The sequence below is a fragment of the Nycticebus coucang genome, chromosome 15, assembly GCF_027406575.1.
Source record: "Nycticebus coucang isolate mNycCou1 chromosome 15, mNycCou1.pri, whole genome shotgun sequence".
Lineage (NCBI taxonomy): Eukaryota > Metazoa > Chordata > Mammalia > Primates > Lorisidae > Nycticebus > Nycticebus coucang.
This window is the reverse complement of record NC_069794.1, coordinates 67,443,875-67,667,467: the sequence shown is the minus strand read 5'-3', so window position 1 is coordinate 67,667,467 and position 223,593 is coordinate 67,443,875. Positions and strand designations below refer to the sequence as shown.

The following is a 223,593-nucleotide window of genomic DNA, read 5'->3' as shown; positions in this document are numbered from 1 at the left end:
GTTTTTGAGCAGTTTTAAGTGTTCACAGCAAAATTGAGGGGAAAGAACAGAGATTTCCCACATGCTCCCCACCCTACATGGTCATAACTTCCCCTACTGTCAGCACCCCCCCCAGAGTGGTACATTTTTTATAATTGATGACCCTACATTGACACATCATTATCCCTCACAGGGCATAGTTCACATTAGGGTTCCCCCTCGATGTGCACTTTACAGGTTTCGACAAATGTGATCTTACAGAATCATACACGGTGTCACTGCTTCAAATCCTCTGTGCTCTGCTTATTCATCCCTCCCTCCTTCCCCTCTAGCTCTTGGCAGCCAGGTGTCTTTTTGATCGTTTCCAGAATGTCATATCGTTGGAATCATATAGAATATAGGCTTTTCAGATTGGCTTAATTTAATAACCTGCATTTGAGTATCTTTCAGGTCTTTTCATGGCTTGATTGCTTGGAATATTATAAGCAATATGTTCATGCACCTACTGAAGGACATCTTGGCTGCTTCCAAGTTTTGGCAATTATGTGTGTGTGTGTGTGTGTATATATATATATATATGTTTTTTTTTGAGACAGAGTATTTTATTTATTTTATTTTTTTATTTATTTTAATTTTTTTAAATATTTTATTGAGACAGAGCCTCAAGCTGTCACTCTGGGTAGAGTGCCGTGACGTCACAGCTCACAGCAACCTCCAACTCCTGGGCTCAAGCGATTCTCCTGCCTCCGCCTCCCAAGTAGCTGGGACTACAGGTGCCGGCCACAATGCCTGGCTATTTTTTGGTTGCAGTGGTCATTGTTGTTTGGCAGGTCTGGGCTGGATTTGAACCTGCCAGCTCAGGTGTATGTGGCTGGTGCCTTAGCCGCTTGAGCCACAGGCGCCATGCCCAAGTTTTGGCAATTATGAATAAAGCTGCTAAAAACATCTGTTACACTGGTTTTTGTGTGGATATTAAGTTTTCAAATCCTTTGGGTAAATACCAAGGAATGTGATCACTGTATCCTATAGTAAAGAGAATAGTTTTGTAAGTAACTGCCAGACAGTCCTCCAAGTGGCTGTCTCATTTTGCATTCCCACCATCAGTGACAGAAAGTTCTGTTTGCTCCATATCCTTGACAGCATTTGGTGTTGTCAAGGTTCCAGAGTTTGGCCATTCTAAGCTATTTAGTGGTATTCCATTGTTGGTTTAACTTGTACTTTTAATTGATGACTTAAGATGTGGAACATCTTTTCATATTATTTACCCTCTGTATCCTCTTTGGTGAGGTGTCTGATCTTTAGCCCATTTTTAATCAAGTTGATTGTTTTCTTATTGAGTTTTAAGAGTTCTTTGTCTATTTTGGATAATCAGTCCTTTATCAAATATATATATATTTTTTTCTTGCAGTTTTTTGGCCGGGCTGGGCTTGAACCCACCACTCCTGGTATATGGGGCCAGTGCCCTTCCTCCTTGAGCCACAGGTGCCATTCCTCAAATATATCTTTTGTGAATGTTTTCTCCCAGTCTGCGGCTTATCTTCTTATTCTCTTGATAGAGGTTCTTTTTTTTCTTTTTTTTTTTTGAGACTGAGCCTCAAGCTGTCACCCTGGGTAGAGTGCCATGGCATCACAGCTCACAGCAACCTCCAACTCCTGGGCTCAAGCGATTCTTCTGCCTCCACCTCCCAAGTAGCTGGGACTACAGGCGCCTGCCACAAAGCCCGGCTATTTTTTGGTTGCAGCCGTCATTGTTGTTTCATGGGCCCTGGCTGGATTCGAACCCGCCAGCTCAGGTGTATGTGGCTGGCGCCTTAGCTGATTAAGCCATAGCCTCCGAGCCGATAAGGTTACTTTTTGAATCTTTCGTTTCTGATATGATTTCAATATGGTTTGTCTCTGTCAAAACTCGTGTTGAAATTTGGTGTTAGGAGGTGGAGCCTATGGGAGGTGTTTGGGTCACGGGGGCAGATCCCTCATGAATAGACTAATGTCTCTGGCAGGACTGATTTACTTGCCAAGAGCAGGCTTCCTTGGTTTTTCCTGATTTACTTGCCAAGAGCAGGCTTCCTTGGTTTTTCCTTCTTTCTTGCTTCCTCTCACCATGTGATCTCTTTGCATATACCCTTTCCCCTTCCATTTTCCACCAAGACCTTCACCAGCTGCAGCTGCCCAGTCTTGAACCTTCCAGCCACCATAGTCATGAGCCAAATAAATCAACTTTATAATTACCCAGGCTCAGCTACTTCATTATAGCAACACTAAATGGGCTAAGACAATTTCTTTTTGCCAAGTTGTTTATTTAAAAAATTTTTTTTATCTTTATTTTTTGCAGTTCTTACCTGGTGGAGGCAAAGGAGTCTGAATGACTCTAGTTCTAAAGCAGAATCCTTTTTTGGAATTAGACAATCTTGTATTCATTTATTTTTATTTTATTTTGTTATTTATTTATTTATTTTTTGAGACAGAGTCTCACTTTATTGCCCTCGGTAGAGTGCTGTGGCGTCACAGCTCACAGCAACTGCCAACCCCTGGGCTTAGGCAATTCTCTTGCCTCAGCCTCCCGAGTAGCTGGGACTACAGGCGCCCACCACAACGCCCGGCTATCTTTCATTGCAGTTTGGGGCCAGGTTTGAACCCGCCATCCTCCGTATATGGGGCCAGTGCCCTACCCTCAGAGCCACAGGCGCCTCCCCATTTGTTTTTATTTTAAAAGTACCCATATCACATTTGTTTCCACTTGGAGTTGCTATATTATCTAGCAAAGAAACACTCAGACCTGAGGAGTACCTAGAGCTATCAGCTCTGGCAGTTAGACAACCACAGTTCGTCTTTAGCTCATCTTTCTTCCTCACCTTCCGATGCTAGCTGTAACTAAGCAGGCTTTTATGGCTTCACAGTGTCTTCCAAAACTTTGTTTTCCTTTTCCTTATCTATTTTTGACAGGCCTTTTGAAGCTTCTGCATGCCTTTTTCTTTGCTTCTTTTCTTTTTTTAAGACAGAGTCTCACTTGCTCTGGATAGAATACCATGGTATTATCATAACTCACAGCAACCTCAAACTCTTGGGCTTGAGCAATCCTCTTGCTTCAACCTTCCCAGTAGCTGGGGACTACAGGTGTGTATCACTACGTCCTGCTAGTTTTTCTATTTTAGAGATGAGGGTCTCGCTCTTGCTCAGGCTGGTCTCAAACTCCTGAGCTCAAGCAATCTGCCTGCCTCAGCCTCCAGAGTGCTAGGATTACATGCATGAGCTACCGTGCCTGGCCAGCATACCTTTTTCATTTATGAATTCATTTCATGCAAAAATTAAAAACTGAAAGGAGGCCTGAGGTTGGCCTGTGTAATACTAAATCGTCATTCTCACATGTGTCAATAGTAATATATAGTAAGTTAGACCCCAAATAATAGGACACCGAAAAGAATTTATGAGAATGGATGACTTATCCTGTCTTCAAATTAAGTCTGTTTTAATCTCATGTAGACATTATACAGTGTCACTGTTAAACATATTTGTATTTATGAATCTATACCTGTGTTTAACTGTCCTCTGAAATATTAGTTTAGTCTGAAAGAAAATTCCACTGAAGTTTTAACCATGCTATATACACTCTATCAGCCCAAAATGAGGAACGAAAATACACTTTTTAAAGCAAGTTTCTAGGAAGTCATCCAAATGATAACAGAGCTAGTATGTAGGGTTCATCAAACCCCCTTTTGCCCAGAAACCTGTAATAAAAAGAAAACACAAGAATTTGAACTTGTCCCTTTTATTCTAGTGAACATTTAGTCATTGGAACACTCATCTCCAGAGGTGACAGGACTGCTGCTTCCCCTGCTCTGTGCTCTGGATTTTCCTCTCTTCCTTGAGGAACAAACACACTGCTGCATAGAAGGAAAGAATTTCATTATCTACCCTGTTTTTGAGAAGTCTCATAAACTCAAGATAATCCCTTATTGCCCAGTGAGTTTCATGTTTTTTTGGCATTAGTGATAACATGCCACATGTACCACGACTTGACACCTCAGCAGGGCCTGTGCTTGCTCCCAATAATCTAACTTACTAGTCTTTCTACAGAAATAAGAAGATCTTTAGTAAAGTAGGATAAAGACTATAAATTGAAAGCTTTATGCCTGTGTAGATAATGGGTTTGATGCCACATGACTTTTGGCAAGAAACACAACACTTGGTTTTTTAAGCTTTTTACATTTTAGAATTGCAGATAAAAGATTGTAGGACCTGTGAATCGATGACTATGCTTGGGAGGAAAGGTCTTTAATATGTACTTTGCACTGGATGAAGAGAGAAACTTGCTCCCCATTTTATAGGACCTCCAACTGCTCTTCAAACATATCCAATATATTCTACTTTGGAGTACTGGCTGTTCATCTTTGTGGGGTGGTTGCCTCCTGTTCTGCAAGGCTCACGCTCAGCTCCCTTAGATCTTTACTCAAGTATCGCCTCAGTGACTCCTTGACTGACCACTCTCAAATTTTAAAACTCCTTTCCCTAACAGCTGAGTCTTCCTCCACACTTCTTCTCTACAGTACTTAATACAACATCCTATACTATGCATTCCTCATGTGTTCATTTGTCTGCTCTGTGCCTGAAACCAGAATGTAAATTCCGCAAGGATGAGGATTTTATTATTTTTTTTTTCTGAGACAGATTCTCACTATGTCACTCTCAGTACAGTGCTGTGGCATCACAGCTCACAGCAACCTCCAACTCTTGGTCTTAAGTGATTCTCTTGCCTCAGCCTCCCAAGTAGCTGGGACTACAGGCACTTGCCACAAGGCCTGGCTATTTTTTGGTTGCAGTTGTCATTGTTGTTTAGCTGGCCCAGCTGGGTTTGAACCCACCAGCCTCAGTGTATGTGCTGACGCCCTAACCACTGTGCTACAGGCACCAAGCTGATTTTAGTTTTATTTACTCACTGCTGTAGCATTCAGCACTGTGCTTGGAATAGAGCAGGTACTAGCAAGTAGCATTTTAAAACAACAAGAGTATTCTTTCCACAAACTTGGAAAAATAATGGAAAATATACACTCTACATTTCCCCCCCTACATATGGGCTTTCTAGGTTGTAGAGCTATAGTAGTAAACAAGACTAACTAGACTGATTTTTACAGTCTGGGCTGGGAAGTGCATAGGGACGGGGAGAGCAGTCAACCAGCTAGTCCAGGAAACAGGGATAAATACTGTGACACATCTGAAGGACAGTGACACAACACAGAGTGATAACTTGAGCCTGGTGGCCAAGGAAGGCCTCTGACCTGAGCCCTGAAAGATAGTTAAGGAACAGCTATGCAGATTCTGGGGGAAGAGCATTCTAGGAAGAAGGAACAGTAAATACAAATATTCCTGAGTTAGGAACAGTTTGGCATTTTAAAGAAAAAGGTCAAGGTGGTTACAGCATAACGAGCAGGAGAAAGTCCTACCAGGTGAGGACGGGAAGTCAGGAGGGGCTTAATAGTTCCGATCAGGAATTTGAATACAGTACTTCATGTAGAGGAGCAATATGAATCAGTTTGCACTTTTCTAAGTTTATTTTTGCTCTTTAGGGAGTTGAATGTAAAGAGGAAAAAGAAAGAGAAGAGGCAGACACTAGCTAGAAGTCTTTAGCAGTGGTCCAGACAAGAGAATAGATGACTCCAAAGTTTTTAGCCAAGATAGAAACAAGATATATTTGCTTGTTTGGTTTTGGGTTTATATTTTGAGGAACTGGGGGAGGGGGAGTGGGAATCAAGTGTTCTTTTAGATATGATAGCTATGATGTCTTCTGTGAAGACTTGTCAGGGCTGGAGAATTAGCTTGGGAATCATGACAGGCAAGGAATGGATGAGATACTAGGGCAAGGTGTAGGTAGAGAAGAGAACGTTAGTGCCCTTAATACAAAGACCCATCAGACCATTAGGACTCTTAACAACTAATTTATTTTAAAATAGACAAACTATTAATTGTAGAAAATAGTAACATAGCAATTTTAAATGTACAGTTTTAACCAATACAAAAAAGCAGTAAAGCAATATCTGAAGCCTTATTTAAGAAACCTCAATACACGATCTCTGAAGTTCCTAAAATTCTGACCCTAATTCTAACATGAACATATTAGCAAAAGACCCAGAAATATGGTACGCCCTTGACCTAAAAACTAACTGATTTGTATGACATTCATGCAGAAGTTAATGTGAAAATGAAGTAAAGCTTTCTAGTGCCATTGTTATTAAGATTACTGTCAAAAGAGTGAGTTTGAAACTTAATTGAGCACAAAATAAAGTTTTGTTTCCTAACAAATAAGACCAGATTTCTTTTTAAAAAGAATTCTGAGTTTAGACAAAGTGATTTTCCTAAAAGCTAGCTGATGCTACCTTAAATACCATCTATTTTAAATTATACCATCTCTAAATAAGTTAATCACACAAGATAGTTTAAATACACCTTTAGGTGTAAGGGAGGGGGAAGCGCCTCTTTTTCTAATGCAGTTATTTTTGTTTGAAACTTATGCATGAAATCAGATAGAAAACATGAAACCCTAATCCACAAAGACCTTTGATTACTTGCAGTTTTGGATTAGAAATGATGTGGCTTTGAATGTGCCAGTGTTAGACCATACTGACTTAAAAAAAAAAAAGATAAATAGATACCTGCCAGTTCAAAAGATACAAGGAAGACATGTACCTTCTAGAGGAAACAAACCTTCCCAAATTTAGGAGGGCAGAATAATTGTTGAGATGCAATCAGACAAATGTCTAAGAAAAATAAAATTAAGGCTCCTATAGTTAACAGTCTGTTTATGGAGAATAATTAATTTGTATCTTGATTCATAAGGACCCAGAAACATTAGAAAGTGCACTTGGGATAAACTGTATTGGGGTCCTCTAGAGCTAGTATCTGGCCAAACACTTTACTTTTTCAAGTACCAGATGGATACTTTATAAATTCAGTGATCTGAATGGTATAAAAACCAAGAGTACTATCAATAATCCTCATTTCAAAGCATGAGTTGGATGAAGAGGTATGAAATCTGTGTCAGTAGTATGACAGCATCATGTCTGTACTTTGCTTCCTGCTTGTATTTAAAAGTGAAAGTTTATAAAACAAGCACACAGTACATCAGATTCCAATAGTAAAATCTAATGTGTAAAAATTATTAATTTTTCTCTAGTTTCTAGTAATAGTTGTTTTAGCTGAAGAGCTCAGGATAATTTGGGTAAATAGGCAGTAAGTCAAATTGTATTTGGAAGATAGTACACAATTTCTAAGGGTATCCATGTTAAATTAAAAAAATATACATATAAATTAATAAAAACAAGAGCAAACATCAGATACACCCTACAAAAGAAGGCAAAGTAGTCAGTCAGGCATGGGTGTTAGGACTCCCACTCCAGGGGAGCCTCACTATTCATAAAGCACAGCAATTTTACTTCAGAAATGGAAACAATTTGCTATACTGTTTTAAACGGCAGGATTTACACAAGATTTTCAATCTTGTATAATAATGATGTCTACAACACTGCAAGTTGTTTAAAAATCACCTGCACAATTGCATCTGCACATTTTATATCTACAAAAAGAGCTGAAGATACTAAACGTGGCTGTAAACAGAACCTGGGAGAGTTATACAGTCACATCTGGGAAAGACATTGACGATAGAGTTGTACACGGTGCCCACTCTGGTCCTGAGAGCCTCAATTTTCTTCCTTGTTTGAGGTATCCATGCTATCATTCATTTTCTGCTTTTGCATTCGTGTTCGAGTAGATGCTGGAAAAAGGATGAAAAACCATTAATAGCACTGATAGTTCTGGGTACGTGGGCAATGGACAATAAAACATATGTTTATGTCAAATAGATGGAGCTCAGGACCTTGCAAAAGCAGTGGTCTCTAAATTTTTAAGAATTTATATGTCCCTGTCAGAGTTTTTCTGAGCATGTACCATGAAAATATGTACATATGTATGCATGTAGTATGTATTTCTAAATTATAAAACATATACCCTAAACAAATATTAAAAAGAGATGGGATAAATAGAACTTCTAATATTTTAAGTACCCCCAAAGATGGTCTTGCACAATCCCAGGTACGCCCCACTTTGTAGGCCACTATCGTAGAGATGATGAAGTTGAGTGTCCAGCAGACACTTGAGCAGACTAGAATCCTGGGCTGGTCCAGACTGGATCTGCCAGAGTGAGTGGTGGCATTCTCTACCAAGCCAGGGATTCCCTTGTTTCCAGAGATGCCTTGCATATAATACAAAGACATCACTCATAGCTCATTTAAATTGGGGATGGATATTTTACATTATTAATTATAATGTAGATAAAACTAGAACACTTAGTTTAAATTATTTAAACATTTGTAAGTTGATTTTAGCGGTGGGCAGGAACTCTTTATTCATAAAGAAGCACAAAGAATATTCATATTTGGAAAAGAAAAATAGTGAATAGTTCTAGCACCCCCCTCTTCACTTCTATTCTGGGCAATCCAGCATTGGGTTTTGATCTTTTCTGAATGTGACTCTTTGAGGAAAGCTGAAAAGCATCCTGGAGAACGCTCTCTGCTTGTACAGCTGTCCAAAGGCCCTGAACTTTGGCCTGGCGGAGGAAACTCCCCATCATAGCTAAGAGTGTCATTGTGAAATGTACTGACTGCAGCAACTAAACTCTTCTCTAAGGAAATGTACATGTTTTTACAGCTTTCTGCTCCTTTTTAAATGCATATTTGTGGACTCCAAAATGCTTCCACATGTTTTCGAAGTCTGAGTTTGGTTATAAGCTTCATGTCTATATGTAATGGGGGGAAAGCCACAACTATTTAACAGTTTAAAAAGGAATATACTAGTAAATGTAAAATACAAAAAGAAATTCATCTACAACTCGAAAATTTAAATTTTTGGTATATATAGTTTAAATTATACTCTTAAAACAGTATATATAGGAAAAATGGTTTTAAAAATATTCAAAAGAGGCTGGGTGCCTATAGCTCAGCAGCTAGGGCACCAGCCACGTACACCAGAGACGGTGGGTTCAAATCTCGCCCAGGCCTGCCAAACAACAATGACACCTACAACCAAAAAATGGGCAGGTGTTATGATGGGTGCCTGTAGTCCCTGCTACTTGGGAGGCTGAGGCAAGGGAATCACTTAAGCCCCAAGAGTTTGAGGTTGCTGTAAGCTATGACACCACAGCAGATTATTAAAAAAAAAAAAAAAGAAAAAATCCAAAAGAATTCTTTTAAATATTTGACATTTCAAAGTTAATATCTACAAAGACTGCTATGCCTCACCCCTCAATTAATATTGTTCTCATGGATGTGTCCTTTGACCTAGGAGTGATGGCATTAACTCTACCTTTTACCTTTTACATGCTTTTCTTCTTTCCAAGTCCCAGTTCCTTTTTCTATTAGTGGATCTGGCACCAGGTATCAGGAAACATTATACTCACTGACATAGATACTTAAGACAACCCATTAGCAATGAGCATTTATCCCTTTCCTAATGTGCTTTCCATCTACTGTACCTAAAATTAATTTTTTATAATCTCAAAGTAGCCTTGAATCGAGTTCCATTTGCCTTTACATTCCCAATTTATATCATTCTATGTAATTTGGAAAATAGTATGGTGTTTTTAATAAAAATTCTAGTAAAATAAAAATTCTAGTAATAGGGTGGCAGGAGGTGGAGGCAGGAGAATCGCTTGAGCCCAGGAGTTGGAGGTTGCTGTGAGCTGTGATGCCACAGCACTCTACCCAGGGCAACAGCTTGAGGCTCTGTCTCAAAAAATAAAATAAAATAAAATAAAATAAAGTAAAATAAAATAAAAAAAAAATTCTAGTAATAGGGCGGCGTCTGTGGCTCAAAGGAGTAGGGTGCCAGCCCCATATACCAGAGGTGGTGGGTTCAAATCCGGCCCCAACCAAAAACTGCAAAAAGAAAAAAAAAAAATTCTAGTAATAGAAAACTTTTGTTTGAAATTAGTTTTAAAATGTGCAAATTAGGCTACATGCCATTTCATCTCATCTAACTGTGTGTAGTCTGTTTCTTGACTTAATAATTACAGGAGCGAGTTTACACCCCAAAAAATAAATAAATAAAAAAATAAAATGTGCAAATTAGCAAAGTTCAACAACAGTAGAGTAAAAGATTATTCCTTAAATAAGGGTGATGTTTATAAAACCTTTCTTGATTCCTAACAGAGTTCCTCCTTATAATTTTGCTATCCTAAAATAGTCACCACAGTCATCTGTGTTGAAAATGTGGTCAAGCAAGGTTTCACTTCTTGGTTTTCCTGCACGGAAGATTTCAGAAAAGGTGAAGATGAAAAGAAAAAAAAGAAAAAAAAAAGGCTTGGCACCTATGGCTCAAGCAGCTAAGGCACCTGCCACATACGCCTGAGCTGGCGGGTTCGAATCCAGCCCAGGCCTGCCAAACAACAATGACGGCTGCAACCAAAAAATAGCTGGGCTTTGTAGCAGGTGCCTGTAATCCTAGCTACTTGGGAGGCAGAGGCAGGAGAATCGCTTGAGCCCAGGAGTTGGAGGTTGCTGTGAGCTGTGATGTCACAACACTCTACCCAGGGTGACAGCTTGAGACTCTGTCTCAAAAAAATAAAAAATAAAAAATAAAATAAAATAAAAAATTAAGAAAAAAGGTGAAGATGACCTTCACTTTGTGTCATACATTTAATTCACGAATGTTTGTTAGTAAATAACATACTTTTTTTTTTAGAGACAGAGTTTTACTTTGTCACCCTCGGTAGAGTGCCATGGCATCACAAGTCATAGCAACCTCAAACTCCTGGGCTTAAGCGATTCTCTTGCCTCAGCCTCCTGAGTAGCTGGGACTACAGGTGCCCGCCACAATACCCGGCTATTTTTTTGTTGCAGTTTGGCCGGGTCAGGTTTGAACCCACCACCCTCGGTATATGGGGCCAGTGCCCTACTAACAGAGCCACAGGCACCACCCCATATTCTTAATTGAATTATATTTTAAATGCATAAGCAAGTCTGCTAACTGAAAAAGTTATATGTGTGTAAATAATTGTTCCTTTCATTTACATAAGGTGAAATTATAAATACTTACTCATTTCTGCCAGTTTCTGTTGAAATTTGGATTCCCCTGGGAGATGTTTACTGCAGATTAAAAAACATATGAAATATTGCATGTGTATGTATATATATAAATGGAAAATTTAAATTTCTCATGCCTATGGTACTTTCAGTGACTTATTTTATGCTATTATTTTAGTGAGTAAGTTTTAATTTCAAAGGTCTATAAACTAACCATTTAAAATATAAATATCACAAATTTATGATGCTATATATTTTTCAGTGTTTTTTATAAAACATGATAGTTTAATATTTTTCTAGAGTAAGCATTTTATAATCTAATGTTAAAACTAAAAATAATTATCAATAGCTTTGTAAAAAAATCAGATTTTTAACATCTCACATCTTCACTGAATTTTAATAATGGTATATAATTTATACGGTGTTTTTAACTATAAGCCACAGTCATAACTAATATTTTGAGCCATTCTTACAACTTCCAAATAAAATTGGCATGAAAAGGGTTGGTGTAAGTCAGCAGCAGAGCTGAGATTCTGTGTTCTCTGGATTACCAGCTCAACTACTAGAGAACATTCTCAAAGGGTTCCTACCTTCCATCTGCTTCGTCTGTTCCTTCAATATCAAAGCGTAGTTTTTTCAGTGGTTTAGGAGGGTTGCTTCCTTCAGCACTTCTTTTGAGCACACGGTCGCTGTTACATACCATCTGATTTATTTTCTGGAATTTCTCAGAAGTCTACAAGTTATAAAATTCTTTATTTTACATCCTTAAATGTGTTAAATGTGCTAGTGTTTCATACTAGCACCCCTAAAGTGTAGTTTGAGGGGTGTCAAAACCAGGCAGAGATTGTAATCTCTTCATTCTAGTTTTCTGCTTTACTGGACCAAATAAAAGAAGAAGAATCTAAAAAATCAGGACAACTAGACATAATTCTGCTTCAATTAAACACCCAGTCTTCTTAAATCCTTTTGTCTTTTCTCATGAGGCTTCTACTCTTCCCCTACAACTCTGACTATACTGAAAGTCCTGGCTCTTCTTTTGCAGAACTCACCCACACATGGTTACTTCTCAAAAGCAAGAGTAGTTGGAACAGCTTTCTGGAACCTTGTTTTTGACAAAAAAATTTTTGAAGCTATTATATAACAAGCAGAGGGAAGGTGATGAGAATTTGGTAAGAGGTGATGTGTCCAGTGAATAATAATTTTTGATTCACTTTATGGGTATTATGTTGACAAGTTATGTAGACTTTCTGAAAAAAATTAAATCTGATTTGACTGATAGATTTAATAGTGAAAATTAGCTTTGCAAATTATGCTTTATTTTCTAAAAATTAAGTTGTTTTTCTTCTTTTGCAGAACTCACCCATGCATGGTTACTTCTCAAAAGCAAATGAGTTGGTTTTTTTTTTTTTTTTTTGAGACAGTCTTACTACGTTGCCCTTGGTAGAGTGCTGTGGCGTCACAGCTCACAGCAACCTCCAACCGTTGGGCTTAAGTGATTCTCTTGCCTTAGCCTCCCAAGTAGCTGGGACTACAGGTGCCTGCCACAACGCCCGGCTATTTTTTTGTTGCAGTTTGGTTGCTATTAAATGTATAAGAATTTTAGTTATTGGCTTTAAAATAGGGGAGAGTACATACACTTAGTTCTAAGGTTAAGCTAGGAAAAGAGTTTAAAGACCACTATTTTATACCTAGTCAGTTGCAAGCCTACTTGGTATATATATGGTCCCACATCCCCTTTGTGAAGCCTGACAGCTCAGCCCATCTTGAACTGCCTATTTGTAACAAACATTTTTAACATTTGGTCATTTAGTATATATACTTTTACCTCTTCCTAGTTATTTCATTTGGGGTAATTGGTGGGCAGCCCCTCAAAACACTCCCAGAGATCCCACCTCCTGGCATTCATACCGCTGTGTGCTGCTCCTCACCTTGAATGTGGCCTGGACCCAGTATTGTCTTGCTTCTAACCAAAATAATATGTATGGAAAAGGTGATGCCATTTCCAATATTAGGTTACTGTGGCTCCAGCTGATGGCACTCTTGTGAGAAACCCTGGTTCCAGCTAAGTTGTGTCTAGATTATTGACCCAGAGAAACTGAGATTATAAATGTTTGATTTAAGTCACTAAGTTTGGGAGTAATTGGTTATATAGCAATAAATGATTAAATGATACAGAGTCTTCCTGTTCCTGTAAGAATGTAATTAAGTTCTCTGGAAAGGGGACAGCGGTCCAGCATATTAACAGTTATTCTGTGTATGGCACTGCTGAATTAGTGACTTTAATGTAAGGCCAACTAGAGTAGTGGGTTCTCAGCCTGGAATAACCTCAAAGCTAAGTTTCCCTTCGATCTCCTGGAATGAAGATCACCATATAAGCCCCAATGGGGCAGGGTCTCATGTAACCAGTTCAGTTCCGAATCATAGAAGTCTAAGTCTGAGAGTAAGAACAAGCAGAAGAGTGTGTATGTAATGAACAAGACAAAGATGGCTTGTGACATCTGGATGTGGTGCTTATATTTTGGAGTATCTCATTTCAAATCATATTCATATTTAATGACTTTTTAAACTTTTGCAAACATCCCTGTGATACTATATACATACACATATAGTATCGCAGAATGATATTTGGTCTTTGTCTCCCATTCCTGACACAGGTCCTAAAAACCCTTGGAATTTCCTGAATGGTAAAAGTGATGAGACCCTCTTTTGTTCTATTATGAGGCTATGTTTGGCAGGCCCCTAAATAGCTTCAGGATAGGAGCTTGTCACCAGAAAGACCAAACCCTAATTAGAAGCTTAGAACTTTCAGCCCCACCCCTTAACCTGCAAGGAGGATAGTAGGCTGGAGACTGTTAACCAAGTATACTTATATAACGAAACCACCAAACAAGACTGGGAGACTTTTGGAGTTGGCAAACATGTCCAAGTGTTGGGAGGGTGGCAAACCCCAACTCCATAGGGACAGAAAGCTCCCATGATAGGAGCTTCTACTTCCTTATCTAGTTGTTCATTTGTGTCTTTCATAATAAACTGTTAATAGTAAATGAGGTATTTTTCAGAGTTTTGTGAGTCATTCTAGCAAATGATCACACTTGAAAGGGAAAGCATTGTGGGACTCTCCTGACTTGGTAGACAAGTTGAGCAGAAGTGTGGTGAACCTGGGGAACCTGACATTTGTGACTGGCATCTGAAGTGAAGATGGTCTTATAGGGACTAAGCCTTTGAACCTATGGAGTCTAATGCTAACTCCAGGTAATCAGTGTCAGAATTGAACTGAATTGTAGGGCACCAGTAGTTCCCAGAGAGTTGAAGAATAGGTAGGTTAAAAACAGCTCACATACATACTTATTACATAATCTCAAAGGAACATTCAGAAAACAGCTTTGCTGTTCACCAATTATGATTTAAAATTAAACCTAATTTAAAAATAAATGTGAGACATTGTTTTCTAAATTCTATTCAATATGCTTGGATGAGGTATTTAAATAAGAGCATTTATAAGTTAAAATTATAGAAATCTTTAATTTCTTTTATAGTTACAGTACATGCCATTATAGTTCATAGAAAGAAAATACTCACCCCAAATGATTCACCAATTGATACTAAGATTCTGTCAATTTAAGATTAAATACAAATTAGTAGTGAAAATTATATACAATTGTGCAGAGATGAACACAGATATACCGTTCTGAACTATCAGAAATACCCAATCAAAGGTTTCTTCTACCCCAGAATCACTGAAAAATTATGTTCCTTGAGGGCTTAGGCTAACAGGGCTAGTCTAATCATACACTCATGTTGTCTCTTAGATTTTTAAAGCAAGAACTGTAGGCTTGTAAGAACATATCCTGCCATTGCCCATATTTAAAGAGAGTAAAAGGAAGTTTTAAGTTTACCACTATTTTTAGTTCTTCATAAAACAATGGGTAAGTTATCAAGCTTCTTTCACAAATTTTCATTTAAAATAGAAGTCACATTTGACAAAAATTGGTGGTATTAAGTAATAATCAGAATTCTAATTAGGATCTATAATGACATACAGTCGAGGCTATTCATCACATACCCTATAATCAGAAATCCCTATTAGTCTGTTTGTCTCTGTTTGAACTGAGTCTTGAAAACAGAACTGAAGAACATCACTGTCCTAATATAACAAAGATTTGAAGATATGCACATGGAACTAATGAATATATTCTATTTTCTTATAATTGCTTGACAAGGGGCCATCATTCCATATATAACATTTGATTAACCAGATTACTTAAATATGCTAGATAAATAGTGTTAAGATACTCTCTTAATGCCAGATGAGTAATTTATCAGAATTTTCAGAAAGTGACTTTTTTGCAACAGAACACCAACACAGAGGTGACTTCATTAAGATCAACAAATAGCCATCATCATCACCATAATACAGATTAATTAGCATCGTTAAAAGCTACCTAAGTATACATTTCATATGGTAGTATGAGACTGTGTAAATTTGCATAAATAGACATGGTGTGGCATCTTAGCAGTTTATAATTTAAGTTGCAGATCTCAGTCCACAGATATCCAACTGCAAGAACACCAAATAAAGGAGAGCATTTCTATCATACTGCTAATTATTTCTTACTTCATATTTCTTAGTAGGGTTTGAAATTTTTATCATGATTGCATTCCCTATAATTAAACACATCATACAAATATTTTCTCAAAGGTTAATATAACCCTCTCTCTGTTTTTCTTGCCTATTAGGTACAACTATACTGGCTGACAATTTCTGAGATGAGACATTAACTATATACGAACTAATCTGCCTCCTACTTTATACAAGTAAAGTCAGTTTCAAATAGCCCATGATAACATATAATTAGTCAACTGAAGCACTTCAAAGCCAGAGAGCACTTGTGGTTGGATGTGAAGATCATAATGATTGTAGATCCACAGAACCTTTCATCTGAGAGTTTAAAACAGCTTCACACTCATTTCCCTCAACAGTACCCTTCTGAAGTAGTGATAGAGACCTGCCTAAGGTAATATAAGGAGACTCCCAGTAGCATTAGGAATGAACCTCTAATTGACAGTCATCTACATTTAATGCCATCTTTATTTTTGAAAAAAGCAAAATGAAGAAGACCCACAGAAAGTTTTTATAAGACATCCAGTAAAGTACAGAATAAAAATTCTTAACCTTAGTAATTTACTTTGTTTAGCATATTGGCCACTTCCAAAAATCTGAAAGTGCAGGGTGGCGCCTGTGGCTCAAGGAGTAGGGCGCCAGTCCCATATGCCGGAGGTGGCGGGTTCAAACCCAGCCCTGGCCAAAAAAACCACAAAAAAAAAAAAAAAAAAAATCTGAAAGTGTTTTGAAATGTATAACCAAACTTGTTCTCAAATTGTTTACAAAAGAAGAGACTCCAAAAGCCAGGATAGATGATAATTAAATCTGCAAACCCATCCAATTAAACAGATTATCTTTCCTCCCAAATTCTTATCATGTCACTTAATATAAATAAGCAAATTAGAGATTTAAGAGTCTAGTTTATTTTAAACAAAGAAAGCTTTGTATTTTTATGCTTGTATCAAATTAATCCCCTTTTATTCTTTACCACTTTTCTGAAGAGAAAACACAAACCTTGATCTTGGAGTCATTTTTGTTGGTGTTGGCAGACCTTCTGAAATTTTATATGGACTCTTCAGAGGTGATATATAGATGTTCCCGCCAGGAATCCGTAATGGTGAACTAGAAAATTTGTAAGGGCTTCGAGGAATGTGAGGAATTGGTGACAATGTAGGGGGCTACAGCAAAAACAAAAAAGTAGAATATTTATTTAATGTTCTGGTAGGAGCCATTGTTTTATAATTAGATTTTCTCAACCAAAGAATATTTTCAACATACCCTGGTAGAAGCATACTGCAAAATATTTGTTTTCAGCCTCTGCATGAAGACTGAGTTATAGAATACTATAATGGAATCATATTCTTCTTCTCTGATCAAAACACGTTTGAATGTCTGAGGAAGAATAATAAAAACACTTGTTAAATGAATTAAAGAATTTCTCTCTTCAGATGTCCTTTTCCAATGGTTTGTAATACTTCTTAAATAGTAAGCAGCACATATTATTTAGAAAAAAAAATTATCTAAAAAACGTTCTTAGGGTTGGATAATGGCTGCATTGCCATTCATGAAATGTCACAGAATGATCCAGAGAAGCAGCCAGGCAGTAGCAGACAGAACAGCTGGACATCCAGAAAGAAAGGAGTGGACAGGTTGGCAGGATGGAGAGCATTGGGGAAATCAAAGGGCCAGAGCTAAGCAAAAGCCAACATTATTGTCCACTAATATTTAGACCACATTCTCTGGCCCATACTTCCTTCTATCCCTCCAATCTGCAAGGGTCCAAGAAGTGTGCCTTACTCTATTGCAAGAAGTAACACCTAGTAAAAGCACTGTGTTTTTTTGATAGTTCGACTTTACTCAAATTTTAGTTAGGTAAAACCACCAGGGTTTTATAGGATGCCTCTGATACACCCAGTTAAAATGAGTAGATTTAGAAAATAACTTCAAACATATTAAACAAACTTGGTTTTTATTACTTTTAAAAAGTCCAGTGATAAACTGGAAAAATAACCCACCACTTACCCACCACAGAAGAGTATGAAATGTGTGTCACACCAAGTATATTTTACTCCCACTGTTTCTCTAAAGTTTTGACTGTTTTTTTTTTTTTGTTTGTTTGTTTGTTTTATCTGAGATAGTATCTTGCTCTGTTGCCCAGGCCAGAGTGCAATGGCACCATCATAGCACTGCAACCTCAAACTCCTAGGCTCAAGCAATCTTACCATCTCAGCCTTCTGAGCAGCTGGGACTCCAGGTATATACCATCATGCCCTGCTAATTTTTCTATTTTTCTGTAGCGACAGGGGTCTTACTATGTTGCCCATTCTTGAAAACTCAATACTAAGTCTAAAACTCCTGGGCCTAAGCCATCCTCCTGCCTTGCTAGGATTATAGGTATGAGCCACCACACCCAGCCCTGTTTCTCTAAAGGGAAGAAGATAAACAGGAAACACAAAATGTGTTTACACTGAAATTTTTTACTATTTCTTTGTAAAGCTGAATTTACACTGGCTTTTTGCCAGTATGGTGACTCATGCCTGTAATCCTAGCACTCTGGGAGGCAGAGGTGGGTGGATTGCTTGAGCTTAGAAGGTCAAGATCAGCCCTGAGCAAGAATGAGACCCTGTCTCTACTAAAAATCGAAAAACTAGCTGAGTGTAGTAGTAGGTGCCTGTAGTCCCAGCTATGCAGGAGGCTGAGGCAAGGGGATCGCTTTAGCCAGAGTTTGAGGTTGCCACGAGCGGTGACACCATAGTACTCTACCCAGGGCAACAGGGTCTCAAAAAACACAACAAGAAAACTGGATTTTCCTATAAAGTAAGAAAAATTGCTTAAAAGAACATCTAATGTCCTATGACTCATGTCAGGTTTATTACAAATACTCTGCTTATTACTGTAGGAATATAATATAACTTATTAGCTTTATAAAAAATTATATGGATAATTTCCTAATTTGCTTTAGCTTTCTAACTCCATTTTAGTAACTAATAATTAACCAGTAATATGAAAGTAAAAATTTGATTTGTGAATTTACATTATAAGGCCAGAATATAGAATCTAATTAATAAATGAAATTATCTATATTACAGATATGAATTTATCCAAAAAATTTTTACCATGGAAGATTACCTACCTCCTGAGCAGCATGAGGAAGATCCTTATATGCTGTTACAATGATTTTGAATTTAAGATCTATATTCTTCACTTTGCATATGCCATACATGGAACACATCATAATCTAGTAAATAAATGTGATGTAAAAATAGTCAGCATTTATTGCATGGTTTTCTTTTAAAAAGCACTGTTACCTATTTTTTTTTTTAGCCTCAAACAAAGAAATTTAATTTCTTACAGAGTTATTTCTTTCTATCCTCAGCTCAGTTTGAAAGTTTATAGGAAGAATTTAACCTCAATTGTGTTCACAGAACAAAATGTAAATAGCCAACATTCACTTACTTAGGACCTGACATCTGGTTTGTAAATTACCTTACCTCTGCTCCTGTCCCTTAAATGTTTCCCAGAAGAGAAAAGTTAAAACTGTCATTAGTTGATTTTGCATAACTAGCACTTAAAAACAAAAAAAGCCAGGTGTGAAAAAGTTTTAAACTATCTGATAAAATAACCCTGAACACACTTGATGAGGGCAGTCAGGAGGGTGTTTTGGCTGGAAAGAGGCAAGAGAGCACCTTGCGTGGTGTTGACAGTGTTGTGTTTCTTGAACGGGAGCTGGCTATTGCTAGGTAGCTGAGTTCAGCTGATGAAATTTCATTAGACTGCATCTTTATGTTATATGGATTTTTATATGCATATATTTTAATAAAAATATATTTTAAATGCAATAAATGATATGCAAATGATTCCCTGTGACTTTAAAATATTAGACTTTTTTAATTTGAATGAACTTTATTGCCTAATTTAAACACTCATTACTTCTACAATATTCTTTTTCTCATCTACTATTGCTGAGAATATTAATTCCTCATCCCTTGCTCAGCAATCTACCAGCCCCAAACCTACTATTCCTTCTATTTAAAATGCCACTTGGTATCCTCTTTCACATTTTTCTCTACTTCAATACTTTACCTATGCACCTCTCATGAAGATCTTCTTGATTCTAGATACCTAATCTCATTAGAAATCCTTAGCACTACTATCTTTCTGTGTTGCAGAAAAACAATAGACTCAATCATAAGGCAATTCAGTGCCTATTAAAAAATCCAGCATACTAGAATGTGTATCTCCAAATATATTCTTGTAAAATATACATAGATGTTAAGTTACACCTTTATGCAATAGTCCATCTTTTCCTTAAAATATAATTTTTATTAGGAACATTACTATTGATCTGAGAAAAATAAAAGCATTATAAGGGAATATTATGAACAATTGTATACCAATAAAATAGATAACTAGGATGAAATAGAAAAATTCCTAGAATAACACAAATCACCAAAACTGATCGAGAAAGAAATAGAAAATTTGAGCTTGAATTAGTAATCAGAAACTTTTCACAAGCAAAATTCCATGCCAGATGACTCTATTGGTAAATTTTACCAAATTCTTAAAGAAGGCTTAAAGAAGGGTTTCACAAACCCTTCTGGAATTAGGAGAATTCCCAACTAATTCTATGAGGCTACTATTTCTCTGATACCAAAACAAGATAAAGACATAAGAAGACCATAAATATCTCTTATGATAATAGAAGTAAAAACCCTTAGCAAAATATTTTTTTTTATTTCAGGTTAATGTGAGGGTACAAACAACCAAGTCACAGTATTTGAATTTGTTAGGTAGAGTCCCTCTTATAGTTATGTCCTACACCCAAAAGTTGTGCCATACACCCCTACACGGTGCCCATTCAGTGGGAGCACCCCAACTCCCCCTGTGTTCCCCCCTCCCCCCAACGTGAATTGAAATGAGTTTTTCTCTATGTGGGCCTTAGCAAAATATTTAATTCTAGCAAGTCGAATCCAGGAACAAATCAAAAGGAAGATACATTGTGATCAAGTGTGATTCATTCTAGAAATGGAAGATTGGTTTAGTATCTGAAAATCAATTAATGTATATCAATATAATTAAAGGAAAAAAAACCCCACATGACCATCTCAAAAGATATAGAAAAAAGGATTTAACAAAATTCCACATGCTTTCATGATGAAGACACTCCAGAAACTAGAATAGAAGGAAATTTCCTCAACCTGATATAGGGTACATGCAAAAAACATACAAACATAGAGCTAACAACATATTTACTGGTAAAAAGACTGAATGCTTTTCTCTAATATCAGTGACAAGAACAAGCAAATCCCCTCAGGCTACTTCCATTCAACTAGAGGCTCTGTCAGGGCAATTTGGCAAGAAAATGAAATAAAAGTCATTCAGATAGGAAAAGAAAGAAGTAACACTACCTCCATTAGCAGATGACCTGATCTTCATATAGAAAATCTTAAGGAATCCACTAAAACAATGTATTTATTAAAACTAATGAATACATTCAACAAAGATGCAGGATATTAGATCAATATACAAAAATTAATTGTATTTCTATATATTTGCAATGAATTATCCAAAAATGATATTAAGAAAATAATTCCATTTATAATATCAGTAAAATTGTTATAATTTAGTAATAAATTTAACAAGTGTTAAGATTTGTATTCTGAAAACTATAGAACCTTGTTGAAATAAATAAAGAAGGTCTACTGAACGGAAAAACATTACGTGTTCATGTATTAGAAGACAGTATTGTTAAGATAACAATGGTCTCCACGTTGATCTACAACTCAATGAAAATGGCTATAAAATTTCAGCTGGATTATTTACAGAAACTGACAATCCAATCCTAAAATTCATATGGAAATGCAAGTTTCAGAATGGTCAAACCAATCTTGAAAAAGAACAAGTGAAGTATGCACACTTTCCTATTTGAAAACATACTACAGGGTTATAGTAATCAACACAGTGTGGTCCTGGCATAAGAATAGCTATATAGATCAATGGAATAGAACTGAAAGTCTAGAAATAAACATTTAGATATTTATAGTCAACTGATTTTTTTTTTTTTTTTTACAATTGTCAGTGAGGAAGAAAAGACTTTTTAAAGAAATGGTGCTAGAAAATCAGTTATTCAGTTATCCACATACAAAAGAATAGAGTTGGACCCCCTACATCATACTATACAAAAAATTAGCTCAAAATGGAACAAAACTTAAATGTAAAAGCTGAAACTATAAAACTTTTGGAGGAGAACAGGGATAAATCTTAGTGACTTCAAACTGGTCATGGTTTTTCAGATATGACACCAAAGTACCAGTAACAAAAGAGAAAAAAAGATAAATTGGACATCATCAAAAATAAGAACATGTGCTTCAAAGGACACTATCAAAAAAAATGAAACAGCTCCCAGAATGGGAGAAAATATTTGCACACAATGTAGACTATATGAAGAACCCTTATAACCCAATAATTAAAGACAAATAATCCAATTAAAAATGGGCAAAGGGGGCTCAGCACCTGTAGCTCAGCAGGTAGGGTAGCAGCCACATACACCAGAGCTGGTGGGTTCGAACCCAGCCTGGGCCTGCCAACAACAATGACAACTACAACCAAAAAATAGCCGGGCGTTGTGGCGGACACCTGTAGTCCCAGTTACTTGGGAAGCTGAAGCAAGACAATTGCTCCAGTGGTTCTCGACCTTCCTAATGCCGTGGCCCTTTAATACAGTTCATGTGGGTTGCAACTCACAAGTTGAGAACTGCTGGCTTAAGCCCAAGAGTTGGAGGTTGCTGTGAGCTGTGATGCCATGGCACTCTACCCAGGGTGACATAATGAGACTCTGTCTCAAAAAACCCCCCAAAATCAAAAAAACCCAAAAGGGGCAAAGCAGCTGAAAAGACATTTCTCTAAAGAAAATACACAAATGGGCAATAAACACATGAAAAGATGCTCAACATCATTAACCATCAGGGAAATAAAAATCAAAATCACAGTGAGATGCCATGTAATAACTTAATGAAAAAGACAGATAAAATGTGGGTGAAGATGTAGAGGAATTGGGACCTCATATACTATTGGTAGGAATATAAATTTTGTAGCCACTTTGGAAAATAATCTGGCAATTCCTACAAAGGTGAATACAGAGTTATCACACGACCTAGCAATTCTACTAATTATGTACTCAAGAGAAATAAAAACATATGTCCACACAAAAACTTGTACATGAATGTTTATGAAACATTATTCATGACAGCCAAAAAAGTGGAAACAATCCAAATGGCAATCAGTTAATGAATGGTAAGCAGAATGTGGTATATATCCATACAATGCAATATTATCTAGCAATAATAAGGAATAAAGTACTGATACAAGCTATAACACAGATGAACCTTGAAAACATTATGCTAAATAAAAGAAGCCATACACAAAACATCATTTATGATATGATAGGAAAATCTACAGAGACAGATTAATGTTGCCTAGGGCTGAGAGGGTAGAGGAATCAGGGGTAACTGCTAAAGGGCATGGGCCTTCTTTTTAGCGATGAGAATGTTCTAAAATTGATTGTGATGATAGTTGTACAACTCTCTGAATATGCTAAAATTGTATACTTTAATACTGAATATGCTGAAATTGTATACAATAATTGAATATGCTGAATTGTATATTTTAAACAGGTAGTTTGTATGGTACGTGAATTATACCAATATAGCCGTTACCAAAAAAATGTTGTTCTTAATCCATTTTACAGAGAAGAAAAAAGAGGATATGATCATTCTCTATCTGTAAACTAATTAACTCCATTCGTTCATTTGTTCATTTATTCAATAGATACTATTTTTTTTTTTTTGTTGTTGTTGTTGTTGTTAGTCTCACTTTGTTGCCCTTGGTAGAGTGCCATGGTCACAGCTCATAACAACCTCAAACTCTTGAGCTTAAGCAATTCTCTTGCCTCAGCCTTCCAAGTAGCTGGGACTACAGGTGCCCGCCACAACGCCCGGCTATTTTTCGAGACAAGGTCTTTCTCTGGCTCAGGCTGTTCTCGAACCTGTGATCGCAGGCAATTCACCTGCCTCAGTCTCCCAAGTGCTGAGATTACAGGCATGAGCTACCGTGCTAGGCCCTCAATAGATACTGTTTTAAATCAATCTATTCGTTAAGTCTTTGTTTTCCCACACTAAAATGAAATCTAGCTCACTATGACATAGAAAAAGCCTCACAAACAGGTTCTTCAGTGATTTTTTAAAGAAAAGATCTTTTGTAAAGCTCTAACTTGTAAGAAATATAACAAAAATATAAAGGATAGCCAATAAGTGAATATATATTAAGTATTCACTCATTTGAATCTAATCTTTTCTTTAGAAAGCATCACATTGTTAACAGGGAGGACAGTAGGTGAAGCGCTTGATTTTCTTACCTGGTCCAAATGCCTGTCTCTCATGAGTTCATACTCATTTTGCAGTGTGTGCTGGAAAAGGGTCCAGATGATGTGCTCTAGTTCTGGGTGTTCAGACAAAAGGCGTGCACACAGGGTATTTAGTCGGAGATATGCTAGCCTATACACTGTGGGAACAAGGGGAATTAGTCATGTTTACTGTTCATTCTGAATTACAATTAGATTTTTTCAAATCATTAAATTGCTCTAACCATAATGCAGTTAATTGGCATTTTAACAGTAACCTCATTTTTACCTCTATTTCCTTATAAATAAATGATTCTTAGTATTACCATAGTGCTAGGTACACAGAAGGCACAATAATACTTGCTGAATAGTTATTATAGCATGAAATTGAGGCAGAGGTGGAAGGCAGAGGTGGAAAGGTCATAAGACACTGTAAAATTAGATAAACCAAATAGAGTTTTTTTCATTTCTGTTGGTAATCACTCACCACAGGTGTTGGAAATTCCCACTATTAATATTCAAGAGGGATAATTATTTTTGGAAATAATGGAATTGCCAGTGTCTATTTTCCAATCCTAAAAAAAAATCAAAGCATGCATTTCTCTATATAATACCAATGGAGTATACTCTTAAAAAATGGCAGACTTAAAAAATACTGCTAGAAATACAAGTTTAGAGAAAAGCAATCTAAAAATTGAGTTCTCCTCCATTTACTTTAAATAAAAAGACCTTGTACATGTACCTTTCAAAGACATACATTAGGTAATTAGAAATTTTTAGAGCTAACAACTTATCCAATGGATCTTAAACTTTAGTATACATTAGACTTGCCTGGAGGGTTGTTAAAACAAGAATTTGGAAAAAAAAAAGAATTTGGGGGCCCTATCCTAGAGCTTCTGACTAAGCAGATCTAGTGTAGAGCCCCCAAATTTTTGTTTCTCTAATTTTTTTTTTTTCCAGTTTTTGGCTGGGGCTGGGTTTGAACCGGCCACCACCAGCATATGGGGCAGGCACCCTACTCCATTGAGCCACAGGTGCCGCCCCTCATTTCTTTAATTTTACATGTGATGCTGATTCTGCTGGTTGGGGACCATACTTTGAGAACCACTGCTGTAACTTAAGGAGTAGGTGTTATAATAGGCCTATAAAACTCATTATGTATATATACTTCTGAATTAAATAAAGTCAAGAAAAAGACTTATCACAGAGGAATCTGGCCTTTTACTCTTCTTCAAAGAGCTCCATGTGGGTGTGTACTTATACCTGATGTAGACATGCATAGACACTCAAATTGCCCTCCCCACCTCACCCCATATACACACAATCAGAGAATGCTATCCAAACTGGTACTGGCCTTCTTAAATGTCCTGAAAATATCTAGGATATATGTCTGCACCAGGCAACAGCATACCGTATAATTTCAACTCTATATACCCACCTGAACAGCAAAAGTAATGTTAGGAGCAAACATTTCTAAACATTAATTTTAAGGCATAACAACTACAGTAGCAGCAACATAACATTTAACATTTTCTGAGACCTTACTATGTGCTAGGCACTGCTAGAAGCATTTCATTGGTATTAATTCATTTATTCATCTCAAAGCTTATAAGGTAGATTATTATAAGGTAGATCATTTTTACCATTTCCATTTTACAGCTGAGGAAACTGAGGCACTGAAATATTAAGTGACTTTCCCAAGGTCACACCTAGTAGAAAAGCCATGATTTGAACCCAGTCAGCCTGGTTTTGGAGTCTATGCTCTTAAAAATAATTATTTACTAACCTTTTTTATAAAAGAGTGAAAGGGAGGTAGATTTCAATGGCTTCTGGGTCTGGAAGGCTGAGGTTGCTTGTGTCTCTGCATTTGTAGTAGAATTTACACGTGTAGTTGAACCTTTTTTCTTTGGGGATCTTACAGGAGAAAGATACCTAGATATATTCAAAGGAAAAGCCTTCATTTGAAGTTTGCTAAGAATCTCTCTCACACATTCACTAACAGACACACCCACACACATCCCTCAAGGTTGTACACATACACCTAGATACATCTTGTCTATTTAATCTGTTATCTATGCCAAATTCCTTTAGTAAACTACTTAAATGCCAAGTTGGGAAAGACATATTAATAGGAAAATATGTCATCATCATATCTATTTTAATAAATGACTTTTCCTGGGGATTACTGCCTTACCAGGAAAAATAATTGTAAATGTATAATGTTCAAGTTTAATAATTATAGTGGGATTAAGACCATTAGATAATTCTAGTTTATAAAACAATTTTTGATATCAAATGTGGTCATAATTCTGATTCTCCTCCTAAAAATTTTTTTATTGATAACTATTGTTCACATATAAGACTTAAGTTATATACACACAAACACCTAAATTATATAGTACAGAATTCTATAAATTAATACTTTAAAAATATATGGAACATTATTAAGACAGACTTATACCTGTATATTAAATATGTCAGGCAAAAATCAAGGGAGAGATACTAGCAAATATTATACCTCAATTTTTGGCAAGTCTGTCATTTTGTGCTGCCTTCTACTTAATAGAATAATCCAGGACTACTTTCTGATCTTGCTTTAGTAGCTGGCAGTAAATGAATTTTATTTATTTATTTATTTATTTTTATTTTATTTTACTTTTTTTGAGATAGAGTTTCACTCTGTCACTCTGGGTAGAGTGCTATGGCATCACAGCTCACAGCAACCTCAAACTCTTGGGCTTATGCAATCCTCTTGCCTCAGCCTCCCAAACAGCTGGAACTATAGGTACCTGCCATAACGCACCTAGCTATTTTTAGAGACTGGATCTTGCTCTTGCTCAAGCTGGTCTCCAACTCCTGAGCTCAAACAATCCATTGACCTTGGCCTCTAAGAGTGCTAGGATTACAGGTGTGAGCCACCATATCTGGTTTATTTTAAAAGAAAAAAAACCTTAAGAACAAAAAGAATAAGAAGTAGCATTTGGACTTTACTATAGATATTTCTACAACACATAGGAAAAGGAACTCATCATCATAATGATTTTAGAACAGTGATTCCCAACCTTTTTAGCACCAGGATCTGGTTTCATGGAAGACAACTTTTCTATGGACCATGGGTGGAGGGAGGGAGGAGGGTGGGAGGGATCTGACAGGAGGTGGAGCTCAGGCTGTGATGTGAGCTCTGGGGAATAGCTGTAAACAGAAGAAGCTTTGCTTGCGTTCCTGACACTCACCCATGCTGTGTGACCTTTTCTGACTGGTATAGGCCCACAGCCCAAGTATTGGGGATTGCAGTTTTAGAAGGACCAGCATCTGGTCTACTATCTTATCTACTTTGGATTTCCCTTCAGTTCACTGACTGACAATATTTAGACTGACTTAACTTGGACTTAGTCTCTTCAGTTATAAGTGTAAATATCCAATTATCTATTGGATATCACTACTTGGAATTTCAAACTTAACAAGGCTAAAGCAGAGCTCTGGATATCTCCCCTCACCTCAAAAAAATGGCTCCACATTACATCTAGTCTTTTAAATGAAAAATCTAGAAGTTATTTTTAATTTCTCCTTTTTCTCAATTCCTCAAATCCAAACTGGTAAGACCAATTTATCTTTAAATACATCCCAGCTCTATCCATTTCTATCTCTAATGTCATATCTTAGACTAAGTCATCTACATCCTTCACTTGAACTACTAAAATAATCTCCAAACTTGTCTCTTCACTTTCTTTGTTGCCCTGTTTCCTTCTCTCCCTCAAATCCACCTGTATTTCACATAGCAGCCTGAGAGTGGTCCTTTAAAAATACAGATTATAGCAAGCTGCACCCCTGCTTAACGCGTTTCTCTTCCCTTATAAAATCCACGCTTCTTATTAAGGTCTGTGGGAACCCCAGTTTGCCTCTCCAGTTTCATCTTGTATTATTCTTCAATTGTTCACTAAACCCCAGTCACACTGAGATTTCTTTTTGTTCCTCAAACCAGCTAAGAATGACCTGCCCTCTAGGGTCATTGCATTTGGTATTTGTTCTGCCCAGAAAAGAACATACAGATTTGTGGTTGGCCAGCATCAAGCTTGTCCTTGAGGGGCTAGGCAAAACATCACTTCATCAGAGGAAGGAAAGCATCCCTAAACATTCTATCACCCTTTCAGTTTCTTTTGCATCACTATTATTTCCTCTATAGTACTTATTACATCCTAAAAGCATCTCATATACTAGTTTACATGTTCAATGTTTTCTTCTTCCCAGAATGTAAGCCCTATGAGACCAAGGACCTAAACCATCATACTTCTGTGTTCCCAGTGCCCAGAATACTTCCTGGCACTTAAGAGATGACTACTTACTGAATTAAAAAAAAAAATAAGACTAGACTTGTTTATTTAAAAAGTAGCAAACAAATTCATACATGAAGGCAGAGTCTCCAAATGCTAGAAATACTCTGGGTGCAAGTTAGCCCCAAAATGACATCTCTGGATAATGATCCTTGCACTAATCACAGAACACTGCAATGTCAATTCCTACACAGAATTAAACAGAAACATAACATTAGGCACATTCCTAGGAAAGGCAGTGAAGTGAGTGCTTAAGATCATGGACTCTGGGGCAGCGCCTGTGGCTCAAGGAGTAGGGCGCGGGTCCCATATGCCAGAGGTGGTGGGTTCAAACCCAGCCCTGGCCAAAAAACCAAAAAAAAAAAAAAAAAAAAAAAAAAAAGATCATGGACTCTGGATCATAGAGCTTGGGTTTGATTTCTGTCGACCTCAAGCAAGTTACCTTATGTCTCTAATTCCTATTTTATAGATAACCGAGGATGACAGCAATATCTACTACCTCATAGGCCGTTATAAAGTTTAAATAATAAATCAATCTAAAGCACTTGGGTAATTGCACACACTGAGCCTTCAATAAATGTCAACTATTGCTTTCTTTTCCTATCATCGTCATTATCATGAATGAATCAACCATGTTTGCCCACATTCCATACAACTCCCTACACTTATCCTAGGCTTTACTCCAGATGGACTGATCTGTACACTGTGAAAAATGGCTCCTGCTTCACTGGGTGTTGTGCTTTTGAGTTCATCCACCTCTGGCTCTTGGAACATATTTCTGTCTCTTCTCTCCTTTCTAGTTTCCATGTTGAAATCCCATTCAATCTTAAGGGCTATCTAAATTGCCATTCCTGCATGGAAACTGTTCTCATTATGCCAATCCTAGGCGATTCAGTAGCACTTTGTCCTCCTTACTTGTGTCATGTATCTCACATTCTCAATTCCTTTTTTTTTTTTTCTTGAGATAGGTCCCAGGCTGAAATGCAATGGCATGATCACAGCTCACTGCCACTTTAAACTCCTGGGCTCAAGCAGGAGCCCTCCTGCCCCAGCCTCCTGAGTAGCTAGGACTATAGGCACATGCTACCACACTGGGATAACTTTGCCTTTTTACTTCTGTCTAGAGGCAGGGTCTCACTATGTGGCCCAGACTGGTCTTGAACTCCTGGCCTCAAGTGATCCTCACTCCTTGGCTTTCCAAAGTGCTACAATTACAGGCATGAACCACTATAATTGGCACCTAATTCTTAAAAGCAGAAACAATGTCTTTTTCAAAATTCTATTCCCAATAGTTTCTTGTATCATGCATATGTTCAAAATCTATTTATAGTTTGAATAGGTAACATGGCATATATTAAACTTACATATCTGCTGCAGTATGATTATTTTGGAGAGGAAGATTAAGAGGACAAGTAGATTCAAAGTGATCAGCTGATCCTTCTCGATCCTTTGACTGTTTAATAAGATCAAATAAAGGTGAATCCTATTGGAAAAAGATGAGATTTAAACAGTAAGTATGATTTTCCTACATACATATCAAATCATGTTATCTGACATGGTAAGCACTATGAATTTTAGGTACAATTTACAGTAGCAATTTGGACATCCGAATGAAATCCCTTTCTCTTCTTTAAAATTCCCAATTGCCAACTTTTGTGTTACACACAAGAAAGAAATAGAAAAGTGTATAACCTTAAATGGTTTTATTAGAAGTTAGAAATTAGGAGAAAAGACAAAAAGACCCAAAGAAGGCTTAAAAAAAAAATAACGATATGAGCAGAATTTAATGAATTTGAAAATAAAGATAACATTTGACAAATAAAGCTATCATTGATCCTCTGAAAGAACTAATACAATTAAATAAACCTCTAGTCAGATTGATCAAGAAAAACAGCAGGGACAAGTGGTATTAGGAATGAAAAATGTAACATAATCACAAAGATCAGAAAGTTAATAGGAGAGAGTTATGAATAACTTTGTATCAATAAATTGAAAAATTGAGACCAAGCAGAAGATTCCTACAAAAGTATAAATTACCAAAATTCAATAAAAAGGAAATAAAATAACTTGAACGTTCCACAATTATTAGAGAATTTGAATCAGTAATTTAAAATCTTGCCACACTAAGCTTGGATTTCTTTCATCTGAATGCAGGTCAAAAATGCAGTATTATCAGGGTATGAAACCCACCTATATGGAGAGCCAGTGTTTCATATATGTAGGTTCTACAGGGTTGACTACGGGACTAGACTATGTGCAAATTGTGGTATCCATGAGTGTTCCTCAAATGAATGCCTTCTTGCATAACAAGAGACAACTGTCTTAGCAACTCAAATCAGCAATGTTAGAAAAAAAAAAAATGCGTCATTACCAAGTTCGGTTTATCCAGGTTGCAAGGTTGGCTCGACATTAGAAAATCTATAATGAAATTCACCTCATTAAAAAATCTAAGGTTGGGTGGTGCCTGTGGCTCGAAGGAGTAGGGCACTGGCCCCATATGCCGGAGGTGGCGGGTTCAAACCCAGCCCCAGCCAAAAACTGCAAAAAAAAAAAAAAAAATCTAAGGTTGCTGGGCACAGTGGCTCACACATGCACACATGTAATCCCAGTACTCCGGGAGGCTGAGGCGGGTGGATTGCCAGAGCTCATGAGTTCAAGACCAATCTGAGCAAGAGTGAGACCCTATCTCTAAAAAAATAGCTGGGCACTGTGGTAGGCACATGTAGTCCCAGGTACTTAGGAAGCTAAGGCAAGGGGATCACTTGAGCTCAAGAGTTTGAGGTTTCTGTGAGCTATGAAGCCACGGCATTCTACCAAGGGCAACAAAGTGAGACTCGGTCTCAAAAAAATAAAAAGAAAAGAAATAAATCTAAGGTGAAAAATCTTATCAAAATCAATGTAAAAGTATTCTCATTTTAAAACTATTCATAACTTCAAAAACAAAAACTCTAACCAGGAACAGAAAGGTACTTTATAATTTGATAAATGGCATATACAAATAAATAAAAACTGCACTACAAACATTACATGTAATGGTAAAACATTAAGAGCATTCTTATAAAAATAATCAAATAGAAGAGAAGAATGGCCATTACCATGCTTCCTACTCAGCATTGTACTTGAGGTTCCAGCCAACTCAATAATGAGAAGAAATAAAAGATGAAAGGATTGTAAAGAAAGAAAACAAAACCATCATTATCCATAAATGATGTGTCAATATAGAAAACTCAAAAAGAATCTACAGAGAAATTATTACAATGAGGCACTGTAGCTCAGTCAGTTGTTACAACTGTAACAGCAACAAAAAAATAGCTGGGCGTTATGGCGGTGCCTATAGTTTCAGCTACTCGGGAGACTGAGGCAAGAGAATCGCTTAAGCCCAAGAGTTTGAGGTTGCTGTGAGCTGTTATGCTATAGTACTCTACCCAGGGCCACAGCTTGAGACTCTGTCTCAAAAGAAAGAAATTATTAGAATGAAAAATTAGCATTATGCTGTTATGAAATCAATATGAAAAATTATATTTCTATAGCCAAGCAAAAACTTTAAAAGTATAATTTTTAAATATCCTTTACAAAAAGGTAAGATTATCAATAAAAGTCTTTAAAGAGATTGATCAAAAACTAATTTTCTAGGGTGGTGCCTGTGGCTCAAAGGAGTAGGGTGCTGGCACCATATGCCAGAGGTGGCAGGTTCAAACCCAGCCCTGACCAAAAACTGTAAAATAAAAACAAAACTAAACAAAAAAACAACTAATTTTCTAGAAGTGACTCCTTGAAAGTAAATACAGTGGACTCTATGAAAAGGGGGGCCATATGTACAGTATTTTACTCTTAGTACTTAAAGTAGGACAAAAATATCAGACAAGTTTATGTTAAAAAATAAAAATTGCTTACCAGTAAGTAAAAAAACACTTTAAAAATATGAACAATAGTCTATACAATAAGGAGTCTTTGAAAAATCAGCTAGCAATTAAAAAAAGTTATTTACCATTGCATCTTCACAATGCACACAAAATCAATTATTACATTAAAAAATCTAAAATAGTATTAGAAGTAAATCTAAGGGGATATCTTTATAACTTCTTGTTAAGGAAGGACTTTGTAGCTTTGAAGAAAACTCATAAGTTATGAAGAAAAAGATAAACAGATCAGAATACATACAAATTGAAAACTTGTGCATAACTGAAACCACAATAAACTAAACTAAATCGTTAAAAATAAAAGTATCAGTTAAAGATTGTGAATTTAATGAACATATTAACTCTCCTAAAACTCCACTGAAATGGCAGTCATGTTTAGAAGACATTAACTTTTCAGACCAAAAATTTTCAAAGTTGGAAAAAGTTATGGACAAGTACTAACCTACTTAGTAAAAAAAAAAAAAAAAAAAAAAAAAAAAAGCTGAATTGAAATTCAGCAGTAAGAAAAGCCAACAGGCAAACCAAAGAAGCTTTTACCCCACTAAAAGGGTCTGGGAGTGGTAATACCAGGTTATCTCAGGCCTTGGGGTATAAAGGGGGTTAAAAAACAGGAGGATTGGCTGGAAGTCCACTTAAGAATAAGACAGACTTCTAGATCTTTTCCTTTTATCCTCTCTTTACTGATGGAAAAAAGATGAAGGTTTATTATTTGGAAAGTATAAAACAGAATTCTCTGTACCAGAGGACTCTAGACAAAATCAAGGAAAAAGTTACCATACTAAAACCAGCAGCATTAGGAAAAAATTTATATAATGAATGTTGTATATACCAGACTGCTTCCTGTCTCCAGATCCTAGTACATTTGCAACCATGAATATTCACATCCTGACATGAAATCAGAAGAGTTAGACCTAAATAATACGATAAATCTAAGAGAAAGATACTAAGTGGGCATTTTGTAAAGAACTGTCCTACCAAATAACCACACAATTAAGTTCACAAACCCCATCCAGGTGTTCAGAGCTTCTAACTAAGTTTTAATGATTTTTATGTGAGTGGCAATCAAATGTTTCAGAACATCTCTAATATAAAAGCACCAAAACAAAACAAATGAGAAAGCAGCTCGGTAGATACAGAAATTACACAGGGAGAAGAAATTTACAAGGAAAGAAAAAAATGATTACTCAATGGTCCTTTTATTTTATTTTATTATTATTTCTTTTATTGTTGGGGATTCATTGAGGGTACAATAAGCCAGGTTACACTGATTGCAATTGTTAGGTAAAGTCCCTCTTGCAGTCATGTCTTGCCCCCATAAAGTGTGACACACACCAAGGCCCCACTCCCTTCCCTCCGTCCCTCTTTCTGCTTTTCCTCCCCCCACCATAACCTTAATTGTCATTAATTGTCCTCATATCAAAATTGAGTACATAGGATTCATGCTTCTCCATTCTTGTGATGCTTTACTAAGAATAATGTCTTCCACTTCCATCTAGGTTAATACAAAGGATGTAAAGTCTCCATTTTTTCTTAATAGCTGAATAGTATTCCATGGTATACATATACCACAGCTTGTTAATCCATTCCTGGGTTGGTGAGCATTTAGGCTGTTTCCAGATTTTGGCGATTGTAAATTGAGCTGCAATAAACAGTCTAGTACAAGTCTCCTTAGGATGAAAGGATTTTTTTCCTTCTGGGTAGATGCCCAGTAATGGGATTGCAGGATCAAATGGGAGGTCTAGCTTGAGTGCTTTGAGGTTTCTCCATACTTCCTTCCAGAAAGGTTGTACTAGTTTGCAGTCCCACCAGCAGTGTAAAAGTGTTCCCTTCTCTCCACATCCACGCCAGCATCTGCAGTTTTGAGATTTTGTGATGTGGGTCATTCTCACTGGGGTTAGATGATATCTCAGGGTTGTTTTGATTTGCATTTCTCTAATATATAGAGATGATGAACATTTTTTCATGTGTTTGTTAGCCATTCGTCATCTTTAGAGAAGGTTCTATTCATGTCTCTTGCCCATTGATATATGGGATTGTTGGCTTTTTTCATGTGGATTAATTTGAGTTCTCTATAGATCCTAGTTATCAAGCTTTTGTCTGATTGAAAATATGCAAATATCCTTTCCCATTGTGTAGGTTGTCTCTTTGCTTTGGTTATTGTCTCCTTAGCTGTACAGAAGCTTTTCAGTTTAATGAAGTCCCATTTGTTTATTTTTGTTGTTGTTGCAATTGCCATGGCAGTCTTCTTCATGAAGTCTTCCCCCAGGCCAATATCTTCCAGTGTTTTTCCTATGCTTTCTTTGAGGATTTTTATTGTTTCATGCCTTAAATTGAAGTCCTTTATCCATCTTGAACCAATGTTTGTGAGTGGGGAAAGGTGTGGGTCCAGTTTCAGTCTTTTACATGTAGACATCCAGTTCTCCCAACACCATTTATTGAATAGGGAGTCTTTCCCCCAAGATATGTTCTTGTTTGATTTATCGAAGATTAGGTGGTTGTAAGATGTTAGTTTCATTTCTTGGTTTTCAATTCAATTCCAAGTGTCTATGCCTCTATTTTTGTGCCAGTACCATGCTGTCTTGACCACTATGGCTTTGGAGTACAGACTAAAATCTGGTATGCTGATGCCCCCAGCTTTATTTTTATTATTAAGAACTGCCTTAGCTATATGGGTTTTTTTCGGGTTCCATACAAAACACAGAGTCATTTTCTCCAAATCTTGAAAGTATGATGTTGGTATTTTGATAGGAATGGCATTGAATAGGTAGATTGCTTTGGGAAGTATTTTAACAATGTTGATTCTTCCCATCCATGAGCATGGTATGTTCTTCCATTTGTTAATATCCTCTGCTATTTCCTTTCTGAGGATTTCATAGTTTTCTTTGTAGAGGTCCTTCACCTCCTTCATTAGGTATATTCCTAGGTATTTCATTTTCTTTGAAACTATGGTGAAGGGAGTTGTGTCCTTAATTAGCTTCTCATCTTGACTCTTATTGGTGTATACAAAGGCTACTGACTTGTGGACATTGATTTTATATCCTGAAACATTACTGTACTTTTTGATGACTTCTAGGAGTCTTGTGGTTGAGTCTTTGGGGTTCTCTAAGTATAAGATCAGGTCATCCGCAAAGAGGGAGAGTTTGACCTCCTCTGCTCCCATTTGGATTCCCTTTATTTCCTTGTCTTGCCTAATTGTATTGGCTAAAACTTCCAGCACTATGTTGAATAGTAAAGGTGACAAGAGGACAACCTTGTCTGGTTCCAGTTCTAAGGGGAAAAGCTTTCAGTTTTACTCCATTCAGTAAAATATCAGCTGTGGGTTTGTCATAGATAGCGTCAATCAGTTTTAGAAATGTGCCACCTATGCCTATACTCTTCAGTGTTCTAATTAGAAAAGGATGATGGATTTTATCAAATGCTTTTTCTGCATCTATTGAGAGGATCATGTGATCTTTATTTTTGCCTCTGTTAATATGGTGGATAACGTTTATGGACTTGCGTATGTTAAACCAGCCTTGCATCCCTGGGATGAAGCCTACTTGATCATGATGAATGACTTTTTTGATGATAAGTTGTAATCTATTGGCTAGGATTTTGTTGACAATTTTTGCATCTATATTCATGAGTGAGATTGGTCTGAAATTCCCCTTTTTGTTTAGGTCTTTTCCTGGTTTTGGTATCATGGTGATGTTTGCTTTATAGAATGTGTTGGGGGCGATTTCTTCTTACTCAATTTTTTGGAATAATTTCTGCAGTACAGGAATAAGCTCTTCCTTGAAGGTTTGACAGAATTCTGGTGTGAAGCCATCTGGACCAGGGCATTTTTTGGTTGGAATATTTTTTATTGTTTCTTTGATCTCAGTGCTTGAAATTGGTCTGTTCAGGAGCTCTATTTCTTCCTGGCTAAGTCTAGGGAGAGGGTGTGATTCCAAATATTTATCTATTTTCTTCACATTGTCAAATTTCTGGGCATAGAGTTTCTGGTAGTATTCAGAGATGATCTCTTGTATCTCTGTGTGATCAGTTGTTATTTCCCCTTTATCACTTCTGATTGAGGTTACTAGAGATTTTACTTTTCTATTCCTCGTTAGTCTGGCCAATGGTTTATCTATTTTATTTATTCTTTCAAAAAACCAACTCCTTGTTTCATTAATTTTCTGAATGATTCTTTTGTTTTCAATTTCATTGACCTCTGATTTGATTTTGGATATTTCTTTTCTTCTACTGAGTTTAGGCTTAGATTGTTCTTCTTTTTCCAATTCCATAAGATGGCTTGTGAGTTTGTTGATGCCCTCTCTGTTTTTCGAATGTAGGCATCTAAAGCGATGAATTTTCCTCTCAAAACTGCTTTTGCAATATCCCACAGGTTTTGGTAGCTTGTGTCTTCATTGTTGTTATGCTCAAGGAAGTGAATGATTTCCTGTTTTATTTCTTCCTGCACCCATCTGTTATTCAACAGAAGATTGTTTAATTTCCATGCCTTTGTGTGGGATTGAGCTTTTTTGTTAGAGTTGAGTTCCACCTTTAGTGCCTTATGGTCTGAGAAGATACAAGGTAAAATTTCAATTCTTTTGATTCTGTTGATATTTGTTTTGTGTCCCAGGATATGATCAATTTTGGAGAATGTTCCATGGGGTGATGAGAAGAATGTATATTCTTTATCTTTGGGGTGGAGTGTTCTATATGCATCTATCAAGCACAGTTGTTCTAGGGTCTCATTTAAATCTCTTATATCTTTGTTTAATTGCTGTTTAGAGGATCTGTCCAGTTCTGTAAGAGGAGTGTTAAAGTCCCCTGTTATGATGGTATTATCAGATATCATATTGCTCAGATTGAGTAAGGTCTGTTTCAAGAATCTGGGAGCATTTAAATTGGGTGCATAAATATTTAGAATTGAAACGTCTTCTTGTTGTATTTTTCCCTTGACCAATATAAAGTGACCATCTTTGTCTTTTTTGACTTTAGTTGCTTTAAATCCACATGTATCCGAAAATAAGATTGCAACTCCTCTTTTCTTCTGAATTCCATTTTCCTGAAAAATTGTCCTCCAACCCTTGACTCGGAGCTTTAATTTGTCTTTTGAAGCCAGGTGTTTCTTGCAGACAGCAAATGGATGGCTTGTGTTTTTTTAATCCAGTCAGACAATCTATGTGTCTTCAGTGGGGAATTCAAGCCATTAACATTTATTGAGATAATTGATAAGTGTGGTAGTATTCTATTCATCTTATTTTGTGAGAGTCCATTGCTTAGTTTTATCTTTTGCATCAGTGTGGAGGTTAGGTTCTGTCCTTTAATTTCTGAGTTCTTACTTTGCTGCTGATCCATTGTAGAGGTCAGTGTGCAGAAGAGGTTGAAGTATTTCCTGTAGAGCTGGTCTTGTGGCGAATTTCCTCAATGTTTGTATATCGGTAAATGATTTGATTTCTCCATCAATTTTTAAGCTTAGCTTAGCAGGGTACAGAATTCTGGGTTGGAAATTGTTCTGTTTAAGTAGATTAAAAGTAGATGACCATTTTCTTCTTGCTTGGAAAGTTTCATCAGATAAGTCTGCGGTCAATCTGATGGATTTGCCCCTGTAGGTCAACTGGTGCTTACTCCTGGCAGCTTGCAGACTCTTTTCTTTTGTCTTGACTTTGGACAGGTTCATCACAATGTGTCTTGGAAAAGCTTGGTTAGAGTTGAGGCGACCTGGGGTCCCGATATCCCTCTGAAAGCAGTGTGTCAGAATCTTTGGTGATATTTGGGAAATTTTCTTTTATAATATTCTCTAGTATGGCTTCCGTTCCTCTGAGGCATTCTTCTTCCACTTCTGGGATTCCTATAACTTGTATGTTGGAACGCTTCATAAAGTCCCATAATTCTGACAGTGAACGTTCTGCTTTCTCTCTCTTCTTTTCTGCCTCTTTTACTATCTGAGTTATCTCAAGAACTTCGTCTTCTACCTCTGAAATTCTTTCTTCTGCATGGTCTAACCTGTTCCTGATACTTTCCATCGCATCTTTAAGTTCCCTAATTGACTGTTTCAGTTCCTTCAGCTCTGCTATATCCTTTTTATATTCTTCATATCGTTCATCTCTTATTTGATTCTGTTTTTGGATTTCCTTTTGGTTATTTTCCACTTTATTAGCAGTTTCCTTCATTGTTTCCATCATTTCTTTCATTGTTTTCAACATGTGTATTCTAAATTCCCTTTCTGTCATTCCTAACATTTCTTTATAGGTAGAATCCTCTGCAGTAGCTACCTCATGGTCCCTTGGCAGGTTTGTTCTGGACCTGTACTTCATGTTGCCTGGAGTTTCCTGCTGCTTCTTCGTCATGAATGATTTCTTTTATCTGTTTCCTTGCCCTGATTTTCCTTTCACTTCCTCTTGCTCTTTAAGTACTCGTGCCGTTTTTCCACTGTTTTAGTCCTCCTCTTGGGGTCCAGAAGTCTCTTGCTGACTCCCTGTATCCTCACAGGGGTGATGAAAGGCAGATCCCACCAGCCAGAATGCCTGGAGTCCTATTTCCCCAGACTCACTGTGCCCAGATGCAAGGAAGCTGTTACTTGTCCGCCATCTTCTCAATGGTCCTTTTAAATAGGAAGGTATACTCATGCCTATGCAATAAACACTATTTTTTCTCATTCATCCTTCTCTCAATTCATCTCAACAAACAAAAGAATAAAGAATGGGGGAGGGGGGCATTAGTTGTAAAAGCATAGGTTCTGAAACCAGGAAGATGTAAGCTCAAATACTGCTCCCCAAAGCTTACTAGTAATGAGAAGTTCTGCTTACTGAACCTCAGTTTCATTACCTGAAAAACAAGAATAACAGCACCCATTTTGCAAGATTAAATGACAAGTGTGTACACTGTAGCCACTTGCACATTCAACTCTCTTTTCTCCTTTTAATGATTTGGCCCAATTAGCTTGAGTCTCTTGGATGTATATGTGGATGTGTAAAAGATGTGCCCTCAACTCTAAACTTTCTGGAGAAAAAAACCCTTGTCTTTTTAAATTCATTTTTTTCTTCTCTACCTGTCAAGTAGATACTTAATAAGTTTTAAATAAAAAGATATATGAAATCCTATAGTCATTACTGCAAAACCTCAATTGTTTTCAACCCTTTTTCATTTCCAGAGGACCAATAGAAGATGGGCTACTCTCTGTAATAGTGACTCACTACAGAAATAACTCTCCAAGTGGATGTGGTGGTAGGCGTGGGTTGTGTCCAATGGAGGCATCAGAAGAGAAGGTCATTTATGATTTGGAAAGAGGAGGAAACTGTATAACACCCATAATATAATTTTGACCATCAAGTCATCTTTCCCATATTTGTTAGGTAATATTCATTTCCTACAAATTAATTCCAGCTAATATATGTATTGTTATACTTAATATTTTCTATTTTCTAGCCATTGATGATTTGAATATCTTTATTTAACTAAATAGGAGTGGTATAAACTGACATATGAGCAAGAGTGGCCTACTACCATTTTTCTCTCAAACTAAGAATTTTAGGAGGTAGGACTTAAGTATACTACTAATTAGGCATTTTATTTACTTTTCAGATATGGATTAAGACATGGTTTATGATTCAGATCAGCCCAGCAAGACTATGCTAAAGTAAATTCCCCCTCCAAGGATTATAGTGGCATTTTTTTCACCAATAATCTTTATGTTTCACTCAAGTATCACTTTTATCACCATCTAACCATACCAAGTGGCCAACAGATAGTTACAGATTTTGATGAAGAGTATGTCATGATAATGGAAAGAATTATAGTGTACTGGAAAGAGCATAAACTCATCAACCACACCATAGGGGTTCACATCCTGGCCACTTATTAGCTATACCACCTTGGACAAGTTGCTTAATTTCAGGAAGACTCACTTTTCTCAAGTGTGGAGCAGAGTACCAATGATAATAATAAGAATTTAAATCACAGTGTTAGGAAAATTGAGTTAATACATGTTAAACATCAGGAAGAGTGCTTGGCATAAAGTAAGTTCTATATCAATATTTGATATTGTTATGGTGGTGATTCTTATTTATACCTATAAATGCCATTATAGGAAGGACACTGTATTTGTTCAATGTATGAATATATGCCTAGTTATCCATCCATCCTCCCAGCACTTGTATGTCTATTCTACAGCACACACTAAGCTAGGAAGAAGGAACATAAAAGTAAACAACTTTTCAGATACTGATTGAACAACTCCTTTTCAGTTTCTCCAATTTCAGATACTGATTGCTTTGAAGTATTATTTCAGAAGCACTTGTCTTTTTCCACCTTACATCTTCAATTGATGTCTGTGTATAAAATAAACGTCAATAATTCTTTACTATCCCTCCAATATCCTGCCTTTCCTCAATCTTTATCATGTCAATAAATTACTCCTTATATCCAGTTGTCTCAAGCAAAAAAAAACAAAAGCAAGGAGTTATCTTTAATTATTTTTTTCCTCACAGTCTATTATCTAAGACAAGGCAAGTCATATTGTCCTGAAATTCAAAATATATTCCAAGTCTATCTTCTTTTCATTACCAATAGCATTGCTAGAGTCTAAGCCATTATTACCTTGTCTACTGCAAAAGCATCCTACAAACTGGTTTCCATACAAATGAGTTAACTCTCCACACACATCTCTACACTTGAAACCCTCCAATGGCTTCTTATCACCCTTAAAATAAATCCAAACATCTTACAAAACACTAAGGTCAAGACCCTTGCCACCTCTCAGACCTCATTCTCTACCACTCTTCTGACTCTAGCCACACTATCTTTCTATTCCATGAATGTGGCATGATTCCTGCTATCCCAGAAATTGTGTTTGCTGTTTCCTCTGTCTGGAATGCTCAACCCACTCCATTATTCACATATCTCCTAGAATAGCACCCCCTAAGCAAGGCCTTCTCTGAACATCTTGTCTAAGACAGCCATAATTCCCACTTATTTGTGACTGCTGACTCTGCTCTACTTTCTTCGTAGCATTGATTACTACTTGAGACTATACGGTGAATTCATTTGTTTACTTTCTTACTAGCATGCAAGATGCAAGAAGGCATAGACTTTGCTCAGCATACTCACAACAGTATCCCCAGTGTTTAAAACTGCCTGGCACACAGAAGGAGCTCAGTAAATGTTTGCTGAATAAAGGAAGTAAGAAAGTTAAAATGTAAAAAGTGCTCTGAGGTTAACTCTAAAGTGAGGATAAGATTTAAAATTGAATTCAATTTAAAATTGAATTTCTTAGTTATGCACACTCTAAGTCCTTTAAAAAATAGAATATTTTTTATTTACTCCTTTCCCCTATATTTTTTCTCCTTTAATATTAGTCAAACACAGTATGTGCGCTTAGGCCATAAAGAAAGTATAAACGTGACATGTAAACAGTTTTAGAATGCCTAGTATTTCAATTTTTTTTTTTTAAGTGCGGTAGAATACAATGGAGTATTTTAGACCACCTGGATTACAAGTAGAAATTATTTTTATCTGTGAAACATTAGCCACTAAACATCAAATATTATTGAATATCCATGACATACAAGACTCTAGATACAGGGGTGAGCAAATAACAGGGACGGTTCCTACCCATTGGGAAGAGGCAGATAATAAATATGTAAATTCAGGCTCAGCGCGTGTAGCTCAGCAGCTAGGGCACCAGCTACATACACCAAAGCTGGTGGGTTCAAACCCAGCCCAGGCCTGCCAAACAACAATGACAATTACAACCAAAATATAGCCAGGCATTATAGTGGGCACCTGTAGTCCCAGCTATTTGGGAGGCTGAGGCAAGAGAATCACTTAAACCCAAGAGTTTGAGGTTGCTGTGAGCTGTGACGCCATGTCTCAAAAATAAATAAATAAATAAATAATGTAAATTCAGAAAATGCTATAAAAGAATGGTGTCCTCTCATGAAGAATAAGGAGGGAGATCCAAGAAGATGGGGTGGGTTAACAGAACACTGATCTGTGAAGTTAACACAGATACTGAGTCCTAAAAGGTAAGGAGGCTTTGCTTTAAGAGGAGCAGGGGCAGAGAGGTCTTCCAAAAGTTGAGAGCTCTTTTAGGAAATGAGCTCTAAAGGGACTAAAGTACGGTGGTGGTATAGTAGTAGAGGGGTTGCTAGAGAAAAGGTTAAAAAATAGATAGTTGCCTGATTATGTGGAATTTTTTTTTTTTTTTTTTTGAGACAGTCTCACTATGTTGCCCTCAGTAGATTGCTGTGGCATCACAGCTCACAGAAACCTCAAACTCTTGGGCTCAAATGATGCTCTTGCCTCAGCCTCCCAAGTAGCTGGGACTAGAGGCACCTGCCACAACGCCTGGCTATTTTTTGTTGCAGTTGTCATTGTTGGTTAGCTGTCCTGGCTGGGTTCGAACCTGCCAACTTTGGTGTATGTGGCTGGTGCTGTAACCCCTGTGCTATGGGTTCCAAACCTGATTATGTGGAATCTTAAAAACTGTGCTAAAAAGTTTGAATATTCTAAGAGAAATAGAAAACCTATTACAATAGAAACTGTATTTCAGGACAGAGATTTTTCTTTTCATATACTACTACTATAAGATAGCTATTTCAGTTGTGTCTTGCTCCTCATTACATCCCTAGCACACAGCACAGAAATGGGGCTCTAAAAACATTTGCTGAATAACTGAATGACTTGTGTTCCTTCCAGGAAAGTAGCTTAGGTGATAGAACTCATCATGATGCACATTGTTTCAGCTCTGGTACAAGTGACAAAATTTTCTATCAATTTCCAACTTCCTAGCTCCAGTGTGTCTGAAGCATATGGCAGGCAGGTTCAATAATAGCAAACAACTTTGGAATTGGATGCATATAACTCAAGAGTTAAAACTCTTTAACCCATGAAATTAAAAAAAAAAAAAAAGGAAATGCTACTATTTAATTTACTTAAGTCTTGAACTTCACAATGAGCAGAACTGAAAATATACAATTACCAATACATTCTGGTTTTTTTTTTTTTATTTTAGCAGTAAAATTATCAATAAAAATATATTTCAGGGCCAGGAGTGGTGGCTCATTCCTATAATCCTAGCACTTTGGGAGACCAAGGCAGGTGGACTGCCTGAGCTCACTGGTTTGAGACCAGCCTGAACCAGAGTGAGACCTCCTCTCTAAAAATAGCCAGGCATGGCGGGTGCCTGTCATTACAGCTACTTGGGAGGCTGAGACAAATGAATCGCTGGAGCTCAGGAGTTTGAGGTTGCTGTGAGCTATGATGCCACAGCGTTCTACTGAGGGCGACAAAGTGAAAATCTCTCAAGAAAAAAAAAAATGACTTTCAGCTTACCTTCTCCTCAAGAGAAAAATATATATATGAGCAATACAAAACAGGCCAGGAAAGGGGTAAAGCAAACAGGTTGCCTGGGATGAAAAATTTAAGGAGGCATTCACTCTTGCTTGCAGAATTTTGGTATGAAATTTATCCTTTTGGGCACTGAATACTAAATTGATAATGAAAACCAGTTAACTTAAGATATACTGGCAAGGCAGGCATGGTGGCTCAAATGTGTAATCCCAGCTATGCAGGAGGCTGAGGTGAGAGAATCACTTGATCCCGGAGTTCAAGACTACTATGAGCTGAGATTATACCTCTGCACTTCAAACAAAAAAAAAACTACTGGCAAAATAGAATGATGTGTCTATCACTTTCATGGTTTGCTTAGATAAGAATTAAAATATTTTCAGTTACAAAGGTTTTATTCCAAAGTATTATCTCATTTAGTCCTCAGAATAAATCTGTGAAATGTTATCATTATTCATTTTATGGATCAGAAAACTCAGCTAAATTATGCCTGAATGCATGAGAAATATCTTCTCAGTGTGAAATAACATTTGAGGTTTATAAATATAAAAACCCAAATTCAAACTATTAAAAAAAATAAAGAATAAATGAATAGAAAAGCTTCCCAGAACTAATTATTACAATGTTTATGACTTTTTAATTAAAAACTTTTATTAATTTAACTATTATTTTTCAGGTTTATCCAAACCTTTATTCATTTACTGTGAAGGAAATCATATCAACATCTTATTAACAATAATTGCTACCAGCCAGGAACAGTGGCTTATGCCTGTAATCCTAGCACTCTGGGAGGCTGAGGTGGGTGTGTCACTTGAGCTCAAGAGTTCAAAGCAAGAATAAGACCCCATCTCTAAAAATAGCCGGGTGTTGTAGCAGGTGCCTGTAGTCCCAGCTACTCCGGAGGCTGAGGCAAGAGGAATGCTTGAATCCAAGAGTTTGACGTTGTTGTGAGCTATGATGCTAGAGTACCTACAGAGGGCAACAAAGTGAGACACTGCTCAAAAAACAAAACAAAACCAAACAAAAAAAAAAATTGCTACCACTTAGTATTATAAATATTTCTCCTGTGTGTACATTTAACTTTCACAAAAACCCTATGATGTAGGTATTATTGTCTCCACTTTACAGATGGGGAAACCAAGGTTAACAGGTAGCAAAACAGGAATTTGATTTACTCAGGCCCCAGAATCTCAGCTCTTACCAACTATATTATCAGTAATTCAGTAATCGGTAATTTCTTAGTGTTACAAAAAGCAGCAACAAAACAATATATAAATGAATTTACCAAGGCTATGGTATTACACACTGTTTAATACAGTCAAATATTCTTGATAATCATTCTTCTAGCAGAAAACAACAAAAAGTTATCTTTTTTTTTTCTTTTATTAAGTCATAGCCGTGTACATTAGTGCAATCAAGGGGTACAATGTGCTGGTTTCATATATAATCTGAAATACTCTCATCGAACAGTTCAACGTACCCTTCATGGCATTTTCTTAGTTATTGTATGTAGACATTTGTATTCTGCCTTTAGTAAGTTTCACCTGTACCCATTCTAACATGCACCGTAGGTGTGGCCCCACCCCTTACCCTCCCATCACCCTAACCTCCCCACTCCCTTCCCCTCCCTTGGCCCTTTCCCCATATTCTTGTGCTATAGTTGGGTTATAGCCTTCATGTGAAAGCTATAATTTAGCTTCATAGTAGGGCTGAGTACATTGGATACTTTTTCTTGCATTCTTGAGATACTTTGATAAGAAGAATATGTTCCAGCTCCATCCATGTAAACATGAAAGAGGTAAAGTCTCCATCTTTCTTTCAGGCTGCATAACATTCCATGGTATACATGTACCACAATTTGCTAGGCCATTCGTGGGTCGATGGGCACTTGGGCTTCTTCCATGACTTAGCAATTATGAATTGGGCTGCAGTAAACATTCTGGTACAGATGTCTTTGTTATATTGTGATTTTTGGTCAGAATTCTAGGTATAAACCTAGTAAAGGAATTATAGGATCGAATGGCAGGTCTATTTTTAGTTCTCTAAGTATTCTCCAAACATCCTTCCAGAAGGAACGTATTAGTGTGCATTCCCACCAGCAGTGTAGGAGTGTGCCCTTTTCTCCACATCCACGCCAACATCTCTGGTTTTGGGATTTTGTTATGTGGGCTACTCTTACTGGGGTTAGGTGATTACTCAAACTAGTTTTGATTTGCATTTCTCTGATGATTAAGGATGATGAACTTTTTTTCATGTAGATCATGCGTCTGTCTTCTTTAGAGAAGTTTCTCTTCAAGTCCCTTGCCCACACTGAGATGGGATCACGTGTTCTTTTGTTACTAATACGTTTGAATTCTCTCTAGATTCTTTATCGAAGTATAAACTGCAAATATTTTCTCCCATTCTGAGGGCTGGCTGCTTGCTTTACTTACTATGTTCTTGGCTGTGCAGAAGCTTTTTAGTTTGATCAGGTCCCAGTAGTGCATTTTTGATACTGCTTCAATTGCCTGGGGAGTCCTCCTCATAAAATATTCACCCAGGCCGATTCCTTCAAGAATTTTCCTTGCACTTTCTTCAAGTAATTTTATAGTTTCATGTCTCAAGTTTAAATCTTTTATCCAGTGAGAGTTCATCTTAGTTAATGGTGAAAGGTGTGGGTCCAGTTTCAATCTTCTACAGGTTGCCAGCCAGTTCACCCAGCACCATTTGTTAAATAGGGAATCTTTTCCCCACTGAATGTTTTAACTGGCTTGTCAAAGATCAAATAATGGTAAGTACCTGGATTCATCTCTTGGTTCTCTATTCTGTTCCAGACATCTACTTCTCTGTTTTTGTGCCAATACCATGCTGTTTTGACCACTATCGATTTATACTACAGTCTCAGGTCTGGTAGCGTGATTCTTCCTGCTGTGCTTTTATTGCTGAGTAATGTTTTGGCTATTGGAGGATTTTTCTCATTCCATATAAAACGAACTATTATTTTTTCAAGACCTTTAAAATATGATAATCGAGCTTTAATACGCATTGCATTAAAATTATACATATTCCTTTGGGTAGTATGGACATTTTTAACAATGTTGATTCTTCCCAGCCATGAGCATGGTATGTTTTTCCATTTGTTCACATCTTCAGCTATTTCTTTTCTTAAAGTTTCATAGTTCTCTTTGTAGAGCTCTTTCACGTCCTTTGTTACGTATACTCCCAAATATTTCATCTTCTCTGGCACTACTGTGAAAGGAATAGAGTCCTTGACTATTTTTTCGGCTTGGTTATCGTTGGTATATATAAAGGCTACAGATTTATGGGTGTTGATTTTGTAGCCTGAGACATTGCTGTATTCCTTGATCACTTCTAAAAGTTTTGTAGTAGAATCCCAGGTATTTTCCAGATATACAATCATATCATCTGCAAAGAGTGAAAGTTTGATCTCTTCTGACCCTATGTGGATACCCTTCATCGCCTTTTCTTCCCTAATTGCAATGGGTAAAACTTCCACTACAATGTTAAAGAGCAATGGAGACAATGGGCAACCTTGTCTGGTTCCTGATCTGAGTGGAAATGATTTCAATTTAACTCCATTTGATATGATATTGGCTGTGGGTTTGCTGTAGATGGTCTCTATCAGTTTAAGAAATGTCCCTTCTATACCAATTTACTTAAGTGTTCTGATCATGAAGGGATGCTGGATATTATTGAAAGCTTTTTCTGCATCAATTGAAAGAATCATATGGTCTTTATTTTTTAGTTTGTTTATGTGCTGAATTACATGTATAGATTTACGTATATTGAACCAACCTTGAGACCCTGGGATAAATCCCACTTGGTCGTGGTGTATAATTTTTTTTATGTGTTTTGGATTCTGTTTGTTAGGATCTTATCAAGTATTTTAGCATCAATATTTATTTGTGATATTGGTCTATAATTTTCTTTTCTTCTGGGTCTTTCCCTGGTTTGGGGATCAAGGTGATGTTTGCTTCGTAGAATGTGCTGGGTAATATTTCTTCTTTTTCTATATTTTGGAAGAGGTTTAGTAATATGGGTACTAGTTCTTCTTTAAAAGTTTGGTAGAATTGTGACGTAAAGCCCCTGGTCCTGGGCTTTTCTTTTTAGGGAGATTTTGCATAGTTGATGCTATTTCAGAACTTGATATAGGCCTGTTCAACATTTTCACTTCATTCTGGCTAAGTCTTGGTAGGTGGCGTTCTTCCAGGTATTGGTCGATTTCTTTCAGATTTTCATATTTGTGAGAGTAGAGTTTCTTGTAGTATTTGTTAAGGATTTTTTGAATTTCTGAGGGGTCTGTTGTTATTTCATCATTACCATTTCTGATTGATGAAATTAGAGATTTTACTCTTTTTTTCCTGGTTAGGTTGGCCAAAGGTTTATCTATTTTATTGATCTTTTCAAAAACCAACTTTTGGATTTATTGATCTGTTGTATAATTCTTCTGTTTTCAATTTCATTTAATTCTGCTCTGATTTTGGTTCTTTTCTTCTGCTGGGTTTGGGGTTGGAGTGTTCTTCCTTCTCCAGTTGCTTGAGATGTCCCATTAAGTTATTAACTTCCTCTCTTTCTGTTTTCTTGAGGAAGGCTTGCAGTGCTATAAATTTCCCTCTTAGGACTGCCTTTGCAGTATCCCAAAGGTTCTGGTAATTCGTGTCTTGATTGTTGTTTTGTTCCAAAAATTTAGTGATTTCCTTTTTAATCTCGTCTATAACCCATCTATGCTTCAGCATAAGGTTGTTTAGCTTCCATGTTTTTGTAAGGGTATGCAGGTTCCTGTTGTTATTGAGTTCAACTTTTATTCCATGATGGTCTGAGAAGATGCAAGGGATAATTTCTATTTTTTTAAATTTGCTGAGGTTAGGTTTGTGACCTAGGATGTGGTCAATTTCGGAGTATGTTCTGTGGGCTGATGAGAAGAATGTGTATTCAGTTTTGTTGGGATGAAATGTTCTGTAGATGTCTGTTTAGTCCAGATGTTGAATGGTTGAGTTTAAATCTAAAATTTCTTTGCTTAGCTTGTTTTTGGAGGATCTATCCAGCACTGCTAACGAGGTGTTAAAATCTCCAACCACTATGGAACTGTAGGAAATCGAGTTGCTCATGTCTGTTAGAGTTTCTCTTATAAATTGAGGTGTGTTCTGGTTGGGTGCATAAATATTAATAATTGAAATCTCATCATATTGAGTATTACCTTTAACAAATATGAAGTGACCATCTTTACCCTTCCTTATTTCGGTTGGTTTAAAGCCTATTGCTTCTGTGAATAGGATTGCAATGCCTGCTTTTTTCTGCTTTCCATTTGCCTGGAATATAGATGACCATCCCTTCACCTTGAGTGTATATTTGTCTTTTAATGTAAGAGGAGATTCTTGTATGCAGCAGATATCTGGCTTGAGTTTTTGTATCCAGTCAGCCAACCTGTGCCTCTTTAGAGGACAATTTAAACCATTCACATTATTTGAGAATATTGATAAGCCTTTCGAGAGTCCGGTGGACATTTTTAATCCTTTTGCGATCGTGGAAGTTGGAGTTTGATCAAAATTTTCTGGGTGGGTTTACTTTTGTGGTGGAGGATTATGCTAGTCTTTATGGAGGATAGGTCTGAGAATATCCTGGAGAGCTTGTTAAGTTATGGAAAATTTCTTCAACATGAGAATATCATTGAAGTATTTAATTTCTCTATCATAAATGAAACTCAGTTTAGCTGGGTACAGGATCCTTAGTTGAAAGTTATTTTGTTTTAGAAGATTAAAAGTTGATGACCATCCTCTTCTAGCTTGAAAGGTTTCAGCAGAGCGATCTGCAGTTATTCTAATATTCTTGCCGATTGTTTTCATTCGTCTGGCTGCTTTCAGAATTTTCTCCTTCATATTAACTTTAGTGAAATTGATGTGTCTGGGGGCTGTCTTACTGGGTTGAGTTATGCTGGAATTCTGACACTGTCTGCTATCTGAATTTCAGAATCTCTTGGCATGTCTGGAAAGTTCTGCTTCATAATCTCATGGAGAACAGACTCTGTGCCTTGGGAAGCCACTTCGTCGCTTTCAGGGATCCCTATAAGACGAATATTTTTTTTTTTTTGAATTATCCCAGAGCTCTCTGAGAGAGTGATCTATTTTTGCCCTCCATTTCTCTTCCTTTCTGAGAGTTTGGGAGCGTTCGAAAGCTTTGTCTTCAATGTGAGAAATCCTTTCTTCTGTTTGCTCCATCCTGTTACTGAGGGATTCTACTGTGTTTCTCAGATCTCTGAGGGCTGCAACTTCTCTCTCAATGTGTCGAAATCTTTGGTCATTTGGTCTTTGAATTCATTGAATTCTTCAGATATCTTTTGGGTTACTGCTTGGAATTCTAATTCGATCTTATTTGCTATCCAGATTCTGAATTCAATTTCTGACATCTCAGCTATTTGTTTGTGCATGGGATCTTGTTCTGTGTCTGCCCCATTGATCCTTGGTGGAGTTGATCTACTCTGATTATTCATATCGCCAGAGTTTTTCTGTTGATTTCGCCTCATGATTGTTTTTCACCATTGCCTCTGGCCGTCCTCAGAGTTGGGGAGATGTCTCTCCAAGATTAGACCGCAGCGGGATCACTCTATTCTTGCTGGATCTTTGTAGCAAGTGACCCTGTGTTGTTCATCTGGGGCTGCCCCAGCCAGGGAGTTCTGGTTGTGGAAGCAGCTCCGGAGTGTGACACACCCGGATCCAGCAATAGGGTAGGGGGTGGTGCACAAATTTCTGGGAGTGCCTGGCACCCAGTGACTTTGGCATAGAGAGCCCAAGGCTCCAGCAGTCACTGGCCAGGAGAAGGGCTCTTCGCAGAGGCAGGGAGGCTATAGGAGGGAGGATGCAGGGTTTCACGGCTCCCGCAGTTCCTGGTCAGGGCATGGGGAGGCCCAGCGGGCACGGGTCGCAGGTCGGGGAGGTCCAGGTGGTGCCAAGCCCAGGTGTTTGAGGTTGCTATGAGCTGTGACGCCCTGGCACTCTACCCAGGGCAACAGCCCGAAGCTCCAGTGTGCCAAAACTGGTCTCACTCTGCCCTGAGGGTTAAGGCTATGAGGCAGCTCAGTCCCCGCCTTTAGGTTGCTCAGTCACTAGGTTACTAGCACCCGCCAGATCCTTGCTCTGTGACCCTGAGGGTGGAGCTTGCCAGGGCAGTTCTCTCACAATGGCTCCCTGAGGCACACAGCCGAACACTATTAGCTCCGTCCGGCTCAGCGGCTCAGTCTGGGACCCTAGTCAATGCCCAAAGTTCTCCGCACTGCTGCTCAAGCTCTCCCCAGGGCCGTTCAACTGAGTGTCAATTCCAAAAACACCGAAACAGTTCACAGGTAAGTCCTTTCCCATTTGCAGTCTCACTGCTGCTTGTACTTATGGCTGCCGGCGGGATTAGGTCGATCGGACACACGCAACCACTTGCTGGTTTTCCACTGTTTTTGTCCTCCTCTTGGGGTCCAGAAGTCCCTTGCTGACTCCCTGTATCCTCAAAGGGATGATTATAGGCAGATTCTCACCAGCCAGGGATGCCTGGAGTCTCATCTCCCCAGACTCACCGTGCCCAGCTGCAGGGAAGCTGTTACTTGGCTGCCATTTTGCTCCACTCCCAACAAAAAACTATCTTATCAGAGATGACTATCTCCAGCTTCTATAATACTTGCTTAACATAATTACATAACTTACCAAAATAAGAAGAGCTTTCATAAAATACTATTTTCCCCTCTAGGGTAACTGTCTGGTATAGTAAATACCAAAAACAAATGAACAAACAAACAAAAAAAAACAGATGATCTTTGATAGTGCTTAACTATTTTTACTAACTACATTAAACTTCAGAAATTAAGAAAAATAGGCCCAAAGTTTCAACTAGATTTTTATCAAAAGTAACTACTTAAAAGCAATTTTTAATAAGTCTTTCAGGCTGGGTGTAGTGGCTCGCATCTAAAATCCCAGCTCTTTGGAAGGCTGAAGCAGAATTATTGGAGGTGCTTGTGGCTCAGTGAATAGGGCATTGGCTCCATATACCAAGGGTGGCGGGTTCAAACCCAGCCCCGGCCAAACTGCAACAAAAAAATAGCCAGGCGTTGTGGCCAGCGCCTGTAGTCCCAGCTACTTGGGAGGCTGAGGAAAGAGAATCACCTAAGCCCAAGAGCTGGAGGTTTCTGTGAATTGTGAAGCCACGGCATTCTACCGAGGGCGACAAAGTAAGACTCTGTCTTTAAAAAAAAAAAAGATTACCCTAGGCAACATAGCAAGATTCAATCTCCACAACATTTTTTTTTTTTTTTTGAGATAAAGTCTCATTTTGTTGCCCTTGGTAGAGTACCATGGTGTCACAGCTCACAGCAACCTCCAACTCTTGGGCTTAAGCCATTCTCTTGCCTCAGCCTCCCAAGTAGTTGGGACTACTGGCACCCACCACAATGCCCAGCTATTTTTTGTTGTAGCAGTCATTGCTGTTTTAGCTGGCTGGGCCGGGTTTGAACCTGCCACCCTTAGTATACAGGGCCCGTACCCTACTCACGGAGCCACAGGGGCCACCCCACAAAAAAATATTTTTTTTTAATTATCTGAGCATGATGGCATGTATCTATTGTCCAGATTATTTGAGATCGTTTTGTTTATCTGTGGTGTCAGATATCGTGAAAAGTATGCATGAACTTTTTTGTTGTTGTTGTTCATCAGCTTTCATTAGTGTTTGTGAATTTAATGTATGGCCCACAACATCTCTTATTCTTCTAAAAGAAGAAAAAAGGTTGGACACCTCTGCAACTGCTCTGGGAAAGTTACCTTCCTAATCCAAAGAAAAGATCTTATTCTAAGAGGATGACACAAAATTCCTGCAATGAATATGAGAAAAATGAATAAAAATTCAAACTGTAAGAAGAACTAGTACTATAAAGGGAACTAGTACAGTATGAGAAACAGACATTAAAAGAGGAATAAGAAAGTTCTTAAAGGGAAGTATTAATAGCATGTCTGAATGTGATAAAAGTCAAGGATGCTTTGCCAAATTTTAAAGGAAGAAAGGGTTACGACTGAATGGAAAAGCACAAGGAGAGCAAATTAAGAGTTCAAAGGTTAGGAGTAAATATGCTTACACTGCTGGAGGGGGGCAGGATCAGATTATCTATTAATAATATTGATGACCAAGATTAATTGTAAAGAAGTTAAAAACAATTATATCCTATGGCTGAATGATCACAAAGTAATTTTCCTCAAATAATTCCTGCCTCTTAACTAGGGCCTCTATTCCAGAGAACCCAAATCTTCAGATTTTCATATATGGAAATCCATATACGTATATAGTAAATGGGTGTTACATATATAGTAAATTTACTCCATGATAGTAAATGTGTGTTATGTGTAATGTATTCATAGTGCCAAAGTTCTGTGTTAAAATTGTTTAGTGATTAAACACTCCACAATTTTAAGAAAAAACAAACTTAGAAAATTAAGCTAACATTACTAAATGATTTCACTTGTCTCGGTCTTTGTTGCTTCTACTTCTATCTTCTCAAAATTTCATAATCTTAAAGCTGCCAATTCTGAAACTAAACTAGATGCAGACAGTAGGAGTAAGCTTATTGGCTGGACTTGAGTTTCAGCAAGTGATTTTTGTTGATATGTATATGTTACTATTTCTATACCTGTTCTGGCTTTGCAAACCCCTTGGGGTCATTCTTGCCAAGAAACTTAAATCAAATATTAGCCAGATACAGGTACAATACAGATTTGACACGTAAAAGTAACATAAGGTTCTCCAGGTGCAATTTAGTTCTAGAACATCCCTCATGAAAGAAATTATTAGGATCTTTATTAAAAAGGCTCCAGAAAGCTGCCATGGCACTTTGGCTCTGTGGGGACACAGAAGGAAGATGCCATCTATGAACCAGGAAATAGACCCTCAGTAGATACAAAATCTGCTGGCAACTGACCTTAGACTTCACAGCTTCCAGAACTGTGAAAAATACATTTCTATTGTTTAGAAGCTACCTAGTCTATGCTATTTTGTTACAGTAGTCAGAACAGACTAAGACAGTATAATAAGGATTCAGAAAAATCTAATAATTAATTTCAAATCTAGACTGTCAATAGCCTGGGTCATGCTTAGAATGCCTGCAGGATTATTTTTATTTCCCCACTTTTTAATTACAAGTAAACCTTGAATATTATAATATAGGGCAAAAAAGATGAGAGTTTAAAATCATAAGTTTGCAATAGCTTTCTATGATAATTATGTGATGAACTTGATTTTTAAGCTTTTTTAATTCTTCTATTTATTAATATATTAAATTCTAAAAAAAATGAAAAGGTAAGCAAGTATAACAGATGCTCCCTTTTCCTCCTTTAACAAAGAAAAGCCTACATCTATGACTGTAATCTTTTTTTTTTCTTTGAGACAGAGTCTCACTATGCACCCCTTGGTAGAGTGCCATGACATCACTCAAACTCCTGGCTCAAGCAATTCTCTTGCTTTAGCCTCCCAAGTAGCTGGGACTACAAGAACCTGCCATAATGCCCGGCTATTTTCTATTGCAGTTGTCATTGTTATTTAGCTGGCCTGGGCCAGGTTAGAACTTGCCAGCCTCAGTGCATGCGGCCGGTGCCGTAAGCACTGTGCTATGGGCACTGAGCCTATGACTGCAATCTTAATTTAAAATAATGGTTCTTCTCAGTCAAGACAAAATCATAGAATAATTATTGAGTCTGTCCCTTCATCATACATTCTTTGGCACAGTGGAAGAAAGCCAAAGAAGATCACCTTAACTCAGGTTATATATAGAGTGGTCCCCAGCCTTTCTGGCACCAGAAACTAGTTTCATGAAAGACAATTTTTCCATGAACTGGGGTGAGGAGGATGGTTTAGGGATGATTGAAGCCCATTACATCTCCACCTCAGATCATTAGGCATTAGATTTTCATGAGGAGTGCAACTTAGATCACTCAATGCACAGTTTACAGTAGGGTCAGTGCTCCCATCAAAATCTAATGCTGCACTTATCTGACAGGAGGCAGAGCTCAGGTGGTGATGTGAGTGATGGGGAGTGGCTGTATGTATAGATGAAGCTTTCTCTTTCTCCAGCCTGCCCCTCACCTCTTTCTATGGGCCTGGCTCCTCACAGGACCAGGGGTTGGGGACTAAAGTATATATACTGTACATGTTTATGAATGAAGCCAAAATACTAAATTTTAACCCAAAAAATAAATAAATAAACTTTGGGTCATGCTCCTAACGGGTTATGCACATGAATAACAAGAAATATTTAAATAACATTTAAAAAGAAATATGCATTAGCAATTTGTCCATAGGTAAACAAAAATGAATAGAACTCAATCTAGGCAAAATTGCACATAAAAGAATGATGTCTTCATTGTCTGTAGCTTCTCTCCTCTTTGCCTAAAAGAACATATCTAAAGTTATAGCCCAAAATCTAACCACTCCTTTCCCCAGAAAAGTATTATCTAGAACATTTGATTTTAATTTTCAATTTTATTTTATAATGTAAACTCCTATTTTCTGACATGGCCTGTAATTTATTTGAAGGGCGTCATACAATGTATGTATTAGAGTTCTAAAGGAAGCTTTATTAAATACACATGCTGGTTTCCCCTTCCTTCTGAAGATTTTGATATTATCAGAAAGGGAGAACATCTACATTTTAGAAATGTAATTTTACAATTCCATCTCCTTCCCACTCTATACCTATATCTGCATGTCAATATCTCCTTTATTACTTCCTTAAGAACTACTAACTGTATTTCTCTAATTCTAATAACAATTTCTGAAAAGTGACTCATTTTTTTTTTTGAGACAGGATCTCACTCTGTTACCCAGGTTAGAGTGTAGTGGCATTATCATAGCTCACAGCAACCTTGAACTTCTGGGCTCAAGTGATCCTTCCAGCTCAGCCTTCTGAGTAGTTGGGACTATCGGTGCTCATCACAATGGTTAGGTAGCTTTTAAATTTTTTGTAGAGACAAGGTCTCACTGTGGTACCCAGGCTGGTCTTGGGTCTTGAATCCTGGCCTCAAGCAATCTTCCTGCTTTGGCCTCCCAAAGTACTAGGATTATAGGTGTGAGCCACCTTTCTAGACCACTATTCTTTCTTAGATAGCATTATTATTATTTTATTTTAGAGACAGAGCTTCACTTTGTTGCTCTCGGTAGAGTGCCGTGGCGTCACAGCTCATAGCAACCTCCAGTTCTTGGGCTAAGGCGATTCTCTTTCCTCAGCCTCCCGAGTAGCTGGGACTACAGGTGCCCTCCACAACACCTGGCTATTATTACTTTAACAATTATATTTCTTATCTTCTTAGGTTTCAAAAGACTTCCCTTTAACCCATCCTCAAATTCTACTTTCTAGGATATGAATAACCCAGACACACTTGAGGTCTGTCACATGTATTAAATATTTCTCTATAATGAAACTTGAATGTTCCCTAAATCACAACACAGTCAATAGCTGACCAAAGACTTTTGGTTCTTCTTTTCCCAGCATTTGGGCTAAAGTAATGACAGGGCAAGAGGCAGAATTTTACAAACATTTCATTAATTTTGGTTCATGAGGATTAATTTTTAACTTTACCTCAGACACACTAGGGAAAAATTTTGTGTGGACCAGTGAGGACATAGTATAATATGGAGAATAATAATCATGATCTTTCTATCATGCCTATTTTTGATAACTATGATTAATGATTCAAAATCATTACCATATATATCATAATCCTATTTTCTTTCCCTCACCACCAAAATTCTATCTTCATAATTATCTCAATTTAATACCCTGTTTCCCTGAAAATAAGACATCTTCTGAAAATAAGACCTACTTACAGGAAAGATAAGATGTCCCCTGAAAATAAGACCTAGCGCATCTTTGGGAGCACACCTTAAAATAAGACACTGTCTTATTTTCGGGGAAACAGGGTAGTAATACTAGTTAATGTTTATTGAGCATCTACGTTCCAGGCTCTGTGCTAAATATTTTACATACATTATCACATTTAATCCTTGTAAGAAGTCTATGAAGTATCTGCATTTTATAGAAAAAGAACCTGAGGCATATAAGTTTAGAAATTTGCTCCATGTTATATGGCTAATAAGGACAGGAGCAGTGATTCAAATCCAAATCTAGAATTTGTGCTGTTAGCTAGTACACTAGGATGAAAAGACATAATTCCTTTGCTTATTTTCTCATTCCTTTTTTCTTTGTCTTTTATATGTTAAACCATGTTTCCATGTAGTTGTCTACCCACTACAATTAGCTCTTCTCCTCACAATTCCATCTATCATTCAATACCTTACCCATTCATCTAGAGATGCTCTGAGAAATATCACATTAATAGTAGTACCTGCCACATAGAGTTGTTGAGAAAATTGACTGCAAAGATTTTATAGATAATATTTATTGAATGCCAGGCATAGCAGCAAGCACACTGTTTATATTACTTCATTCTCACAACAAACTCTAGGAGGAAGATACTATTTTTTTTAATGCCATTTTTACTAGTGAAGAAAGGTAGGCTAAGAATAAAATGCTCACTCACAGTAAGTAGTAGATCTAGGAAATGGCTTCAAGCTATTTCATTCCATAGACCTTGTTTTTAAGTCTTATGCTACAGTTTAGAGTCTAATGGAGACAGAAAAGTAAGTAAATCAAAATTGGGACACCTAATCCAGAACAGGTGCATTAGAGAAAACTTCTTGGAAGTTTTCTTGCTTGAAATGAATCCAAAAGGAAGAATAGAATATTTAAATAAAAAGAAGAGAAATAGAGGGCTCAGAAGTTCATTTATAAAATAAGAAAAATAATACTTCTTCAAAGCTGTTTTGACAATTGAATGAGATGTAAAGTCCTTTGAATGGCACCTGGCATATAAGCCCTCAAGACAGAAATGGTCATTTCCATAAAGCTAAAATTAGATTGTACGGCAAAAACACAGCAAACTCACTGAAGGATTTTAAACAAGTAACTAACAGAGTCCACATGGGACTCTGAAAAGGAGTTCTTAAAATAAAATTCTAGAGTTTAGCATATGTGTGTAATGGACACTCAGTCAATATTTCTAGAATGTTAACACACAATGTAGCTATATCATGGGTTAAATTAACTATAGCAAAGCACAAACAAAAGTAATGACATAATTCTCTTTCTAATTGACACTAAGAGACAGATGTGGTAGTCAGCCTCCAAGACCACTCGAATATTCCCTGTCACTGGCATTTACACCCTTGTGCAGACCACTCCTGAACTGTACCAGGGTTAGTCCAGGCGGCCAATGGCACAGGGCAGAAGTGATGGCATGTTATTGCTGACATCAGTTTATAAAAACCTGCAGTTTCCATTATGGGTTCTCTCTCTCTCTCATCTCTTCCCCCTAGAGGAAGTAGCTACCATGAAGTGAGTAGCACTACAGCAAAGAAATGAATCCTGGTGAAGAACTGAGCCTTGCCAACAACCATATGAGTGACCGTGAAAGGAGATTCTCTAGCCCCAGTAAACCCTTAAACCAGTAGTTCTCAACCTTCCTAATTGCTGTGTTGTTACAAATTGAACAAAGGGCTCGCGACCCATAGCAACCCACAGGTTGAGAACTGCTGCCTTAAACCAACTGCAGCTTTTGGACCAACAACTTAAGGATCTTTCAATGAGAAAACCTGAGTCAAATTCACACAGTTCAGCTGCTCCCAGATTCCTGACCTTCAGAAATTGTGAGATAATAAATGTCCATTGTTTCAAGTTACTAACAGATAACTAATATAGTAATCGATTTTTGTAACATAAAAAAAGACTTAATGGCATACCTCCTTGTGAAAGGAAAAGTACATATATTTCCCTCTGTAGCACTGTTTCTATCCAGCACGCAGGCAGTACTTTTCTCTTACACTCAGGCAAGCTGTCTCATGTCATTAATTATATACTCAAATTAACTGTCAGCATAATTGCTCTCTATATAATACTTTACTGTTTTGCCACAGTGTCAGCAAGATTAGTATAAATTCCACTAAATAAATAACATTGATAGAAAAAGGAGAAGTTATATGTCTCTTTGACATAATTTTTCATAATTAACAAATATTTGTAAAGCACGCGTGAACTTGTCCAGAGAGTAAAGGACTCCAAGACTATCAAGTTAAGGTGTTCCTAAAAAAAGATTCTGATTATCCAAGTAAGTACAAGGTTTCCAGTGCTAGTAGAAAAATTAACAATAGGGGAAGTGAAAGGCAGGAATTGCTATTGTTTTCTGGATATTTTAAGGAATATCACTGGACCTATACTACAGGAAATATTTTTGTACTATCCTAAGCCAAATTCTAAGATTGTTTTGTCTTGCAAAAGGAAACTAGAATAGAAAATAGAAAATTTTTGGCAGGCCTTGAGCTTTCTGACAGATCTTTCCCATTTTATTTTGTTGGTCCTTTACAGTTGGTATTCCTCTGGATCCTCTTGCCAATATATATGCTGGCTGAGTCACTATCATGGTTTTTTAAATCTATGCTACTGACTAAAACTACAATGTTTGAACTTGTTATATTTGAGATGTTTGCCATATATCCATACATCTTTAGTATCCGATACTAAAGATCTCCACATGGATATATGGCAAACATCTCAAATATAACAAGTACAAACATTACCATCGAATCATTACCTTCATCACCAATCAGCTCTGAGTCAGTCCTCAATGTCCTCTTTGGTTAATTATGCTTTCAATCACACAATCTCTCATAATACAAATCTTAGAATTATCTTCAGTTACTCTCAGTTCCATGCAGACTCCTAATCGTTTGATTCATCCTTTTATTTTTTTATACATTTGTATCTATATAATTAAAATAGTTATCTTGTGGACAGCACAGAGTTAGGTCTTGTTTTTTATCCATGCAAATAATCTCTGCCTTTTAACTGAGCTGCTTAAAACATTTACATTTAATGCAATTATGAATATGGTAAGTTTTAATCAATATTTATTTGTCTCATCTGTTCTTTGTTCCTTTTTTGACAAAGGTGAAAAAGCAAATAGAGAGAAAAAGGATAGACTTTACAACAAATGGTGCTAGAACAACTGAACATCCATAGGCCATGAAAAGAAAAGAACCTCAACTTAAATCTCAAACCCTGTACAAAAATAAACTCCAAATGGATTGTGGACTTAAAATGTGAAACTATAAAACTTAAAAGAAAAAGAAAATTTCTCTTTTCGTGATCAACATTGAACCCTAAACTGATTAACTGAAGAATTTTAAAACTTTAAAGTTTCAATTTATAAGACAATAAAATCAAAGCTGTTATTAAGAGATTATTTCTTCTAATTATCAAGATTTTAAGACCATTGTCTCATAACCTTTAAATAAATATTGAGGTCAAAACTACAAAAGTTGTTAACATGTGCTCCTCCTTAAGAAGAAACTAACCCAAAGATGACAAATGGAATAAATATGAATAAGCCAAACTACTTGTTTCTCTAATTCAGCTGATACCAAAAGATATCATTGTTTTACAAAGCAGTGCACCTATGAAAGGGAAAAATTGTACTTTAGTTAACAGTAAAACAAAATAGTCAAATAGTTTTATCAAATAAGAATTGTGCTTTTGTCATAGGATTTGACAATGTTTCTGAATAGTAATTTAAACTGGTTTATTTTAAACACAATCTAGCACACTGTCTGATGATGGGCACACTTACAACTTTGACTCAAACTGTACAAAAACAATTTGTGTAACCAAAATATTTGTACCCCTGGAATATTCTGAAATAAGAAACAAACACAATCTATCCTATGTGGCATATCCATTTAAGGCTTACATAGTAGCAGAAATTCCTTGGACAAAAATTTTTGCTAGATTCATCTCCAGCAGGTACTTTGAAGGAAAAAGCCCTGAAAAGCCCTCTTTGAATTATGAAACAAGGCAGCAAAATCCCAACTTTTTCCCTCAAACAGTATGCATCTAAGAATTTCATTGCTTCTGACTAAAGATTATTTTAAAATTTAGTAGTACATCTAAATGATTCTAAATGTTTTAAAACATCAAAGTACATTTTCCTCTGTTTTAAATTCACCTAAGTATACTTTATAAACAGAAAAGCACGTATGTATATTTTTGAAAAAAGACTGAAGCCTAGGAGATAGAAATTAGTTTATTTGGATCTCTTACTGTTTAGAATGGATAGTAGTTAAAATCACTTTGAGAAATTTATGATAAGGCACAATTTATGAGACACAGTAGGAAGAGTTCTTACCTGACAGCACATAGAAAGAAAAACCAGTATTCCCTTCTAAATCTTAAAGATGGTACACCCTGATCCTTACTATGTAAGTGTATTAGCAAAGCCTGAAATTAAACCTGGAAAATTACAAATAGCTGTTTCATTAGCGTAGCAGGGTTATGCTACTTTTCCCTTCTAATTTTATTCTATTTCTCTTACTGCTTTTAAGAGCTTTAATAGGAATATCTCTCTTACATTATAAATTAAATATTTATTTCTAGGGAAAACTGAAAAACAACTCATGAAATGATGCATGTGCTTAGACAATAGTAGAGCTGGGTCAGAGGAAGACAAAGTTGAAATTCCAGGTAGCTCTGTAGGGCTGGGTAATAAACATGTTGCAGACACAGGTGAAAGGCCAAGATCTCTCTCCTTGAAGGACAATCTGTAGGTAGATCTAAAATGAAGATACCATTTATTATAGAAAAAAGATAAGTGGGATATAAGTACCTTTGAGATCCTGGAGGTTCATTCAAGCATAGGTAGGACAGACAACTGACAGAAATCAAGGAAGAAGTGATGTAGGCCATCAAATGTCCCTGTTATCAAGTATTAAATTCAGGGCAGCGCCCATGGCTCAGTAGGTAGGGCGTGGGCCACATACTCACGGAGGCTGGTGGGTTCCAACCGGGCCTGGGCCAGCTAAGGCAACAATGACAACTGCAACAACAACAAAAAAACAAAATAGCTGGGTATCGTGGTGGACGCCTGTAGTCCCAGCTACTTAGGAGCCTAAGGCAAGAGAATTGCTTACGCCCAAGAGTTTGAGGTTGCTGTGAGCTGTGTCGCTACAGCACTCTGCACAGGGTGACAGCTTGAGACTCTGTCTCAAACAACAACAACAAAAAAATTAAATTAAATTCAGAAGAAGAAATTTCAAGTCTTGAGATGACAGAGTGCTAACCTAAGCATCAAAGAATAAAAGACATAAAACTAATCACGGAACAAGAAGAAGGGAAGTCAGGGTGAGATTTGACTTAAAACGAAGCTATTGATCTGGGGCTCTTTTTAATTAAAAACAGCTACTCCCTTAGAAGTATGTAGTTTGGAGAATACTATCAAGTAGCAAAAATAAATAAATAAATAAAATAAAACAAACATTCCTAGTTTATGACGTGTCGTGCAAAACAAAAATTTGTCAAGTTGAAACACTATTAATAGAAATTTCTAATTGCCATGGGGACATGAACCTGATGAGTGAATTTTTGGAAGGTATAGCTAGAAAGATAGGTTGGGGAAGGCCTTTTAAAGATGGTGATCAGTTAAAGGTTAATTCCCTGAAATATCCACAGGATTCATTCCTTCACTTCACAGGATGATCTGTTCAAAAAACCTCTGACCAGCAAGGGCTTCTTTGACCTCTCTACATAAAACAGTAAGAGCCAATCCCCTTTTCCCTCCTAAATTATTTTTCTCCTGAGAACTTATTACCACATGACCAATTGTATAATTGCTTATTTACTGGTTGCCAGTCTCCCACAAATGAAATATAAACTCAGAGATTTCTTTATTGTTATTATTTTTCCGAAAAGCACATGGCACACAGTGGCATTCAATAAATGTTTGCTTTGAATAAACAAATGAACATTAGTGTTTTCAGAGGTGAAGATAACATAAGCAGGAAAAAAATTTAATATGCTTGTCCCATTTTCCTATCTATGTGACCAGGACAAAAATCCAGCAACCTTTTTTGGTGAGGTTGAAATAGTCCACGTCTGTTTAAAACAATAGAAGGCCAGGCTTCAGCAGAGGCCTTTTTTTTTTTTCTAAGTCTTTTGTTTCTAAGCTTTCTAAGTGTCTACTGCCATACCACCCTGAATAGGCCTGATTTCTAACTTTTCTGAGGTAATGCTGGTAACTTCTAGTATAGATAGGAAACCTTCAAATTTTCCAAGAATGTGGAATCAGATGATTAAAACAATCACTCTTACAAACCATGGAAATTTTGTTCCACGAATTGATAACTAGTGGCTTAGAATCAGACTAATAATTCTTCATTATCTTTGACTATCAGTATCTGATAGTTAGTCTCTTCCTTTGAATTCTAATGGGTTAAGAGCAACACATCTATATAAATGGCTAACGTCAAAATACATAACTGATATTAAGCATATTTGCGTAGTGTTCACAGAACTAGATCTTAAAAATATATCATCTATAACAAGAAAAGAGGCCAAAACATTAAGTATTAAATGTGGGTACCTAAAAGTAAGAATTACTTTTAAGTGAAGGACAAAAACGGTTTGCATGTTCAGATCCTTTTCCCAATTTTTTGAATGGATTGTTAATTTTCATTAGTTTGCTCTAACAAATTTCTTCCTATAAAGAAATCTGCCATGTAACTACTGTGTAAGTAGTGTTATGCTATGGTAATTCATATGTATAATAGACTGATATTTTCTTTCTAATTTATGGTGTTCTTTAACAAAATCATCTTAGTCAAACCTATCTTTGTCCTTAAAACTCTAGACTTCAGGTGATACTCAGCCTTTACTATTTTACTATGACTTTTTAACGCTCTCATTTTTTCCTAGAACTCATACGGTGCTATTTTATTTTATTTTTTTGCAGTTTTTGGCCGGGGCTGGGTTTGAACCTTCCACCTCCGGCATATGGGGCTAGTGCCCCACTCCTCTGAGCCACAGGCGCCGCCCCGATGTTATTTTTTAATGGAGTCTTTTTTTTACTGAAATTATTGATCCAGTTGGAATTTAGTATAAAGAATAAGTCAGCTTTTCTCTCTCTCTCCCCAATTTTCTGCCATCATGGTGTGTATGATCGACTCTTTTTATTTTTTGATCGACTCTTTTTCTTACCATGTCTTCTCAAAAGGCTCTCAGAGTCAAGCAATTTCTGGCCAAGAAACAAAAGCAAAATCATTCCATTCCCCAGTGGATTTAAATGAAAACTGGTAATAAAATTAGGTACAACTCAAAGAGGAGATACTGGAGAAGAACCAAGCTGGGACTATAGGGAACAGCACATGAAATGGAACACATATTTGTGCTGTATCAAGGTCACTATATTCAAGCTGAAAATGCCACTACTGGATAGTCAGATATATTTCATTGGGAAAATGTTTTTTCTTTGTTTATATGCTCTGTAATAATAAGCAGTTCAATAATAAATATGTGAGACCTTTTAGTTGAAAAAAAGACTAAGTCAAAGACCATCTCTTCTTCAAACTGCTATCTGGATGACCCACTAACATTTATTGTATTACCCGTATTTTTCTCTACTAATAAAGTGCTGAAATTATCATACGTTAAGTTCCACTAGGTTTGGAGTATTTTGAGTCTATTTCTGAGCTCATCTCATAATTACAGAAATGCAAACTAAACAAGATACTAATTTTGACTTATTAAAAGTTTAATAATAATTTGGCTTTGGTGAAGGTATGGGGAAATTTGTACTACTAATAGGAATGCAAATTAGGAAGGGAAGACAGTTTTTCCTAGAAATGAAATTGCTAAGTTGTAAGTATAATCCAAATATATATTCCTGTAGGTGAACATATTTGTAAGGACATTCTCTGAAAACCTATTGGGATTTTTGCTGGAATGGCATTAAATTTATAGATTTTTCCCCCAGGAAAACTGCATGTGACATGTTCAAGTGTTCCTTTACAGCCTATATTAAAGTTGTGCAACCTTTTGCTTTGTTTTTGTCTAACTCCTGTACATTGTCTATTAAGTTTATTTCTAAGGTATTTTATACTATTTCCTGTTGCTATAAATTGAATGGTTTTTTCTGTTACATTTTCCAGTTGATTATTGCTGATACAGAAATTGTCTTATTTTATGAGATTGACACCAGTTAACAGAAAAAGCTAAGTAGGAAGTCATTTTTAAATGATACATATAATTCTTTAAAACACTTTACTTAAATTAAAAAATAATAGAATGTATATTGATTTGAAAATTTATGTAGGGTCAAGGTTCTTTTTTTGAGTTCCAAGTTGTTTTTCTTCTATAAACCACACCAATAATGTGTGTTCAATGACTTTCATTATGTGTAGAGTGAGGACTAAAGACATCTGCAAAGAAATACAATCAGACACTCAGCCTTTTCAGTTTTTTTATGTTTTCCCCCTCACATATTTTACATATCTAACTCAACAATACTCTTAGTACCTTGCCTCTAAGTCATTTCAAAGCACCAAATTTGATTTTTAAAAATACCTTTTTGATTTGCACTTGTATTTTAAAACATTACATGGGCAGTGCCTGTGGCTCAAAGGAGTAGGCCGTATGCCGGAGGTGGGGGGTTCAAACCCAGCCCCGGCCAAAACTGTAAACAAAACAAAACATTACACTAATATGTACAACCAGCAAATATAAATCTGGGAGCAAACACTTTTAAACTTTTAATATGCATACAATTTCGTTATAGGGAACAAAAGAACTCAAGTGCATCAGTGAATAGCTTTCTAGCCACAAGCCTTCAGCTTCTAGGACCATCATCAGAGAGCAATTCTTCTCTACCTCCACCTCGCAGTAATGAGCACAAGGCAGAAAGTCAGTAAATGTTTATTGAAAATAACTGAATTTTGTCCCAGCTACTTGGGATGCTGAGGCAAGAGAATCACTTAAGCCCAGGAGTTGGAGGTTGCTGTGAGCTGTGTGATGCCATGACACTCTACCGAGGGCCATAAAGTGAGACTCTGTCTCTACAAAAAAAAAAAGAAAAAAAAAGAAAATAACTGAATTTTGGATAATAAACAATGCTAAAAGATGTTAAATTTGCTAATCACAGAAAAAACTTGTTCTAATTATTTAAAAAAGTTTTTGTATAAAAGTTGGCACAGTACTATATATAACTGCAAATAATCTTTAAATGAATGCAGATGAAGCTAAAATGAAGCATGGTTGTTATACTATTTTAATCTACAGCTCGGCATAAACCTCTAAAAGATTAAGTAAAATTTCTGCCATGTTAGAATCCAGTGTTTCCAAAATGTCTATCTTTATATTTACATAGATTATAGATATACACACATACATATATAAATAATATTCTTCTTTGCTTAATCTTCACATAAACTATGAATCCAGTTTCTTATTTTATGTTAGTAAGAAGAAAAGAGGCCAGGTATGGCGACTCATGCCTGTAATTCCAGCACTTTAGGAAACCAAGGCAGGAGGATTGCTTGAGGCCAGGAATAAAGACTAGTCTGGGCAACATATCAAGACCCCCATTTCTACAAAAAATAAAAAAAGTAGCTGGGTGTGGTGGTGTACACCTATAGTCTCAGCTATTCAAGAGGCTGAGGAAGATTACTTTAACCTAGGAGGTCGAGGTTGCAGTGAGCTGTAATCGGGCCACTGCATTCCAGCCTGGGAGAGTGAGACTGTTTCTTACAAAAAAGAAAAAAGAGAGGGCGGTGCCTGTGGCTCAAGGAGTAGGGCGCCGGTCCCATATGCCAGAGGTGGCGGGTTCAAACCCAGCCCTGGCCAAAAACCACACACAAAAAATAATAATAAATAAATAAATAAATATTAAGAAAGAAAAAAGAGAAAGAAAAGAAAAATTGGGAGCTACCTGTTACTTTAGGAAAACCTGACTAGAAGTCAAGAAGCTAAGGTTCTAGTTCTTGCTGTTAATAATCAACTATGGTTAGCAGTTTCAGTACTCAGGGGTACTCGAGTGACTGACTGGAAGAAAGAAAATGAACAGCAAGTTGTAATGGGTGTAAGGCAGATTTGTATTCTTGAGTTTTAGAATCTAATGCTACCTCCAACATTAGAGGGTATTAAGATTAATATGTCTAATGTGTAAACTACTACACAACCTAACTCAGAAATAGACATGGCTTTTATAAGCAAAGCCTGTGTCTATTTGAATATTTAAATTTGCTATACATTATCAATGCTAAAAAGGTGTATCAAATGTATCCATCTTTATCTGGCTATATCAAAGCACAGGCATTCTATTTGGTCAAGAAAACAAAACAGAAATCTTACTGTCCCATGTCTTCTTGTAATTTAACCTTTATCTCCATAAAATTAACATATTATAACCTACTTAATCTAGGTGTATAATGGTATCTTTTTAGCATTTTACATTCAAAACGCATTTTTGTTTCATTTTGTCCTGAAAAACATCCATAACGTCAAAAAGGCACATAATACCCATTCTAAAGTTCAAGGCACACTGTGCTCACGGAAATCAAGGATTTCAAATCTCAAGATCACAGCAATTTCTAGTGTCCCTCTATGCATGCACTCATTGAGCTGCATTCTTTCATTTGACGAATGTATAAGGAATTGGGTTGGGTACTTCTAGTGAGGACCCAGCTCCTACTTCTGGTTTTATCTTTCCTCATCATATAATCACTTTGTAATCCTAGGCAAGTCTTAACTTCTCTGAAAATTTCACTTTCTTGATCTGTAAAATGGAGATAATAATGTATGTTCTTTCTGTCATTCAAAATTAGTGTGAAGATTAAATTAGATAGAAAACTAAGTGCTGAATACAAATTTAGATTTCTAATTTAATACTCTTCTTTTATAAATTATGACAAGTTGAATTATTTGCTCAAGGTCACATTAATTTTTTTTTTTTTTTTTTAAGAGATGGTATCTAGCTATGTTCCTAAGGCTGGACTTGAACTCTGGGCTCAAGTGATTCTCCTAACTTCAGCCTCCCAGGTAAGTGGGACTATAGGCATGTACCACCATGCGCAGCTTCATATTAATTTTTAGTATCTGGGATTAGAATCCAGGTCACTTAACAACTAGTCGGATGGTCTTTTCTCTATATCTCACTGCTTCTAAAGTATGTGAAAATTTTCTGACAAAGATAACTCACCCAGATTTTCTCAACTAAAATTTTATGACCAAATGAAATCCTTATGCCCCAAGGCTTAGGAATTTAGTGTAGCATTAGCATCCTTTAAGGATGAAGAAAATGGTCGCTCAAATAATTTTCTGTTTTCCACTGAGAACAGTAACATTACTATATTAAAGGAACAACACATTAAGACATTATTACCAGGAATAGTGCTAGCTTTCAAGTCCTGAAATGTGACATTTTTCTTTAACTGTAAAGGCTAGCCTTCATTAGATATCGTCTCCTCAAGAGGCCCTTTGTTGAACTGGTAGACTCACATCTCTGCACTATATAAATGTCTATTGTTATATTTTGTTTTGCAATTGTATGTTTTTAATCATAATTATATGAATATGTTTTAAAAGCAAGGCAAATTATGTTCTGTGGAAGTAAAGAAAAGGAATTAATGAAATTGAGAGGATTCCACAGAAAAATGTGAGAGGATTTTAAGAGATGTAGATGAGCAGAAATAGGACAAAAAAATAAGGAAGAAGAGGCGACTCTAGTACAGGCAGAGATAAGTACACTTACTCAAGTTCTTAATGTTTCAGCACAATAACATTCTGGCTACTTTTTGTTGTTGTTGTTGAGACAGTCTCACTTAGTCACCCTGGGTAGAGTGTTAGGGAGTCATTCTCACAGCAAAACCTCAAACTCACGGGCTCAAATGATTCTCTTGTCTTAGCCTCCTGAGTAGCTGTGACTACAGGTGCCCACCACCACTCCCAGCTAGGTTTTCGATTTTTAGTAGATAAAAATCTTCTTGCTTAGGCTGATCTCTAACTCCTGAGGTCAGGGCAATCCACCCGCCTTGGCCTCCCAGAGTGCTAGGATTATAAGTGTTAGCCGCACCTGGGCCATTCTTGCTACTTTTAACCTTCTTTACCATTTCTTGAACCTGCTTCAGCCATCATGTCATTGTCATCCACTTTCACTTGGCTATAATCATCATTTGTCACACTTTAAATCTTTCCTCTTCTACACCTACCCAACTCTACACAACCGATTCAACTCTTTGAACTCAGGTAAATGACTCATCCTTCAGTAAAAGTAACAAAGTATTGTTTGCAATAATGACAAGGTAGATCTCCTTTAAATGGTATCAATACTTATGGTAATACCTAGAATTTAATAAATTTTTCTCGTAGGCTAAAAGATATTTTTATAAAAAGTAAGTGTTATGTCAACACAAATTACACATGTTCTGTTCACTAACTGAAGGTCTGTTAATTTCTAAATCTAAATAGAAAACTTATAATGAAGGTCAAAAGAACCCTAAATTGCTTTTTTCATAAATGTGAATTAGAGATGGAAAAGGTCCTTCAAAGATTTGCAGGTCACCATGGCAAACATTTGTAGCATTCACATAAATAAGTTTGAATAATTTTTCTCACATTTTAAAACGTCATTGTTCTATACTTGCCTTATGAACTTGAACAAATTAATTTCTGTTTAAGTTTTGTATACAATATCATCCAATATTTTTGTACATGCCTTATTCTTAATGTTATTTGCAGTATATCTCCAATTACAGTCTTAAAAACAAATTATTTATTTTTTGAAATAGGCTTTTCCTGTCATCCAGGATAGAGGACAATGGCATAATCATAGCTCCCTGCAAAGTCAGATTCCTAGACTCAAGTGATCCTCCTGGCTTAACCTCCCAAGTAGCTGGCACTATAGGCCTGTACTACCATACTCAACAAATTAAATTTTTTTTCTTTTTTAGAGACAGGGTCTCACTATATTGTCCAGGCTGGTCTTGAACCCCTGGCCAACTGGGTTTATCCAAAAATAATCCTTCTATTTCAGCCTCCCATACTACAGAATACAGGTGTGAGGCACTGTGACTGACTGGCCTTTAAAACTTTTTTTTTTTTTTTTTGAGACAGGGTTTCACTTTGTAGCCCTCAGTACAGTGTCTTCGTGTCATAGCTCACAGCAACTTCAAACTCTTGGGCTTCAGCAATTCTCTTGCCTCAGTCTCCTGAGTAGCCTGGCTATTTTTAGAGATGGAGTCACACTCTTGCTCCAGCTGGTCTCAAATTCCTGAGCTCAGGCAATCCACCTGTCTCAGCCTCCCAAAGTGCACTATTATAGGCGTGAGCCACTCCACCAGCCAAAACTTTTAATAAAAGAATATCTTAATATTTTAGCGAATTCTTCTTTGATCAATTTTATAGCAAAAACCATGGTATCTCATTTTGGAAGAGAGAGGTCTTTTAAAGAAGTATGCTATAGAAATATCACAGAAAGACTTTAAAGAAATATTTAATATTTACAGTATAGCAAAATACTTAAAAATTCTTTTATTATGAGATTCTTGACTTAAGTAAGAATATTTCTTGTACATGGTTTTTGTACAACCTGGTTTCAAATCAGAAATCTTTAAACATAAAGAATAAAAAGTGACTCCTTGATTTATTATGCCTAAGATGAAAAAAATCCAACCTGGTAGTTTAAGCATTCCAAGTATTCAAAGAATCAGGTCAGATATAAAAGCAGGAAGGGACCTTTGTGCAATCCAGCTCCCTTCTTCTTAGAGCAAAGGAACCAGAATCCTAGAAAGGTCAAGTGATTGCATACCAACCTTCTGTGAGCCTCTGCCTGCTGCTCTTTACACAACACTTTCACATTAACTTACCTTTAATTACAGATTTATATTTTATGCCTACATACACAATTATTGATTTCATTCATAAAGAATCTACATTAACTACTAACACAGAGAAAAACTTCCAAAGTATTTCAGGGATACTTCCAGATACTTCAGGGAAACAGCCTCAAGATTTACTAATCCTTCTCTTCTTGAGATCTGTGTTTCTTATCTGTTTTCAGTCACAGTGCTGTTTGAGCATCTCATAAAAGTCTCCAGAGGGGGGAAATATACACAACAGGGGTTCCAGAGATTTCAAGGGCCCCCATGAACATCCTTTGAACTAGATTGTCACATTTACCACAGCATTGAAACAAATTACCTCATACAATTAATCCACTAACAAATAATATGTTTTCATAGAAAAATGTCCCAGAATCGCAAAATTTAATTTTTTTGCTTTTTGCATTTATTGCAATCAAAATGAATAATTTTTAGAATAATAAATATGACTAATGTTTAGCATAATTTCTCTTATATTTCTCATATGTGCATTTTAAATTGCTTACTCTTCCACACTGACTTGTCTTCTAAATTTTTTATTAAGGTATATGATGTACATTTAATAAAATGCTAAAATCTTAAATGTTTAGTTCTACCAGTTTTGATAGTATGCTCACTTTAAAAATTATAAATTGCTTGAAATTTTTTTTAGAAGCAAGAAGAAAATAAGTAACTATTTTGTTAATTCATTTACGAATTGACTCTGATGATGGGGGGGGCGGGACTGAAAGAGGGTAGGACTAGAAATGAGGAGAGAAGTTAAGACATTATAACAATCACATAGATAAGAGTAGCTGGGTTTATCCAAAAAGGTGGCAGTGAGAAGGAAGAGGAAAGGGCAGGATAAAACTGATATTGCTATCAAGGACAGAAATAGCCAGTATTAAAAATAGAAAGGAAGAATGGCTAAGGAACTAACCTTACCTATTACTCACTAATATACTGATAATAATGAAAAGCTCAATTCAATAAATGATGACCTGCCAATTTTTAAGCATCAATAACTCAAATATGAAAAACTATAGACGAACAGTTAAGTGAGCAACAAGTCAAGCGACTGAGGACGTAAGGTCCAATGAGGAATACATTTTCTTTGACTAAAAAATTGTCATATTCAAAATGAAAGTAAAAGTAGTCAAGGTCAGGGCATATATTTTATGATTTAAAGATGAGTAAAAAGATTATCAATTCGAAAGTACATTACTAAGATTTTTCCTTTTTCTAAAATAACTATCAACAAAAAAACTTTTCTCCAATGAAAATACAAGGTTATTAACCTCTCCTTTATTCATTACTGCTCAAAGTTTCTACCAGCCTTCTAATATGAATATGCAAATACCTTTTTTTATACCAGATAGGATAGAAAGAAATTCAGCCCATCAATGGTTTAAGTTTATTCAGTCATTAAGTAATACTCATCTTTTTTTTGGCTTTTGATTACAGATAAATTTCTTAGTCAAAACAATAGAAATATATTACAATTGATTAACAAATGAAAGTTGCTGAGCATGGGAGAGTAGTACAAAATAATAGCATACGACTGAAATATGTTAGTTTTAAATTGGCTAAGTAACTTATAAGGGAAAAATAAATTGCTCTTAAGTTCCTTAAATGGTAGTTAAAAGGAAGAGTTTCAGCCCAAACTGGATAAAATTAAAAAATAGTAACATTGGAAATTTTTGCCCTAAAAAATTAAATTAAAAAAGTAAAAAATAATAGCAGTAAAACACAACTGGATCCAGTCTTTTCCAAAAACAATGATAGTTTAAAACAAGAAAAACATGTATCTCAGAGGTCATGTTCTTAATCTTTGAGGAAATAACATCTACATTCACCTACTCTTGCCCTATATATACTTTCTTCTGATTTGGGGGGCTTTAAAATATGAATATACTTTAATATAAATATACACAGAAATCACTCAGAAACTTTTAAATGGAGACAAATTTGAAATATATTCCAATATATAGTTAATGTCATATTAAGGGGATTAAGGAGATTAAGGGAAGAGCTAGGATGGGGGTGGAAAGAAAATTATTGACCTAAAATTTGGCCAAAACTTAATCAACTTAGGAAGAAAAAAATCATTTTGCTTAAAAAGATGTAACTTCATTTTGTGCTTAAATTCTTGGGTAAAGTAAGATTAATGACATTAAAACATTCATGGTGCTAATGATTAAAACATTCTTAAATTTAGTCTTTGGTAAAAGGGATAATTTAAAAATTGAAGCAGCTCTAAAATATTAATTCAATTTAATAGTAAAGAAAAAAAGTTAGAAAATTGTTTATCAAAAACTAAAGAGACTCAGAGATTAGCACTACTCCCAGTCATACCAATTAAATTAAATCATGACAGTATAGGAAAAACAGAAGCCAAGAGTGGCAGAACGACCACTGGTCTCTCAGACAAATCCTTTTATACCCAAAGGGTAAAAGTCTTTTTTTCACAGTCATTAAACAGTTCCTTACAATGCTATATTAAAATATCAATAACATTTCAATTTATAAATCCATACCCACATACATTTTATTTCTTAAAAAAATCACACCCCAAACACAAAAGCATTTGAATAAACTAAAAACAGGTTTAATACCGATTTTTTTTTTTTTTTGGCTTTCAATTATCACTACCAAAATGAAACAAAAATAACTCCAAAAAATTATCAGCACCCCAGAAATCATTTCTGCACAGAAAGAGTTAATAGGCAGTCGGCTGGCTCAGTCTGTGACCATTTGCAAGCCTCCTAGGTATATTCCCAGCAGACATTATCAGATTAAAGGAACTGCGAACAAACTGGGCTGAAACCTTTCTTTGTCCAAACCCAGCCTCTTCTTCCTGTGATGTCATACTACAAATCTAGCAAGCCTTTCTTTTTCGCTTCAGAGAAAGCCCTTCTAATACAGCTGGCAACTAAGGAAAGGCCTCAATTCAGCAAGAGCTAACACGCTTAGGAATTTATTTCAGAAAACATTCTTCTGCTTACCACCATCTGGGATCCACTGCAAGAAAACCAAAACAGAAAACTTCATTTAAAAGGAGCAAGACGGAAAGGAGGACAAATTGGGAATGTTTAAATCTCTGAAACTCTGCACTGAAAAGCATAAGATTGATAACTCAAGCTTAAACATTCCGGAGGAGTGCAGAAAAACTTTAACTTTGGAATATTCATCTTGACTACTGAAATGCAAGTTTATAAGACGAGTTGTCTTATTCCTGCCACGGAACGCAGCTTCTCTTTAAATTTATAATCCTATGGGTTGCTTCATTGACTACATTTTTTAAAGGCTGCTCGTCAGTTAACTAAATCCTGGATTCACGGATTTTCTGGAGACATCAAAATGAGAATACTTTCTGGTTGAAGAACCAAGTGGAAACTTTACAACAAACTTCATGTTTCCTTTGGAGATTTCAAAGAAAAAGGAACTATTTGTAAAACCACTCAAAGATCCATAATTTGCGAATAAGTTGGAGGTTATAGTAGTCACAATCTGAATACCAAAGGGGACTGCTGCGAACAAAAGGACTTCCACGGTGAAAACTGGCCGTGCCTTTATGATGGTAAGCAGTAATAGCTCCAATTGCTCCTATGATGACTCCTTTAAATACACTTTGTACGGGTGCATGTTCAGCATGGTGTTTGTACTTGGGTTAATATCAAACTGTGTGGCCATATACATTTTCATCTGCACCCTCAAAGTACGAAATGAAACTACAACGTACATGATTAACTTGGCAATGTCAGACTTGCTTTTTGTTTTTACTTTACCCTTTAGGATTTTTTACTTTACAACACGGGATTGGCCATTTGGAGATTTACTTTGTAAAATTTCTGTGATGCTGTTTTATACCAACATGTATGGAAGCATTCTGTTCTTAACCTGTATCAGTGTAGATCGATTTCTGGCCATTGTCTACCCATTTAAGTCAAAGACTCTAAGAACCAAAAGAAATGCAAAGATTGTTTGCATTGCTGTGTGGTTAACTGTAATGGGAGGAAGTGCACCAGCAGTTTTTTTTCAATCTACCCACTCTCGAGGTAACAATACCTCAGAAGCCTGCTTTGAAAATTTCCCACAAGCCACATGGAAAACGTATCTCTCAAGGATTGTAATTTTCATCGAAATAGTAGGGTTTTTTATTCCTTTAATTTTAAACGTAACTTGTTCTAGTATGGTGCTAAGAACTTTAAATAAGCCTGTTACATTAAGCAGAAGCAAAATAAACAAAACTAAGGTTTTAAAAATGATTTTTGTTCATCTGGTCATATTCTGTTTCTGTTTTGTACCTTACAACATTAACCTTATTTTATACTCTCTTATGAGAACACAAACATTTGTTAATTGCTCAGTAGTGGTGGCTGTAAGGACAATGTATCCAATCACTCTCTGTATTGCTGTTTCAAACTGTTGTTTTGACCCTATAGTTTACTACTTTACATCGGATACAATTCAGAATTCAATAAAAATGAAAAGCTGGTCTGTTAGGAGAAATGACTCCAGATTCTCTGAAGTTCAAAGCACAGAGAATTTTATTCAACACAACCTACAGACCTTAAAAAGTAAGATATTTGACAATGAATCGACAATATAAGCTGCCTGAAGTAAGACAACGAGGACTTCACTGGGACAGAACTTTAAAGTTCCTTCCAACTTTGGGGAGTGTTTTCTTGGACAAGCTATTTCTCCACTTCCTAAAGAAAATTAACACATGGACATTTTAAAGTACATTTTTAGTACAAAGAAAATCTGTATTCAATGTAAGCATTAAAATATATTCTATTATTGTATACATTCCATTTTTCTGAGCCATTTTGATTTTTTCTTCATTAAAAAAATCTCTTAAAACGTTACTGAATGTCTAAAAATGACTATTTAAATCAAGTGGTATTTGTGTTGTCATTGGTGCCTCTTTATATTAAATGATAAAAATACACATGTGGCATTATTTGAAATTGCAAAAGTCTGGAAACTACCTAGATGTTCAATCTTAGAAGACTGGTTAGGCAGTGCCTGTGGCTCAGCGGGGAGGGTGCCAGCCCCATCTACCCAGCGTGGCAGGTTTGAACCCAGCCCCAGCCAAATGGCAACAAAAAAATAGCTGGGCGTTGTGACAGGTACCTGTAGTCCCGGTTACTCGGGAGGCTGAGGCAAGAGAATCGCCTAAGACCAGGAGTTGGTGGTTGCTGTAAGCTGTGACGCTATAGCACTCAACTGAGGGTGATAAAGTGAGACTCTGTCTCTTAAAAAAAGAAGACTGGTTAAGTAGACTGCAATACAGACACACAATGTAGTACTATACAGCTGTCATAGTGAGAAAGATCCCTATGAAGGGATAGAGTGATTTACAGAAAGTGATGTTAAATCAGTGGTTCTCAACCTTCCTAATGCCGCAACCCTTTAATACAGTTCCTGTGGGTTGCGACCCACAGGTTGAGAACCGCTGTGTTAAATGAAAAAGCAAAGTATAAGAGAGCATGCAGAGTATGCTATCCTTTGTGTAAGAAAAAAGCAAAATAAGAAAACATACATATAAATGCTTATTTTTATAAAAACAGTCATAGGACTATACTCTAACTATACTATTTTCTATAGTTTTGACTTGGGGAGTATGTTAACATTGTACGCCACAAGTTGACAAACTTTTCCCTCCAGGGGCAGAGAGCAAATATTTTAGGCCTGCTTGATGTATAAAGGCCTGTGGGCTGTGCATGCCTCCTGGTTTACATAGTCCAAAAACTAAAGCCAGTAGCAATGGACAAAAATAAAAAAATAAATACACCCTAGAACTTCATTTCTTTAAGTGCCTAGCACCTAACTGGTCTCAATAATTATCTGTTGAATGAATAAATCTTAACAATACATTAAAAGGAGGACATCAGGTCTAATTAGGTCTTTGTTACAAGCTAGTGTAACTTTAGGTAAGTCATTTACTCTTTCTATGTTGACCTCTTCATCTTTAGCTAAGGGTTTTAGACCAGATAATTCGTAAGGTCCTTTCCATGCCCTGTGATTTAATTTAGTCACTTACGACTTCATCCATTCTTTCCTTGTAATAACCACTATCATATTGGGACTACTGCAACTAGTCTGTCACTCAGCCTGCCTCCTAGTTTCTTCCCTTCAACCCCCACCCCCCACCCCAAGACAGCTTAAACAGTTCTGCTATTAAAGCACTGCTTTATGGGTGTCACTTAATGTCTGGTTTTATTATAAAAGCTGTCAGATGTCCCACTGCCAGAAGGATAAGTCCAGTTTCCAAGTTCAAAGTTCTCCAAAATATAGCCCCAACCTACTTAATATTTTGGTTCCTCGCCCACCCCTGTTTATCAAGCTCACTCTACCCCTCTTCTTTGTTAAAATCCTTTTCATGCTACAAGGGTCAGTTCAACTTCTATACTAAAATAAAATATTCTTTGATAGTACTTATTGTCTGTAGTACTTATCCGATATGTATTTACTGTCTGTTAACTGTCTTTTATTTTTACAATGGCTTATGTCTTATCTTCCTAACTAGATACACCTAGCTCCTTGAGGAAAGGGATTATGTTTTATACCTCGGAATGGGCCTATATTGGATCAAAATGGAGTAGAGATTGGAAGAAAGGGGCCTTGAGTTAAGAACACACTAACTGACATTTGCCCACTAGACTGAAGGTAAATCTTTAATAACCAATACCTGTTTACTCACATAGTACCTCCTCTGGGTATTTATGAATGTAGTTCTAATAAATGTCTTATATCTATGTACAAAAATATAAAGAAAAGGTTGCCCCCTTTTTCACCAAACCTAAGGTTTATTTAATTTTTCGAAAGCCCAAGGAAAAAAGGTAAATATTTTGCCACTGCTACTCCAAGAATTATCATTATAATTCTTACAACTTGATTTATCAACTTTATTTAATTATATTTGTTAAGTCCCCACCGTGAGGTCATACAATTGCTAAAAGGAACTACTTTGTTCTTGAAGTCATTCTTTTTTTTTTTTTTTTGCAGTTTTTGGCCGGGGCTGGGTTTGAACCTGGGTTTGAACCCGCCACCTCAGCATACAGGGCTGGCGCCCTACCCCTTTGAGCCATAGACGCCACCCTTGAAGTTATTTATTATGACACTGAATTCTCTCTTGGATCAACTACTTTCTAGGCCTGCAGCATCCTCCGATTTTTTGGTATTGTTTTCCTCTTTGCAATGATATGACAGTTTTACTGTTTCTGCAATCCCATAATTGCCCTTTTCTTGGATTCCTTTTTCATTTTGTTAAAGCATATTCTCTAGTTAATTTCATTTCAAAAGGACAGTCAAGAGATAAACTTTGTGAGTCCTCGCATGTCTGAAAATTGTTTTATTTTGCCTTCATGTTTCACAGTATAGGTCAGACAAAGAATTTTAGTCTGTCAGACATCCAGTATTCCTAATGAGAACTGCAATGCTGATCTGAATCTTATTTTCCTGTAAATAACTTACTTTGTCTCTCTAAAAGCTTTTATAATTTTCTAACTACAGAATTCTGAATTTTCACCAATATTCACTACTTTTATTTATCATGCTTACCACTATGGGCCTTTCTCGTATGAAGCCTCCTGGTTTTCAATATATTTAGAAAACTTTTTGCTGTTATTGTTTTATCCTGTTTTCTCTTCTCCATTTTCCTTGGTCTTCCTTATGGAAATAAACAGATATTGAACTGAGGTGCCAAAAGAGCCAAGTAAGGAGCAGTATAACTTAATAGCATAAATAGCTTGTTATATTTTCCTCCTAAGAAGAATCACTTTTCTTATTTATTTATTCAAGTCTGTTACAGAAGCCTGGATTTACCTCAATTTCTGCTCTGCTGATCTCTTTGGCACCATCAGGAAACGCTAGCCCCGTGGCATGGGGCCAGGCATGTAGCTACTACACACAGCACAACTGTGCAAGCATCAGCCTAACCTCTGCATATACCGAGCCTTGGGCTGCTGTGTCTAGAGGGGCAACTTTTTCTAATTGTTTAATACAGAGGAGGTGCATTTTCCTGATTCTGATAAGCTGGTATGGTCTTAGATGGGGGACTGGTTCAGATGTTCCATATTCTCGAAAGGTGGTTCTTAAAGTATATGCCCAGACCAGCAATATCAGCATCACCTAAAAACATGTTAGAAACATGAATTCTTGGATCCTACTCTGGAAACTGTGGGGTTGGACCCAGCAACCTGTGTTTTAACAAACCCTCTGGGTAATTCTGATGCATGCTAAAGTTTGAGGCCAACTGCCAAACAGTATTAGAAAACTCTCTGGATTATTGCCCTACTCTCAGTATCTACTACTTAGAGCATGGAGACTCTCAGACTCCCACTTGAACCAGAGCCCTTTCCTGTGCTACAGTTTTCTCTACTTTATATTATCTAACCATCCACACATCCCTCATTTAGTTTTTATACATAGAAATGAATCAACTCCTCCATTCCTCTCCATTGTTTTATCCACATCACAATCTGAGTACTGGTGGGTTTCATGCTCATGTGTGTGTGTGGTATGTGTGTTTCTTTTCTGTCATCTCTGTAAGGTTTTGGCAAAGAAAGGAGGTAAAAGTTTGTTGTCAGTCTGCTATTTTGAGTCAGAAATATTCACATTTTAAAAACCAGTTGCACAGTTCAAGTTACACAAGTCATATTACTTAACCCTTTTATTGCTGCTAAAAATAACAAGCAAAGGGTTTTTTCATCAAAACAGAGCAAATCTTTGTATAAACAATATAACCTTTGTATAAACAATATAACCTTCCATTTAATTTTCTTTTAAAAGTGATAATTTTCTAACTAATTTTACCAATTATTAATTGCCAGCTAATATTTTAATGGAACATAAAAACTATAGGTCATTTGTTACAATTTTTTATTTTCAAATAAAGAACTTTAATCACACGAATGTAAAATATTCACATTGGGCTAAAATTTAGGCTTTTCAGGGAAAAAGTTTTCTGTAGAGTACTTTATGAACAGAAAAAGTAGTTTATTAAAAGCGAATATTACATAAGACTTAGCACTAAAAAATTAAACCATTTTGTTCACCTGTCATATATGTAATTTTTGCTTATGGCCAAAATAAACTGGTTTCAAAATTATTTGGGGAAAATGGCTATACTTTATGTTGTGGTCTCATCAGACTGCTTCAGATTAAAAAGACTGAAACACATAAAATTCCAAATAATTTTTAGCTACTTAGGATAGGGAAAAAATATGGACATATGTTTTTAAAAATGCAAATGGTGTGCATAAAGGATTATAAAGTTGTTGCTAAAGAAATCATTACAAAGGTTAGGAATATTATTTTTGCATTCTCATGAAAAAAAAATTTTTTTTATTTTTCTTTAAAGACAAAGTTTCACTCTGGTGGCCAGGCTAGAATGCTGTGGCATCAGCCTAGCTCACTGCAACCTCAAACTCCTGGGTTCAAGTGATCCTCCTGACTCAGCTTCCCAAGTAGCTGAGACTATATAAGTGCCCACCAGACTAGTCAGTCTCCATCCCCCTCAGGCCATTTATTCTTCATTGGAACAGAAATGTGGAACAAGACTCTGTTTGAATATGTAAGTTACACTGAATTAGCTTCTGGTCTAAAAGCATATAGTATTAAAAATGTCTAATATTCCTATTAGAAAGATAATTCAAATGATTATGTTTTCAAGAAGAAATCCTGAGTCCATTATTGGATTAGGGAATCCAATGTTCATTTTGCTTATGGTTCATGTATTAGTAAAAGATAAGTCATTTCGCTTCTCCATCTTTCTCATTTCAACATTAAAAAAACTAAACGACGAAAACAATACAAAAGCTAGCATTGCTTAATATGTAAATATAAAAACGGTTAGACAATGAAATCATTTTGAAATACAAAAAGGGTATAATAATAAAAATAACTGCACATTAAAGATGGCAAGGCAGATTTATATTGGTCTAAAGAATTCTTAAAGAATACAATCAAAATCTTAACAAGAAATTCTCTCTTATAAGTTAATGAAGTAAGAAGTACTGAAACTTAGCAAGAGTAACAAAATTGTTTTTTGAAAGGGTAAGAAACAAACCCAGCTGTTTCCTATGGTGCATTTCCTTATCATGTTCTAAATCTAGCTCTTACAGGAAGATACCAAAAACACTTTTGATATTTGGCCATTTCTGACAAAAGTAGAAGATACTTTAATCAATAAAGTAAATTAATAAAGCCATTCATACAAGGGCCACAAATACATATGTTGAAACAGAGTGGGTTGTGACTGTTCAGAGTTTTAAAAACACGCTACAAACATCTGGAAGAGAGAAAAGACAAAAAAATTGTTCTATTTTATATTTAAGGGTAGGTAAATAGCTGCCTTACAGTGGTTCTAAAATTTTACTAAATTCGCTAATAACAGCTTATTATTTTGCTGGAGAAATTTCAGATGCAAAACTAATTAGGATAGGTATCTTGAGAGAAATTTCTCCTCTTTGTTTCCCACCTCCAGAATTCCAGAGCCCTTCCTCACTTTTACAATTAAGATAAATTTACAAACTGAAAATTCTAAGACTATACTCAAGTAATTCCCTGACATTATGACCACACATAATATCCTCTGAGTAAGAGTACACGTGCTTCCATTCTCACAGGTTAAGCACAGAGGATATTTTCTCACTACTCTTCTATAATAGCTGCCTCCTTTCTTGTTTGTACTTACATAGTGAACTAGTTCTGCCCTCAGTGTAATTACTGATATGAGTCATAACTAAAGCAATATAACAAATTCCAACTACAGTGTAACAGCAAACACTGCCCACACTTAACAAGTCTGGAGGTCAGTGATATCTTTTTCCCCTGACCTTCCATTTTGAGAAGGTGATAGGGGAGGGGAGGTGCCTTGAGAAAAAAGTTCTCTGTACTTATAGAAAGCCAGAATAAACAAGTCCAATACTGAGCGATTGTGTTCTCAGTTCTTTGTTCATAAGAAATCACTGTATAGAAGAAAGGGAATGAAGTGGAGGGTTCTAACAATTATGATGTTTCTGATTACTGTTCCCCTAAATGCTCGTTTATTCCTCACAACAACTCTGAAAGGCATTATCATCTCCGCTTTACAGACAAGGAAACCTGAGATGCAGACACAAACCCGAACCAAACCAAAGCAAGTTAAATGGCATCTCTGAAACTTGGGTTTCTTTATCTGTAAAATAGGGATAGCAATGTTTACTCTTCCAGGCTTCTGTGAAGATTAAGTGAGATCTGGTGATGCAAACTCTAGGGTCCTCCTGCTACAGCGCAGTAACATTTCCACAAAGAGAAAGATACAAACACAGATAAAACATGAGAAAAGAGACTACTCCTGACAATGCACATACCAAACAGTAAACGGATACCCACTGAGAGGCAGCACAGAGGTTACCAGTAGTCTCTGGAACCAGACAACCTGAGCTAAAATTCTGGCTCTGCCACCAACTAGTTTTGTTGACGAAAGAAAGTATCTCAGTTACTCTGTGCCTCCGTCTCTTTATCTATAAAATGGTAATGACAGTATCTATTTCATAGAGCTGTGAAAAGTAAATGAGTGAACACATTTAAGCATTTGACAATGCCTATCATAGGACACAGGCAAAAACCCTACCCGTTATTATTTCTACACAGAAATGCCCTACACATAAATCAAGGTCATTTTGATATAAGATATGATGACTGAGAAAGATTCTTTCAGATGGGGAAGGTGCAGTCTTCTGATTTCAAGATTAAGCACCAAAGGAGGCAAGAAAAGCTTCATCTTTCTCTGCTGTACCACAATTAATACAAGGATTTGTTCTATAAAATCTGGATTTAGTCAAAAGGCTGCACTTAAGGACCTACAAGACCATAGATTCCAGACCCCTCGACTCCACTGGATTATTATTTTGTTTTTGACATCTCTGAACTTCTTTAGTCCTTTGTGCCAATTCATGAACAAGAAGAATGGGTAATACATAAAATGGAAGGGGCCAAAATAACAGGCAAGTCACAAAAACTTCTCCACAAGAGAATTCCAGCAATTTCTCATGCATGTCAGAGAGTTTTAAAGATTGGAAAGGGGATAAATGATAGAAAAAAGAAGACTCAGGGTCAAACACAGGGCTCTAGTCCTAGAAGTCACATGAACAAAGGCTGAGACATGAAAAAGATACCATGTTTAAAACCAAACATGGATCTGGATGAAGAACTCACGCCCAGATAAATATTTAATACAGAAGACCTGCATTGACTTGCAACAGTTATCTCAGATTTCTTTAGGCTTTTTGCATGTTGTTCCTTTTTTAACATATAATAAAACCCCACTTAAAATGCTTTATTGATCCTTAACAATTATGAAGAAGAAATAGTTATTATATTAAAATGAACTCAAAGTCTTATGTTTAAGTAATAATCTACTTATATTTCAGTGGATAATCATTCTAATACTAATTTCCTTTATTTTCCCTTCTCTGTCTTTATACAAAATTTTCATTCTTAAAGAGACATCTAAATTTAGGCATACTTACAATCTTAAAGATTGAGAGAAAAAGTAAAACAAAACATCAGTTCCAACAGTTTATAACACTTCATTCACATTCCTCCTTTCAATTTCCCTGAAAACCAATCCAAATAATGTCATCCTCAATTATTATAAATAATGAGAACACTTATATTATCATATCAAAGTCATTTCTAGGAGTTACATGAATTAAATACGTATATATACACACTAGTACTTCCTTTTCAAATATAGTTTGCTCCTTTACTTTGTAAAGTTTTCCTTTAATCTATCTTTCTCAGGAATCAATCAGACCAACAGTCACAGTACACTGCATAAGGAACCAGTCAAAATGTTACTTTTCTCTTTCCTATTACTAATTCACTCGTAGGAAAATGACTTCCCTTGTTATTCAATATTAAAAAATTTATTTTTTTCACTCAGAATAAAATTAACTTACTATTTCTATAGCTCACTTTTATATTACCTAATATGTCTGACTCCATATTATACCAATAATAAAAATAGTGAGATGATTCAACAAAATAATGTGGGGCAATAATAAGAGCATGGAATAAACCAACATGGAATTTCAAATCAAATTAATCTAGGTACAAATGCCAACTGGGTGACCTTAGATAAGTTACTTCAAGAAGTATAATGAAGCAGGTTTTTAAAATAATATAGTAATAATGAATCTCAGAGACATGGTGTTTTCAAAGAAATTATCAAACCTATCAAATTATCAGGAACCTATCAAACTACAGAAAAAGGAGAGAATGCTTAGTATTCAAGCCTGAATGACTAGAAAAGTAATGGAAAAAAAGAGAGATTGAAAGCACAGTTGTATTTAGAATGAAATAAAATAATTCCAGTTTTGAATAGTGAAGTCAAATCTCCTAAATCACTTGAGAAGTTACTATTTAGCTGTGGAAGTTAAGGGGAAAATACTAGGACTACATTGGGTCAGAATGAGAAAGCTTAAAGTCTTAGCCATGTTTTCAGAATCAGGTCTTTAAAAATTAACATGTTTCCACTTGCTACAAAAAAAAAAGTGATTATTTGAAATAACTCATGGGGAGATTTTAAAAATATAATGTTTCATTATAGTAGCATAATTGTACAAATGTAAACAGGACATCATATTGCTTCACTTATCCTTACCCATGCTTTTAAAAGTCTTAAATGTGGCTTAATCATTATCTTGCAATTCATTTGCCTTCCTGGGAAGCAGCTCTGAGTAAAATGTAACTTTTTAAAAAACAATGTCTCACGGTAAATTCTAAAACCTTTGTGCAAAGTGCACAGAGGTTAATGATCCACCATACAAACATACAACAGATATCCTTTTTGGCTCTTTTGGAGCCACAGGCTTTTCTCCCTTTTGTGTTCACTTCCTGTCAAGTTTGACATTTCAAAAGAATACCAAAGAAACTTTAAAATTTGTTTATAAGTCTGTCACTTAAACTTAAAATTTGTTTATAAGTCAAATCAAGACTCTAAACCTATAAGCTACTCATTACAACTGTACTGATGTATAAAATAGCCCTCCATTTAAAATTTGGAAGAATTAAATATAAACATTTAAAATCATTTCTTATATAAAATATTTTTGCCAAATATTTGCATGACTGAAAGAAACATCTTGCTAATGTTTGATCACCAAAGAAAAGTAGTGTGACAGAATCCAATTTAATGAGTCAGCCACATTGGATAACATTTAAAGGAGAATCAACTTTCTTGTGACTTATTAAAGACTAATACAAGGAAATAGCTAATAACTAATACTTCTGTGTTCTCTATGTAGTCAGTACCCCTGAACTATGAAAAATAGTATCATGCAAAAGGTCAGGAAGATAGAAATGATACAGAGATGGATTCCTGAGAATGTCTTTAGATTGGATTTATATATAACTCAGATCTCTGATGAATAGCACATATATGATAATGATAATAATAACAACAGTATCATGTGTATATTGTTTAATACTATAATAATAATAATAATACACCTGTACTGTAATAATAAGTTACAGAAACTATTGTGTTCTTTCTTTAAATTCAAACAAACAGAACACAGAAACTCATATAAAAGTTTAGACAAGAGACAGGAGAAATTTCAAAGAAGAATATTAAAAGTTAACACCTAATGTTGTATCAATGCTAGGCTAATAGAAATATTATGCTTATTGTGATCTTCTAACCAAACCAATAAGAACCTGCCCATTTCAATAATTAATCTACTATGCTGCCTGGTAATAATTGATGCTTTCATTAGAGCATAAGCAACTGTATAAACAATGAGACTAGACCCTACTGTAAAGAACTGCTTATATCATGGGGGTTTATTTACATGCATAGAAGAAAATAGTTCCCAAATTATTAATTTTTTAATATAAATTATCCTTATAGGGAGCCTTGGGGGGCTGTTCATAATTACTGAATGCTGTAAGCGGGGCTGTCCATAACCCAGAGACTGCCTATATTTAAATATTCTTTAAATAATACTTTATCAATCACTTAGCCTTATGTTTAGTTAGTCTATCCGGCCTGATGAAATAATATCGACTAGATTCATTTAAAGAGCTACAAAATTGAACACAAATCAAACAATAGTTTTCAGAGAATGAACAATATAGGCAGTACAAGACAGTGATCCCTGAGAGAGGGAAAACAAATGGTGGGCCCTATTATCACTACTGCTTACCGCCTGGAGTTTCTTGGCCATCATGCATGGAGAAGAAACTGGAATAAAGCCAAGTAGTTCTCCAGCTGAAGAAACAGAGTTGAGAAATCAGAAAAGTCAAGGCAACTAAATTTTAGCAGGACAGACTCTATAAAGGAGAGAGCTTCACAGAAGGAAAGAGCTGCAAAACAAGAACTCCAGAGGTCTGCAGAGAGTTACCTTAGCTGAGCACTAATCATTGCCTGCATGTGAAAAATTACCAAAGCCAGGGAAGGAACCATTGGAAGGCAGAACCAATTCAGGATCTAACACAGGGCCAGTAAGAGGTCTGATTTCCACCAGAAGAACAGAGAAATCTTGTATTAATAATATATGGGACATCAAAGATTGGGTGTGGAGGGCTCATGCCTGTAATCCTAGCACTCTGGGTGGCCAAGGTGGGAGGATCGCTTGACTCAGAAGTTTGAGACCAGCCTAAGGAACACAGTGAGACTCTGTCTCTACCAAAAATAGAAAAAGCTGGGCATGTGGTAGGCACCTGTGGTCCCAGCTACTTGGAAGGATGAGGCAAGAGGATCACTTGAACCCATGAAGTTGAGGTTGCTGTGAGTTAGGCTGACATCATGGCACTCATGATATGTGGGACATCAGATCAGACAGAGTACAGAATAATCAGAGGCTTGAAAGAATCAAATTGTTTCCAAATAATTAAACTATTTTCCAAAACACAGATCAAGAATAGTGAAAGAAATACAAAAATATCCAGTATTGACTAAGGTAAAATTCACGATATTTAGTATTTAATAAAAAATTACCAAGTAGGAAAAATGCAGAGGACTATCAGTCAACAGAAACAGACTTAAAAAGACACCGATGTTAAAAACAGGGATAGTAAAAAGGCTATAATACCTATATTCCGTATGTTCAAGAAGGAAGAGGAGAGCACAAACATATTGAAGAGAAATTATGGGGGGATTATGTAAACAGGACCAAACTGAATTTCTAGAGTTGAAAATTATTGTCTCTAAGATTAAGCACATATTAAATGAAATTAGTAGTACATTAGACACTTCAGAAGAAAAAACTTAATGAACTTGATAACATAGCTATGGAAGGTATCCAAAATGAAATTCAGAAAGAAAATCATTCAAGTTAAAAAAAAAAAAACCACCAGAACATCAAATAGCTGTGGAACAACTTAATGCATACTAATGTATATATGACTGGAATCCCCTAAGGAAGGGGATGGGGTAATCAACAAAAATATTTTAAAAATTAAAAGCCAAAAAAATGTGGCAAATGTGACAAAATCTCTAAGTCTATATATCCACACAGAACTACAAGAAAAAGAAACATAAAGAAAATCACACCAATGCATGACATAATCAAATTGCTTAAAACCAGTAATAAAAAGAAAATCTTATAAACAGCCAGAAAGAAGCGCCTCATTATACACAGAAATACAAACAGAAGGTAGTTTCTTCATCAGAAACAATGCAAGGCAGAGGACAGTGAAACATTTTTAAAGCACTCAAAGAGAGAAAAAAACCTGTCAACAAAGAATTTCAGACTTCTATGCCCAGCAAATCTCTTTTCAAAATAAAGTCAAAATAAAGGTTTTTTTTTTTCCCCCAGACATAGAAAAGCTAAAAGAATTTATCACTAACAGACCTGCACATAAGAAGAAAAGAAGTCCTACAGGCAGAAGGAAAACAGTAACAGATGAGAATCTCGATCTATGCAATGAACAGCACTGGAAATATAAATATCTAGGTAAATAAAAACATTTTTCCTTCTTTATTTGGGCTCCCTACAAAAGATAATTGCAAAAGCAGTATCAATGTATTGTGAGGTTTATAACCTATGTTGGAGTAAAATGTATGACAACAATGGCATAAAGGGGGCTAAGCACAGTGGCTCATGCTGTAACCTCAGGGCTTTGGAGGCCAAGGCAGGAGGATTGCTTGAGGCTAAGAGTTTGGGACCAGTCTGGACAATACAGCAAGATCCCATTTTAATAATCAGTAAGAAGACAGATGGATGTGATGGCATGCACCTATAATCTCAGTTATTGGGTAGCTGAGGGAAGAGGCTGCAGGGAGCTATGATAGTTCCACTGCACTACTGCATTCCAGCCTGAGTGACAGAGCAAGATCCTGTCTCTAAAAGTAATAAAATAATTAATATACTAAAAATAATAGCACAAAGGTTGAGAAAGGGAAAATGAAAGTACACCGCTCTTAGATTCTTACCACATACTCTATGTGAAGTTGTAAAGTGGCATAATACTATTTAAAGGCAGACTATAAAAAGTTAAAGATGCATATTATAAATCATAAAGTGACCAATTACAAAATAAAACAAAATATAGACAGTAAGCCCACAAAGAAGATAAAATACAGGGTGTCCATAAAATTCATGTGTAATTTCTAGAATAAAAAAAATTCAATCCCAAAGAAAGCAGAAAAAGAGGAAAAGGAGACCAAAGAAGAGATAAGATAAATAGAAACTGAATAATAAGAGGGAGAATTAAAACCCAATCTTATCAGATTAAATTACACCTTCTAAACATCCCAATTAAAAGGTAGACATTTTTGGACTGGATAAAAAAAGCAAGATCCAACTATATGCTGTCTATAAGAAAATTACCTGAAGAACAAAGACACATATAAATAAAATAAAGGAATGGGGGAAAATATACCATGTTAATAGCAATGAAAAGAATGCTGAAATGGTTTTCTTTGGCCAAAAGCCAAAATGTGGCAAATGTGACAAAAGCAGTTTTCAGAGCAAAGAATATTACTAGGGATAAAAAGGGTCACTTCATAATGATTAAGGAGTAAATTCATCAAAGGACACTACAATTCTAATTGTGTACCATCTAAATTCCATATGTGAGATGCTGGACTAGGTATTATGAGAGAGGTTTTTGAAAAATGAGACAGGAGTTTTACTTTTCAGGACCTCTCTAGCCCTTTGCTTATCCCCTGCTCATTTCCCTCATGCACTGAAGATATCGTTCCCTAGTTTACTCACATTCCTCCTCTCTGCCACATGTCCTGGGAGACTGTGTCACTACTTGTGCCTCCTGGTTCTTTGAACCCCTAATTTTCAATGACCTTCATCTCCATTTCCATTCAGTCATGTACTTCCAAGATCATTCCTTAGAATACAGCGAACTACCCAGAAATGTTCTGTCTCTGAAATACTAAATTGAAATATCTTATTCTCTCACCCTATCACAACCTCCTACCCTCTCAACCTCTTTGGCACTCCCATTACACCTATTAAATTTCATTAAAAGTTCTGTTTCTCAAAACCTCCACCTTATCAAGTCTCCTATCTTCTCTCTGTAGCTGAAAACTTCAAACCTTAACACACCAATCCCTACATGACCTCAATTTCCTTGCCCCCTACTCATTTTATTGCATCTGCTTAGCCATACTCCAAAAGCCTGGATCAATCTAGCTGCTCATCTTTTCTAATCCTACTCCCTGGATGCTAGGTGATACTGGAAAAAAATAATGGCACCACGGCAACAATTTCAAATGGTGTCCACTGTCGTCAAAATTCTGACTGTACCACTTTGTTCTCTCTAACCCCTCACATATCCATGCTCAGCTCTATGTTCTATTTTTAAGAAGCCATCAAATGAAAACTTCCTCAACTTCCTGCCATGGCGCTCACATACGACCTTATGTGCAATTGCACCTATTCTTTCCATTTTGCCACAACATTTTCCATCCCACATGCTCTTCTGGAAAGTGACCTTGCCGCTCTGCAAATAAGAGATGGTATCTATTTCCCACCCCCTTGAATCTAGGGAGGCCATACATAACTGCTTTGACATCTGAAGACAGCTTCCAGCTATAGTCCTTTTAGAAGCCTTTTGGAAGCCAACTACTATACGACAAATATGAACACCCTAACACTATTAAGCATGTAAGAATAGCTCTCATATGAGAAGGCCAGGAGGATGAGACGCCATGTAGAGGAGAGAAGGGGAGGAACAGAGGTGAGTGTGCACAAAGGAGCAGCAAGGTGTCAGACCTGTGAGTGAAGGAGCATCTTGGAAGTGGATCCTCTAGTTCCAGACACCTGGTGACACCACATGGTCAGAGATGAACCACCAAACTCTCACCAAAACCTCTCCCTGGCCCACAAAATAAAATGTTATTTTAAGTCACTAATTTGTTTTGTTTTGTTTTTTTTAATATAAGTTTATTTTGCAGGGTTTTTTTTTTTTTTTTTGCAATTTCTGGCCGGGGCTGGGTTTGAACCCGCCACCTCCGGCACATGGGGCTGGCGCCCTACCCCTTTGAGCCACAGGCACAACCCACAGGTTTTTTTTTTTTGTTGTTGTTGTTGTTGTTGTTGTTTGGCCAGGGCCGGGTTTGAACCCACCATCTCCAGTATATGGGGCTACCGCCCTACCCCTTTGAGCCACAGGCACCACCCAAGTCACTAATTTGTTATTCAGCAATAGAGAACACTCACAATGGCTCTTCTCCAACAACATTTAATCTTTACTTCTTTCATTTAAAAAAATAATCTTCCTGTGACCTCACATGCCTCAAGCTGTATATTTACTTCTGGTATACCCTTACTTCCTTCACATACAAAACACTATCACTGTCTCTACTTCTTTATCTCTAATTCACATCTCATCCCATCTTACCACTCAACAGTCTTTGACAATGTTACCCATCACTTCCTTTTTGCTAATACTTTTCAGTTCTTACTGACCACTTCTACAATATCTAAAACAGCAAGAACTCATTCAAGATTTTTTTTGATAGTTCAATGTTTTCTTCACATTTTATTTATAGTCCAAACAACGATGGTGTAATGTTAACTAGATTTTAAATGTAAACTAATGATTTGAGGGAAAAACATATAATCTTTACATATATGACATATATCTTTTCGCCTAATTGACTACTGAAGTTCAGCATGGGTTTTGAGGAAAAATACACAGAGTCTCAGAGAGAGGAAGAGCTTTAAAAATGTATTGAAAAAGGTCCCCACCCACTGGCTAATCAAAACAAAGGAACATAACATTATTTAATGGGAAGCTCTACTTTAAAGATAGAAAACCAACTTAACATTCAATTTCCTACTAAGAATTAGTAAAATACATATATTGGAGTTTTAAAGACTTAATTAACTTTTTTTTTTTTTGAGACAGAGTTTCACTTCGTCACCCTCCGCAGAGGGCTGTGGAATCATAACTCACAGCAACCACAAACTCTTGGGCTCATATGATTCTTTTGCCTCAGCCTGCCAAGTAGCTGGAACTACAGGTGCCTACTACAACACCCAGGTGTCTTTAGAGATGGGGTTTCGCTCTTGCTCAAGCTGGTCTCAAATTGGTGAGCTCAGGCAATCCACCCAGCTTGGCCTCCCAGAGTCCTGGGATTACAGGCGTGAGCCACTGCACCCAGCCTTAATTAACATTTTATAAGTTGCTACACTCTATCCCAGGCAACAGAGTGAAACTTTATCTCAAAAATAAATATATGAATAAATGAATATAAAATCCAAAGAGTAAAATAAAAGCTCAAACATTCATAATCATGCAAAGCTTTTCAACTTTAAACATGATAAAAGTTTGTAACCAAACAAAATAAAAATTAGTCATGCAAAGAAGCAGGAAAATAGGGGGGGAAGGATGTAATTTTTAAATACTATATTCTAAATAAAAAGTATCAATAGTGATAAATGAGTAAGAAAGTGGACATCATAGTAAAGGACATCATACTAAATTGTCCTAGAAGGTAGAATGCAGTGATTTTCATAAAACACAAGAAAAATATGTATTATCATGAACAAGGAAATGAATAAAAACATAAGGTGGAAAGAAGAAAACCCACATATAAAGTATATTCTTTAAAAAAGAAGAATAAATACTTGGGTCAGAAACGTAACCAAAGATGTAAAAGAAGATACACTTGAACTAAAAAATCCTGGACAGTTCAGATATAGCTCTGTCCACACACCCCGCACGCCCCCCTCACCCCCCGTCTCTCTCTCTTACTCATTCAAGTTTTTGTAATGCTCTCCTTCTTTCTCTTTAAGACATCACTTCTGATCTCTCCATCCTGCCCCGCCCTTCTCTCTGGCTGTTCTATTTCAATAAGCATTGGTTTTTCTTTTCAGTCCATCCCTTGAATGCTGGAGCTCCAGAATTCTATCTCCAGCTCTCTTTACTTCCACTATATTCTCCCCTTGGGCAATCTTACACATTCTCCAAACTTCAGTTACTCAGTAAACCAAAGATATTGGAGACAGAAAGACCTGGGTTCAAATCTTAACTCTGCCACTGAGCTTGTGTGGTTCAGAGCAAGTTATTATACTCCTCTAAGGATAAACTTCCTCATCTAGGATAATACTACCTCATGGATTGTTATGAGAATTAAATTAGTAAATTATAAGAAGTGCTCACCAAAGTGCCTGATACAAGATAAACTGTCAATAAAGGGTGGCAATTTTTATTGTACGTGTGGGGCAGCTCTCAGGTCCATATTTCTACTCTAGATTTCTTTCTCTAAGTTCCAGACACATAACATCCAACTGCTACTAGACACTTCTATTTGAATGACCTGTACTTACTTCAAACTATCAAATGGAATTTATCTTCCCAAGAAAATTTCATTCAATCCTGTATCTTACTTTAATAAATGACACTACTATCTTAGTTACACAAGCCAGGAATCTGGATGTCACCATAAGTTGACTCCCTTCTTTACTTTATTCACCCTTCTGTAATTAGCTGCTACATCTTATAATATAATACAATGCCAGATACTGTTTTAAGTGCTTTATAAACATTAATTCATCTAACATGAGATATATAACTGAAATAAGAGAAAGTTCAAAAATGACAAGTAATATAGATAATAAACCCTGTAAGACTATAAAGAAGGGAAGAATGACTGCAGAGTAGGATGATTAAGAATTGTAAAGCAAAATTAGACCTTAAATCTGGCCAAGAAAATGACAGAGAAAGCATTTTAAGCCTCAGGCAGAAACAAACATGGCTGTATGGGGGACAGCAAAACACACACCTAAATGGAGAAGGGAATATAGGTAAGGATTCTCAAACACTTTGGACTCATAACCTTTTACAGTCTTAAAATTATTGAAGACCCCCAAATTTGTGTTCATGTGGATTATATCTATCAATATTTACTGTATTAGAATTTAATTAAAATTTAATTTAGTTAAAACTGAGAAATTTTTAAATATCTAATTTATTTTAAACAATAAACCCATTTATGTTAACATAAGTAACATTTTTATTAAAAATAAACATGCTCTTCAAAACAAAATATCTTTCATATCTGGCTTAATAAAAGAAACCTGAATTTTCATATATGCTTCTACATTTATTTTGTTGGAGTATGTTGTTTTGGTTTTGACTAAAATACACAGAGAAAATCTAGCCTCAGGTGGAAGGAGGAAAAGTATTTTAATAGTTTTTTTCAGAAAATTGTGGTTATTCTTTTTTTGACATGATACCAAAACTCAAGTCAGTTTCGTAAAGGTTAGCTACAGTGTAGAATCAGAAACAATGTATTTTAAAACCTTGAGATACATTGGTCTGGAACTTTCCATGAACTTCTTACCCATGCATGAAATACCGGTTTCCTGAATTATGCGATTCTTCTCAATGTTGACAAATCTTTTTATATAATATTTAAAAAATTACATTCATTGAAATACCACTAATTTCATCAGAAAAGTAATTTAAGTTATAGGAAGCTGTCAAGCTTACAGTGGGGAATACGAGCATTCTAAAATTATAACTTTTACTTGAAAACACAATTCTTATCATTGGCAACCTTTACTGTTGGTCATTTTCCTTGAAGTGCCAAGCTCACTTTGTTCATTGTCAAGAAAATGTCTGCCAAATACCCAAGTATGAATAAACATGATCGCTCACCAGTCTTACTAGTAAAAAATGTGTTTCAACAAAAGAGTGGGAGGCTGAGGCAAGAGAATCGCTTAAACCCAGGAGCTGGAGGTTGCTGTGAGCTGTGTGAGGCCACGGCACTCTACCAATGGCCATAGAGTGAGACTCTGTCTCTATTAAAAAAAAAAAAAAAAAAAAAAAGAGTGACTAGCTCAGTTCACAACTCACTCAATAAATTTAAGTACTTTTCCTCAAGACAACCATCATACTTTGGCATGTAAGTTTATACATACTTCAATTTTATCACACTGAATATTAATAAAAATACATATACTCAAAAGTGAAGATTTAATAAAAATTAATATATTTCACTGCTTCATCAAGGATACCTTTTTTTTTTTTTTTTTTTTTGTAGTTTTTGGCCAGGGCCGGGTTTGAACCTGCCACCCCCGTATATGGGGCCTGCGCCCTACTCCTTGAGCCACAGGCACCACCCCATCAAGGATATTCTTAAAAGAACTGACACATTTTGTTTTGTTTTTTACTTATTTATTTACTTTTTGAGAGAAGGTCTCTGTTGTCTGTGTTAGAAGGCAGTGGTATCATCATAGCTCATTGGAACCTCAAACTCCTAGGCATAAGCGATTCTCATACCCCAGCCTCCTGAATAGCAAGGACTACAGGTGTACACCATTGTGCCCAATTAATTTACTTGTATTTTGTAGAAATGGGGTCTCAGACCGGTTTCATTTTGTTTTTTTTTTTAAACTAGTGGCGTGTAGTGGTGAGGAGTACAATGACTACTAGCCAGTTTAGTGCCACTGCCTGAATTTGTGCAAGGATGCCAACAGCTTTACATCATCAGTTTAAATGTCAGTACACTGAAAAAGGCAAATAATAACAGTAATATGAAAATAATTTTTACTACTAATAGAAAACCAGGAGATGAACAAATACATGCCCACACAAGAGAAAAACACAAACTCAAGTGAGGGGAGAGGAAGGAAAAGCGGGCAGGATGGAGGGGGACTGGCGTGCTCTTCTGTAACAGGCACAACATTAAGGGCATATGGCACACCTTCCAGGTGACTAGCGCAACCACAACTTAGACTCTACCTAACAAACACAAACAATGTAACCTAATCATCTGTACCCTCATAGTAATCTGAAATTAAAAAAAAAGAAATAATTTTTACCTTGTAAATTCCCTAAAGTAGTTTCAGGGAATCATGGTCTATACTTTGAACTGCTGACATAAGAAAAAAGGAAGGGGCGGCACCTGTGACTCAAAGGGGTAGGGTGCTGGTCCCATATGCCGGAGATGGTGGGTTCAAACCCAGCCCCAGCTAAAACCCACAAATAAATAAATAAAAATTAAAAAGAAGGGTGCATAGGAAAAAGGAGGAAGCCTGGGCAATATTGTAAGTCTCCATCTTTATAAAAAATTTAAAACTGAGCCTCGTGCTGTGGCTAATTTAGTCCCAGCTATTCAGGTGGCTGAGGTAGGAAGATCACTTGAGCCCAAGAGTTTATGGGGCTGCAATGAGCTATGATCACACCATTGCATTCGGGTTTGGGCAACAAAGTGAGACTCTGTCTCAAAAAACAGGAAAATAAAAATGGCGGTAACAAAGTTTCTTTAAAAAAGCCTTTGAAGCATCAAATACAGTCACGCAACACATAAAAACTTTTGGTCAATGATGGAAGGCATTATCTGATGATGGGCCCAAGAGATTATTATACCGTATTTTTCTGTCCTTTTTCTACCTTTAGGTTACATTTAGATACACAAATGCTTACTGTTGTGTAACAACTGCCTGTGGTATTCAGTTCAGTAACATGTTGCACAGGTCTGTGGCCTAGGAGTGATAAGCTGCAAACATTGCACCATACACCCTACACGTGTAAGAAGGGTATACCATTTATGTCTGTGTAAGTACACTCCATGATGTTCACAGAGCGAAGAAATCAACTAATGATGTCTCTTTCAGAACATATCCCCAAGGTTAAAGGACTTGTGACTGTAGTTGACTTAAAACTCCCCCCATTCTAAAAGCATGCACTAATTCCTTTGACCATCTTTGTATGCTGTGTAATTTTAGAATTGTATTCTTGACGTCATAAATGTTAATTGTTAATGTTCTGAATTATTTTTCTCAAATGCGCACTGGTTTCTTTTTGTCTGTTTTAGAAGCTAGTTATCTTGCTAAACTTAAACTATACACTGTTCATTGGGCAGCAAGTCATCTCAATGCATATCTTCTACCTCTCGTTTGGCTGCTTTGAGTCTGTCACACAGGAATGATTCAGGTTTTAGTCAAGAGATGTGGGAAGACAGAATTTGGGCACCCTTTCTTGGCTCTTTCCCTTGTAGGATTCTTCTACTCTCTTCAGTGGCAAGGTCTCTCCAGTTTCAGTTTCATTTTAGATTCTACTTTCCCTGACCAGAGAGCCCACAGTTTTCCCATCGGCACCCCGGCAGCCAGGCCCCCAACGGTCCTTCCCCACACCTACTGCACTTAGCGCCAGACTACAAGCCTTCTCCTTCTCCACTACAGTTCCTCTGTTCTTCCTGTCCAGGATTTCACACAGTTGCCTTTTACATTCTGTATGGGTAGGATAGTGGTCTTTTTTGCAGTGAGTTATATGGTAGTCTTCTATCATCATAAGATGATCATAAGCCCCACTGAAGGTTTTTGTCTGAGGAATCAGTATGATGAGATCTGTATTATGATAAGATTTCTCTGATGTTGAGAAAGAAATGGTTTCAAGGTAGCAGATGGAAAATCAACAGGAAGAGTCCCAGAAAAAGAGACCATTTAGAGAATAAAGCATCTGATGTACCTTGGTTTATAATGATTTCTTGAAAAACACTCATTACTTTTGAAAATACTGAAACTAAGGTATCAAAATCCAATCTCATCATTCACTGGCATTACGAATTCCCAAGTACCCAGAAGTCATTTAATCTAACCCTTAATTACAGTGCATTCTAAATCACCTCTAACCTCCCAAATCTCCAGAGAGTAAGATTTCACTAGGATTTTCAGTAGATTGTTCCAGCATCTTCCTTACATTAATATATTGCCTGTTAATTTTTCTGGGATGAAAAGAAACAGAATATGCTTTTTCCTTCTTGGTTTATTATTTCCTAAGATTGTCAAAGACGAACCTATTTCCCTAGGTAATCATTAAAAATACAATGATGTCCTTTTTTTTTCATTAAATTATTTGGGGGAAGTAAGCAGTACCTATTTCTCTCAATCAACTATGTGAGTATGTTCTCACCAATCAACAGTTTTAATGAAAATGTTTTCTTGTGAAAGAAAATCAAAAGACTACTAAAGCTTGCTCTGGGTGTTGGTTATATAGATGTTTTCAATTTGTAGAAAATTCATGGAACAGTCTCTTAAAATGTATGCTTTTCTGTATATATGTTATACTAAGCTTAAAAAAAGTCATGTCTGTGAAAGCTCAAATACATCTATGCCATGTCCCTTCTCTATAACAACAATTATTCTTATAGGAAAAATACAGTATTCTTCTTAGGTGGTATGACTTACTTTCACAAAGTTGTTCACTACCACTCTAGTTTTTTCATGATTAAAATAGTAATATAAAATTCAAACATTAAAAATACATGACCAAATGACTTGGCGCCTATGGCTCAATGGCTAGGGCGCCAGCCATATGCACTAGAGCTGACGAATTCGAATCCAGCCCGGGCTTGCTAAACAATAATGACAACTACAACCAAAAAATAGCCGGGCATTGTGCAGGTGCCTGTAGTACCAGCTACTTGTGAAGCTGAGGCAAGAGAATTGCTTAAACCCAAGAGTTGGAGGTTGCTATGAGCTGTGATGCCACGGCACTCTACCAAGCGTGACATAGTGAGACTCTGTTTATTAAAAAAAAAAAAAAAAAAGGGTGGTGCCTGTGGCTCAAGGAGTAGGGTGCCAGCCCCATATGCCAAGGGTGGCGGGTTCGAGCCCAGCCCAGCCAAAATTGCAACCAAAAAAAAAAACCCAAAAAACAAATAAAAGTCCTCTATAGTCTCATTTGCCAGAGATATCTATTTAGAATTTCCACTCAGAGGATTATGACTTCTGCATCACCCTATCATAAGTAAGTTATACTGTTTTCCAAACTTTAGGCTCCCTAAATTTTCTCCAAAGATTCTAAAAAAAATATATATATATATTTAAACTATATATATATAGTTTAGAAGCCATGAATGCCAATAACTAGCTAAGAGGCTTGAGTACAAGCAAATCTTTTTTTTACCAGTAAATTTCTATTACTTCCTTTGAAATTTTCAGAGCCTTTGTCTTTTCTGCAACCTCACAATGTCTACCCAATGCAAGGTACACAGGAAATGCTCAATACGTATGTGATAATGGAAGTAAAATTAATTCTCTAAAAGAAACAAGAATAGTCACCTGCAGATGATTGATTGCAATTTCTGGGAGGAGAGGAAACAAACTTCTGAAAAGTAATCTACATGCCTACTTTATTTATTTATCTAATCATTTATTTTCACTACTTTCATTTAATTATCTAATAATTTATTTTTGCTACTATCATTTAATCCCCCAGATTCAGAAAATTTTCTTCTATCTATTCCTTTTTTTAATCAAGTAGAAGTTTGTTTTATACATAGTTTCCAAATTCAATGTAATGTCTTTCTATCAACATCTCATACTTCTCTATCCACTCAGTCTACATGGCAATATCAGAAAACTCTAAGAAATAAATTATACCTTATCCATTAAATATTTAAAACATCAAGAAGTTAAACCTAGGGTTACATGAGAAAATTAGGATTCTAATATAACTGACATCTAAATTTTCTTTATTACCATTTCTATACATTGATAAAATTAAAAGGTATCTGCATAGTATACAACACAGTTTCAAAAGAAACCAGCTATTAACCTACAAATCTGATGATTCATGAAGTATTATCTAACCACGCAGATTTAAAGAGCATAAAAAAACTTCAAATAAATATTTCACTATTACATAGCAAATGCCACCTTATTAAAACAAAAGCTTTATCAATAGCTTGCATGTTATAAATAGAACCTAGAGAATATGATTTATGCCCCTATAATGCTTGAAACATAATAGAACAAAAGTGTAGATTTTTGTATTCTTTTTAATAATGGGACAAAATAAATCCTACTAAATTTAACATCTAAATAGCATTATCTCAAAATGTTTATTTTGTTGAAATTTAAGAGCAGATTATTTACATTTTCAAATAGAATACCTGCATTTTAAATAAATTACCTAAATGCTTTAAAGAATTCTTTGTTTAAAATGCTATGTTTTAAGGAAAGCTATTTCTAAATAAATCACTATGTTGTATTAGATCAGTGGTTCTCAATCTTCCTAATGCCGCGATATATTTTCATTGTTACAAAGGGGTCGCGACCCACAGGTTGAGAACCACTGGATTAGATGGTCTGGAGAGTTCAAATTAAACTCCATTCTAATATTCTACTTGATCCTTGGACTACATACTGAAATAACATTATTCCTTTTAAAGTGCCATGTTTTAAGTAAAGCTATTTCTAAATAAATGACTGTGTTGTATTTGATGGTTTGGAGAGCTCAAATAAAACTCCATTCTAATATTCTACTTGATGCTTGGAATACACACTGAAATAACATTATTCATTAAATTGCATATCTGCTCTTGAGGTAGATGTTAAGAAATACCTCTCACTAACAGATACTTTGTTAGCCATATGCACATGAGTATCTTTAATCATGTTATCTAGTTACTTACTGAGAGCCATGCAAGGGATTCCATGATTCGATGTTCACATCGTTCTAAATGTTTTATCATTTCTCTTGTCAAGTTGGCTTCTGCTTTGATAAAACTTTCAATCACTTTGTAAAAATCAAAGGCTTTTAAATTAAGTACATTCAGAATCCATGGGAAGGACAAATCTGTTCCAGAATCAAGATTCTGAGATGTACTTCCTAAAAATGAAAGAAAAAATGTAACTTAGGTATGAAATGTTAAAACTGCAACTAGGTAGGTATTTTTATTTGGAAGCTTTGTCAAACAAATAATTAAAGCAGCAGAAAGGTTAAACAGTTTTTATTTACAGCAGAATTTTTTATTCTGGAGTCTGCAGACTCATAGGAAGCACGCTTCCAAATTTTGAGTGTATGTGCATGTATATTTTTCCCTAGAGAAAGGTCTCATGGCTTATATCAAATTTTCAAAAGTTTGAATATCTTAAACTTGTATTAGGGACAGGCTTACTATCTTACCAGCAATTCATCAGCATATCCATTTTAATTCTCCTTAATTCTTGGTGAGAAGAGGGAAGGATTCTTCAAGATACTGCTAATTTCATTGGTTAGAAAATGGTACCTATTTAAAATGTGCATTTCTTGAATATTAATGAGGATTCAGTTTTCCTTATTTGTTTACTAATTTAAGTTCCTCTTTTATTAATTGTGTATTTATTTGTATCCCTAGATAAATGTTCCTCTTATGTTTCTACAAATAAAACTTTTCTTTAACATTTTGCAACATTACTTATAAAATAATACATACTTAAAATTATTAAAAACACTGTTATTGGCCTTTGTTCTGTTCATCTGGTGGATTCTAGCTCCAATCTTTGGTTTCACAACCACAGAGCCTACCTACAGCAGTGCTTCCCTATCAGTACAGGCCGCTCTTTAGTATTCCTTTGGCACTTGACAATCTAAATAGGTACAATCCAATTTTCTTGGATTCAGTATTCTCAGAACAGGAGCCTAGTGAAATACTATCCTCAAGATGACCTCAAATAATTCAGATAATAAGCCACTTAAATGGCTTATGATGACCAATGACATTCTTCAGCATATTAGTGATCTAAAATACCCATTTCTTCTCCTTAACACCACACTATCCCCCACCCCTGAAAAAAAAACACACCACACCTTGGGTTTATTTTTTGACTTTAAATTGATCTAAAATGTTTATTTACTAAAATTTAACTTACTGCTATATGTAGCCATTACAACCTCAAGAGCACACGCCAGTAAAGACATATGAAAGATGTTGTCATTCAGCAGTTTGCTAAAAAGAAAAAAAATAATGATCACAAAATATTTACTCTTATAAAAAGAAAAAAATTGTTTTAATAAAATTAAAAAATTTACCTAAAATTTTGAATGGATAATCGTTCTTCTTCCTAAAATAGATAATTTTTTTAAAAGTTTAACTGAAACTGTATTTGTAACAGCATTAAATTTTTTTCTATTATATTATTTTTAACTTACTGATTTAAGCATAGATTCCATTACTCGGTAATACAATCGGACTCCAAGTTTATATCGCTACAAACAAAAAAGAAAAAGAAAAATAAGATCCTTTTACTCTACAAAATCACAATTACTAATTTTTTTTACAATTACTAATTTTTTAAAAAGTCTTTTCTTCTTCTTTTTTTTTTTTTTGTAGAGACAGAGTCTCACTTTACCACCCTCGGTAGAGTGCCATGACATCACAGGACTCACAGCAACCTCCAGCTCTTGGGTTTCCGCAATTCTCCTGCCTCAGCCTCCCAAGCAGCTGGGACTACAGGCACCTGCCACAACGCTTGGCTATTTTTATGTTGCAGTTCAGCCGGAGCTGGGTTTGAACCTGCCACCGTTGGTATATGGGGCTGGTATATAGCCGTACTCACTGAGCCACAGGTGCCACCCTTATAACACACTTCTGACCTTTATTAGAAATATGGTTACCAATGATCAGAAAAGATAGCTTGTCTACAACTCAAGACTTAAGCATAAAATGATGATTAACATCCCTAAGCATCCCAAGCTACATTCAGTACCTTGGCTTTCCTTCACTCCATTTCAATCTACATCGTTCATACTAAGGACAGGTTATATGCCTAGTACTATTTTTAGCACTTTACATATCTATTATAATACTTCGGTGACCCAGAATATGTATTTTCAAGATGGTATGTAGGAAAAAGAGAACAGATTCTGTCCACAAAATTCAGTAAAACTGACACAGGCAAAAATCAAACCAAACTGACCTTATCAGTAAAAAGTCTTAAATAACGTCCCCATCAGTTGGAAGAATAACCAAACTTTAGATATACACGCAAACCATATTCCTTCATTCCAAATCAAAAGCACAAATCTCAAACCACAAACCCCATGTGCCACATAATAATGTTTTGCTCAAAGACAGGCCTTATATACAATAGTGAACCCATAAGATTTCCATAAGATTGTAACAAAACGAAAAATTTCCTATCATGTATTATGATGTTACAGCACAACGGGTTACTCATACTTCTATGGTGGTGCTGGTATAAACAAACCTACTGTGTTCCTAAGTTGTATAAAAGTTTAGCACATACAATTATGCACAGTACATAATTCTTTTTTTTTTTTTTTTTTATTGTTGGGGATTCATTGAGGGTACAATAAGCCAGGTTACACTGATTGCAATTGTTAGGTAAAGTCCCTCTTGCAATCATGTCTTGCCCCCATAAAGTGTGACACACACCAAGGCCCCACCCACCTCCCTCCTTCCCTCTTTCTGTTTCCCCCCCATAACCATAATTGTCATTAATTGTCCTCATATCAAAATTGAGTACATAGGATTCATGCTTCTTCATTCTTGTGATGCTTTACTAAGAATAATGTCTTCCACATCCATCCAGGTTAATATGAAGGATGTAAAGTCTCCATTTTTTTTAATGGCTGAATAGTATTCCATGGTATACATATACCACAGCTTGTTAATCCATTCCTGGGTTGGTGGGCATTTAGGCTGTTTCCACATTTTGGCGATTGTAAATTGAGCTGCAATAAACAGTCTAGTACAAGTGTCCTTATGATAAAAGGATTTCTTTCCTTCTGGGTAGATGCCCAGTAATGGGATTGCAGGATCAAATGGGAGGTCTAGCTTGAGTGCTTTGAGGTTTCTCCATACTTCCTTCCAGAAAGGTTGTACTAGTTTGCAGTCCCACCAGCAGTGTAAAAGTGTTCCCTTCTCTCCACATCCACGCCAGCATCTGCAGTTTTGAGATTTTGTGATGTGGGCCATTCTCACTGGGATTAGATGATATCTCAGGGTTGTTTTGATTTGCATTTCTCTAATATACAGAGATGATGAACATTTTTTCATGGGTTTGTTAGCCATTCGTCTGTCGTCTTTAGAGAAAGTTCTATTCATATCTCTTGCCCATTGATATACGGGATGGTTGGCTTTTTTCATGTGGATGAATTTGAGTTCTCTATAGATCCTAGTTATCAAGCTTTTGTCTGATTGAAAATATGCAAATATCCTTTCCCATTGTGTAGGTTGTCTCTTTGCTTTGGTTATTGTCTCCTTAGCTGTACAGAAGCTTTTCAGTTTAATGAAGTCCCATTTGTTTATTTTTGTTGTTGTTGCAATTGCCATGGCAGTCTTCTTCATGAAGTCTTTCCCCAGGCCAATATCTTCCAGTGTTTTTCCTATGCTTTCTTGGAGGATTTTTATTGTTTCATGCCTTAAATTTAAGTCCTTTATCCATCTTGAATCAATTTTTGTGAGTGGGGAAAGGTGTGGGTCCAGTTTCAGTCTTTTACACGTAGACATCCAGTTCTCCCAACACCATTTATTGAATAGGGAGTCTTTCCCCCAAGGTATGTTCTTGTTTATCAAAGATTAGGTGGTTGTAAAATGTTAGTTTCATTTCTTGGTTTTCAATTCGATTCCAAGTGTCTATGTCTCTGTTTTTGTGCCAGTACCATGCTGTCTTGACCACTATGGCTTTGCAGTACAGACTAAAATCTGGTATGCTGATGCCCCCAGCTTTATTTTTGTTACAGAGAACTGCCTTAGCTATACGGGGTTTTTTCCGGTTCCATACAAAACGCAGAATCATTTTTTCCAAATCTTGAAAGTAGGATGTTGGTATTTTGATAGGAATGGCATTGAATAGGTAGATTGCTTTGGGAAGTATAGACATTTTAACAATGTTGATTCTTCCCATCCATGAGCATGGTGTGTTCTTCCATTTGTTAATATCCTCTGCTATTTCCTTTCTGAGGATTTCATAGTTTTCTTTATAGAGGTCCTTCACCTCCTTCATTAGGTATATTCCTAGGTATTTCATTTTCTTTGAGACTATGGTGAAGGGAGTTGTGTCCTTAATTAGCTTATCTTGACTGTTATTAGTGTACACAAAGGCTACTGACTTGTGGACATTGATTTTATATCCTAAAACATTACTGTATTTTTTGATGACTTCTAGGAGTCTTGTGGTTGAGTCTTTGGGGTTCTCTAAGTATAAGATCATGTCGTCAGCAAAGAGGGAGAGTTTGACCTCCTCTGCTCCCATTTGGATTCCCTTTATTTCCTTGTCTTGCCTAATTGTATTGGCTAGAACTTCCAGCACTACGTTGAATAGTAAAGGTGACAGAGGACAACCTTGTCTGGTTCCAGTTCTAAGAGGAAAAGCTTTGAGGTTTAGTCCACTCAGTAAAATATTGGCTGTGGGTTTGTCATAGATAGCTTCAATCAGTTTTAGAAATGTGCCACCTATGCCTATACTCTTCAGTGTTCTAATTAAAAAAGGATGCTGGATTTTATCAAATGCTTTTTCTGCATCTATTGAGAGGATCATGTGATCTTTATTTTTGCCTCTGTTAATATGGTGGATAACGTTTATAGACTTGCGTATGTTAAACCAGCCTTGCATCCCTGGGATGAGTACATAATTCTTGATAATGATAATAAATAACTATGCTACTGGTTTGTGTATTTACTATAACGTATACTTTAATCATTATTTTAAACTTTATTCTTTCTACCTATTAAAAAAAAAGTTAACTTTTAACAGCCTCAGGCAGGTCCTTTAACAGGCCTTCCAGAAGAAGGTATCATTATCATTCTGTGCATGCGATTGCCCCTGTACACATAGTGGGACAAGATGCAGAGGTGGAAGATAGTGATATTGATAATCCTGACTTTGCATGGATCTAGGCTAGTGTGTCTCTCACTTAGTTTTTAGCAAAAACATTTAAAAAGTAAAATTTAAAACATTTTAAAAATAGAAAAAGAGAATAGAAAAAATAGAAAATAGATAATATTTTTATCCATGTGAACAATATGTTTACATTTCAAGCTAAGTGTCATTGCAGAAGAGTCAAAAAGTTAAAGTTTTTAAAACATATATGGTAAAATAGTTATAGTAAACTAAGGTAAATTTATTATTGAAGAAAGAAAAACTTTTAACATAAATTTAATGTAGTCAAAGTATAGTATTTATAAAATTTACATGTAAATAATGTCTTGAGCCTTCACATTCATTCACCCAGAGCAAATTCCAATCCTGCAAGCTCCATTCACAGTAAATGCCTCATACAAGTGTACCATTTTTAAAATATTTTATACTATATGGGTGCACTTGTCTAAGGCATTAGTTTTCTACCCTATATAATCCTTGGAATCTCCAAAGTGGTAAATTTATACATGATTATTTGTACACATAGAAGTCAAAGCATATACATCAAAAGTTTAATAATATCAAAGATTTCAACTTTTTTCTTGCTAATATTTTCTAAAATGTCTACAACTGGCATATATACATATTTTTTTTGTAATGGAATGAGGGGTGGTTTCCCATAAACAGCAGCATACACAGGCAGTTAGAACATAGTATCTGCCAGTATTTTATACTCCTAGACAAATACTATTAAAGTATTGATATAATCTGGACAGATGATATCTTTAAAAGTGGTATGATATAGTACTACTCATTAAAGTGAACTCAAATTACCTGTGATCCAATTTCAACACATCCCTGTCCCACGGCTTTTGCGAATTTCTCTTTAAAAATATATCCAATATCTTTCACTCTTTTCAGGATACTTTCTTTTGGATTCACTGTGCAGTTCTTTATGAAGTATAAACAGAAATCAACATTGAGGATACTGTTTAATCAGAATTAACATTTTCTGTTCCATAATACATGTATATTACTTTTAACTTTCAGCTATTTTTTAAAATGTGGAAACACTTCCCCAATAACTAGTAGACAAAACTACTAAAAATAAGCAGGTAAGAGAACCTCATTAGTTGCTAATGACCAAAAAATACTAGAGTACAACTAAAAACATTATCTAAATCTTCTTCTACTAGACAAGAGAAGAGCAGATGTGTTAGCCCTTTCATATATCAAAAAGAGCCTCGTATATTTTCATTAACTATCTTCAATTAAGAGTTACATTGAGATAGATGTTACCACCAAAAAATCAAGTGAAGAAGCACAACTAAGATTTGACTTTGGTATCATTTTCTAATTTAAAACTGTGCTAGAAAGACTTAATTAGCTAAACCATTTACACCTTCAGAAATACAAGATAGGGAAATAGTTACAAAAAAAGTTTCAATACATGTGTCATTTGGGGTAGAGCTATATCAACTTTAATAATTAAAATATATCATAAAAGATTCTGTATTAAAACATACGTTATGATGTACTATCATATTCTATAATTGATATTGTGATATATATTAGAAATATATTATAAACGTGCTTCTTATCAGCTACAAAGATGGATTTTATTTTTTATAACATTTATAGACAAACTACTTTCAAGATTTTCTATATTAGAAAATAAACTTTCTAAAACTAATTATAATTTTCTTTGTAATGCACACATTGTCATTCAAAAATTTTATATTCCAGAACATATTGTATCTTCCTGAAAAAAAAAAATACACAAATCTTAGAAACCTATAACAAAGAAGCATTTGCCAAGACATAGAAGCAACCCAAGTCCCCATCAACCCATGAATGGATTAACAAATTATGGTATATGTATATCATGGAGCTACACTATTTAGCCATAAGAAAAGATGGAGACTTCACACATCTTTTGTGTTTACCTAGATGAAGATGACACATATTTTTCTTGGTAAAGTATCTCAAGAATGGAAATAAAAAGTATCCAATGTACTCAATACTAATATGAAACCAATATATATATATAAACAACTATATGTCCACAGGAAAGAAAAAACAAAGGTATAGTTTACCAAGGTGGATGTGAGAGGAACAAGAGGGAGGCGGGAAGAGAAAGAGGGGAGAGGATAGAAGGCAGGGTGAATGTTGGGATCTCACCTAATGTGCACAATGTGAGGGTATTCAACACACATCCCAGTGAAGGGCTCAGCTTTACCTTAGAATTGAAAACAATTGTAACAGACATTTGTACCCTCATATTAATCTGAAATTAAAAAAAAAAATTTAAAAAGAAGTTCCTTCCATGAAATCATTGTTGCCAAAATATCCATTAAAAACGTCTATAGCTTCTAAGATTTTACACATAGGGAAGATGGCATTAATCTTTAAAATGAAGAAATCCAAGCTACTGAAGAAGTAAAATCAAGGAAAATGTAATGACCTTCTAGACATGCTTACTCCAAGATAGGCAATTTGTCATCTATGTAAAATTTTGAAGTTACTGTCAAACTTCATTAAAAGTTAAGCTTTAAATTAAGCTCCAATAAAGGTCCTTGAGGCAGAATTTTCTGCCCAATTAAGGTAACTAAAAATAAAAAAGAGTTCCTGCATACTTCAAATATTGGAGTAAGTACATAAAAATCATATTTGAGAAGAGAGAGATTATCTTTCTTTTATTTTCTATTAACCCTTGGTAAAAATTCCAGTTACCTGGAATTTTTGGAATATTTTGGCAAATATTCTTTGTGCTACTGATAACCCACAAACAAAAGCAACTTTATGCAAGTTGGACAAAGAAAATCAGTTCTGAGCCAACATAATTATGAAAATGATAATAGAAATTACTAATTCCTGGGAGAAATATAGCAAAGAGATGACAACAGATTATGACAAAATCTCAGGCAGATTATGGCAGTGAACAACAATTACAAAAAGCAGTTACTAGAATAAATGAAATTTTAATAAGTCTCCCAGCTTTGTATCCAATTTCCATGGATGAGCTTTTCAATGGGTCCTAATTCTCTTCTGAGTTTAAATAAGGAGGAAGGAGCAAGCAAGCAATATACATGGTAGTTTCCATTTTCTTTCATCCTTTTCTTAGGAGCACAGGCAGGGGCCTAGAGATATCACACTCAGGGTGTATCAGGAGTTGCACATTGCAATGTACAGGGCACCAGACAAGATTGTAAGTGAAGATGTGTTAAATATAGGATGAGTAGTGTTAAATTATATCTAAAATCATATTCAAAGAAGCCAGAGAGAAAAGACAGCCTAACCACAGAAGAACAAAGTTACATTATAGAAGACTTCTTAATTAGCAAAAGTGGGAGCCAGGAAATAGCAAAAGTAGTATCTTCAAATAGCAAAAGTAGTAAAGTAATATCTTCAAACTTCTAAGAGAAAGTAGAACCTAGAAAGGAAGATCCAGCTAAGCTATCTCACTAAAAATAAGGTAAAGATATTTTCAGACAAAAAAAAGAACCTCAAAAGTTCATCTTAATCTAACCTCACTAACAGAATTATTAAAAGACAAATCTAAAGAAAAAAAATGATCTCAGAATGGAGGTCTAAACTGCAAGAAAGAATGGTGAGGAAGGAAAATGGTAAACATAAGAAAATCTAAAAATAACACTATCAATAAAACAATACTACTAATAATACCTAATTTGAAGAGTTAAGAAAGAAAAGTTAATAACTAACTAGGTTTGACTGGAGATAAGTGTTTTAAACAGTACAGTTCTTTAACTTTCAATTTCAAATTTCCTTGCCAAGATATTATAATAATGTTTCCTATATGGCTTACATTAAAATAGGAAATCAGATTTTCTGATGGTTGATCACTTGACGAATTTAAAATCATCATTAATTGTTGGATAGTATTCATAACAGTCCTAAAAGAAAAAAAAAAAGATAGAAGTGTTAGGCAATGAAGGAAAAGAAAAATTGAAATGCATCTATCTCCCAAGTTAAATATATGTGGTTTAATTTGGACAAGAAATAACATTTTATTTAATTCTTTAACAAAATAGGTATTATAATCAACAAGTTTATAATTATATAACAAATGTACTTATTTACTGATGAGACTATATGTCAATAAAAATATGAATTGATCAAACTAATGACATTATTTTCAGGAGAAAATATTTAAATTGGCATCAAGAAAACATTACTACAATTAAATAAAGATAATAAGATATTTAGTAACTCAAGTAAAGAATCAAGTGATTCTCCTTTATGGACATATTCAAGAAAAAAGGATACAAAGGTCCTAGATAATTGTAAAAGTCAAAAGATAAAAGAAAAAATGAAATGCATACATTTATATTGCTAAAAGATAAAATTAGGTCAATCTCTTAAAATCGCTTTAATCCCACCGTGTGTGTGTGTGTGTGTGTGTGTGTGTGTGTGTGGTGTACAGCAAATATTAATGTACAGTTTTGGAGTAGCAGTACATTTCAGACACTGTTTAATGATACATACATATAAAGAACTGTAGAATGTTAAGGGCTGAAAAAGTCCTTAAATTATTATTTAGTAAAATAAACTCGTTGCCCTCGGCCAAGGCTCTCTTTTTAAATTGGTATCTATACCTCCTCACTTCTCAATATGTTGTCATATGGCTTCTATAGGCATCTATGCCCACTAATCATATTTAAGCTACAATTTAAAGTCACAAATGATCAGCTGCTAAAACCAAATTTGTTCTGATACTTGACTTCTTTGAAGCATCTGTGATTCTTAAACACTTTACAGAATCACTCTGTTTACTCTCTCCCTCTTTTTACTCCCTGGGCTCCTCAGCTAAACTTTCTCATTCTCTAGACCACGGGTCCTCAAACTTTTTAAACAGGGGGCCAGTTCACTGTCCCTCAGACCGTTGAAGGGTCGGACTATAGTTTAAAAAAAAAAACTATGAACAAATTCCTATGCACACTGCACATATCTTATTTTGAGTAAAAAAGTAAAAAAAGTAAAAAAACAAAACGGGAACAAATACAATCACACCACCTCATGTGGCCCGCGGGCCGTAGTTAAGGACCCCTGCTTCAAGTACTTAAATACTAGCATTCTTCATCATCATCATCATCTTCTTCTCCTTCTTCTTTTTTTTTTTTTTTGAGACAGGTTCTCATTCTATCACCCTGGCTAAAATGCAGTAGCATTACTATAGCTCACAGCAACTTCAAACTTCTAGGCTCAAACGACCTTCCTGCTTCAGCCTCCCAAATAATTGGGACTAGAGGCACACATGCTATGAGGCCCAGCCAATTTTTCTATTTTCAGTAGAGACAGGGTCTCACTCTTGCTTAGGCTGGTCTTGATCCTCCTCCCTTGGCCTCCCAGAGTTCTAGGATTACACACATGAGCCACTGTGCCTGGTCAATGCTTGTATTCTTTAGGGTTCAGCCCTCGCCACCTAATCTTGCTATTATCCATCCTCACTTCAGACAATCTCATTTATTTTTAGCGTTTTAACTCCCCTGATGTTTCCCACGTCTTTTTTTTTTTTTTTGTAGAGACAGAGTCTCACTTTACTGCCCTCGGTAGAGTGCCATGATGTCACAGGACTCACAGCAACCTCTAGCTCTTGGGCTTACGCGATTCTCTTGCCTCAGCCTCCCAAGCAGCTGGGACTACAGGTGCCCGCCACAACGCCCAGCTATTTTTTGGTTACAGTTTAGCTAGGCCTGGGTTTGAACCTGCCACCCTCGGTATATGGGGCCAGCACCCTACTCACTGAGCCACAGGCACCGCCCTGTTTCCCACGTCTTTAAGATCCTTCTATCCTACTGCTTATTAGACATCTTCTTCAAAAGTGACTCAAGAATACTCTAAATATAAATTCATCACATATTTATCAAACCTTTTCTTGTTACTTCATTCCCACCATCACTCTTACTAGTTTAGATCTTCAAAATCTCTCAACTGATAAGCAGACCAGTACAGAGATTTTCACTCCCTATGTTGGTGGTAGTAGTCATGGGTACTCTGAGAAACTACCTCCGACTGTTCTAATTTGTATCCCTGGTTACCACTACTGAGACGGATTGACAGGTCTATTTCTCATCTTCTCTTATCCTCTTATGTCCATCTTCTCAGGAGCTACTACCACCTAAACTTGTAAAAATCAAGTCTGATTTAATCTTACCCCGCCCTACCACCCAGGTATAGCACAGGCTATATCATGTACATGCTACAGTTCAAATATTTGAGTATGACATACAAGGCTCTTCATATTTAGTGCCTACCCTCTTCTTCCTGATGCTTCAATCTCACATATTACACCTTAGGGTCAATCAACACAGAGCTGGAAATAATTCCCCAGACACATTGTGCTGGTTTTTTTTTTTTTAGATGTTGTTATTGTTGTTGTTGTTTTGAGACAGAGTCTCACTTTGTCACCCTTGGTAGAATGCTCACAGCAACCTAAAACTCTTGGGCTCAAGAAATTCTCTTGCTCAGCCTCACAAGTAGCTGTGAGCTATGCCAGCCACAATGCCTGGCTATTTTTAGAGACAAGTGGCTGGGGGTGGGGTCATGCTTTTGCTCAGGCTGGTCTTGAACTCATGACCTCAGGCAATCCACCCACCTTGGCCTCCCAAGTGCTGGGATTAATAGGTATGAGCCACGACTCCAGACACATTGTGCTGTTTTACACTTCCATCTCTTTGCACCTGCTGTTCTCACTCCCTAAAATTCTTGCCCTATGATACAAATCCTGCTTCAAAATTCAGTTCAGATATTGCTTTATAAAGTCTCTTCTGTGTAATCTCATTAACTTGTCCTTAAACCTATTTCTATACCTAAATGACAATGTATTTGTTTAAACATTTATACAGTCATTTGAAATATATTAATTGCCTACTATGTACCCAATATTACGATAGGCCCTAATTATTAAATGATGGAGAAAAAAGTCATGGTGCATGTGATATTGAATTTAAAGTTTATTGTGGTTCTTAGTAAAAGATAACCAAGTACAAACACAGAAATAAATTTTATCATTATAAGTTATAATAAATTTATCATTATACATTGTGATGTATGCTATGAAGGAATGGAATAGGATGCTATGAAAAAGAATAATAAAGGCAAATAGGAAAACCCCGTGACTTAAAGGTACATTAGAGCACGTGCTCCATGAAGAAAGACACTGAGTTAGAAGACAGCAAGATGGAGACAGAGTAACAGCTTCCTTGCATCTGGGCACTGTGAGTCTGGGGAGATAAGACTCCAGGCATCTCTGCCTGGTGGGATCTGCCTATAATCATGCCTTTAAGGATACAGGGAGTCAGCGAGAGACTTCTGGACCCCAAGAGGAGGACAAAAACAGTGGAAAACTGGCAAGTAATTGCATGTGTTCGATTGGTCTAATCCCGCCGACAGCTGTAAGTGCAGTAGCAGCAAGACTGAAAACTGGAAAGGCCTTACCTGTGAACTGTTTTGGTGTTTTTGGACTTGGCACTCAGTTGAACTGCCTTGGGGAGAGCTTGGGCAGGAGTGCAGAGAACTTTGGGCATTGTCTGGGGCCCCAGACTGAGTGGCTGACCTAATAGTGTTTGGCTGTGGGCTGCAGGGAGCCATTGTGAGAGAACTGCCCCAACAAGGTCTGCCCTCAGGGTTGCAGAGCAAGGACTGGGCGGGAGCTAGTGACCTAGTGACTGAGCAGCCTAAAGGCAGGGACTGAGCCGCCTTACAGCCCTAACCCTCAGGGGCAGAGTGAGACCAGTTTTGGCACACTGGGTAAGTAGATAGCCACTTCAGCAGTGATTCCAACGACAAGTACGTTCCTGGGAAAGTTTCTGCTTAGCAAGTTTAGTAGCTTAAAGTGCCTTTTAAGAGGGCTGAAGAGAGACTTAGTGTGTCTACCCTGTGGGGTTTGAGAAATCAGCGGAGGCCTCCAGTCATATCAGCATTATGATTAACATCTCATACCCCAGAAGACCACCTGTTGCCCAGAAAATATACAAGGAGATATATATACTGCTTTGTTTTTGGTTGTTTTTGTTTGTTTGTTTTTTGTTTATTTTGATGTTGTTGTTGTTCTTTTGTTTTTTAATTTCAAACTTTTCCGTACAGATTTTTTCTTTTCATTCTCCAGCTTAGTTTAAATACAATTTCCCATCGCTGCCTTTTAAATAACTAGAATTTCATATCTGTTAGTGTTTCTACCCCTATTATTTGGTTTTTCACCCACTTTTATCCCGTAAAGTTTCCTGTTTGCTTGTTTTGGTTTCATTTATAGCATTTTTGTCTTTCCTCTCTACTTGGTGGAGGTGGGGTACTGTGTCTGATCAGGTTAGCAAAGAGCTGCTGACCTAAAGGGAACCAACCAACCAGGCACCCCCAGAGGTTGGGGGTTTTTAAGGTTGTGTCAAAGTACCCTACTGTATACATATATTGCTCTGTCTCCCTCTTTCTGTGCCTCTCTTCTTTCTGTCAAGATTCCTTTTACCCACCCCCTCTCCATTCTCCATTTTCTTTTCGTTCTTTCCTTTTTTCTTTCATCCCACCTTCTCATCCTTCTGATCATATACAATAGGACTCACCAAAATCTTAGTCCACAGGCACAGGAACTTAAAAGAGCAAGAGGAAGTGAAAGGAAAATTAGGGCAAGGAAACAGATAAAAGAAATCACTCATGAGGAAGAATCAGCAGAAAACTCCAGGCAACGTGAAGAACCAGTCTAGAACAACCCCTCCAAGGGACCATGAGGTAGCTACTGCAGAGGATTCCACCAATAAAGAAATGTTAGGAATGACAGAAAGGGAATTTAGAATACACATGATGAAAACAATGAAAGAAATGATGGAAACAATGAAGGAAACTGCTAATAAAGTGGAAAATAACCAAAAGGAAATCCAAAAACAGAATCAAATAAGAGATGAATGATATGAAGAATATAGAAAGGATATAGCAGAGCTGAAGGAACAGAAGCAGTCAATTAGGGAACTTAAAGATGCAATGGAAAGTATCAGGAACAGGTTAGACCATGCAGAAGAAAGAATTTCAGAGGTAGAAGACAAAGTTCTTGAGATAACTCAGATAGTAAAAGAGGCAGAAAAGAAGAGAGAGAAAGCAGAACGCTCACTGTCAGAATTATGGGACCTTATGAAGCGTTCTAACATACGAGTTATAGGAATCCCAGAAGAGGAAGAAGAATGCCCCAGAGGAATGGAAGTCATACTAGAGAATATTATAAAAGAAAATTTCCAAAATATCACCAAAGATTCTGACACACTGGTTTCAGAGGGATATTGGACCCCAGGTCACCTCAACTCTAACCGAGCTTCTCCAAGACACATTGTGATGAACCTGTCCAAAGTCAAGACAAAAGAAAAGAGTCTGCAAGCTGCCAGGAGTAAGCGCCAGTTGACCTACAGGAGCAAATCCATCAGAGTGACCGCAGACTTCTCTAATGAAACTTTCTAAGCAAGAAGACAATGGTCATCTACCTTTAATCTACTTAAACAGAACAATTTCCAGCCCAGAATTTTGTACCCTGGTAAGCTAAGCTTTAAAATTGATGGAGAAATCAAATTATTTACGGATATACAAACATTGAGGAAATTCGCCACAAGACCAGCTCTACAGGAAATACTTCAACCTCTTCTACACACTGACCATCACAATGCATCAGCAGCAAAGTAAAAACTCAGAAATTAAAGGACAGAACCTAACCTCCACACTACACCGATGCAAAAGATAAAACTAAGCAATGGACACTCACAAAATAAGATGAATAGAACACTACCACACTTACAAATTATCTCAGTAAATGTTAATGGCTTGAATTCCCCACTGAGGAGACATAGATTGGCTGTCTGGACTAAAAACACAAGCCTTCCATTTGTTGTCTGCAAGAAACACACCTGGCTTCAAAGACAAATTAAAACTCCGAGTCAAGGTTTGGAAGACAATTTTTCAGACATATGGAATTCAGAAGAAAAGAGGAGTTGCAATCTTATTTTTAGATACTTGTGGATTTAAAGCAACTAAAGTCAAAAAGACAAAGATGGTCACTTTATATTAGTCAAGGGAAAAATACAAGAAGAAGACATTTCAATTCTAAGTATTTATGCACCCAATTTAAATGCTCCCAGATTCTGGAAACAGACCTTACTCAGTCTGAGCAATATGATATCTGATAATACCATAAGAACAGGGGACTTTAACACTCCTCTTACAGAGCTGGAAAGATTCTCTAAACAGAAATTAAACAAAGATATAAGAGATTTAAATACCCTAGAACAACTGTGCTTGATAGACACATATAGAACACTCCAACCCAAAGATAAAGAATATACATTCTTCTCATCACCCCATGGAACGTTCTTCAAAATTGATCATATCCTGGGAGACAAAACAAACCTCAACAGAATCAAAAGAATTGAAATTTTACCTTGTATCTTCTCAGACCATAAGGCACTAAGGGTGAAACTCAACTCTTAACAAAAACATTTGACCACACACAAAGGCATGAAAATTAAACCATCTTCTGTTGAATAACAGATGGGTGCAGGAAGAAATAAAACAGGAAATCATTAACTTCCTTGAGCATAACAACAATGAAGACACAACCTACCAAAACCTGTGGGATACTGCAAAAGCAGTTTTGAGAGGAAAATTCATTGCTTTAGATGCCTACATTCGAAAAACAGAAAGAGAGCACATCAACAAACTCACAAGCCATCTTATGGAGTTGGAAAAAGAAGAACAATCTAAGCCTAAACTCAGTAGAAGAAAAGAAATATCCAAAATCAAATCAGAGATCAATGAAATTGAAAACAAAAGAACCATTCAGAAAATTAAAGAAACAAGGAGTTGGTTTTTTGAAAAAATAAATAAAATAGATAAACCATTGGCCAGACTAACGAGAAATAAAAAAGTAAAATCTCTAGTAACCTCAATCAGAAATGATAAAGGGGAAATAACAACTGATCCCACAGAGATACAAGAGATCACCTCTGAATACTACCAGAAAGTCTACGCCCAGAAATTTGAGAATGTAAAGGAAATGGATCAATATTTAGAATCACACCCTCTCCCTAGACTTAGCCAGGAAGAAATAGAGCTCGTAAACAGGCCAATTTCAAGCACTGAGATTAAAGAAACAATAAAAAAATCTTCCAACCAAAAAATGCCCTGGTCCAGATGGCTTCACACCAGAATTGTATCAAACCTTCAAGGAAGAGCTTATTCTTGTACTTCAGAAATTATTCCAAAAAATTGAGGAAGAAGGAATGTTCCCCAACACATTCAATGAAGCAAACATCACCGTGATACCAAAACCAGGAAAAGAACCAACCAAAAAGGAGAATTTCAGATCAATCTCACTCATGAATATAGATGCAAAAATTCTCAACAAAATCCTAGAAATAGATTACAGCTTATCATCAAAAAAGCATCCATCATGATCAAGTAGGTTTCATCCCAGGGATGCAAGGCTGGTTTAACATACGCAAGTCCATAAACGTTATCCACCATGTTAACAGAGGCAAAAATAAAGATCATATGACCCTCTCAATAGATGCAGAAAAAGCATTTGATAAAATCCAGCATCCTTTTCTAATTAGAACACTGAAGAGTATAGGCATAGGTGGCACATTCCTAAAACTGATTGAAGCTATCTATGACAAACCCACAGCTAATATTTTACTGAATGAAGTTAAACTGAGTTTTCCCTCTTAAAACTGGAACCAGACAAGGTTTTCCTCTGTCACCTTTACTATTCAACATAGTGCTGGAAGTTCTAGCCAATACAATTAGGCAAGACAAGGAAATAAAGGGAATCCAAATGGGAGCAGAGGAGGTCAAACTCTCCCTCTTTGCTGACGACAAGATCTTATACTTAGAGAATCCCAAAGACTCAACCACAAGACACCTAGAAGTCATCAAAAAATACAGTAATGTTTCAGCATACAAAATCAATGTCCACAATTCAGTAGATTTGTATATGCCAATAACAGTCAAGATGAGAAGCTAATTAAGGACACAACTCCCTTCACCATAGTTTCAAAGAAAATGAAATACCTAGGAATATACCTAACGAAGGAGGTGAAGGACCTCTATAAAGAAAATTATGAAATCCTCAGAAAGGAAATAGCAGAGGATTTTAACAAATGGAAGAACACACCATGCTCATGGATGGACAGAATCAACATGGTTAAAATATCTATACTTCCCAAAGCAATGTACCTATTCAATGCCATTCCTATCAAAATACCAACATCGTACTTTCAAGATTTGGAAAAAATGATTCTGCATTTTGTATGGAAAAAAACCTGTATAGCGAAGGCAGTTCTTAGTAATAAAAATAAAGCTGGGGGCATCAGCATACTGATGCGTTTTGTATGGAACCGGAGAAAAACCCGTCTAGCTAAGGCAGTTCTTAGTAATAAAAATAAAGTTGGGGGCATCAGCATACTTTTAGTCTGTACTACAAAGCCATAGTGGTCAAGACAGCATGGTACTGGCACAAAAATAGAGACATAGACACTTGGAATCGAATAGAAAACCAAGAAATGAAACTAATATCTTACAATCACCTAATCTTCGATAAACCAAACAAGAACATATCCTGGGGGAGAGACACCCTATTCAATAAATGGTGTTGGGAGAACTGGATATCCACATTTAAAAGACTGAAACTGGACCCACACCTTTCCCCACTCACAAAAATTGATTCAAGATGGATAAAGGACTTAAATTTAAGGCATGAAACAATGAAAATCCTCAAAGAAAGCATAGGAAAAGCACTGGAAGATATTGGCCTGGGGAAAGACTTCATGAAGAAGACTGCCATGGCAATTGCAACAACAACAAAAATAAACATATGGGACTTCAATCAACTGAAAAGCTTCTGTACAGCTAAGGAGACAACAACCAAAGCAAAGAGACAACTTACACAATGGGAAAGAATATTTGCTAATTTTGAATCAGACAAAAGCTTGATAACTAGGATCTATAGAGAACTCAAATTCATCCACATGAAAAAAGCCAACAATCCCATATATCAATGGGCAAGAGACGTGAATAGAACCTTCTCTAAAGAAGACAGATGAATGGCTAACAAACATATGAAAAAATGTTCATCATCCCTATATATTAGAGAAATGCAAATCAAAACAACCCTGAGATATCATCTAACCCCAGTGAGAATGGCCCACATCACAAAATCTCAAAACTGCAGATGCTGGCGTGGATGTGGAGAGAAGGGAACACTTTTACACTGCTGGTGGGACTGCAAACTAGTACAACCTTGCTGGAAGGAAGTATGGAGAAACCTCAAAGCACTCAAGCTAGACCTCCCATTTGATCCTGCAATCCCATTACTGGGCATCTACCCAGAAGGAAAGAAATCCTTTTGTCATAAGGACACTTGTACTAGACTGTTTATTGCAGCTCAATTTACAATCACCAAAATGTGGAAACAGCCTAAATGCCCACCAACCCAGGAATGGATTAACAAGCTGTGATATATGTATACCATGGAATACTATTCAGCTATTAAAAAAATGGAGACTTTACATCCTTCGTATTAACCTGGATGGAAATGGAAGACATTATTCTTAGTAAAGCATCACAAGAATGGAGAAGCATGAATCCTATGTAGTCAATTTTGATATGAGGACAATTAATGACAATTAAGGTCATGGGGAGCGGGGGAAGGAAAAGCAGAGAGAGGGATGGAGGGAGATTGGTGGGGCCTTGGTGTGTGCCACACCTTCTGAGGCCAAGACATGACTGCAAGAAGACTTTACCTAACAAATGTAGTCAGTGTAACCTGGCTTATTGTACCCTCACTGAATCCCCAACAATAAAAAAAAAAAAAAAAAAAAGAAAAGAAAGAAAAAGAATAATAAAGGAAAATAATTCGGAGAGAAAGAGATCTTTGCAAAAGCAGTATTTGTGCTTCTTTGGAAAGAAAAGAAGGAAGAGTTTCAAGAAGAAGAAATATCAAGCATGAAGATTTTCAAGTACATAAGAGTTTGAAGAGTCAAAGAAACTGAAAGAAGGCCAATGTGTGCCTAACATAGAGTAACGAAGAAAATAAAATAAGGTTGAAGAGATGTCAGAAGCTAGATCATACAGTCTTATAGGCACTATTAAGGAATTTGCATCACATTCCAACTGCAATTGCAAACAATCAGAGAGTTGTAAAAGCAGGATGAACGTGACCTGATTTACAGTTCTAGGGTATTATTCTGAGATCTCTGTGGAGAACAGATTTGATGATAGGGAGAGAAGAACAGTAATGAGAGCAGAAGAAGCAAGATCAGTTAGTAGGCCACTCCAAAAACTCTAAGAGAAAGAGAAAGATGCCTTGGACAAGGATGGTGATGATAGAAATGGAGAAAAGTGGATGGACGCAAAAGTATTTTGGAGGTAGATTTAATAAGACTTAGTAACAGATTCAGATGGGGGAAGTTAATGAGGAAAAAGATATAAAAATAGTTCTACACCTCCAAGGTTATATACAATCAAATGGTGGTGTTTTTTATTCTCTTTTTTATTTACCGAGATCAAACCACATTTCCATTTTAGGTTATGTTGTTACATTTCTTAAGGATAGACAGAACTAATTCTAATAACTGTACCCTCAGCAACTAGTAAACACCCAGCACACAAAGAGTACTCATTATATACTTGTTGCATGATGTAAGAGTATATATTAAAACAAATGAGCAAACCTGAAGCGCTATAAAACACTTAATAAATAATGATAATGAAAATTAAAAGTAGAAAAATTCATACCTAACTGGGGTGTGTGGTGAAATCACATTCACCTCTTCAGCAGCATTATTTTTTCGTGGTGTTCTCTGTGTTTCAAAACTACATGATGATAAAGAAAAACATTCATACTGAAAATTTACAATTTGTGCTTTACGCATCAAAAAAGCAGTACGATACTTTCTGTTGCCTAACAACATCATATAAAATAGTAAATTGATAATAGGATAGGAAAGAGATGACCCAATTGCTGCTTAAATAAATAATATTTTACTTTTTTAAATAATGTTCTTAAATGTGGGTCTATTTCCATTATGTTTATGGCAAAGAGGTACACCAATAATTAAGCATGTTTTTGAGAGTGAAAGTTAGACCTTTTCTCTCTGGTGGTATTAGTAACCAAGTTGTTCATTATTAAAAATAATAAAGCTCATGTTTTTCAATGCATTATACCTTCTATAAACTTTACTTTCACGTACATAAAATTAAAAACATTACTATGTTTAAAGTTCCTACATTTAAATTACACATATTTTCAGTTTCTTATTTAAAAATTTTATGCTAAAGATGATCAGTCATAAATTTTTGTAATTATTCTCAACCATTCTTATTTTAGGTTTCTACATGATATAGTCCAGGAGGATATAATTTTATATTAATTTTTTAAAATGAACTAGGAAGGCAATAGTAGATGAAAGGACAGAAAAGAGACAGAGACCCCAACGTGAATAAACTAATTACTCCAAACATTATGATAAAATCAGTTAACTAGAAAAAAGGTAGTTGTTATAAATGCAATTTATATTACATCTGTTAATAAACTATATGCTTAAAATATGATTAATCTTACCTTTATATAAAGACCTTTGAAAGTTATAAATGATACTTAAAAATCACTAAGTTAAATTAAAAATCTACTTAACTACCTACATATCAGACTGTATCAAAAGTATATCAATGAATAAAAATACACATGTGCAATACCTGTCTATAGGATCAGTCTGAAGAGTTTTATCATGATCCAAAAATAATCTTGCATCTAGATCTTTGCTTTTGAGATAAATTTCTTCATATCGTTTAGAGAGACTTTCAACCTCAAAAGAAAAAAAACACCGATGATTATCTTTTTCATGTCATTACATCTCGTACTATAAAGTAGCACAGATTTCATTAGAGAATTATTATGTACAATATACATTTTTTTTACAATATATACTGACTTCAAAATATGCAGCATAAACAAGGTATAGAAAACTACAGGTTTTACATTTGCACCTCATTTATTATAATTTTATGTAGACAAACCTCACTGATGCCACAAACAGTACTTAATATAGATAAAATAAATAATATAAAATATTATTATAATCACTTAATTTTCAAGATTCTGTAAATATCCTATACTACATTTATTAATATAAAATAAAGCATTTTTTCCAAACATTGCAACAAATCCTCTTGATTATATATTTTGCTAATCTTTCTAAACCCTGTGCTTCATCCCATCTCCCTCTAGTTAAGTATCTTGGGCAAGAGAATTACCTCAATTAACCAGGTCAATTAATATAATTGTATAATTTATTCCCAATCTTAGACACATTTCAATTGATACAATCTATGTTTTATCATTTCTGATCCACAATTTTATAATCATATTTTAAAAAGCAATGCCCTACAGACTACTGGCACGCTTTCTACTGTGACTTTTGAAAGTGATTTGGACCTAAGACAACTAAAATTGCATTCTAAAAGGAGTGGGAGGAAAAAACCAAATTAAATGCAAACTTTTTGTTAGTCTGCATAAGTATATTAGGCAGAACAGTCACTCGTGCTTGTTCCGGTACTACTTTACTGAAGCACTAATTAACAATCATCTGAAGTTATATGCAAAATAGTAGGAAAAATGAAAAGTTTCTCTTAAGATGTCCATTAAAAATATAATTTTTTTAAGAGAAAAAGATTACTACAAGTGTATGAGATCCTTTAGAGCTGTAAATAGCATATTTTTGGGTACCTAATGTGGTAATAACACTTAGTCCCTGCTTGCCTCTTCTGTACCGGATCTTACCACTCTTTTACCCTCAGTAACTTGGAGTTAAGTGACTAGGCCATACCAACTCATATCACCATGTCTTTGAATCTACAATGTCCAACACCTAGAAATGCCATCTCTCATAAGGCTTACTCAACTCAGAAATGACATTACCTCCAAACTGTTTTCCATGAAATCGACTTGCCTCTGTTCGGATTAGGTAGCCCTCCTCTAAGATACCACAGAACCCTCTGGATACTTCTTTCAGACTCTTGTAGACTTTTATAATATTCTATTTCTTTGTCTGCTTCTCCCACTAGGACCTTAACTGACTTAAGACGGCAACTTAGAGTTAAATCTCTCTATCTATGGCATCTAGCACAATGCCTGGCAAATAGTAAGCACTCAAAAAATATTTGTTGAATTAATAATTTAATTAATTCAAGAACTAGTTAACAATTCAGGTCACAGAATTAGCAGTTTAGCTATTTGCTTTTGTGCCTTAAGGTCTTGGTAACTAATATGAGGTTCTTCTAAAACACTGCTGCTTTTGTTCTTAACGTTTATCGCGGCATTCTTTTCTCTGTATATTTCACATTACCAGCCAAAGGTCTAAGTTGTTCTGTATTCATTGAAAACACATTTGTGGCAAAATATGAAACAAAACAGATGAATGATACCTCATTAAGGTAAAAGATTTCTGCAATATGGTCACAGTCATTTCCATCAAATTTATTTTCAATTAAGTGGCTTTCAAAAATGCTCAAAAGAAATATTCCACAGTATAGTAGTACCAATAATGCTAATGCCAATAGTCATAGATCCTGTGATTAAGGATGCATACCAGAGTAAATAAGAATCAAATTTGAGTATATTTACTTATTTCCTTCCTTATTTTTTTTTGAGACAGAGTCTCACACTGTCACCCTGGATAGAGTGCCCTGGCTTCACCATTCTCAAACTCCTGGAGTCAAGCAATCCTCTTGCCTCAGCCTCCGAAGTAGCTGGGACTACAAGCACTGCCACAATGCCCAGTTAGTTTTTCTATTTTTAGTAGAGATGGAGTCTTGCTTTTGCTAAGGCTGGTGTCAAACACTCAAGCTCAAACAATCCACCTGCCTTGGCCTCCCAGAGTACTCGGATCACAGGCGTGAGCCAACATACCTAGCCTGATTGTATATGTAAACATTTATTGGCATTTAAAAATTTAAAAGTCTAACAATTTGGTTTTTGAAAAATGTCAGTGCAAATCAATTTCTAATACACATCACAAAATGGTGCTTGTTTATATATTTGTGTATATATTCAAAAGTTTCTTTGCCTCTATAAAATTGGTTTCAACATAAATCACCTTAGCTAGATTACTCTCCTTGCACAAAAAAACTGACATACAGTAAATTAATCATAAGAAATCCAGAAAACGAATCTTCCTTCCCCAAAGTCCAAAATGTGTATATATTTTTATTAAGACATTTTCAGATTACCTCTGGAAGTCCATTAGAAGATGCAATTCCAAGAGAATTCATAAAAGGTATAAAATTTTTGAAATAAACATTTTTCACCTGAAAAAAAAAGTTACGACATAACTATTAAAATTTAAAACAAAACAAAATCTAATCTCTGTCTCTATTCTGGTTAATACACCAGAATGAAAGCGTTAAGTGACTTTTCATCAATGACATCCAACCACACCAATTCAGTTGTTTATATTTTAATATATGCAAGGGAAATCTCAGGCTCTAAATTTGCCATAAGTGGGGAATTGCTAAGGAAATGGCAACTATTGGAAGAGAACCTATCGAAACCATTTTCAATGTTCCAAATTTAACTACCCTTAAAAAGAGAGGACACTCAAAAAAGATTAACCAATTTGACCAAATTTGCACAACAAGGAAGCGGCAGAATTAGAATTAAAATCCAGCCGGTCTACATCAAAGCCACAGCTCTTTTCTCTTTTCTACATTGTCTCTGAATTCTCCCCAAAGCGTAATTTTGGGTCACTTCATACATGGGTCAGCTAAAGGGTCAGATTTTTCCTTTTTCCTTAAAATACTATGTCAATTTAAAAGCATAAATTTAAGAAAATAATTTCATAAACAATATTAATACCCAATAATTCATTTCAAAACCAAATACTCTTTTGTAAGATTATACATTGTTTCATGCAAAAGGACTCTACAATTGTCATAGATTAAAAAAAAAAAACCACTCAGGAGTTATATTCCTGGCTAATCTACATTTGCAATGATATATACTATATTAAGTAGCTGGGAATTTTGACCAACTTGAATTTCTTTAGTTAACTAAGGAAAGCAGTAATACACATAACATACAAATTTGTATCAACTGACTGTTAAGTAGCTGAGAATTTTAACCAACTTGAATTTCTTTAGTTAACTTCCTTTTTGAAACTCCAAGTGTACATTTATTAAGGTAGGAATAATTTAGTATCAGTTTCTACTTTCTACTTACCAAGTAAATTGTAAGAATTAAGTCTCTGAGATACTTACTAGTTTTGCATTCTAATTAACTCATACTTACCTACAATGTTTATAAGATAGTTTTAACCCGTTAGTATAACTAAACAATAGTTATATAACCAGAAATGCAACATCTAAATAATCAAATGTCAAATAATTAAAATATCACTATCAATTAAAGCTTTTAATTGACTATACTTAAAAAGTCATTAACTATATAGATTCTAAGAAATTATTTAAAATGAGAAGTAAAAAAATGGTTTATTTCTAATCTTAAAAATGAAATTTTACATGTACAGGACTTAAAAAATTGTATTTACTATCAATTATCTTATAAATAAGCAAAAGAATTGGAGTAAAAAGAAATATTTCATTCAACTGCATCCGTCAGCTTATTTACAAAGATACTTTGTAATTCTAGAAAACAAAGTAAATACTTGAATATATCTATAATTGGTACATCTGTATCTATGAACATTTGACCCTTGGACAATGAGGGGATTAGGGGTGCCAATCCACCATGCAATTGAAAATCTGTGTATAACTTTTCTTTTCATTTTTTAAAGATAGGGTCTCACTATTTTGCCCAAGTTTGACTGCAGTGGCTATTCACATGGGTAATCATAGCCCCCGCCAGGTTCAAACTCTTGGGCTCAAGCAATCCTCCCACCTTAGCCTTCTGAGTAGCTGAATTTTGACTCGTCTAAAACTTTACTAGTGGGCTACTGTTGACCACAAGCCTTACCAATAACATAAACAGTCAATTGATATAAATTTGTATGTGTATTACTATTGTATTCTTTTTTTTTTCAGTTTTTGGCCGAGGCTGGGTTTGAACCCACCACCTCTGGCATACAGGGCTGGAGCCCTACTCCTTTGAGCCACAGGTGCCACCCTATTACTACTGTATTCTTACAATAAAGTAAGCTAGTGAAAAATGTTAAGAAAACCATACAGAGGAGAAAACACATTTACAATAAGTTTACGTCATCTATTAACAAGATGAACTGTCTGTCTAAAATAGTCGTTCTCAACCTTCCTGATGACGCAGCCCTTTAATACAGTTCCTGTGTGTCGCGACCCACAGATTAAGAACCACTGGTCTAAAAGGATGGGCAACCACAGCTATAGATTGCAATCTACAATTAAGCCATTCAACTTTTTCTTGTAATGTCATGATTTGTCTCTGCTTCTTAGGAGCACTTCCAGCATCACCAGTGTCAAACTGTATGAATCCTATGGTATTATTTAAAGTTCATGGTATTGTATAAAACACCATGAAAATCAAGCAAGAATCATAAGAGATCACTTTTTCTGCCATATGCAATTTAGTGGAGAGATGAACTGCTCTCTTGAGATACCCGTTTTTGAGACAGAATCTCACTGTGTGCTGTGCTGTCACAGGTCACAGCAACCTTAAACTCTTGGGCTTAAGTGATTTTCTTGCCTCAGCCTCCCAAGTAGCTGGGACTACAGGTGCCGCCAACAATGTCCAGCTATTTTTTTGCTGTAGTTGTTGTTGTTTAACAGGCCCAGGCTCGGTTCAAACCTGCCTACCTCGATGTATGTGGTTGGTGTGCTAACCACTGAGTTACGGGCACCGACTCGAGATACACATTTTAAAGGAATAATACTTGCCACACTTAAGCACACCTAACAACAATGGGAAGTGGCTACAAAATTATTACAGTAGTACAATATGGACTATAGCTAATTTTATGATGTTAATTAATAAGTTTAATAAATTGAAACTTCTTAGTTCAACAGATCTGTACATATTTTATGGTAGTAAAAATAAAATAGATTAGTATTTACAAATATTTTATGCATTCACCATAACGTAACTTAACTTTTTCTTAATTTTTTTGATATTTCTACACTAAAAAAATTCTGTAAGTTTTTTCAGATTGTCATAAATTTCAAAACATTTTCCCAATATATTTATTGAAAAAAATCTGCATATAAGCAGACCTGTGCATTCCAAACACATGTTATCCAAGGATCAATAGTATATTTGTTGAAATTCCTAAGAGGCATGGTGCTAAAACCCACATAATTTCATAAATCATCCCAATGCTTCTTTTTTTTTTACTTAATATTTCTTCTTTTTTTTAAAATTATTATTAAATCATAGCTGTGTACATAAATGCAATCATGGGACACCATACACTGGTTTTATAAACAGTTTGACACATTTTCATCACACTGGTTAACATAGCCTTCCTGGTATTTTCTTTGTTATTGTGTTAAGACATTTATATTCTACACTTAGTAAGTTTCACATATACCCTTATAAGATGTACCACAGGTACAATCCCAACCATCACCCTCCCTCAGCCCATTCTCCCTCCTCCCTCCCCTCCCTCTCGCTCTTCCCCATATTCTTAGGTTATAACTGGATTATAACTTTCATATGAAAGCCATACATTAGTTTCATAGTAGGGCTGAGGAAATTGGATACTTTTTCTTCCATTCTTGAAATACTTTACTAAGAAGAATATGTTCCAGCTCCATCCATGTAAACATGAAAGAGGTAAAGTCTCCATCTTTCTTTAAGGCTGCATAATATTTCATGGTGTACATATACCATAATTGATTAATCCATTCGTGGATTGATGGGCAATTGGGCTTTTTCCCATAACTTAGCAATTATGAATTGGGCTGCAATAAACATTCTGGTACAAATATCGTTGTTATAATGTGATTTTTGGTCTTCGGGGTATATACCTAGTAGAGGGATTATAGGATTGAATGGCAGATCTATTTTTAGATCTCTAAGTATTCTCCAAACATCTTTCCAAAAGGAATGTATTAATTTGCATTCCCACCAGCAGTGTATAAAGTGTTCCCTTTTCTCCACATCCACGCCAACATCTCTGGTCTTGGGATTTTGTGATTTGGGCTAATTTTACTGGACTTAGATGGAATCTCAAGGTAGTTTTGATTTGCATTTCTCTGATGATTAAGGATGATGAGCATTTTTTCATATGTCTGTAGGCCGTGTGCCAGTCTTCTTCAGAGAAGTTTCTCTTCAAGTCCCTTGCCCAGCCTGCAATGGGATCACTTGTTCTTTTCTTCCTTATACATTTGAGTTCTCTGTGGATTCTATTTATTAAACCTTTGTCGGAGACATAACTTACAACTATCTTCTCCCATTCTGAGGGGTGTCTGCTTGCTTTATTTACTGTGTTCTTGGCTGTGCAGAAGCTTTTTAGTTTGATCAGGTCCCAGCTTCTTCAATTCCCCGGGGGGTCCTCCTCATGAAATACTCGCACAGACCGATTTCTTCAAGGGTTTTCCCTGCATTCTCTTCTAGTATTTTTATAGTTTCATGTCTTAAGTTTAAATCTTTAATCCAGTGAGAGTCTATCTTAGTTAATGGTGAAAGGTGTGGGTCCAGTTTCAGTCTTCTACAGGTTGCCAGCCAGTTCACCCAGCACCATTTGTTAAATAGGGAATCTTGTCCACTGAATGTTTTTAATTGGCTTGTCAAAGATTAAATAATGGTAAGTAACTGGATTCATCTCTTGGTTCTCTATTCTGTTCCAGACATCTACTTCTCTGTTTTTGTGCCAGTACCGTGCTGTTTTGATCACTATCAATTTATAGTGTAGTATGAGGTGCGGTAGTGTGATTCCTCCTGCTTTGTTTTTATTTCTGAGTAATGTCTTGGCTATTCGAGGTTTTTTCTGATTCCATATAAAACAAAGTATTATTTTTTCAAGATCTTTAAAGTATGACAGTGGAGCTTTAATAGGGATTGCATTAAAATTGTATATTGCTTTGGGTAGTATGGACATTTTAACAATGTTGATTCTTCCCAGCCATGAGCATGGTATGTTTTTCCATTTGTTAACATTTTCAGCTATTTCTTTTCTTAGAGTTTCATAGTTCTCTTTATAGAGATCCTTCACGTCCTTTGTTAGATAAACTCCCAAATATTTCATCTTCTTTGGCACTACTGTGAACGGAATAGAGGCCTTAATTGTATTTTCAGCTTGACTATTGTTGGTATATATAAAGGCTACTGATTTAGGAATGTTGATTTTGTAACCTGAGAAGCTGCTGTATTCCTTGATCACATCTAAGAGTTTTGTAGTAGAATCCCTGGTGTTTTCCAGATATATGATCATATCATCTGCGAAGAGCAAAAGTTTGATCTCTTCTGACCCTATATAGATACCCTTGATCACGTTTTCTCTCCTAATTGCGATGGCTAAAACTTCCATTACAATATTAAAGAGCACTGGACACAATGGGCAGCCTTGCCTGTTCCTGATCTAAGTGGAAATGATTTCAATTTAACTCCATTCAATACGATATTGCTGTGGGTTTGCTGTAGATGTCCTCTATCAGTTTAAGAAATGTCTCTTCTATACCAATTATCTTAAGTGTTCCGATCATGAAAGGATGCTGGATATTATCAAAAGCTTTTTCTGCATCAATTGAGAGAATCATATGGTCTTTGTTTTTTAATTTGTTTATGTGCTGGATTACATTCATAGATTTACGTCCCGAGTCTACGGTGGCAGTGCCGTCCCCAGTGCTTCTTAAACTAGATTGTGGGACCATACTCCCATTCCTTCCCAGGTTTGACAGAGAAATTTCAAACATATAACATTTTTCACTACTATCAAATGAACGGAGGGCAATATGACAAATTATTAGAAAACTACCAAGTAAAGTAAAAGAAACACTAGTACCAGTTGTCTCAAAGTCTAGTGTAGACGTTATTGGTAATAAGCTATCAGTCTCTGGAAGCTTGTGTAACCATTATGAAAATGAGGTTATAAGTACGTTTTTTATAATATTTCTTCTAATTCTAACATTCCAGATTCTATGACAAAAATAAATAATTTTCGGGTGTTCACATGTTTTCTCTACTAGACATGAACATGGGGTATAATATTTAGAAAGAGTAATTAAAGAAGGCTCAACAGAAATTTAATGCTGGTATCACTTATCATTAAAGCAAAATACCAGCGTTTTCTTAGCAGGGTATTTTAAAACATTATGGGCATCAGCAACCTCAGAGGAATCAAAGAATAAATACATTTGAAAACTATTGTTTTGTTATAAATTTCAGTGATTCCAGGGTGAGGGAGCTACTCTCCTTAAAATCAAAGTAACTAACTACGAAATATAAAATTTTCCTAAAATATTTTGCTACCACATAAGAGTTGTCACAAATTACAAAAAGCATGCTCATCATAAAAGAAGTAAATACTGTTAGGAAGAACTTTCATCTAGATATCTACATTAACTGTTTTAAAGAAATCATGAAGTTAGATTACCTCATCTATATTACATTCATGTTCTTTACAGAGAACTTCAATAATTCTTGTGTCATTTTCTAGTTGTTTTGCTATCCGTGCACTCCTGTTCTGACCTCTCCTTGGTGTTCGAGGTGAACCATTAATGGGTATTACAGCTGTTTCTGTAAAAATGGTAAATTAGATAAGCACAATTGCACATTCCATAATATAAAATAATAAAGTACTCTAATTATTAACTCAGAAGTTCAGAAATAATCTCAGTAACATTTCATTACTTTTACTTATTAGGCTCCATTAGAAGACTAACAGTTTCACCTATTTATTGAATAGCTATTAAAAGTCATGTATTGAATTAGCTTTTGCTCTCCCTATTCTCCTCCCTCATCCCAAATAGTCCAAAAGAACTGCAAATTACCTAGTTTCATAACAAGTACAAAGAGAAGGCAGGGAAACAGTCAACTTATAAACTAATTCTAAGTATACTTTTTTCAGTTTATAAGGGAAAAAATGTTATATATCTTACAGTCTTAAAAATAATGAGCAATGTATATATAAATTCAATTTATAGATATACACTGTATAAAAACAAATATTTTTTTTCTTTATTGTTGGGGATTCATCGAGGGTACAATAAGCCAGGTTACACTGATTGCAATTGTTAGGTAAAGTCCCTCTTGCAATCATGTCTTGCCCCTATGAAGTGTGACACACACCAAGGCCCCACCCCTCTCCTTCTGTCCCTCTTTCTGCTTTTCCTCCCCCCCATAACCTTAATTGTCATTAATTGTCCAAAAACAAATATTTTTAAAGTTTTAATAAATTATAATGCTTTTAAAAGATAAGATTCATAAATACTATATATAATGGTGTGATGATAAATTTATGATTTTTAAAAAATTCCCCTGGATTGGATCGGCACCTGTAGCTCAAGCGGCTAGGGCACCAGCCACATACACCAAAGCTGGGGGTTCAAATCCAGCCTGGGACTGCCAAACAACAATGACAACTACAATAAAAAGAAAAAATAGCAGGGCATTATGGCAGGTGCCTGTAGTCCCAGCTACTTGGGAGGCTGAGGCAAGTAAATCACTTAAGTCCAAGAATCTGGGGTTTCTGTGAGCTGTGACACCACAGCACTCTACCCAGGGCAACTTGAGACTTGGGTCTCAAAAAAGACTTGAGACTTTGAGACTCTGTCTCAAAAAAAAAAAAAAAAAAAAAAAAAAAAATCCCCTGGATTATTTTGAGTATTGCCAATTCAAACCGAATGTATCCAGCTTTTAAAGATATTACATATGATTAAATATAAAAAAAAATTACTGCCTCTAAAACTAATCAACTGCTTACAAGAAACAGAGAGGATAGGCCATAAGTGGTGGCTCATACCTGTAATCTGGGAAGCCAAGGGTGGTGGACCACTTGAGCTCAGAAGTTCAAGGGCCCAGTCTAAAAAAGAGCGAGTCCCCATCCCTACTAAAAATAGAAAAATTAGCCAGATGACATGGCAGGTGCCTGTAGTCCCAGCTAGTTGGGAGGCTGAGCCAGTAGGATCACTTGAACCCAGAAGTTTGAGGTTGCTATAAGCTAGGCTGATGCCACAGCACTGCAGTCTGTGCAACAGAGTGAGACTCTGTCAAAAAAAAAAAAAAAAAAAGAAAGAAAAGAAAAGAAACTGAGAAGACAAAGGAACATGTTAAAACTACATCACAGGATACAATCAGTAAAAACTAGACTATGTCTACTGGGTATCCTCCCAAGGGAAAAGAAGTCACTCTATTAAAAAAAAGATACCGGGGGCCACATAGCTAGTTGGAGATGGCCACAGAAGTCTAGAGTCAAAGAATTAGAAGAAACTACACATGAAGAGAAGCCACCAAAGAAACACTGGCAACATGAACAATCAGAACAGATCATCTCTCCCAAGGGATCACAATGTAGCTACCACAGAAGATTCCAACTGTAAAGAAATTGTGGAAATGACAGAAATGGAATTCAGATTATGGATGGCAAAAATGATGAAGGGAATTGATGGGAAAATGGAAAACCATCAAAAGGAAATCCAAAAATTGGCCCAAGAAATTAAAGACATGATAAAGTCTCCAAGGATCTAGACAAAATTAGAAAGGATATAACAGAGCTTAAAGAATTGAAACAGTCATTCAAGAAGTTTCCAAAGTAGTATAAAGTTTCAACAACAAATCAAACCATGGAGAAGAATCTCAGAGCTCAAATATAAGGCTTTCAGGCTAACCCAATCATTTAAAGAGGCAGAAAAGAAGACAGTAAAAACAGCAATCTCTTAAAGAAATATGGGACTACAGGAAGTGTGTGTGTGTTATATACACATATGTGTGTGTGTGTACATGTATATACATATGGCACACAGATTATCCAAAAAGGAGAAGAGTGTCCAAAATAGAAGCCCTAGTCGATGACATCATAGCTCAAAAAGTTGAAACATACAACTACTAGATCAATGTGGAACTCTAGGATAACTCAATTAAAACAAAGCATCCCCTAGACATCTTGTAATTAATTTACCCACAGTCAAAATTCTATAGGCAGTCAGGTGTAAGCAACGGCTAACCTATCAGGGCAACAAGTGACTTCTCAGCTGAAACTTTACAAGCCAGAGGGAGAGGGCTCCCACCTTCCATCTTCTCAAACAAACAATTGCCAACCTAGGATTATATATCCTATAAAACGAAGTTTCATATTCAATGGAAAAATGAATTCTTTTACTGACAAGCCAACACACTGAGGAAATTTGCCACTACAACTTTGCCAGAAGTATTCAGACATATACTATTCACAGACCAACACAATGGACCACAAGCAAACCCCAGAAACTAAAGGACAAAGCCTAGCTTCCACAATGACCAAATGATAAAACAAGGCAACAGAACTCCACACAACAAGACAAATTCCACTCAACTTATCAATTATCTCAATAGATATGAATGGCTTGAATTCCCCACTGGAGAAGCACAGATGGCTTACTGGATAAAAAAGCACAAGCCAAGTATATACTATCTTTAGGAAACACATCTAAATCCCAAGGACAAACTAAAACTCAGGGTAAAGGGTGGAACAACAATATTTCAGGCAAATGGAAACCAAGAGAAAGCAGGAGTTGCAATCATTTTTGCAAGTACAATCGACTTCAAAGCAACAAAAATAAAGACAAAAATGGACACTCTATACCAGTTAAGGGAACAATACAACAAGAACACATTTCAATCCTAAATATTAATGCACCCATCATTTATAAAACGAACCCCACTTGGTCCAAACAATATAATAACCAAAACCACCATAACAGTAGGGACTTCAACACCCCACAGACAGAACTAGACAGATCCTGTAAGCAGAAACTAAAAAAGAAATGATGGACTTAAACATGACTCTAGAACAAATGGGATTAATAGACATACACATAATATTTCAGCCCACTACTACTGAATATATGTTCTTCTCATCAATTTGTGGATAATTCTCCAAGATTGATCATATCCTGTTACACAAAATCAAGCCTCAACATATTAAAAAAAAATAAAAAATCATACCTTGTATCCCTATGGACCACAAAATGGAATAACAATGGAACTCAATGCCACCAGAAACACTTATCTATATACAAAGTCATAGAAACTAAACAATCTATTGCTGAACAATAGATGAGTCAAAGAGGAGATAAAGAAGGAAATTATTAGATTCCTCAAACAAAATGACGATGAAGCCATAGCTATCAAAACCTGTGGGATACTGCTAAAGGAGTCCTAAAAGGGAAATTTTTCACATTAAATGCCCGCATTCAGAAATCAGAAAAGACACAAGTCAATAATCTAATGATTCACCTCAAGGAACTTGAAAAAGAAGAACAATCCAATCCTCAAGCCCAAGAGAAGAAAAGAAATAACCAAAATCAGAGCTGAACTAAATGAAATGAAAAACAAAAGAACCATTCAGCAGATTAACAAAACAAAAACTTGGTTCTATGCAAAGATGAGTAAAATTGATAAACCCTTGGCCAGATTAACCAGAAACAGACAAGTAATATCTCTAATAAGCTCAATCAGAAATAAAATAGATATCATAGAAATACAAAGATCATCACTGAATATTACAAAAATCTCTATGCCCAGAAATTTAAAAACATGAAGGACATGGACAAATTCCTCATATCACATCACATCCCTAGACTCACATCAGTAGTCTTCATATATGCCAACAATAGTCAAGAAGAAACAACTCTTTAACAGACACATTTCAAGCACTGAAATAGAAACAATAAAAAAGCTTTCAATAGGGAGAGGGGTGGGGCCTTGGTGTGTGCCACACCTTCTGGGGGCAAGACATGATTGCAAGAAGGACTTTACCTAACAAATGCAATCAGTGTAACCTGGCTTATTGTACCCTCAATGAATCCCCAACAATAAAAAAATAAATAAATAAATAAATAAAAGCTTTCAATAAAAAGTAAGTCCTGGACCAGACAGTTTTATATCAGAATTCCACAAGACCTTCAGAGAAGAGCTTTTACCTATATTGCAGAATCTATTACAAAACACTGAGGAGAAAAGAATCCTCCCCAACTCCTTCTACAAGGCAAATATCACCATGATACCAAAACCAGAAAGAGCACAACAAAAAACTACAGACCAGTATCATTAATGAATACAGAAACAAAATTATTCAATAAAATCTTAGCAAACAACATTCAGCTACACATCAAAAAATAATTTATTATAACCAGGTAGATTTCATCCCAGGGATGCAAGGCAGATTTAATATATGCAAATCCATAAACATAATTCACCACAGAAGTGGTGAATCTTGCAGATTTAATATATGCAAATATTAAAAGAAGTAAAAAACAAAGACCATCAGACCTCTCAAGAGATGTAGAAAAGTCATTTAACAAAATTCAGCATCCTTTTTTGACAAAAATACTTAAGAAAACTGGCAGAGAGGGGACATTTCTTAAACTGATAGAAGCCATCCACAACAAATCTATAGCCAACATCATACTGAATGGAAAAAAACTGAAAGCATTCCTGCTTAGAACTGAAACCAGACAAGGATGTCCTCCATCACCATTACTTTTCAACGTAGTGCTGGAAGTCCTAGCCAATGCAATCAGACAAGAGAAAGATGTCAGAGGTATCCAAAAAGAAAAAGAGGAGTTCAAACTATCACTCTTTTCTGGTGACATGACCTTATACCTACAAAACCCCAAGGACTCAACCATGAGACTCCTGGAAGTGATCAAAAATAGAGCATCTCAGGATATAAAATCAACATTCACAAACCAGTAGTCTTCATATATGCCAACAATAGTCAAGTTGAGAGTCAAATAAAAGATACACTACCCTTCAAGTTAGCATCAAAGAAAATGAAATACCTTAGAATATATGTAACAAAGTATATTAAGGATTTCTACAGAGAGAACTATTTCTACAGAGAGAAAACATTGAGAAAAGAAATAGCAGAGGATGTTAACATATGGAAGAACATAGTCTGGGAAGAATCAACATTGCTAAAATATTTATATTATCCAAAGCAATCTACAGAGTTAATGCAATCACCATTGAAATACCAAAGTCATATGTTAAAGATCTTGAAACAACAGTTCTGCATTTTGTACAAAACCAGAAAAAAAACTAAATAGCCAAGGCAATTATGTAAGAATAAGATAGAAGGCATCACTTTACCAGACTTCAGGTTATACTACAAATCTACAGTGACCAAAACAGCATGGTATTTGTATAAAAATAGAGACATCATCGCTATTAGAATGATAAAATCAACCTCATATCGCTATTTGATCATTGACAAAACAAACAAAAGTATATAGTGCAGGAAAAGAATCCCTATTTAATAAATGATGCTGGGAGAACTGATTAGCCATGTGTAAGGAACTAAAACTGGACCTGCACCTCTTACCACTTATAAAAATCAACTCTCAATGGATAAAAGACTTAAATCGAAGACACAAAACTATAAAAACTCAAGAAGAAAGTGTTGGAAAAATTCTAAATCTTACCACCATAGGGAAAAAATGTATGAAGGAGATCCCACTGGCAACTGTACCAGCAACTAACTAAAATAAATAAATGGGACCTGATCAAGTTAAAGTTTTGCACAGCTAAGGATACAATCACCACAGCAAAAGGACAATCTTCACAATGAGAGAAGATGTGACCAAGGGCTAAATTACCAGAGTCCACAAAGAACTCAAGCAAATCAACAAAAGATCAAATAGCCCCAATTAAAAACTAAGCAAAAGACATGAACAGAAACTTTTCTCACAAGGATAGAAGAATGGCCAAAAACACTTGAAAAAATGCTCATCATCCCTAATTCTCAGAGAAATGCGAATAAGAACCACTTTGACATATCACCTAACTCCAGTGAGACTAGTCCACATCAAAAGGTCCCAAAGTAACAGAGGCTAGCATGAGTGTGAAGAGAAAACACTGAAACACTCTTGGTGGAACTGCAAATTAGTACAGCCTCTATGGAAAGAAGTACAGAGATTCCACAAAGAACCACAAGTAGACCCACCATTTGGCCCTGTAATTCCATTATTAGGTGTCTACTCAAAAGAAAAAAAAAAGACATTTTACCACAAAGACATTTGTACTCAGATGTTTACAGCAGCTCAGTTCATAATCACAATGATGTGGAAACAACCCAAGCACCCTCAATACAGGAATGCATTAATAAACTGTGGTATATGTATACTATGGAATTCTATTCATCCTTGAAAAAAGACGAAGATTCTGTATCTCTTGAAACAACCTGGACAGACTTAGAAAAAATCCTTCTAACTATCACAGGAATGGAAAGACAACCATCGCATGTACTCAGTACTAAACTGAAACTAGTAGATTAACAACTACAGACTCATATGAAAGTAAAACTTAGACTTAGTTGGATTCAGGTAAGGGGAAGTGGGGAAGGGGTTCAATGGGCTCCCACCCAACAGATACAATGCATTAGTATATGGCACACTTTGGGTAAAGGACACAGCTACAACTTGGACTTTACAAATGCAAACTATGCAACTTATTTGTATGTACCTTTACATTAATCTGAAATTTCAATGAAAGATACCTGTACCCCAAAGTTTATCACAGCACAATTCATAATCACAAAGATACAGAACCAACACAAGTGTCCATCAACTGATACTACATAAAGAAAAAGTGATATATACACACACAGTGTCCATAAAGTTCATGTGCAATTTACTATGTTAATGTATTTTAAATTGCACATGAACTTTATGTCTACCCTATACACACACACATATCTCCATGTACCTCCCCCACATACAGCTACTCAGCCATAAAAAGGAATGAAATAATGTCATTTACAGAAACTTGATAGAACTGGAGACCCTTATCCTAAGTGAAGTATCTCAGAAATGGAAAAACAAATACCATATATTTTCACTTATAAGTGGGAGCTAAACGAGTAAATAATATTGGTCATACAGTGGTGTAACAGACATAGAAGACCATTTTTTTTTTTGAAACAGAGTCTCATTCTGTTGTCCAAGCTAGAGTGACATGGTATTAGCCTAGCTCACAGAAACCTGGGCTCAAGCAATCCTCCTGCTTCGGCCTCCTGAGGAGCTGGGACTACAGGTGGTGGCCATAATGCCTGGCTAATTTTTCTATTTTTAGTAGAGACAAGGATCTTGGCTCTTGTTCAGGCTGGTTTTGAACTCCTAAACTCAAGCAATCCTCCCACCTTAGCACCAGAGTGTTAAGATTACAGGTGTGACCCACTGCACCTGGCCTTTTTGACTCATCATATAATGATGAAGTCAAAGCTTCAGTGTATCTATCACCATAATAGTGTATATTATAGACTGAGTGCAGTGGCTCATACCTATAATCCTAGCACTGGGAGGCCAAGGTGAGAAAATCAGTTGATTTCAGGAGTTTGAGGCCAGCCTAAACAAATATGAGACCCCGGCTCTACTAAAAATAGAAAAATTAGCCAGGTGTAGGGGCCAGAGCCTGTAGTCCCAGCTACACAGGAGGTTGAGGCAGGAGGATAGCTTGAGCCCAGGAGTTTGAGGTTGCTGTGAGCTAGGCTGATGCCACAGCACTTTCACCTGGGGCAATGGATTGTGACTTGGTCTCAAGGAAAAAAAAAAAAAAAAGAGAAAAAACACAGTTTTTTGCCTTTAAAAAAAGAAAACAGACTAGACTGTGGGAAACTCAACAGGACAATGTGTTTGTTTTAAAAACATCAACCAATCACAAAGTATAGATCTTATTTAGGTTCACATTTTTAAAATTACATTTATGGGAAAACTGAAAATCTGAACATTTATTAGATGTTTAGTAATATTAAGGAATCACTACTTACTGATTTTTAGGTATAATAATGGTTCTGTTGCTATGTTTTTAAAAGGTCTTTATCTTTTAGAGATAACATACTGAAATGAATAAGCGTAAAATGATATGCAAAAATGTGCTTCAAAAAAATACAGCTGGGGGAATTGGGTAGGAGATGGGATTATAGACTGACCATAGTTACCTACTGAAGCTAAATGTTAAGTACATGGACGTTTATTATACTATTGTCTACTTTTGTATTCATTTGAAATTCTCTACAACAAAAGTTAATTAAAAGTTGACCATACTTAGTCTATTCAATATCTCATCCTGGTTTCTGTAGAGAGCTTAGAGAACTAAATGTAGATCTGAATTATCCAAAAGAACAAAATCTGTCAAGCTAAAGTAACATACCACATCAACTTATTAAAGTTATAACAATTGAAAACAAAGTGAGGAAAAGGCATATCAAGGAAATACTAAAGGTTGGGAAAAATTTGAAGTTTATTTATTATTTTCTAGTAATTTTTTTTGTTCTTCTCTCTCTGCTTTGCATGTGGTTTGCTAAATTGAAGTTTCTGGCTTCTTTGCTAAACCATGTTCAACACATTTTCAAACTTCTTCTCCAGACTTCAGTTTTCCTTCAGTTTTCTTGTTTACAAAGATTAAGTAGGCTTCAGCCTTTCAGTCACTTCAACACTTTGAAACTCCCATGCTGTAATTTGTTATTTATTTTTAGTATTATTATTATTAATACTGTCAACATTTCAGGAGCAAGGAATCAGTCCAGGCTTGGTTAAGTTCACACTTTTCTGTAGTATTAACAAATGGTTTTGAAATCCGACTCAAGGCCAACAAAGAAATCAGTTGTAGGCTAAGAGGAATATACTGTACTCATCCTTGCTTTTGCTATCTAATTATATTAGCAATAGTTATTTTTATTTAAATTCACCTCTCATCTTATCACCCAGTGAAATAGTATCAATTACGGTTTGTATACAAAAATATTAGTCACATAGTTATTGTAACATCCAATAGTTTTTATATAAAAAGTTAGCTAAGCTGTTCCTATAGAATGGGCCACTCTTTTCTGTGCAACTTTACTCATCTTTTTCTTCCTTTTGCTTTTCTTCAGTAGGAATACCTTCCCTTAATCCTAACTACTCTTCACCACTCATTTAAAATACTAGCCTCTTTCATACAGCCAGGAACTTTCTTGTCACCTGAACTCCCACAGCATTTACTATATTTTGATCCAGCCAGCTCCAAGTAATTACTTACATGTCTTATCTTTCCTTCAGTAACTTTTGTTACTTGAAGACAAAGTCCAACTCTGATTTATTTCTTTTAATCCTCTCAGCATTAGAACCATGTTTGGTACTCACTAGACATTCAATAAACAGTTGCTGAATGATAAAGTAGGAGGGACATAAATTATTTAAAATACTTACTATATGGTTCTTTGAGCAATGCAGGAGGTGAAAGTTTGATAAAATAGTCAAGGACACATAGCATTAACTGAAATGAGATCACCAGATCATCTTCCATTTGTAATACTTCCCCTGAAAATAAAAAAGGTTCACATTTTTAAAACATGCCAGAGTCAGAGAAAATTGTGGGTATGGGTATACCCATATATTCATTCACTCAACAATCAACTAAGGCATAGCAAAGACTTTTTTTTTTAGAAAAAAATCAAAGTTTTAGAAGGTTTAAAATATCTAAACATAAATAAAAATATATAAAATTATATAAATACTGTATTAAAAACTATATAAAAATATGAAATTATAAATTAAGTATAAGTCTACTCTGAGAATTTTATGTTTCAGTATTATGATAATTCTTTACTTATTAAAATTATTTTGCTTTTTAAAACTTATTTCCAATTTTGGTCATAGCTACAGAATTTATTACTTCTGAAAATAATTTTAAAGTAGGATACATGCTCATCTTTATTCTAATTATTTATGACAGCTTGTATCTTTTCAATTTTAATCCCTATCCAATGTAATATCAAAAGCCATTAAGAGATAACAAAGTTAGTATATAATGATAAAGTCATCTGAAATACAATTATTTAGCACAAAACTTTTAAAGTTAATGTAACATATGTACAAGCAGAGGCTCTGAGAAAATAAATGCATAGAATAGATATCTGAGAAAACAAATAGGGTAGCCCTACAGAACATACAAATCATAATCAAATACAGTTGTAACACATTTGCATAGGGCTCTATAGGTATTACTTTAAAAAGAGAAGCTCAAGTTGCTTCATTTTCTATCTTCTGATTGCTACACCAGTAGTAAGATTAACAAAATAAGTGCAGAAAGAGAAAGACGACAGGTAACCCTGCATGAAGCAGGTTTTCTATATTCATAGATTAGAATGCAAAAAAATGTTTGCAATATACTTCTTATGAAATTACAGGCATTTCTAAGTAAAAAACAGTAGAGTGAAGTCAGATGAAATATCCCTCTTTTAATATCTAATACAATGAAAGAGGGAAAATATGTACTAGGTAAGTGCTAGTTAGTATTCTCCATACGAAATTTGAGAATACTAACTCAGAGGGCCTCCCCATCTTTTTCTTCTTCAAGGACTAGAAGTTACTTATGAGAGAAAGGTAAAATGGAGGAAGTAAACAACTGTTGTGAACTTTGTGACTAACAGACTCCCGTATACCATGTTGAAATGAGAAGAATCTGAATCTCAGCATAGGCCTGTTAGAGAAAAAAAAGGAACTACCACTGGGACTGTTTTGTTACAGAGTTTATTCTATCAAACACTCAGAACATCAAAGGCTCACATCAATCAGATGTATGCTATATTTTCTCCCTTGCCTTCTGACTAAAAGTAGGTGTGATAAAAATTCCCCCTCTCATACTGTAGTTCTTTGGGGACACAAGTCACAGATTAAGTGCAGAGTGAAGGAGATTCAGTCACAACATACAGGAGAAAACAAAACATCTAGTCAGAGTTATTCACATACAGTCCTAGCAAGATGAGGGGAAAAGCATAGTGAGTATGTAAACATATTACAGAAAAGAAAAGGTGAATCACAACACAAGAAGGTGAAAATCAGACAGAGAAACCAATCTGGAAGAAATCCCTAAAAAAAGAAAATACCCCATGAATTCTTGCACTAAGAACTAAGTGAATTCAAATTATATATAATAAAAGGATCTAGACAAGCTAAGAAAAAACTGAGGACCAAATAACACCATTACAAAAACAGTTTAGCTCAAAACAGAAGAAAGGCTTGAGATGAAAAAAATACATATATATGTAAGAAAAAGAAAAAAGATTAGAATAATATGAGAGAAGATAATAAGGAGGACAAAAGCAATCCAACACAGGATAGTGTTCCTGAAACACAACAGTATAGCATAACTTAACTGAACAGAATAACATTTAAAAATACAGTATATTAAGATTTTCTGAAATGAAAAACAGAATCTTCAGTATAAAAAGATATGGTATTAAAATAAATCCTCTATTACAGAATAATAAAAGAGATCAAAGAGATGTTCTAAAGTATTAAACCAGATGTAAACCATTCCAAATTGTATATAAAATCAGCACATTGTACCCCATAAATGCAGTAATGTACACAATTATGAGATAATAAAAAATAATGAAACAATAAAAATAAACAAAAAGAACTCTTCAAGTATTCAGGAAGTAAATGGGAAGGGGAAATTAAAGTTGCCTTAGATTTCTTCTCTTTTTTAGGCTAGTCAAATGAAGCAATGGGAGTGGAGAACAAAGAAAGAAATATCTAACTTGTTAGTGTGATCAATTAGTTAAAAACACCACTGCACAACAGGCCAGCCATGCTTCATGAGTTCTTAATAGTAAGATTCAATGCCATAAAATATTGTCCTCAGGGACACAGAGCATGACCCAAGAGAAGGATACATGGCCAAGCTGTCCTTCAAGTATAAAGGCTATAGACATGATTCACAAACATGTCAAACACAGGGAACACCACAACAAAAAAGCTTATTTTAACAATTCCTTGATGGTAAAATCTAGCCAGCTACAAGGAAAAACAAAATTAAAAACTCAGAAATGGAGAAGCTAAGATACAGGACTTATAAGCTCAGAATCCATTTTAATACAGAAGTGAGGCTAAACAAGTACAATAATTATTATAATTTACAGAACAAAATGTGAATATTATAAACTTTGATAATGTAACATTAATAAAATGAACTATCAGAGAATGGGAAGAGAGGAGAATAAGGGTACTGCTTCTTCAAAGCAGATAAATGTACATTATTTTAAATCAAAACACAAAGTTAAGATACTAACCCCTTAATTTTCTCATAATGCTTTTTCATAATCTTAAGGAACTATTTCTTAAAAGTAATACAACTTACAGAGACAAAACACTTATATAAATTAAACAATTCTTTCCATTTCTCTTGTTTCTTTTTCTCTGTAAAATCTGAGTAAAATTAATTTTTATATTTTATTTTATTTTATTTTATTTTTTATTTTTATTAAACCATAGCTGTGTACATTAGTATGATCGTGGGGCACCATACACTTGGTTCATAGATCATTTGACACATTTTCATCACATTAGTTAACATAGCTTTTGTAGCATTTTCTTAGTTATTTTGCTAAGACCTTTACATTCCACATTTACTAAGATTCACATATACCCTTGTAAGATGCACCGCAGGTGTAGCACCATGGAATGATCCTATTTTTTAGAAAATTATATCTATTTGTGAATACACTCATCTATCCACCTTTTTAATCAAAATGTATATATAAAGATATGTATGGAATGATAGTCACATAATGTTAATAATAATTATTTCCAGGCTTTGGTAATTTTTCTTTGTGTCTTGTACTGTTTGAATTATTTATCATGAACAAATATCATTTTTATAAAAATATAGTAACTTCATTATTCTTTTAATAAAAGGAAGGAGGGGTGGGGCCTTGGTGTGTGACACACCTTCTGGGGGCAGGACACAATTACAAGAGGGACTTTACCTAAAAAATGCAATCAGTGTAACCTGGCTTATTGTACCCCCAATGAATCCCCAACAATAAAAAAAAACAAAAAATAAAATAAAAAAAGGAAGGAAGGAAAGATGAAATATTAGAAATAGGAATGAAATGAAACATTTCCAATTCTAATACAGAATTACAAGAACTTGGTAACAGTTAATAAGCCACACAGAGAATGGAGCAGGTGGGAGGTGTGAATAAAAATTTGAGGATTTAGTCCAAAAAAAGTCAATTATTACATTTGAAGCATTATCATGAAATAAATATAATGAATTTACCTTTAGCTAATAAAAATGTGATCCAAGAAATTTTTAGCACCAACATAGAATTTATTTCAGTAGATACCCTAGTAAACAAATAGAAAGCAGAAAAAACAAGAAAAATGTAATGCTGACAGAAAGTTTTCCAACTGATACCTTTGAGGTGTTTTGTGGTTGTCATTTTTTTCAAAAAGAAAACCAGACTTGAGTTAAATGAATAATAGAATACAGTTTTTAAATGCATTATTTATCCCTACATTTAATTTATATCAATTCGTTTAATATTTCTACCAAGTATTACATTTAGCGCATAGAATAGCACACTACCATAAAGGAAATACTGAATATCTCAATCCTAATCTAAAAGTATATAAAGGACATGGCTAAAATATACTTGGTTTTAAATTACCTTAGTACTTTTTGCTCTTCGTTTTCTAATTAAAATCAACACCGTAAGCAGTAAAATGAAGGTTTGGGTGACTCTAGTTTGCCAATTTAACACCTTGCCTTGATATTTTTCCACATTCACTTGTTAGAATTAACAAATTCCTGTCAATTAATCAATGAATATACAATTCTCCTTTAGATCAATCATCTTTAAAGGGGTAGAAAATCTTACATACTCATTCTGCTTCCAAGGAAAAACTCTGGAACTCAACAGGGGTATGCTGTTAGAGGAAGTATTATAAATTTAAAATAACAATTTGGAAATTTTAATGTAGACCTTTATACTTATTCTCACACAAAGATTATGCTGAGTCTTAGTTAATAAAGTGTCTGCAACAGACCTTCAATAAAGATTTAGTCAATAAATTTCTATTTTTCCCACAGCCGGAAATAAGGTTGCTCTCAATCAATTTCCACCTTATTAGTTCTCCCTTGTAGTAAGTATGTATTTTATGCCATTTTCTTTTTGAGAAGATCAATAATCTATCTAGGACTTTAATTTATGAGCCTAACCCATGAAGTAGCATGCTATGATCAATCCAACTAGCCCTAATGTTATCAGTATGTCTGAGATTATTCCAGAAAAATCTTTTCAAAAAATGAAAAATAACATGCTCTGAACTACTTACGAATTACTGGGTTGTGCCAGATATATAAGTTCACATGTCCTGAAAAGAAAAAATAATTATCGTTATGGCTTTTTAAAATGTTACTTTTAAATGTTTTCCTAATTTACAAATTAGAGCAATTTTATCATGCTTTATTCATCTTAAGAAGCATACATTTAAAAAAACACCACTATGAAATAAAATAGATTTTTCCAATTCATGACACTGCATATTACTGTAATATCTAATTACAATAACTGGATTCCCTATGTTCCTTTGTAACAATAGTGCTGGTTAGAATCCTAGATCAAGTCATGAACTCTATTTAACTAGTGATCAAATATATTCATATAGTCTACCCTAAAATAAACAGGCTCTGGTATCACAGTTAATCTTCCCAATTACTCCTCAGAAAAAAATACAAACGAGAAAAAACCCTGCTGGATCCACTTCAAGGCTAGTAAAGTTAACTGCATAATCTCATGTAAGTAGTCAATGAAAATTCTAAATCCCTTTTATAAAGACCTAAATGGTCTTTTAAGGCTAAATCTGACTATATAGCTCCTCATTTTAAAATAATTCAAAGACTTTCCATTGCCCGCAGAGCAAAGCCCAAGCTCTTTACCAATCTGACCTCTTCCTATCTGTCAGGCATCAGCAATATCAAACTATATCCTGCTACTGCTTTGGCTTTGTATATCTGCTAATCACTCTGCCTAGGATGCTCAGTCCTAGGTCCCACAAATTCTGCTTGGTAAATTTCTACTTATCCTTCAAATCCTAATCAGATATTTCCTTCTTCTGTAGTTTTTTTTTTTTTTTTAACCAAAATCATCCCTGCAGTTACTCTTTTTACCCTTAAACATATACAATGTAATACTTTGCCTGCTATATAATATCTACTTCTTACATATACTCCTCCACAACAGAGTATCACATTCATTATTGAGCTTATTTATATAAAAAATATAATCTATTTATTTACTTTAAACTTTTTTTTTTTTTTTTTTTTGAGACAGAGCCTCAAGCTGTCACCCCTGGTGAGTGCTATGGCATCACAGCTCATAGCAACCTCCAACTCCTGGGCTCAAGAGATTCTCCTGCCTCCGCCTGCCAAGTAGCTGGGACCACAGGCACCTGCCACAATGCCTGGCTACTTTTTGTTGTAGCCGTCATTGTTGTTTGGCAGGCACAGGCTGGTTTCAAACCCTTGGCAGGCACAGGCTGGTTTCAAACCCGCCAGCTCAGATATATGTGGCTGGTGCCTTAGCTGCTTGAGCCACAGGTGCCGGGCCTACTCTAAACTTCTTGATGATCATAAAGTCAAGGATTTTGTATCCCCAGTACCTAACATAGCCTGGCACTAACAGTTAATTATTATTGTGGTTTGTTACTTTATTTGCAATAAAACAATGGACAGTGTGGCCAAGATTCATAAAGTATATTACACAAAATACTATGCTAAAAAAATTTTAATTGATGTTAAATACAAGTAAGATTGTTTGTGTGTGTGTGTATATATATGTAGTCTAGTAAGTTTAAGAAAATGCTGAACTCAAGAAAGTTCAACAGATTTTATTAGACAGGATTATAAAAATCTTGAATTCCCAACATTCATGGTGACTCTTTAAAGGGTAATATGGATGTTGGTGCAGATGTGGAGAGAAGGGAACACTTTTATACTGTTGGTGGGACTGCAAACTAAGATAGCCTCTTTGGAAAGAAGTATGGAGAATCCTCAAAGAATTCAAAATAGACCTTCCATTTGATCCTGCAATTCCATTACTAGGCATCTACCCAGTAGAAAACACATTCTTCTTAGTAATGTATAACAAGAATAGAAAAGCAAGTATCCAGTAGTAATATGAAACCAGCAGATGATCTAATACAGGTCGACACAAGGGAAAAACTCAAAATTCAACTTAAGTTAGGGGAGGGGGAAGAGGGAAGGAGATTGGTATGTTCCCACCTAATGGGTACAATGTAAAGATATTTATATTGGCCCCAAAATGCTATTATCTAGAAATAATCTCCTGTCTGTGGGACACAACTACAACAGGAACTTTACCTAACAAATGCAAACATTGTAACCTAATTGTTTGTAACCACACATTAATCTGAAAGAAAAAAATAAAAAAATAAAGGAGAGTATGGTGTGTAATGTTTCCCAAACTGGGTAGAAATTTTTTTCTTAAAGCTAACATTCATGGAAAGTTTACTCTGCTTACACCAGGCAGTGGACTCTGTGCATTATCTCATTTAATATGTTAAAAAAAACCTAACAGGGTAGGTACTATTTTCAACTCTACTTACGTGTTAGAGAACTAAACACCAACAGGGGTGTCCAACCTTTTTTTGCCCCTGACACACAGGGAAAGAGTAAGCATTGTCTTGGGCCACACATCAAATATACAAACACATAACAAAAGCTGATTAACAACAAAAACAAAAGGTTTATGCATACTTCTCATGGTATCCAATGCCACAGTTAGCAAAAAAAGTACTCACAGAATCTACATGTGTTCCAAAGGCCACAGGTTGTACACCCCTGCACAAAAGCTAGGTAACTACCTGGCACATCTCCTGGGTGAGGGGCACAACCACAACAGGGATTTAACCTAGCAAATGCAAACAGTGTAACCTAGTCATTTGCACCCTCATATTAATCTGAAATTTAAAAAAATTACATTGATATGAAGAACAAGAAAATGAACCTAAGCAATAAAAAAATAAGTAAGTAAATAAGAAAGCTAGGTAACTCACTTGCCCAAGCAGATGTTGGAGCCCAAAGCTCAAACCAGAATTCAAATCTGTCTGCCTCTTCCCCACCATGCTCTACTACAACATTCCCTTTTTTAAATAAAGTACCACATCAAACTGTAGTTTTGCAGAAAATTCTTTGGGAACTCTGGTCTTGTTTCCTATTTACTAACCTGGAAATGCCAGTATCTATACTGGCCTTCAGAAAAAATATGGGGCAGGAAGAACCCGAGAACTTCAGTACAATCCATAAAATATTTTGAAGGTTTCACTTTTCAATATGTAACAACTGCAATGTTCAACTTTACCTTTTTTCCCTTATCATCTGAATTTTTCTATCATCTAAGCAATTCTCTGTAACTTCCTTCTTCTCATACTTCCAGACCTACTGACACACTCAAATACAGCCAGAAAATACATATTCATTTTTTTATAAAATCCTAACATGAATATAAATGTAAAAAGAAATAATGTTGGCTTACTTGGTTTATTTATTGATCACTGCTGTCTGTTTACAGAAATAGGAGATGGAAAACTCTTGAGTGAAGTAGACTCTAAAGTCTGAAATAACCTATTAGATTATTCTACTTCCTATTTCCTTTTCTAATTCTCCCTTAGCTTCCAGGAGAATCAAATAAAATTCATCAGTAGAAGGTATGATTGGTAAAGGAAAGGGGAAAACAGAAACAAATATCCCAGCAGATTCCTGATCTCATAGAGCAAACCAAACAACTTGGAAATACACTGTGAAAATTACTATAGTAGGAAAATAAATCAGAGGACTACACCCCACATCACTTCTACCAATCAGCCCCCAAATACTACTATGGAGAAATAACCCGATGATTATAGATTTTCTATTTCTATTCTATTGAAAAGAATTTTCTTTACAATTGGCATAGGGGTGGCACTCGTAGGTCAGTGGGTAGAGCGCCAGACACATACACCAAAGCTGGTGGGTTTGAACCCAGCCCGGGCCAGCTAATACAACAATGACAACTGCAACAACAACAACAACAAAAATAGCCGGCGTTGTGGCAGGTGCCTATATTCCGAGCTACTTGGGAGGCTGAGGCAAGAGAATCTCTTAAGGCCAAGAATTTAAGGTTGTTGTGAGCTGTGACCTCACAGCACTCTACCCAGGGTGACAGCTTGAGACTCTGTCTCAAAAAAAAAAAAAAAAAAGAAAGAAAAAGAAAAAAAATTCGCATTGGGAAGTTTTTGCTTACTTTACTACAGAGATAACACAGCCTCCTTAGAAATTTAAGTTACTTGCATAAAACCTCAGTTAACATTTTGGTAAACTTCTTCCCAATTATTTCATTCTATGCATTAGTGGTCTGGCTTTATTCCTTACATGCAGTTATAATCATACTATATCCTGCTTTATTTATTTAACATTAGAAGTACTTTCTCATATAGTTATTATTCCTCATTAAATTTTATTTTATATTTATATATTATGTGTAGATTATATTATTTTATTATTTAACTTCAGTTGTGAATAAATAGGTTGCTTCCAATTTTTCAGGGGCCCAAATAATATCGTGACAAAAATCTGTAAAGCTATTTTGTATTTTGTATCATATTCTTAGGCTAAACTCCCAAATGTGAATGAAAAGGTTATAAACAAGTTTGAAGGACAGACAAGAATTTAGAAAGTCACTATTAGGAAAAAAAAAAAAAGAAAGTCACTATTAGGTAAATAAAAATAGCCCCTCACCAAATTTTATATATATATATATATATGTATATAATGATCTACTCCATGTAAAGGTATAGCCAAAGGAAAGAAACATTCTAAAATATGAAAAGTGATTATCTCCAGTGTTGAAATTTTGATTGATTCATATTTCTTTCTTACTTATACCTTTCCATACATTCTATAATTAGTTCACGTTTCTTATGCAAATTATTTAGACAATTTCTTTCTTTCTTTCTTTCTTTCTTTCTTTCTTTCTTTCTTTCTTTCTTTCTTTCTTTCTTTCTTTCTTTCTTTCTTTTTTTTTTTGAGACAGAGTGTCAACTTTGCCACCCTGGGTAGAGTACTGTGGCATCATATCTCCCAGCAATCTGAAACTTTAGATAATTTCTTTTAATGATAAAACACTCCCCCTATGTGTAAAGCTTTCGTTCTCTTCAATAAAGGACAAAAAACAAACAAAGAGATGGATAATGCTACCATATATTACAATTAAAAACAAGCACAGGAAAATATACACCTTCAAAAAGTGCTAGGCCTTTGAGTTTTCCTCCATTTTTCTCATCCTGCATCACAACTCTGAAATTTTAGTGCCATACTGATGAAAAGGCAGGAAAGAAAAAAAAAAAAATAGAGACATCTGAGAAGATGCTTCTTTCCAGCTCTATCTCCACCCTCACTCTCTTCGGGGTATCTAAGGACATACTTTTCACTTTCCCTTTGCCATTTGGTTTCATACTTGCTTATTTAGCTAAAACATTAACTTTCATAATATTACCCCCCAATGAAATGAGCTTCAAAACAAACATAGTAACAGGCTCATGCCACATTAAGGGCTGTAACACTGAGGGTGGGAAACTATGGTTTGGATGAAAAGTATACAAAAACTTAACCCAAGCTTATTCATTCTTCTCCCAGTTAAATAGTAATGGTGAACGTCTTCTAACTCCCCATTGGGAGAACAAATCATTACTTGGTAGTACAGGTCATATACAATTTCCATTGTTAATGTTTTTCTTTTTCTAAACAACAGCATTAGGAAAAAATTAAAATTTAGGTCATTATTCTGTTCAGAAATAGAAGTTTTCTGGCAGAAAAGGCCAAAATGAAAAATAAACTTAAAGTTTTCTAAAACAAATGCAAATTGTGAAGGAATAGTTAAACAATTAATTGTGGAGAAAGCATTCAGAATACATATGACTAGATAAATAAGAAAGCTAAGAATTAATAAGAAACTAACAGCAAAAGGGACAAGTCTAAAGGGTAGTATTTAGTAATTTTACTAAAGATGCAATATAGTTCCCAGTTGGAATCTTTTAACTATGAACAGTGACATAAAAAATCAGGGTGTAGTTCTAATGAAATATTTACTTTACCTTTCTAATTTGCTGTACAGTGCACACAATACATCATACTTCTTCAATAGTCTTGACATAGCATTATCAACTTTAGTACTTGTATCAATTTCTTTTAGTAAATCAAAGAATTTATAGACACTACATATGAAAGAATAGAAAAAAGTAAATCAGTGACTTTAAAATTTTGTTTTATTTCATTTTCAAATAACAAACATTTCAATTCAAAATATTATTAGCTCTACATTAAATCAATTTTATCCTTTGGAAAAAATACTTTTGTATTTTTTTGTTTTGTAGAGACAGAGTCTCACTTTACCGCCTTCGGCTAGAGTGCCATGATGTCACAGGACTCACAGCAACCTCTAGCTCTTGGGCTTCCGTGATTCTCTTGCCTCAGCCTCCTGAGCAGCTGGGACTACAGGCGCCCGCCACAACGCCCGGCATATGGGGCCGGCGCCCTACTCACTGAGCCACAGGCACCACCCAATACTTTTGTATTTTATTAGAATTTGAAGAATAAAACAATAATTAGCCTTCAGCTTACATTTCTTTATATACCTATATTTATATCTATTTCTCATTGAGAACATAGGAAAAAAGAAGGATCATGAAGAGATGCATACATGCATGTACATTTATTTCTTTATCTGTCTATATGCTTTTTAAAAACCATTAGTTCACATCCATTCAACCAATTCCAACACAAAACCATACAGTTCATTCCAGTATTTCCCTTTCCATATTTATAACTCTTCATTAATGGTGAAGAAATATGGAACCCATTCATCCATAACTTATTCACTTATTTAATCAATCCCCTGAAAGTAACATCTTCCATCTCCAAAGCCATCCACTCCCCATCTGTGGACACTCCTCTCTTCCACTCAATTGACTTCCACCCCTCCATGTGGACACGTTCCTCACTCGGTAGGGCTCTGACTCCCCACACCAGGCAGCCCTCCTCATCTCTCCTGTGCTATGGCTCCCTGCACTGGCTGCGCACCCAGCGTCAGTGTGGTCCCTGACACTGCATACCAAGCAGCCCGAGTGAGGGTGCCCCTTTCCATGTGGATGCCCTCCTCACCCCACTTTGGCTCAGACCCATGGCACTCCCCTGCCACAGATGCACACTCAAATCAATTCTTTCTTTGCTTCATCAATGGTTTTATGGATGAACTATTTTCAGAAAAGCAAAGCTGATTAAAATTTTAAAGTTGTGGCTCGGTGCCCGCAGCTCAGTGGCTAGGGTGCCAGCCACATACATGGGAGCTGGCGGGTTCAAACCCAGCCTGGGCCTGCCAAACAATGATAACTACAACCAAAAAATTGCCAGGCGTTGTGGCAGGCACCTGTAGTCCCCGCTACTTGGGAGGCTGGGGCAAGAGAATTGCTTCAGCCCAAGAGTTTGAGGTTGCCGTGAGCTGTGACACCACAGCAGTCTACTGAGGGTGACATAATGAGACTCTGTCTCAAAAAAAAAAAAATTAAGTTGTTTAAATAACTCTAAACTGTTCTTTATTATTGTTTTCTATAAAAATTAACCTATTTGAAATGTTAATACAGGCAGTCCCTGGGTTATGCACAACATAGGTTCTGTAAGTGTGTTCTTATGTTGAATTTGTGCATAAGTTGGAACAGGTACGTTTGCCTATTACCTATAACAGCCTCCATTCATAAGTTCAAGTTGTATGTCAGTCAGATGTTTCTACCTCAAGAACTGCCTGTACATACATTTTGCAATAGGGCACTAAAGACAGCAATCATCACCTGTATCCTGCATACTCATTTCTAATCAAGTTTATGTAAGGAATTATACCAAACAGCTAACTAAACCAAATGATAGTCACCAGTTCCATCTATTAGTCTGTCTAGCAACCAACAAGTTATAGCCCTCACTCAAAAAAATAGGGTGGACAATTCAGACACTTATCTCAAGAACTGGGAAAATGAAAGCTTCAGCTAATTAGCAGGAAACACAGAACCCAAAAGAAGGTTATTATAAGTTTCCAGATGGATGCAGTGGCTCACAACTATAATCCCAGCACTTTTGGAGGCCAAAGCAGGAGGATCCCTTGAGGCCAGGAGTTTAGGATCAGGCTGGGCAATATTGTGAGACCCTATATCTACAAAAAGTAAAAAAAATGAGCCAGTGTTTGCCTATAGTTCCAGCTACTCAGGAGACTGAAGCAGAAGAATCACTTGAGCCTAGAAGATTGAGGTTACAGTGAGCTACAATCATGCCACTGTACTCCAGCTTGAGCAACAGAGCCAGACTCTCTCTCAAAAGAAAAAAAAAAATTCCCCTGATACTGAAAGGACTGACATGATAAACTACATAGAAAAGCAAATTAAAAGGAGTAGAAATGATAAAGAGTAAAAGATTACAATGTTGATTAAAAATGAATGGAGCAAATACGCAGATATATCCAGAGGGGGAAAAAATCAACCTTAGGATGCCATTTATTAAAGAACTACTCTCAGTCAGTTCCAGTTTTTATGAGGTACATGGCAATACCTGTCCTTGGAGTACCATGAAAACTGTGAATTGTTACAACAAAGAATTTTTTTTCTAGAGCCAACTTAAGGGAAAAAGAAAAGGAAGTCATAGGCATTGAGTCTATGAACTATTTATGTTATATTATTTTGTATATTTATGAATGTACAGGGCCCTGCTTCCATATTTTATTATTTTTTTAAAAAACAGATGGGTGGCTCAGTGCCTTTAGCTCAGCGGTTAGGGCGTCAGCCACATACACTGAAGCAGGTGGATTCGAACCCGGCCCAGGCCTGCTAAACAACAATGGCAACTGCAACAATAACAACAACAACAACAACAAAAAAAAATAACTAGCCGGGCGTTGTGATGGGTGCCTGTGTCCCAGCTACCTGGGAGGCTGAAGCAAGAGAACCATATAAGCCCAGGGGTTGGAGGTTGCCGTGAGCTGTGATGCCACTGCACTCTACTGAGGGCAACATAGTGAGACTCTGTCTCAAAAAAAAAAAAAAAAAAACCAAAACCAAAAAAAACCAGATGGGCACTTGCTATTCCCAGACTGGAGTGTAGAGGCTATTCACACCGCTGATCAACATGTGACTTTTGACCTGCTCTCTTTCTCTGACCTGGGCCAGTTCACCCTCAGGCAACTTGGTGGTCACCTGTCCCCAGGATGTCATCATATTGATGCTGAACTTAGTGTGGACAGTCAATTGACATGGCGCACTACAGCTCAGAACTGTACACAAATAATCCTTCTGCCTCAGCTTGCCAGGTAGCTGACTGAAACTAGAGGATGATGCCCCCACTCCTGGCTATTTCTACATTTTACTCAGAGGTAGTAAGAAAAAGCATTATAAAAATGCAACAATTTAATCTACCTTATTTGAATTAAAACGCCAATTATGTTTAATGTTAGATGGTGTTATTCAAGAAGAAATATATACAACTACCTATTTGGTAAAATTATTTACTGTTGCATTCTATAAATATGATGCAAAGGAAATGTTTGGAAGTCCTAGATGAATTCTCAAGATAAAATTCATGAATTACTGAAAAGAAATTAGTAAACTCATCTTAATAAGGCTTGTAACTTCGACAACAAACATTTATTAAGTTAATTACTGGGTCAAGTATTGAAGTGAGATATTCAATTGATTATCAGAAAAACACATGTAATTTTAGCATTTACTATATTAAAACAAACTTGAGCTTTAATAAATCTTATCTAAATTCCTTTAAGACAAACTCACATTAGTTTTATGAAGGTTTTAATATGTAGCAAGTCTACTTTATAAATCATTGCTTTTTTTCATTTTATCAACAGCTACAATTAAGAAAGTTTACAAATAGTGAGATACCATGAAAATTTTCTCAGGACACAAACTGCTGCGTTCTACAAAAGAATGACAGTTCATTATTTGACACAAATTGTTTATGTTTTACTGAACTTTAGCATTTCTCACTAATTCCTTAAGTCTAATTTTTTTTTTTTTTGAGACAAAATCTCACTTTGACAGCCTTGGTAGAATGCTGTGGTGTCATAGGCTCATAGCAACTTCAAACTCTTGGGCGCAAGTGATCCTCTTGCCTCAGCCTCCCAAGTATCTGGGACCACAGTGTCCGCCACAACGCCCAGCTATTTTTAGAGATGGGGTTTCCCTCTTGCTCAGGCTGGTCTCGAAATCCTGAGCTCAAATAATCAATCTGCCTCTAAGAGGAAAGTCCAGAAACAGTTTTCTTTAATGGCAGAAGCAAGCCTATTTATATAAGAAACTTTACCTGGTTTCTATGTTTTTCTGCAGCTCAGTAAAAGTGAATGGCATCTCATCTAGGTCAACTGCTGCAATAAAGATACAGATGCCCCACAGTTCTTTTTTCTTTTGAATATAACCTTCCTGGGAACAAAAAAAAAATTATGTTCAAGTATTTCATTAAGTTATTCACATACTAGATACTATGTTAAAATTGTATTATGAGTAATTTTTGTCTTATTCAGAAAAAATAAATATTTTAAATCTTCATGATGCAATATACTTAAAAGCATTTCTTAAACATTCAATTTTTACATTATAAGGCAAAGAAAGTACTAGAAATATGAAAAAGTTAAATTAACAACTTATTGTGGAAATTTTAGGGGTTAGTCAATTCTTTGAAATAGTTTCATTTTTCAATACCCCAATGTCACTGAAGCCAAGGTAAGAAATTTTAGAGTCCATAACATATAACTTGTTTAAGAAAAAACAAGCCTTTGTTCTTATTCAATTATTTTCCTTTGCTCTAATTCATTTTTTATCAATGTATTTATTCAAGTACTTTTCAACCTTGTATAATTCATATATTTCAGTTCCTTAATTTTTTGGTAAAATCCAAAATACATTACCTCACTTTGTAAGAATTAAATGAGACTATATTTACAAAGCCCTGAGCATAGTGTCCAGCTTATAATCAGTACCTAATGAGTGATAGCTATCTTTACCACAAGACTACTTTTTCATTATCTTTAGAATACTTTTCCCCCAACAAGGTATACCATCATCAAAATAGGTAAATTCTGTAGTTAAAATATGGATTATGTTAAGTTGAAAGCAAAAGAAATGTCTAATTATCTAATATTTTGCTAAACAGTTGGAACTACTTGCTTATTCTTAACTAGAGATAATAGAGCTGAAACGAAAAGTATATGAGGCAATTTTACATTGTTTGAAATCTCAATTATGTAAAAGCTTTAGGATAAATAGCACCATCAAATTTTATGGATAATAAAAAGTTTATCACCATCCAATTCTGAACTTTTCCTTACTTTTAGCTATTTGGAAAATATAAATATCTAAAAACTTATATTACAATTACACACAAACTAGAACAGTTAAAATTTAAAAGACTGACAATATCAAAGGTCAGTCTGTAGAGAAACAGAATACTTAACATCACCAGCAAAAATGTAAAATGGCACAATCATTTTGGAAAACAAGTTTGGCAAGTTCTTATAAAGTTAAATACACATTTTCCAAAACATTTAGCAATTCCACTCCTAGATATTCACACTCAGAAGAAATAAAAACACTATATACGTGAACATTCATGAACAAATTGTGTATATCTCTACAATGAAATGCGATTTGACAATACGAAAAGGTAAAGTCCTAAAAAATGTACCAACACTGATAAATCTCAGAATTATTACACTGAGAAAGAGCTAAACTCAAAATGATTCACTGCATAATTCCTTTTATATGAAATTCTAGAAAAGGCAAAACTAATAATTAAAGTCAAAAGATAGATCAATGGCTGCCTAGGAAGCAGGCGGGAAGTGTTAGGAACTGACTGCAAAAGGGAAAGAGGATTTTCTGGAGTGATCAAAAAATTCTATATTGTAATAGTAATTACATGGGTGAATGTGTGTTAAAATACGTATACTGAACTGTGCACTTAAAATAGGCATATTTAAGTGTATGAAATTATACCTCAATAAATTTGATTTTGAAACTGTATTACATACTATTTCTGAAAATGAACAAAGTATATGCAGCTTCACTTGAAGACGACTAAGTGTATATTTTATTGTATTTACATTTTTTTCAAACAGATGCAAGTTTTATTTTTCCTATTAATAGAGACAGCTAACATGCACCCGGGGGATGGAGGTGGCAGGACTCCGTGTTGGTGCATCTTAGCGGGTTTGTCTCGGGTTACAGTCGCCATCTGGTGTGAAGCCTCCCAGTTAACCGAGCTGTCTTCTTTCTGCTACCCTGGTCGCCTGTGCTGCAGGGAGACTGTGTCTCAGATCCCTTCTCTGACAGCACCTCCAGGAAAGCAAGGCCAGCTGTGCCCATGTGCTCACAGCCACAGGCAGCTCCGAGGACCCAGGAACCAGACAGTGGCGGCCATGACCCCAGCCCTGGGGGTCACAGCCACCGGCGCCCACCAATGAGCCAGGAGCTGAGCCTGATCCTTTGAAAGGAGAGCTGCCTTGGCCTCTAGGGCACATTTTTTTTATCCTGGGAAGAGCTTCCGGGGCAAATCGGCCGCTCCCTTCTCTGGGATCCCATCCACCTGCTATACAGTCGCCTTCGGATGCCAGCCACACTCCGAGGGTGAGCAGCTGCCTCCTCCTGGCTCTCAGAACCTTGTCCTCCAGCTCACCTTTCAGCTGCTGTAGCTCTGACCCCCAGCATGGCAGAGAAAGCCACTGCGTGGGGCTCCGCGGGCCAGGTCCACCTTCTTGTGGACTGTCCAACAGCAGGCCAAGCAGGTTCAGGCTATCCACCGTGGACAGCGCACTGGGTTTCCGACACTCGGTCTCAGGGTGGCTGATGTCTCTCACGTGGACGATGAGGTCCAAATGGGCCATGTTCTCCAGGGTAGTGGAGAAGGACTCCATTAGGAGCAGGTTGGAGAAAAAGCTGATGCTATCCATGTACAGGACAGTCATGTGGGAGGACAGCGACCCCGCGTGGGCAGTTATGTCCAGCGTGGCGAACAGCTGATCCCGCCTTTGGACTACATCACCCGTCAGAGCAGTGGTTCTCAACCTTCCTAATCGCGACCCTTTAATACAGTTCCTCGCGTTGTCGTGACCCCCAACCATAAAATTATTTTCGTTGCTATTCTCAACCTTCCTAATGCTATGTTCCTCAGATTGCAGGGATTTTACGGTTGGGGGTCACTACAACACGAGGAACTGTATTAAAGGGTCACGGCAGTAGGAGAGAACCACTGCGTCAGAGCCTTATCCTGACTGTGGTCTACCCGCAGTTCACCACAGACACCACCGGGAGCCTCCGCCATGAGCGCTGTCTGCGCAGCAGGTGCGGTTTCCTCCCAGCCTCTCCAGGACCTTCCAGATCTCAGTCTCTTCTCTCGCAGCAAATGCTGTAGTACCTGCATGAAGCATTCTCTCCTCCTTGGCAGTCTTGATGGGGGACAGTGGTTTTCAGGTTTGACCTCAGCAAAGAGATCTCGGCCACCACCACCTGCAGCCGGGCCTCCCTGATGGGGACGGATATGCAACGGAAAATGTGCAAAACAATGGTGAATTGGTGGAACATTTACAAGCCCCAGGGCGCCTTTCTTTCTTATTGGGGGCGGCCATCCTCTCCACATTCAGAAATACAGACATGATTTCTGGACACCCTCTGATTATCTCTGTTCGCTGCTCCAAGTTTCCTTTGCCAAAGACAAGCTCCTTGTGGAGGAAGTCTTGGTGCATAGTGTACCATGGGCCAGCTGTCGAGCGTGTGCACCTACGCTGTAGCCTCTGCCACCTGCCACTCAGCTGTAGTCATCTGTAGCTTCTCCGGGCCCCACTAGACCTCTAGGGTTTACACTAGATCACACGTGCTGGGTCCCCGAGAGCAGCAGAGGGTCACCCCTCAGATTTCCTTCCTCCTCGGCATGTTTGGCTCCTTCTGGTCCTCTCCAGCTTTGCTCAAGCGGCCGTCTCCGTTTGTCCGCCGCTGGGTCCCGCGCTCCATCCCTGGCCCTGAAAAGCGTTCGAGGCTGCAGAGGTTAAAAGCAGTGCGCGCAGCCCAGAGCAGCGGCAGCAGCACCGCCTTCACAGCCTGCCCTTAATATTTTTATAGTATTCAAGTATATACTTATCAGATTTTAATAAAATGAACATCAACTTTCGTTTGTGTTTATATTAATATGGTCACTTTCTCAGGCACTAGGATGTGAAAGGTTGTTTGCCACTATAAATAACTCCAACTACCATGCTTTTTCATTTTTTATGCTTACTTATATTTATTGGTTTGCTGCTTTGCTGTTTTTTTTTTTTTTTTTTGCTCTTTTAAAGGTTGAGAAGTAACCAAAGATGCTAAAATGAAGTATGTTGTTTATTCACTTTTTTAAAACAGTAAATTTTATTAGGATATTAGCTAAAAGAATGAAATACAGTTCCATTTGGTACAGAATGCCTAAATGAAATGTTCTATGAATAGGTTCTGATTTTTATTTTTATTATTTATTGAGACAGAGTCTCACTATGTTGCCCTAGGTAGAGTGCAGCAACCTCAAACTCCTGAGCTCAGGCGATTCTCTCATCTCAGCCTCTGGAGTAGCTGGGACTACAGGCGCCGGCCACAAGGCTGGACTTTCGCTGTTGCTGTTTAGCAGCCCCAGGGCATGTGGCGGGGGCTCTAACCACAGAGCTACTGGCGCCACCCATGGGTTCTGATTTTTAAAGAACTTGAACTTTCCTATAAGCAAAAGCTGACTTGATTTATTTCGAGTTAATTTTTCTAAATGGTACAAGGCCAGGATTGAAGATCATTTTTTGCACATGAATATCCAATTACTCCAGCATCATTTGTTGAGAAAGATAAACTTTCTGTTACAGCCATACCTCTGTAGAAAATGAATTGATTACCACACACAGAGTTACATTTTTGGATTCTCTCTTCTGTTCCTTTGATTTACTTGCCTCTTATTTTTCATCAATACCATAATGTCTTGATTACTATAGTTTTATATATGCTTTGTTTATTTTTAGTTGAGTATGATTCTTTTTCCTTTTTTTTTTTTTTTTTTTTGCAGTTTTGGCCAGGGCTGGGTTTGAACCCACCACCTCCAGCATATGGGGCCAGCACCCTACTCCTTTGAGCCACAGGCGCTGCCCCAAGTATGATTATTTTTCAATCTCAAAAAGTCATCTGATTCTCCTCTCACTGTTACAGATTAAGAAATTAAAGACTAGAAGTTAAGACTTGCTCAACACAGGCAATCAATGCCGTGACTTACAGTTTCCTAATATTCAACTTAGTACTGTTTACTTCATTAAGAGTTTTTCCTTATTACATTTCTACATTCATATTCTAAATATTTTCACTATTGAAATCCTTAATCTCACTGCCTCATCAAGAGTTCTGTGCTTTTTTTTTTTTCCTCCACTTTTTAAGAAAGACCCAGCCTAGAGTTCTCTATTCTTAGCTAGTGGTCTCGATTTCTATTTTATTGAGAAGAGTGAAAAAGCACAATACTCAAAACTTCAACATTCTTCACATCAAATCATTTCTAAGAACCACATCCTCCAGTCTTCCTCAAATGTCTCTGCATTTTCCCCTGTAAGTTCCTCTTCTATTCTGATTTAGACAAATGAATATTATCCTCCATTCTGAAGTTAAAAAGTCTAATACCTCTCTCCCTCCTCTATTTAATCACATTGCTTCTTATTTCCTTCAAGTTTAATTCCTCCATCTTTTATAATTTCTTTAACAGTTCTCTCTGTAAAAGTTTCTTTCCCTTTGGTTACAATTAAGCTTGCATCACAAGCTTAAATAAAATAATAACAAGGTCTTCCCATCTCTGGACGTTATCAAGCTACTGTCCTTACTAACACACACACCTCACCGTTATCACTACTCTCTTACACACACACATTCATCATAGACATTTCCACAATGCTCACACTGCACCCAGTGAACACACTCCCCTCACACTGTACAAACATACACTACTCTGCTGCAGCTATTCTCTAAGTCCTCAAAGATCTTTTTGGTTTCTTCCAGAAAGACTTCACTGCAGCATCTGACATTGTTGCAATTTTTCTTCAATATACCCCTGTGAAACTTTTTTCCTTGGCTTTTGAAACACTCTCATATCCTCATTTTTTTTTCTTTTTCTCTTTCACAACTTTTCCAGTGTTTCTCAACTCCAAGGGCTTTTTTCCACCAGCTCTTTTTTCTTTTTCTCTTTCACAACTTTTTCAGTGTTTCTCAACTCCAAGGGATTTTCCCCACCATCTCTCTTTTCTTCAGCAATCTTACCCACTCCTACAGCACCCTCATCATCTCCACACAGATGATTTTCATATTACATCTTGCCTTCCAGCCTGATTGTGCTTGTAAGCTCCAGACCCTACTTTCCAATGGCAATTTACAGCCTAAAATCTGTAGCTCATGTGTTTTCTTGAAAATTATAAAAATGGCTCAGCATAGCACTTTAAAGATTGTCAAAACAGAAGAAAGGTAATTTTTCTTACCCAGTCAAAACAATCACCAAAAAGACACAGTAAAACATTAAGGGGAAAATGGTCAAACAAGCCCTTTGTAAACATAAAAATCAGTACTTTTTAATAAACACATTTTGAAAATGCTGAACCTCAAAATAGTTCCAATTAAAGGACATTTTGGTAATAAATCAAGATCCTTAAAATAGCTCATTTTAAGAGTTGAGTCAAGATCTTTTGTCATAGATGTTTGAAGAATTACTTTCAACAGCCAAAATAGTGAGAAAACCCCCAAATATCCCACAAAATGGTTAAATAAGTTGTGACAGGGCTATATCAAGGAATAACATAAAACTCCTAAAACATTTGTAAAGAATATTGTAAGGAAATGGAAAAATGCCCAAGATACAAAGTTAAAGGGCAAAAAACGAACAGAACATAAAATCCTGTGTATGTTTGATTCCAATTTAGTGGGGAGAAAAAGGGGAAGGCGAAAAAAATGTTTATGATTATCTTTAGGTGGGTGGTAGGATTATGAACAGTTTTCATCTTCCTCATTAAACCAAGATACATATTCTACAATTGTAAATAGGAGAAAAGTTAAGTCAATAAAAAATGCTAAATGTATATAAAGGAGAGAGAAAAATTAGAAATATTCTTGAGAAAAATGTTGAAAATATCAAAATCTTAATTATACATAGTACATATTAAATAAAAATCTACAATCAGCACTTAAAAAGACTACCTGTTGTGCTATCATTTCATTCTATTCATTCAAACTAATCTAATGATATAACCCTTAGTTGACAACTTGTACTTTTATTTCCACAGTGCACTTATAAAAGAGCTCCACCAAGTGGTGACATAAATCATGTTGGAAACATCAGAAAATTATACATCAAAAAATTACTACTACTCATGCTTTCACAACTAACATGAATTTAAATTACAAATCTAAAAGTTAAAAACAATATTCTCTTAAGCTTGAACTTTTTTGAAATACGAAAGATGAAAATAAATCATAAGAAATATGCTCTTTACCTTTGCGAAGGATACACTTAATTTATAAGACTGCAATAAATCATTAGCGATACGATCAAATTAAATGTATTATAAGAAGGTAGAAAAATAGAGGAAAGAACTACTTTTTATCTCCAATCCCTTAATTTTCGACTTAATGTAGGTGATACATGTCCACATGCCAGAAAATCCCCCCTTAGGTGTGTAACAGAAGCTGACAGAAGTCTAGTTTGGACATTCTTGGTTGTACACAGAAGTAAAAGGCAAGAGTGGCACAGCCAAGAAGGGAAATCTAAAAGTTAACCTTGCTTGTACTCAATCCCATTTTTGATACAACATGTAGGGGTAAATATCAGCTGAATCAGCCATCCAGTTATGCAATGCCTTTGTGAAGAAAGATTCCTCTCCCAGAAAAAAAAAAAAAAAAATACCTGGCATGTTCAGATTTACCTGGCCATCTGCCCAAGAGATGGGCACCTGGGACTCCTTCCTTCAAGAACTCCTACAGAACTCAGCACATACACCTATCTCAGCTCTTAAACACACTGTGATTTACTTGTTTGCTCATTTGTTCCTATCTCAACTAGCCATTAAACATCTTGAAGGTGGAAAAATTGTATCTAATTCATTACTGTACCCCAGGAGTCTCATGGTGTAGTGTCCAGCACTCACAAGGTATTAAATGTACACACACAAAAAAAACTGTGGCAGCTGGCACTACAAGCGCCCGCACAACACCTGGTTATTTTTTTTCACTGTTGTTGCTGCAGTTGTCATTGATGTTTAGCAGGCCTGGGCCAGGTTTGAACCCACCAGCCTCAGGGTATGTGGCTGGTGCCCTAAAACACTGAGCTATAGGCACCGAGCCATAAAGTAGCTTTTTCTTTCTTTTTTTCTTAGAATGCTCAGAGACATAAGCAGTAATTAAATTATCAAAGCATAAAGTAAGGCTATTGATTCTATCATTGTTTCTTCAGCTCCCATCCATTCACTGATAGCAAACTAGTAATACTAGCAAGGGTAACTCACACAAAGAAATGACATTACAGACCTCATTTTCCAAACAGGTGATACATACCTGACCTAAAACTTAGTTTCTAGTCAAGTTTTTGCTTAGTTTATTGAAGCCAAAGACTAAAGAAGATCCACCCAAGAAAATATAATACTATAGTAAAGAAAACTGCCACCATACATACCTCAAACAGCCACTACTCAACTGTTATGTAAGATAGCTACAAAACTGATATATACCATTCTTGGAAACAAGGTTGAAAAACACTGAAGAGAGAGGCTAATTCCTGTAATTCAGATTCAATTATATGGACGCAAGGTATCAACTTCTTATACCAAGTATCACAACAAATAGTGATTCAAAAAAGAAAAACGCCACTATAAATAAATGAGTTAACATGATTTTTTTCCAGTTTTATTGAGATAAAAAAACTACCTATTTTTAAGCTGCACAACATGATATTTTGATATACTATATATATATACACATATACATACATACATATATATTACACATACATATATATATATATATAAAATAGTTTCCTCATATCCTGTTATACCCATAGTCAACTGGCATCTAAAAATCACTGAGTACAATACAGTAAGATACTATGAAAGAGATAGGGACCACATTCACCTTTTATTATAGTATATTATTTATAATTGATCCATTTTATTATTTGCTATTGTTGTTAATCTGTTACTGTATCTAATTTGCAAATTAAACTTTAATATATGGATATATGTACAATAAAGGAAAAAATAGTGTATATAGGGTTTAGTATTATCTGTGGATTCAGGTATTCACTGGGGGAAGGGTCTTAGAACATAGCCTCTGAGGATAAGGGGGTACAGAAAGAAGTATTGTACCACAATCAAGTTAATCAACATATCTATCACCTCATATTTTTGCCTTTTGTCTATGTGGTGAGAATACTTAAGATATCTCTTAGCAAATTTCAAGAATACAAAATATTATTATTACATATAGTCACCATGTTGTATGTTAGGTCTCCAGAATTTATTTTATAACTGAAAAGTTTGTACCCTTGACCAACATCCCATTTCCCCTTCCCTCTACTCCTGCTAACCACATTTGTACTGTGTTCCTACAAATTTGATTGTAAGATCAGGCAGTCTTTGTCTGTGTCTAGCTTATTAACTTAGCATTAAAGTCCTCCAGGTTCATCCACAGTTTGCAAATGTTAGGATTTCCTACTTTTTAAAAGCTGCACCATATTCCACTACTTATAAAAAGATGATACCTGACTTAAACTTGGTCCAGCTTATGATTTTTCAACTTTAAATGGTTTTATCAAGGTATTTAAATGCATTTTTGACTAATGATGAATTTATCAGGACATAAGCCAATCATAAGTCAAGGAGCATCTTTTTCCTTTCATCCACTGATAGACAACTTAGGTTGTTTGTATATCTTGGCTATTGTGAATAATGCTGCAATGAGCACAGGAGTGAAGGTATCTTTTCAATAGGCTGACTGGATTTTTTTTTTTTTTTTTTTTTTGAGACAGTCTCACTTTGTCGCCCTCAGTAGAGTGCTCTGGCATCATAGCTCACAGAAACCTCATATAGCTAGATGTATGAGAGGTTTAATTTGTCTACATATTAATGAATACTTGTTGCTGTCTGTCTTTTTGATCTATAGAGAAAGAAAAAGGATCTGTATGGAAAAGGTTAAAATTGAAAAACAAAACAACATCAACAACATCAAAATAAACAAAAAAACAACCAAACCAAAAAAAAAGAAAAAGAAAAAGAAAACACAACCAAAAAAATGGAAAATTGAGCTTCATCAAAATTAAAAACCTTATGCTACAAATGTTATTATCAAGAAAGTGACAAGACAACCCACAGAATGGGAAAAAATTTTGTAAATAATATATAAGAGACTTAAATCCGAAATACATAAAGAAGTATTACAAGTCAATAATAAACAGAAAATAACCAAATTTTAAAATAGTTTCGTGAAAGCTGTGAATAGACAATTCACCTTAAGAAGGAACAATAATTACATGAAAAGATGGTTAACATCGTTAGCTACCAGGGAAATGAAAATCAAAAATACAATCATGAGCTATCAGTAGGATATCTATAAATTTTTCTAGTTTAATTATAATTTCCCATTACTGCCTATTTCAATAACTAGAACGTCATTTTTGCTAGTGTTTCTACTGCTATTATTTGGTTTTTCACCCAATTTTATCCCGTGAAGTTTTCTGTTTGCTTGTTTTGGTTTGATTTATAGCATTTTTGTCTTTCCTCTATACTTGGTGGAGGTGGGGTACTGTGTCTGATCAGGTTAGCAAAGAGCTGCTGACCTCAAGGGAACCACCCAATTGGGTACCCCCAGAAGGTGGGGTTTTCTTAAGGTTGTGTCAAAGTACCCTACTGTACACCTATATTGCTCTGTCTCCCTCTTTCTGTGCCTCTCTTCTTTTTGTCAATATTCCTTTTACCCACCCCCTCTCCTTTCTCTATTTTTCTTATCACTCGGTCCTCCTTTCTTTCATCCCTTCTGGTCCTGTAACCCTTCTCACCCTTCTGGTCTTCAACCTTCTCACCCTTCAACCTTCTCATCCTTCCGGTCCTGTAACCCTTAGTCCACAGGCACAAGAACTTAAAGAGCAAGAGGAAGTGAAAGGAAAATGAGGGCAAGGAAACAGATAAAAGAAATCACTCATGAGGAAAAATCAGCAGAAAACTCCAGGCAACATGAAGAACCAGTCCAGAACAACCCGGCCAAGGGACCAAGAGGTAGCTACTGCAGAGGATTCCACCTATAAAGAAATGTTAGGAATGACATAAAGGGAATTTAGAATACAGATGATGAAAACAATGAAAGAAATGATGGAAACAATGAAGGAAACTGCTAATAAAGTGGAAAATAACCAAAAGGAAATCCAAAATCAGAATCAAATAAGAGATGAACGATATGAAGAATATAAAAACAATATAGCAGAGCTGAAGGAACTGAAACAATCAATCAGAGAACTTAAAGAGGCAATGGAAAGTATCAGCAACAGGTTAGACCATGCAGAAGAAAGAATTTCAGAGGTAGAAGACAAAGTTCTTCAGATAACTCAGATAGTAGAGGCAAAAAAAAGGCAGAAAAGAAGAGAGAGAAAGCAGAGCGTTCACTGTCAGAATTATGGGACTTTATGAAGCGTTCCAACATACGAGTTATAGGAATCCCAGAAGGGGAAGAAGAATGCTCCAGAGGAATGGAAGCCATACAAGAGAATATTATAAAAGAAAATTTCCCAAATATCACCAAAGATTCTGACACACTGCTTTCAGAGGGATATTGGACCCCAGGTCGCCTCAACTCTAACTGAGCTTCTCCAAGACACATTGTGATGAACCTGTCCAAAGTCAAGACAAAAGAAAAGATTCTGCAAGCTGCCAGGAGTAAGTGCCAGTTGACCTACAGGGGCAAATCCATCAGAGTGACCGCAGACTTCTCTAATGAAATTTTCCAAGCAAGAAGAAAATGGTCACCTACCTTTAATCTACTTAAACAGAACAATTTCCAGCCCAGAATTCTGTACCCTGCTAACCTAAGCTTAAAAATTGATGGAGAAGTCAAATCATTTACGGTTATACAAACATTGAGGAAATTCGCCACAACAAGACCAATTCTACAGGAAATACTTCAACCTGTTCTGCACACTGACCACCACAATGGATCAGCAGCAAAGTAAGAACTCAGAAATTAAAGGACAGAACCTAACCTCCACACTGATGCAAAAGATAAAACTAAGCAATGGACTCTCACAAAATAAGATGAATAGAATACTACCACACTTATCAATTATCTCAATAAATGTTAATGGCTTGAATTCCCCACTGAAGAGACATAGATTGGCGGACTAGATTAAAAAACACAAGCCATCCATTTGCTGTCTGCAAGAAATACACCTGGCTTCAAAAGACAAATTCAAGCTCCAAGTCAAGGGTTGGAAGACAATTTTTCAGACAAATGGAATTCAGAAGAAAAGAGGAGTTGCAATCTTATTTTCAGATACATGTGGATTTAAAGCAACTAAAGTCAAAAAAGACAAAGATGGTCACTTTATATTGGTCAAGGGAAAAATACAACAAGAAGACATTACAATTCTAAATATCTATGCACCCAATTTAAATGCTCCCAGATTCTTGAAACAGACCTTACTCAGTCTGAGCAATATGATATCTGATAATACCATAATAACAGGGGACTTTAACACTCCTCTTACAGAGCTAGACAGATCCTCTAAACAGAAATTAAACAAAGATATAAGAGATTTAAATGAGACCCTAGAACAACTGTGCTTGATAGACGCATATAGAACACTCCAACCCAAAGATAAAGAATATACATTCTTCTCATAACCCCATGGAACATTCTCCAAAATTGATCATATCCTGGGACACAAAACAAATATCAACAGAATCAAAAGAATTGAAATTTTACCTTGTATCTTCTCAGACCCTAAGGCACTAAAGGTGTAACTCAACTCTAACAAAAAAGCTCAACCTCACACAAAGGCATGGAAATTAAACAATCTTCTGTTGAATAACAGATGGGTGCAGGAAGAAATAAAACAGGAAATCATTAACTTCCTTGAGCATAACAACAATGAAGACACAACCTACCAAAACCTGTGGGATACTGCAACAGCAGTTTTGAGAGGAAAATTCATCGCTTTAGATGCCTACATTCGAAAAACAGAAAGAGAGTGCATCAACAATCTCACAAGCCATCTTATGGAATTGGAAAAAGAAGAACAACCTAAGCCTAAACTCAGTAGAAGAAAAGAAATATCCAAAATCAAATCACAGATCAATGAAATTGAAAACAAAAGAATCATTCAGAAAATTAATGAAACAAGGAGTTGGTTTTTTGAAAAGATAAATAAAATAGATAAACCATTGGCCAGACTAATGAGGAACAGAAAAGTAAAATCTCTAGTAACCTCAATCAGAAATGATAAAGGGGAAATAACAACTGACCCCACAGAGATACAAGAGATCATCTCTGAATACTACCAGAAACTCTATGCCCAGAAATTTGACAATGTGAAGGAAATGGATCAATATTTGGAATCACACCCTCTCCCTAGACTCAGCCAGGAAGAAACAGAGCTCCTGAACAGACCAGTTTCAAGCACTGAGATCAAAGAAACAATAAAAAATCTTCCAACCAAAAAACGCCCTGGTCCAGATGGCTTCACACCAGAATTCTATCAAACCTTCAAGGAAGAGCTTATTCCTGTACTGCAGAAATTATTCCAAAAAATTGAGGAAGAAGGAATCTTCCCCAACATATTCTATGAAGCAAACATCAACCTGATACAAAAACCAGGAAAAGACCCAAACAAAAAGGAGAATTTCAGACCAATCTCACTCATGAATATACATGCAAAAATTCTCAACAAAATCCTAGCCAATAGATTACAGCTTATCATCAAAAAGTCATTCATCACGATCAAGTAGGCTTCATCCCAGGGATGCAAGCCTGGTTTGACATACGCAAGTCCATAAATGTTATCCACCATATTAACAGAGGCAAAAATAAAGATCACATGATCCATAGATGCAGAAAAAGCATTTGATAAAATCCAGCATCTTTTCCTAATTAGAACACTGAAGAGTATAGGCATGGGTGGCACATTTCTAAAACTGATTGAAGCTATCTATGACAAACCCACAGCCAATATTTTACTGAATGGAGTAAAACTGAAAGCTTTTCCTCTTAGAACTGGAACCAGACAAGGTTGTCCTCTGCCACCTTTACTATTCAACATAGTGCTGGAAGTTCTAGCCAATACAATTAGGCAAGACAAGGAAATAAAGGGAATCCAAATGGGAGCAGAGGAGGTCAAACTCTCCCTCTTTGCTGACGACATGATCTTATACTTAGAGAACCCCAAAGACTCAACCACAAGACTCCTAGAAGTCATCAAAAAATACAGTAATGTTTTAGGATATAAAATCAATGTCCACAAGTCAGTAGCCTTTGTGTACACCAATAACAGTCAAGATGAGAAGCTAATTAAGGACACAACTCCCTTCACCATAGTTTCAAAGAAAATGAAATATCTAGGAATATACCTAACGAAGGAGGTGAAGGACCTCTATAAAGAAAACTATGAAATCCTCAGAAAGGAAATAGCAGAGGATATTAACAAATGGAAGAACATACCATGCTTATGGATGGGAAGAATCAACATTGTTAAAATGTTTATACTTCCCAAAGCAATCTACCTATTCAATGCCATTCCTATCAAAATACCAACATCCTACTTTCAAGATTTGGAAAAAATGATTCTGCATTTTGTATGGAACCGGAAAAAACCCCATATAGCTAAGGCAGTTCTTAGTAATAAAAATAAAGCTGGGGGCATCAGCATACCAGATTTTAGTCTGTACTACAAAGCCATAGTGGTCAAGACAGCATGGTACTGGCACAAAAACAGAGACATAGACACTTGGAATTGAATTGAAAACCAAGAAATGAAACTAACATCTTACAACCACCTAATCTTCGATAAACCAAACAAGAACATACCTTGGGGGAAAGACTCCCTATTCAATAAATGGTGTTGGGAGAACTGGATGTCTACATGTAAAAGACTGAAACTGGACCCACACCTTTCCCCACTCACAAAAATTGATTCAAGATGGATAAAGGACTTAAATTTAAGGCATGAAACAATAAAAACCCTCAAAGAAAGCATAGGAAAAACACTGGAAGATATTGGCCTGGGGAAAGACTTCATGAAGAAGACTGCCATGGCAATTGCAACAACAAAAATAAACAAATTGGACTTCATTCAACTGAAAAGCTTCTGTACAGCTAAGGAGACAATAACCAAAGCAAAGAGACAACCTACACAATGGGAAAGGATATTTGCATATTTTCAATCAGACCAAAGCTTGATAACTAGGATCTATAGAGAACTCAAATTAATCCACATGAAAAAAGCCAACAATCCCATATATCAATGGGCAAGAGACATGAATAGAACTTTCTCTAAAGATGACAGACGAATGGCTAACAAACACATGAAAAAATGTTCATCATCTGTATATATTAGAGAAATGCAAATCAAAACAACCCTGAGATACCATCTAACCCCAGTGAGAATGGCCCACATCACAAAATCTCAAAACTGCAGATGCTGGCGTGGATGTGGAGAGAAGGGAACACTTTTACACTGCTGGTGGGACTGCGAAATAGTACAACCTTTCTGGAAGGAAGTATGGAGAAACCTCAAAGCACTCGAGCTAGATCTCCCATTTGATCCTGCAATCCCATTACTGGGCATCTACCCAGAAGGAAAAAAATCCTTTTATCATAAGGACACTTGTACTAGACTGTTTATCGCAGCTCAATTTACAATCGCCAAAATGTGGAAACAGCCTAAATGCCCACCAACCCAGGAATGGATTAACAAGCATTTGTATATGTATACCATGGAATACTATTCAGCCATTAAAAAAAAATGGAGACTTTACATCCTTCGTATTAACCTGGATGGAAGCGGAAGACATTATTCTTAGTAAAGCATCACAAGAATGGAGAAGCATGAATCCTATGTACTCAATTTTGATATAAGGACAATTAATGACAATTAAGGTTATGGAGGGGGGAAAGCAGAAAGAGGGATGGAGGGAGCGGGGTGGGGCCTTGGTATGTGTCACACTTTATGTGGGCAAGACATGAGTGCAAGAGGGACTTTACCTAACAATTGCAATCAGTGTAACCTAGCTTATTGTACCCTCAATGAATCCCCAACAATAATAAAAAAAAAAGTTAAATTAACAATCATTTATTGAATATTTATAGTATCTAGAAATTGTTCTAACATTTCATATGTCCATTATCTTAATATCATACATACAAGGAAACTGAGATACAGACACATTAATGAGCATAGCTGACTGGTGTGGTTGGCATTCAAATGCATTTAGACTCTGGTACCCATGGTCTTTTTTTTTTATTTATTTATTGTTATTAAAGCATAGCTGTGTACATTAGTATCATGGGGCACCATACACTTGGTTCATAGACCGTTTGACACATTTTCATCACACTAGTTAACATAGGTTTCGTAGCATTTTCTTAGTTATTTTGCTAAGACCTTTACATTCCACATTTACTAGGATTCACATGGTACCCATGGTCTTAACTATGTTACTATATTGCTTCTCTCTTCCAAATGAGCAGAGTCAGCAAAAAATTATCTAATGAAACTATGAAAGGCCAATATTTGGAGAGATAAGGAAGCACTTCATAAAGTACCGTAAACTGGACTTTAAAAATAGTCAGAATTTGAGCTGAAGAAAAGAAAGGTATCCCAAGGAGAGAGTATGACAGGTGTCATAGAACAGATGTCCTCAAACTGCAGCCCATGGGCCACATGAAGCAGTGTGAATTGTATTTGTTCACGTTTTGTTTTTTACTTCAAAATAAGATATGTGCAGTGTGCATAGGAATTTGTTCATAGTTTTTTTTTTTTTAAACTATAGTCCGGCCTTCCAGCGGTCTGAGGAACAGTGAATTGGCCCCCTGTTTAAAAAGTTTGAAGACGCCTGATATAGACACTAAAAGGAAGGTAGCACAGGCATTAGGAGCCAGCAATAAATAATAAAACAAGACTGGAAGGTTAAAGTACCAAACTATAGAGACTGCAAATATTGAAGCAGTTTGAACTTTAATTTCTTCATAACTGGGGAGAGGAAAGTATTAAAATGGAGGCTATTCAGAGGGAGTTGTAACAGTGAAAAATAAACTTTAAAATAAAAGGTGGGGCCAACTGTGTAAACTAGTTCTTTTAAAAGATCAGGCAACAGGATGGACTGAATGGAGAAAATGAAAGAGACTAGCCAGAAAGAGGCAATAAAACATGCATGCACAAGCACTACTGGTAACAAAAAGGAAAGACAGATGTGAAAAACAATGCAAAAAACAACTTGAGGTTTAAAATACAATGGCCCTGGTATAATTTTAATTAGTCCTATGGATAAATTTTCAAAAAACAAATTACCAAGGTAAACCTTTACAGAAAGAAAATGGTAATATGTAATTCTACTTCTTCCTAGAATCTGGAAAGCTAGAAAGAGTGTTGCTGTCACTCTCACAACAAGAACAAGCCAGATATGGAACAAAATCATACTGTTTCTTACACTGAACATATCCTTTCCTTATAGTTCAGATTATTTGGTTTCCCTCAAAGGTAGGAACCTCCAAGGAGAGAAAGAACATGAATACTAGCTCAAGCAGGAAAAGACATGGAACCCTAAAGAAAGTGAGAAAAATTCAGCGAAAAATATTTTTTAATGTTGATTTTGTAATCAAAAACCCATTTAAATACAGAGATAGGTTAAAAGCAAAATGAAGATCCACAATGTAAACATTAATCACAAGAAAAGTGGAATAGAGATACAGACACTGCAGAACAAAAAATATAAATTTAGATAAAGAGGGACATTACATAATGATAAAGGTATCAATTCACTAGGAAGGTACAGAAATTCTAATCCTATATGCACCTAAGAATAAAGCTTTAAAACACCTTCATCAAAAACTAATAGAATTAAAACGAGACAGACCATTATTCTAACTATAGTAAGAGATTTCAATATCCTCCGTCAATAGTCAGTAAAACACATAGAAAGAAAATCAGTAAGGATAGAGGATATCTAAGAAACATGATTATCCAATTTGACTCAATAAACACTTACAAAACACTCAATAACAGCAGAATACATTTTTTTCAAGTATCCAAAGAACATTCACTACGACAAATCATTTTCTGGGCTATAAAACAAACTTCAATAAATTTTAAAGAGTTGTAAAGAACTGAAAAAGCACAAAATTAAGTAAGTCAATAATGGAAAGATATCGAAAAAATCAAAAAACATTTGAGAATTAAACATTGTACTTCTAAATAATCCATTCAAAGAGGAAATGACAAAAGAAATTAGTATTTCAGGCTTGGTGACTGTAGCTCAAGCGGCTAGGGCGCCAGCCACATACATCGGAGCTGTATATATATATAAAAATACGTTGAATGAAGCTAAGAAAGTGCTTAGAGGGAAATTTATAACATTAAATGCTTATATTAGAAAAGAACAAAATGTTGAAATCAAAGACATAAACTTCCACCTTCAGAAATTACAGGGAAAAAAGAAGCCAAACCAAAAAGTAAAAAGAAAAAGAAAAATTGAAGCAAAATTGAAGACAGAAAAACAGTAAGAAAACAAAAGTTGATTTGAAAAATAAACAATTAAAATTAATAAAACTCTAGCCAGATGATCAAGAAAAAAAGAGGCACAAATTCCCAATGTCAGAGGGAATATGATGACGTAGTCTATGGACATTAGAAAGATAGGGAAAAATGTGAAAAATTTCCCCCACATCTCCAATTAACTTAATATAACCAACATTTAAAACCTATTTCATTCAACAACAGTAGAATATACAATCTTCTCAAGTTCACATGGAGCATTCACCAACACAGACTGTATTCTAGACCATAAAACATACTTTAGCAAATTAAAAAAAATAGAAATCATCAGACATATGCTCTCAGACCACAATAGACTTAAACTAGAAATCAATAACAAAAAGATACCTGGAAAAATCCCAAAATACTTCTAGATAACAAATGGATCACAGAAGAAACTTCAAAAAAATTAAAAATATTTTGACCTAAATTAAAATGAAAATACAACTTGTTGAAATTTGTGTGATGTAGTGAAAGCAGGGCGTAGAGGTAAATTTATAACACTGAAGGCATATATTAAAAAACAGGAAGATCTACAATCAATAATCTAAGCTTCTACCTTAGGAAATCAGAAAGAGAAGAGTAAATTAAATTGCAAGTAAGCAGACGAAGAAGAGAAGTAATAAAATATAGAGCAGAAATCAATAAAATTGAAAATAAGATATCATGAAAATTAATGAAACCAAAACCTGGTTAAAGATCAATAAAATCAATAAGCTCCTAGCCAGACTAAGAAAAGAAAAGACAAAAATTTCTAATAATGGAAATGAAAGAGGAGATTAACTACAGAATCTTCAGACACTAGAAGGTTAATAAAAGAATACTATGAACAATTCTGTGCCCACATATTTGACAACCTAGAGGAAATGGACCAATTCCTTGAAAGGCATAATAATCTGCCAAAACTCACATAAGAGATAGAAAATCTGAATAAACCTCTACCTACAGTTATAAAATCAATAGAATCACAGAATCAACCATTAGTAACCTTCCAAAACAAAAAACAATAGGCAGATGTGTTTACTGATAAATTTTACCAAATATTTAAGGAAGAAATCGTAACAATTCTCCACAATCTTTCCCAGAAGACAGAAGCAGAAGAAATGCTTCCTAATCCATTCTATGAGGCCAACATTACCATCATACCAAACCAAAGACATTACAAGAAAAAAGAAACGCAAAAAACCCACAGTTCAATATTTCTCACAAAAATAGACACCAAAAACTTCTCAACAAAATATAGCAAATCAAACCCAACAATTTTGTTTGTATATAAAATTCCATAACTAAGTAGGATTTATCTGAGGTATAAAAGACTAGTTTAACATTCAGATTAATTAATATAATCCATAACATTAACAGACTAAAAAAGGAAAGGAAATCACAAGAGCATACATGTATCAATAGATGCAGAAAAACCTTTGACAAAATCCAATACCCATTCATGATTAAAATAAGAAAAACTTAGCAAACTACAAACAGAAGAGAATTTCCTCATTTTGATAAAGAATATCTATACAAAACCTATCATTAATTACCATATTTAATGGTGACAAACTAGATACTTTACCACTAAGACCAGGAACATGGCAAAGATGTCATCTTTCATCATCATAGTGGAAATCTAAATAATGCAATAAGACAAAAAAGTAAAAGTAAAAGGGACAGAGATTGGGAAGAAAGAAACTACCTTTGTTTGCAGATGATATAACTGTCTATGTAGAAAAGCCAAAAGAACCCACCAAAAAACTACTAGAACTAATAAACAATTATATCAAGGTTGCAGGATACGAGGTTAGTATATAAAAATCAATCACTTTCCTATACAGTAGCAATGAAAAAGTGAAATCTGAAATCAAAAACAATACTATTTACATTAGCATCTAAAATATTAAAATATTTATGTATAAATCTAACAAAATCTATCAGGAAGTATAAGATAACATGAGGAAAACCATGAAATTTTAATAAAAGAAATCAAAGAACTAAAGAAATAGAAAGAAAATGGAATGAGAAGACTCAAAATTGTCAAGAAGTCAATCTTCCTGATTTGATCTACAGATTCAACATAATCCCAATCAAAATCCTAGCAGATTATTTTGTGGATATCAAAAAATTAACTCTAAAGTTTATCTAAAGAGGCAAAAGACCCAGAATAGCCAATAAAATACTGAAGAAGAACAAAATTGGAAGACTGACAGTACTTAATGTCAAGACTTACTATAAAGCTACAGTAAAGAAGGCAGTATGGTATTGGCGAAATAATAGGCAAATGGATCAACAGAAAAGATCAGAGAGCCTAGAAACAGACCTACATAGATGAAGCCCACTAATCTATCAAGGAGCAAAGGCAATACAATGGAGAAAAGATTGTCTTTTCAAAAAACAGTGCTGGAACAACTGGACATTCACATACAAATAAAAAAAAGAATCTAGACATGGACTATATGCTTTTCACAAACATTAATTCAAAATGGATCAGAGACCTAAATGTAAAATTAAAACCTATAAAATTCCTAGAAGATAATATAGGAGAAAATCTAATTGGCCTTGGGTTTGGTGATGGCATCTTAGATATGATCCACAATAAAAACAACAATAAGCTAGACTGAATTAAAATTTAAAAACTTCCACTTCTGCAAAAAGACACTGGCAAGAGAACAGGACAACAAGCCACAGACTGGCAGAAAATACTTGCAAAAGACATACTGGATAAAGAACTATTAGCTAAAACATACAAAGAACTCTTAAAACTCAACAAGAAGAAAACAACCTGATCTAAAATTAGGGAAAAGGTCTGAACAGATACTTCACCATAAAAGGTGTATTGATGTTAATAAGCTTATGAAAGATCCTCAACATCATATGCATTAAAGAATTGCAAATGAGATACAACTATACACCTATTAGAAAGGCCAAAATCCAATAAACTGATAACACCAAATGCTAACAAGAATGTAGAACAATTCATTCATTGCTGTTGGCAATGCAGGACAGTATAGCTTCTTTGGGGACAGTATGGCAATTCCTTACAAAGCTAAACATAATCTTACCATATGATTCAGAAATTATGCTCCTTGCTATTTACTCCATAGAATATAAAAATGATGTCCACAAAAGGGCCTACACATGTACATTTATGACAGATTTATTCATAATTGCCAAAACTTGGAAGCAACCAAGATGCCCTTCAGTAGATGAGTGGATAAAGAAATAATATTCCATCATCTGGAATGGTACATCCAGATTAGGGAATATTATTCAGCACTAAAAAGAAATGAGCCATTAAGCTATGAAAATATATGGAAAAAACTTAGCAAGTGAAAGAAGTCTATTTGAAAAAGCTACACACCATATGATTCTAATTATGACATCTGGAAAAGGCAAAACTAAGGAGACAATAAAAAACACCAGTGGTTGCCAATAGGTGGAGGGAGGGTAGTATGAACAGGCACAGCAGAGGGGACTTTTAGGGCAGTTAAATTATTCTGTATGATACTATGTCAAGATGCATAATATGTACAACACTAGGTGTGAACCCTGATATAAACTATGGACTGGGGATTGTAAGATTGTTTCAATGTAGGTTCACCAATTTTAACAACTGTAATACACTAGTGGAAGATACTGATATGACAGGGTGCAAAAAAATAGGAAAAATATTTAACTGAGGATTTCTGCTTTAAATTATGACAGAGTAACACTGACCAAATCTACTGCTTAGCCTGGAACAACTGAAAAGCCAAGAAAAAAAAATGAAACAACTCCAGATACTAGACATTAGGCAATGAAGCATAGTAATAACCTAAAAACAGCAACCATGCAATGTAGGCTATACAAATACTCTAACTTAACTGGGGAAAGATTTCTGGCAGCAGTGCAAGGAGGGCAAAACCAAAGAGAGGACAAAGCTCCTTCTAGATGGGCCAGACAGAATTGGGAGTTCAGGGATGTCAAAGCAGCTAGAGTTCACAGTGCAGAGTACCAAAAAAAAAAAAAAGAGAGCTGCATAGAGAAAAGATCTTAAGAGAGAAGGCCAGTGGCACAATGACACTAGGGTGTCTGACCATGGATCAAGAGAAAGAACTTCAGAAATCTCCAAAGATTACTACCCTCAAGTAGTCAACTGAGTGCTGATCAGCACACGTAGTTACAGAAACGAACAAGGCCAGGGTAATAACCACTAGAAAGGATTAGAAGGAATATTCAGGCTGAGAATAGTGCCCATTCCCAACATCCATGGGTAAAAACCTCGTAATAAAAGGGATATACCTTAAAGGGAAAGATTGTACCTCAATAATGAAGATTTAACCCCAGACAAGTGATTTCAACCAAGGGTGATTTTGCTCCTCTGAGGACATCTAGCAATGTCAGGAGATTATTTTGCTGTCATAACAAAAACACTACTGGTTGAGGCCAGGGATGAAGTTTCTAAACATTCTACAGTGCACAGGATAGCCCCTGAAACAAAAATTATTTAGGCCCAAAAGCCAATAGTGCCATGGTTGAGAATCCCTGCTCTATACTAAACTCCTTACTAGTGGGTTTACTAATTTATTACAACAACTAATAAACTTCAAAAGTAAGACTTGAAAGGAACTGTTTCCAAGAAACTTAACCATACCCTAGAACAAAGCTTGGTAATATCTATAGGAGGCTCAGTGTGGTGGCTCATGCCCTTAATCTTAGCATTCTGGGAGGCCCAGATGGGAGGATCGCTTGATATCAGAGTTCCAGAGCAGCCTGAGTTAAGAGTGAGACCTCGTCTCTATCAAAAATAGAAAAAATTAGCCAAGCATGATGGCATACACTTGTAGTCCCAGCTACTTGGGAGGCTGAGGCTGGAAGATCGCTTGAGACCAAGAATTTGAGGTTGCTGTGAGCTATAAGGATGCAAACACCATTACCCAGGGTAACAGAGCAAAACTCTGTCTCAAAAAAATTATATATAATATATATATTTATATAGGAATACAAAAATATACAACATAGGTGAAATTTACAAAGTGTGGCAGCCAATAAAAAAGAAAATTTTCAGATGCACAAAAAAACAGGAAAATACAAACTACAATGAAGATAATCAGTCAATCAAAATTGAAAAATTTAGGCACAGAATTACTAGATATGGACATTAAAACACTTATAATTGTATTCTACATGTTCAAGAAGCTAGAGCAAATCTAATCTGTCACTTTTTTTTAAATTTGGATTAACATGAGGGCACATACAATTAGGTTACATCGCTTGGGTTTTCAAGGTATAGTCCAAGTTGCTGTTGTGTCCTACACCCAGGAAGTGTGCCATACACCCATATATCATACCCATTAGATGGGAACTTACCAAACCCTCTCCCCCTATTTTCCCTTCTTGAATTTAATTGTTTTTCTCTCAGGTGGGCCTGTAATTGTTTATCTAGTTTCAACTTAGTATTATGTACACGGATGCCTGCTTTTCCATTCTTGTGATACTTTACTTGGGAAAGTGTTCTCCAAATCCTTCCAGGTAAATATGAAAGACACGGAGTCTCTCATCTCTTTTATAGCTAAATAGTACTCCATGGTCTACATATACCACCGTTTATTAATCCATTCATAAGTATATGAGCACTTGGGTTGTTTCTACAACTTTGTGATTGCGAATTGAACTGCTATAAACATTCAAGTTCAAATGTCCTAATGTTAAAATGAATTTTTTTTCTTTTGGGTAGATACCTAGTAATGGGATTGTGGGATCAAATGGAAGGTCAACTTTTAGTTCTTTGAGGAGAATGATAAGGAGAAAATTCCTAAAATAAGACATAGTACACACAGAAGAACAAAGATAAGATGGCAGCAGATTTCTCTTTAGAAACAATGATTGAGCAACATCTTTAAAATATTGGGGAAGGGAAGAAAAAAAAAAATCAAGCTATAATGCTCTGACCAGTGAAAATGGCTTTCAAAAACAAAGGCAAAATAAAACCTTTAAAAAAAAATTTTTTTTGAGACAGTCTATGTCACCCACAGTAGAGTGCCATGGTGTCACAGCTCACAGCAACCTCAAACTCTTGGGTGTAAGTGATTCTCTTGCCTCGGCCTCCCAAGTAGCTGGGACTACAGTCACCTGCCACAATGCCCAGCTATTTTTTTTTTTTTTTTTTTTGGTGCTTTTGTCATTGTTGTTTAGCTGGCTATTTTTTTCGTTGCAGTTGTCATTGTTTAGCTATCCTGGGACCGGTTTCAAACCTGCCAGCCACGGTGTATGTGGCTGGTGCCATAACCACTGTGCTATGGGCAGCAAGCCATAGATCCATTTTTAGCAATATAAATGCTAAAAAAGTTCATCACCAGACATAAACTATAAAAAAAAGTTAAGAAAAAATCCTCTGACCAGAAGGAAAATGATGCTGGGAAGAAAATCTGAATTTACACAAAAATGAGGAGCAGTGGATATAGTAACTACACTTCTCCTTAAAATATTGGGGAAGCTAAATATAAAAAAAATGTATTATTTAAATCTCTTTTTAAAATAATGTATAGCTTAAAGCAAAAATAATAACAATGTATCACTGGATTTCTAACACATATAAGTAAAATACATGAAAACAGAACAAAGTCCAATAGAGAAGGAACGGAAGCAAACTGGCATTGTGTTATAAACGTCTTCAATATTCAATAAAGTAACATGCTGTCCAGGTCATAGGCTAGAAGCAATAGACCGTATCATGTATCTGATGGCCATTCCAGAAAGACTTCTAAAATTGCTTTGAAGGGTGGACTAGGTACTGGTGTCAGTGCATAGCTTCCCAGTGGGAATACTTTGAAGGTGACCATAGTAATATGAGTTCACAAACTTAATTGTCAGACCTCAAATAACTGCAATCTAAGTTTTCTGCCTTGAGGTCCCAGGCCTTTTCTGTTCTACCACACTGCTATTCATGATGCAAAAATAAAACCAAAATTCTAACAACTGATTCACCTTAAGGCACAATTTGAACAGCACTCCTGGCCAATTTCTTTTTTTTTTTTTTTTTTTGTAGAGATAGAGTCTCACTTTATTGCCCTTGGTAGAGTGCCGTGGCATCACACAGCTCACAGCAACCTCCAACTCCTGGGCTTAAGCCATTCTCTTGCCTCAGCCTCCCAAGTAGCTGGGACTACAGGTGTCCACTACAACACCCAGCTATTTTTTTGTTGCAGTTTGGCCGGGGCCGGGTTTGAACCGGCCACCCTCGGTATATGGGGCCGGCACCCTATCGACTGAGCCACAGGTGCTGCCCCTGGCTAATTTCTAATGGAAAGTCTCTTATTCATAAGATATAAGCAGCAAGAAGGTAACCTAACATTATGAACAAATCTAATCTTTGTTATACCTTATTAAATGTTTATGAAAAAGAACTCAACACCTTTCTAGACAAGACACCATAAACTTTTTCCTCAAAAAGGATTAATATGTGCTTTCATACACACATACACAACTTTTCTGACTCTAAAAAATTTAAAAATAAACATGTTTTTGGTTTGTTTTGTGTTTATTTCAAAATATTAAGGAGGTACAAATGTTTTTGTCACATGCCCTTGAGTCAGGGCTGTAAGTGTCATCTGAAAGTGTTCACGGTACCTATTAGGTAGTACCAACTGTAACTGTTAGTAGGTTTTTGCCCCTCCTGTCCTCCCCTTTCCACCCTGCTTGTTTTCCAGTAACTTTTACTTACCTCTGTGTACATCAGTTAGTTACAATTTATTAGTAAGTACACATGGTACTTGTTTTTCCATTCTTGAGGTATTTCACTTAATGTAATAATTTCTTATTCCATCCAAACTGCAGCAAAAGGCATTCATTCATCCTTTTAATGGCTGAGTAGTACTCCATAGCATACATGTACCACATTTTGTTAATCCACTCATAAACTGATGGGCACTTGGGTTGATTACACATCTTTGCAATTGTGAATTGTACTGGGGTAAACATTCGAGAGAGGTTATTTTGATAAAATGGCTTATTTTCCTTTGGAGCAATACACAGTAGTGGGAATGCTACATTGAATGACAGATCTACTTTAAGTTCTTTGAGAAATCTCCATACTGTTTTCCATAGAGGTTGTACTAACTTTCAGTCCCACCACAGGGTTATAAGCGTTCCTTTCTCTCTGCATCCACAAGAGCATGTATTGTTTGTAGACTTTTTAATCAAAGCCATTCTAAGAGGAATTAAAGCGGTATCTCATTGTGGTTTTAATTTGCATTTCATTTGATGATTAGTGATGTTGAATATTAACAAAAGTACCATATCAAAATCACCACACATGCATTTAAAAATTCAACCATTATAACTGGTTCCTAAGTTCTCCTAAAGAAAAAAATGATACTAATGATAAAATTTTCTGGGATAGTTCTTACATGAAATTATTCTGCTTCCATGACCTAATATAAGCAGTAATTGACTCTAATAAGGGCTTTATACACATTAATTTATTTTATCCTAGTACAGTAACTCCAAGATCCAGAAATTACTGTTAGCTCCTGTTACAAATAAGAAAACTGAGGCTTAGAAATTCTAGGTAACATGTTCAGGATAATGGAGCCAGTAAACAATGTATATGAGCCTTGAATCAGTTCAATCTAAATCTTCACATTTAACCCATCTTCTATTCCAATAAACACTACCTTCTTTCAATTGTCAAAAAGGGTTCCCCATGCTACTACATTCCTCTTGTTTCAAAGAAGACAGATAACTACCACTAAAATAGCTGCCTTGGTTCATTCTGTCACTGCATTCACTTCTCATAACACACTCCATCACATTCTCCCTAAGAAATTATGGTATAAAGCAGGGGTCCTCAAACTTTTTAAACAGGGGGCCAGTTCCCTGTCTCTGAGACCGTTGGAGGGCCGGACTATAGTTAAAAAAAAAAAAACTATGAAAAAATTCCTATACACACTGCACATATCTAATTTTGAAGTAAAAAAACAAACCAGGAACAAATACAATCACACCACCTCATGTGGCCTGCGGGCCATAGTTTGAGGACACCTGGTATAAATGAACGTTAGATTCTTGAGCCAATCCTCAAAAACTTAACTATCAGGCAGCGCCTGTGGCTCAAAGGAGTAAGGCGCCGGCCCCATATGCCAGAGGTGGCAGGTTCAAACCCAGCCCTGGCCAAAAACTGCAAAAAAACCCCAACAACTTAACTATCACTAAAAATAATTATTTCTAGGAAAATGTCTGTTGTATTATAACAGGATATCATTTCTGTCATACCCTTCAAAAGTGTACTACCAATCCCAAAAGTAACATGAAATTCCTTTCTTGTCTTCCTCCAGCACACAACCAGAAATGATTCAAATGTCCTAATTCCCATTATCAGCTCTATTAGGAAATGAGATTTAAACCAGGCCAGTTCCCAAAAAAGATAGAGACAAAGCCAGGAGAAGAAAAGGGTAAGATACTCACACGTGTATTCAAATCTAAAGCTCAAAAAGGACTCTCCTATTAAAATGGTTACAGTTCAGTACTAAAAAAGCTGTGTGAACTGGGCTAGAAACCATGCTACTGTACTGCATTTGCACACAGATTTAAAACACAGTGCACTTATAAATTGGAAACTACAGTACCTGTATTCAATAATACTTTCTATAATTAGCTACATTTTCCAAACTTTCTGAAAACTAAAAGCCTAATATTTTAGGAGGAGAGAGAAGTGAAGGAGCTATGACTCCCTTTAGCTGCCTTTGCTCAAAAATAGCTTTGTATATGAAGTACCCAAGTCAGTAGAAATATATATATTTTTATATTTATATTTAAATAGCTTCGTGGAGATTATAACACCAAAGTCATATGTAAGACACTTCAATACTCCTCTCTTTTTAGGTAAAGAGTTTGAGACTATGTTCAAATATTTGGAATTGTGAAACTTGCTTTTTATGCCAGAGATTTAAAAAAAGGTTTTAAACAGCTCTCCATATGAATACAATCAGTAAACAGACAGACATACTCCTATACTACCATGATGAAAAAGTAAATTCATTGAAAGTGCCTGTCTGGAGTGCAATTTTGCAATAATCATCAAGAGTCATTAAAATGTTCACCGTGTTCTTAGCTTTTGACTCAGTAATTCACATCGTAGGCATTTACTCTAATGAAAGAATCAGAGATTAATTCATTTATTTAATTTATTTAACAAAACACCGTGGTTCTTCTTTGTGCCCAGGAATTAATTCTTACGAATACTGATGTTTATTACATTATTTTACAACATCAAAACGGGGCGGGGGGGGGGGCTTAATGTTCTGTTATAGCAACACAGTAATTAAAATACATCCAAAAGATAACAAAAGAAAACTTGTTCAAATTACTTAACCTCATTGTACTTCAGTGTCTTCATCTGTAAAAATGAAGATTTCACATTTTACATGTAAAATAAAGATTTTTCTATTGCAATACCTTGAGGGATTTTTAAATAGGTTACTTGAAAGTGTTCATAATCCTCCCCCAGTCCATATAAAACACTAGTATTTATTTACTGTTATTTTATACATACTTATACACATATGACAAGAAAAAATGGAAGGAATATCTCAAAATATTATCAAGGATCTTGAATTCAAACAAAACTAATTCTAAGTCAATCAGAAAATCTGAACACTGACTGCATATTAAAAGGTATTTAAAATTATTTTATAAGGTATAGTGGGTTTTTTTTAAGTCCTTATGTGATAATGAAGTATTTACTACATGTGAATAAAATATGATAACTAAGATTTGGTTTGAAATACTTTGGTGGGAGGCTTATGTGGGGAGATTTTTTTCAAACATTCTAAATGTTATCAGAGCTAAATTTCCTCCAGGTAATGGAATTATCATTAGCTTTTATTTTCTTTATATTGTTCTGTCTTCTAAATTTTCTATAATGACTTGAAATTATTTTTAAAATGAGAAAAAGACTTTTTAAAAAATTTTAAGAATGTCCTTACCAATACTCCATCCACAGAAGAAACTTTCTCCCAAGTTAACCAAGCTCTTTCTCTGACATGATCTGTTATTTTTAATTTCTGACATAATGCAGTAAAATCAGGTTCTTCAGTATCTTCAAACTCAAGCCTACCAAATGAAAACAATCATGTGATAGGTATACACTTATAAGTCAACATATTAAGTAAACATTTATTTCAAAAGTTTTCACATAATAGCACTGTTCTGAAAGAGAACATTAATCACTAAGTATTTTAAGATCTTGTTTTACCTTGGAAAAAAATTACACTTAGAATTTAACATATGTTTATCTTTTTCAAGGTATTTCCAAAATAAGGACACCACACTATGAAAAATATTTGCTGGCATAGTGAACCAAATATACTTCAGGGCAGCAAATAGCTCTACGAAGGTACAATAGCTAAAGCTGATTGGAAAAATGGGATAAGAAGAAGAATATAAAAGCCCATAGATAATATTGCACAATCAATTCAATGCCAGGGACTTTATTGAACTGTTGTCTACTCATCAATGTTGCATATTTGTTACCTGATGGATTATCACCTTGATATAAATTATTGTGTTGCTTATTTCGGCCCTTTCTCCTTAACCAAGATAGGCATTTGATAAATTCTTGCAGGCTAATCTCTTCTTATTCATTTAATTTGACATCTAATTATAACAACAGTATAAGGAATAATTAATAATTTTGAGTATTTACTATGACCCTATACAACGTACCTTAGATGTATAATTTCACTGAATCACCATATCAGCCTTATTAGGTAAGGATTCTCATCTGTAAAAGCAGACATTTACCAATGCCTACCCAATCAGAGAGGTTAAAGCACTCACCTGAGGTCACAGCCTAGTAAGAAGTTTTGTAAACCGTGATGTAAACCAAATAATACCTACCCTTGACCATTATTCTAGATTGCCAATTCCTCCTTCAAAACATAATTAACTTTTTTTAAAAAAAAAATATGGGATCCTTCTGTTACCCAAGCTGGTCCTAAACTCCTAGACTCAAGTGATCCTACCACCTCAGCTTCCTGAGTAGCTGTGACTAATGCCACCGCCACCCCTGAATCAAAATTTGATTAACTTTTGATTACTTCAACAATGAAGGTGGTATGGTTCCTAGTAACAGATTCCCTGCCAGTTTCATCACTTAGGCCAGAGACAATGCAACAGAAATAAGATCTCAATTCTCAAGGTAGAAATGGCCTGTCACTGGAAGTACAGTTAGACTGGGCCCTGAGTGTATACCCAAGCAAGTTTTTCAGCCTCAGACTGCCAGGCAGTAGTTAACTTCAAAGTTGGCTTGTTCACGTTAATAAAACACTTTGTGGGTATAGTTATTCAAGAAAATAACATATCTTGTAAGGTTTTCACTTACAAGAGAACTTTTTTTTTTTTTTGTAGAGACAGAGTCTCACTGTACCGCCCTCGGGTAGAGTCCCGTGGCGTCACACGGCTCACAGCAACCTCTAACTCTTGGGCTTACGCGATTCTCTTGCCTCAGCCTCCCGAGCAGCTGGGACTACAGGCGCCCGCCACAACGCCCGGCTATTTTTTTTGTTGTTGCAGTTTGGCCGGGGCTGGGTTTGAACCCACCACCCTCGGCATATGGGGCCGGCGCCCTACTCACTGAGCCACAGGCGCCGCCCTACAAGAGAACTTTTGATAGTTCTAATACATAAAACAATGTGTTAAAAATGAAAAAGTCCTTACTTTCCTAGACAATGGCCCAAACTTCAATATTCCTAATTGCTCTACAATGACCAAGAGTGCTTTCAAAGTTGTGTGCATAATGTGAAATTTTTTAGAATATAGCTCTTTCCAAAGGGAAACGTTCAAGTATTGGATATATCAGAATTCAATCAGAAACTTTAGTGGTGTCTTCTTTCAAAACATCCTCCAGATGTAGTTTTTTTTAATACTATGATTTTATATTGACATATAAGATAATCCACTTAAATATATGAACTTTTAATAGCCCTCCACAGGCCATTTCCAAAAATCCTGTTTTCATCTTTTTACAACTCGTCCCGAATTCTGTTTCCATCTGTGAATGGAAAGAAATCAGAGAGGGTAAAACGGACTTGGTGATGTACTAGAAGGGAGCCAAAAATAGAGAGGGACAGAAACGAGTCTCACTCTCCTGCAGTGGATCTGTAGTCTCAAAGTATAACAAATGCTGACAATAATAATGACAATTATACTCTTTCCATCTTAGCTATATAACTACGTAGTACAATCAAGAAAAAAAATGTTGCGATACAATAAATAATCCCCCTGTCTAGTTCTACAGCATCTACACTGACTTACTTAAATTCCAGTTTGCTTAGTAAGGCGGAAAAAAGTTCCACGTGAGCACAGACCACTACTAATTTTGTACCAAAAGCAAAACCCAAAAGAGGGAATACGAGGATCTTTGCTGAATCAGCCAAAAGGCAAAATGGAAGAAATAATGAAGCTGTGAATGCTGAGGCTGCCTATCAAACAGGGAAAAAAAGAAAAAGTTTAGAAACTTTCTAGCACTTGTGTTAAAAAGTCTCATGAAACTTTTGCCCATAAAACCAGTTCCTCTAAAGAGTTATGGCTCCACCAGTCACTACAGATGGTTTTGCGTCCCCAAGGCCTGAAAGCATTGTTGTAAGGGAACCCCACAACTGTGGGCAACTGATACCGCACTTCACCTCCAAGGCTTTTCTGGTTGGCCCCTCCCGGGACTGGGCTTTCAAATGCTGTTCACGCCCAGAAGAAAATATTTCCAACTGTTGCGTCGCAGGAGACCAAAACAGCAACTCAAACGACCACTGGAGTACTCCAGATCTTAACCGGTGAAAAACTCTCCAACAGCCATCACTCATTTTTGGATTTTTAGTTTTATTTTGTTGCGTTTGATGGAGGCTCGCAATTACCCGCCGCCTCCAAAGCTCGGTCTCCGAAGAGGAAGAACTGCACCTGTCACTTCGCTCAGGGACCGGAGACCCACCCGCCCGACACCTGTCAAGCTGGAGACGAGACCCCTCCCAGCTGTCCTCCCCTCGCTAGCAAACCCTGAACCTGTCACCGTCCTCCCGACGCCCCGCGGGGAGGGGATCCAGAGAGGGACGCTGCCGCCGCAGGGACCCGGCCCCCACCGAGGATGCGCCCCCGCCTAGCAGCCGCGGCGCCCGCTCGCCGCACCCTCGGGGCGCCCTTTCCGCGTGCCGGCCGCGGCGGCGGCGGCTCCGCTCGCTCACCTAGCCAGAGGCAGGTCCTCGGGGCCACTGTCCTGGTCCGGGTCCTCCTCGGGAGGGGGCGGCTGCGGCGCCGGGGGGTCGGCGGCAGCTGCGGCGGCTGCAGCGGCCGCTCTTCGGGGGGTTTTGGGCGGCATGACGCCTTCCCGCGGCAGGAACCAGCGAGCGGCGGAGGGGCGCCGGGGAGGACGACGCGCGCGCACGTCGGGCACGCCCCGTCCGCGCTCGACTCCCGTTACAAAAATAATTTGAACGTCCCCTGAGAAAAACCGGACGCGCCCTCCCCCGCCCGGCAACCGAGCGCCGCGTCCAACCGCGGGAAAACGTCACTTCCGCCCGCGGCGTCACGTCCGCGAGGCTTCCGAGCCCGCCGGCGTCTGGGGGGAACTGGGGCGCCGGGTGGTGCGCGGGCCGGGGTGCCAGGGCGCGCGGGCTGGGCGGGAGGCCGGACCGGGGCCGGGCGCCTTCCCGCAGCATGCGCCGCTGCCTGAACAAGTTTCTACCCGAAACTTCCCCGCATACAAAGAGCCTGGTAGGTGACAGCGCCTGCCCCACCCCCCCCGTATGTGGGGGGTCTGATCCCGGCTGCCGCTCGGGCCCGGCGTGGGACACTGGGCGAGTGCTCCCCGGGAGGGCACGCCCCTCTCTCCCGGCGGGCGGCGGCGTCGCCTCCGTCACGCTCCTCCCGCCCAGTCCGTTAAGGCAAGTCTGCCGAAACAAAAACAAACAAGGGCCGCTAATCAGGTGCCGAAATCTGCCAGTCACTAGGAGACACAAAACGTAGGGGATTACTGGCATTTGAGAGAGTCACTGGTTAAGGAAGGGGTGACTCTGGGCAATGAACAGATTGTAGTGTAATGAAAAGTCTTAATAGAGGTGCAAAAATGGAGGCACCTTTGAAAAGTCTTAAGGGAGATTTTCCGAGAAGTAGTGGCAGTTAAATAGAAGTTTGCTAGGCGAACCTAACATTTAAGGAGGGCTCACTTACCTATGTAGCAAGAAACGTGCTGGCGCCAACCTTACATAATTGTCTTATTTAATCCTCAAACACAGCCCTTAAAAATGCGTAGTGTTAGCATTCCATGTCGCAGATGAGGGAACGGGCTCAGGAGAGTTAATTTGTTGAAAGTCACAGAGCTGATAGGGTAGCAGAGGACTTGAACTTGAACCCAAGTATATTTGACTCCACTTATCCACTAAATTGTCGCAGAAGAGAATGGCAAGAGAAGCTGCATGTTCAAAGGCACAAAGACATAAGAAAAGAGCTTACTGAGACTGACACCAACAAACATTGGTTTAGAAGCTGTGTGTCTATCTCTTGGTATTTATATTGATAGATTGTCTAGTTTGAGTACACATTTTTCTCTCTTTGGCAAACATTGTTGATTGCCCCAGTCAGCATTCCCCAGTTGAGGTGCTGTGAGTAAAATACAGTTGTGTTCTGCTGTAGGTACCTATCCTGCAACAGCTGAGCAGGGTCTGAGGCAGCAGCAACCTTCAAGCAATTCATGACTGCAAGCCTCCTGAGTTGCAAGTTGTACAATGATTTATCGTTTTCTCTCTATACCATGGCATATGTCAGGATGTGTAAAGGCATGACAAACACCGAGCTGCCCAACAGCCAGCCTGCCTAAGTTCAGAAACTCTCTCTTGAGAGCCAAATGTTTGTCAGGAGGTAGGGCCCAGGTCTAGGTCGAGCTACAGAGAATGAATACAATCAAAGTGGTGGTCCTATTCACCTTCCTCAGGATTAGTTTAGGAAAGAGGTCAGGATGCAGTTTTGACCTTTGGAAGATAAAGAATAGTCTATTGAGAGCCTGATAATATGAGATACAGGAATGACATAGTTCTACCCCTTAGCTATTGTTGTGAGCATGAGACACTTGCAGTTGCTGCAGCTGTTGTAACTTGAGGCCAGTTGGCCTACAGAGAAGGAGAAAAGGCTGAGGTAGATGCCATAGGAATATCAAAAGAATCTGGGTCCTCCCTGACATAACTGAGACTCTGATTTGAGAAACCCTGGAGCTGATCTCAGCTGAAGTGATGTTTTCAGTTGCCTGAGCCAGAAAGCATCATGAGTGTTAAAATTTCTCCTGTGAAGCCTTTCAAGATAGCAACTATACCTTTGGCATCATTGTTGCCTTAGTACCTAGCATGGTGTTGGCACACAGTTGCTGAGAGTAAGGACAAGAGAGCAGAGGAAAGTTCTGGAAACTGAAGAAAAACTCTTCACATGTAGATGAGTTGTTTTATTTAAACCCAATTTATCAATATGTGAATTTATCATTTTACAATTATGACAAGTCAAAGAGAGATTTCTCAATTTACTATGGATTAATTTAACTGTGGTCCCTAGCATTTAAAATGTATTTTCCTTACACACAACTAAGGAGGAATTGAATTAATCAAAATTTGTACATTCTCCTGTAATTTTCTATTGTACTATTAAAGAAGTATTAGAAACCTCCAGATTCTTAAAAGAAGCTTCTCCCAATGTCCTCCAACTTGCATAGTAATTTTTAAAAGATTGTTGTAAGACAAAAGAAAAAAATCTTTCTTAGATTTTCTGTATAGAGAGGGAGTTCTCTTCAGCTTGCGACCCCTTCAGTGATATCCAATGGACTAAAAAGTCTTCCTTCCATGTTTTTGCACCCCCAAGCTACCACACTATTTCCATTTCTTTTTCTTTTTTTTTAGAGACAGAGTTTGACTTCGTCACCCTCAGTAGAGTTGCCGTGGCACCACAGCTCACAGCAACCTCCAGCTCTTGGGCTTAGGCAATTCTCTTGCCTCAGCCTCCCAAGTAACTGAGACTACAGGTGCCTGACACAACCCCCAGATATTCTTTCTTATTGTTGCAGTTTGGCCGGGGCCGGGTTCAAACCTGCCACCCTCAGTATATGGGTCTGGCGCCCTACTCACTGAACACAGATGCCACCCCACTATTTCCATTTCTTAACTAGCTTCCCAGAAGGGCTATTTCTAGGATTAAATAAGACAATGATGTAAAGTGGCCACTATATTTCCCGGTACACAGTAAGTGAGCCCTCCTTGGTTCTCCCTTCTTCCTCAGTTCCTCAGTCTGCTAGCTTGCTCTCTTTCTCTACCACCACCAGCACTCTACTGAAGTCACTCCTTCAAATGTCTCTGAGATCCTAATTGTCAATTCAATGGCTTCTTTTTGGTCCTCAATTTACTTGACCTTTGTTGTAGTCAACACAGTTTAACCACTTCCTCTTCCTTAAAAATCCCCTATTTTTCCACAAATCCATGGTCTCCTTGCTCTACTACCTTATGTTACTTCATAAACTCCTTCACTCATTCTCTCCCCACTAGTCCCTTTAATAGGCATATTCTCTAAAGCAGCAGTCCCCAACGTTTTTGGCACCAGGGACTGGTTTCGTGGAAGACAGTTTTTCATGGGTTGGGGTGGGGGAGCTAGCTTGGCCCATGATGTGAATGATGGGGAGTGGCTGGTGTCTATAAATGCAAATAAAGCTATTTCACTAGATTGCCCACCACTCACCTCCTGTGGCATTGCCCAGTCCCTGAGTTTCATGGAAGACAATTTTTCTGTGGAAGACAGTTTTTCCACAGATGAGAGTGGGGGAACAGGCGACAGGGGGCAGTGGAGGGGGAGACATGGACTATTGGTTGGCCCAGGGGTTGGGGACCACAGCTCTAGAGTAATGCTACTCACAGTGCGGTCCTTGGATCATGCCAGTCTGCAAACTGCTTGTGCTTAGTCCAGAAGGAGATAAGTATAGAAATAAAGAGTCAGCACTTAGCAAACAGTCTTTGTAACAATTGGACATTTCAGCAGTACTCAGGCATGTGATCATTGGACATCTCTCATTAAACAGAGCACAGAACAGTTCAGGTGTTCTCCAACTTGCTTGGTGAGTTGCAGGTGGCTGTGTGCTCGTCATGCACAGTAGGACCACATTATGATGAATGAAATGTGAAGGTTAGTTTGTCACTTGAAACTCAAAAATGCAAATATTTACTTTTAGAACTTGTTACTTTTACATTTTCATTTTTATTTGGGCCTTTTTCTGAAATTCATAGTTAAACTAGGCAAGTAAAATTAGTATCATTTATTTTTAACTTTACATTATTGGCAAAACAAGCCTCATTGTCCTACTTTGTCAGTGAAAGACACACATCTGTAGTGTGTTAGGACTTACAGTGAGAGCACATGTAGTGAGAATAAAGGAGTTAATCAGGCTAGGACTGAGATGACACAGCTGGTGTGGTAGGTATAGGTCCTACGTGACCTTCACCTCATGTCTTCCATCTTTGTTTTGTGAATTTGGCTCCAACTTAAAAATGTGTATCTCGAGTAGTTTAAGACAATTGATTTAGGAGATTAACTTTTGGATTGGAAATATTTTAATAGGTCATGGGTTATGTTGATTATTGTTTATTATCATTTAGGATAAGGGTTAGTATAACAGTTAAGATATATACATAGTAAAACTATGGCTTTGGAAATGGAAGCGCAGAAGAGTCTTGGAGAGGCTACTCTCACTGATGTCCAGAACGGCTGGCCTTGGGATAATAAAGCTTGATAGACCTATCCCCCATCTCTGCATATTGGCTAGACAGTGACAGGCAGCCAAGCTCCTTTGGTAACAATAGTGATGATCAGAGAAGTAGTTTAAAAAAATTAAAAGATCTAAGAGTTTGTAGTAAATTTACTTAGAAGTATAATCCCCCGTTTACTGAGTTTGTAACCAAAAATAGTGAAGTACTAAAATCATGTAAACTAACAAAGTAGTAAGCCCATAAAACTTAAGTGACATATATACAAAATGTAAGAAAACTAATTATAAATATAATAAAACATTTGGAATATCCATTTTCCATTAAAATAAGCTATACAAACAAGAAAGTTGTGGATCCAAAATCCATTTCTTGTATTGAAAGACAATTCAAATGTGACTATAACTTTATATGACAATTTTTGAAACTGACTACTGATAAAGGATTAAAGATGGGTTTTGAAAATAACTCTTTGCTTTGTTCAGCCTGTGGCTCAGTCGGTAGGGCGCCGGCCCCATATGCTGAGGGTCGCGGGTTTGAACCCGGCCCCGGCCAAACTGCAACCAAAAAATAGCCGGGCGTTGTGGCGGGCGCCTGTAGTCCCAGCTACTCGGGAGGCTGAGGCAAGAGAATCGCTTAAGCCCAGGAGCTGGAGGTTGCTGTGAGCTGTGTGAGGCCACGGCACTCTACCGAGGGCCATAAAGTGAGACTCTGTCTCTACAAAAAAAAAAAAAAAAAGTGCATATCCTGAGCTTGCTGAAATTGCTTTAAATTTCTTCTGTTCCCTTCAACATACTTTTGAGAGACTGATTTCTCTACACTAGTGTTATTAGATATACATTATCTCCTGCAAGTAACATGTCAGAAGTTCAACCTAGACTAGATAATTTATCAAGCAAGGAACACACTCATTTGTCATGTCAACTTTAAATATTGATATTCATATTGTTTGCACAGTGTCTAATATGGGAAATTCTTACAGTGAAGTAGGAATTTTGCTCTATTTCATCCCAATTTATTGTTAGTTGTGAAGACTGGAATGACAAAAAAAATTAGGAGTGTGATATCAATTCTCCTCATTAATTATCTAAATGGACATTTTTAATAAACAATGAACTTTTCTATTTTAATTCATATTTGTTCTGATTATATTTATTGAAACGTCCTTTTATTACAGTTTAATCTAAAAAATGTGAGCTTGTATTCTGTGCACCATCATTTGTTTTGTTTCATTTTTCTAGCAATTTCTTTTCATTTTAAAAGATTTCAAAAGTATCATTTCATGATAAGTGGAAAATTAAAAAGAGTGAAAAATTCCTTCACTGATAGTGTGGGAGACACTACCCTTTGAAGGTCTTCAATTCTCCTCTCTTCCAATCTTGTGATTGAAATTGCCTCCTGTGTATGCTTCTTAGATTCTTTCAGGTTTCAAGGAAGAGACACCTGCTTGGCCTATCTGAATTATTCAGAGTTAATGATAAAGTTTGGGAGGAAAAGTGAGGGTAAAAATGAGTCCCTGCTGCTTCACTCCTGTGTTTTGTCATCCCCCACTGATGCGCTCCCAGCCTTCCTGCCATAGTGATTATAACTGGCTTCATCTTTTTACACAATACTACTTCTCTGGCTACACTGACCTTCCCTTCATGTCACCAAACCACACTCCTCAGTACAGAAAATGTAATTAATTTTCCTACTAAACTATAATCTCCCTGAGCAGGACCAGCTACATAATTTGCCCAGAGCAAAATGAAAATACAGGACCTCTTGTTCTAAATTTATTAAGGATTTCCAGATGGTGACAGCAGAGCATTAAACAAAGCAGCACAGGGTGCTTCTGACATGGCACTGTCACATAGCTCACATGTCCACGAAGCCAGCCAGTCTATGAGGGTAGGTCCATATCTGTTTTGCTAATCAATGTGTTCCAGCGCCTGCTCTGTGCCTGACACACAGTGGGTGTTTAACAAATATCTGTTGAATGAATTATCCTAACAGCTTCATTTTAACTTAATTAACTCTTTAAAAACACTATCTCCAAATACGGGCACATTCTGAGGTAGTAGAAGTTAGGACTTGGAGAGTAGGAGAAGTTAGGATTTGGAGAGAGACAAAATTAAACCCATAACACCTGGGGCAAGAATGTTAGCAGGACTTTAAACTCGCCTGTGATAAAGAGGTTAGATGTTTCTCAAAATAGATGGGAAAAGAGATGAAATATTCAAATAAATCCAGACATCACATAGGCTTTAGCTCACATTTTGGGGAGGCGGGGGCCTTAAAGATGGAAAGATGACAGGCATCTTAAAAATAAGAAAATAAAAGGTTAAAGCATTTTCCAGATGCAGACTCCACTCTCCCTGGTAGCAGCAAACTGCTAGATAACTGTAACTCAAACCAATGAACAAAGCCACTGCACCAAAAGGAAACTCTTCAATTTCCAAGTGTGCGGGTTTCTCCTTCCATTTCCAAGTGTGCGGGTTTCTCCCCATGAGGAAAAACAGCTTAGGCAGTTCACTGACATTTTCTATAACCAAGTCATCAGGAGTTACACAGATGTGTAGTACTTAAGAAGCTGCTGGGATTGAAGGCGCGTCTTCTTTATTTACAGACCTTGTAATCCTAACCTTTGTCTAAAGCACAAATCGTTCCCCAGTTCTCTTCACACACACCCCCAACTCCAAGACCAAGAAGAGTTAACTAATTATTGGCATGTGGTTTTTCTCATTAAGCATATCATTAACATGACATGGCCCCTAACCAAGGGAACTCAAAGTAGGGTTTGCAGCTTGGGCTTACCAAACTGCTTTTTCTACTTGAGCAGACACCACCATTGTCTAGATGTGTCTCGTGTAGATTACAAAAATATGAACATTCTGCAATCTTATTTTTAGTGGCCTGATGACCTACATGTTTCTCTAAATGCATTGATTTAAATCGACAAAATTTCTGCCTATGAAACCTGACACATTTCCCTCCTCTTTTGATGCATGAGCCATCAGAATGAACAGAATCCCAAATACCAGTGGATTAAACACAATAAATGGTTATTTTTATCTCAGCTAAAAGTCTAGAGGTGGAATTCTGGGATTGAATGACAGTGCTGCTCAACCAAGTCCTCAAAGACACAGGCACTGTCAACTCACAACCTTGTCATCCCTAGATGCACAGTGCTCACGGTCCAAAACAGCAGCAGCAAGTCACCTACATATTTTTAACAGCAGTAGGGGTAAGGGATGAAAAAAAAACCCAGGAGCACATGCCATTCTCACTTACAAGGAGTTCCTGGAAATGCCTGCAATACACTTGTACTTACATTACATTGATCAAAACTTAGATGCAAAGCTACAGCTTACTGTAGCGATGACAGGCATTGAGTCCAGCTAAAATTCAGGGATTCTATTAATATGGAAGCAAGGAAGAATGGCTGTTGAGGGAACATCATAAGTACTTATTGCCGTGAGTAGCAGCATAAACACCTATCAGTTAGACACTTTGTCACAGATATTCCCCATGGTAGACTGATGGCCTCCAGTGACTCAGACCTCCTGATGGTCATGCTCTCATTCAGTCCCCTCCTACATTAATGCTAACCTTGGCCCTATGGCTTCTTTAGCCAATGGGATCTCAGCAAGTATGAAGCAAATAATACCTTGATAAGTGCTTGTGCATTAGGACTTGCTATCTGGTGGCAAGTCCTAATGTGGCAAGTCCATGGCACATGGACTCAGGTGCCATGTAAGAAGCATAGGTTAGTCTCTATGAGGATAACAGACCACATGGAGAAATGGGCCTGCCATTCCAGCTCAGCCCAGGTCCCATCCCTCTACCAAGTGAGATCAGCAGATGTAACATTTAGTCAACCAATTGATCCTTGTTGCTTTTAGTCATAAATCTTGGGGGAAGTTTGTTATACAGTGACAGATAAGTGATATTGTTCCTAGACAACTTTCTGCAGTTCTTCAAACATTTACTGAGCACCAAACCTGTACACTGAAGTGTTTGGAACATTAAGGAAGGTATAGCATATTGCTTAAAATGGTTTCATTGGCTCAGAAATAAGCTCTGGATAAAGAGCAAAAACATGAGAATTTATTGGAAGAACACTAGATGGAATGAAAAATGCTGAAAACTAAGATTCAGGAAGGTCAGTGTATCAGATGCATCAAGAAGTGTATATGTCATCTATGAATCCAATAGATGGATTCATAGAACATTCATAAAACATGAGAATTCATAGAACATGGATTCATAGAACATTCATAAAACATGATAATTTATTGGAAGAACACTAGATGGAATGAAAAGAAATGTTGAAAGCTAAGATTCAGGAAGGTCAGTGTATCAGATGCATCAAGAAGTGTATACGTCATCTATGAATCCAATAGCCTCGTCTGACTCCAGGGTCATTGACCACTTGTTTTTCCAACTGCCATCACAGCAACCAGCTCTGCTGGGTGACCACTGCAGCAAGAAGTCACGTGGGCACATCCCAGTAGTTCCCCAACCTCACCCCCAAGGCACACACATCTCAAGGGGGGATAAGATAGAGCCTAACCAGTCTCTAATGTGTGTGCAGCCTGTGAGGACAGTGGAGTTAATGCCCATTGGGTAAACCCTTTAATCAATAGATAGGTCCAGCAAATAAACTCCTCTCCTGAAACACAGTGATTCACATAACTTCTTAAAATATGTCTCCCTTAACACTGAGCAATCATGGGGGTGGTAACAAGGGGTAGCTAGTTTGATAATTTGTCACTATATTAGTTTCTCCTTCTTCCCTTCCCATCCCCTTTGCTTCACTCCTCTTTCACTCAAACTGCACTGAGGCTCTATTGTCCACAGAACCCAAAGGAGACCTGGCACCAGGAGTGTCCTACGGTTACTCAGGATGGGATGTTAGAATTGAGTTACTCAGTGACCTTATTGTTGGGGACCAGCTCCAAATATGAATTCTCTCCCAGTGACTGGAGGAGATGAAAGGATGAGAGAAAAATGAAAAGTCAGGAGGCAAAGAGAAAGGTTTTATAAAGAGCCGGGTCAGGGTGGCTGACCACCTTCAAGTGTGAGGTCTGTGGAAAAGCCTCTTGTTCCAGGCTAGCTCCATCTTTATTACATACATTAAATGGGGGAGGCTAAACCCTTATGTCATGGTTCTTGCTGGGCTTCCATTTTCTTTTCTTTCTTTCTTTTTTTGTTTTTTAGAGACAGAGTCTCACTTTGTCACCCTCAGTAGAGTGCCGGGATGTCACAGCTCACAGCAACCTCCCACTCCTGGGCTTAGGCGATTCTCTTGCCTCAGCCTCCCAAGTAGCTGGGACTACAGGTGCCCGCCACAATGGCAGGCTATTTTTGTTGTTGTAGTTTGGTTGGGGCTGGGTTCGAACCTGCCACCCTCGGTGTATGGGGCCGGCGCCCTACCCACTGAGCCACAGGCGATGCCCTGGGCTTGCATTTTCTAACCAAACTATTTCTGTAACTAATTATCTTAATAGCACTGATTTACTTCTTACTTTTATCACTCTAAGTTACTTTTGATCCTAATACAAAGTCTGGGTCAGGAACACAGTCCAGATGCAGAATGTCAAGGCCAACCCCAATGAGACCATGCACACAAACCCCAAGATGAGCAGTTAAGCCCCTGGGAAACCTTGTGGGCAGTCGGGTGCCATGCCATACTGAGAAATGAAAGGGGAGGAAGGGAGGAGCATTTTCCCCTCACCTCCCTGACAGACTTTTTCTCTCCTATCAAGATCAAAGTATTGTGCTATTTCCAGCGTGTTTTGCCTTCTCCCAGTGCTCATTCCCTCTGAGAGAGCAGTCTCACCTGCAGAAGCCTGGCCTCTCAGTGCTTCCAGACCTCGGGGCCAAGTTGCACTAGGGGAGGGGTAAAGTTCCAGCAAGACAGTCTGCTTGAAAACCCAGGCTTCCAGGCTTCCATAATCATTTTGCAGCAGATTATGGATGTCCCAGTAGGGACCCTGTAGTCTGAATGTGTCCATGCTTTTCTCTGATCCACTTCTCTCCTATCTCTGTTCCCTTTGCTCATCATCTGCAATCATTTTCTTAATTCAATTTCTAACCTACTTATAATGAACAATTGAATATTGGTTTTAAGCTTGTTAAATCATTATTTCTAGCAATTTAAGCACAGTAAGATGTGACTCTTCCCTTTAGTACCCACATTCCCACTCATATCTTATGACAATAAAGACTATGACATGGGAAATGGGTAGTAGAGGGCTACACAGTGGTATCATGATGACTAAGCCTTCCCTTTGTGGCTAAGATGTAATGCACGTAGAAGGTGGGGTAGTGGGTAAGTGGTGGCCATGCTGCTTGAGCGGTGAGAGGATATGAACTGTGAAGATTGTAGAGTGGGCTGGATTCTGTGGATAGAATTATTTGAGAATTGTGTGCAAAAGAAAATGATACCTCGGGGCAGCCACTTGTCACCTTAAGCCACACTGTGAAAACCAGAGTCTATTAGAAATTTTTAATAAAACTATAATCTCCTGTAGCCTAAAGCAAACTATTCTAAAAAGGATCTGATTGTAAGGGCAAAACAGTTGAAAAGGCAACTAGATGCATAGACTTGCAGTCTCCTAGGTATACATGTAGTCCTTGAAAAGGAAAAGAGAATTACCCTAAGACCTAGAATGGAATATTTGTATGGATGAGCTTGAGAATATTGAATCTCTCGATGTACAGGAAAAAATTAAACACCAGTCTCAGGGGTTGGGGGAGAATGTGAGGAAGGACATGGCAATTTTAGCATTTGCCAATTTTGTTATATAAATACCCTCACTTTGGTCAATCTCAAGGTACCAACATAATGTCACTAAAAGCAGAGTTAAAAAGAGATGTACACAATTGGCTTCTGCAAGGTGGTGTGAGCCAGCTCCAACCCACCAGTGCTCCGAACCCTCTGGCTGGCAGAACCAGCAGTTGAGCTTGCTAGAGAAGTCTTCTTTTGCCTAGAAATAATGGAGTGACTCCATCTGACAGGTAGCTCCCCAAAAGTGGCTACTTGCCAGGGTAAACATGCACCAAAGAAGGGAGAATATCTAGAGTCTTCAAGAACTATTAGATACAGAATCCAAGGTGCTACTGATACCATCATGATACTCTGGTATCATATGGGAACCAATGGAGTTTTGGCCCAATTCCAACTTAACAGTGGATCCAACAAGCCCATAATCACATTCTATGGTCAAGTCATTGCATGCATAATCAAGATAGACAATCATTGCTGACAAAAACCTTTGTATTTTTGACCTGGCCTGTGGCATAATAGCCATTGTGGAGGGCCAAGTAGAGACCTCCAAAAATTGCTATTATCACCCCCAGCCAGGAAAGTGAATCAGAAGCAAGATAGATCTTACAAAGAATTGTAAAGACTTACACCACTATCAGAGATTTAAAGGATGCAGGAACTGTAGTCTCCATTATATTCTCATTGCATTCTCCTGTCTGACCCCCCGCAAAAACAGGATCATGGCAGCTGACTATAGGTACCATATACACTTAACCAGGGTTGTAGCCCCAACAGAAGCTGACATATAGTGTATAGCATCTTTCTAAGAGCAGATGGGCATGGACTTTGGCATTTGGCATGCAGTTGTTAATTTGGTAAATGTGCCTTTCTTGGTTCCTGTCAATAGGAAAGATCAAAAGCAGTTTGCCCCTACATATAAGGGATAAGAGTACATAGTTACTTTCTGACCTCAGAGCTATTTTATTTTTCTGCTCTCTGTTCTGGTGAGCGTGAAGGGGCAAGTACTGTAGATCAATGTCTCTCAAACTATCTGCGGTGATGGACCAGTTTTGTTTTGTTTTTTTTCAATCTGACTTAGAGCAATAGCTTTGGAAATTACAAATCTGATCAGTATATAACTTGCTTCATGTGAAAATCAACACAAGTTTGACAAAAATGATCTATACCCTATAAATGTAACCTGGTTTCTTGTACCCTCAATGAATCCCCAACAATAAAAAAAATTTTTTTTTAAAAGATGTATACCCTGTTCAAAGATATGAGTCTTCTGATCATGTGCTTGAAAGTTACAGCGATGGAAAATTGCTATAAAACTGCTAAACACAGATTTTAAATTCTAACTTTATCTTTCCATGGACTAGTAACTAAATGTTCACCAAGCAATATCTGTCTGTAGACTGTACTTTGAGTAGCATGGTCCAAATGGCCTAATGAAACATGTGCCAAAGAATGGGAGAGAAACCTTAAATTAATCTAGAACTTGCCATATTGATGAACTTGGTAGGAATCAATGCTCTGAGCATCACCTTCAATGTGAAGGACAAGTTGTTGCACCTATCACTTCCTGCCACTAAGAAAGAGGCTCATCATTTACTGGGCTTCCTATTTGTTTGTTTATTTATTTATTTTTAATTGGAAAAAAATATACAACTTGGAATGGATTTGAGGCAAATTGTGCCATAAGCAGATTTTCTGTCTGTAGTCCATGCAGAGTTACAACTCCACACTTCAACAACATGTTGACAGTTCCTAAAGAAAACTACTTAAAAAAAAAAAAAAAAAGCATAACTCAAATGTTCTCTCATATGACCAGCTACCCCTAAGTTTGTTTGTTTGTTATTTTGAGATGGAGTCTCACTCTGTCACCCAGGATAGAGTGTCATGGCATCACCATAGCTCACAACAACCTTGGGCTCTACCAATCCTCTTGCCTCAGCCTCCCACATAGCTGGGACCACAGACACCCACCATAACTCCCAGCTAGTTTTTCTACTTTCAGTGGAGACGGGGTCTCGCTGGTCTTGCTGCTCACACTGGTCTCCCAGCCTCTCCTTAAATTTAGCTGCGCAGAAAGGCTTAGACATATCCAGAGTAAGCCGCGGGCAACATGTTATTTTATCAATTTTCTAATACAAGGTTTCAGAGGCTGAGTGCGTTGGCTCATGTCTATAATCCTAGGGCTCTGAGAGGCCAAGGCTGGATTGCTTGAGCTCAGGAGTTCAAGACCAGCGTGAGCAAGAGTAAGACCTTGTTTATACTAAAAATAGCTATTCAAGAGGCTGAGGCTGGAGAATCGTTTAAACCCTGAAGTTTGAGGTTGCAGTAAGCTAGACTAAGGCCATGGCAGTCTAGCCTGGGCAGCAGAGTGATACTCTGTCTCAAAAAAAAAAAAAAAAAAGAAAGAAAAAAAGAAAAAGAAAAAACATTAAAGAAAAAATCTAAAATAAGGTTTCAGGACAATGACAGTAAGATAAGGGAAGAAAACATGAATAATGAAGTCCTAATTACCATACATACATATTTATAACAGTAGAGAGAAACATTTTATAGATAAATTGCAAAGACAAGCAAAATAAACAATTTTGTACAAGAAATTTAACACATTCTGCACAATGTCTTCATTTTTATGTCATTATTTTTACAAACTTTTCCTAGTTTCCTTGACTGTCACCATCAATATCTGCTTCCCTGATCCTTTCACAAAGCCTCTTTATCTGTTATCTTCTCTCCAAAGGTTGTCATCACATGGAGAAAGTCTGCTGTGCTGAAATAGCCACTGGGATCATTACCAAACACACAGAATCTTTCCCTAATTTCTTCTTCACTGTCTATGTCTTTCATTTTTCTTGCCATCATTGTCAGAAATTCAGAGAAGTCAATTGTACCATTACCATCAGCATCTACCTCATTAACCACATACTATAACTCTGCTTCTATGGGATTCTGCCCAAGACCTCATTGCAGCTCTCTATTTGTTGCTATAGTTCTAGCACTGCCCTTGTGAAACAGTGAAAAAGCTTCTTTAAATTCTGTGATCTGCCTGCCCTTCAGTCAGTCAGCCAGGCTGCAAGCACTGCTGGCCTCATAAACGCCTCCCTCTACTAGATCCCCTTTGTGGGCCTCAAAATTTTTAAAGGCAGCAAAAGAAAAAAAGAAGAAGAAGAAAGGGGGAAAAAAACCTATGAGAGCAAGTTATTTATGCAATGGATTTGGGAGACAAGCCCTGTAAGAGACATACCAACTACAAGAGACTAATAGAGGGCAGGATTAAAATATGAAGTGAGAATAATAGGATCAGAAGGAAAGGATCAGCACCTCGGGAACAGAATAGAATAGGTGCTTTTCCCTACAAACAACACTTCAAATGTTGTAAGCATTAACCAGCCACTCTTCTGCCAGCTCCTATTATTTCTATTTTATCTCCTTCTAATCTGGATGTGGAACATAAGCAAGTTCCCCCTAAAAAATCATTGGCATAAAAGTATTAATGGGAAATGTATGTTTTTGATGATTTTGTAGAGACAAAAGGAAAAGCATTTATGTTGAATGTGTTTTTTTTTGTTTTGTTTTTTTGTTATTGTTGTTGTTGTTGAATGTGTTTTAATCCCCTACATTGGAGATTTATGAGACTATTTTGGGGACTTAGGACAATGGGTAAATTTGAATGTGGACTGAATATCAGATATTGTATTATACCAAGTTTAAGTTCTAGAGTGGAATAATTACATAGGAAAATGGCCTTGTTTTTAGAAATACATTCTAAAGTATGATGATGAAGTGTCTGCAACCTACTCAGAATGGTTCAGAAAAATGTACTAATATGCACATTTCTCTCTGTATCTATTTATCTATCATTTGCATTTGTGGGAATCCCCCATAATATGTCTATTCTCCAAAATCCACACTTGGTTCTTCACTTCCAGAAGGTTCTCCCTAATACTCTCTCTCAGATACAGCCTCAGCTTTGTTGGCTCTGGAGTTTACCACTCTGATCCACTCTGATCCACTTCAAATATACATCCTCCTGATTATACAAAACATTTACCTCTGTTTGGCTTCTATGCCAAAAGTCACAATCCTAAATCATCAAAATGTTAAGTGAAACCTAGTAGGCTCTAGTTAATGAGACCTGTTACCCTCTTGAGAAAACATACCAGCCACCATCATGTGCTGCTATACCATGTGTTTTTGAGATATATCCCTACCTCAAGTAACAAAACAAAATAGCATTTCTACCAAACACTACTTCACAAAAATTCTCAGGAAGGGAATTTTCTTCATCCCATGTCATAGCTGGAGGACTCCAACCCCATCCTAAAGGAGAAAGACTGCTGTTTTTTCTAACCTTAACGCCTGTCATCTGAAGCTAGATGAGGAGCCTGCTTCCTAATTCCCAGTTGTCAGAGTACTGACAAAGACTTTCTCACCAAAATGCTAAACTTCCAGAGATATCACAAAGCCAGAATGACTAGTTGAACCAGCAGCTAAGGGCATTCAGAGGAAGGGCAATTCTCTCTAAGAAATCTATACTTAGAAATCTCTAAGAAAGATTTCTAGTGGTTGAAAGATTATTGATTTCTAAGGCCTCAATGACCATTAATTTCTTCTATTGAAAGCATTTGGAAGCAACTGTCCTATTCTGGAACTGTAAGTATAGGACAGTGTTCTTTATACTAATCCTAAGTAGATTTCCAAAGTAAGTAAGGAACTAGAGCAGGCGTCCTCAAACTTTTTAAACAGGGGGCCAGTTCACTGTCCCTCAGACCCTTGGAGGGCCGGACTATAGTTAAAAAACAAAAAACAAAAAACTATGAACAAATTCCTATGCACACTGCACATATCTTATTTTGAAGTAAAAAAACAAAACAGCGCCTGTGGCTCAGTGAGTGGGGCGCCGGCCCCATATACCGAGGGTGGTGAGTTCTAGCCCAGCCCCGGCCAAACTGCAACCAAAAAATAGCCGGGCGTTGTGGCGGGCGCCTGTAGTCCCAGCTACTCGGAGGCTGAGGCAAGAGAATCGCGTAAGCCCAAGAGCTGGAGGTTGCTGTGAGCTGTGTGACGTCATGGCACTCTACCCGAGGGCGATACAGTGAGACTCTGTCTCTACAAAAAAAAAAAAAAACCCAAAATGGGAATAAATACAATCACACCACCTCATGTGGCCCGCGGGCTGCAGTTTGAGGACCCCTGGACTAGAGGGTAAGTAGTGCATCAGTAAACAGAGTTCAATGTTGTAATTACTAGACTTCAAGGCAAGATATCTGGGTTTGCCTCTGGTGCTCATTTAGTCCCTTTCCTGCCTTTTCTCCTCTTCTGGACCAGTTTTTTCTGGCATGCGTAAGCTCCTGGTTTGAGTTGTCTGTTTAAAGACTCCATATGTCCTCTATACTTAAATTATCCCTCCCTATTATCTCCTCTGCCATGGCCTGATACTTTTGTGGTACAGCTTTTACCACTTAAAAACTCAATCATGTAATATTGGCCTCATTTTCTCAATAATTCAATGAATTGCATTTCATGGAACCCTTTTTATAATTGAAGAAACTGAGCTTCAGAGAAGTTGAGATTGCGCAAGGTCATACATCTATTAATTAGCAAAGCCAGAAGTTCAACCTGGATTGTGATTTTAAACTCAGCATTCTTTTTCCACAGATAAAATTCCAATTTCAGTGATTTAAGTTAAAGTATTTATCATGAATATGCCATAAAACAGAAAATCTCATGAAGTCTGTATGAGAATCATAATGAAAACAAAAGGACTATTGGACTTGGCTCATTTCCTTTTTCCTTATTATGTTAACTCTCTTCCTTCTCTTCCCATTAGAAACAGGGTCATTTCCCAGCATCTACTTCCCCTAAATCACCCTCTAGCTTTCCAAGAAGACTCTAATAACTCATGTCCTATTCAGACCTCCTTTTCTTTCTTTCTTTTTTTTTTTTTTAGCAGTTTTGGCCAGGGCTGGGTTTGAACCTGCCACGTCCAGCATATGGGGCCAGCGTCCTACTCCTTTAAGCCAGAAGCGCTGCCCTACAGACCACCTTTTCAATAGTAAAGCTAAGTTAGGAGATGCTATTAAAAAAAGAACTTTGTTCACATAATGCATGAATAAGGGATATTAGCATTCTAAAAAAGGTTGATGTAATGGGTTCAAATTTCAAGCTATAAACCCAGCTGTGTAAGAAACAGTAAATGTATTTTTCTCTAATTTTTTTTTCTGTTTAGAATCTTCATCTTCTAAGTGGTAACAATTTAATTCAATCACTATACACTGGAGGGATATAAATAATTTCTAGGGGTGCTTGTGGTGTGTCAAAGCATGCGAAGATGGAGCACCTGGCCCATGACTGACTGTTGTCACCTTGGCTTCCATTGAGCCATCTGTCACCTGTTCAGTATTTACTGATGTGTAGGTGATTGCTACGTTGTCCCCATGACCCCATTAAAAAGGCTCCTGCAGATTTGGCAATAATCATTTCAACTTCTATACAGCCACTGGGGTGTACAGGGATTCATTCCACTGTCAGGCTGAGTCACAGAAACTGTAGCAGCCTAAGACCCATGGACTCCTGTGGCACTCTGAAGCTACAGAACCATCCATTTCCAGGCTACACTGTGACATGTGGGACTCTGTGAGCTTTCCCTGACTCATATCTGCCACACAGCCCCTTAGTCTTGGAGATCTTGGGTCTTCTCGGGCCAAGAAAAAACCTTCTTGGGTCTGAAAAAACCTCTAGATCACCTCTCCTCTCAGTTCCCACAAACATATCCCATGTTTCTGTCATCTCCCTTCCTCCACTGGGACAAGCTCAGTGACTTACCAGGGCAAACTCTCGTCTTCCTCCACTTGCTATCTGAATTTGCCTTTTCCTGTCAACCCAGGTAATCTCCAGGCTGAAGTTAGGAAGCTTTTTGCTTTTTATTTCACAATAAATTCTACACGATTGTGCTGAGTCTTCCCCAGGGTTTACAAGAGTTAAATGAGATAATAAACACTTTAACCGTGTGTGTTAAGTGGCCATAAAAGAATTAAGTCATTAGGGCTTTTTAAATGCAGAGTGGTTTGTCAAAATAATTTTCTATGAAAAATATAATGTCTGTATCTGTCATCCTTCTGATGTGAAGGATGGCTTTTCTTTTCACAGTTAACAGGTTTTCATTTCTACCAGGTAGAGGATAGGTTTACCTTCTTGTCTGTAGTTGTCATTTTCCTTTTGTCATAAGATCTGAAACATAATTACAGAATGTACAACTGTGGAATAAGCTGTTCCAAGTGTTAGTTCATTTTCTTTTCCTTTTCAATTTAATTTCTCTTTCTGAAAACACTCAGAAAAACTTTAAGCATTTTGTAAGCACAAGTGTCAGGGGGAATATAAGGCAGAAGATCCATAAGCTCTCTCCTTAAACAGCTTATGATCTTTTTAGGAAACAAAATCTAGGCATATGTGAAAAGTTGAATGACAGGATAAGTGTGTGGTTGAAAAATGTGCTGTCGGAAAATTATTTCAAGTGATTTGATGTTCTCATTAAGATTTCTGGGAAGCTAGAATTTTGGGAAATTTGTGTATCTTTAAAGAAGGGTTGGCTGTACTATGTATTATTTTCTAATTTATATATATTTTTAAAGGATGATGCCAATCAACATATCTCACTAAATAAAGAAATACAGTAAAAAATGACTTCTGTAGAATTCAAGAAAACAGAGTTCTAAACCTTCCTTTGCCATTTATATGCTGTATAAAAGGTGTGTGTGTGTCCACACTTGCCTACGTATGTGGGCCAGAGGGTAAGAGAAAGGGACCGAGGAGAAGAAACTGGAGGAGAAGACAGCCACCAACTCCCACAGCTATCTAGTATCTACATGTCATATAGAAGGACAAAACGTATGGCCACCACAAATGTGGTACGACTATTAAAATCGCATGAAGTTATAGAACTACACCCATATTCACCAGCTGGTGAAGCCTATGCTAGTCAATTTTCTGTATTTTTTGTTGCTGTTGATTTATTTTTCAAATCCCTGCTGTGTGGGTACTTAGGATTCAGAAAGGACCTTTGGGGATATGGATCCTGCCTTCCCTCGTGAAGCTTACATGCTGAAGTAGGAAGTAGACATTTAAAGTTATTCAGCATGATAAAAACACATAAAGTAGGCATAGAAGGAATATACCTCAATATTATAAAAGCATATATGACAAACCCACAGCCAACATCATACTGAATGGATAAAAGTTTAAAGCATTCCCCCCCAAACAAGAACAAGACAAGGGTGCCCACCGCCATCACTTTTATTCAACATAGTACTGGAAGTCCCAGCCAGAACCACCACGCAAGAGAAAGAGATAAAGGGGTTCCAAATCAGGGAAAAAGAGGTCAAGTTATCACTTTTTGCTGACCATATAATCTCGTATTTATAAAATCCCAAAGACTCCACCAAGGGACTCCTGGAATTCAGCAAAACTCAGGTCACAAAATCAATGTGTACAAATAAGTAGCATTTCTCTGTACTAACAATAGCTAAGCTGAGAGTCAAATCAAAGACTAAAACCATTTACAATAGCTACAGAGAAAATAAAATACTTAGGAATATACTTAACTTACCTTTTTCTCCTCCTTAATATACGTAGAAATACACTTAATATACTTTCACCTCCTTAATATGTTTAAGGAGGTGAAAAATCTCTAAGAGAACTTTGAAACACTGAGGAAAACAATTACAGATAACACAGATAATGTATCATGCTCACGGATTCGTAGAATCAACATTGTTAAAATGTCCACACAGCTCAAAGTGATTTACAGATTCAATGTAATCCCCATCAAAATACAAATGTCATATTTCACAGATGTAGAAAAAATAATTCCATGCTTTGTTTGGAACCAGAAAAGAGCTGAAATAGCCAAACCCATCTTAAACAAAAATAACAAATCTGGAGGCATCACATTACCAGACTTCAAACTATACTATAAGGCTATAGTAACCAAAACAGCATACTATTGGTACAAAAATAGAAACATTGACCAATGGAACCAAACCAAGAGAACCCAGATATGAAATCATCTACCTACAACCAAATGATCTTTGATAAATCAAATAACAACATATCCTGGGAAAAAATAAGCCCTATTCAATAAATGGTGCTAGGAAATTTGGATAGCCACATGCAGAAGAATAAAACAGCACTCCTATCTCTTACCACTTACAAAAACTACTTCATGATGAACAAAAGACATAACAGTAAGGCACAGTCTCGGTGCCAATAGCAGAGAGGTTACAGTGCCACATGCACCTAGGTCAGCAGGTTCAAACCTGGCTGGGGCCTGCCAAAAAACAATGATAACTCCAGTCAAAAAAAATAGGCAGGCGTTGTGGCGGGCACCTATAGTCCCAGCTACTTGGGAGGCTGAGGCAAGAGAATCACTTAAGCCTGAAAGTTTGAGGTTGCTGTGAGCTGTGATGCCACCACATTCTACTGAGGGTGACATAGTGAGACTCTGTCTCAAAAAAAAAAAAAAAAAAGTAAGACACAAAACTATAACAATTCTAGAAGTAAATTTAGGAAAAATTCTTCTGGACTTTGGAATAGGAAGGAATTTATGACTAAAACCCCGAAGGCAATCATAGCCACAACAAAAATAAATAAATGGGGCTTGACTAAATTAAAAAGCTTCTGCACAGCTAAATAATCAACAGAGCAAATAGACAGCCTACAGAAGGGGAGAAAATATTCTCGAACTTTACATGCAACGAAGGACTAATATCCAGAATCTACAAAGAACTCAAACAAATCAGCAAGGAAAAAAAAATCTATAAAAAAACAAGTCTGTAGTATACTTAAGAAGTGGGCAAAAGACATGAATAGCTTTTCAAAAGAAGATAGTCAAATAACCAGTGAATATAAGAAAAAAAGGCTTAACATCATTAATCATCAGGGAAATACAAATTAGAACTACAATAAAATATCACCTATCCCTGTCAGAATGGCTGTTATTAAAAAGTTCAAAAACAAGACATGCTGGTGTGTACACAGAAAGGAATGCTTCTACATTGTCAGTGGGACTGCAAATTAGTACAACCTCTATGGAAAATAGTATGGATATTTCTTAAAGACCTAAAAGTAGACCTGCCATTTGACTGAGCAATCTCATTATTGGGTATCTACCCAAAGGAAAATAAGTCATCTTATCAAAAGGATAGCTGCACTCAAATGCTTATTGTAGCACAATTGCAAAGATGTGCAATCAATCCAAGTGCCCATCAGTTCATAAGTGGATTAAAAAAATGTGGTATTTGTATACCACGGAGTACTACACAGCCATGAAAAGGATGAATTAATGCCTTTTGCAGCAAAATGGATGGAACTGGAGACCATTATCCTAAGTGAAGTATCTCAAGAAAAAGAAATACCATATGTACTCTCTAATAATTTGGGATTACATGATAGGCACCTATGGTCACAGAAAGAAGAATCATTGGTGAGACCTAGGAGTTAGAAAATAATACAAGTCCCAGCAAGAAGCAAGAGCCGTCAGCACAGAAGGCATGTATATATAGAAGCAAGTGTTGATTTCATCTGTTATCCTAAAAGCAGAGGAGACAGGTACTACAGAATACTCCTGAGCAAAGATCAAAAATTACATTAAAAAAGTTCTAATTCTCCATAGCCCAATCACTGGGTCCAACCAAATTAAGCACATTAACACCAGACATTCTGAAAATAAAAGAGATCTATTTAGTGAGTATTTGGATAAAACCCCAAATCAAGAAAATAGAAATCAACACCTTTCTACCATCCCACTTCTGGTGGCACACACTACCCATTTCTGTTTTCTTGGCCTATCATTAGACTGGAGATTTAAGGGGGCAGGGTAGTTTTCAAAGCATCATACGTACAAGTGAGTTGTGAAACTGTGGACCCACTGTTAGGCTGTTCTGTCCAGGTCTATTCTTTACCCCAAGCTCACGTAGTTAAAAGTGGAAGGCTTATCAAACCTAGGGACACAAGATTTGACAATAAACTGTGAGAAATCAAAACACTGGCTTAGCAAGATTGAGCTGACCAGTACAAAATTCTCTCACCTACTGTACATTTTAAACAAGCATTGACTGAACATTAGTATGCTTTTTGTTTCTTTTTTTTCTAGGAAATAAAACAAGCTGGTATTTACCTCACTTTTTTTTGAATCAGAACTTAAAGAAATTTCATCAATTACAGTTATTTATTATGAGCCTTCTCTCTTAATTCTTACCAACTTATAATGTAGGCACTACCATCATACCCCTTTTACAAATGAGAAAACTGAGTGTTTTGAGGGACAAGTGAATTACTCAAAGTTATAGACCTAATAAGTGCCTGAGAGGGAATTTGACCTCAATTTCTCTGTGTATATACTCTCAACCATTCTAACACTACTGCCTCCTACCGTGAAGATTGGCTGACAACAGGAAGTGAGTACAAGGTCATTGGAGGAAAGGTGAGTGACAGCTGGATAGCTGAAAGATAATTGGCATACGCCCAGACAGATTTAACAATCCCAGGCCAAAGTCTCAGAATCCCTTTACATTCTTAAAAATTATTGAAGACTCCCTATAGTTTTTGTTCATAGATCTATCAGTATTTACTATGTAGAAATTAAAATTAGGAAAATTATAAATGTTTATTAATTTAATAAAAAATAAAAAATAAAAAAATTGAAAAAGTAAACCCATTACTTATTAACAAAGTAACATAGTTTTATGACTACTTTTTCTTTTTTTTGAGATTGGGTCTTGCTCTGTTGCCCGGGCTAGAGTGCAGTGGCGTCATCATAGCTCACTGCACCCCCAAATTTCTGGGCTCAGGCAATCATCCTGAGGCAGCCTCGCAAGTAGATGGGACTACAGGCATGTGCCATAACACTTGGCTAATTATGAATACATTCTAAGATGAAAACATTTAATAAGGAGAGTTTCATTATATTTTAGAAAATCTCTAAGTGGAAGACAGCTAGATTCTCATATCTGCTTCTGCATTCAGTGAGTTGCAACGTCACTTGTCAAATACCCTCTGAAAAACTCCACTGTATATTTGAGAGAATCATGCATTGTTCACAGAACAATGCAAAATCCAGTATCATAAATAGTTAATTCTTCCACATGTCCATCAACAACTGAAAAGATAAACAAAATGTAGTATATATGTACAATGAAATAGTCTGCCTTAAAAAAGTAAGGACATTCTAACATGTGCTACACAAAACTAAACCTTGAGAACATTATGCTAAGTCAAATAAGCCAGTCACAAAAAGACAAATATGTGTGATTATACTTACATGAAGTACTTAGAGTAGTCAAATTCATAGAGACATAAAAGAGAACAGTGGTTATCAGGAGTGGAGGGAAGGGGAAATGGAGAGGAGTTGCTTGATGGGTATGGAGGTCCTGTTTTGCAAGATGAAAAGAGTTTTGGAGATCCAACAATGTGGATATACTTGACACTACTAAACAAGTGCTTCACATGCTTAAGATGGTATGTTTGAAGTTTTGTGTCTTTTACCACAATTAAAATTTTTTTTCCACTTTTTTTTTTTCTATTTATGATAGAGCTAGGGGGGCAAGGTGGAGAAGGTGGGGAAGTCTCCCTTCTTGCTCATGTTGGTCTCCAACTTCTGACCTCCAGTGATCCTGTCTCAGCCTCCCAGAGTGCTAGGATTACAGGTGTGAGCCATTGCACCTAGCCCATTTATTTTATTTTATTTACTATAATCTTTTTTTTTTTTTTTTGGTAGTTTTTGGCTGGGGCCGGGTTTGAGCAGGCCTCCTCCGGTATATGAGGCCAGCGCCCTACTCCTTGAGCCACAGGCGCGGCCCCCACAATTAAAAATTTTAATTTAAAAAAAATTATCAGTCAATTGCGATGTGTAGATCTTCTCCAGATACTGATTCAAACATACAAACTTAAACAGAAAACAAAAGCTCTTATGAAACCATTCAGGGAATTTCAACAATAACTTTATATTTAATGACATTGTTATATAGTCCATTTTTACGTTTGATGCAGTACAGTGTTGTCTTTTCCTAAAAATAGACCCTGTCGTTGCCACCCCTAGTGCCCTGTTGGGGTCGCCGCGCGAAGGAAACAAGTGTGACACAGACACAAGTACACGCTTTCAAGAGGCGGCCTAACCGTGAGTGCAGGGTAGCCCCGGGGCAACCTCCGCAGGCGCTACAGTGACCTGTGAGGGGAGTATTAATGACAATTGCCTGCTTAAGGATTGCCACCGCTCGGGCTCAGGCTCTCTCCCAGCGCCGCCAAAGGAGGTTTAAGCTTTAACACCTACGGATGAGTTGCCCAAGGGTCCGCCCCCAGCTGCAAAACATCTCTGCCGCGTCTTCTACACCTTGTCTTTTAGATATAAATACTAAAATATTTATGGATAAAATAGTTTAAAGTTTGAAATTTGCTTTAATATAGTCAGGACTGGGGCAGTGGATGAGACATCAACAAACCTAGATAGGCTATGAGATAATTTGATGGGTATATTTTTTGTACAATACTTTTTCTATTATTATGTATTTTTTAAAATGCCTCTTTTGCTTGAATGTGGCTGTTATCTCCTATTATTCTTTACTACTAGATATGCATATAGAAAAAATACTGCATTTATGTCAAGTTATCCTTCAGAACACAATGACATGCTTATTTTCAACCTTGTGTAGTAAATCCGTTCCGTTCTGTCAAATACTGTGGAACAAAGTAGTTCCCTGCATTTCAATTGCTTAGAAGCCAGGATAAATAGCCACTTACCACATGGCACTTACCACATTGGTCCCTGCACACAGTCCAGAAATATCATTAGAAAATGGGTAACTACATTAGAAAATGGGTAACTAATGCTCATGTCCGTCTGCTGAAAGTTATCCTGTAAACCACAAAGTATCAAAAACCTGTGAACTGATTATTGCCCTACAAACAGGACAGCACTGGAGACACTGAGACGGACTTGAAGGTTAAATTTATCCATGAAGGAAACAGAGAGGCAATGTTTATATGAAATGGTAGGAAACTGAATACTGAGCACACTGTCTAGCTGCTTTAAACCATTGTCCTAAGAGCTCATTGCTAAATGAACAATTAGGTGTTTCCTGCCCTTTATTTCTAACTTTTATGTTTGCATTTTAAAGTATAGACTGATGAAGGATTTTGCTTCCCTAATGAGTTTTACATATTTGTACTTTTCTGTACTCGATCGGTAATATTATAAACAAACTTATTATGTTTCTAACTTTCTTTAGAATGACTCTCAAAAGGCACATTTACTTGAATTCATCCATGTAGAAATTTATGTTAAAATAAAGAAACTCAAGAAAAAATATAATCATAGCTATATTTAAAATGTGACTTTTCTCCCCCTCTGACATCCCTTTTCACATCCTGGCCCTTAGCTTTTACAATAGTAGGAAACCATTTTTGTCACGTGTTTGACAGAAGTGGAACATGCTTCTGCATCTGGTAAATCCAGTAGTCACTCTAAGTGTAATGAAAAGCTTTTTTAAGCATTTCCTATTCATAGAGGAAAAGAATTTTCAAAACAGGTTGAAACTCACACAATGGCCATATACAACTGAAGGATAAAGTTGTTGAGTTCAAACTAGTAGATCAATAACTACAGACCCACCCAAAAGAAAAGCACAATTAAATGGAAGGGGAGGGAGAAGAGGAAGGAGAGGTGGGGGAAGGTGGGGGAGGACATTCCTACCTAATGGGTACAATGTAGGGATATATGGCACATTTCCTGGGTGAATGACTCAACCTTACCTTACAAATGCAATCAATGTAACCTAATTGTATGTATTCAAGAATGTTGAGTTCAAGTCAAACCTGATATCAGAGTGGTTGGATGGCCTGCCGGAATATCACTCAACCCAGTAGGGCTTTGGCTTTTTCATTATATACCAAGAATGTTCCAGCAGGTGACCTTTAAGACACCTTCCAATTGTAGAATCCTGCGCTTCTTTGAACTAAATCCTGCAATTAAGAATTGATGTGGCAGGAGGGGCAAGATGGCTGACTGAACACAGCTTCCGAAAGAGGTTCCTTTCAAAAGGAATGTAACTTTCAGAAACAGCAGAATTAAGCTAAAGACTGGGAGCCCAGCCAAGAGAGAATTGATAACTGGAGGTCACTTCTGCTAAGGCAAGCTGGGACCCCAAGAAACCAAGCTTCAGGTACAAAATTCATCTGAAAGGAAAAGTGTCTGTCCCCTCCCCCAAGAAAGCTGTGGGGTTTTTTTTTTGCTTTTCCGTCTCCTTTCTTTTTTCTCTTCGTTTGCTCCTGTGGGTTTTCTACAGACAAGTGGTGAACTGTGGACCTCTTGTCTCACCTCATGGGTGAGTGCTGTGGGAAGTGGGGACTACTTCCTCAGAGGGACCCTGCTGTGACTCTGAACATTTTCTTGCTAGGAAGAAAAATTGAACGAAAGTCTTCCCTGCCTTTCTGCACTTCCAGCATACCCTTCCCCCCTTACCTGATAAACCAGAAACCTAACCCCTGCTGAGATTGAGAGAGGAAGTTCTTGAGCAGTGCCACCCCCCTGTCTGCCGGACCAAGTGCCCCCCAGCAAGAGACTCTGGGGGCCGTGCCGAGCCCCCCCCAAACCAGGGACTCCGCTGGCAACCGTGCAGCCCCGTGCCCACTGGGCCTCTGTAGTCCGCCCCAGCCAAGGACTCACCGGCAACCGTGTGGCCCAGCAACCCAGACCTGCCACGGCCAGAGACTCCACCAACAAACATGAGGCCCGGCACCCCGCACCCACTGGGTCTCTGCCCGCCCAGCCAGGAACTCTGGGAGCCGCGCAACCCATGTCCTCCCTCCCATACTCTCATTACCTCCCCACTGGCCCACCTGTTTGGCCAGGGACTCTGGTAGCCATGCACCCGTGCCCTCCCTCCAGAGCCAGCCCTGCCTCTGCACGGAGCCCTCCTCTGGGTGCCAGGCACTCCCAGAGCCGTGTGCACCACCCTTTGCCCTGTTGCTGAATCCAGGTGTGCCACACTTCAGAGCTGCTCCCACAGCCAGAACTCCCTGGCTGAGGCTCCCAGAGGAGCTACACAAGGTCACTCCCTACAAAGATCCAGCAACAATAGAGTGATCCCACCAGGGTCTAATCTTGGAGAGACACCTCCCCAAGTCTGAAGACAACCAGAGGCAATGGTGAGAAACAATAATGAAGTGGAATCAATGGAAAAACTCCGGCAATATGAATAATCAGAGTAGATCAACTCCCCCAAGGAACAACAAGGCAGACACAGCATAAGATCCCATGCATAAACAAATGGCTGAGATGTCAGAAATCGAACTCAGAATCTGGATAGCAAATAAGATCGAATTAGAATTCCAAGCAGTAATCAAAAAGATGTCTCAAGAATTCAATGAATTGAAAGACCAAATGACCAAAAATTTTGACACATTGAGACAAGAAGTTGCAGCCCTCAAAGATCTGAGAAATACAGTAGAATCCCTCAGTAACAGAATGGAGCAAGCAGAAGAAAGGATTTCTCACATTGAAGACAAAGCTTTCAAACGCTCCTAAACTCTCAAAGAGGAAGACAAATGGAGGGCAAAAACAGATCACTCTCTCAGAGAGCTCTGGGATAATTTGAAGAAAACCAATATTTGCCTTACAGGGATCCCAGAAAGTGATGAAGTGGCTTCACAAGGCACAGAGTCTCTTCTCTGGGAGATTATGAAAGAGAACTTTCCAGACATGCCAAGAGATTCTGAAATTCAGACAGATGACAGTTTCAGAACTCCAGCACGACTCAACCCAAATAAGATATCTGCCAGACACATCACAATCAATTTCACTAAAGTTAATATAAAGGGGAAAATTCTGAAAGCAGCCAGATGTAAGAAAACCGTAACCTACAAGGGGAAGAATATCAGAATAACTGCAGATCTCTCTGCTGAAACCTTTCAAGCAAGAAGAGGATGGTCATTGACTTTTAATCTCCTAAAACAAAATAACTTTCAACCCAGGATCCTGTATCCAGCTAAACTGAGTTTCATTTATGACGGAGAAGTTAAATATTTTAATGACATTCACATGTTGAAGAAATTTGCCATAACTAAACTAGCTATCCAGGATATTTATTCTCAGACCTATCCTCCATAAAGACCAGCGTAATCCTCCACCACAAAATTAAACTCACCCAGAAACTTTTGATCAGATTCCAACTTCCACAGTAGCAAAAGGATTAAAAATGTCCACTGGACCTTCAAAAGGCTTATCAATATTCGCAATTAATGTGAATGGTTTAAATTGTCCTCTAGAGGCACAGGTTGGCGAACTGGATACAAAAACTCAGGCCAGATATCTGCTGCATGCAAGAATCTCATCTTACCTTAAAATATAAATATAGACTCAAGGTGAAGGGATGGTCATCTGTATTCCAGGCAAATGGAAAGCGGAAAAAAGTAGGCATTGCAATCCTATTCCCAGATACAATAGGCTTTAAACCAACCAAAATAAAGAAGGATAAGGAAGGACACTTCATATTTATTCAAGGTAATACTCAATATGATGATATTTCAATTTTAATATTTATGCACCCAACCAGAACGCGCCTCAATTTGTAAGAAACTCTATACAGACATGAGCAACTTGATTTCCTCCAGTTCCATAGTAGTCAGAGATTTTAACACCCCTTTAGCAGTGTTGGATAGATACTGCAAAAAGAAGCTAAGCAAAGATATTTTAGATTTAAACTTAACCATTCAACATCTGGATTTAACACATATCTATAGAACATTTCATCCCAATAAAACTGAATACATATTCTTCTCATCAGCCCATAGAACATACTCCAAAATCAATCACATCCTAGGCCACAAATCTAACCTCAGCAAATTTAAAAAAATAGAAATTATATCTTGCATCTTCTCAGACCATCATGGAATAAAAGTTTAACTCAATAACAACAGAACTCTGCATATTCATATAAAAACATGGAAGCTAAATAACCTTATGCTGAAGGATAGATGAGTCATAGATGAGATTAAGAAGGAAATTACCAAATTTTTGGAAACGACAATGAAGATACGAATTATCAGAACCTCTGGGATACTGCAAAGGCAGTCCTAAGAGGGAAATTTATAGCACTGCAAGCCTTCCTCAAGAAAACGGAAAGAGGGGGGAAGTTAATAACTTAATGGAACATCTCAAGCAACTGGAAAAGGAAGAACATTCCAACCCCAAACCCAGTAGAAGAAAAGATCAAAAAAATAGATAAACCTTTGGCCAACCTAACCAGGAAAAAAAGAGTAAAATCTCTAATTTCATCAATCAGAAATGGTAATGATGAAATAACAACAGACCCCTCAGAAATTCAAAAAATCCTTAACAAATATTACAAGAAACTCTACTCTCAGAAATATGAAAATCTGAAGGAAATGGACCAACACTTGAAAGCACACCACCTACCAAGACTTAGCCGGAATGAAGTGGAAATGTTGAACAGGCCTATATCAAGTTCTGAAATAGCATCAACTATACAAAATCTCCCTAAAATGAAAAGCCCGGGACCAGATGGCTTCACGTCAGAATTCTACCAAACCTTTAAAAAAGAACTAGTGCCTTTATTACTAAACCTCTTCCAAAATATAGAAGAAGAAGGAATACTACCCAACACATTCTATGAAGCAAACATCACCTTGATCCCTAAACCAGGGATAGACCCAACAAGAAAAGAAAATTATAGACCAATATCACTAATAAATATAGATGCTAAAATACTCAATAAGATCCTAACAAACAGAATCCAACAACACATCAAAAAAATTATACACCATGACCAAATGGGATTTATCCCAGGGTCTCAAGGCTGGTTCAATATACATAAATCTATAAATGTAATTCAGCACATAAACAAACTAAAAAATAAAGACCATGTGATTCTCTCAATTGATGCAGAAAAAGCTTTTGATAATATCCAGCATCCCTTCATGATCAGAACAGTTAAGAAAATTGGTATAGAAGGGACATTTCTTAAACTAATAGAGGCCATCTACAGCAAACCCACAGCCAATATTGTAATGAATGGAGTTAAATTGAAATCATTTCCACTTAGATCCGGAACAGGCAAGGTTGCCCATTGTCTCCATTGCTCTTTAACATTGTAATGGAAGTTTTAGCCATTGCAATTAGGGAAGAAAAGGTGATCAAGGGTATCCACATAGGGTCACTCAAACTTTAAGTCTTTGCAGATGGTATGATTATATATCTGGAAAACACCTGGGATTCTACTACAAAACTTTTAGAAGTGATTAAGGAATACAGCAATGTCTCAGGCTACAAAATCAACATCCATAAATCTGTAGCCTTTATATATACCAATGATAGCCAAGCCAAAAAAAACAGTCAAGGACTCTATTCCTTTCACAGTAATGCCAGACAAGATGAAATATTTGGGAGTTTGCCTAACAAAGGATGTGAAAGATCTCTATAAAGAGAACTATGATACTTTAAGAAAAGAAATAGCTGAAGATGTTAACAAATGGAGAAACATACCAAGCTCATCGCTGGGAAGAATCAACAGTGTTAAAATGTCTATACTACCCAAAGCAATATGTAATTTTAATGCAATTCCTATTAAAGCTCACTGTCATATTTTAAAGATCTCAAAAAAACAATACTTTGTTTTATATGGAATCAGAAAAAAACTCGAATAGTCACGACATTTCTCAGAAATAAAAACAAAGCAAATTTTTGTCTTCAACAAATTAAAAATAATTCTTTTTGTCACCTAATTCGCACCTGAATCTGTATTCAGATTTCTTTAATTGGCTCAAAAATAACTTTTTGTAGTTGACTTGTTTGAGTTGGAATTCAAGTAAGGTTCACACTTTGTATTTTTCTGCTATCTCCCTTGAGTCAAATGGTGCATTAAGAATGTTATCTGACTTTCAGAAACCTAGCAAACCATGCAAACATCAGTAGAGAAACACTTAGGAAAATCTTAACTAAAAATCTTGGCATGAGAAAAGTGTGGCTCTTGCATCACAACAATGCACAGCTCTCACAGCACTGTCTGTGAGGGAGTTTTTAGTCAGTAAACAAATAACTATATTAGGACACTCTACTCACACGATCTGGCGCTCAATGTCTTTTTTCTTTACCCAAAGATAAAGGAAATATTGAAAGAGTTGGCCATTACAGAAAAAGAGCTTCAAAATTGCTTCAAAGGGTGGAGTAGGCCCTGGCATCAATATATAGTTTCCCAATGATCCGTTTTTTGAAATCATCTTTTACTTTTTATAAATATTAGTTGCCTATTTTTTGAGACTTTGGAAAAAATAATAATAATAAGTTAACTGATGACTCCATACTGAACCTCAGAGTCAAAGCATTCTATAATAGATATACTCTTATTTGACAATGTGAATGTTACTTTCTTGGCATTATTATTATTGCTATTGCTTAATATTTCAATGCAGCAATTGTCTGATTTCTTTTCTGAATGTATTTATCTTCGTTCATTCTTTATGAGCTTTTTGTTTCTAGTCTTCATCTTAAACATTGTTATTGTTATTAAATTTTAAGCCTTTTTAATTTTGTGAAGGCAAAAAGTGGAAACCTAATAAACACATGTATGTGTAAAAAAAAAGATATGGAACAAAATTCATTCAGCAAATATTTATTAAATGCTTAACATGTGCCAAGTGCTTTACTAGGTCCTGCGGATATAGCATGAACGAAAAGAACAAAATCTCTGTTCTCAGGAAATTTATATTTTGTTTGGAGAGATAGTAAACAAATACAAAAATAAATGTGGCAGGTGATGATAAGCACCATGGAGAAAAATAAGATAGGGTGGTATGTCATGGCTAGGAAGGGCCCTAAGAGGGCAGAATGGACAGCCTGAGAGGACAGCAGAGATAAGGAGCCATAGTCCTAGCAACAAGGACACCCCAGCATGAGCCTTGTTAATAATCATGGGCAGCAGAGTGATAAGCGAAGGACACGGGGAGGGGATGAAGAGCCCAGGGTTCTATGCTCCTCTGCCTGAGTCGATGTCTCACTCTATGTGGGCTATGGAGACCACCAAATTCCAGAGGAGCCTCCATGAGAAAGCAAGGGCGGCTGAGCAAAGCTGGTCCCCAATTACTCTCTTACCTTGTTTATTCTTTGCATTGCTTATTAGCTGCTTTAGGAATCTTGACTCAAGTCCTGGTCATCATTTTTGCCCAGTCCTAGTCAAAGCTGTCTTTGTGGTCTGGCCTGAATAGGGCTGAATAGGAATACGACATAAATAGACCTTGACAGTGTTGGGGGTGGAGGTGGGACATGCTTATAAAAAGGTCATCAGGCAAGACCTATCTGATGAAATGATATTTGAGCAGAGATTTATATGAAGTAAGGCAGTGAGCCTTGAGATGCATGTGCGGAAGGAAGGTGTGAAATTCCCAGCCCAGAAACAGCAAGTGTGAGGGTTCTGAGACAGGATTGCTCTTGGTGAGGCAGCCATGAGGCTGCAGAGGAGGGAGGAAGCAGAGCACGGTAGCAGATGACATAAGGGGGCGTTCTGTGAGGCCAGATTACCTGGCCTTGTAGGCCATCCTAAGAACGTTGACTTTTCTTCTGAATTAAAATGTTGGGATTTGAGCAGAGGGGACAGGATGTAGTTTTGATTTAGTAAAGATCACTCCACTCAAAAGGAGTTGACATGAGAAAATCATAGAAAGACAATATATGGAAAAGAAATCAAGGCTGGCTGTGAACATGTTAAATCTGATAATGCCTATTGGACAAGCAAAATGAGAATTAAAGGAAACAACCTACACCTTAGGGGGAATTTAAATGAGAAAGTATGTGAATTCCAAAAGTTTACTTGAAGGTAAACATTATATATTTGTTAGATCTTCTTTTCTTTTCCTTTTCTTTCTTTCTTTTTTTTTTTTTGACACGGAGTCTCACTCTGTTGCCCTGGGTAGAGTGCTGTGGCATCGAAGCTCACAGCAACCTCAAACTCTTGGGCTCAAGCAATCCTCTTGCCTCAGCCGCCCAATGAATGCCTGGCTATTTTTTCTTTTTTCTTTTTTTTTTTTTAGTAGAGATGGTGGGGGAGTCTCACTCTTGCTTAGGCTGGTCTTCAACTCTTGAGCTCAAGCAATCCACCTGCCTCAGCCTCCCAAAGTGCTAGGATTACAGGCATGAACCACTGTGCCCGGCGAATCTTCAATTCCAAAACAATTGGAAAATAAAATTTATAAGTTGTTTTTAGTGTGTAAGTTATGACTGTAAACCTAATAATACTTAGATTGCTATATTTTCATGCATTTATTACTTCTTTATATTTACAAATCTTCCCCCCAAAGATATGATATTTACAGCATATTTTCACAATGAAATCATTAAAGATTTTTTAAAATATAAGCTGTGCACAAAGACTTGTACATGAATGTTCATAGCAACTTTATTCATAACAGCCCCAAACTGGAAACAACCAAAATAGTTATAATAAAAGAAATGATAAATGAAGTGTGGTAGATGCAAAAAAAAAAAAAATGTTATGCTATGCAGCAATTAAAAAGTAAGAGCTACAGCTAGGAGTAGTGGTTCACACCTGTAATCTCTGGGAGGATTACAGGTTCACACCTGTAAACTCTGGGAGGCTAAGGTGGGAGGATCTCTTGACCTCAGGAATTTGAGATTGCTGTCAGCTAGGCTGACACTATAGCACTCTAGCCTGGGCAACAAACTGAGACTTGGTCTCAAAAAAGAAAAGAAAGAACTACTAACTCATTCAACAACATGGGTGAATGTCAAGAAAATGTTACATTGTGTGAAAAAATGCCAGCCCAAAAGATTATATACTGTATGATTACATTCAAACGAAGCTCAAGAACAGCCCCAAACTAACCTATGTCATAGACATCAGTAAGTAGCTGCAGCAAAGGGAGGGAGTGGGCTGGAAAGGGGCACAAGGGTGAGGAAAATGTTCTGTTTTTAACACATACATATAAAACCGTCAAAATTCATTGAAATGTCAAAACTTACAGAATGCATTTTATTGCATGTAAACTGTATCTAAAAATCATAACAAAATATGACCCAACTGAAGGACAACTTCAAGCCCTAACAAAGGATTATATACTAAAAACCTGAGGCTGGAAGTATTTTATCTAATTAAATACAAAGTTTAGCTCTGAATTTCCCAACAACCAAGGCAAAAGAGAAGCAAATAAATTATTTAGTTCTACTACCTAATATCAGTGTGTGTCTGAAGAGAAAAACATTTTTCCTAACACTAAATGTTAAAATATTTAGATATTACATAATGATCTCACTAGCACTTTTACAGAAGTTGAAGGAACATTTTTGACTCATTTTTATTTCTATCAATCCTTGACAAAAGTCAAGAGGGTAATAACACATCATGGATTTATGAGGACATTTACATGGGAAGCTAAAGGAAGGCTTTCCAGGTAGAGAAGTTTCCTAGGGTGTCAACTAGCTGCAGGGATGGAATCTAGACTCACTCTAGGGAAAGTGTTTGTGGCAGGAGGTGGATATCAGATAATTAGGGGTTAAAAAAAGTGTGATATTCTCTGGAGTGGATTAGAACTAGATATGTAAGTTTTAGCTACTAAACTTGTATTTGGCTAATTATATGTTTAAAGTGTTCTGAGAACTTCTCTTATTCATGCCCAGATGGAAGCCTCTATTTCAGTGGTTCTCAATCTTCCTAATGCTGCAACCCTTTAATACAGTCCAAAGGGGTCGCGACCCACAGGTTGAGAACTGCTGCTCTATTTAGTTTGGCCTTCCAGGAGTCCAACATGGGCCATGTGCAGATTATGTGAGGACTTTTTTGCTTCCCTGTAGTGTCAGATATAGAAAAAATTACGCATGAAGCTTTTTTTTTGCTCATCAGTTTATGTGTTTAAATGTGTGGCTAGAAACAACTCTTCCAATGTGAAGCAGAGAAAAGAAAAGGTTGGACACCCCTGGCTGGCATCTGAAAGCTCTTCTCCTTTTATGCTTCTCAGCAGGGGGTACTAAATTGGCAAATTAGCCAGGGCAGTCATTCATTCCTTGTGTGAGACTCCCTACTTTTTAGACATTTAGTATTGTGGCCTCACCCACTAAATTCTCTAGTCTTGTGACAACCAAAATTTCCCCCTACATTTTAAAATGTAACCAATGTCTTTTGAGAATCACTGGGCCTTGAACGAATCTTGGCATCCTCTTGAATGTGGAAGAGCTTCTGGCCCTAAATACCACTCTGGAAGAAGATGGTATCAGGGATGAAGACATAATCTTAGTATGAAACTCACTTCTGTCCTCTAAAAATCTTAATATGGCTCCCCACAGAACATTTTATTTAAACAATGCTATGTCTTTGCACAACAAGCCTGCCAGGATAAAATAGCCTCCAAGGAAAACCCTTACCAGCTGAAGGGGTTGATCCACAAAAATACAGTTCATTTATTTGATACTGAATTTTCCATTTGAATGCTGAAGATCGCTTGCCAAAAAATACTTTGGGTCTAGTAAAGCCGATATCATACTTTCTTTCCTAGCTACAGTGACCAAGATGTTAGTTTATTTCTTCATTCGATGTTTAAGACCCGTCAAGTGCCAAGTACTAAGGACACTGTATTTTGCTAGTCATCTGGTGGAGGGTTGCATGGAGACAGATACTTTTTTAAAGTAACATGGAAGCTGTAAGAAATAAAGAGAGCTATGGTGGCCTCTTGGAGGAAACTTTTAATCTGAGATCTGAAGGATGAGTAGGAGTTAACTGTTTTCTTTATGGAGGGAAGGGAAGTGGGTAAAGACAAAACTGGTTCAGGCAGGCCACCAGCTTATATGAAGGCTAAGACAGAAAGAAAAGGTTAGGATGCAAACAGGAAAATGGCGAGATAAGTCCAGTGAGCGTTTAGGGCTTGAAAGGATGGATTTTTTTTCCTGAGTGCTGCAGGACACCATCATAGAATTTTATAAGCCCCCAGGCTATGGACTAGGGTGGGTCGCTCTGCGGCCTGTTAGGAACCAGGCTGCACAGCAGGAGGTGAGAGCCTTCACCTGCATGCACAGCTGCTCCTTATCACTCACATCACCACCTGAGCTCCACCGCCTGTCAGATGAGCGGCAGGACTAGATTCTCGTAGGAATCTGAACCCTACTGTAAACTGCACATGCGAGGGAATCTAGGTTGCCTGCTCCTTATGAGACTTTAATACCTGATGATCCGCAGTGGAGATGTAATGTGCTTGAATCACCCCTGAGCCCTCTTCCTCCTAGTCTGAGGAAAAATTGTCTTCCATGAAACTGGTCCCTGGTGCCAAAAAGGTTGGGGACTGCTAGCAGAAGACAGACATGATTTGGTTTATCTTTAAGGCAACTCGCTCAGATCCAGAGTGACTAGATTTGAGGAGAAAGCCAGCATAGATTTGGGAGAAGACATCCAGGCAACTGGTTGGGAAATGTTACATATTATCCAGAATAAAGGTGACAGTGACTTCCTATACCAGGAGTATAGGAAGGAGTAATTTATTCATCCACTAGATAATTATGAGCTTAGCTATGTGCCAAGGACCCTATTAAGATATTGAAGAGTCTAGTGGGGGAAATATATTAATTAAATAAGCAGCAATGACAAAAGAAAATCTTAATCACATCCAGTGCCACAAGGGAGAAATATATATATGGTGCTATGAGACTGCAAAGCAGGAGAACCTCTCCTATGGTTCAGAGGTTTCCCTTGAAGAGGAGTCACCAGAACTAAAGTCTCAAGGTTGAATAGAAGCTAACTAAAGGTCA

At 36.6% G+C, this 223,593-nt stretch overlaps 2 protein-coding genes and 1 pseudogene across 7 annotated transcripts; 1 reads left to right on the top strand and 2 right to left on the bottom strand.

Annotated features, from left to right (window-relative positions):
• Window positions 1–5,893: 5,893 nt before the first annotated feature.
• On the bottom strand, window positions 5,894–187,010 carry RB1 (RB transcriptional corepressor 1). Of its 6 annotated transcripts, none has more exons than XM_053563125.1 (27): window positions 186,473–187,010; window positions 183,224–183,350; window positions 153,771–153,886; window positions 149,513–149,632; window positions 143,696–143,734; window positions 142,638–142,705; window positions 138,779–138,889; window positions 128,989–129,131; window positions 122,699–122,776; window positions 120,167–120,276; window positions 119,207–119,284; window positions 108,249–108,336; window positions 105,257–105,373; window positions 100,749–100,805; window positions 100,629–100,660; window positions 100,469–100,545; window positions 99,250–99,446; window positions 29,742–29,860; window positions 25,833–25,978; window positions 24,062–24,207; window positions 18,782–18,886; window positions 16,927–17,040; window positions 16,663–16,826; window positions 14,625–14,655; window positions 11,636–11,778; window positions 11,059–11,108; window positions 5,894–7,772 (listed from the first exon to the last, which is right to left on the bottom strand). In XM_053563125.1, the coding sequence occupies exons 1-27, from the start codon at window positions 186,604–186,606 to the stop codon at window positions 7,702–7,704; spliced, it is 2,781 nt and encodes a 926-aa protein (XP_053419100.1). In that variant the 5' UTR covers window positions 186,607–187,010; the 3' UTR covers window positions 5,894–7,701. The 6 variants fall into 6 exon arrangements, with proteins under 6 accessions (XP_053419100.1, XP_053419094.1, XP_053419096.1 ...); XM_053563119.1 differs by having other exon boundaries at window positions 5,894–7,741; window positions 186,473–187,008; XM_053563121.1 differs by lacking the exon at window positions 149,513–149,632 and having other exon boundaries at window positions 5,894–7,741; window positions 186,473–187,009.
• On the top strand, window positions 73,265–75,310 carry LPAR6 (lysophosphatidic acid receptor 6). The gene has a single exon (XM_053563135.1). The coding sequence runs from the start codon at window positions 73,933–73,935 to the stop codon at window positions 74,968–74,970; it is 1,038 nt and encodes a 345-aa protein (XP_053419110.1). The 5' UTR covers window positions 73,265–73,932; the 3' UTR covers window positions 74,971–75,310.
• Window positions 187,011–200,413: 13,403 nt separating the features above from the next.
• On the bottom strand, window positions 200,414–201,953 carry LOC128566466 (calmodulin-like; annotated as a pseudogene).
• Window positions 201,954–223,593: the final 21,640 nt, after the last annotated feature.

Bases quoted from the DNA above. Each gene is read 5' to 3' on its own strand.
- LPAR6 (XM_053563135.1), top strand. From the start codon at position 73,933: ATGATGGTAAGCAGTAATAGCTCCAATTGCTCCTATGATGACTCCTTT.
- RB1 (XM_053563119.1), bottom strand. From the start codon at position 186,606: ATGCCGCCCAAAACCCCCCGAAGAGCGGCCGCTGCAGCCGCCGCAGCT. The intron at 24,208-25,832 runs GTTAGTAAATAA...TTGTTCCCACAG, and splicing joins TTCACTCTTTTATAAAAAAG to TGTATAGGCTAGCATATCTC. The intron at 11,779-14,624 runs GTGAGTATTTTC...TATAACTTGTAG, and splicing joins CAATTGGTGAATCATTTGGG to ACTTCTGAGAAATTCCAGAA.